Source organism: Crocodylus siamensis, chromosome 10 (genome assembly GCF_052110815.1).
Source record: "Crocodylus siamensis isolate JL-2025a chromosome 10, ASM5211081v1, whole genome shotgun sequence".
Classification (NCBI taxonomy): domain Eukaryota; kingdom Metazoa; phylum Chordata; order Crocodylia; family Crocodylidae; genus Crocodylus; species Crocodylus siamensis.
Genome location: NC_143404.1, coordinates 5148220 through 5431192, shown reverse-complemented (window position 1 = coordinate 5431192; position 282973 = coordinate 5148220). Strand labels below are relative to the sequence as shown.

General features: G+C 46.4%; 11 protein-coding genes across 23 annotated transcripts; 6 read left to right on the top strand and 5 right to left on the bottom strand.

The window, feature by feature from the left end:
- Positions 1 to 2893: 2893 nt before the first annotated feature.
- Positions 2894 to 19340, bottom strand: HNRNPH1 (heterogeneous nuclear ribonucleoprotein H1). Of its 8 annotated transcripts, none has more exons than XM_090020923.1 (13): positions 19204 to 19340; positions 11972 to 12106; positions 10562 to 10717; positions 10211 to 10354; positions 8408 to 8546; positions 7188 to 7366; positions 6720 to 6815; positions 6508 to 6641; positions 6194 to 6329; positions 5986 to 6069; positions 5799 to 5849; positions 4355 to 4447; positions 2894 to 3663 (listed from the first exon to the last, which is right to left on the bottom strand). In XM_090020923.1, the coding sequence occupies exons 1-13, from the start codon at positions 19250 to 19252 to the stop codon at positions 3545 to 3547; spliced, it is 1515 nt and encodes a 504-aa protein (XP_089877049.1). In that variant the 5' UTR covers positions 19253 to 19340; the 3' UTR covers positions 2894 to 3544. The 8 variants fall into 8 exon arrangements, with proteins under 8 accessions (XP_089877049.1, XP_089877051.1, XP_089877052.1 ...); XM_090020925.1 differs by having other exon boundaries at positions 6720 to 6791; positions 19204 to 19338; XM_090020926.1 differs by having other exon boundaries at positions 6508 to 6620; positions 6720 to 6791; positions 19204 to 19338.
- LOC149856158 (deoxycytidine kinase 2-like) lies at positions 12929 to 18995 on the top strand. Its single transcript, XM_090020928.1, has 7 exons — positions 12929 to 13094; positions 13574 to 13689; positions 13822 to 14015; positions 14363 to 14510; positions 15770 to 15885; positions 17761 to 17860; positions 18860 to 18995. The coding sequence occupies exons 1-7, from the start codon at positions 12989 to 12991 to the stop codon at positions 18881 to 18883; spliced, it is 804 nt and encodes a 267-aa protein (XP_089877054.1). The 5' UTR covers positions 12929 to 12988; the 3' UTR covers positions 18884 to 18995.
- A 7093-nt stretch (positions 19341 to 26433) lies between the features above and the next one.
- On the bottom strand, positions 26434 to 52009 carry LOC149856156 (leukotriene C4 synthase-like). The gene is made up of 6 exons (XM_090020929.1): positions 51743 to 52009; positions 48883 to 49118; positions 45707 to 45806; positions 44746 to 44816; positions 44326 to 44407; positions 26434 to 26809 (listed from the first exon to the last, which is right to left on the bottom strand). The coding sequence occupies exons 2-6, from the start codon at positions 48938 to 48940 to the stop codon at positions 26569 to 26571; spliced, it is 552 nt and encodes a 183-aa protein (XP_089877055.1). The 5' UTR covers positions 48941 to 49118; positions 51743 to 52009; the 3' UTR covers positions 26434 to 26568.
- A 20153-nt stretch (positions 52010 to 72162) lies between these two features.
- On the top strand, positions 72163 to 103146 carry CANX (calnexin). Its single transcript, XM_090064940.1, has 15 exons — positions 72163 to 72302; positions 87437 to 87619; positions 88080 to 88153; positions 88705 to 88763; positions 89078 to 89219; positions 89957 to 90038; positions 93500 to 93692; positions 95451 to 95640; positions 96176 to 96289; positions 96757 to 96913; positions 97388 to 97603; positions 98411 to 98530; positions 98633 to 98777; positions 98944 to 99044; positions 99945 to 103146. The coding sequence occupies exons 2-15, from the start codon at positions 87440 to 87442 to the stop codon at positions 99996 to 99998; spliced, it is 1827 nt and encodes a 608-aa protein (XP_089921066.1). The 5' UTR covers positions 72163 to 72302; positions 87437 to 87439; the 3' UTR covers positions 99999 to 103146.
- A 2756-nt stretch (positions 103147 to 105902) lies between these two features.
- On the top strand, positions 105903 to 135432 carry MAML1 (mastermind like transcriptional coactivator 1). 3 transcript variants are annotated; one of them, XM_090064694.1, is made up of 5 exons: positions 105903 to 106413; positions 115335 to 116750; positions 120252 to 120518; positions 124494 to 124608; positions 130863 to 135432. In XM_090064694.1, exons 1-5 carry the CDS (start codon positions 106069 to 106071, stop codon positions 131849 to 131851), a joined length of 3132 nt encoding a protein of 1043 aa, XP_089920820.1. In that variant the 5' UTR covers positions 105903 to 106068; the 3' UTR covers positions 131852 to 135432. The 3 variants fall into 3 exon arrangements, with proteins under 3 accessions (XP_089920820.1, XP_089920819.1, XP_089920821.1); XM_090064693.1 differs by having other exon boundaries at positions 115332 to 116750; XM_090064695.1 differs by lacking the exon at positions 105903 to 106413 and adding an exon at positions 112271 to 112494 and having other exon boundaries at positions 115332 to 116750.
- A 3480-nt stretch (positions 135433 to 138912) lies between these two features.
- On the top strand, positions 138913 to 150494 carry LOC149856153 (leukotriene C4 synthase-like). Its single transcript, XM_090064140.1, has 5 exons — positions 138913 to 139707; positions 145833 to 145932; positions 146524 to 146594; positions 147539 to 147620; positions 148348 to 150494. Exons 1-5 carry the CDS (start codon positions 139539 to 139541, stop codon positions 148493 to 148495), a joined length of 570 nt encoding a protein of 189 aa, XP_089920266.1. The 5' UTR covers positions 138913 to 139538; the 3' UTR covers positions 148496 to 150494.
- A 135-nt stretch (positions 150495 to 150629) lies between these two features.
- On the bottom strand, positions 150630 to 226144 carry MGAT4B (alpha-1,3-mannosyl-glycoprotein 4-beta-N-acetylglucosaminyltransferase B). Its single transcript, XM_090064138.1, has 15 exons — positions 225909 to 226144; positions 174938 to 175117; positions 174169 to 174309; positions 173237 to 173370; positions 169526 to 169572; positions 166857 to 166970; positions 166348 to 166423; positions 165369 to 165483; positions 164277 to 164407; positions 161401 to 161508; positions 160297 to 160490; positions 159791 to 159869; positions 158637 to 158724; positions 152603 to 152715; positions 150630 to 151856 (listed from the first exon to the last, which is right to left on the bottom strand). The coding sequence occupies exons 1-15, from the start codon at positions 226003 to 226005 to the stop codon at positions 151833 to 151835; spliced, it is 1641 nt and encodes a 546-aa protein (XP_089920264.1). The 5' UTR covers positions 226006 to 226144; the 3' UTR covers positions 150630 to 151832.
- On the top strand, positions 152722 to 158628 carry LOC149856152 (uncharacterized). Its single transcript, XM_090064139.1, has 2 exons — positions 152722 to 154961; positions 157163 to 158628. The coding sequence occupies exon 1, from the start codon at positions 153880 to 153882 to the stop codon at positions 154849 to 154851; it is 972 nt and encodes a 323-aa protein (XP_089920265.1). The 5' UTR covers positions 152722 to 153879; the 3' UTR covers positions 154852 to 154961; positions 157163 to 158628.
- A 10652-nt stretch (positions 226145 to 236796) lies between the features above and the next one.
- Positions 236797 to 241440, top strand: SQSTM1 (sequestosome 1). Of its 2 annotated transcripts, XM_090020460.1 has the most exons (9): positions 236797 to 237071; positions 237166 to 237261; positions 238299 to 238516; positions 238676 to 238832; positions 239102 to 239191; positions 239719 to 239963; positions 240280 to 240367; positions 240446 to 240493; positions 241116 to 241440. In XM_090020460.1, the coding sequence occupies exons 1-9, from the start codon at positions 236891 to 236893 to the stop codon at positions 241271 to 241273; spliced, it is 1281 nt and encodes a 426-aa protein (XP_089876586.1). In that variant the 5' UTR covers positions 236797 to 236890; the 3' UTR covers positions 241274 to 241440. The 2 variants fall into 2 exon arrangements, with proteins under 2 accessions (XP_089876586.1, XP_089876585.1); XM_090020459.1 differs by having other exon boundaries at positions 236798 to 237071; positions 240280 to 240493.
- Positions 241441 to 242966: 1526 nt separating this feature from the next.
- On the bottom strand, positions 242967 to 248147 carry MRNIP (MRN complex interacting protein). Of its 2 annotated transcripts, XM_090064051.1 has the most exons (7): positions 246724 to 248147; positions 246588 to 246647; positions 246399 to 246496; positions 245079 to 245148; positions 244649 to 244791; positions 244289 to 244391; positions 242967 to 243746 (listed from the first exon to the last, which is right to left on the bottom strand). In XM_090064051.1, exons 1-7 carry the CDS (start codon positions 246781 to 246783, stop codon positions 243078 to 243080), a joined length of 1203 nt encoding a protein of 400 aa, XP_089920177.1. In that variant the 5' UTR covers positions 246784 to 248147; the 3' UTR covers positions 242967 to 243077. The 2 variants fall into 2 exon arrangements, with proteins under 2 accessions (XP_089920177.1, XP_089920178.1); XM_090064052.1 differs by lacking the exon at positions 246588 to 246647.
- Positions 248148 to 248292: 145 nt separating this feature from the next.
- Positions 248293 to 278781, bottom strand: TBC1D9B (TBC1 domain family member 9B). 2 transcript variants are annotated; one of them, XM_090064049.1, is made up of 22 exons: positions 278563 to 278781; positions 273552 to 273662; positions 270475 to 270593; positions 267317 to 267545; positions 266325 to 266583; positions 265314 to 265521; positions 264002 to 264214; positions 263494 to 263655; positions 262550 to 262700; positions 261816 to 262030; positions 260986 to 261103; positions 259844 to 260129; positions 258999 to 259128; positions 258043 to 258141; positions 257118 to 257186; positions 256363 to 256603; positions 255948 to 256013; positions 255097 to 255168; positions 254613 to 254663; positions 252451 to 252504; positions 251847 to 251953; positions 248293 to 250923 (listed from the first exon to the last, which is right to left on the bottom strand). In XM_090064049.1, the coding sequence occupies exons 1-22, from the start codon at positions 278678 to 278680 to the stop codon at positions 250231 to 250233; spliced, it is 3771 nt and encodes a 1256-aa protein (XP_089920175.1). In that variant the 5' UTR covers positions 278681 to 278781; the 3' UTR covers positions 248293 to 250230. The 2 variants fall into 2 exon arrangements, with proteins under 2 accessions (XP_089920175.1, XP_089920176.1); XM_090064050.1 differs by lacking the exon at positions 254613 to 254663 and having other exon boundaries at positions 278563 to 278780.
- Between the last annotated feature and the right edge of the window lie 4192 nt (positions 278782 to 282973).

Below are 282973 nucleotides of genomic sequence, written 5' to 3'. Positions count from 1 at the left end.
TGTTTATTAACCGTGCCAGCTTTGCTAAACAGCACGGGTTCAACTGCCCTCAGCAATTTACCCATTGCTAAGAACTACTCTGAAAGTCTGCCTACAAAAGTGTACTGAAATAAAGTGACCACGCTCCAGTGGTTTAAGGTGGAATAAATATGGACTATGTAGGGTAGTGTTGTTTCAGAACAAACATTTAGAAGCTAACTCTGAGCAAGACGAGCAGTTTGAGTTACTTAAAGTGTTTTTGGAGGCAGGGAGGAGTAGTTTTCTAAAATGAACTCCTGCAGGTTGCTTCTATGTTTTGGGGGCCCTACAGTAGCAACATCCAACTTCAAACCTTGTTACTGGTACACTCGTTAAAATGCAAGCAATACTATATCCAGGCATGGAGTCACTTAGTGATAACGTGGGTAACAGTTGGAAAAATCTAGGTTGCTCCTGGGTGTGCTGTTCTTTCATGAAGGCAGTTGTTCCCTGTGGGCAGCTTGTTTGCATTGCATCCTTTTGGCCCTTGCAAAAATCAGTTGGCTTAATACTAGAGTTCCAGGAGCTAGAAATGCACAATTTGCCTTCTCACCTCACTCAGCTACCGCTGTAGGCTAGAGACTTTGTCCACATAGGTAGAAGCAAGTTGCAAATTACTGCTGACCTGATCCATTCTGTCAAAGGCCTGCCCAGAGGCTTGCATTTTGTGTGCCTACTAGTTTAAAGTGTGTAATTAGAAAAATCTTCTTTAAGCTTCGTGCTTAATTCCCCTCCTCATGAGAGAGATCATTATGGGTGCCTGTGTCTGCAAATGCTCCAGATTCTGTGAATTCAGTCCTGAACATTTGCCCTGTTCTCCTTGCATTCTTAGCTGTAAAAGGGTTCAGTTTACCACACCACTGGCTTTCGTGAGTGCAAGTAGAAGGGAGGCTCATTTAAATAAGGACTCTGCTACTTCTGGTTTTAAGTGGGAGCTTTTTTCTGGCTACCATTGACATCTTGACTTTCCATTCCTGTGAATAAGTCTGCAATTACATCCACAGACAAAGCCCTCTCAGCACTTTTTCTTTATACCAGCCTTTGGATTAACTGTGCATGCTATCATGGTGTAGGAATTATGAAATGTGCTGTAATTACACAATAGGGGGTGGAATTGTATTATATCAGATACAAGCTTCACAATTCCAGAAATGCATGATTTGAGACCAGGCTGTCCTGACAGTGTGAAGAACTGTACCTAATACAGGCACAGGTAGGTAAATGGAAGAAGTTGGTATATAGCAGACGGTAGCCTCAGGAAGTCTGGGGTGAAATTCAGGATAAATGTGTAAGCAGCATTGGTTCTGGGGAAAATGAGCAAGCTGATCAACTTCTGGAATTCAGGTGCTACAATGAAGTCTTTGGCAGTTCTTTGCTTGTGCCAGTGCAGCTGTGTTGGAAGCAGCCGGCCAACATGAGCTATCAACCATTGATCAGAAACAATAAAGATAAGGCTAGGGATCAATACTTATACTAACTCTACTGTGTAGCTGTGGTCACAGTCAGTACAACACTGCTCGCTAATACAGAGTTGGTAGTTTAGAGCATTTGTTTAGAGTGATTTTTATGACTGCTATTGGCCTTTGGGTTTAATGAAATCTAGATGACTGATGTAGTCAATTTAATGCCAGGTCCAAGAGGAGCTATGGCTTAGCTTCCTTCTAAGTATGAAAATCTAATAGCACTAATCCCTCAGTTCATTTGAGTGGGCAATGTTAACTTTAGCAATTGCTACCCTGAGGGATTTATTAGTTTTAATACTTAAGTGCCCTAAAGGATCAAAGCCATGGAATGGCTGATAGCAACAGGGGGCTGAGGTGCTGAGCACAGATCAAACAGCAATCCTTTCAGTGAGGTGGGGCTGCAGGTCAAGCAAAGGGAAGAAGCATGTGGCCAAGGTGAACACAGCATCAACTTCAAGTTATGGGGGAATAGGGAATAAACCAGTGTTTATATAACATCATATACCAGCCTTGTCCAATGGGGGTGAAAGGGGAGTCAGCTGTAATACTACTGCTTGAACGGAAAAGGTGGTGGGTTCTGGAGAATGGACACACACTCCCATCTGATCTTGAACAGATAATGGCAGTTGCAGATGCAGTCAGCTCTAGGTCTCATTACAGGAAGCTACAAGGGAGTTCATGGGAGTTAACACTTTAGAAAGGCTGAGAAGAGCAAGAACTGAAAAGGTGTGAAAGTTGAGGAGAGAACAGGTCAGCCAGGAGTGCAGTGAATAACCAGAGTGGGGTATAGCATATAGTTGTGTTTGAGCACTGCATCACACACCCTGGTTCTCTGCAGGGCTGCTGTTAATCTGGGTGAGGGGCCAAACTACTCTAGCTGTACACCTCCAGTACACAGTCGCTCACATTTAATCACTTTTAGTGCTGGCAAAAGAGCATTAGAAGAGGTCTGCTAATAGTATGACTCAGTTGATTTCACCAGCCTTGGGTAGCAAACAGGTTATTCCATACTTCAACCATTACTGTAGTGCCATTTCAGCTTGGAGGCTGCTTGTAGGAAGTGGGCAGTCCTTATCTGCACAAAGGCAGCATAGATCATCTAACAGGGCAATTTATGCTGCATGGTTTGTCCATAAAGGGCTTCATTCTGCCCTATAGCTTAAGAGGCAAGTCAGAAAAACCTGCTTCTAGCAAAATCAAGAGCTAGCAAAAGCAAATTTCAAGTATCACCATCTTTACTTGCTGGCTTAAAACTGGTGCTTGGCACAAAAACATAAGAAATCCAGGCATACATGCTACTTCTCATGCTAGTAGCTGGTGATAATGAACAGCACATACAGCCTGCAACTCCCCACCCCTTCCTCCAAGTCAGGAAGGCTCATACCAAATCCTTCCAATAAAAGGAGAGAGAGTTCCAGTTTTTAAAAGGAAGATTTATTTAACAAGTTTCACTTAGCGCAATACACCTAAAAAGGAAATCACGATACAATGAATGATTAAATCAAGGCCTCCGAATTTTATACGAACACCAAGACCAAAATCCTAAAGTAGCCGTATTGCATTTCAAACATGTTTCCCCATTAACTTAAAAAAAAAAAATTAAACGTGCCTTACAGGGTATTAAAAGAAATGAACTAGAACTAACATGCCAAATGTTCACTTTGAATTGCAGACACAGCTCCTATATTGTTTTTACAAAAAAGCATGTTTCTCAACATGTATGCAAAACAGTGTTGGATGTAATATGGTCGAAGAGCAACACTTAACATAATTCAAAACAGCTTTAAACCTAAATACGCTTACTGCTTAAATACACTCCTACAACAAAACTAACTTGAGAAAAAGCTGAAAATTGTTTAACAGTTATAGTCTTTACTCAACTTTGTTATTACATCCTAGATGAATGTTCTTCTGTACGTTCAAAAATACTGAACCTGAAGTTTTAAAATAACAATCCCGATTTCACTTACAGTAAAGCATAAATCACAAGCTCGTATTGCAAAACTGTTAAACTTAGTTTTTTGTTTGTTTTTTTTTAAAAAAGATTGACCAAAAGTCAGCAGTTACATTCCCCAGCCTCCACTCATGTTGGACATGTTGGACATCCCCCCCATTCCGTTCACTCCCATGGATGCACGGTTCCCACTGCTGTAATAGCTGCTGTTCATTGCACCCTGGCTACCTGTGGGGAGAGGGAAGACAGGCAAGTATTATACAGCTAGACCATGTCTCAGTGTACCTGCAGCATCTCACCAGCCAACCCCTTCCCTTCTAGGCCACCTTGCACACTCCCATATTAGTAATAAAAAATAAAAAACCCCAACTTCCTACTATTCAAATAATGTTTTTGCTACTACTTCTTTAAAAAGCCAACTGCAAAACCATTTCCCAGATTCTAATAGATGTGATGAACAGCAGTAAATCCTGCCATGTTGGCTGGCCCCCAGACTTCTAGTGCAGTCTGCTGTTATCCTCCAAAAACAGGAAGCTCTCCTTGGCCAGAAAAAGTAGAATCCGCCATTTCATCAAGGTATCACTCTCCATTTCTACATGGAAGAGCAGGAGATGGGCTATGTTTCCTTAAACTGGAGTGTAAATAAGTTTATTTCTTCTTGTAAAAAAATGACGTCCCATTTCCTTTACATTTCAGGCTTGGATGTCCAAGTACAACTTTCAGAAAGCTTCTCCTCCCCCTACCCCCAGGGAACTAGCTGCTATAGTTCAGGCCAACAGTGAACAGTGTCAATGCATTAAAGATGGTGCTGCTCAGCCTCTACCTTTACCCTTGCACACCTACACAGAGATTTTGGCGAAGTGTGCTTGCCAGCCAGCTGTATCAGACACCCACCTAAGGCTACTGAAAACCATCTTACCATATCCACTCATGCTGCTTTGACCACCATATCCTCCTCCATAACCCCCACTCAACTGCTGGTTAGCTGGACCACCATAACTGGATTGGTTTCCTTTCAAATTAAGGATACAAACGTTAAAACCTTGACTATCAAAGACCTGTCCATTACAAAGGTCTACAGACTACATACTACCCAACTCAGTAAAGCCCTGCCCAATTTGGGGACTCGCTGACAGCGACAGTATTCTCTCCCTAGAAATGTTCTAGTTTTGCTTATTGCAGGAATTCTATTCTTATGCTTCCAACCGCCCACTTCAAAAAACTACCAGCACTTAAGCCTGGCTGAATAATCAACACCATTGGGGGGGGGGGAATTCTACTGGCCCTGCCCTCTTATCTAAAGTCAGTGCAGTCTGCAATTTGTAAAAAAAAAAAAGAAGTCGGAAGTCAAAGCATCTGAGGTTTTAAGCCCAAAAGCATTCCTCAGCTACTTGTGACAAGGACTTCAAAGTGTTCTGCTAGACAGAAGGTTCTCTACCCATGCTTGGAACTCAGGAAGGGAAAGATTTATTTTACTTCTACAACTTGAACTATGTAACAAGCTGCATCACTGAGACTTTTAAATGCAACTGTTTCATTCTTTAAAGCAGTGCAAGATACAAACACGAAGCTTTATATTTGCTGTTAGATAAATTGGGGCTTAGATCCTTGCCACAGCCTCTATTGCCCCTTTTCAGAGGTATGGTGATGGTCAATACTAGGACTTTGAAGGTCACCTGCCTCAGCTTGTACGCCTGGAAGGGGGAGCATTTACACTCATTTAGGAGTTGCTATATTACAGGGTCAGACCACCACTACAAGAACTAACTTCTAGGATGCCTAACTTTCATATTTTAAAGTCTGTCAGATACCTTTGCATAAACTATTGCAGTTGAACTAAACTTAACTTTAAGCTTAGTCTTAAAAGCATTACATTTTGCAATCAGCGTGCTATAGGAACAGCATCCACACGCATACACCCCCCACACCCCTCCCAAAAGCAGAAACCAACCACCACTTTAGGGACTTATCCCAGGAGACCAGTAAAGTAAATATCAAGAGGGGTATCCAATTTGTGGATTAAGAGTAGAGAAGGCTCTCTCTTCAAAGGCCAAATCAATTATATAGTTCAACCTAGTCATTTTGCACCCAATTTTAGAAGTTTGGGGGGGGGGGGAAGCTTAAAGCTTTCCAAAGCAACTTTAAGCTCAACTTTTTAGACAAGAGTCAGTTAAGTCAGATACACCCTCCATCACCACCCTGGTCTGGAAAGAAAGGGAAAGGGTGACTAGCATCTCCCACATCATTGGTACAATCCCATGCACTCCCAAAAAGCATTCATCTCATCACACTCTTCACATTCAGCACAATTTACTTAACAGCCTAAGTAACTGGTTGAATGTATTCCCAAAAGGTTTATATACCTGGCAATGTGCTAGTGTTCCAATCTTGGACTACCCCTTCCGATTCCTTGACTGTGTGATTAAGACAGAATGTTGAATTTCAGTTTTTATGCCAGGCATAACAGTAAGCAGGAGCTGTATAATATATTAGCCAGCTTCGTTAAAATAGGAAGTGTTGCTTTTAAAATGCAGTTAGATTTACACATACCCATTGCTCCCATCATCTGACTGCCATATGCACCACCACTCCCTCCTGCTGTGGAATTCAGGAAGAGTTCTACATATCTGTGTTCTGAAAAGAAAAGAGGTTAGAGACTAGTCTCGCCAGAATCCACATCCAGGCTGGCCTCCATATAGTGACCTGGGGAGGCTTGTATGTGGAAGGAAGTCTAATTTTGACAGGTGGACAGACTTACGCATATTTGCTTTATCTTTGGACATGGCAGCCACAGCATCCTCATGAGTAGCAAATTCAACATCTGCCTCTCCAGTCACTCTACCATCTGGTCCAATTTCAATGTGTACTCTTACAGGGTTTAGAGGCGAGAAGAACTAGGCATAAAATTCACATGGTGTTAAAACATACCTGCCACTGACCCCACGCAACAATTCTGCAACAAGCATTTTCCTCTTCAAGGCAAAATTTCAAGTTTAAATGCTATCAAGGCTTACAATAATTACCATTTCAGCCAATTACTCAAATGTAGCACAGAAGAGTATTCAAACTTACGTTATAAATATCATTCTCTGTTGCTCTGTAAGGTAATCCTCTCATGTGTACGCAGTGACCAGTCGTGCTTTGGAACGTGGAGCTTCCGTCACCATATCTGTGGTCGGACATCCCTGTAGAGAAGAGAGTCCATTCTAGGTCTTTCAGATGTATTAAAGTTACTTCGGACATGTATTGAAATTTTGTTTAAATTCCTATTAAAGAAATCTTACCTCTTCCAAATCTATCAGAGCCAAAGCCATATCCATCATTGTATCCATTGTAGTCATCATAGCCTCCATAGCCTGCAAGATGGACAAGAGTGTCATCTACAGAACAGAAAATGTCATATGCTGCATAATTCGTGGGGGGAGATTCAATAGCTGCTTGGAATGAATCAGTCAAACATACAAGTGAAAACAGCCCTTGTTAAACTCAAAACACCCTTGAAAGAGCACCACCTCTAAATTTTGCCCTTTTTTGGAGTTACATAAAAAGAGACTACAACATGTCAGTCAACATTTCCAACACTACAGATTCATTTTTGAAGTCTCTGGGTTTATCTTGCAAACTAAGTGTTTGCACATCTAATATACTGTGTTTGCATTAGCACCCATGGTGCAGCACCACCCTGGTTGAGAATCAAAGTTAGACTATTCAAACTTTTTAGAAGTCATAAGGTTCCAGGTGCATAGACGTACCTCCACCATAAGCTCCACGTCTCATCCTTTCAAAACCACTTCCTCTGCCAAGACTGCTATATCCCCTTCCAACGCCTGGCCTGTCATATGGGCCTGGCCTCTGCATAGCCAACAGTTTGCGGGGAGGATCATAATGAGTACGCACTTCCGCTCGACTACTCTTGAAGATTTCAATATACCTGGAAATGTTTTCCATACAAGATAGTCAGTCTCTCATTCCAAGCACAAGAATATCAAAATCAGCACAGTTTAAAGTTAAAAGCAAAACATTCTAGTCATAGCCTTGAAACTGGCAGGATATTTTAAGCCAGATTTCTTTATATTATATAGGCAATGACATTCTACTATTTCACTTTCCAATTAGTGAATTTCAAGAAATTACAGTTACTGAAGGGTTTATGCGCTCCTTATACTTCAGAGTATCCCAGCCTTAAGGGTGGGGGAGCAAGTTAGTTCCACCCAAAATTTAAAATTTGTAGGTGTTGGGGGGCAGGGGAAGGGCGGGGGGAAAGCAGGAGGGAGATCGCTCCACTCAACTCAGTATTTTTTGCTCATGTGGCAAAACATATTGAGGGTTAAAAACCTGGTCTCCACCAAGATTTAAACCCATAGGTTTTTAAAAAAAAAGAAAAAAAAGCTTTGCATGAGCTAGTCACCCCACCCTATGCTTCAGTAATCCAGCATAGGCAAAAATGCATGCTTCAATGAAAAATAGTCACAAGTAAGAGAGAATAAAAAACCCTTTGTGACAATTTCTTGAAAGCTATGCTCATTATACATGGAAGATTAATATAGAAAGAACATTTGTTACATTTCAACAAGTTTAGAAGAAATTATCACATTTTCTTATGGTAATACAGTGCTATGTGTGTCTTTACAGCTAATGGCATAATTAGTGCTATTTGAGAAATTTAAAGCCATAGTCTCTCAACTTTGTCAAATCTCAGTTTCACACTTTAAACTACTCAGTTACCCGGTGTCTACCTAAGTGTTAAATCTGCTTTTAGTCTGCACGCATTTTAGGAAGTTTGGGTTATGTGCACACATTGCACATATGCAAACAGTTGTCAGCTTGTGACCAAAGTTACAGATCAGAACTACTAGATTAAGATGTAGTGGTTTGGGAATCAGCTGATTGTCTTTTTAAGAAGAGAGAATATGGATTTAATTAACATTTACCATAAGAAAAGTGACTTATCCAACCAACCATCCATCCCCACCTGTGCCCTATTCTTTCCTTGTGTTTCTTTAGAGCCTTTTCAGCTATTTCCTGTGAAGCAAACTGCACGAAGGCCTCCCCCGTACTCCTCCCCTGGAAGTCCACCGGCAATGTTATCCCATTTGGCACGATTTCCAACCCTTCAACCCAAGGACAAATAACCCCAGTAGGGGGCAATATTAAAATCACAAGCCCAGTCATGAATTTTTCTTATAGCTTTAAAATATACCAGAATTCTAATAAAAAAATTTACGTGAATGGTATGCTGGTTCTAGATAAACAGTCTAGCAGAAAACATGTCAACATGAAACTCCACGATCACATACCATTCAATTTACATTCTTAACCCATCCTGCTGTGCAAAGAACCAAACGTAGTGATGCATTAGTGCAGGATGCATTAAGAAACTCACATATTAAATAAAGCTTCTTAAGTACTTTACAGAATACTCAAATATTGTTGAAATTCATTTAAAAGTCAATATAGTACAATTAGCTTTACATAGTACAAGTATTTACTTGAAGTTCACAAAAGAAACTGATACTCTTATGCACACATTTCAAAGTCTAAATTCAGTATTAGATAAATATTTTTTTCAAAACCACTGCTTTAGTAAGAGAAATTCATGAATTACATTTAAAAATGTTAAATTTTTAAATTGAAAAGATGCACTGTGTATGTTAGGCACATTTATACAACTTCTAATGGTTTACAGCAATTACTCATTAACCATGCAAATAGCAAGAGTCAAATCAGGCAATTTACACACTTAAACTGTTAATGTTCAATATCACTACTTCACTAAAAATACATAATATAATGCAACTGTTTTCTAACTGAAGCAATGGTCCATTTCTAACCTACTTTCAAAAGCAAAAAATAAATAAATAAATAAATAAATAAATAAAAAGTAAAAGCAAATCTCAGTCCTGTTTTTCAAATCTATGCAAAAAGTTAGAAATCAGGCATTCTAATATTCAATAGTAAAGGACGATTCACATTGATGTTGACACTTTCTGCTTTCAAAACATTAGCAAGTTTAATCCTAAGCAACATTCGATTCTTATGCATTCATACTACTATTCCAATTTCCAGAACAATTGTCAACATTATGTAAGTTGGCAAAGATTAACGTTTTAAAATAAAAAACAAAGACAATTTCTTTAAACCTGAATCTTAAACCCTAAAAAAAGTTTAAACAAATGCTTTAAAGAACAAAATAAACAAAAGAGAGAACACATCTATATTCAGATCACTTTCAAAGTCACATCATACACTAGTTTTATACACGTCTATACTATTTTCTCTCTCTCAAATTCGAGATAGAAACAGGAGGCAAAGTCTAAGCGATTCCACTCACGTTACTGACTCCAACAATGAAAATTTTTCAGCCATTTACAGGTGCTTCAGTAAACAGCGCGTGTGGAATCATTTAAATTGAGAATAAGAATTTTAAACTCCTTTTTAGGGCAAGAAATGCATACTCTGTAATTAACTGGAATGCAACTGTTCAAGATAAATATTTAGAACTAAAAGAAGGTTCCCAAAAGTCACCAAGTTAACCTACACATTGTCTCATTTGACCCACATTAAGACTTAAAAAAACAACAAAAAAAAAAAACACTATTGGCCTAGTCAATAGAGCAAATGGAGCTTTTATTTGCACATATAATCCTATGCAATCCACGTAATCTAAAACTGGAACAGTCTGCACTACTGAAAGTACTACTGGGCAACAGAGCAGTGCCACTGTAATTCTAGCATTAACCAATACTGCTACAGCTAATGCTTATACCCCACATACCTGAAAAAAACTGTACAATTTCTTCTTTGCTACAGCCAAATGGAAGTCCTCTAAGACGTACAAAACCATCATTAGCAGTATCAGGGCTGTTGGGACCCGTATGCTTCAGAACCCAATCCATTTCAACGTTGTTTGACTTGAAAACTGTAAGAGGCACTTAGAATTAATGCATTTTTGAATGCAGCAAAAGCAGAGTTAAAGTCATTTACCTTTTGAGAAGCTAGTCAACTGACAAAATACAGTACATAAGTTTATCATATCTCCATGCATTTAAAACACACACATTTAAAAAAAAAAAACTAAAAAGGAAACAAATACACTTAGTCAGGTACTAGACCAATCAAGTCAAACCTTCAACGTATCTGTGTCCCATTGTTTCTCTGTCCTTTTTCAGAGCCAGTTTCACATCTTCCTCAGTTTCCAGTTCAACAAATGCTTCCCCGCTGGGTCTGCCTTCTCTTGTGTAGATGAAACGAATACCTGAAGCTCCATTCAGAATTTTGCATTCTGAGACAAAGGCAGAACAATCTGGTTAGTGATGCCACTTCCATGCACCCCAGCGCCTGCGCTCTACAGCTAGTACAACACAAAATGCAGGTTTTCCTTCTCCAGCTCAGGTGGCTAAACACAGCGAAGTGACAAATGAGCAGTCAGCACCGCACACCAGATGGAGAGAGATGAAAACATTCCACGAACGTACTTGAATCAGGGGGTCACCGATCTACAGCCGGTCCCTGACCTAGATGAAAGGGGCCCACTGAATTGTGCCTGGATCCAGATTTTCAGCTGTGCCTGGATGGACCTTTTAAATCACTATCCAAGTGAAATGGTGAGCACTCAAACAACGGACTGCTTGTCCTCCTGGAGGGGTGTTGATTATAGCCATGTTGGTCTAAGGACACAGGCAGGCAAGGCTCTTTGGGTCCATGTGCTGTTCCCCCCCTTCCTCACTCCCCCTACTTGTTTCCTTAGAAGCAGGCAAAGCTGTTTGGTAGATGTGCTGTTCCCTGCTCCCCGCCCCCCAGTTATTTAGTTGGTCTAATATCAGCCAAGGCTCTTTGGGTAGACATGGTATTCCCCCCCCCAACTATTTAGTTGGTCTAACATGGTCTAAGAACACAGGCAGGCAATGATATTTGGGGCTACACACTACCTTTTATTAAACCAACTGAATAGCTGGAGAAAAGGCCTTTGCAAGCTTTCGGACACAAGCGCCCTTCTTTCAACAACCAGGGCTGTTGTTTGGACTTGGAACTGGAAATAGTTGGGAAATCAAGGCGAGGCTCAGCATTCAGCATTTCCTTGTTTGCCGGCCTTTGCTGGCTCGGTGACTGCAAAGACCCCGCCCAGAGCAGAAAAACAAAAAGCAAAACGAGCTAGAACAAAAGAAACCAAAACCCCGGAAAGAAACAAACAACCAAAACAAGCAACACAAAAAGCACAAAGATAGCAAGAAAAACTCAAAAAATACAGAGGGAAGACCAGGGAAGAAAAGAAAGGCTGATGGTAACGATAACAGCAAGCACCGCCAGGCCGGAGGCCGCGCACCCACGAGGCCGCAGGCGCAAGGCGGTGGCGGGGCCGCAGTGCCGGGCTCGGGGCGCCCCCGTGCGGCCGAGGCAGGCAAGACCACGCAGGCGCGCTGCCCCCACCCCCGGGCGGGCCGCCCCTCCCCCCGCGTGCGCGGCGCGGTGCCGGGCGCCCCCTGGCGCAGGCGGCGTGCACTGCAGCGGCCCTCGGGCCCCGCCCGCCCGCACTCACCGGAGAAGAAGCGCTCGACCTCTTCGGCGGAACAGGACCAAGGCAGGCCGCGCACCTTCACCACGTAGCCCTCGCCGCCCTCAGCGCTCAGCAGCATGCCCGAGCCCAAGCTGGGCTCTGTGTCGCCCTCCGCGGCTGTGGGCAGAGACAGCACGTGAGCCACGCCCGGGTCCTCGCCCGGCGGATAGAGCGCGGCCTCCGCAGCAGCCGAGTTGGGGTCCTCCATGGCGGGCGGGCGGTGAGAGGCGGGCGCAACGGAGCGAAGGTTGAGGACGCGGCAGAGACGCGGCCGCTATGGCGGGAAGCGCAAGGCCACGGAAGCGCGAGGCGCAGGCGCAGAAAAGGGTCGCGGGATGCGCAAGCGCGGTGCGAGCCCCGCCCTTCCCCGCCCCCCCCCTTGGGCCCGCCTGCGCATGCTCCGCCGGCCGTGTTGTTAGCCTCGCACTCGTCCTCCCCCTCCCGCACCTCGCGGGCGCATGCGCTCCTCCCAGCCGCTGAACAAAGCCGCGGCGCCCGGGCCCGCGCAGGCGCAGTGCGGCCGCCCGACGGTGGGGTACCCCCCGCACGTGGATCAGTACCGACCCCGGGGAGGGAGTGACGATAGAATGGAGGGGGGGGGTGTCCCTGCGCCCGGCACAGCTACGGCGTGGCCCGTTTGCAGACGCGGGGCAGGGAGGCGTGTGTCTGCGCCGACGGGCTCGACCGCTTCCCCGACCTTGACGCGCCCCGTCCAACGGAGCCCGCGGGGGCCAGGAGAGTGGTAGGAGCAGGGGCCGGGGCAGCCTCTGTACTACGCGGGTCCCGGGAGTCGCTACAAAGTAGCGAGCGGGGCCGGGAGGCGCCCGGCGCGCGAGGCCCGGGAGCCCAGACGGGCTGCGCCGCGGCCGGGGGCAGCGGGTAGGGAGGCGGAGAAGCTGCACTAGTCAGACGGGGGCGGGGCGGGGCGCGATTGGCTGGCGGAGGCGGGCCCGGGACGCGCGAACTGCTGGTGCCGGCACCCAGCGCCCCGCTGTAGCCATGCGCCCCTCGGCCAAGCGCCCGTGCCTCGGGCCCGCCGCGCCCGACTCGCTCAATAACAGCTTCCAGAAGCGGCTCACGAAGGTGTCCATTGAGGGGAACATCGGTGAGTGGGGACGGAGTCGCGGGCAGGACCCCCCACTCCCGCCCCGCGCTCGGGGCTTGGCGCCAAATCCGTGGCGGCGGGGCGGGGCGGGGGCTCGGACCCGGCCGCGCTGCGGCCTCCGCAGCGCGGCCAGGACCGAGCTGCGAGCGAGGCTGGCGGATCCCGCCGCCCCATCCTGGCCGCTGGAGGCTCCCGCGCAAACTCGCTGCGAGCCGCACCCGCGCATGCGTCACCTCCTTTCCCCGCGCGCCGGCTCCCGAAATGGCCGAGCCGGACACGCGCCGTGCCCTCTTCCCCACACCCCCACACCCTGGTGACAGTGCGGGCTGCGGGCCCTGTCCACGCCCGCCAGGTTACATGGGAGAGGGAAGCGAAAGCCAGCGGCTGAGCCGCTGCTCCGGCCAGGCAGACGCGAGCCCCAGCTCTGGGGCCGGCAGGCCCACACCGGGGCCCGTTCTTCCTCTGGTAATGTTCCGCAGCCGCGGGGAAATCCACCTTCGTCCGCTTGCTGGAGAAGTACAGCGAGGAGTGGGAAGTGATCCCGGAGCCCATCGCCAAGTGGTGCAATGTCCAGAGCGCTGACAGTGAATACAAGGTAGGCTCGCTGTGTTTGTGGGGGGGCAGAAGCCCCGGCTCCCCTTTCACTGCTGGGGGTTAGGTGCTGGGCTCCTCTCCAAATCCGGAGGGGGAAATCGGTCCCACCACAGCTGCTCTGCTCTCTCCCCAGGAGCTTACCTCATCTCAGAAGAACGGAGGGAACCTACTTGGAATGCTGTATGACAAGCCAACAAGATGGGCTTACACCTTTCAGACTTTTGCCTGTTTGAGCAGGGTCAAGGCACAGCTGAAGGCCGCCTCGGCCAAACTGCAGGAAGCCGAGCACCCAGTGCAGTTTTACGAGAGATCAGTGTTCAGTGACCGGTAAGTCGGCTGCATCCTTCCTAGGGACCTCAGAGGTCTTGCTAGCTCACTGGACCTGTTCTTACGCCGCTGTCCAGGGAACTCAATTGTGCAGTTCTAGCTAGGATTGTGGAATTAGCTGTGACTAAAGTGAAACTACTCAATGCCTAGTTGTTCAGGAAGACAACTAAAAACCCCTATCTGAAGCTAAAGTAACTAGACAAAGCTAGCGTTCATGCAGTGACTGTCCTGAGGAATCTGAGGATTGGGTTCTCAGTCCAGTAATTCTCATTAATGAGTCCTTTGTAAGCTGTACAAAGGATTCTTTACTTGGACAGTAGCTAATTAGGAGGCGTGTTATGTTACAGGTACGTGTTTGCTTCCAATCTGTTTGAGTCTGGATGCATCAATGAAACAGAATGGGCCATTTATCAGGACCTGCATACATGGTTTCTGACTACCTTTGAATCAGACATGCAGCTGGATGGCATCATCTACCTCAGAACCACACCAGAGGTATGGCTAGACTTATTCATTAAGTAAGCTTGCATTCTCTCCTTTTGCGAATGCTTGACATCAGAAGTCAAAAGAAAATGGCGTACCTATTGTAACAATGACTGTTTCTGTGGTGCAGAAGTTACCTTTCACAGAAGTGAACTGAAGTGGCTGCGTTGTGCTGACATTGGGGAGTAGGGTCAAGCAAGGGTAAGAGGCCTCCAGAAAATTGACTGGAAACCTATGTAGAATCCAACAGAGTTCCACAGAGTTTTGCACTGCTCCTGCTAGTAGCTACTTGTCTCAGCACCCAACATCAAATATTAGGACTTGGCCCGGGATAGGTGTACAGTATTTTCAGTGTTAATCATTACTGTAAATTCTTGTGCTTTACTATCTAGGCTTTCAGTACAGAAAAAAAGCAGAGTATTCATACTATATTTACAGTGTAAGTAATAGATAAATCCAAGTGTATTTCTCAAACCTGGGTTAGATAGTGCAGCTAGACAGCCATCAGAACACAGCACCAACCACTTGCAGACAAGCAACTCCGGCTTCCAGGTCAAACAGGCTACAGCTGAACAAAGCCCTTTTTTCCAGACTGTTATTTTGATGTTGGCAACTGTAGAATGTGCTGACATCCAGTGCAGTCACTAAGGATCCTAGACTGTCACAGACAGCATATAGTTGTGGTCTGCAACTCAATTGGTTTTATTTTTTAGCAGAAATAAGTAGTCTCCATCCCTTCAAATCTTTTTAGTGGAGAAACTGGAGAACCACTGTCTATCAATGCAAGTCCTTCAGATAGTCCAGAGGCACACACAAATGGATGCTAGAGCCAAGGGGCAGTTATAAGCGATCCTGTCAGCCCAAGCATGGATTACTCAGAGTTGAGACTTATTGAGAGCCTGCTCATGCTTGATTCATTCCATTCAATTTCATTTTTATTAAAGCAGTTAAAAGAATTTTTTTTTTAATTTTTAAAATCACTTTAAGCCTTTTTTTTTTTCCACCTTAAAGAGGAACATGCATCTACAGTTGAAGGCACAAGAACCAAAAAGGAAGTTTAAACTTCTAAAAGAGATGAATACATTAAGCTGCCTAATGTGCTGGAAGCAAATAAAAGCACCCAAGCTACGTCTTGATAGACTGTTGAAGTCATGCAGTTGTCAGTGTAAAGAACACCTCATGACTGCTGCACTGCCTATATGAAGCAAGAGGCATGTTTGAGTGCACATACCAAAGAACAATTTTAAGCATACCTTTGTTTACTCTTGCAGAAGTGCATGGAAAGACTACAAATTCGAGGCAGGGAAGAGGAACAAGGAGTTGAGCTGGAGTATTTGGAAAGCCTCCACCACAAACATGAAACCTGGCTTCATGAGAGGACTATGAAGTATGAGCCCTTCTATATACATAACACTGTGGGCAGCTTGGGTGGTTAAGGCCTGACAGACTTATCTTACCCGGGGGGGCGCAACTACAGAAGGATTTATCTGGAAGAGCTGAATTTAGGCTGCAGTAGTTATCTACCTATACCAAGGCAAACTTGTGAAAGATCCCCACAGATCTGCCTCACTTGGTGTCAACCCTGGTAGGTACCCTAAGGATAATGATAAAGTGGTTTGGCTACGAGACCTCTTGCCCCACTAAATTAGCTCCATTTCCTGTAGTTCAAATGTACAACAGGTCCAGTCTAAGCACTTTGTAAACAATTCAGCCCATCCCAGAAGAATCAACTTTCTGCTGTTTTTCTTTAGAACACTACCCAGCTAGATGCTTTCTAAATAATTATTGCCTCTTACTACCTTTAAAGCTACCTATTGTAATTTAACTAGGGTTTCAGTGGGCCTGTCTACATGAGATGCTACAGTGCAGTCATCACTGCACATTTATCTGCTGCTTGCACCAGCAAGTACTAAATACTGCACAGTAACTCTGGTTACTGTGAATTTAGAGAGTCAGCTAAAGGATGTTCACCAGTGCTAGTGCACAGTACCTTAAAATACTGCGCAGTAAATGTCATGGCACACACAGTGCTAACACACTACTGCACAGTATTATATCTGCCACTGCAGTCAGTGTCTCATGTAGACACACCCAGTATTTATTATTATATTAATATTAATCCTGGTTTCAAAGTAACAAGTCATGTAGCCATTAAGCTTCTCTAGTGAAAGAAGCTGTCCATAAGAAATCCAGGAGCTCAAGTGAAGCAAGGTATACTGCACATTTTTCTCAGTTCCCCTCCTGACACTACTGTCTTTGTACTTATTTGGGAACTATATTTTAATGTTCATCTGGACAGCTTTTTCTTTTGAAGCCTGAAGTGTTGCCAGAAAGAGGAAACAGTGTTAAAATCCTGGCATTTTGTACAAATTGCTGCCAGGATAGAGGCATGGCAACTACTTTTAAACCAAGTGTGCTTGACTTTTTGTAGATTAGTATGTCTCCTATTCAGCAGAAACCAGGGATCCATTCCACTGTAAAATTACTGGACTCCCACCATTTAACATGCAAATATTAGGCTACTGGCACAGTCTATCCCTAATATGCTTAAATACAGGGGTGGAACTCATAACCTGAAATATTTAAAGGGAGGGGCAGAGGGGGGAGTAATGACCATTGTATGCAGTCTGGAGAGAGTGTCCGCTTCCCACTTGCTCTCAGGGTTGGAATGGGAGGGAGAAAACAAGTTTCTTGTATTAAAGTAGTTGAAGGCAGCCAAGTCTGCAAAGGCATATCAGAATTTTGGATTAAGCTTCCTAGTATGCTTCAAATTTTAGTATTTTTCCTATCTTAGTAAGGTGGGGAAGGAGAAATTAACAGATTGCTAAGTAGCACTTGGGGGAGAAGGGGCAGACAGGCAGCTCAAGGTCAACTTCCACAAGTTTTATTAATTTTAAAATGTATGCAAGCTGTCTAGTATGATCCCCCAACTGCCAGTTATAGCCTACTGAAGATGCCACTCACAGCTAAAGTTTGTTTTTTAATATAAAAAAAATATATATATTATCTACCTCAAATGGATTAGAGGTTAGTTAGCAGCAGAGGGGGGCAAAGCAGTGAGCAGTATTTCAAGAAATTCTCCTCCTTAATCCTGTAATGAAGTCACTGTGCTGACAACCCATTCCCCAGCAAAGTTTTCATAAAGGATGAGAGAGTGTGGAATTAGAGGGGGCCACATCCGGTGAAAGACCTTCACCCAGGTCTAGGGATACTTATAAACAAAAGCCTCTTCTTTTGGCAAGAGAAAGATACTTTCTTACAGGGTGGATTTTGACAACCTCAGAGAGATGCCCATTCTGGTCTTAGATGTTAATGAAGACTTTAAAAATGATAAAATTAAACAAGAGGACTTGATCGATAAGGTAAGAAAACAAGGTTTTTTTCAGGGGGTATTTACTCAAATATAAGGCCACTATGACTTACCAGTGTGAGCTGTTGGTGCCAGCAGCTTCATGCTGGCAAGACCATAATTCAAAAACTTTATAGTCAAGCTGCAGTAGTTGGTGTCTCTTTGGGAATAACTGTAAATATGTTAGTCGGAGATAGATTTAGCAAGTTCAGCTCTCTGTATTTTGTTAAATATTGCTGGAGTTTTAGCTGTAAAGGGCTAGGAAGTCCCATAAGGGAAGTGAGGCCTGGAAGAGCGCTAGCTCTGCCCTCTTCCTAGCCCCCGAAAACCCTATGGCAGGGGCTCCCAGCCTTTTTAGATCGCAGGCTGGCAAACCGCAGACCAGAAGTGACCATGGGACTGGCAAGCTGCAAACTGAAGTGACCAACAAACTACAGACCAGCAGCCAACATTTTATCAAGTATAAAAAAGAAAGGGTTGGCTGCCAGGTCCACAATATGCCAGTCACTTCCTGACTTTGGGTCTGGCAAATGACCCGTCGCACACCACAGTTGGGTGTCAGGAACCTGTGCCATAACCCACTGAACGAGAGGGAATGGAGGGGGAAAGACTGCAGGAACCTGCTAAGTCTTTCACACCAGTCAACGTAGGAAGATTAAGCAGCCAGGCAAGATACAAACTTGTTCCCTCCTCCCACCCTGTGGTTTATATTTTCAAGTCCCTTTAGGTACATGAGTCTGAAAGGCCCAATATTCATCTTATTCACACACGCCGAGGCTGCATTTCCCCCTCCCTTCAGCACACCCTTCCCCACCGGTACAGTCATCTCCGCGCCGTAGTGCAGGTTGAAACCCCCCGGGGCTGAAGCAGCTCTTGGAGGCAGTTCAGGGCAGGACAGGCGCAGCGCGGTGCAAGGTGGCTGGTGCCTCTTCTTAGGCTTCTCTCGAGGGCTTCAGGCCGCGGCGGCAGCTGTTTAAAAGCTCAGCATTGCCTGGATGTCTTGTTTCAACAGGTCAAGGCTTTCCTGAAGTCCTAACCGCTGGGAGACGCCCCCACCTGCGTGTGTCGTACATGCACGCGATATTCCCCGCACCGCGCCAGCTTGGCCCCCGGTTGTTTTTAATAAAGATTTGCAAGCCAACTCGGGCTGGGGGGGAACTTCCTGCCCGCGACGCCCCCCCCCGGCTGCCCCCGGAACACAGCGGCGGGCGGAGCCGCGAAATGGCGGCGCTGGGCCGGGCCCACGCGGATCATGGCGGAAGGCGGGCAGCCGCCGGGCTCGAACACTGGGCGACCGTTGGCGGGGGCGGCACCCGGGCCCCAGGCCCTCCCCTCCCCGCGGCCGCGAGCACTCACTCAGCCCGGGGATCTCGCTCTCGAGCTCTTCGCTGTGGTAGAGGTCCATGGCGTCGGTGGGCACTGGGGGTGTCTTCCGCACGCGCTGTTCGTCAACAGACCTGCGGCCTTCTCGCCTGAGCCGCTCCTCAGCGACCCGCGCCGCCGGCCTATAAATAGCGCGTGACAGGGCGCCGCGCGCTGACGTCAGAGGCGCCCTACCCTCCTGTGGGCGGAGCCAACTGCCGCACGCCGCGAGGGGTGAGCTGCCAATCAGCGGCACGGGGCCATGTTAGGGGCGGGGTTATGCTGAAGCGAGGTGGGTGTGCGCTGCTGGTTGCTATGGTTCCAGCCAAACCAATGTCTGAGGGGCTGAGTCCGTCTCGCGGCGTGGGTAAGTGACATGCCCAAGGCCGCCTTTGGGAAGTCTGTGGCAGAGAAGGGAGGGCTTCATGCCTTGATAAAGCCTGGGGGCCTCCTCTCTCCACCTGTAAGCAGGCCACACCTGCTGTGTAAGGTGGGCCACAAGCACAAAATAATTATCAGGCAATTCACTGGTTAGTGGTGCAGTGTGTTTAAACGGGCCACATGTGCCAAATAAGATGGGCCGTAAGTGCAAGATCATTATCAGGTATCTAGATTGCAGCCATATTGGTCTAAACAAAAAGGCAACTGGGACTCAGAGATTATATCTTTTATTACACCAACAAGGTTTTTGCAAAAAAAAATCTTTAATTGCAAGGTCTCAGGCACAAACACCCTTCATCAAGCACTGGAGAAAAGATGGTAAAAGTTCTCCTGGGTAGAAATGAAAGTTCATATTTCATAGGATTTCACAGAGGGGTCAATAGATGGAAAGGTCTTCTGGGCAGTCAGTTCATAGCTGGCATGGAGCCTCTCAGCTCCCGTGAGGATCTGTGATGATGCAGATTGACTTGAAACAAAGGCAGGAGCAGGATCTCAGGTTTCAGGTTGTCACAGTTGCTTCCTGCTTGGGAAAATATGAAGATTTCATTTAAAACAAGCGACTACCATTCAATATCTTCCATGTGTCAGGTATCCAGGTTGTAGCTGTATTGAACTAGAGGAAAAGGCAACTGGGACTCATAGTAGTGATGATATCTTTTAGTAGATCAACAGATTTTTGCAAAAAAAGTCTTTAATTGCAAGCTTTTGGGCACAAACTCCCTTCATCAGCATTGAAGAGAAGATTGTAAAAGTTCTGGGTAGGAATTAAAGTTCATATTTCATAGGAATTCACAGAGGGGTCAGTAGATGGGGAAACTCCTCTGGACAGCAGTTCTTAGCTGGTATGAAATATGGCTGCAAGTGAAAAACAATTATTACTGGACACTGGTGTCAGAAGTGGACTGGCCAAGTTCACTGACAACACCAAATTTTGGGGAAGAGTGGCCACACATGAGGTTACGCTGGTGATCCAGGCCAACCTCAATAGGTTTGTAAGGTGGGTGGATGAAAATCTGATGTCATTCAATACAGAGAAATGCAAGGTGCTTCACCTCAGGAATAAAAACCCGCATCACGCTTAGAGGCTTGGCAGTGCTACACTCGGTAGTACCACGACCGAAAGAGACTTGGGGGTCATAGAATCAGAATCAGAAAATTAGGGTTAGAAGGGACCTCAGGAGATTATCTAGTCCAACCCCTCTGCTCAAAGCAGGGCCAGCCCCAACTATATCATCCCAGCCAAGCCGTCATGGTTGACCACAAGATACAATACTGCAGCTTGCAAAGCAAACAAAACTGGCTTGCATCTACCTATGCATCTCAAGCAAGACCCAGGATGTCATTCTCTCACTGTACTCAGCCTTAGTGAGGCCGCAGCTGGAGCGCTGCATCCAATTCTGGGCTCTGCAATTTAGGGAGGACATGGAGGCGCTTGAAAGAGTCCAGAGGAGAGTCATGTGCATGATTAGAGGGCAGGAGAACAGGCCTTATGATGAGAGGCTGCGAGCTATGGGACTCCTCAGCCTGGAGAAGCACAGGCTCAGGGGTGACTTGGTGGCAGCCTATAAGTACACCGGGGTGTGCATCAGGATCTGGGGGAATGCCTGTTCACCAGAGTACCCCAGGGGATGACAAGGTCCAGCGGTCACAAACTCCTGCAAGACCATTTTAGGCTGGACATAAGGAAAAACTTCTTTAGTGTCTGAGCCCCCAAGGCCTGGAACAAACCCGCCAAAGGTGGTGCAAGCACCTACTCTGGACACTTTCAAGAAACATTTGAACATTTATCTTGCTGGGATCCTTTGACCCCAGCTGACTTCCTGGCCCTTGGGCAGGGGGCTGGACCCGATGATTTTCCGAGGCCCCTTTCAGCCCTAATGTCTATGAAATCACACAATTCATTGGTCAGTTGTGCAATGTGTTTAGACTGGCCACGTGCAAAGGAATGATCGCAGGATAAAAATGACTCCCCAGCTCTAAACAGCCCATCTGCTAGGAAGTTAGTGCTTGAACATGTGTAACAACTGTAGAGCTAGTTTCTAACCAGCTTTCATTTGAATGTGTAGCTGGACCCTCCTTATATGCACCAGCCCCTTCCTCTTTCCCCCCTTGGCTAGACCCAACACAATCAACATGTCCATGTATTTGCTTACACTTAAGCACGTGCACATTTCTGTCCTGGCATCCAGGCACGCTTTGGACCTGCTGGCATTATTGGCTAGATTCCACCTTGATTCGCATCCTTTGGAAGCCAAAGATGTAACTCCCTCCCTCCCTTCAAAACTGACACTAGATTTTAAACAGCTTTTAAATCAAATGACCGCCAGGGAAGCAGCAGCATGATTCAGTGGGTAAGATGGCTAGGAGTCAAGAGAAACACATTTTTCCCCAGCTCTGCTATATAGACCTAAAACTCTCTGCCTGTCTCTGCTGTAGTTCTTCCATCTGTAAATATTATAAATACTTACTGCCATCTTTTACTGAGCTTTGAGAACTGCAGCTCAGCATTGCATAAGTGCTAAGGGGTGGCATTTTATTACACTGGTTAGCTTTCTTCACTGAAGTCCCAATTTTAGCCTTTGAATAATGGATAACATCAGTCCTCTCCTGTGTGTATGACAGAATCCCTGATAGTCAGGTTCAATTTGAAGTGTAATAAAGTGAACTGTGTTGGCTGGTTTCTTGATCTATAATTCACCGTAAAATAAATCCTAGTTTACTTGATATAATAGTTTCATAGTTTCTAGGGTCAGAAGGGACTTGAGTAGATCATCTAGTCCAACCCCCTGCCATGGCAGGAAAGAGTACTGGGGTCAAACGACCCCAGCAAGGTGTTCATCCAACCTTCTCTTAAACACCCCCAGGATAGGGGCTTGCACCACTTCTCTTGGAAGTTGGTTCCAGGCCCTACCCGCCCTGACTGTGAAGTCGCGCCTCCTGATATCTAGCCTAAATCTACCCTCTACCAGCTTGTGACCGTTATTCCTAGTCACTCCTGGCAGTGCTCGGGGGAACAGAGACTCCCCCAGTGCCTGCTGGTCCCCCTGACTAGTTTGTAATAGGCCACTAGATCCCCCCTCAGCCTTCTCTTGTGGAGGCTGAACAGGTTCAGGTCCCGTAGCCTCTCCTCATAAGGCCTGCCCTGCTGCCCCCTGACCATACAAGTGGCCTCCTCTGGACCCTCTCCATGTTGTCCACGTCCCTCCTGAAGTGCGGCGCCTACAACTGGACGCAGTACTCCCGCTGCGGCCTGACCAGTGCCGCATAGAGGGGGAGGATCACCTCCTTGGACCTGCTCAAGATGCGTCTGTGGATGCATGACAACGTGCAGTTGGCCTTTCTGACTGCTTCCCCACACTGCTGACCCATGTTCATCTTGGAGTCAATGATGACTCCAAGATCCTTTTCTGCCTCTGTACTGACAAGAATGGAGTTCCCCAACCTGTAGATATGGTGCCGGTTGTTCCTTCCCAGGTACATCACTTTGCACTTGTTAAGGGTGCACCCTTAACCTTTTCTGTCTTGCAGCAGTCATTCAGGACACTCTGGGTGCATCTACATGTGCAATTAGTATGTAGCAATACACTCCACTGCAGTATGTACCAGAGTTTATTGCTTCCAAGTACAGTGTTACACGTGTGCCTGGAACCACAGCACATAGAGCTGGGTTGAGTCAGAGCAGCCCTGGATGGCAGGTGTCCAGGGGAGGTCAGCCTGGCAGCCCAGGGCTACGCCAGCCTGGCTCAATGTGCTGCAGAGGGGCTGGCTGGGGCACAAGGGTACTACAGTGCCAGGCTACCCAGCAGGCAGCACCCACACTATAGCACCCTTGTGCCCCAGCCCACCCCGGTCACCATCTACACTTCAGTTTCAATGCATGGAATTACTCCACTATAGGATAATACTTGTCCTGGACAGTACTATCTTACAGCAGAGTTCATTTACTGCACCGTAATATGGGTGCATGTGTAGATGGTGATGCTTTACTGCAGAGCTAATTAGTCAGCTGTACAGTAAAGCACGTGTTTCATAGATTTCATAGATTTCATAGACATTAGGGTTGGAAGGGACCTCGGAGGATCATCAAGTCCAGCCCCCCACCCAAAGGGCAGGAAGTCAGCTGGGGTCATAGGATCCCAGCAAGATAAGCATCCAATTTACTCTTGAAGGTGTTCAATGTAGGTGCTTGAACCACCTCCGCTGGCAGACTGTTCCAGACCTTGGGGGCTTGGACAGTAAAGAAATTCTTCCTTATGTCCAGCTTGAAACGGTCTCACAGTAGTTTATAACCCTTCAATCTCGTCATCCCTTGGGGCACTCCCCAGATCCTGGTGGTCACCCCAATAAACTTATAGGTGGCCATCAGATCACCCCTGAGCCTGCGCTTTTCCAAGGTAAAGAGCCCCGTGGCTCTCAGCCTGTCGTCGTAAAGTCTGTTTTCCTGACCTCTGATCATGCATGTGGCTCTTCTCTGGACTCTCTCAAGCTTCTCCACATCCTTTTTGAATTGTGGAGACCAAAACTGGACGCAGTACTCCAGCTGCGGCCTCACCAAGGCCGAGTACAAGGGGAGAACGACATCCTAGGATTTGCCTGAGAAGCATCTATGGATGCAAGCCAGCATTTTGGTCGCTTTACTAGCCGCAGCATCGCATTGGAGGCTCATGTTCATCTTGTGGTCAATGATGACCCCCAAGTCTCTTTCTTCTGTAGTGCTAGCCAGCGTAGGCACTGCCGAGCCTATAAGAATGCTGCAGGTTTTCCTTCCCAAGGTGGAGAGCCTTGCATTTTTCGGTGTTAAACACCATCGGGTTCTCGTCCGCCCATGTGCTGAGCCTGTCCAGGTCAGCCTGGATCACCCACCTGTCTTCTGGCGTGGATGATTTGCCCCAAAGTTTGGTGTCATCGGCGAACTTGGCCAGTCCACTCCTGACTCCAATCTCCACATCATTAATGAAGATGTTGAACAATACGGGTCCAAGGACAGACCCTTGGGGGACCCCACTAGTCACAGGACACCATGATGAGTGACTGCCATCAATTACTACCCTCTGGGTCCGACCACGGAGCCAATTTCCCAGCCAGCGGATCGTGGTGAACCCAAGGCCACAACTGGCCAGTTTTGCCAAGAGGTGATCATGGGATACCAGATCGAAGGCTTTTTTGAAGTCGATTATATATATATAATCTCTTCTCCCTTGTCCAGGTGATAGGTCACCTGGTCATAGAAGGAAATGAGATTGGTCAAGCAAGACCTACCCGCAACAAACCCGTGCTGGCTATCCCTTAGGACGTTGGCGTCGGCTAGTCCATTAAGGATGGCCTCTTTAATAAACTTTTCTAAGATCTTCCCCAGGATAGAAGTCAGGCTAATGGGCCTGTAGTTAGCCGGATCCACTCTCCTCCCTTTCTTGAAGATCGGCACCACATTGGCCTTCTTCCAGTCTTCGGGCACTACACCAGAGCGCCAGGAGTTTTCAAAGATCCGTGCCAGGGGCTGGGCTATGACGCTTGCCAGCTCCTTGAGTCCCCTGGGGTGCAGGTTGTCAGGGCCGGCTGACTTGAAGGTGTTCCTTCACGAGGTCAGCATTTATGGAGGGCAGGAGATCTCCCTCACCTGGACCTCCCTGTCCCATGGCGGGCATGGGCGTCCCATGGGACTGATGAAAGACTGATGCAAAGTACCCATTTAATAGGTTGGCTTTTCCTGGGCATCAGTTGTCAGTTGCCCCATCTGGTTCAGCAGGGGTCTGATGTTGCCCTTGCTTTTCCTCTGGCTCCCCACATATCTGAAAAAGGACTTTTTGTTGTCCTTGATGCTCGAAGCTAGTTGGAGTTCAGTTGCAGCCTTGGCTTTCCTCGTTTGCTCCCTGCAGGACCGGACCAGTGCAGAATAATCCTCCTTGGAGGTGAATCCCGTCCTCCATCCTTTGTAGGCTTTTCTTTTTAGCCTTAGGAGGTCTGCTAGGTCCCTGGAGAGCCAGGGGGGCTGCTGCGCCCTCTTGCTGCCTTTCCTTTGAGATGGAATAGACTTAGCTTGTGCATTGAGGATCGCTCCCTTGAGGAGCAACCACTCTTCTTGAACTCCCCTCTCCCTGGGGTCGTGGTCCCTTAGGGCCTGACTGACAAGATGCAACCTCTGTTAAACACGTGCCATGTGAAAAAATACATGCCTTTGCTGGGGTGTTGATGATTGTAGCCTGCATGAGAAAACTGTACCCAGACTTTAACTGGAGATTGGATAGCACCATTTCTTGAAGTGGGGGGTGGTAAGGCAAGTAGCCAGGTGTAGCTGCCAGGTAGCCTCACACAGTCTAACCAAGCACACAGTTGTTTATCATAAGTTACAATGAGCCAACATGCGCATGGTGTTTACGAGAGGAAAAATGTGGTATATGTAGATGGGGGTGTCATTAACAATAATAGTCCTACTTTGGAGTTGGTCTCAGTTCAATGCTTTTACAAGCGAAAGCAAAGCTGGGACAGCTTCATGGCATGTGGCAACCTGCAGGTAGTGGGAAAAGATAGATGCCCCATTCAAGCAAAAATCACACTACAGATTGATCTGATTTAGGGCTTTATTAAGCTTCTGGAAGCAAGAAGACAGATATGCATCTATTTCAGCAAGTGCAGACTCCCAGGTCTTGCACCAAAGATTCCCACTAGTACTTAAGCATCAGCACCTTGTCCGGTTTCTTCATCTTTGCCTGCCAGGCAGGGGCATCCAGCTTTTTTTCCACTGTGTGTAGTTGAGCTGTGGTCTCTGTCAGCATGTCCATTAACAACTCAAGCTGCAACTTCAGGTAATTGTTCTCTTCCAGAAGGGCCTTGTTCTCCTTCTTGAGGACCTTGTTGGACTGCTCTTGGCCAGAGGAGGGGAATAATTGCCGAAATGGAAGCTGATGGGTAGGGCTGCCTTCACTCTGCCATTTGCCATCCTGGAAGACAAACTTTGCATTGCTCAGCTGAGCCTCTGGCAGGCCATAATCCAAACCTAGTTCCATCTGCCGGGTCTTGTGGTCCAGCAGGTAGAAACTGGACAAGGAAGTAATTTGGCGAAGTGGGGGCCTCCTGGGCAGAAATCTCCGAGAGAAATGGGTTGCCCAGTACTCGTGCAGGTCCTGTACTATGTTGGCAATAGTGTCCATGGCAAGGAGAGCTGAAAGCAGAGCAATTAGTCAAGAAACCTGAAGCAGGAAGCTGTGGAATCCCAAAACAAACTACAGCAGGAGGTACAACGCTGAGAAACTAGATGAGATAGCGCTGAATTAGATGAGAAAACTAACAAGTACAACCTAACACACAGGCTCGGCTACCTCAACCCAGCACTTTGGTCTAGGCCGGCACTCGTAAAATACCATTCCTCAGCTCTCTGCATAAATCACCCTACCAAGCAGGGAAATCCTGGAGAGAACATGCAGCTCTGGTATACAGGTTAAAGAGGCATCCAGACACATAAATATAATGTAAAAGTTGCACCTTTGAAAAGTAATATGCAGAAACTCTGACCCAGTTAGTCTCTAAAAAGTGTTAGCCTACCCTCTTTCACCCTGAAGATGGAAGTCATGAGCCCAGACAATTCTCTTCCCTGGCCCCTAACAACCACACACAAAAAGATTCTTCTTTTCATTGATGTCCCACCCCCATTGAGGAAACAAAAGTCCATCCCCTGCCTTTCTTATGGAGCCAGCAGTAGATATTCTGCAGGTCTGCAGAGAGGGAGAGAGCCAGACAGGCAGGGTTGAAGGATGTGCATCCTTCTTCTACCCTAAGAAAGACAGGAGTGTGAAGTTGTCCCAGCTTTTCCATGGGCCCCTCTGTTCTCCAGAATCCTGGGCCACATCCAGATGAGCGTGAATGTGTGTTTCACCAAGGACAAGTAGCAGTGGCACACACGCTTTGTGCCTCTGCTACTTGTACCTGGGGAATGCCAGTGCTTCATGCACTCTGGCATGCGCAGGTTACCCCAGGTGGGGTAGGGGAAGCTGAGGCCAGCAACTGTATTGGCCCCAGCAGCCTTACTTGGGCGCCTTGGAGAGCTGCAGTCATGGCGCGCCTGAAGCAGAGAGCCTGGCCACCAGCTGGAGCATGACCCTGACCGGCCAGCCTCCAGTTTTGTGCAGCGCATGCTGCTGCCATGTGCACTGCCCCACTTTTTTTAGGCGTGAGTTTTTTTGACCCGGGGATCTCCCAGGGTCAGCCCCCCATGCTGTAAAGTAGCACTGTGGGGAACACATGCACATGTGGTGTGTGATGCCACAGACAGCTCTCCAGTGCCACATACTGCATGTTGACGCTCATCTGGATGTGACCCCAGAGGCAGCTGTCAGGGAATAGAGGTGTCCTTAGCAGAGGGGCTGCTGTGAAACTGCACTGCCACGAAGCCTGAATCAGAGCCAGTGCAGAGTAAGCATCAATGCCCTGGCATCCCCAGATCTCTGCAGATCCACCCAGGTTGGGAACAAGACCATGGGGGTATACCTTTTCCCTGAAGGAACAATCAGGTCTGAACTTAAGGTGATTTCCTCCCACCCCCAGGTTTTCCCTTTGGGCTGTAGTCATTAATTGTGTGCTCAGCTTTTTCATTCTTATTAGAAAGTCAGATACCATCAACATAAACCAAGAAAGAAAATAATACCTCCCTGGGAGCCTGTCAGCTTAGTGCTATGCTGAATACACCAGCTTAGTGAGCAAGCCAGAGCCTTTCTACTAGAAGCAGTATTGTCATGTGCGGCGCTGCCACCACCTCTTCCTTTAAACCCCTCCTAAAAGCCTCCCTCTACTACACTGCCTGCTCAGAGCTCCCCTATGGCACTGATTGGGAAAGAGGCAAGTCCAGACTTCTCTTTTTCTGCTAAAGCCTGCTTGTTTCATTTCCTCCTTTTCCTATCCTACCTCCACTCTAGCTGTATGTGTGTACCAGCTGCATCATGTCTGACACCTGGGCTGTAAGGCCCTCTGAGACAGGTTGTTTTCTCATCTGTATGGTGGCTGGTACAACTGGGCTCTGATCTTTTACTAGGATTCTAGGTGCTACTGCAATACAAATCATAAATAATAGTGTGTTGGCCCACGCTGTTCTGGGGAGAAGCAAATAGCTGATCAGTATTTAAAAATCATCTCTTTAAAGGAAGAGGCAGCTTGTTATGTGCTGTCTTAGTGCCTTTGGTTTACTCTCCTTCCCTTTCTTTTTCCTATGTAAATTTTATCCACCGGTATTTATACTTCAAACATGAGAATCCTGCCTCAGTTCTTCTCTAGGTCCTTCTCTCCATTGATGGTCATTGCTTTTAGCTCATAGTTGCTTTTCTCCCTGCATTTGGGTGTAAACACTTGCTTATAAATAAACATCTAACTTTCAGTTAATCTGCAGACCTGATTAATTCTCCTGAAAGGCACTGGCAGTCTCAACCCAGTTCTCAGCTGAAGATTACAAAAAAGGAAGTGCAGTGCGGTCTCGTGCTACTATTGCTTTGTGATTTTTTTTTCCTTTGTGCGCAACGGGCTTTTAACTAAAGCTTTTGACTGCAGAAATCAAAGGGGATCTTTCTGCTGAAGGGGAGGAGCTTGGGCAGGCACCAAGATGCATCTTTATGCTTAAATTACATTCTACACACAAAAAAATGCATGTTGTATGAGAGGTGCTTATGCTCCCTCCCTCTCTGCTAATTCTCAAAGCTGGGTAATGCACAATGGGTCTCCTGTTCATTCTGTGCATACAAGGAAGGCTTTGAACCCACGTTACACCTTTGTCATCTTGTTTTCCACCTTATCTTGCAAAAGCCTGTCTTCTTGCTCATTAATTACACTGAAATGGGTTGTCGGTTATTAAAGATGGCTGAAAGCTCCCTTGCCCTGACCTTCCTTATATCTAAAGTTTGGTAACCAGCAAGACCAGTTTTGAAGCCATTTTGAAGCACTGATATTCATTCTGCTTACATGGAGACCAGCCAATCCAGCCACCTCTCCGCTCAGAAGCTATTGCATGTTCTTTGATCCACAGCCCTCCTCTGTTCACTGGCAGCCTATCCAGTGCTTGGGCCCCTGCCTCGCTCTTCACATAGGCCCTAAAGCATCTGAAAAGATTTTCTCCCCCCCTGCCCGTGCCAATCCCTCGGCTACCTTTTCCCTTCTGTCCTTTCTTGGGTGCTCATCTATTGCTTGTCTGTTCATTAGCTGAATGCAGACTTGGAACTCATGTAGTTTCTGTGCCAATCTATCTGCGATGGTTACAGGCGTGCTGGCTTTTGCTTTTGGTTTCCTTTTAATCACTCCAGTTATACTAAAACAATCCATCAGGCAAATGCAGCCATGTTATAAAAGGTGGCTTGTGTTATTGCAGTTAATTTCCCTTGCCAAGTCAGAATAAGCTATACTGATATAAGGATGCTTGTACCAATGTAAATCATTCAGACTAGCTAAGTTGCGCTGTTTATACCAGTATAGTCAAAGCTGTAAAACTTTTTTGTGTAGGACTAGGCCAGTGCTTTTATTTTACAGCTTGGTAAGCTGTACCAATAACTCACCAGGCCCGGTATAGGGAGCTTTCAAAACCCACCGGCCCCAGTCGTAGGCCTGTTGAAGTTCACGATTCCAAGGGTGCAGGATCAGTCCTGCTGCTTCCTTTCAGTTCCAACAATACTGGTCACTAACTAGCCCCTTCCTTCAGCTACTCACCAACATAGAGGATTTAGTTTCAATTCAGTAAACCCTCAGGAGCAGTCCCTTCAGGAGCCTTCCTCTCTGGTATTGATTTTTCACCTCCCCCCTTGAAGTTATGCCTGGCTCATGTCATCACCCTGCTTGCAGTGACTCACAATACCCTGTCTCAACCAGCCATATTTATACACACCAAGGGGTATCCCAGTGTCACCTGTAGGCTTTCTACGTACCAGCAGGTCAATAGAGTGAGAGAGGCTTAGAGACTGGGTATTTCTCCAGGGAGAGAAGTCCATAGCGTTACTGCTGCTGCAGAGAACATCTGTGCTTTGAATACCTGCACTTTTATCCAAATAACAGAGGTTATTTCCCCACCCCTTTCCCTTTCTTTTATCTATTCCTTCCTGGATCTTTCTGTAGTTCATTTCATTCTCTCTCAGTGGGAGTATCTGGTTTTCAGTTCCTCACTAATCACTCCTTCTGAGCCACATAAACTAGAAACACAAAAGGAGCCACATTGGGCGCATCTACACAAGACGCTAGAAGCACGGTGGACTAATTCTGCTGTGCATTAGCACATCACAGTGAAAGCTGTGCTAATGTGTAGACTAATTCTTTTATTTTTCGTTCAGTAGAATTAGTCTACTGTGCTTTAGTGTCATGTAGAAGATGTGCACCAGTGCTACTGCGCAGTAGTGCTGGTTATGGCGCTTTAAGCTAGTACCTGTTATTACAAGTACTAAACTTAATGTACCATAATTCCAGCACATTAATGCAGATGGAAATGTGTCCATTGTTTGGGACAGGATATAGTCTGGTCCCCTCCACCCTGCAAAATGTGAATGCAATGAATTGCTAGCTTGTTCCAGAGTATTTCAACCAACTGCAGCAGGTCCCCACACATCCTATGCACCTTTGCAGCTCTGTTTTTGCCTCCAGGAGGGAAAGAGATGTTAACTTCCTTCCTCTTCCCTAACCCGTGGTGACACATATGAGATAAAACCCTAATGAGGACAAGGCAGTAGTAGCATTAATATGGGTTAACTGATCAAGGCAAATGCTGGCCTCTCTCTCTGTACTGCTGCTGTGCAAAAACTACAAACCACCATGAGCTCATTAGGATTGTAGCCTGCTTGGGGTAAGAACACACTTTTAACCTGGCAGGGCTGCATCTTGTGTGCAGAAAGGCACTCACTTCAGCTACATGCTAGCCTGGCTGAAATATGCAGCATTTACATCATTTAAGCTGTTGACAGTAGAGACCATGGGCTGAATCTTATCTCATTTTATGAAACAGGATTTCATGTGGTTGCATAGGTAAAATAGTACTTATGCAGCCATGGAACTGCAGTTTTGGGCACTCACAGCCAGCTTGAGATTCTGCTTTACCCTGCAACAAAACAGAATTGCCCGATGTATCCCCGCAGTGTAGACATACAGCTGCCCACCTGCCATTTAGGTTCATGAAGGAGAATAGGATTTAGCCCTGTTTTTCTGCTGTAACAGACCAGACCCTTCATACCAAACCCAGGAATGTCTAGGCCTGACACAGGAAAACTAGGGTGCCGTATGTTTGCGACTCTGATCAGCTGAGCTCATTCAACCCCCCAGGAGACTCCTTACATCTATCCAACCCAGCCCCCAAATCCTTCGGGTCTCCCACCTTTTCTCCTACAGGGACTCCGTGCAAATCCTCCAGTCTCTCCCCTGTGCTTTAATATGTCCCCATTCCTTCTCCTCCAATAGTGTGGGCCCCTTTAGTCCCCTCTATGTGCAACCTTTGTCCCACATATGAGGCTCCAACCCCCTCTCCAACCTGTGGGTGTATGCGCTTCCATGTTCCCTTTCTCCCTTCCAGGTTTTCCCCACCCCAGCAGGGTCTCTTTGTGTGCCCACCATTCGTACTAAGCAGATGTCCTGCTGGTACCTAAAGTCAGTAGGTACCAGTGCCTGGAGGTGTAGGACAGGACCGAGCACAGAGATGCCCTCAAACTGAGTGTAAGCTTCTGCAAACACAGCCAACAACATGGGTCACACAACTGAATATTTACATTGCATAGCTTCGGTGTGACTTCCTTTCCTCCTCTTGCCTTTGATACCATTTGAATTTCAGTCAATAAAAACATCATAACAAAATGGGGCAGCCAGTTTGTAATCATTTAAGGTCCTAGCCCGAACTTTCACACTGCCTGAACTTTCTCACTGCTGCAGCAATCTGGATCCTGAGAGAGGTGGCTACAAATCCCGTGGTCAGCTTTGGGAGGGTGCAGCACTGGGCCTTTCTAATTTCAGCACAAAGGTAACTTAAAAACATGCTCTTTCTCTTCCACCACGAAACTGCTCAAAGCCACAGACATTCATCTTGTCTTCAGATTGGACTCATTCTTTCCTTTCCCCTCCTTTTCATTTTCTCCGCCCTGATCAGGCTAAGTTTGAGGCTGACATGTCTGGGTGTTATTTAGACCAGACTGACCTACTTCTTTCCCTCCTGTTGGCCCCTGTGTTACGGATGCTGCTGCTATGGCAACCTGTGTAACACGCCTGCATCACAAAGAGAAATCTCCATTCAATGTGCCCTGTGCATCATTTGCTGCTTTCAGTTCACAGCAGGTTTCTCTCACAAACATCCCGTTAGAGCATTCAGAGCTCAGCTTCCACAGATCTGCTCAGCTGGTCCCATCCAGCAGGGCCTTGTGGGTACCATGTTGCTATCCTTTGTCATCTGGATATATCCCACTGCCAAATTCTGCAGCATGGCATTAGGGGCACGGTGCGGCTCGGTTCTGCATCTCAACGTGCAGCTGTCAGCAACCTGACAAGCGTGAGCACACACGTGTGGAGGCCTGCCTGCCGACACATGCACGCTGCATGTGATTTCACAACTGGAGTGTAGGAAAACACGTGTGCGCATTTTTGCAGCTTGAGGGTAACCTGAGGCCTGTTCATCTCCAAAACCCTGTGCTAAGAGTTTAGGGGAGCGTGGTCATTGTGTAACACGCAGATAACTTCGTGCCGGGGCCTTGTACGAGCCTGCCGCGCTTGGGGGAATTCAGGCCTTACCACCAAAATAGTCAGCTGCAATAGCAGCATTTCCCCCTTGGCTCAACATGACTAATTCTGAAATGCCTTCGCAGGAACATGTTTGTCAGTCTTTCTTCCTACACGGCACAGCAGCCTTTGTGAGCAGTGCCACCTGGCGAGAAGCTCTCCTTAATGCAGTTCAGCAGAGTCCAGGCCTGAGCTTTTGTCATTCAAAACCCCAGACACAAAATGCCCTTTGAGCCCCCCCAGCTCTCTCTCCCTCCCTCTCTCTCTCTCTCTCCCAAACACACAAAAAGCAGCAGAAACACCACCGGGAAACCAAAAGGCAAGTCTGCTCTGAAAGGTGGCTGTGAAGCCGCTGCAGGTAGGTACGCAAAGGAGCTGGAGGGAGGAGCGATCTCCAGCTGTGAGAGTGCTGTAACTATGCACGTATAAGTCCTGTTCCCTGTCTTAAAAACAAACTTGATACCTTGAGCAAAAGGTCTCCTGCTCTGCTCTTCAACAAAGGTCACACGCCAGACAGAATCCAAGTCTCACCCCTGATCGGACTTTGGCTTTATCAGTTAGGTCATAATCATTCATAAATAGTAACCTTGTGCCCAGGTGGCAGAGACTCAACATGCCTCCGTGTGGCCCCGAGGTTGATTGAAAAGTTAGGAAACAATAAAGAAAAATGAGCAGTATCTTTTTATTTTTTTGAGCCACTAGGATCCACTTGAGTCACATAATCAAGCCATTTTCTGCAACCACCAGGGCTAGAAATGTCCCGTTTTTAATTGAAACCGAGTCTCTCCCAGAATGACAAGACTCCTTGGAGCCAAGCTTTTAATTAAAACTTCAGCTACTGTGAGACTCAAGGGAACTGGCAACATTACTGTCTGGCTGTCTGCCTTTCCTACATGCTGTTCTAATTGTCTAAAGCAACCATGTTACAATAAGATAGGGCCAAAACGGGGTGATAGGCCAGAGACCCCCAATTAAACTTTTGTGAATCTTATAGAGCCTCTGTGTTCCTACAGGAGAGAGGACATGGGGGAGTGGGGTGCTCCACAGCTGATCAACGATACATGCCACTGGGAAGGAAGGGGAAGGACAGAGAGGGAAGAAGTTCCCATAGATTTAGGGCAAAACCTTGATCCTGGTGAAGTCAATAACAACACTTACATTAACATCTGTGACAATAGGACTTAACCCTTAAAGATTTCCATGGTAGTCCATGTCCCATTTCCATAGTAGTCCTGGGACAAACAGGAAAGACTTGAGGCAAACTCCACTGTAGTCAATGGGAATCTTTCCATCTACTTCAGTGGCCTTTGGTTAGGCCCTCAGAACAGACATGATGCAAGATCCAACCCAGACCCACAGTGGGACATAAAGTATTGCTCATCTTTACCATAGTTATAGTCCCAACATTCATTTTTGCCGTGACTATCAGCGACTGGCCGCTTCTCTTTGCCCATGTCCTCCTAACCTCATTCTCTAGCCACAACAACCTTGCAACTCCAAAATAATTTTGTGTCCCTGTATGCGTATTGGTTCTACGTGTACTCATGTATCATGTGTTAGAAACCATCTGTAGTCTATATTGTGATTTTAATTCTAAAGTGTGCCAAATCCTTTGCTGTTAAATGTACAAGGCAGCAGAGAGTGTAGCCAAACTGCTTACGGTGTCTTTATTTCTACTCTGGCTTATATCAACCTCAGCCTTCTCCCAGCTCTCAGGATCCAAACAGCTGAAGCAGTGAGAAAATTCAAATCAGGACCCAGATATTACAAACTGGCCATCCTGTTTGTATTACCTTGCCTTATTTTTATTTGCTGAAATTAAAGTGGTGTCAAAGGCAAAAAGGGGAAGAGGAAGTGACCCTGAAGTTATGCAGTGTAAATATTTGGCTGTGATCTATGTTGTCGGCTGTGCTTGCAGGGGCCTTACCCAGCATCTCTGTGTCTGTATCTATCTGTGTAAGGTGCTTTCTCCTGCCCTATATCTGTGCTCCACTCCAGGCAGCTAGGCCAGAACCCGAGTAACTGAAATAGCATTATAGAGAAAATGCAGGCCCTTTTAAGAACAATAGCTGAGAAGAACAGCCATTAAACATTATAGGAGAGAGGAAGAGTCCAGTAGTAATCAGAATGACTCATCCCAATGGTACAAAAATCCCAGGGTCAAAAACTGTTGAGATTGGCTTAAAAATCATGAAACTTTCAAAACAATTTATCAGAGTTCTTTGCCTTTAACTTACTAATTTGGAGGTTTTAGGGTCATATTTTTAATGCAACCCTTCTGCCAAGCACCAGTTGGTAGCAACAAGGGCCGGGTACAAATTTCAGGGTACACAGTAAGTTTTCACTGTACTCAAGCCCCCACCCAGAAATCTGAGATCACTGAATTTGGCTGGGGTGTCCCGCATAAACAAACCCCCCAAAAATACCAAGCCGTGTAAACACAGAGGACAGATTTACTACAGAAAAAAAAGGCAATGAAACAAAGGAAAACACCACGTGCGATTTAAACACTCTTAACTCCCAGGTATAGTTTCTACTTTGCACCCCTTTTGGGGAGACTCCACCCATGCCCAGGCAGTCTGGGACTTGGGGGCTCACCCAAAGGGTTAGTTCCAGGTCCTGTACCCCCATCCCTGTCCGCTCAGCAACAGGCTGGGTGAAGGGACCCACACCGGAGAGTTCTGTGAGCTGCTCCTTGAGTTTGCGTCACCTCGGAGGGCAGCTAAGTCCTTCTGCGATGCAAGGGCCTCCTTGTTGCTTCCTAGAAGGGTGTACAGCAGCAATCTCCACTTCCACGTGGAGGCTTTGGGGGGTGACCACACTCCAAAATTCCTGGATCCAAATCCTAGAGCTCCAGCTGGAGCAGAAAACTGCAAAAGCATACAAAAGAAAAGGAACCAGACCTATCCTGGTGTGGGCCTGGGCTGCAGATGGGGTCAGCTACCCAGCTAGGCTGGCACAAGCAACTGATATAGCAATGGAAAGGACCAGGCTCCAATCCTGACCCACACATTACCAGGCTCTAATCCTGGTGGTTTGCTCCAGGGATTAATACCCCCATGATATTATCTTACCCCAAACCCAAGAAAGCAGAGCAGGGGACAGAGAGAGGAGGGGAGTCCCAGACTCAGAGACTCTCCTGCTCCCCTGAGAGTTCCCCTTCATGTTGGCTTCTCTGGATTGGGCCCTCCCTGGGGTCCTCCTAGCCCCCAGCTCCCTCTTCCTACATACCTGGTGTGACATCACCCTAGCTTCTCCAATCAGGGCTTGCCATGCTTCCAGTTTTTCCTTTTAACCAATTAATTAAAATAAGAACATTTCCCAGGTTAGCCAATCCGACTAAGGGTGTACTCCCCTTACTTACACGACTGAGCCCCATACTCTCTTGTTTCCAGTATCTCTAGACAAAGGAGCTTTCCTGCATTTCTCCTTCCCAGACTAACAAGCGGGCAAGATACAGAGGACATGATCAAATCCAGCATATATAAAGCATGATCATCTCTTGAAACCAAAACACCTTTGTAGTGCAAAGTGGCTTGTACATTGTGTGTGGGTTACATTAATCCTCCTGTGCCATCCTCAGAACTAGAAACTAACAGTAAAGCAAACAGAAGCCAAGATTCTCCCAAAATTATGCAGTTCTAGAAGCAAAGACTTGGACAAAGATGCCCAGTATCCCAAGGCTCACAAGTTGTCAGGCTGAACGTTGTCAACGCCCAGCATTTACATCTCCAAAGCATTTGCAGTTTACTTCTCACCACACCCAGCCTTAAAGAGCAAACAAGTCATTATCTCTCTTTTACAGACCAGGAAATAGGTACACAGAGCCATAAGTAACTCACCCAAGGTCCATTAAATTCCCCTGCCTGTTTTGACAGGAGGGAGGAAATGGATTAATCAAGCAGGGGCAGGCAATTATTTTGGGCGGAGGGCTGCTTACTGAGTTTTGGCAAGCCATGGAGGGCTGCATGATAGACAGCAGGGGCAGATAAATATTCATTTTCTAAATTTTTAGGGGCCCCGCAGGCTGGATAGAATGGCCTGGTGGGCCACATCTGGCCCCCAGGCCACATTTTGCCCACACCTGGATGGGTGGGAGAGCCACAACAAAGCAGTTTCCTTCCAGCCAGCTGCTGGCAAGGGAGAAAACTCTTGCAACACATGGGAAGCAAGTGTGTGAGGCAAGAGGGACCTGCCAAAGGGCATGTCCCAGACCGGGTAAACAGTTCTGTCCAGAGGAGGGATGGGGTGAGGGTAGGGTCCACTGGAGAGAGAGGGGTTGAGTTCTTTCCTATGCTGGTGTGATGATCACAGGCAAGTCATTCAGCCTTGGTCTAGGCCTAGGTTTTACCAGTCTTAGCTATTGAAAAAGTTATGCTGGTACAACGCATAATGTTGGTTATACTGGTCTGAGCCCCCTTCTAACAAGATGACCACATTCCCCTAGGCCCTACAACCAGCTAGGGGGGTTGCAGTGCTTAAACTAGCATCGAGTTCAAGAACTGTTACCTGTGGGTACGGGGGGACATAACTGAACTGTACCAAGAATGTCACTGATTAGGAGTGTGTTCATGCCTGTCACAATTCAGAGGTGTCCGCACATATATCTGTCACGGGGTCACGTAGGTGCCCCGTGACTGGGATTGAAATTGCCAGAGCTGCCAATCACCAGGGCAGCTCAGGTGCCAGTTGCCAGGGAGACCAGGCGGGTCAGGTGGCCAGAAGGGGGCAGGGCCGGGCCTTTATAAACAGCTCAGGCTGGAGCCTGGCCAGCAGTTCCCCTCTGGTAGCTGCAGGGGTGGTGGCTCTGTGGGAGAGCTGAGCAGCAGAGTCAATGGTGGCAGTTTGACTGGCTGCAATGATGTGAGGGGAGAGAGAGAGCGCCCAGACAGACATATGGGTGAGAGTCAGCATGATGTGGGGTTTGTATTATAAGCCTGGCGCTTATGTTATGTTGTAGCCGGCTGGCTGACTCTTTGGTTTAGTTATGGCTACACCGGAGGACCGGGTGAGGCTGTAGGGGTGTGAGGAGGCCTCACGGGGGCTCCCCAGTAGCTTGGGGGTTCCTGGTGCCCAGCAGGGGCGTAGTGCCACTATGGGCACAGTGAGATGAGTGCTGGAGAGGTGCTTGGTGTGTGGGGGTTGTAGCCCCAGCCGCGGGGAGCGTGGCAAAAGGCCCTAGAGGGGGGCGAGAGGCTTCAGAAGGCAAGGAGCGGGGAAAAACCTGAGAGACAGGCCCTGTGGGGCGAGGCCTGGGCACGGCAAGCCCAGGGGCGCCGGTATCAGGGTGCAGGTTGCTTAACCGGCCCAGGGGCACTGGTTGAGGGGCACCAGTGGCATGGTAGGCCCAGGTAGATTGGAGAGGGGCACTGGGGAGTAACCAGCCCCAGGGGCGCCAGGTGGGTGACAAGCCCGGGGGTGCCAGAGCAGGGCACCAGGGCAGGATGAGCCCGAGGGGCGCCGGAGAGGGTGCCGAAGGGCAAGGGACCCAAACAACGTCCAGAGAACAGCTGCGAGGCTTGGGGCGTGCTGAAGGGAAGGTAGGAGGCATGCATTGTCCTTAAGGCAGGGATGCGCTGAGGTACCCCATACGGAGTAGGGGTAGTAACACTCACACCGTTCACCAGGGGGTAAAGGCAGCCTCCCATCTGAACTAATTGTCATCAAAGACATGGTGGGTGAGAACCAGAGGGTGCTGAATCACCTTGAGTGATGGTAGGGAGTACACGGCTGCTCCTAGGCCCCACGCCCTCACAATATCACCAAAGGTTTTAAGTCGAAAGGTCACCTTTCAGGTATAGTAGTGCTTTGAGCTGCCACCAGTGGAGGGAGCAAATGTCTTTCTTTTTATTTTTTTAAGTAGTACTTTTCATGTTCCAGGTCAAATCAGCCAAATCTGTTCCAAGTTATATCAGCTGAGCAGAATATAATCATTCCAAAAACCATATCAATGGAACTGGCAGAACTCAATCATTCCAAACACCGTGTATGGTGCTACAATGGGGAAGCATCCTCTGTCCTAGGCTCTCACACTGAGATTTCGGATATTCCCAAATCCATTGGCAGGCATCCATGCAGGCCCAAGCCCAGAGGCCTTGGGATTCAAATGTCCCCAGTTGATCTTGGCCCAGTTTCCCCAGGATTTCCCTAGTAGTGGAGAAAGACCCTAACAAGTTGGATCGCATGGGGAGCTGCCTGGACCATTGCCTCTACTTTCTCGGGCTGGGGTTTTTGCTTGTAGCCATGTTGGTCTAAAGACGTTGGCAGGCAGGGTTCTTTGGGTAAATGTGACATCTTTTATTAGACCAACTGAGTAGTTGGAACAAAGTTCTTTGCAAGCTTTTGGGCACAAGCACTTGCAAAGTACTTTGTTCCAACTACTCCGTTGGTCTAATAAGATATCACATCTACCCAAAGAACCTTGCCTGCCTTCTGGGGCTAGGTATTTTGGGGGCTGCCAAAGGTCTGTGCCTCAGGCTGCAGCCTTTAAAAAGACTTTCCCTAGAACGACCAGAAAAACAGAGCCAGTGCACAATTGGCACTTAATACCGCCAAGTGGCTGCCAGTCCCACGCTCTGCTAATATGAACTGGTGTATTAATTGTTCCTCTCCCAAAATTAGAGGCACCTTCCCCATCCACTTAAGTAGTGAGCCAGACCAGAGCAGCCAGTTGCCGTGTGGGGAATGGGGCAGAGAAGGGTGCAGTCAGTGTGGGATGGCTGGAGGACTGACCAGACGCTGGACATGGGAAGTTTGGTGCCTGCACATAACACTGAATGGGTTCAGGGAAAAACCAGTTCAAAATAATACCTGATTATCCAGGTATACTATTGAAACATTCTGGGAGGTTTACATTGATTGCTCTGAACTGCACACTTGCAGTTGCACCCACAGTTAAAATGGTCCAAGCGTTATATGTGTAGAAAAGGCCAGAGTCTCTCCATGCTTCATTTTCCACTACTGCCCTAGAGGGATGTTGTGGGGACACCATGAGACATTGTCCAAAAAAGTGATTGAAGTGAGTGTGGTAGGGTGGGTGCATTTGCAGGTAGCCGGTCTGTCAGTGGGATTTTCTTTCAGGTTACAGCCTGTCACACTATTAAATTCTGTCTGGACCTAATGTGAACTCTGCTCTGATTAAAGACCATTAGGCAGCAGTGAACTGGCAAGGTCTCTGAAGGAAAGGAGGGAGCTTTCCTTCCTCAAAGGGTGGCCTTGTATGAAAATAAACTCCAGTTCCTCTTATGGAGCAGTGTGCTAGAGTGGAAAAAAGATGTAAAGACGTGGGGCCAGAGCCTGTCAGCAGCACTTTTGTAATCCTGATGCTCTGGCTGAGCCATCCTGCAGCCCCACCACACCACCCAGCACACAGGCAAGCAGCCAGGCCTCACATGGGGCAGGTGCGGGGGTGGGCAGGGTCTGGAGACTGGCAGGGTTGTAAATCTGGCTGCCGCTTGAGGGGGACATTGGAGCAGTGATAAGCATCCCAATGAGCTTGAGTGAGACAGCAAGCAAGGCTTTTACCAAAGAACCAGACTCTGCAGGGGCACCCCAGGACTGGACAATTTTGTTTTAACTCTTTCTACACCAGTAGGTTATTCTGCTTTAAAAATGTGGGGCTTGTGATCAACTTGTAAGAGATGATGGACTGTATTAGTATGAGGAGCTAAATAATAGCTCATGATGGGACAGAAGTAAGATGCCTCTACCCCAGGCATGTTACAAAGTCTGCATAAAAAAAACAAAACCTCTTTTCTAACAGCTTTTCACCAAAGCTGTTAGAAGAACATTTTGGCATTGTTGTTTGTATTGTTATAGCAGCCAGGGTCAGGGACCCCATAGTGCTATGGACCTTTGGTGTCACTTAGATTTAAACCTTTCCCTGCAATGGTTGCTACCCCACAGATGCTGCTACACTGGCTGAGGGGGTGAGAGCCAAGAAGCAGAATTCACTCAGGGGGGTTCTTGCTGCTCAAGCTGGATGAAATGCAGGAACAGCATTCATCTCAAGCATTTTTTTTTTTTTGGCTTTCCTGATTCTAGGTGTTATTAATGGCAGGCTCGGGGACCAATCTGGATAACGTTTTTTTTTATAAGATTTCTTTAACTGACAGTGTGTTAATGTAACTGCTTTTCACAATATGGAAATGAGATGGAGTCCCCCTCCAGACTTAGCACAGACAGCTTTGCATTTTTAAAGCCACAGTACCAACATTAAGGGCTGGTTCCCAGAGCACTCAGTGTTTTGGATCCTGAGTTCTTTAGAAAACCCAGCATGGGAATCATCTGGTAAGAGATGAGACCCAGTTGTGGGTGCTGAGCTGTTGAAAAAATGCTCCTGACTGAAAGTTGCTGAGCAGTCAACTCTCGGCAAAATCAGCAAGAGCTGCAGGTGCTCATCACCTCTAAAATTCAGAGGCTACATTACTGAAGTCATGTAAGACATCTCTTCTGTCCCATTTTATAGCAGGGAAACTGAGGCAGGGATCAGATGTGATTTGGCCAACACCCACTGGCTAGTCAGGTGTGAATGTTCTGTGCTGCACGCCAGCCTGGGAAGGAGGACACGGCCCAATGATCTCACGGTCATTTTATTGCCACTACTTTACATATATATTGTTGTGCAATAATTGTTTGACACTTGTACATCAAAACTGCTACAGTCATCCTTATTAACAGAGAAGCCCAGCCAAGGTCAGTAGTTATTAGTTTAGTTATTAAGTGATGGTGTTATTTTCTGCCAGGGGTATTGACTAACTCTCTTTAGGTCCCTTGATCCATGTACTAAGGAGAATAATTTCTATGAGAGCCCTAAGCTACCCATCTCACAGCTTAAACATGCCTATGGCCATCTGTTCTGGTCCATATAAATTCTTGTCAGGAGCATACAAGGTTCTTGTGTCTGTGAGCCCACCCAAAAGCATTCTCACATGCCTGCCTCAGATGTGACCCTGAGAGCCAGGGCGGCTCTTGAGGAATGAAATGCTCCCATGAGCTCTCACCTGGGGAGTCCTGCAGTTCCTGTGTCTTGCAAGAGTCTGCAGTTGGCTTAGTCAGGCAAAGTTGCAGTTCTTTGAACCAGGATTTCTTGAAATAAAGGCTTCAGTCCCAGACCCCAAAGTAAAAGCCACGTGACACCAACGCATTGCATACAGCTTTGATGGTTTTCTGCATAGACTTAAGGCCCAAACTGCCCCTGAGATTGATCACTTGACATCCAGCACCCATGTCCCCTCTATAGTGTCACCTTGATGTTGTGAATCAAGGCAGGGGACTATTAGCCCATGAACTGTGTTCCCAGTGAGCAAGCTCAGATCACCAGCTGTCTTGGGTCTATTGGTTGCCTAATCAAAGAGGAATCAGCCCAACACAGGGAAGTAAGTCACAGCATGCCTGCCCAGTCTGGAGGACAGTCTCACCTTCGGTCTGTCTATTCCAAACCAGGAGCTCAAAGCTGCCTCTTTATATGGCCCTCATTTACAACACAGCTCGTTCCACTGCCTGCCTTTGGATTCTCCTCATTCTTCTCTCATCTTGCCTGACTCCCAGGGTTAGCAGAACAAAGAAACAAAAGCAAGGGAAATCATAGTTAAAAGGTCATGCAGGGCACAAGTTAGATGCACTGTGTGGCAGGAGACATGCCAAAAAGCCCGATTAAGTCATCTTGTGCTTGCAGCAGGTCAGAAGCTCTGCTGCAAGCCAGAATAAATGGGTAACTTGAGGTGACATCCTGTGGCTGCTCCACAGATGGTCAAAACAACACAGCAAACACCTTTCAGATGCATGCAATAAATTACCTGGCTTACAAGCACTGGCATCTAGCAGGGTCACCCTTCCCAGTGCTGCAGCTTCTGCAAAAAGAGGTGAGGTCTGGAGAGACAGCAGAGCTGGCAGCTGAGAGGCGGGGAGGTGTTCCCCGAAAGCCTCCTTGGGCATCCCCTCCAGTGCCCCATGTCACACTTCCTCTGGGTTCTGCCACCCCACCCAGGGACGTTCCTCACAGCCACTTATCGCAGGGCAGCCTTGGCTGGCTTCACTCCAGTGTTTCCCTAGCAGCTCTTGCCAGTTCCAGGGAGCCAACACACGATGTGCTCAAAATGTGGGAGCTGACATTCCCTACATGGGAAGGCAAGGCTGAGGACAGCAAATCTGTTAGTAGAGGTATGACACCTGTACAGGACACAGCATGAGGACAGGATGAAGCGGGCACTTGTGAGTGTGGCAGAGAAGGCAAGGCTTTGCCCAGGTAGATGCTTTTCTCATAAGTCCATGAGCCACAGGACATTCAGCCCCACGTAGTGAGAGAGCAGAGAGTGCAGGATCCCAGCTCCTGACAGTCCACTGAGAATCCAGATTAACCCAGCGTTGAAGTACATCGGGGTTAACCTGGAGGGATTGAAAGTGAATTAAAAGCACTGGCCTCTCACATGACACTCCTTTGCAGTAGGGGAGAGAGGTGTAGAGAGGGTAGGTCACACAGGCTCCCTCACCCCTCCCTGGCCCAGACCTTCCCTTTCCACCCGTACTAATCCCCTCCCCTGGCGCTGGCTCCCCTGATACTTATGATCAGGGGAAGCTCAGGACCTCAGAAGACTCTGCACATGTGCTCTATACCTCCTGCCCCAATCTGTACCCGTGCCCCTGGCACCGTCATGACAAGGGCAGTGGTGTTGGGACAGGTTTCCCATGAGATGTAATGCAGCCTTTATGAAACATTATGCCAGGATTCTGCAACGTCCCATACAGTCACTGTTTCCCTTACTCTAGCCCCGACTGCACCTCCCTATCTGGGGGGAAGAGAATGCTTGGCAGCTCTGATTCTTCGTGATCTTTCAAAGGGAGGCCTGAACAAGGCGAGGAAAAGCTGTAGCCTCAGGAAGTGATCCCGGCCACACACCTCAGGCTTTATATCCCTGTACCCAAAACCCCAGGGGAGCTCAATGCCTGTGCCCAGCAAGTCACCATTACCTTCCTGAGGCGGACTCCTTATACCCTGTGAAGTAGAGGTAGCGTGCGTAAAGGTAAAGCAGGCCACAGACAGCAGCCAGACCTGCAATGGAAAGGAGACAAATCCTAGCAGCCCACACCAAAAGCTTTGGGGAGCTGCCCGGGCACCCAAGAGATGTGACTACTTCTCAGCTCGAAGCCCTGACCACCCCTCCGGATGGGCAGAGCTGCTGCCTGACCTCTCTGCTCCCAGGCCACCCCTTTCAGACTTAACCTCTGGGGGAGATCCTGGTGGCTCCATATCTACTATGAGCGCGATCCGGACAGAGGACTGGGGAAGCCAGGCCCGTCATCTCTGACTGCCAGCGCAAGGCTAGCACGCCAAGCTATGGAGAGCAGATGCAACATTTCCTGTCTGACCTGGTAGCCAGGTAGTCTCACCTTGATGGAAGAAGAGGCCAGCCTGCCAGAGAACAGCCAGGAAGATGGGGAAATACTCCGAGCAATTCACCCTGAAGGAAAAGAGGAAGAATAGGGTTGTTCCTTCTGCATCTCCCAGGGGATGCAGGTTCCTGTGTTTCCACAGACAAGTTTTCCACAAGCCAGCACCCAAGCATGGGCAATGGTGCCCGCAGTCCTGTGACCAGCATTTTGTCTCACCTTCCCTTATTTTGTCCTTGCCTTTGCCCTTGGCACCTTTGGGCCATAGTATCTGTCACTTATGGCTGAGATGTGTATGGGCAAATCTCAAGCTCCCCTGTGCCCCAGCCACTCATGACTGAGCCACAGCAGCTAACCTCAGAGCAAATCCAGCATGGCCACTACTACCTGTGGTGTCAATGCATGATATCACAGTGACGCTGCCATCAGGGCCCTGCCAGACTGAGCCAGTGCCCACAGGAAGAATGTATAGCTCTGATGGGTCTGTGAGAGCGTTACCAAAAACCCAATGAGCGCTGCACCAAGACACCAGATTGACTGACAGAGCAGGTGAGGTGGGGGGTACCTCCTCATGACTCTGGCCCTGGCAAAACAGTTCCTCCAGCTCCCCCTCTCTAGCACAACACTGTAAGCACCTCCAGTCCCGTGAAGCCTTATGAAGAAGCTGTCTGATCAGCTCTGCCACCAGTGAGAGCCTGGGAGCAGAGGCAAAATGAGATATTTTTGTGCCCTGGGCAGAGATACCAGGAAGTGGGGTAAAGGGGAATTGGTGCCCAGTGCTTCAGAGTCTCACCTGATCACAGATGCTCCCCTCCCCCTGGATGCTGATACCACGACATGGGCTCCCTGGGGATGGCCCCCTCTAAACTGGCACCCTGGGGTAGGTGCTTCACTTGCCCGACCCTAGGTATACTACTGTATGGAGCTTCTTTAAACAAATAAATTGAAAACAGCCTCTTACTGTGCTCGGAAGATCCTCTCGAATTCTGGGGGCCCTGCAACTTTGGGAGGAGAAATGCCATACGTCCTCCTGGCATAGATCACCTGGAGGCTGAAGTAAGCTGCAAGGAAAGGAGTAAGAGAAGGATGATGTTACCAGCCTTCCTGGAGATGAACTGTGGTGATGGAGCTCCTTTGATGAGCTGCATCCTCTTACTACAATCCAACAGCACACAGAAGAGCGGAAAGGGAAGTTAGAGAAACATCCCAGAATGTAATGGGGCCATGTCTCCTGTCCCCCACTCCACCTCCCCCCAGCTTTCAGACTACTCCTGCCATAAAGAAATTAACCCCACCATAAAGAAATTATGTGGAGGCCTCCTATAAATACTCCCAAATGAATAAAGGAGCTTTTGGACAGAATCAGATTTCTCCACAAGTCAGGGGTTTCAGAGATGCTGGGTTTTTGGTGCTGGTCTAATAAAAGACATCACATCAAAGAACCTTGCCTGCGTATTTCGGAGAGGAGATTAGGGAATGTACCAGCGCTCTGACGGGGCTCACACAGTCCAGCTCACACGGCCTGGGCTCTGCGTTACACTATCTGCATCCCACATGGCTCCGTGTCAGTTTACTTTATCCAAAAGAACATGGAGAGGTGATTTGACACCCGGGCTCCAAGGTCTTTTCAAAGGAGACCGCACAAAATCCCGAACGGTGCACGAACTGACAGCTGGAAGCCAAAATTCGAATGAAAACTCAGCACAACTTGTGAACAAGTGGGGATGATCAACCATTTAGATAAACTCCCAGAGAACAGTGATCTTCTGGCAGAAAAAGCTCTGATTGCACAATCAGCATTTGCTATGGAAAAACTTAGGTTTCTTAGGAAATTTAAATTCTTTCTTGTGGAAAATTGGCCACCTGCCTGGGAAGTTCTTGTCCGCTTCAAGCTAGCCGAGTTCAATATATTGACCCTGTGCTTCGCTGGTTCTCAGCAGTCCTGCACACCCCTCAGCCCCGCTGCCTTCTTCTGCGAGGGAGCTCTCTGCCTGTGTTGGTCCAGGGCTGGGGGAAAGAGGGCAGCTAAATGCCCTTGCACGCTCTTTAACACGTGGGCAGGCCAGCAGCCTTATAGATTTCATAGATATTAGGGACTTCACAGATCACCGGGTCCAGCCCCCCTGCACTTGGGCAGCCTCTATGAATTTAATTTTCTGCCAATTGACAAGAATCCAAAATGTGCTCTTTTGTCAGGAAGTTCTTCCTACAGTCCCATCATCTGCAGCTCTTTGTGTTTTAATATGGATTTTTTTGTGGGAAGGGGTCAGGATCTGAACTGTTGTTCTCTAGCTCACCCTTACTTATGACAAAGATCTTTAGCGATGAATAAATGCTGCCGGTAGTGACAGTGAGAAATCCCCAATGAATGAAGATGGGTTTGCTTACTTATTTCACGACTGCAAAGTTAAAGTGAACAACTGCATTGAATTACATAGAATTCATCTGATCGAGTGCGACCATGTAGTACACTTATATCTTAGACTGGGGGTTTTCAACCTTTTTTTGGTTGGTGTACCCCCTGCGGCTGGTTGAGAGGCGGGGAGTCCCCCGACAGTCAGCTGACAGGTGGTTGGGGTGGGAGGGTGTCCCTTGGGCCACATTGTCAAAACCAGAAGTGCTGGCAGCGCCAGCGAAAACAAAAGCGCTGGCGACACATGGCACACAGTGGTGCAAAGTGCTGGCGGCCCCACCCTTGGCTTCTCCGTGTCACAGCCACGTACCCCCTGTGGCCTTCTTAAGTACCCCCAGGGATACGCATACCCCTGGTTGGCAACCCCTGTCTTAGACTCATCACAGAAAAATTAACAAATAAAAAACCATATATCTATCTAGAGATGTAGGATGCTCCAAATTAGTTTACTAGGAAAGTGCATATGGTTACATGGTAGTAGACGTGAATCACTGCTGTAGCCTTGAGAGATAAAGGAGTTTTTGTGATATCTTTTATTGGACCAACTGTATGTCTGAGAGAGAAGTTTAACAAACTTTCAGTGACCCAAAGAAGGGCAGAGTGTGTCTAAAAGCTTGCCCGATAAAAGATATCACAAAAAACCCTGGTCTTTCATACATAGCTGCTGCGTTTTCAGAGACACTCTGAAGACATTTGCTGGTTCAGCTAATAGCAGCATATGGGAATAAAGTAGTACCAGTAGTTTGTTAACTCCTAGTAACCATGTTCTATGTCCTGAAAGCCATCGGTCAGAACAGCACCGTGGTTTAAACTGGGCTTTGCGTGTTTGTAACCAATCCATAAACATGGTTACTTGTGATCTGATTGTGTCTGCATTGTTTCTGAAGAGGAGTATGTCATATAATAAGCAAAAAACCAGAACACTGACCATAAGAAAGATATGTTTTATTTGTAAAACAATGTTAAAGAGATAATCACTTGCATTCTTAATTTGTCTAAGAACAAACCAGGATTTATAAAGTCTTTTTAATTTGTAACTGTTCAGATACTGTCTGAGGACTGATAGTCTTCCAACATCCAGTCACATTTTGACGTTGAAATTTTTAAACATTTCATTTTGATCTTTTTCTACATGTAATCACTAGTGGAGGAGCTGATCCTGCCCATAAGCAAAAAACAGGCAAGGAAGGAACAGGTCTAGGAAGATCCTTCCCTCCCAGAACCCCTTACACCTGCTGGCCAGGACCGCGTTTCTCCGGGCCTCCATTCTCCAGAGCTGCAAGCTCCAGGGTTTTAATTTCAACTGAATGGCATGTGCAGTCAAGGAGCCGTAAGGAGCCTTCCTGTCAAACAGGCTCTTCTCGTTCTTTGGGAGCATCTTCTCATTTATGGAGGAAAAAAAATCCCTAACAGGTAGAGACTGAATCTCGGGGGGGGAAACCTCTATTATCCTGACATCCCTGGCCCCAGTGTGAGTTGGTCTAATAAAAGATCTCAGATTTACCAAAAAAACCTTGTCTGACTATGTCCTTAGACCAACACGGCTACAACCTATACCCCTGGCCCCAATGTGTGGTTCATACTGTTAGAAAACACTGAAGAACAGCAGAATGATAGGTACCAGGGCAGGCATTTAATAGGCAAAGTGATGCATTCATTAGGCAAACAGAAGAGTGGGGGGTGTTGATGGTACCTGGCCTGATCCAGTTAAATGCTTGGCTTACCTTGCTCTAAGACACCCAGAACTGTCACAGCCGCCAGAAGATGAATCTGCTCCAGCATGTTGACTCTTCCAGGCTATGGGCCCTGGGGATCAGTTGCCTGCTTGATGTGTCCTCTCCTCGGTTCCTCTCTGCTCTGATCAAGAGTCAGGGTCCTCTGGCAGACAGGAAGGCTGGGTGCTGGCAGAACTTGCTGGGTCCAGAGCCAAATGCCCAGAAATGGATGGTTTCTGGCTTCCCTTTTGTTTACAGATGCAGATAACAGAAAACAACAGAATATAAAAGGAGCCCTTGTCCATATTAGTATTTCCATTTTTGCCCTCTTCCAAGAAAAGGGAAAATCCCAAGAGGCAGGCATGAGCTAAAGAGAAAGGCAGGACTAGTAGCTGGGAGCAGAGGATAAACATTAACAGCTAGATTTCAAATCACCCCTCCCCTCCTCTTCCTCTGTCACGGACACATATGCATCCAGCACTTTTTCTTCACCTTGGTGCACAGCGCTCTGTGGGCTGCTCTGCGTGTTTGCTGAAGATTTCTTATTGTAGCGAGTCCAGTGCCCACTTGACCTTCTGAAATTCTTACAAAATACCCACAGGAACAACTAAGCGAAGCTGGGATTTAGCTTTATTACACAGAAATGATAAATAATTCCTATAGAGACTGGCTACCTATGCAGCCGTTCCACTGCAATGGGGAGACTGGACAGTAGAGAGTGTTCAAAAGACACGCAGATCTATTTTGCAGGAAAATATTTTTCCTGGAGGGAAATGCTGCAGGGCACGAATTTCAAAGCCACCAAGGAGGTTTAGACACACATTTCCCACTGAAAAGAACAAAATCCTCTAGTTAGAGTCAGAGTTCTCCGCCATGGCTCACAGCAGTATCAGCAGGAGCGCTGCCTGAGGACAAGCTGCAGGTTTAGCGAGGGTATCGCAATAAATCCACCGCATCACTTACACTTCATAAACCAGGAGCAATCCCATGAATGTAATGCCCATTGCTAACACAACTGGCATATGTGAGAAATGAATCAGGCTTTCTGTCCTTCCTTTGCGCTGTTGCTATGCAGTTTCCTTTGACTCCATCTCGGAGCAAAATCAGAAACGGAAGGCAAAGCAATCGATTGTTAAACCTCACTACAACAGAAATTAGATTAGCCCAACACAATTTACAGGAATTACACAGAGGAAATGGTACTGACAAACTTCCTATCGTCTAACGTCTTTTAAATAGCAAAAGAAAAAAAAATAATGCTTTTTGCTGCCTCTTTATGAGAGAGAGATGACCTGAAAGGTTATAAAAACATCCATGATTGTTTTTCTTCACTTAGAAGTATTAGCAATGCTGGGGTTTGTTTTCTCTGGCTTCATTTGAAGGTTAAAAAAGAGCCAGGGTCAGATTCTGTTTCATCTATTAAGTGCATAAGCAGACTTAGGCATCTAAATGTGACCCTATTCTGCTCTGTTCAAGCTAATGTATCTGCTTTGGTAACATGCTGTCATCTTACTCGGAAGACTGAGTCACAAAAACAAGGAGAAAGCAGAAGGACTCATCCATGGTCTGCATTACTTGTTTTTCAGAGGCTCAGGATTGCACTTAAGTGCTTGAGTCCACTTATATGCCTAAGAGGTGGACTAGAACTGGCCCTGGGTGTGTTTTCCGGTCTCAGTCATGGGGCAGTAGTTTCTAATAATTGACAAAGACAGTTTTTCTCCCAGCTGTTTGTCAGAGTCAAGTCTATTGACAAAAGGAAATGCAAAACAAGGCAAGCAAAGATGCTCCCTTCTCTTACACTGGCATAGATCAGGGAAAGATCCCTGACAACAGCGGAGTCACAGGCATAACGTTCAGGCACATGAGATGAGGACCAGGCCTGAGGAATTTGTAAGAATCAAATAAAATCCCTTTTCAACTCAGGACATCACAGTGCTGCCCACTCGCCTGTCATTCTGAAAAATAACTTTACGCATAAGCAGAAGAACGAACTAAAGAAGCACAGACTGTGGACAAAATTCCTCAGGCCACCTCTGTTCTTGCAAGAAGGCAAAACCCCTCTTTCTTTCCTTTAGCAGGTTATTCTTTTTTAAGCCATTTGAGGGAAGTGAGCTAGAAACACCTGCCTGTCGCTGCTGGGTTCTGATGGCCGTCCCCAAGGCCACGCACCGCCTGATGAGAAGGCCAGGTCTCAGTTACACCCTTATCTCCCTAGGAACCCAGTAAGCAAACCATATATCTGAAGCTCCTTTTTAAATCAGAGATAATGCTTCAGCCAAGGAGTAAGTGGCCTGAAGTCCAAAGCTACACATGCTGCCGATACAACAATTCGAAGAAACCTTTAGGAAAAGCAGTTAATGTGCCAGGGTGCTTTCCCTTCACTTAAAGAAAAGGCTTTCTTAGGTCAAATGTACACAAGCTATTTCAATCCCAGTCATAAGTAAAGATTTGCAGCACTATACAGAGAGGAGGCTGGATGAGAAGGAAGCCGTAATTAATAGATCACACACGGGGGAAAAGAATTCAATTCAGGCAGGTGTGTGTTTAATGGAGGCATCTCAGTTATCAAAGTTACTGTTTCTCTTTGGGGAAAAGCTGTCACTGTGACAGAAAAAAAAAACAGCACAATGTCCAGAAAGGATTGTGGCAAATATGAAAGCTATCTAGAGAGCTGAGACCTACTGGACCCCTCACTCAGCCGACTGGCACAACCGCCGGAGAGACTTGGTTCCAGCAAAAGGCTCTGAAAACAAAGCGCTCGAGACACGGAGGAGCAGCACCCCCATTGCCAACATGGTGCAGGGTAGCAGCGACCTGTCAGCCCCCGAGTACTGAACTTAGGCGTGAGATATAATAGAAATCATTGTACCTGTTGCGAGTGCTGAAGAAACTGCTCCCGAGCGCAGCTGCTATTCTTACTAAAAGATAAAAGAGGAGGGATTTTATTTTGAACACAGAGGAAATAAAAAAGCAGCTTGACCTCCAGACCGCTTCCTTCCTAGTATCTAACACACATAGCCCTGTCTTGCGAGGATATGCAAAGCCTGCAGCAAGTTTCCTCTGCCAATTGGAAAAGTATCTTCTTCCTTGGAGGAGGGTGTGTGCTGCACTGCTCCTGAGCTCCACCGTGGCTGCAATTGTGTGTCCTGTGCAGGGTTGGGAACAGGCAGATTTCCCCCTAGTGAACTCCCACCTCCCCCCCACAACAGGGGGGGTACGCAGTGAGAGATTGCCACTCCGTCACCGCGCCACATTCCCCTGCCACACTTCACACTTCTTGGTGTTCCCCATGGGGTCGCTGCTGGCACTTTGCCTGGCCTGCAGGCAAAGAGCTTGAGCTCATCCTCTATTTGTAGTAGTTTAAAAAACAGGTCTGTCATTCAGGGAAAAATGCTAGCTTGAGTTGACACCCTGCCACGCTGCTCTTTCAGGGACAGGGCAAGGAGTTATTCCCTCTCAAAAAGGACACCAAGCTCTGCATAAGTGGCCCTTTGCTAGCAGCAGTTCAAATGACAGCAGCATGTAACTTGATTCAGAATGATTTCAGTAGATATCTCTGGGCTTCCTGATTCATGACACCTCTTCGAGGTGAAAGAAACAATCCATGACTCCAGGGATTTGCTGGAGTAAATTATAGGGGGACCACCCCCACCCAAAAAAAAAAAAGTCCATAGCTTTTTCACAAAGCCATCACAAGCTTCTGCTCTGTGTAAGAAACTTCATCCTGAAAAAGCAAGGCAGGAAAAGACGAGGCCTGATACAGAGCCTCTGTTTTGTTTTAACCATATGGAAATGTTTCGGTGGGGGGGGTAGGGGAGAGACAGAGGAAATTGCCATTTTTAGAAAGTAAAGAAAATCAAATCAACTAATCTCGTTTCAAAACAATGTAAGAAGCCAGGGCTCCAGGGGATAGGAGAGGCAGAGCCATTTTGTAAGAAAATACTTGGAAATTGTTTGAAACCATTGAACTTAAGCAGTTCTGAGTCCTTTTCAAATACAGGGGTGTAGGTTGCAGCCATGTTGGTCTAAGGACACGGGCAGACAAGGTTCTTTGGGTGAATCTGATCTCTTTTATTAGACCAACGAGATCAGATTCACCCAAAGAACCTTGTCTGCCTTTTCAATACATGCACGCTTGTCAAACATATGCTCGAAGCTCTGATGAAACAACCATAGAAGCTGCCAAATGGAAGTTAATTAAACTCTTGCTACTGATTCAGGGGATATGAAATTATACCGCTAACTCTGGCTTAAAAGTATTCAACCACTAAGAATCTTTCCTTTGTTCTGCTCAGTCTCACAATGCTGTCACCGCACCATCTCCTTTCAGATTGTTTTGACAGTTGTCCAAACCCTTTTTCAAGCAGAGCATGAGAAATGGCAAAATCATACAGGACAAGTCAGTGTGGACAGAAGTGGAGGGGGGATGTGACAAGTTGTGGGCAAGGTAGAAGAGGGGATGGCTTATAATGAACCCCAAAGGAAAGGGGAGCACTGTGACTGCTCAGTGCTTCTAACAAGATCTGGAGAATATAAATGTTCCCCTTAGCATGGGGGTCACCATGCTAGTGGCTGCCCTGTCCCCCATGGGAGCCCAGGAACTGCAAGACTGATTCTTCAGAGGTGCTGAGCACCCACCCCTGGGAAGTGGAAGGGGGGGTGATTATATTTAACACCTCTGAGAACTAAGCCTCAGACACCACAGCTTGAGGGTGTGAATACACCTACATCAGAAGCAGCTTCAACAGGGGAGTAGCTGTGTTCTAACAGCTACATGTGAACCAGTGGAAAACAATCCTGAGACCTTTGTATAGTTCTCTGCTCCATCACACAGAACAATTAGACACACCAGCCCCTGCCCTTTCGAACTGAAACTGCTCCAAATGGAAAGTGTGCACACCCAGAAGCATCCAGAAGTGGAGACCACTTTAGAAAATGTCATTCCCCACTCTCTCTGCCTCACCTTTTTGCTTGTAAAATGAGAAGAATGGTGTGTGCTTTTCTGAGGTTCTTTTAGATCTGCAATGGAGGAGAGGAGTTTCAAAAATACTGTGGCCTAGTCTATATTAGACACTTGTAATGACAAAAAATATCCTTCTGTCAGCAGTCTTGCATGTGTACGTGCTCAGTTTGGGGTCCCTCCTGATGAAACCCTGACTTTGGACTCTGAAAGTCAATCTACCGTCTTTTGACAAGCTGGGGGATCTGTCTGTACAACTTACGAATTCTGATGAAAAATATGAAGTTGTTAAATTGGAACATCTCTATCAATGTGTTTGCTAAGGAAGCCTCCAGCATATACCTATTGGTCAAGGGGTAATGAAGTATGTGCCTTGGCTAAGAAAACTATTGCTGATTCATTTTTTTACACCCCAGGGAATTATGCTCAGAAAAATTCAAAATGATGAAAAATTGATTACATTTTTTTTAACATATTAAACTAAATGTAACACAATTTCAACCTTCTTTAGAAATATATGCAGGTAGCTGTATGGCGGGGTTTGGGGTGTGGTTGGGGGTGGGTGTCAGGTGTTTGTATGAGGGAGTTTATAGATTCAGAGATTCAGAGATGTTAGGGTCAGAAGGGACCTTAACAGAGCATCGAGTCTGACCCCCTGCCTAGGCAGGAAAGAGTGCTGGGGTCAGATGACCCCAGCCAAATGCCTATCTAGCCTTCTCTTAAAGACCCCCAAGGTAGGGGAGAGCACCACCTCCCTTGGGAGCCCATTGCAAATATTGTCCACCCTTACCGTGAAGAAAAAAAACCAAGCCAGGTGGCCCAAACCCACAACATTAGCATTATTAGCACCACACTCTAACCAGCTAAGCTAACTGGCCACCAGCTGTGAAGGTGTGACGGGGTGTGCGTGTGTGTAGGATTTATGGGGGTGGTGGTGAAGGGGTGCAAGGGGCGTGGGTGGGGTTTGTGGGTGGGTGTAGGTATGGGAGTGTGCAGGGTTTGTGGCATATGCTCACCCATGCACTACCCCAGTACAGCCCCTCCCACCACGTGCCCCCCACAACGCACAGCCCCTGCCACCACACGCCTCCCCTGCACAGCTCCTGCCACCAGCAGGCCCATGGGGCATTCCTGGGCATGGCAGGCAGAGTCCCCTGTGGTACATGGCTCTGGCAAATCCTGGGGGCTGCACGTGACGGCACTGCTGGTGGGCACCTTTGGGCCAGACTGGACTGCCTCTGTGCCAGCAAGTGGGGCTCGTGGCGCTGCAGGTGGGAACCACGTGCAGCCCCAGGCACTCAGCTGCAGCTGCCCACCACTGGGGACTCTGCCTGCCATCCAGGAGTGCCCGAAGGGCCTGCCACTGGCTGCTGCTGGCAAGGGTGTGCACCGTGGCATGGAGGGCATATGGCAGGAAAGCCCATGCCCACCCACAAACCCCACACATACCCCCATGTCCACCCCCTTCTCCTACAGGTCGGATCTTCCCTTCCCACTCACCAGCTCTCCGTAGGGAATTATGCAATGTTATGTGATTACACACAGTCATACATTTTACGTGCAAATTTATGTGGGCACATCATTGCATCATTCTTTGGGGTGTAATTTTTTTCCCTACTTAGAAGGCACTGATGACACTGGAAAATGACTAGTCACAAGGAAAAGACAGAAGTGAAAAGAAGGTGTTTAAAAGGGAACTTGCTAGTGGAGCTGAGATTCATAGAAAGTGCTGGACAGGAAGGTGAAGAGGTGGAAGGGCATTATGGAGGAGGCTAGGAGGGCCAGCCCATCCTATTCTGCCGAACCTGTGGCCGCAGAGGGCCCCGTAGTCAAAGGGCTGTACCCCACTTCCCCTCCGCACCATGTTTAAAGGGCTCAGTGCAGGCAGGAAGCACCTTCCTGGCCAACTGAGGGAGGAGTTCCCAGCTCCGCTCCCACCCTGGCCTCGGTCTTGGCGTCGTCCCCGGAGAGGGAACCCAGGCGTCCCCAGCACATGCTGCCACCACCCTGAGCCCCCATCAGCGCAGCCCATGTGCATGCAGCCTGGGCCCGACTACTTTATTTCAGTGAATTCATACTGCAATTATCTGCAATGCAGCAAGGGGCCCAAAACTTTATCTTGCAGGGGGCCCCAGTAAATTGTGGGCCGGCCCTGGAGATCAGATAAAACAAACTATGACTACAAAAAGAGCCCACAGGAAGGGTGAGCTAGATAGAGGATCGCTGCATGCAAGAAATTTGTTATTTTCTAATGTACTTAACCCTTTTGTAATGAACCTTTTTGTGCTTAACCACTTAAGTATAGAGCAACGGTGTTCAGTATCTCTGTGCAAAGCCATTGCGTGTGTGTATCAGCTATGCCTACCATGTGATTCCTGAGAAATTCACCTGTAAACCAGAACAATCACTCAAGAAGTCCACCAGAATGCACAAAGAAATTATGTGAGGTATTTGTAGTCAGGCCTTTGTAAGGTATTTGTATTATGTAAGGTATTTGTAGTCAGCACATCAGAGCAGCCACCTGGCACATCTACAAGCCCTCACTCTTTCCCAGACTCCTGCCAAAAGACAGGAAGGTGGGAGTCTTGGAAAGTACCTGTAGATGTGCCAGGAAGCTGCTCTGGTGCAACCACCATTTGTATGCAGGGTTCGCTTCATGGCCCCATGTTGTTCAACAACTTTATCAATGATTTAGATGAGGATGTGGAAATCACGCTGGCCAAGTTTGCAGATGATACTAAGTTTTGGGGAAGAGTGGTCACACTAGGGGATAGGTTGTGGGTCCAAGTGAACCTGGACAAACTGGAAAGGTGGGTGGAGCAGAACCAGATCCAGTTCAATAAGGAGAAATGCAGAGTGCTTCATCTGGGGAGAAGTAACCAGTGACATGAATATATGTTAGAAGGATGAACATGAGCTGCCAGTGTGATGCTGTAGTCAACAGAGCATATAGCATACTGGGATGTATTAGCCAATGCATCATGAGCAAGGCTAAGGAAGTGATACTTCCCCTCTACTCGGCACTGGTGAGAGCCCAGCTGCAGTACTGTGTCCAGTTCTGGGCACTGCACTTCAAAAAACCCATGGAGCATCTTGAAAGGGTCCAGAAAAGGGCCACAAGAATTACTGAGGGCCCGGAGGACAAACATGAGGGCAGACTAAGGGATCTGGGATTGTTCAGCCTGGGGAAGAAAAGACTGTGGAGGGACTTTGTGGTCATCTATCAGTATGTACGGGGTGCATATTGGGAGCCTGAAGAAAAGCTGTTCACTAGGGCACCCCGGGGGAGGACAAGGAACAATGGCCATAAACTGTTAGAGGACGGATTCGGGTTGGATGTGAGGAAGAACTTCCTTACGGTGAGGGTGACCAGAATCTGGAACAGGCTTCCCAAGGCGGGGTGCAGGCCCCAGCCTTGGAAGTCTTCAAGAAGAGACTGGACAGATACCTTCCCGGGATCATTTGATCTCAACAGTATTCCTGCCCAGAACAGGGGGGTTGGACTCGATGATCTTTTGAGGTCCCTTCCAGCCCTTCATTTCTGTGATTCTATACGCTGTCATTACAGTGTGCTGGAGCAGACTCCATTAATCGAATCTGCTGGAGTGTGCTAACGAGCGTGCTCCAGCCAGCCTCCACATCTTGAGTATTAGTGTCCCTGCGCTTCAAACTGGTGGCAGGGGTGCTTTAACTAAAGCTCATCAAATGAGGTTTAGGTAAAGGATCCCTACTGCATGTTGAAGTGCGGGGATACTGATACAGAGACGCTGTGGGCGCTTTAATTAAATCAACCCCTCCCCCATCCCCAGAGTATGTGTAAAAACGCCTGTGGTGTGATTAAGTCTTAAACTACTGGAGGATCTGAGAAATCAGTACTGGACCCTGGGGCTGGATATTAGGCCAGTGGGTTCCAGCTCTTAAAATAATCTGACCTCATTGAAAACAAAGCCATTAAAGCCCTCCTTAACTTATTCAGTGTTTTCAAATATTTCTCACTCTATAGCTTATCCTTAATGGAAGGCGTCAGGGAGACATGTTAGTTCTGTTCACGTCTAACGTCTTCCGTACCTAATTATAAATACCTTTAATTTTAAACTTAATTCTGTATTTATGTTAGCTTTACCATTGCCCAAAACTGTGTGTGTGTGTGTGTGTGTGTGTGTGTGCGTGTGTGTGTGTGTTAGCAGCAGGGAGTTTAAATTCCTTCTGAGGCATTATGTGACAATCAAATCTTTAACTATTTAAGTTTTAAAATATAAGCCCAACCAAAAATAATTTCTTCATGCATTCTGGTAGACTCCTATTTCTAATATTTTATACCATAAACTGAAGCTATTTCATATAACCAAAACAATCTGTACAATATCAACTTTTCCCCAATTAAAGTATCTCTTCTGACTAGCCAAATTATCCTACCCATATCAGTTAATACAAGATGGATCTGTAATTCAGATTTAAGATCCTGTAGCTGTTTTCTCTAAATGAATGGGTCATTACAAGCAAGGTTTTCTTGAATTTTAACAAAAGGCTTCTGTTTTTGTTAGCTTCAGATTCTCAACTTCAGATTCATGGCTAGAAAACATTCTTCCTAACTATATCCTCTCTCCTTGGACAGGTGTTAAGGAAACAAAAATTAACTTAAAAGAGAATTAAAGTTCCCTTTCTATTTAAAAGCCATGATAAAGTTAGAGAAACAGGGCAGAAGTCAGGACTGTAATATCATCTAATAGCCTACCCCTTCATCATCATCGGCAGTCCCTCACAGTCAAGGATGATTGTCTTCCATGATTGCTTTATCTGTTGGTCTGAAGATGAGTAACGAGCCCCGTCTGGGATTGCCAAATTTTATTGCAACCTTACACCTTATAACTGAGATGAATATAAACCAGCTTTCAACATCACATCCTGCGCCATTCAACACTTCCAGACAAAAACTCGGATTTAGGATTTCAGAGTGTTTGAAGCCGAAGAAATTTCTTACCATGGCCACAGACTGGTTTGAGGAAATTAAAAGCAAAGGTCTTTTTTCAGCACATTGTTGGAGAGATTACAAATTTCTCCAGCTGCAGGATGAAACTGAACTTTTAAATGTTTCAGAAGAACAAAAGTAGCTAAAAGGCAAGTCTCTCCAGTGGGGGAGTCAAACTCTGCCCAAGGGGGTTTGGAGAAAGGGCAGTCCAAGAAGGGAAGGCCAACATTCAGGGGTAATGAAACAGATTCACCTATAAAGAGATAATTACAGGCCTGGAGAAGGGTTACTGTCCTATACCTTCATTGTCTTAACAAACAGGGTCTACCGGTTTTAGGAGGCCTAGTGCACCCTTCCAAAAGGATCTCAGAGCCCAGGGAGAGCCTTGTCCTAAACTAGCCAAGCTCCCTGGGGAAAAAAAATCTAGCTCAGATTGGGATAAATAGTTCCTCCCTTCTGAACCCTGAAGTTTGTGTTCAAGGCCAGCAATATTGTATGCGACAGGCAGATGGAAGTTTTCATGCAGTCTTGATCAGGCCTCTCCAGTTGTTCTCTTTTTCTACAGCTCTGGTTTTGATATTTTCTAGGACAGCTTCATTGATTTTGTAATTCAGCCTAATTCTCCTAAAGTTATAGTCTTTAATCGACAAGTAATTAATTTGTAGCTCATGAGCTAAGGCCATTTGATTTCTCTTGAATAAAAAGGACACAGGTGACACAATGTACCTTAAATACCTGAATAAAACACACTTCTTTCTGACAGAATGTTTTAAAACTATTTTCCAACCTTTTCTATTAGCCTTTCTATCAGTTCTTTCCAGATTTCTGGGGAACGGGTCACTGAATCTTAAATTCCACCTCTGCTTACTTTTGCAGTTCTTGGAAATAATCAGGGATCCTGGCTTTCTCTGATTTAACATCCACCCCCCCGGTCCAGGATTTTGATTTAAAAAAGTGACCCCAAATCCACATTTGTCCACGATTAAAATGAAACACCACTATATATATGTGCGTGTGTGGTGTTTCATTTAAATTTCGGAAAAAATGTGGATTTGGGGTTACTTTTTTTTTAACCGAAAACTGAGGATTTTTTTTTAAAACAGAGAAAACCAGGATTCCTGGAAATAATGTACCACTCACTCTAGTACCATGTTCAGAGAGTGCTGCCATTGGGCTAGGCCTCATCTTTCCACCTGGAAACATAATTAAACCCCAGAGGTACAGCCCAGTTAGGTTCATGATTTCTAATCTCAAATCTGAAAAACTGCAAATAGAACGGCATTCAAAAGCTGGAACAACTCGCAGGAAAACCTGGAGCTGCCCCTGTAGCCTCAGATCATCAGAAGGGAACAGCAGGAGTAGCTTGACCATTGGCATGGCCTCCTGGATTATAACAAGGTCTCTAATATTAGGTGCAGAACCATGTCTAAGATGACCCAGCTGTTTTAGAGACAAAGGAAAGCTAGAACCCCTTATCTGGTTTAATAGATACCAGCAGAGTTAATCTCTCTTAAGACTTTTAGACTCTTGCCAGACTTACCACATTTTCACATATAATATCAAACCACAAGCCTCCTTGGCCTCTCCCTTCCATTCCCTACAAACAGATGCAGCAGCGATATACAAACTGCTGATGAGCACAGAGGAGGGGCAGGACTGATTGCTTGTGCAGAGTCAGGATGAGCAAACAGTTTCAGGATGAATATAAAAGAGAAGGGACATTGCTTGTTACTCATGGCATTGTAAAAGGACTTCCCAGTCCTTAACTTGCAGGGAGCAGTAGCCAATTTTGGTTCATAATTGGGAGTATGGGATTATGAACACTGTGATCTCGGCTTGGTCAGCAACTGCAACAAAAGGTCACATTGCTCATTTCTATGCATGGTCAAGCCGGCAGCATGGCCAACCCTTTCAGTTTGCTAGGGGGCTGATCTCACTGGATACTGGCCCCTGCCCAGGAACAACCCCCCACCATGGGGTTGGTCTAAGTTTCTCTGAAAATGGATGCCTGCAGCAGCTGGACCTGCCTAGTCCTTCCTCTTCATTCTCCTGCCAAATCTACAGACTTACCTACTGCTGCTCTTCCAGGCCCAGGTGCAACTTGTCAGATCAGATCCTGGCCCCACAGCCCCTAGAGAAGATTTCACCCCTTCCACACTTCAAAGGGCAGGCAGCCTGGCTCCCCCTCCGTGCCTCTCCTGGGAGAACGAAACCACAAGCAAACAAGTTACTAGCCCCGTCATTTGGGCCGAGGTATGGCTTTGCTCCAGCAACCTGCCTGCCGTCCTAAATCGGGTCAGTTGTAGCACCCTTGTTGCTGCTCTGGTCTACCCACCTCCCTTAGTATCTCTGTGTTTTGGCATCAGTCAAAAACCAGTTCTGGGGCTAACTGTGCCGTGGGGGCTAGTCGGAGAAGGAAGTGTGGAGCACCCATCCAGGCGAGGTCAGGGAGGCATTTTTCTGCACCCGCAGAATAGGCTTGGCGGTTCTCCTCCAGAGGGAAGGATTAGGCCCCTAGAACACGCAAGTGCAAGGTCCGATTGTGCCCCCGGCTCCCTTGCCCAGCTCAGACAGCGCCTTACTCTGGAAATCGCCCCCAGGGTTTCAGTGAGCCTCTCCGAGCCCAGAAGGGCAGAAGTGTGCCCTGAGCCTGGGCACTAGGAAAGAAAGCTGCAAGGAAAGGGAGACATGGGCACATTTCTGCCACCAGAAGGCAGCCCCGAGCTGCAGATCTGACACCGCTGAGGCAGGAGGCTTGATGCTGCTTCCTCCTGGCAGAAACGCTCCGAGCGGCAGCAGGCTGTGGCTGCTCTTTTGATCCGTTTCTAATTACTTCCCCCCCACACACACACATTCAGCCCCTCATTTCCTTCACTTAATAAAAGACCTGACAGCAGGCAGAGGTTGCAGGTTATGGAGAGAAGCTTCCTGTTGTTGTTTCGGATGCATCTTTGTAGAGGAGCTTGCTGGGCAACCGGACGTGCCTGGCCAGAAATACCAACTTGCCATGACACAGCAGGAACTGCGTCTAAAGCTGCAGCAGCCTGCTTTGGTCAGATGCCCAGTGGGCAGCGGGGGGCTTTCTCTGCCCGGCAGTGCTGCTCTGCAACTGCTTGTCTCTTGTGGGCGATGCTGAACTTCTGGAGCTGCGGTTCTCAACCTTTTTAGACTCAAAGCACCCCTCGTCTGGCTTGAGGCCCCCTCTAGACCTTCTGTGAACTGAGCAGCACCCATCTCAAAAAATAACTTATTACAGCACTTCCTTCCTTCCAGAGGGGACAGGCGGTGGGTTTGGGGAGCAGCTAGGCAGGGAGAGCCTGAGCCTGCCCTTGTCTGCTTCCTGTGTCACCCTTCAAGGGATCCCTGGGACCCTGGTTGAGAATCACTGCTTGAGAAGGAGGAATTAGTTATGAATTGCTTAAACTGGGGGTGGGGGAGGAGAGAGGAGTAATGCTCTGGCCATTCTTTAGGGGGCAAACCACAATGCACATGTGTACGAACACCTTCTATCACAGGGGTGGGCAAAATGCAGTCTGTGGGGCTCCTAAAACATTTAGAAAATTAATATTTATCTGCCCCTGGCTGCCTGTCATGCAGCCCTCGATGGCTTGCCAAAATTCAGTAAGCGGCCCTTTGCCCAAAATCATTGCCCGCTCCTGTTCTATCAGGTTGAATGAACCTGATCATGTAACAGACCCCAAAGTAGTGGAACAGAATGAAAACACTACCCACACACAGGAGGATTTAAGAACAGCCCAAAAAAGGCACTAGAAAAGAAACCAGGACTCATGGTAGAGGTGATATCTTTTATTAGACCAACTAGATTTTTGCAAAAAAAGTCTTTAATTGCAAACTTTCAGGAACAAACACCCTACATCGGGCATTGGAGAAAAGATTGTAAAAGTTCTCCTGGACAGTATTTCCAGGCATGGGGAAAGGGTTGCCTAGAACCAGGTAAGGCTTACTGGTCCTCTCTGATCACAGCTACGTAGACATTAAAAGCTGCAAGCAGCTCTTTGACGTTTTTAGTTTAGGGAGGGTTTGCCTCGTCAGGAAGGATTCAAGCAGAACAATGCTAGCTGCAGAAAGCAAACGGTCTAATTTCCTTCTCTCATGTCCAGAACTTGAATCCACTTCAAAGAAGCCTCACAGATCCATGCGTCGTCTTCATTCACTGGAAACTCCTCTGCCTGGACTTTCTGGGCAACAGCAGTGCCCTTCCTTTGGCCGCAAGGTCGGTGCGTGGGATGAGAGTTCACCTTTAGATTCTGCTTCTGGATGGTTCACTCCCTTAGGACCCAGTCACTTCTCTGCAATAAAAGCTCACTGTTGGCCCAACATAGAACTGGTGTACAAAAGAAGAAGCTCCAAATCCTATTGTCACGCTCCAACACCAGCCTGTCTGATCTTTGGTCTTCTTTAGAAGGAAGCAGCAGTTGATGAGGTTTTGCTCAGTCACTTGGAAAACTAAAACTAAGCAGAAAGCCTCCGTACCTTACAGTATCATTCTCTTCAGTTCAAAGAAACTATTCTTTCTCTTCTCCAAATCTCAGCCCTCCAGGAGCAGATTCAGGGCCAATGCAACAGAACCACCCTCAGTTTGCAAAGGGCAGTAGGTCAGTGCTGTCAGCTCTCTAACGATCTATTGACTTCTGTGGGTTGGGGTTAGGATGCACTGGTGACAGGGCAACTGCTGTGTGGAGGACACTGAACCTAGCCGAGGCAGCAGCTGTGATACGGACTCTCCCTTTCTTTTAAATAATGGATGGAGTGAGGGAAATGGAACTGCTGAGGTATAACACTGCATTCAAGACACAGGCTATACCAGGGATGAATTTGGTCCTGGGTCCTGTGTTGCAGCTGCCCTGTGTGTGGATTTCCTTTCTCCAAGCAATGAAATGAGGCAACGGAGGTTGTTGCTTTGTGCCACGCTGCCAACGTGCCCTGGCACTGGCATGCCCTGGCACTCGATCAACCTTTTCCAGGAAGAGAAGTTTCTGCCTTTTGTGCCCGGTCACCCCTGGGCAGAGCTGAGTGGAGAGGGTTCAATGTGCTCTAGAGTCATATAAAAGACTTTGGATGATTTTTTTAAATTGGCTGCTGTGCGTTTCCATTGATTGTTGTTTTTTGACAACCAAATCCAAATGTTTTAGTTAACAATCAAGTCGTTTTCAGCACAGAGCAGAAACTTCCACCTTTGTCAAAGGCAATTTTCCTTGAAAATATCAGACCCAAATGGTGAAACATGCTCAGCCCCTGGGTCAGCCACTGGGGCATCAGTTTGCAAGTTGTCATCGTGTCCTGAGGGTGGAATTTGGTTCCTTTAGGAACCAGAGATGGAGGCCTCCATTCCTTTTCTCTAATCTACTGACCAGCTGCTTCTGTCACAGGGCAGCTTCGGTCAGTCATTTCCACTGCTGCTGAGTTAGAAGCAGTGAGCTAGAGCTAAAAGGCTTCTTCCCTCATTGTATCATTCTCTTCAGTCCAGAGACTCCATCTGTACAATAAAGGATAATGATACTGCCCTCTTTTGTAATGCACCTTACAATCTGCTGATGAAAAGCACTATGTAAGAGCTGGATCTTTCATAGTTTCATAGTTTCTAGGGTCGGAAGGGACCTGAGCAGATCATCGAGTCCAACCCCCTGCCATGGCAGGAAAGAGTACCGGGGTCAAATGACCCCAGCAAGGTGTTCATCGAACCTCCGCTTAAAGCCCCCCAGGGTAGGGGCCTGCACCACTTCTCTTGGAATTTGGTTCCATATCCTAGCTGCCCTGACCGTGAAGTCGCGCCTCCTGATGTCTAATCTGAATTTACCCTCTGCCAGCTTGTGACCGTTATTCCTGGTCACTCCTGGCAGTGCTCGGGGGAACAGGGACTCCCCCAATGCCTGCTGATCCCCCCGACTAGTTTGTAACAGGCCACAAGATCCCCCTCAGCCTTCTCTTGTGGAGGCTGAACAGGTTCAGGTCCCGTCGCCTCTCCTCGTAGGGCCTGCCCTGCTGTCCCCTGATCATACGAGTAGCCTCCTCTGGACCCTCTCCATGTTGTCCACGTCCCTCCTGAAGTGTGGCACCCAGAATATTATCATTGTACATCCAGCCAGTCTCCAGCTTACCCAGTCGAGGGCTATTGCTGTGCTCACATCCACTGCAAATCCTTGGTGCTGGCTTTCCAATAGGTTAAAACAATGGTTTTCAACCTGTGGTCCACAGAGGGTCCGCAGGTCACATCTAAGGGGTTAGTGAAACATGATTATGATCAATCAGAAGTACGTGAATACCCACACTTACCGTTCAAAGGGGTCCACACCTCCATTAAAAATGTTTAGGGGTCTGCAAGTGAAAAACGGTTGAAAACCACTGGATTAGAAGTTAGCATGAGAGTGACTCTTGTCACCTGTGGTCCCTTTGTGGCTACCCTGGCAGTACAAAGGTGCAAGAAGGCAGAGATAAGGCCCTCACAGTGAATGCTGTTGGCACAGGAGATATTCTGGAGCAGATCAAGGGCAGCCCTGAGGAAGAAGTGGGTGGAAAGGGGCAGAGATGGAGCAAATCTTATACTAGTGCAATGTTCATAGGAGCCATAAAGATAGAGCATGATCTATAGAAACACTACATCTGCCCTAGCCTCCACTGGGCCCAAACTTGCTCCTGTCAGCATAAATGCCAAAAGGCACGAACCCCCTTAACTCAACTCCTGTGAGGATCTGTACAAAAATGAATTCCCTTTGTTGCCCCTAAGCCTGGAAGTCCTGTAGGAGTCTTTCCAGAAGGGTTAGTGGAACCCAGCCTCTACCAAGAGACAACAGTGAAGAGCAAAGAACTTGACCATATTGCTTTACTTCAAGCTTTCATGTTGCCTGCATCTTAGGGAGCTGCCAGCCTCTGGAGCGGTTGCTGGAGTGCTGGCCAGGAGCTGTCTTACTCTAGGACATGTGTGTTGTGACTGTGTACTCCTTGCCCAGCTGCTTCATCTGCCCATGTGTTCAGAGAGCAGCAGTTGTAGAGCAGGCGCTTTGGAGGCAGAGCAGGGAGGGCCACGGGCTAGGGATTAATCCCATCTCCCTCCAGATGGTTGGGTGAGTCTGATGTGCTGGGTGGCAGAGGTGTCCTGTGCTGTAGAGCTCCAATCAGGGGCATTTCCCAACCTCTTTCCTGCTGGTGATTTCTACAGTGAAGCTCTTTTCTTCCAGTTCATTGCTGCTTGACCCTATCTCCTTTCCATTGTCTTATGGTTTGGCTCTAGGTCTGTTGCCTCTTCCTTTCTATACTTATCCTTTCCCTTTGTCCATAGCTCAGTGATCCTCAGCTAGGGTACCACTGCACCCTGAGATGACTTGAGAGTCTTTCAAGGGTGCCACGCACTGCCAGCATCGTGAGGTGTGCAAACAGGATTTGCAAGATAAACCCAGAGATTTCAAACAGGAATCCAGAGTGATAACACTCTTTTGACCTGCTGTGCTCTTCCTGAGTTGTTTGCAACAGAAAAAATTGCTCTATTTTTTTTCTAAATGATCAAAAACTAAAAGCTGGCATTTTTCAAAAGTGGCCGTGAGTCTAATAAGAGGTGCCTTGAATCTAGAAAGGTTGAGAACTACTGGTGTGGTTAATCTGTAACTTTCCTTGCATATCCTTTCTCTGCTTTTCAAACAGCAGCTCTCCTCTTTTTTAGACCATGTCCGTAAATCTTTCTGCTTTCCTGGGCCCTTGTCTGTGTTCCTCGCTACTTGACTTTTTAGCAGCAGTAGTAGGTGATGTGTATTCATCAGAGAAAACTTGCCTGTGCATGTGTGTGTTGCCCAACACAGAAACAGAGCTTTGTCTCCTTTCCCCCAGCTCAAGTATCATAAAATCATAGAGAAGTCCAGAGCTCATCTAGTCCAGCTCCCTGGCAGAGGCAGGATCAGCCCTATCCAACCCCCCCGATACAATCCATAATCTAACCTCTACATAAGACTACCATCAACGAAGTCATTTTTCTTCTCCCCTCTGCTGAAGGTACTTCTTGCTGCCTGTCATGCCCCAGTGGTTCCTGGGACTTGGAGCCGGTTTATTTGCCATTTCCTACCCGCCCTTTAACAGTGGAATGGGTGAGCTCCAGGCAGCTTTGTTTCCAACAGCTGCAGTGGAAGCACAGCTCAAAGCCTGCTGGGCCAAAGCAGTGCCAATGCAGATGGACAGGAGGCAGGAATTCTTTGAAGACTGAGGAAAGAGAGATAGGGTGGAGGGAACCGAGAATAGGAGGTACCTAGAGGGAAAAAAAGGGCGCTTGTATGTAATCTCCAGCCCATGCTAGAGAAGCAGGGATCCAGTTACCGCAGGGACTGGCTCACTGTCCTGAGCAGGGTGATCTGTTCTTACTTTTGAATTTCATGTATTTAAAGTGCTACTGGAGGAGGATGCTAACTGCTCTAGTTCGTGATCCCCTCACTGTATCTGTTATGCAGCCTTCTGTACATCTGTTAGAACTTATTCCAACACTGGGACCTATTCCAGTGGTTCTCAACCTTTTTTAGACTTGAAGCACCTCTCATGAAATTTGAGGCACCCCTTGGAAAATGTCAGCTCTAAGTTTTCACTCACTTTTTGGCTCAGGAAGAATAATAGAGCGATTCTTCTGTTGCAAATAACTCAGAAAGACCACAGTGGGGCAGACTGTTTTTAACACTATGAATTCCTAGTTGGAATCTCTGGGGTTATCTTGTGAATGATGCTTATACACTGAGGAGTGGTAACATTGTGAGGCATCCCACAGCACTCTTGAAAGGATCTGGGGGCACCCCAGAGAAAAATGGCACCCGGATTGAGTCACTGACCTATTCCATCTCAGTACAGCCCTCTTGCCAGACCTTTATCAGCGAATATAGGCAGCCTCCTGACGTAGCCTGTCTTCCCACATTAGCTGCTTTCTCTCACCCCCCTTCACTCTGGCATTCAAGCTGATTCAAAAGCTGTGCTTCCTTAGCTATGAAATCAGCTATAATTCTAGTTTATGGCTTTAATTTTCTGCCACAAGCTTCTCGTGTCCTATGTGAATCCATTTCACCTAAGATCCAGCCTCCCCAAAATCAAGGCTTGGCTGGCTGCGTAAAAATTGGAATTTTTCTCCTGTGGTTTCACTGGCTGCTCCGTCTCCCCTTCAACAGGGGGAAACAGCCAAGGAAAGGGTAAGAGCTGTCTTCCTGCCACATCATTCTGTAGGGGACAAGAAGAATAACAGTCCATCATGGGCAAGCAAGAAGGAGTAGAGAGAGGCAGAGGGAAAGCAGTTGTGTGTTGGGGCAGTCGCTTGCTTTGCCCAGGGGACTGGTTTTCTGCCTTGTTACTTAGCAAGGTTGTTTTTTTTTGGCTGAGTTACAAACTCAGGGAAAGGCCTGAAATTCATGGGTTGAATACAATCATAAAATTATAGAAACATAGGGTTTACAGGGACCTCCAGCGGTTATCTAGTCCAACCCCCTGCTCAAGACAGGATTATCCCTATCCAAGCTACCCCAGACAAGTGTCCTTCCAGACTAGTCCAAACAAAATTGTATGCACAATCCTCTTGCCCACATACCAGGTACAGTGCCCAAAAACATCAAGGACACTTTAGCTGGCCTCAGGTAAAGCAGGAGGACAAGGGCACTGTACGGTCCTTTGTTAAATATACTTGAGAGAACCACAGAAGAGAAACATGCTCCCTGCTACAGAGAAAGGTTATACCTCGCCTCCCCCCATAGTCCTTGCTGATCAGACCATGGGGCAAAATTCCTTCCTAATCCCAGATACGGTGATTGGTCTGGTTCTGAGCAGAGAAGCAAGACCCTTTAGTCAGGAACATCTGGGTTTAAGTCCCATCAGGACCCCAGGCATTTGCAGCTGCTGGAGGGAAAAATCTTCCTTCCCATCCCCCATATGGCAACTAGCAAAGTTCAGAAGTGAGGGAAAACCAAGCACCCTCCATTGAATCACAAGCACAACTACACCCATCCATCACATACTCTAACTACAGAGCCAGAACCCCTCTTCCTGTCATCCTATCCCTTCTATAAACTTGTCCCAGCTTTTCCATCCTGATTTATACATGAGCTGGTTGTGGAGCTCCGCTTCATTCTTCTCATTCCACTCTGGATTCCAGAGCTCTTCACATGATCCTCAAATGAGACGTATGTGTGGCTCTCCTGGGCTTCCTGCCATTGTTCTTCAATGCACACTGCAGGCATTGCTGCCCCTAGAACATCCCTGACCAATGCTTATCCAATCTCTTCTTGAAAGCCTCCGATCAAGGAGGCTCCACAGCTTCCCCAGACAGTCTATTCCATGGCCTCACTGTTCTAACAGATTTTGCCTGGGCTGAAGAAGGACCTCATCAATTTGCATCTTGTCATATTGAATGTTAAAGTATTGGGCTGTATGCTTTTAACCTTGGTAAAAGCCCCTCTACATCATATTTCTGAGACTGGTTTGCTGCTCTTGCTCTCCTCACTTGTCTGCAACTTGTGTTTAACCTCTGTTTGGGGCCTGTCTCCAGTGAGGCTTGAATCAGATAGGTGCCTTCCTAGAAATACAAAAGAAGGGAAAACATGAATTCAGACTTCAGTGTTGATAGATTTGCTGATCTCATTTATGCTGAGCCTGAACTCTAAATACCAGGCCCAGGCTCATATTGTCCTAGGGTGGTGGAATTTTCTCCCTGGTGAGATGCATTTTGCTGACTCATAGTGCTAACTCAAAGCAGATTTACATTTAAAAAAGAATCCTGTTACCCCACAGGCTACAAGGTCAGATTTAGTTGATAGGACACTCACTCTCTGTTGGAATGAGCCACTAACTACGTTACTATACTTGGACATCCTCTGCAAGGCAGTTCAAATATCAAGTTGTCCACGCCACAAAAACCTCATGAGATTAGAAATTATAAATATGCAAATAAGGATTGTTTGGGGATTCAAATGACAGGGAGATTGCACTGGGTAAATGATGAGCAGGGAGCAGGGGTCCTAGTAAATAAAGTTAATTTTAGGGCAAGAATGTATAAATACGCAAGGACCGAAACAGTCCGGCAGGTATATGACGTAGACCAAACATAACCAAGAGAGGTGACCGATGAACCAGGTACCTCCATGGTCACTTATCTAGAGCTGGGTCTGCTAGCTAGCAGTATAGCCATAGCAGCACAGACCAAAGGTAGTCAAAGGTGGTGTTTGCTCAGAGGAATAAATGATAGGAACTTGGTTCTCCCATCTGAGATTCCTATTAATCTCTGGCTCATGCTGTCCTTGTTTTACATTGTAGAAATGCTACTAATAACTTGTATAATCTTTTACAAAATGTTTACTCCCTCTGTGCCTCAGTTTCCCAATCTGTACAATGGGGACATTGCTTCCCTACTTTACAGGGCTGTTATGAGAATAAGTTTGCAATATACCTGGCATACATAAAGCAGTTTACATCTGCAAGGCATCAAAGAATGGTATGAATGACAGAAAACAACACATTGCTTACAGCTTTTTATATTACTGCGTATATAACAAAACTGATCTAATTGATAAGTTAAAAGGGGTTGCTTTACACCAGAGATTGTCATAATTATTTGGCTGATGTGAATGTTCATCACTATCCTCTACTGGAGAGAATCAGAACTGTTCAGATGCGTGTCAGACTCCACAGACGGCAAATGAACATTTTCATCAGAATTTATGTTTGTAGGGCAGGAGGGTGGGAATTCCCTCTCGCTGCCAGGGCAGTGAAATCCTAAATGGCTAAATGGTGTGCAGCTGCAACCTACACAGGCCGGTATTGCTAACACTTGTGGGTGTCCTAAAATCTCAGGTGATTTGTTTGGAATTTAATTTTTCCTTTAAAAATCTAGCCTATATAGTGCAGAGAAAAGCTTGAAACATCCTAACCATGATCAAGAAGCTCAAAAATCAGAAGGTAAATAAACAGAGCATAATATTTATTATTTGTTTTTAACTTTTTTTTAATGCAGGCAAATATAGAGGCAAAACTCCAACAGCTGAGTAACAGACTTGAATTGCACAAGATTAGAAGTATTATATATTTACAAAATAAATAATATAAAACAATTCTTATACCTTATCTGTATTATAAATAAAATGTTTACATATGTAAATATAACACTCATTAATGTTCAAACAATCTGGAGATGGACACCAGCTTAATGGCTGGTAAATTTATAGGCATGTATGGATGTACATGTGTATACGCACACATATATGTGTGTATATATATGGATATGTACACATATGTGTGTATACACATATAGACATGTATACACACATGCATAAATATTACATATGCATATATACATAGATACGTGTGTACACACACACACATATTTGTGTGCATGTAGCTAGACTGATAGCTAGATAGACGAATAATCTATACATATTAACCTTCATCGCTTTATTATCTAGTAAGAAATTAAAGCATACCTAGATTATGTTTGGTCTACGTCATATACCTGCCGTACTGTATTTACACATTCTTGCCCTAAAATTAACTTTATTTACTAGGGCCCCTGCTCCCTGCTCATAATTTGCCCAGTCCAGTCTCCTTGTCATTTGAATCCCCAAACAATCCTTATTTGCATATTTATGATTTTTAATCTCATGAGGTTTTTGTGGCGTGGACAACTTGATATTTGAACTGCCTTGCTGAGGATGCCCAAGATTTCCTATGTGGCATTAAGACCCGCTTTCCTCAGACAGGAGGCAGCGCTCTCTTGGCAAACGCTCGGGGCAGCATGGGGAGCAGCCAGCATGTGTACAGCAGCGCCCTGAGTGAAATCAGCCGCCTTTCCAAACCGCTCCCTGGGATAAACGCAGTTGAAGGAGGATAAAAATGCCAGCTCCTAAACCCCACGTGTCCACAGTGGTGAAGGGCCCTGGGAGGCCAGGGCTCAGCTAGTGGGGTGCAGATATGCCCTGGCTGCAGGCTAGCGGCCCCTACAGGAAGCATGGAGTCATGGGACTGCAAGGACCCTGCAGTCACAGTGGTACAGGCCTGGGCACGTGGAGGAAATTGGCGCTTTTTCTCCAGGCTCCCCCGCTGAGCCAGCCGTACCGCCACGAGGAAGCTCGCGAGACGCCTTTCCGAGGCGCTGCCTCTTTACGAGCCCGCCACGCCCCTGCAGCAGGACTTAATTCTCCTCCTCCCCTCCAGCCCCACCCCCCTGCCCGACGCCGAGCCAATCGCGGCCCACTTCCTCCCGGCGGAGCGCCAATCCAGGCGCTCCACGAAGAGCACTGCCGGGCGGGAGGCGGGGGAGGCGGGAGAAGCGACGAGCGAAGGCGCCGCAAGCCAATAGCACCCCGAGAAGAGCCCCGGGGCGGGAAGCCGGCGGCTGGCTCGGCCAATAGGAGAGCGGAAGCGCAGAGCGGGGGGCGGAGCCAGCTCGCGCTAGATAGGCGGGCAAGGGCCCAGAGCGCGGCACGTGACGGGGGCGGCGGCGGCGGCGGTCGCTGCTGCTTGGGGGGCGCGAGCCGTGAGGTGAGTGCGTGTTCTTCCCCCCCTGCCCTGGGGGCCCTGAGCGGCTGGGCGGAGCCTGGGGGGCTGGGACCCCCATGGGGTGCGCGGGGAGCCAGCCTCAGGGGGTCCAGCCCCGGTCCCCTCAGGGGCTCGGCCTACTTGGGCCGCTCTGGGCGGCCGGTGCGCTCCCGCGTACTGCCTGGCATGTGCGTGCGCTCGGTCCCCGCCTGGAGGAGAAAGAAAAAGACTTCGCCCAATTGTGCCAGTTTATTCCCGGCCTTCCTTGAGCAGGGGTGTGATGAGCTCGTGCCAAAGGGGCTTTTTTCGCTTGGATTATGGTGCTCGTGTCGAGAGAGGGATGGAGGCTGCTTCTTAAATCTGTACAGCTGAGAAGATTTAAAATATTTCTTTTATTATTATTCAGCCTGATGTAATAAACCTGACTTGCAAAATCATGTGTCTGCCCAAGGCTGCGCTGAGCTGCTGGAGTCCAGCCACAAAGCCACTTGGCTTTAGCCAGAGCAGTTATTATAATTACAGTTTGGGGCCCAGTTGTCTCGCCTGCTCGGTGCAGGGGGCTGGCTCAGACGATCTTCCCGGCCTGACGGTTTATGAATTCAAGACATGTGTCTTGTGTGTAAATCCCTCTTTTATTTTATTTTGGTTGGGTTTTTTTTTTTAAGGTTCTTTTAAAACAAAACTGTCAGTCGTTTTCTACAGAGCTTCTCATGGAAACATTGGTATCCAAATCCCATTCACTGCTGGAGGGTCTGAAATATAACGAGTGAAACTGATGAGTATATTCATCCTGGATGGGGGAAAACCAATGCAAACTGGTAAAAGGAAGTGGTCAAATTTTAATAGCAGAAGTAGAAAATAATCTTTTTTGGAAGCCCTTTCAATAGACAAGTCTCAGTCTCACTTTTATTTAAAAAAAATGATTTGGGTCCTTAAGGGTTGAGTGAAACACAGCCGTCTTGGCAGAATGGGCAACTTAATTTTTTTTTTTGGTCTCATTTCTTTTTCTTGTTAAATGCCTGTTTTTACCTATTTAAGCTTGATGCTTAAATCAACCCTGGTCTTTCTAAAGGTTTTTATTGCTTTGGGGTACCAGACAAATTAGACTTTGTTTTTAGATGAGATGACAAGCTTTCTAAATATTCTCTTCACCTTGTAAAAAAGATCTTTTTTGGGGGGGGGGAAGGGTTGGAAGGAGCTTTTTTTTTTTTTTATTGCCTTAGCAGTTCATGTGTATTAACCATCAAAAAGCCTGCAGTGTTGTCTGTTCTCCAAGGACTTCCAGTTCTGCATGAATGACCTCTTTGCTGACAAACAGTGCAGAATTTTCCTTTGCTGTGCCTATATTGATGCAGCTTATTTTTAGAAGCTGACATGTTTGAAGACTGTTACTAAAAGCAGGTTTTGCTTGGGTGTTGTATATTATTATAACTAATCTCTTGATTGTTTGGGCCTGTTATAGCAAACTTCATAAAGAGTTGGACCTGTGGGGGTGTTGGTTGAATTTCCTGGGCAGAGCTGTGGATAACTAAAGAAGTTCCTGTGAAGTTAATTGAAATGTAGCATCTCCAAATGACATGGTATTGATTAGTGCTCCTCCCCCCGGCTATAGCCTCTTATAGGAAAGGTGCCTTGGCTCATGGTTGAAATCAAAACTTAAAGATTTTACTATATTAAAAGTTGCCATTCTAGGACTGAAAAATCTTGTTCAAAACTGGTGGAAGCAGGGGCTGTATTAGTGGATATATTTACTATCTGCCCATAATACAATAATTCAAGTACAGAAGAGGTATAAGTAAATAGTGATTATGCTTTAACACTTCCTGGATTATTGCTGTTCCTCACAGCTGCCTTTACTGTTGATTTCTTTTTCCTGGAGTGGAGTGTATGACTTTCAACTTTGTGTCCTTTGCAAAAAATCAGTTAGCCTGAGGGTGTGTTGAGTAGTCTTTAGAAACCCTGGTTGAAGTGTAGGACCATTTATCTAGTTGTCCACAAACATACTGTGATAATCTGTTTAGACCAGAGATGTCAAACTCCTCTTGTGTCCTGGGCCAGACATGGGCCATTTCTATCCCATGGCATGCAGCAACAGTGGTAGCTCTGTGCCCAACCCAGGGTATGCAATGCAGCTCTGACTGCTGTCGCATGCTGGAGCTGCTGCTAGTGCTGCTGCATTGTGGCATGGGGGCAACTCTGGTTCTGGTATGAGACATGCAGTGGCTTGAGCATGGGGCAGTGGCAGGGCTGGCTGATCCAGTAGGGCTGAACCAGTGGCAATGAGCAAAGCCCTCCTGCCACTGATTGCCATGTCCATAAGGGCCCTTTGGCCCTGGCTGCAGCAGGACACTCGATCCCCAGCCATGTCCCCCAAACCTTCCAGTAGCTCGCTTGTAGCCTGGCTGGCTTCTTGTATGGCCCACAGAACTGCTCAGTTTGACACCCCTGGTTTAGACAAAGTGTTAGTGAAAGGTAAAGTTATCTTAATTTCCAAATGGAAGAACTTGGAAGACTGTCTTGGTGTGTGTCATGCAAATAGTCCACTTAACTGTATGAACACAGGTTTCCACAGTCATGGCCTGATATTGGAACTGTGACATAATCTTTCCTTCTCAAACACTGGTCAGTATCCTCTGCCCACACATTTTGTAATAAAGTGGCTGTAGTCCAAGCCTTCATTTGGATTAGGCTCTCCTGCTCGTCCAAATTTGTTATTAGAATAAATGCTTTACTAAATAGGTAGTGCTTTGTTAAAGCACCCTTGCCAACAAATGGCAACCAAACATTTAGTGGATTATGGTAAATTCTGTGATTTTAATTGCTTTAGGTTATAAATGATTGTACAGCAGTGCATAATTACAGTATGTTCCTTGCCCGGAAGAATCTATGGCTTGATATGTAAGATAAGAGAGACTTGAACAATGCATTGATTCAAGGCAGGAGGCTGAGAATAAGGTGGGAAGAAAATGGCTTTACAGAGAACTGTTTTTGTTTTCTCTTCTGGTTAATTGTGTTCGGAGTGATTGGATTTGAAGCCACGAATTGCCTGATCTCGGTAAGCCCAGTACAAATAGCTACTTGCTTGGTGGGTTTTTCCAGTTCTGTTTCCTTGAATCTTTTTTTTTTTTGCTTAACTCGAACAGTTGACTTTTTGCCTGCAACAGTGTTTTTTAACATTTTGAAGACCTAAATGCAGGCGGCTGTTCCAGGTTATGGAACTCCAGAAATGAGTGAAACCTTGAAGTGGAAAGAAAGCGTTAAGTTAAAGTAACTTGCTGAACTTCTCAATTTATCATGTGTTTTATTTGCCTAAGAGAAAGTGCTACTACTCCCAGGGTCCTGGAGCAGTACTACTTTCCTCTGTTAATGGTGTTTCAGAACTGCCCTGCTCAATGCAGCTGCACTCAAGATGGTATTGCAGCATCCCCAAGGTATCTTTTCAAAGAAACCTGGCTCCGTGCTCTTAAGAGACAAACTGTTTGGTCACTAGGTGCTACTGTAACATCTATATTTAAAATGCTTTTTTAAAATTGAACCTATCATTATTGAATAGATTGGAGCCTTAACCCTAGAGACATGAACTGTTTTGGATTCTTAATTGTGCATAATTCTGACTCAACCCATGACTTTTTATGGCTTTTTGTTCTTTCATCTAGCATGATATGCAGCTGAGAGAGAGAGAGGTCATCAGGATGTTAAAGTCTGAAGAGGGAAACTCATGTTTTTGTGTCTAGCATTTGTACAATTGTTTTATATTTGCTTTACTTCTCAAACAATTTAAAACTATTAGGAGGATTGCATCAAATGTCTTGTAATAGCCTAGTTCACTTGAGTTGGTATAAAGACTGGAGCAAAGGTGCCACTCAACAGATAGCAAGTAGCTCTTAACTATTTTAAATGGTTCCAGTTGCTTAATAACTGAGCCTGAGGTCACCAGCAGCTACTACAGATACTGAGCCCTACTAAAAAGGCTTAGAATTCAAACTTGTCCTAAGGCCACAAAGTTCAAAGTTGTGGCTTTTTTTTCTGTTTTTTGTTTTCCCTTTTGTTTTGTCTTGGTGTCTGTCCTGTCCCATCCCCCCTCCCCCCCCCCGGGCTGGGGGGGGGGTAGGAGGGGCATGCCACTTAGTTGTTGTGTGTGTCCTTCTAAAAAGGGGTGAGGGATTCCTTATTGGTCCTGATGGTAACAGGTGACAGCTTCCATTGTGGTTATGACTGATTGGGTGGAGGCTCTTGCAGACTGGGCATAGCATGAGGCTGCTGTGACTTTAGGGATGATCTCTGGTCAGCACATTCTGTTCAAATTGATAAGAGTGGTCTGTGACTAGTAGGAGTTGGCCTGGCTCTGTAGACTGAAGCATCATGCAGTTAGGCCTAAGGCAACTTCTACAGCTTGCCTTTACATTCTAAGTTCTTCAGAAACTCTTAACTGTTGCTGTGCTCTTGAAGCTAAAGAGCAAATGAGACTTCAGAAACTTCTAAATTTTCTTCTAAGCATCATTGATAATATTGCATTTCAAGACAGCAAAATGTGGGACTAAAGTTCTTGATATGGTCAATAAGCAGGAATCTAGGTTTTCCATTTCCCATGGAAAAACAGAGAAAAGAGTGGATTTTACCTTTTACCAGAGGCAAATGTGGATATCTCACTTTACTGGAGAAACCTGTGGGTGTTGCAGTGAGTTCTCTGCAGGCTGGCAGACTTCCAGCCTGCAGGGGGCTGGGAGGGAATGGGAGGAGGGCAGTCCAGCAGGGGTGCCATGTGCATGTATGTGCGCTTGGCAGCCAGGCGAGCAGCTCCTGCAGGTAAGTGTGGGGGGGAGTTGAGGCCCCCATAGGGAGGGAGTGAGGGCTGGAGCTGCGGTTGTTGCCTAGTTGGGCAGTGCTTCGTGCCCAGGGTCGCAATGTGTGGCTCCAGGGCCCTGGTGGGGAGTGGGATGGGGCTGTAGGCAGCTCATCTGGGGGAAGTGGGGCATGGGCCCAGCTCCCCTCTGATGCACTTACTCCTGGGTGGAGGGGAGGGCAGGGGAGATCCATGCTCCCCAGATCTGTGTGCAGTGAATGCGCTGCAGGCTTGGGCTCCTGCACTGCTGTCCTCCCCTGGGGCTTCCGCACCCAGCGTGTGACCCTGTGCCGCAAAGAACAGTGGGGTCACACAGTGCTGCAAGCTCTCTGCTGCCCCGGCAAGTGTCCCCTGCACACAGGACTGCAGCAGGGGTGCTGATGCAGGGTTGCATGCAAGGGGTACGTTGCCAGCGCTGTGTGGAGCTCACAGTGGCAAGCAGCTTTCTTTCATGGCACCACTGTTCTTTGCAGTGCTGGGTTGCATATGCTGGGCTGTGGAGTCCCTGGGGGAGGGCAGCAGGGCAAGAGCCCAAGTGAGCAGCGAACAGCTTCCCTCCCCGTGTACAAATCTGGGGGTCATGTGTGCCCTTGACCCCCAGGAGTGCACAGTGGTAAGGAGCCCCCCTCAGCCTGAGCCTGCAGCAGAAGGGGAGAGCTGGGCTCTGCTCTGCTGCAGCAGCTGCCACCTCTTACCACAGGCAGGGGGCTGTGGACCTGGGTCCCTGGCCCCAAAGCCCTGGTGGCTGGGGGAAGCAGGAGCTACAAGTGGGATGAGGGGCACCAGCAGAGTTGTGGGAGGTTTTTTTTGGGGGGGGGGGTGAAGGGCAGGAGCTGGCTTGGTGGGGGGCTGTGAGGGATACAATCAGTGCCAAGGGGACTGTGGAGGGGCATTTCATTTTAATCACAGATTTGGGGGGGTTTATCAGAATTTGTGGTTTTCTGTGGGGGGCGGGGACCAGGATCCCTGGTAATAAGGTAGCATGCTCTCAGAGTATATCTGGTAAGAAATCCTACTGGTACTGTGTATACAGTGCAAGGCAGTTTAACTAGTGAGTTGGTGCCTGCTGTATAAACCTTCATATACTTAGTGGAATGTGAGGATGCCAGCCGTGTGAGGATTAGCAAAAGTCAAGTGACTTCATCCCTTGGCTGAGCTACCTTGCATTGGACATAAATAAGTCGTGGGTCTTGCTGCAAAAATATTTGTTTTAGTGAGCAGCAGTGCTATATTGAGAGACTTGGTGATGAGGGATACATGTCACTGAGTGACAGGAAGATATGCAGGTAAGCATGCTACTGGCTTTATTCTTCCCTGTCCCTATTTCATAGACATTAGGGTTGGAAGGGACCTTGGAAGATCACTGAGTCCAGCCCCCGCCCAAAGGGCAGGAAGTCAGCTGGGGTCATAGGATCCCAGCAAGATAAGCATCCAATTTGCTCTTGAAGGTGTTCAGTGTAGGTGCTTGAACCACCTCCAGTGGCAGGCTGTTCCAGACCTTGGGGGCTTGGACAGTAAAGAAATTCTTCCTTATGTCCAGCCTGAAACAGTCTCACAGGAGTTTATGACTGTTCGACTTCATCATCCCTTGGGGTGCTCTGGTGAACAAACGTTCCCCCAGACACTGGTGGTCACCCCTGAGAAACTTATAGGTGGCCACCAGATCACCCCTGAGCCTGCACTTTTCCAAGCTAAAGAGCCCTGTGGGTCTCAGCCTGTTGTCGTAAAGTCTGTTTTCCTGACCTCTGATCATGTGCGTGGCTTCTCTGGACTCTCTCAAGCTTCTCCACGTCCTTTTTGAATTGTGGGGCCCAAAACTGGACGCAGCACTCCAGCTGCGGCCTCACCAAGGCCGAGTACAAGGGGAGAATTACGTCCCGGGATTTGCTTGAAGCATCCATGGATGCAAGCCAGTGTTTTGGTCGCTTTACTAGCCACAGCATTGCATTGCAGGCTCATGTTCATCTTGTGGTCAATGATGACCCCCAAGTCTCTTTCTTCTGTAGTGCTAGCCAGCGTAGGCACTGCTGAGCCTATAAGGATGCTGCAGGTTTTCCTTGCCAAGGCATTTTTCAGTGTTAAACGCCATCAGTTTCTTGTCCACCCATTTGCTGAGCCTGTCCAGGTCAGCCTGGATTACCCGCCTGTCTTCTGGTATGGATGATTTGCCCCAAAGTTTGGTGTCATCGGCGAACTTGGCCAGTCTGCTCCTGACTCCAATCTCCACATCATTAATGAAGATATTGAACAATACGGGTCCAAGGACAGACCCTTGAGGGACCCCACTGGTCACAGGGCACCACGATGAGTGACTGCCATCAATTACAACCCTCTGGGTCTGACCACGGAGCCAATTTCCCAGCCAGCGGATCGTGGTGGACCCAAGGCCATAATTGGCCAGTTTCGCCAAGAGGTGATCATGGGATACCAGATCAAAGGCTTTTTTGAAGTCAAGATATATGACCTCAATCTCTTCTCCCTTGTCTATGTGATAGGTCATTAAAAAGGGATATTACTGTTTTAGTTCTGGAGAAGGCTGTCTCACTAGCAATGCAAGGCTGGTTTAATGCAGTCCTTTGGCATAAAGACTTATCCATGAAATTAATAAAGGATCCAAGTTAAATGGAGAAATATCTTCAAAGTAGAGAAAAGGGCATTTGACAAATAAAGCAAAGTAAATGGTGGTGAGACATAAGGAAGAAACCCATCATATGGCTGGCTTAATCCGCTTCCCAGACATAGAGATGCTATTGGTGAAGACTATTCTTGTTATCTCCTTTTTTCAGTCCTAGCCCAACAGAAAAATGTCAAGGTGAGTGGACAAGACTTGCCGTTACTATTCATTAGTCCCAGATTTCTGGATTCATCTTCCTTTCTATGACCAGTTTCTTTGGTCTTGCATGTAGTTGCAATATTAATAGCATGTGTTCTAGTAAAAGCAAATGGATTGTAATATTGATAGCAATACTAATAATAATGAAACAAGTGTTTGAGGTGCTTGGCTTTCCAGCAGACTTTATTTTGCAGATATACAGGTAATCAAAATGATCCATGGAAGGTTTTGAATCACTACTGAAAGAAAAAAACATTGCTGCTGTTCCAGATAAGCTGTTGGTGTGGGTTCTAAAATCTGGGACCTTATTATAAAAGCCTCCGCTTCATGAAGCAGTTGAATTTTCTCTTCAAGTCGGAGTAAGCGGGACATTTATATACAACATTAATTGCAGTGCAAATACACTATTGGGAAGGATGGCACACTGATAGCTTGAGTACTGTTACACAGAAACAAATTAATGTCTGAAGAGATTATTTAAACAGGTTTTGCAGCCTATGTTTATTCACAAGTAAGCCATTTCTTTTTCTGGCTAAGCCCTATCCATGTGATAACCTTCTTACAGGCTCCTTCATTTATCGTACTAGATGTTTCTCTCTCTTGTTCTAAGGAACTCTTGGCAGACTTGGTTGGAAAGACTTTGGATTTACTATAATTGGGGACCTACAGAAATTACGATTTTTTTTTTTTGTGGATTTCATGAATTTGGGCAGTGCCCATGAAACTGGGGGTGGGGGGTGTAGAATTTACTGAAAATAAAATGCTATTTGCCTTCCTGGCAGCAGTCCTCAGGGTGGTGTGGCAGCCTGCCGGAGGGGGAAGGGGAGGCTGCCTGCTTGAGGGGCTGCTGATTTTTGGCTACAAGGGCTTCCTGTTATGTGACCCTGCCCTTCTAATCTGTTGCAAGGGGTGAGGCTGCATGAGAACCCTCACAGCCAATCAGCATTGGGGGGTGGGGCCACTGGAGACCCTTAGCCAATCAGAGGTATGGGGTCCTGCTGTGCTCTGCCCGCAAAAATGCTGCTAGTCCCTGTGTTGTCTGCGAAATTGGGCGGCCTCCTCAAATTTGGTAGGTCCCCAACTTCTATTAGCAAAGCAGAACTCTAGAAGTCATTCTTGACAACAGCTATTCTGTTTTAGCTCCAGTGAAGCTTCATGACTTAAGCAGCCATTATTTTAGTTTTCAAGGCCTTGGATTTAAAAAATCATTGAATTATAGAAATGTCACTTGAGGAGTAGAAGGACCATCATGGCTACATCACTTCACCACTCTTGAAGTGACAAGACACATAAAGTATCAACAAAGCCCAACCTGAACAAGTGCTTGTGGTAGTTCCCTGGCAATGGGCAGCTTCTCTCATAAATAGGATGAGAAAGTGTGCTCTAATCTCCTGACATGCAGCAGGCCAGTAAAATGTTTTCAGATATACTGGGCATATCTAAATGGATACATGTGCATTAAGGTGCTTTTCCTAATGTGCATTAAGTTTAGTATGTCCAGTGTGAGGTACTAAAAGCCAAGCACATTTGTTACTGCACATTAAGGCAGCCTAATGCGCATTTGTTTAAGTGACGCTTAATGCTCAGTAGCCTATTTTACTGTTGCATTAGCATAATTGCGTGATTTTGTTTTTTTTTACGTGATGGTTTAATGCTCAGTAAAATGGGCTACTGTGCATTAAAGTGCTCATGTAGGCATGCCCACTGTCATTTTCAAGGTAAATATAACTAGATCAGGATTAAAAGTACATAGCAAAAATGTGATCTGTCATCCTGGTAAACTTCTCTGTTTGATAGCAAAATAGTTTGTTTTTTTCAATCCAAATTTATCTCAAAGTTGAGAAGTAAGTGAAGGATGTATAGGAGGAGGTAGATATGCCTAAATCAAAGACTAGGAATATTGGGGCAGAGGAGGATGGGTTGTATGTTTATGGGGGGTAGGGGCAAGGGAGCCTAGTACTGAAATATTGAAGAACTCGGTCTTTTTAATGGATGCACCTTTTACACCATTAAGCTTTAGGCAGTCCAACTGCATGTCCAGGAAGGTAATGCCAGCATTTCAAGGTTGTTACATGCCAGCAGAAGCCCTATATGCTCACCTCCATGGTTACAGGCAGTGGAGCTGGCAGGGTACTCGGTGCACCCTAAGAGACACCAGCTGTTAAAGGGTTTCTGGCAGCTGGCAGAAAGTACAGGTACATCCACATGTGCTTTTGGTAGCTTTTCTGTTGCAGTAGAAGGCTTCTGCAGCTCATAAAACTGGTATTGCTTCCCCAGGATGAGGGGGCTTTGCTTTCACAGGGGAGCTGTGAGTATGGATGCATTTGTACTTCTGTTTGCAGAACTGTCCATAGTGCAGACCAGGCTGTTGGCAGGCAAATGTGAAGGTCTAGAAACCTAGGCCAGCTTTTCAAACAGCAAGTGCTTTGCGGTATCCATCACTTGCTCCCCTGTGTTCAGTGACCTCTTCAAAGTCCAACCTTTTGTGGAAGTGGGAAGTACTAGCTAGTCCCTGAAAATGAATGCCAAACAGGAGCAGCCTTACTTTCAGCTCCAAAAAACCAGATTGCCTCTAAGGTTAAATAAAAATAGTAATGTTAGCATTACTGTTACTGCTGCTCTTCGTGTAATTATCTGTATTTAGGATGACTGTCATACCGAAAGCTGACACTTAAGAAGCAATGCAAGTTGCCTCTGGATAGGTCACTAGATTATTTTTTTTTCTGGCTTCTACTTGACTGTGTTGATTTAAGGAATTTTTGCTACATGGAAACTTGCTTCAGTCTCCGGGATATGCAACAGATTCTTAAATTAACGTCTGTGTACAATTATTGCTGTCACCACTTGTTTCAGTTATTAAAATCCACTTAACTCCTAGAAAATATTTTCTTAGACTCCTTAGCATTGGATTTTAGGATTGGACTATAATTGGACAGGGCAGATGATAGAGTAAGTAATAGCTGGTATTTGCTCAAGCCTGAGCCTGTGTGCTTGGCAGGGGAAAGAATGGGTTGAAGTTGACTGGGGGGTGGGGATAAAGGTTTCGTTGGTCGGCCAGCTTGTCCAATATAAGTACTGGCATACTTAACCATTGATGTTCCTGTTGCAGGAGGTAAGAGGGGAAGCAAGTAGAGGAAAAAGGGTGTAGGTGGAAGATTTTGAGATGAGACTTTTTTTCCCTTCCTGACCTTTGCAGAAAGGTGAAGGGGAAGGAAAGAACTGGTATGTAGCTGTGCATGAAGGCTGTATACCCTTTAAAATGTGTATTCTTGAAAACTGGGCTTTTTCCCAATATTGAATCTGGAGGTGGAACTAAACATGTACAGTGATTTGGGACCAAATCTAACTTTAGAGACTACAACTACATCTAGTAAAAATGAATGCATGTTTTATAAATGGCCTTGTATAGGATGACGGCAAGATAATGCCTTCATGTTTGCTTGCATATGGCCAGGGATCTGGATTTTTCTGTTTCTCACAGAAAAATGTGTATGTGTGTGTGGATTTGCCCTTCTACCTGAGAAAAATGCAGGTTTTTCATTTTAACAGAGAAACATGCAGGTTTTTTCACTTCTGCGAAGAGCTTTCTATAGACTGGCAGAGTACCAGAGTAGTCCTGGCAGCTGGGGGCCCCTTCTGGCAGGGGTGTGGGGATGGGACAGACTGCGGGTGGGGCCTGGACCCATGTCCTGGTGAGTCAAGATGGCAGGGGGAACTCTGACTCCCCCCCCCCCCCCCCCCCCCCCCCCCGACAAACCCCAAAATCAAATACCAAAATGTATAGGTACTTATAATTGATTTTATTGTAGTGATTTGAGGCAGTGGTAGGCTTCCAAATTTCTTTAAAACAATAAATATATCAAGGAGAGAAGGAAAGATTGGAATATTCCTTAAATACTAGTCAGTGCAGTATTTTTACAAAGAAGACACGTGCAGCTATAGTAAGAGGGAAGGGGCACAAAACCTGTGGTGCTTCAAACTCCCTGCATGGGGAATATGATGCTCACCCAGTTCAAGAAGCAGGGCTCAGCTCTAGCAGGACCGTACCCTCAACTAACTGCCACACTGCTCAGCCCTGCTTGTCAAGCTGGGTGGGCTTTCAGCTGATGCTGCTGGCTACCCACCCAGCTCAGAGGCACTGGGGCAGTTCAGCTGCCACAGAGCAGGCCCTCTGCTCACTGATCTCCAGCAGTTAGTTTTTGGAGACAGATTGTGTCATATGCAGTGATCTTGGGTTTTGCTGTTTAAAAATTGCAAATTCTCTAACTTAACCCTTCCCCCCCAAATCCGTAATTAAAATGAAATGTCACCTGGCCTGAGTGCAGTGCGACCAAACAAGCCTGCTGGAAACAGTGTAGCTCCAGCCCTCCTTGTGTGCAGAGCCAGAGACATGTGTCCTCTGTGCCCTCCTGGGCTGTGTGTTCCCCATGCCCCTGGACGAGCTGCTCATGGCTCCATTTTCCCACCCTGCCCCAGCTGTGCAGGGCTTGCCCCTACCCTACTCCCTACCTCACAGCTGCTGCAGCTGCCCCGCATTTGGGGGTGGCATGTGCCCCCCCTCCGCATCTGTGCATGGCAGGTGTACGTGGCATTGGGCGGCGACTCCTGGGCCAGCTGCAGTGGGGTTTAGGCATGTGAAGCCCAGCCCCCAGCAGCAGCTGCCTCTGCCACACACAGATGGGAGGGCACTGGGCCTCTGCCTGGGGTACACGCAGTGTGGGGAGCTCTCCTGTTGCCCAGGCTTGATCCTCCCACCACCTGCCTGGCTGGGGCCCCCACTCACCTTCCAGGTCTTTGCTGCGTTCTGTCCATCACCATGGGGGCCTTAATCTGGCCTCCTTCCCCCACCAACTGACCTGCTGGGTTAGGGGGGCATGCATGCATGTATATGTATGTTAAGCACCCCCAGCCCAGGGTCTACTGCAAGAGGCTTCAGGATTGACTGGTTGGTGACCATTACTCTCGGCAGCATTCACTCTAAAAGTCTGTTATGGGCATCTTCTGCTAGTCAGTGGGCATGAACCGGTGCAAAGATGAATCTGCCTGTCTTAAAGAATTTGAACTTTCAAGGGTAGAGATGCTTTAAAAGTTGTGTTGTTCCTTTTTGACTAGATCTAATGCTCTATGCACAGTTGATTGGGCCTGGAAGCAGCTGAGGGCCCATGACTTGGCAATCCTGGGTGTGGCTAGTGTATGGTTTTTAAATATCTGCATGTGGCTGTTTATATAGTAAAGCCTTTAGTGCTGTGAGTGGAGTCCTGGCACAGAGCAGCTTGTGCAGCAGTTGTCTGGATTGCGAGGGGGAGGGGTCATTGTGTTTTAGACCATGATCCTTCAGGTTATTGCTGTTGTTAGCAAACGGTCTGCAGTAGTGTGTTGCTGCAGAGACTTTTTTTTAAAGCCTTAAAGATGGCTTCTGTGCAGGATTGTAAAAAGACAGTTTGGCTGTAGTCTTAACTTCCATCTTTTCCTGTTACTGGGAAAATATGCAGGCTGGCATAGTCTCCAATGATTAATTTTGTGCATGACTAATCTTAACTCTGCATTTTTCTCTCTTCTTTAGACTTCCTATAGAAAGTAAAGGCTGTAAGTTGTCTAGACTTCAAAGATGAAGCTGTGTTCCCACAACTGTGTTTAGCACCACCAAGTAGCAGCAGCTCTGCTTGCCATAAGTAACAGCACAGTATCAAGGATTCCGGGGGTTCAAAAATGCTGTTTAGTGTGAATTTTCAGACTAGTCATTGTTGCGACTGCAGCTTTTTTAGAAGCAAGCTGGGATGTATAACACTAAGTAAACAGAGGTACACAGCATGGAGGTGTTGTATGAGCAATCAGTTGACAGCATGTTGGAAACCTGGCCTCCTTTTATGTTATCTCTTGAGGTGCAGCAGTGGTAACTTAAAATATCTGGCAGTGTTGCAGAACTGGCTTACTGACCTGCAGAGATTCTTGACGTTTTTGTAACCCAACAGGCTTTCTGATATAGGCTTTGAAGACTTGTTCGAACATGTCACCAGTATAGCTTTTTGCAAGAGGCTATTTTGGTCTTGCTTTTGATGGGAGGGATGAGATGCTGTAATAAACTTAGGATTTGCTTTTTATACCAGGAGCCTTATTCCGTTTCCCCGTCTCTGTCACTTCCTCCATAAGATGCATCAAATCATGCTTGGTAATGGAAAACTTGCAGGTGGGGCTTCATCTTGCCTTCATTCTTTTCAGAATGATCCAGAAAACTTTCACGAATACTTGTAGAAACAGCTGTATCCTCCCATGCAAAGGTGATGCATGGCATTGGTTTAAAGGCACACTAAAGTCTCAAGGGGCATCTTGAGACTTGTGAAGAGGGTGGGGGAAGTTCTGTCCTTGAATCTTGGAATTTTGGGGGGAGGGGGTGGGAGGGTGTTTGCTTTCCCTATGTAGCAAGACCATCTGGAGGACATTTCCACTGTTCTGCAGTTGCATACTGGTACAATGAGTAAATGTGCTGTCCTGTTTAATATATTTCCTTTCAGGAACACTGCCTTTTAATTCTCTTTGTCCGCATGATGATGTGTTTGCTATCTCTAATTAGTAACCTTCCTGCCAATACACTTCAGTTGACTTAAAGTAGATTGTGTATATTGTTTTTCCCAAGGTCATCTGAACTATAGTGCTGAGGAAAGCTAACAAGTATGAACTATTGCCTTTCCTGTGAAACATCTAGAGTAACTTTAACTGTTGTAACTGAGGGCCCTGGATACCATGCATCTCGAATAATGGGGCTTCTTTTTCAGCTGAGGAGGGCCAGCAAGGATTTTTTGTTAAGTCTGCCCCTGCACACGGCTTCATAACAAACTTCAGTATCAAATAGGACAAAGCACAGGAGGTGAAAACAAGTCTTTTCTGGATGGGAGGCTAAGCAGTGGGGGTGATGACTTTTCAAGCTCCACTGTGTTACAAGGAGTACTTGTACACAAAACTAAACGGCTGCAAAGCCATCCAGGGTGCAGCCACCCAGAGAATTTGGCTAGTTATTTTTCCTTTCTCTTTACTTCGCTGTATTTTAATGCTAGCTCTGACTCATCAACAGACTTCCATTGATTTTTTTTTTTTTTGGGTGAGTCTGTTAACTCCTTTTCTCTTCTGTAGGAAGTCTGACATGCTAGTCCTGCATCTGTACATAGTCTGCTTTGTACATTGATTGCAGCAGTGTTTCAGATGGGCTACAAAAGTCTCAGCCATGGCACTAACATTTCAGTTCGTACTATGGATGCTTGCCTTCTACATGGCTTTCTTATCTCTTCTGAGAGGCTTCTAGTCCTGGTTAGGCTGGCTAGATGCAGTTGATACAAATTAGCAATCAAAGGGATTCCTTCTGGTTTAGAATTGTGCACCTGTCCTGTTAGCGTTCCTTGTTTGTAGTGCAGTCTTTTCTTGCCGGTGTTTCAACTACAGTGTCTGTCTTTTCTCCTGAACATATAGATCATGGAGCTGAAATGGTTGTTGTGTGCGACACTGCTGGTTCTTGGAACAGCTGTTGTCCAGGCACATGATGGTGAAGATGACAATGACGATGTAGTTGATATTGAAGATGACTTGGAAGATGGCATTGAGGAGGTAGAAGAGTTGAAACCTGAAGCCAGCACCCCTCCTCCAGCCCCAAAGGTTTGACTTTAAACTATTTGATCTTGAGAACTGCACTTGTTTTGGTGTGAACTGCTCCATCATTACAAGGATCTGGGCCAGGAATCATTTTGATGCAGAAATTCAGTGTAACAGCAAAGTAAGGGTGATAATATTAAAGATACTGTCTTGACAAACAGTAGCATTGGAATGCTAATTAAAATGCTGCTCTTCCCACCACCAGGGAAAATCTCACAATGTATGTGAATCCTTCAGTAGGCAATATTAGTATTTATAGGTGTAACAAGTTAAGTTTTTAAGGCAAGAATACTGACTTTCTTTCTGTATTGGCAACATAAACAAGAAGTTAAGAATGCTTCGGACCATTTCAAGTCTTGGTTGGGTGGAATGCAAACTCCACAGCCATGACTTTCTTTGGACAGCAAATTGTTGAATGTGTAAACAAGAGATGTTTTGTGAATTTTCCTTCTTTCTTCAACAGGTCACATATAAGCCCCCTGTTCCAACAGGTGATGTCTATTTTGTGGAAGCCTTTGATGATGGAACTCTGGCAGGGTGAGTGATCCTCAAGCTGCTTTCAAAAAGCAAATTGGGCCTTGAATTGGGTATATTTCTTTACGCTTCGTTGGAAACCTTAGCGCTCAACTAGTTAGTGTTACATGGCCAGAGTTTAAATGAAACATCCTAATGCAGCCACTAACTCCCTTTCTGCCTAACCTCCAAAGTTCCTAAAACTTGTAGAATATTCAGTTATGCAGCTTCCTTTAGGTATTGATTTACCTAACTGAATGGGGGCATATGGTGCACTTTTACTCTTTTTTTTTCTCTTGGTTGCTTTTAATTACCTCTCCTGGGTTTGTGATGGGATGGAGAAAATGGTGGTATTACCCCTGCGAAGCTAATGAAATGCTGATGTTACAATTGGTGGCACAAATGTTTGCCATCTTAGAAAAGAAGCAAATACACAAAATCCTCCAGCAGCAAAACAGTTGAAAGGGCACAAGGAATTTGAGGATATTGCTGTCCTTTTGACCAGGTCTTCTTTAGTGTTTATTTATAAATGTTTGTCTGTATGTTGCTCACCTCTGCTGGGTATTTTGTTTCAGATGGGTTCTTTCCAAGGCCAAGAAGGATGACACAGATGATGAGATTGCCAAATATGATGGTGAGTGGCCAGTTCTTTAATTGCCCATATAGCAAAACCTAGGCTTAAGATTTGAGACTTAAACATTTTCACAAAAATATGATCATGTTTGGGTGTGACCTTAGCTAATAATGTGCAGAAAGTAGTGCCTATTTCATCAGGTCCTGAAGAAATGCATTATTTTTGGATGGCTAGCTTGTACATTGAAACTGCATAAGGCTGATCATGATGGCAGAGTGACTGCTTAAGTAGAGTAAAACAGGTATTTTGGGATTCTTGGAAGTTCTGGTGCAAAACCAGTTGAAGTTTTTGTGGCTTTCTCTCCTCTCCTCCAGGTAAATGGGAAGTGCAGGAACTGAAGGAAACGAGGCTTCCAGGGGACAAAGGGCTTGTGTTGATAAGCCGGGCCAAACATCATGCAGTCTCTGCCAAATTGTCAAAACCTTTTGTATTTGATACCAAACCACTCATTATACAGTAAGTAGGGGAAATTTAATGATTTACTTATGGTACCAAACAGAAGGTGGTGGAAGCCTGAGGGGTTTGCTCCAGAACTAACTTTTTTGTTTGACTCAGGATGTAAGCAGTTGCCAAGCATGGTAGACTCTTGCACTGCAAGGTATCTACTTGCACTGCAAGCAGATACTGTTTCCCACCCACCCTTGAAAACTATAAACATGGAATAGTAATAGTTTCAAGTTTCTCTTGGTGAGGTCACTATTCCTACAGAAGAAAATAGATGCGTTTTGAATTTCTACCAGGTAGCCTCTTGGAGTGTGAAGCTGAACAGGTTTGCAGTTATGATTGGGGTTTTACTCTACTTAGTATAGTTCCTGTGGCAAGGCAAACTAACGAGATGTAGTTAAGAAGGCATTTGAGTCAAGTTTGTAGTGTTTCTTTTTGTCCCGCAAACTGTCCCACTTCTCTCTGCTCTCAAAAAAAAATAAAAAATAAAACCTCCAGACTAAACAAACCCAGTTTCTTCACTTTGAACTCATGGGTCAGTGTTGGTTTTTTTTTTTTTTTTGGAAAGCTCTTAATTCACGTTGCAGTCTGGATTCTACAGTTTGTCCACATCCTAAAGACCAGGCTATATTATCTGTGAAGGATTCATTTAGAAATAAGAGACTATTTAAAAGAAGCATGAAGGGAACAGGTTTGGGGTTTTTTCATATCTAACATGCCCTGTTCTCTGTTGTCAACTTCTACATTAGGTATGAGGTAAATTTCCAAAATGGAATTGAGTGTGGTGGTGCCTATGTGAAACTGCTTTCAAAGACCCCCGACTTGAACCTGGTGAGTGGTGTGAATGCTGTTTCTCAAATAGAAGCGTCTTACTCCTCTCCAATAAACTTATGGTTCTTTTAAAGTGTATAATCAGTGGTATGTATTTTGGGTTTGATTTCAGAACTAGTCTGTACCAGAAGCTCCTGTCATCCCCACTGAGGACAGCAGGTGTTGAGCTCTTTCTGAAAACTCAGGCCTCTGTGGTTAAGACACTTGTAGCAGCTGGGCACTCGAGCCCCTCCACATAAGTCTATAACATCGTAAATTCTTTAGACATTTCTAAATGTCTATTTTCCTGTTCCTTTTTGCAGCAAGAGTAGCTGTTTCATTTATACAAGGGGCACTGGAATTTCTGTCTTAGCCCTTCCAGATATAAACAAACTTCATGGGGGGAAAACTGACTGAGCGTTAGGTAGCTAGTTGTCCTTTTAAGCTTGAAATTAGTATGGCTGAAATCCTAGGCGACTCCCCCAGCTTTTTCTCTTCACAGCCACTTTGAAATGTTTAAAAAAAAAAAAGTGTGTAAAGTTAGGGCCATCCCTAAGGGGTGGTGTGAATCAAGGTGACCACCCCACCGCATGCTTTGTGGGGCCCTGCAGAGCCAGACGGAGCAGCAGTGACACGGAGCAGGGTGAAGCGATGGCTCTGTCCAGCTGCTGCTACCATCAGTGGCGGCAGCGACAGCTTCTTTGGGTCCAGGACCTGTGGGATCAGAGTAGGGGCGGGGTCCCATGCAGGCTGATTTGTCCTGGGCCCTGCACCCTGCTCGGGTTGCCTCTGTGTAAAGTACTAGTCTGGATACTTTGAGATTTTTTTTTTTTCTGTAAGAAACGCTTTGGACTATTGCATATCTGATTGTGCCTAACCTATGAACCCACTAGTATAGCAGCCTTGTCTGAAGGTACAAGTAATGGAGCAGATGATGAACTGTTAAGAAGCCTTCCTCTCTCACCTTCTGCGCGCTCTTCTCTCACCCAAAAGGTTGTGTTCTCATTCAAGGGAATGGGTGAACTTTTGGGGCCTCTGTCATAGAGAAGTTAGACTGCAAGGAACCTCCTAGAGGTCATATAGTTCCAACCCCTATGCCTGAGGCATAATCATCCCTATCCAGACCATCTCATGCAACTGTAATGTAAACCAGGGGTGGGCAGTTATTTGGTCTGAGGGCCAATTAAGGAGTTTCCATGAGCTGTTGGTGGGTTGTAGAGCGTGCTGTCAGGAAGCGAAGTCCAGCTGCTGGGCTGCCCCTGCCTCCCTGCATGCATGATGGCTCGGGCTGTTTCATGTACTGGGCTGGTTGGGGTTGAACAACTTGCCACAGGCCAGGTAAAATCTCATGGTGGGCCAGATCCAGCCTGTGGGCCTTATTTTGCCCACTCTGATCTAAACTGTAAGACTATCCTTGACCCTGATGCAACATAGACCTAACACCCTAACCTGCCACGGGTAAAGCAGAGGAACCACAGTAGCCAAAGTCCTGCTTCTATAAAACGTTGTCAGCATATGCTCAAGAAGTCCTGGGTAGAGGGCTATCTATGCTTCCTGCTACAGAGGAAGGCACAAATGCCCACAGTCCGTACCAGTCTGACCATGGGTGCTGGTAGAAGTGGATTTCACTCTAGGATGTAAATATGGCTTTAAAAATGTTTAGTGTAACTTCCTCTAATTATACCTGTTAAAGGATTAAGTGATGTAACACAGCAGCTCAGACACAGCTGCTGCTAGGAGCCACAGGCTCTAAGAGCATTTTGACTGCGAGGAGGGAGGGGATGAGGCAAGTCCAGCCAGACAACACAGCCCAGGTGAAGACCTGCTCTAGGAGGGAGCACTTGTGGAGGCACAGCTAATTGCTTAATTGATAAGTCAGTAGGCTGCTCCCTGGTTTCCTCTTGGGCTATGGGTGCTAGTCTACCACCACCACCTTCCTCCCTCCCTTGGCTTCATGCCCTCTGCTTTCCCATTCCTGCTGGGGTACAGAAAGGCCCAGAGCTAAAGGATAACTGGTAAACTAAACTAATGGGTTATCACCAGGGGTCTAGGTTTTCTGTTTACCACAGAAAATTGGAGAAAACCACTGATTCCCTGTTTTTATTGGAGAAAACATGGATTTTCCTCTTTAGCAGAGAAATCCATGGATTCTCTGCTTTTGCAAAGAGCTCTTGCAGGCTGGCACAGCTCCAGCCCTTCACCTTTGGTCGGCACATACAAGCCTCCTCCTCCCCCTCCCCCGGGCAGGAGGCCGGGCAGCATGTGTGCAGTGTGCATATGGCAGGCACCACCACACTGCGCCTAGTATTGCTTGCCCACAAAGCCCCCTGCAGTGGGGCCCTCTGCTCTCACCCCCTGGCCCTGCTTCTGGCTGCAGTGTGCTATCTGGGGCTGACAGCACCCCCCACTCCTTTTGGCCCACAGCCCCCAAGCCCCACTTACCTCTAGGATCCAGGGACAAAGGGCATGGCTCTATGGTGGCAGCACTTGCCCGCAAAGGTGCGCGCTGCCCCCCCCCCCCCCCCCCCCCCGCAACACACAACTGCCACTGCCATGGAGCCATGCAGCTGGTCACAGGGCATAAGCAGCAGTGCAGTGGTGGCTGCTACATGTAAGCCCCCCTTTCCACACCCCCCCCCCCGGTGGGGCAGTACATATGTGGCCCACACACTGTGGTTGCCACTGCGCTGCTGTGCCCTACGCCACTTGCCCACAAAGCTGTGCAGGTGGCCGTGGGATGGTAGTGCAGGGTGCAGTGGTAGAGTGCGGTGGTGGCCTTCATGTGCGGACCTCCTCTCAGGCCAGCTGGCATGTGTGGCCTGCGGAGTGGCACCCCTGCCCTCACCCCCTGGGCCTGCTCCTGGGAGTGGGCACAAGGGTGCACACGTACTTGCTGGGGTGGGGGTCAGTGTCTGTGTGGGTCTAAGGGGTTGTTGTGAGGGACATCAGGAGGGCTGCTGAGGCTCTGGGGGGAGTGCAGGGCACCAGCAGCGCTGGGGAGGGCTGTGGGGAGCCTTTTAATTTTTTTTTACCATAGATTTTTGTTTTTTAATTGGGGAATTTTTGCATTTTTTAATCAAAGAAAACCAGGATCCTTGGTTATTGCTGCTCTTATCAGATAAAGGATTAAGTGTTTACCTGCCACTCTTCCTGACTTCAAGTGAACTAATAGGAAAAAGTTCTGTTCTCTAAAGTAGACCCTGTGTTTGTCTCATTTTTTAATTTTGTCTGCTTCTAGTGGTTGGACAGAACAAATGTCTGCATAAAAATGTGAAGACATGGGGACCAGTTGCATCTCAAAAGGGGGGTGGACTAGGTTGACTCTTCTACTTAATGCCTGTGATTCTAATAAACAAACTGTCTGATTTTAATTGAGAGCATCAACTTCTTTAATTTAGTTATAAGCACCCCGTGCTAAACTTTTAACCCATTACTTTGAAGTTACTCCAACTAAAATTTCTTTTTTTCTCCTTATTTAAAAGGATCAATTTCATGACAAAACACCCTATACAATTATGTTTGGTCCTGATAAATGTGGAGAAGACTATAAACTGCACTTCATTTTCCGGCACAAGAACCCCAGAACTGGAAAGTATGAAGAGAAGCATGCAAAGCGTCCGGATGCAGATCTGAAGACCTACTTTACCGATAAGAAGACCCACCTTTACACTCTTGGTAAGGAACTTGTAAAGCGTGTTGGTATCAAGGCAAGTGGAGTGGGGAGGGGGAGCTGTTTTGGAGAGAGGGGTGGTGCAAGGAGCAGATCATTGGAGGCTCTCTCCATGCAAGAAACCATGGAGTAAAGAGCACATGCTGATGAAACTCTGACCATCTGAACTTTGGTAAAGGAAACCATGAATTGGCAAACTTTATATTTAAATACAGCATTCACTCAGTTACTTTATTATTATAGCCCAACTAATCTATAATAAATATAGTAACACTATATCTGTATTACTCTTTTAACAGTAAGCTCTAAAAATTGATAAGGGGTAGGGAGGGGGTTTGTAAAAATGTTGGATCACTCTCTTAAACTTTCATTCCCTGTCCCAGGCCAGATCCAGAATATGTGGTTCCTTGCAGACTAGATCCAGCTCAGGGCATGGGGTGGATGCAGTGGCAGCTCCAGCTCCTATTGCATGCTGCATGTCCAGTGCTGGAGCAGGAGCTGCTGCTACTGCTCCTTGCATTTTCATGCTGGGGTTGCAGCTCTGGCTTCAGCATGGAGGATGTAGCAGTGACAGTTTTGGTTCTAGGTCTGGCACATGGTCACAGGCACGTAGTAGAGCCAGTGGCTGGGGGCTGTTGCAGTGGCAATATGTGAAGAGGCTGGAGGGTGACCTAGGGTCGTCAGCCATTGCTCACCCTCCTGCCACCAACCACTATGTCCACTGGACCTGGACTCTGCAACAGGGCCCCTACCAGCTGCGCTTCCCAACTTCCTGTGGCCCATCAGTAGCCCAGCTGGTCAGACACAGCAGCTCCACAGGCTGTATGCTTGATACCTTGCTCTAGAAAAAAAGTGTTTCTAGCTGACTTCCTGCCCCTTGGGCAGGGGGGTTGGACCCAATGATCTTACGAGGTCCCTTCCAGTCTTAATGTCTATGAAATATTGTGTGTGCGCGCTCCTGTTTTGCAAGCAGCTCAATTTTGATTTGGTCTTTGTACATTTTAGCCTACTGTTATAAACTCAAGATTCTAAGAGATTGTAAAATCAGGTGGAGAAAAATCCACTAGAAAAGGTGGATCAGAACATTGATTTATAGTAGGTACCTAAAGGCTATTAGACAAATTTTCCTTTCCACGGATAGGATACTGCAGTATAGCATAGCCTAGAACAGTGGAGGCCCACCTTTTGTGGCAGGTGTGCCACAAATTAGCTCTGCACCCTTCCCCTTTGCCTGATCCACTTCACAGCTTTCTGGTCCCAACTGTGCTCCCTGTTGGAACTCCTGCTTTACCTTCTGCTTCCTACCCTATCTGCTGCTATGCTGCCTGTCCCTACTCTAATCTGTGGGGTGCCACACAGTGTCTGTGCTACTTGTAGAATTCATGCTGCAGGCTGGCCAATGCAGGTCTAAAGCATCAAATTTTGGCTTTTGGTATCTGGAAAAAAGTTCCTCTTTTAAAAGCAGTGTAATGGGGAAGAACACAACTCTTTCTGATGTAACAGATCACTTTTTAGATGAGGTAGGCATGTGGAGTAGGACTCTCCATAACTAAACATTTTAAGATGAGTTTAGTTCCTAGGTTTATTTCCCCTTGGCATTACTACTTGTAGAGGTAGGTTCAGTCACAATAATTGTCTTAAGGTTTGAAGTTTGGGGAAGGATGGTGTAGAAAGGGGGAAATGGCATCTTCTGGACTTGTTTTCCCCCCTTCTCCTTTTTTATTGTAAAAACCTCCAACAGATTTTGTTCCCCTCTCTTCCAGTGCTGAATCCTGATAATACCTTCGAAATTTTGGTTGACCAAACTGTTGTGAACAGTGGGAATTTGCTGAATGACATGACTCCTCCTGTGAACCCAGCCAGAGAAATTGAGGACCCAAATGATGAGAAACCAGAGGACTGGGATGAAAGGGCAAAGATCCCAGACCCAGATGCTGTTAAACCAGATGATTGGTGAGTAGCTGAGAAGATGAATGTAGCCAGATAATGTGCAAGTAACTAGAGACTACTTTAGATCTGCAGTAAGTGTGGTATAGTTCTGTAGTGGGTTTGTGTTGGGGTTTTTGTTTGTGGGGTGTGGGTGGTGAGGGGGCTGTTTTTTACCTGTATCACTGTAGGCAGTTGAGATTTTGAGTACAAGTCTAACATTCCAGACTTGTTCAGCTGTACTGACTGGCAGGTGATTTGCAGATTGAATGCAGGCAGTTTTGGGGAGGGAGTGTCACAGTTCAACTGGCTTGCTTGAGCAAATGTGGTAACTGATCTTTTTCGGTCAAGTCCCTTGCTTAGCTGTGCGCTTGCTTCCTTTGGTCAAGTGTGGTATGGCATGTTACAACATGACAATTCTAGTCCATGGGAATCAAACTGCTTAGCTCTGAAATCTGTTTAGTTATCTGTAGTGTAGTGTGTTAAGAGCTCTGATCAGTTCCTTTTAAGTGAAATGTTTTTGGCATAGAGTAGACGATAGAAAATTTCCCTCTTCTTCAAGGGATGAAGATGCTCCTGCAAAAATTCCAGATGAAAATGCTGTGAAGCCAGAAGGGTGGCTGGATGATGAACCAGAATATGTAGCAGACCCTGATGCAGAGAAACCAGATGACTGGTATGTTGACTGTAGCTAGACTCTGATTTGTCTGTCTTTGTATGATGGGTAATTGCTGTAGCTCAGGTTACCAAGTAGGTTTAAAAACCCAAAGATATTGGGGGTCAGGAGCATAACTGTGCTTGCAAGTAATTGTGCCCTAAACAAACTGATAGGGAAGCTGGCTATTGCAGGCTAGCATAATTTAGGATGTGCAAAGTAGTACTAGTAGTGGAACACGGAGCTGTTCTCCTGCTTTCTTCTGCACTATCCTTCAACTTCTGATCTTACACCCAAAACTAGAAGCTCCTTAACAAGGGCTGTCTTTCTGTTTACTGTTATACTTCTCATCCATGGATCTGAGCAACACTTTTTTTAAAATACACACTCCCCACTTATTCAGCAAGGATGATATGGCCTTTGCAAGGAAACATACCTTTTTCTTTCTGTTGAGAGACTTTTTTTGAAACTGAGGCTTTCTTTCCCAGGGATGAGGATATGGATGGAGAGTGGGAGGCACCTCAGATTGCAAACCCCAAATGTGAGTCAGCCCCTGGTTGTGGTACTTGGCAGCGTCCTATGATTGATAATCCCAACTACAAAGGCAAATGGAAGCCTCCTATGATTGATAACGTGAACTACCAGGTAGGTCTCAAGCTTTTGCAGAACTTCCTGGCCGGTGTTGGAACATTTTTACTTTTTAGATGTACTAGCTTAAGAAATGCAGAAAGTTGGAACTTGTCTCTCAAAACCAGTGGCTAGAACTGCTAGTGTCACTTTTTTTTTTTTTTTTTTTGTCCTTGTGCCTTTTTTAAATTGGGTTCACTTGGGGAAGGCTCTTTCACTGTAGTGGATTATCCTGGACTGCAGTTTTTACCCCTTCTAAAATAAAAATCTTACTTTAAAAAGGGGAGGGGCAGGATATGAAGCAGAAGTACATGAGGGTGTCTTTTGTGAAAATAAGATAAAACTGAACAAAAAGTAATTATGGTCCTCCCACCACCTCCCCTTGCCCTCCCAGTCTTCCAACCCAACTTGGGCTGTTTTTGATGGAAACTTTTGTGTCTTGGTGTGTGATACTGAATCTTTTGTGCTTTTGTTTTGTTTTGTTTTTTCCAGGGGATCTGGAAACCTAGGAAGATCCCAAACCCAGACTTCTTTGAAGACTTGGAACCATTCAAGATGACTCCTTTCAGTGCTGTGGGACTTGAGCTGTGGTCAATGACATCTGACATTTTCTTTGACAACTTTATTATCTGTACTGACCGAGCAGTAGCTGATGATTGGGCCAGTGATGGGTGGGGTCTGAAGAAGGCAGCTGATGGTGCTGCTGAGGTGAGGAGCAAAAGCTTAGCTTTTTTTTATAAATGAATACCAACTATATGCTTGGAGTAGCTTCTGGCAGCTTTGCAGGCTGGATTTCCGTAGATCCTGGTTTTTTTGGATACAAGAACATATCCAATGAATACATGTGAAATGAACCTAATTAGAGCTGTGATAGCTAATTAAGCCCATCACTTTTATCATGGACACAATAACTCCTAGAAGCCTTTTTCAGTAGTTACAGCTTCTTAAGCTCCTTTCCTACAAAACCATGTTGATGGTCTTTTTCATAAGATAATCTTGAAACAAATACAAATTTCTGTAAATAAATAGTGCTCTTGAAATAAAGATAACTATAGGTCACCTGTTGTTTCAGAATTGGCAATCTTAAATTGTGTAGTTTGATCCAAACAAAACTTCTTAAGTATCATGGACTTCTGTTGTGAATGTAATGGCTTAAGGTGTTTCCACCTAATACAACTTTTCATGCTATTGGAACTGAGTGTAGGTTTTAGCCATCCTCCCATTCATGAACATTCATATATTAGACTCTTTAGATATAGTTTAAGGTATGCACGTACTCTTCCACAGACTTGAATTATGAACAATAAAATCATTCTTAAGATGGCTGTTTACACAGAGAGAGCTTACAAAGACTTCCAGTGTAAATGATGGCAATCTTCTGAAGCTGTCCCTAACTGGAATGTCTGAATCTATGGTCGCTAGTCCTCCATGGATAGCCATGTAACTCTTTTTGTTCTCCTGAAGTAAAAGCTAAATACAAGCGTTTGGGATTTCTTTTCTTTTTTTATTTTGTAGCCTGGTGTTGTGGGCCAAATGATGGCAGCTGCCGAAGAGCGTCCTTGGCTCTGGGTAGTCTACATCCTAACTGTGGCTCTGCCTGTGTTTCTTGTTGTCCTTTTCTGCTGTTCTGGAAAGGTATGTACTTTTTCTTTCTAGGCTTCAGAGAGAAGTTTTAGGTCAAGATGTTTTCCCCTTGTGGAAAGTGGTTCACCTTGAGACTTTTCTGTCTGCTTTTAGAAACAGCCCAATGCTGCAGAATACAAAAAGACTGATGCTCCTCAGCCTGATGTGAATGAGGAGGAAGAGAGAGAAGAAGAAAAAGACAAGGGGGACAAGGAGGAGGAGGAGGAAGAGGAAGAAGAAGCAAATGAAGAAAAGCTGGGTAAATTAAATTCCTGTTTGGAAACATTGGGAAATCCAGTACTGGTTTTCTCTCTCATTTTGAAAGTAAAATGTGTTGGCAGATGTTAATGTAGGATTAATGGCAAGTCATCTGAAATGAGTGAATATTTTCTAGAAAGACTTCTCTTTTTTTTTTCTCCCTTTAGAAGAAAAGCAAAAGAGTGATACTGAGGTGGGAAATGCTAGTCAGGAGGAAGAAGAGGAGGAGGAGGAAGAGGAGGAAGAAGATAGAAAACCTGCATCAGAGGTAAAACATCTTGGAGACATCTCTTCAAATTCAAATGAATCCTGTAAGTTAGTGGAGTTCAACCCCTACCCCATAGGCCAAATCTGGCTGGTGGGGTTCCCCACCAATCCCTGGGGAGTCTTATAGGCCATGGCCCTGTATGTTAGCTTAGGTGTGTAGGGTGGTACAGAGCCCAATCCTGGGATGAGGAGGTTTGTAGGGTGGGTGGCATTGGATCCCTGGAGCCTGATTTTCCACATGGAGGGCAGGGCAGGGTCTGATCTGGCCATGCATTATTCATTTAGCCCACAAGGCCAAAACACAGTGAGCACCACTGTTCTTTAAGTTGTAGCTCTCATCTCGGGTGATGGTACTTTAACTAGCCGGTTTTTAAAAAAACTAAACCCATCATGGTACTTTCCTACTGATAATATAAACAAGCTAAAGTTCAGGACAACTGCTTGGAATCGAATTCTGTAATCAATGTGCAGCAGCAGAATACTAGCAGAATAGGGTGGTTTAGAGGATCTTTTCTAGAGACGAAAGAACAGTCGAGCCTTTCTGTGTGATTTTGGAGTACAGATTTTTCAATGCACTTGGCATTGGCCTGATAATCTGTACGACCACCATTCTCTGCAGTGATGTCTACTATACTGATAGACAGGAGGGAGGAAAATACTTACTGTTAAGTGCTCTTGTCTATAACACTAACTTTATATATAGACCTTGAAAAGTGGATTCATATATCAAATCTTATTATCTTTTTTTCATCCAATACAAGCAACTCTAATTGTTCAGTTCATTTCTTTTCCAATTAAGATCTCAATAGTTACAGTTAGCAATTTCTAATTTAACAGAAGATACAGAAGAGAAGACCAGAAACTTCTGACATTTTAAGAAATGTTGTCTTCAATCTTGCAGGAGGAAGAAACTGTGAATAGATCGCCCAGAAACAGAAAGCCAAGGAAAGATTGAAAAAATCATAAGAACTTGATCTCACTTTTTTTTTTCCTCCCCCCTCCCCTGCCCCCCCCAATGTGGTTCTGGGAGAGGACCTTGGACACCTTACATTGAAACTTGGACAAACCTCAAGACTTCACCATCCACAGGTTCCAGTCAAACACTATCCAGTGTAACAGTGTCTAGCAGTAAAATATTTGCAATCATCTGTTTTAAAGAGCATCATTCCTATAGAAAGAATGCAGTTAACATCATGGGCTGTGGATTTTGGATTGTAATATAAAACTAACCTTTTTATTTTGGTTTTAAGTATTTTTTTTGTTTGTTTTTGTTTTGTTTTTGTTTCATTTTAAATAGATTGGTAGGATTTCACTGGTCTCAACCTTGGCTTAATTTAATGTATCAATCAGTGAGAAGTAACAGCAAAAATGTAGAAAAATGCTAGGCAATTCAAAATTCAGTTTTATAACTAGTGGATTTTTGATTGGTTGTTGGTGTTTTTTTTTTTACGAATATGGAGATTCTTAAACATACCAATGTCTGTATTTCCCTAAATTTGATAATCATATTTGAGCAAAGGTGGTCAGTGTGGCTGTATAGCTTTCTTAACCTCCATAAAGATATTGTGGTGGGAGGGAGGTTAAATCCAGGTACATATGTAACCAACCAAACTGTGTTTATACTCCAGCTTTTTGGGGGGTTGAGGGGGGAAAAAGCGTAATTGTCCCACAAAATAAAGATGCTCCCTATGGCTGCTGCCTGTTCTAGCTGTTCATAGTTGGCTTAAAAGGTGAGGGTGGGTCCTTTAATGTGGTACTTAATCTTGCAGGCCTCACAGAGGCTGGATGTCTGGTTTCTTTAGTCCTTGAGGGGTTTGTTTCTCAATAGGGCTGTTCTCTTTACTGTTTCCTTCCTTCTGTCCAGCCTCCCACCCCCGCTTTCTTTGCTACTATGCAGCTTTGTCAGAGTGCAGCTTGGTTTCCATTGCTGAACAGTAATTCATGCTCAGCTCCTCAAACTTCAGTTTTTTTTAAGCTAGGCTCACTCCTTTCCAGGATCCAAACGCTGGATATGACAGTGTCCCTAATTGTTATTGTTGTCACTGTGTAAACTCCTGCAAACAGGAAGGTGGCTGCAGAATAGGCAGGTTGGACTAAAGTCTTTTATTAAAAGCAAGAATTACAGTATTTTGTAGATGGAAGAAGGAGCATGTGGAATGACTGGTGTGTGTAACTGTTTAAGTCTGTTATCTGCTCTTCATGTAACAGTTGCATCCTAAATTATATTGTGAATGTAGGGCGTTCCAATTCCAGCTGAATAAATTTTTTAAACGCGTTGTGTCTATTATACTATATATTTCTATTTGTTTCCTGTGGAATACATGGGAGCAGAGCATACCTCTAAGACCAATACCTTTTTATTACTCTTTACCAAAATATACTGGGAAGATGGAAGGTTAGATGTCTTACTGAGATTTGCTTCTGCCTTTTGGTTAGAATAGTTAAGTGTCCTAACTCCTTTTCTCCTTGCTTTGAATATAAACACTCCAATGTTTCCATTGGGTAGGAGGGTAATTGGGTGTGTTGTAGAGAAGAATTAATGATGAGGTAAACATCTTTGTAGTAAAGATTAATGCAAAATAACTTGCATTTAAAAAGAAAAGCTCTTGCTGCCTGTATTCTGTGGTTGTCAAGCTGAACTATCAGTGACATGAATGCATGTCAGGGTTTCTTGAAGTGTCTGCAATGTACAAATAAAACATTGTAACCAAGATGCTGAAATCTAAATTTTATTTCCAGTCTGGGACCATTGGCTTGTAGAATCCATGTTTCTCCCCAATACCTGGTTATATGTTGCATTTACCTGCAAAGTGGCTTATATCTCAGCACTGGAGTATGTTGTGATTTAAGTGTTGCTATTGTTTTGTTCTCACGATAGTAGCTTATTTTTTATAAAGGTGGTTAATGACTTTCTATTCCTACCCAAATGGCCTGGCCAGCTTTTTATAGATGGCCATAGGCTAGCTACTTTCTTGAGTACAATACGGGTCCTTTTTTTTCTAAATGATTTGATCTATATGCATATTGCCTTAACTTCACTACCCTTTTCACTTTCTGTACACACACTCAATTCCAAAATACTTTTAACAAAATTCTCACGTGCTGCTTAAAACAGCAGCTATGAGATAATACTGCATTTAAAGCTGATTCTAAAATGTTCTGCTTCAACTAGATCTCCTGAAATAGTCTTGTCTGCATGTCTTGGTTTTCTTTTGATACTGTAATATGACACTTGAATAGTCACTACAATAAATGGTGACTTCACAATGCATTTAGAAAAACTTAAGTTTGAAAGATGACTTTGTTCTGGGTTTTAATTCTGGGGTACAGTTTAACAGGTTGTCACATTAACTGTCAATTTTGAGTAAGGAAGAAGACATATATAGTAAGGGTAGCCATGTTCCCTAAATACTGAAAGTCCAGTTATGATGTAAAGCAAAAGTTGGTCTGCATATAAAACTGAATTCAGTCTTAATTTTGTTGGACAATGTTCTTTTAGCAAAATATTGACAGTGGATGTTGGTGTCTGTTTTTACTTGGCATTTTTTTTGCCTTCTGGAATAAGTATGGGAGTGCTGTAAACTAGCTTTCTTACAGAATTATGAACAGTAAAAGAGGTGATAGAAATATAGCAAACTTACTAACCTTCTGGTAAGAAATATGTAAATTGGTCTTTCAGACTAGTTATGTTAATTCACTGGATAACCAAATAGAAAGTGCATTGTACAATGCATTGTTAATGTCTAAATTTGGATTTCTGGGTTGGAGGGGGATGTTCTTACAGAAGTATTCACTACTGGTAAAGGTATTCTGTCTCCCCTACATATTGCTCCACTTAGTCTGTGGCAGCAAACTTGGTGCTAGTGACCAGTTTCTCTGCACCCCTCTGCCTTCCTCTAATATGTTTTTCTAAATGCCAGTATTGCCTCGATGGTTTTCAGAAGCAAAATCCTCAAGTGTTACTAAAAAAAGAACTGTGACTTCTCACAGAAAAGACCTGTCTGTTCATTTAAAAAAGTTAATTGTAGATGCAGTATGCATATATAAATATTGGATAAATTATAATGTAAGTTTACTCTGATTAATAAAGAAACTTAAATCTATTCAGATTTGCTTTGTCTACCTGGCTTCTAAAACATCTAAAAGCTTTTTTGTGTTTTACCTTCCAGCATGAAGGTGGTGGAAGTGGTAGCTCTCAAGTGGAATGCAGTGTAGGTTTGATCTGTGGCTTCTTTCTTTTTTTTAAGAGGGGTTTCTAGAAGAAGGCAGCAATTAAGGCAAAAAAACTTTTGTTAAACTTTAAGTAGATTTTTGTGCCCTCACCTACCACAAAATTAACACTTTTTTTAAGGTAAAAGTTTACGAACCTTCATGCTTCATTTAATTTTAAAGTATGAGCACTCCATTGCATCTGTCCTCTGTTTTCACAGCTAAAAAGCTGTGAATGCTAAATAATGTATCTGTTATATTGACACTTTGAGCTGCAAAGACTAATACTTTTTCCTTTAAGAGCAGAGAAACCTGAAGTCCTTTCAGTATGTATTTTTAAAATTAGCTGATGCCAACACCAAAGAGCAGAGGAAGTGAAGGGAAAGTTTATTTTAAAAATAGGGTTTTTAGAGAGATCAGGTACTGGTGGTAGGCCACTTCCAGGTGTTGACTTGTGGCTCAGCTCCCCGAGTAGATGAACGCTGGCTTTCATAGCCACTCTGCAGTCTCATGTACTGTAATTTGTAGTGGAGTATGAACTGGATATTAAGCTTTTGATTTGGAGAGTAAGGTTGTACTACTATCTCCACCTACATGGTTTTAACCTATGTGGTGGATCTTGCTCATGATTTGGTGGTAAACTTAGGTCCCTGTTGTACATTACATGTATGCTTGAAAAATGTGCAACAACTCTTAACTAGTTTCTGTCCTGCTTTTATTTTGAAGGTATAGCAGGGCCCTTAATATGAATGCAGCAATGTTGTGTTTGACAAACTGCTTTTAATCTAGGAACATTCTGAGGAAGAGCTGGGTAAAGAGAGAAGGTGGTGAGAGACTTGGACTTAGTCCTGATTTTTCCCTTTGGGCGGGTTTGCAATATTACCCTATTCTTGCTCAGACTTCCATACCATTCTCTTAGTTCTGCTGTCAGGTTGAAAATGGTTTGAACCAATGTAAAGTTACAGAAACTTGGCCACTTGCCTATACAATTTCATATTTTATAACTGGATTTTCTTTCCCCTCACTTGCTCAACATCAGCACAATCTTTGGGCTGTCTCTCCCAAAGGGGTCCGAGAGGTCTAAGAATAGTCATTGCTGCTGTACTTGGAACCCAGCATTTTACTTCCCTGTGAGCTGAGTCAGCAAGAGTTGCTGGCTGGTCACACCCTTCTTAACAGATGGGTGAGCAACAGCTGTGGTGGGGGGAGTTTATCAAGCGACTGGAATTTTTGTTGTCCTTTTCGGTGGCTCCTAGAACAAAATTTAAAATTGTAGCATGGACTCTAAATCAGTATAAAAGTTCTAGCTGATGCATACCTGATATGCAGCTCAGTTTATTTAAGCATTCCTGACTTAACTTTTTTTTTTTTTTTTTTTTTTTTTTTTTTTTTTTTTTTTTTTTTTTTTTTTTTTTTGAGCTCTGTTGGCTGCTGCTCCTACCACTTTCCCTCTTTAGAGTTTGTTTTCTGCAATTTGTGGAGTTTGCTTGTACTTCAGTCTGTACCACTACTCCTTCTCAAAGTCAGGTAACTTTCCCATTTGTACCATTCCTTGGGAAAGTAAATTATAAAGTCACTTTTTTCTTAGCAGACATGATGATGACTATTCCAAAACTGCTGGACTGAAGTACTTGTGACATGCTGTGCCAAGAACCCTTTATGGTAAATACCCATATAAAAAGCTACCACTAGGGTACAGCAAAGGATGCACAAACTGCCAACTGCTCATGCCTCCTGTGTGTTGCATTAAAATGGGAGTGTGAGCAATGACCTGATGCAGGAAGCACTGGGGAGAACGCAGGCCCTGAATGAGATCTACACTCATGTCAGTCATTCCTGGCTCATCCAGGTGAGTGGGCCCAGCCCTTGAAGGAAGGTACACTTCCTTCTTGCTTCTGTAAAACAAGCAGCTTCCCAGTTAAAGCTAAAAACAAGCACTAGTTTAGGACTCCCCTTTCCTAGGCCTGGGGCAGAGCGGTGGGTTGCTTCACTTTTTTCCCTACCTGGAAAAGGAGGATGAATGCTTTCAGGACCTCTACTAGAGAGATCATCTTTTATTAGACCAACACTTTGCAAATAAATCCCAAAAAACTTTAATTGCAAGGATCATGGCTTTGCTTTTATTAGAGCAAAATTTTGCAACCCCTTCCCCCTCCTCCCCCTTTTAATTGCAAAAATTAAGGTTGGGTTGTGTTGGGGTTTTTTTTTTTGGGTGGGGGGCCAAAAGCCTTAATCCTTGCAACTAAACTAAGGGTGGTTTTTTTGTTTTTTTGCAAAATTTTGTCTTAATAAAAGCAAACCCCAAACTTTAAGTGCAAGGATCTGCAATGCTTTACTGTCCTCTGTTTATAAGGTTTTTCACTTTTTTCCTCCCTCGTTACAGAGTTCATTTACAACCAGAGTCCAGTTCTGCTCCCCTCTCCCCGTCCACCCCAGGTGTCAATCAACCCTCGCCTCGCCACGCGGGCCGCCTCATTGGCCGCTCTCGGTCCGCCCCGCCCCTTCCTCACCAATGCCTTTTAAACGGTCTTCGGCGACCGTCCTAGCGGAAGTGACGCCCCTTTTTCCGCTCCGCCGCCCTCTCATTGGCCCCGCCCGCTGCCCATCCGCCGCCGTGACGCGACACCTCCCCCCACCCAGGAAGCCCCGCCCCCATCGCCTGAACTCGGCTCTTGAGGGGAAAAACAATTTCAAGATGGCGGCGGCGCGGACAACAATGGGGCGCCAGGGGGCCCGCGCCTGAGGCCGGCAGGGGAGGCGGCGCGGCGGCCCAGCCATGGCGGGCTCGGGGTGAGAAGCCGGCGGGCGTGCGGCCCATGGTGCTGCCCCCTTGCCCCATGGCGGAGTTCGTGGTGCCGCGGCACAGCGCCGTGATGGAGCGGCTGCGCCGGCGCATCGAGCTGTGCCGGCGGCACCACAGCGCCTGCGAGTCGCGCTACCAGGCCGTGTCCCCCGAGCGCCTGGAGCTGGAGCGCCAGCAGACCTTCGCCCTGCACCAGCGCTGCCTGCAAGCCAAGGCCAAGCGCGCCGGCAAGCACCGCCAGCCGCCCCCGCCGCCGCCGCCGCCTCCCCCAGCCGCCGAGCGGCCCGGCGCCAACGGCCTGGACAGCGACGCGGCCAGCAGCGAGCAGCAGCACGGCCGCAGCACCACCTTGATCGCGGTACGGCGGGGGGCGGGGCGGGGCCGGGCCGCAGGGGAGGGGGAGGCCAGGGCGAGGGCAGGCCAGGCCGTGCCCAGCTGGCAGCTGCTCCGCTTCCCCTGGCACCTATGGACGGAGTGCGGAGAGGGCTGCTGCCTCCTCGCCAGGTACCGCCGCTCACCTCCGCGTTGTCCTTTGTCCCGGGAGCCTTGTGACACCTGGCCGGGAAGGGCTGCCTGCCACCCTGCTCCAGAGCCAGGCGCACAGGCAGCTCCACAGACGGGCTGAACTTCCTTTCTTCGGGCAGGTCGGGGTCGGGCCATTGGTTCTGGGCCCTCCGAGGAGGATCAGCGCTGTGAGGGCATGAAGCAGCAGAAGGTGTCTAGGTTTTGCCTCTTGGTTGTAAGGAATCGGTTTATTAGATATTTGTCCAGAAAAGAAAAAAAATTAATCACAAGCTTTCAGGAAGCAGGGGAGCATATTTCTGTGAAATGCCACTTTCAGGTCTCAGTTTGAGCGGCGATGGGGTCTTCAGTAAAACTGCACTTGCTCGCTTCCTGGCAGCAATTAGGTTTGAGTAAGGAATGCGACATAAGTTTGTACCTGTTTAAGTTGCAGGCATCTTGAAACCATATCCTCTTGGTCCTGCCTCGATTCGCATCATACCTCAGCACAGTAGTCATGGTCCTTCTTTTTTTTAAGTGGCCTTTTGGATTGCAGGTGAATTCTTTGGAAGTAGAGTCTAATATGATTGAAATATCAATATGATGCTCAGTACTTAAAATAACTCTTAGTCCTTTATACAGCCTCTAATGAAGTTGCAAAGGGGATTGCAGCGCATGCTCTGGATGTGTGGATCTGGAGCAAAATACAAAAAACAAAAACGTGATTCTCATTTTTATAGTTTGTTTAGTAATTTATACCAATGTAAAAGGGATGTGAAATGCCACCAAATCTGAAGTCTCTACTTGCAACCAGTAAGTGTTTTATACATGTTTTGAGGTTGCAATGTGAACCGCAGTATATTGTTTTTTTTTACAGGTATTTGAACTTACCTCCAATAAAGAGCTTTGGGTGGTTGTATACATGTACCTTTTGAAGGATAAAATGCTTGTGGTTATATGAAATTTAGTTCAGTGCCAAAATGGAAAGTCCTTGAAGAGAGGGGAAGGTACAGCTTGTATTGTTCCTCTCTAAAGTTTTTCAGGTTAGCTTCAGTTACCAGGCTGGGTATACAGGCCTGAAATATAGACTTGTGGCTGAACACACAAGACCTGCACTTTTGTTGTACTGTTTGAGAAGTGATAAGGCTTATGCTTGCTTGAGACTAGGCTATAAAGCATTCTTGTGTGGCTCATTGAGTTCATTAGGTAACAGATGGAGTACCTGTTTTTAAACACATTTGAATCTACTGGCTTAGACTTTTCAGCACACACTTCCCTGTAAAGTCTCTGAAAGAAGTTGCTTCTAATTCATTGCTGGCACTTCTTTTCAATTGTTGTGGATGTGGATTTGATCTCATTAGCTTGCATTATAATGAGGACTCTCTAAATTTCCCCCACAATCATTGTGTGGTTTTGAAGTTCGCTGCACATCTGGGGAAACCCTTCTTGTACAGGAAGCTGCTGCTAGCAGCCAATTTACACAACAGAGGAGGGTTTTAGTGTATGAATGACTCTTCCGCGTGCAGGCCTGTTGTTTCCTTCCTAGGATACATGACTGTAAGTTGAATTGCTGCTGATTCATCATCTTGTTACTTGGTTGTAAAAGTTGAGTTGCATGGCAAACAACTTAAAATAAGGAATATGTAAGGTACCTGAGGGACCGTGTCTGCTGTAATATGTTAAGAGGGTTTGTTTGTTTGTTTAATTCTTTAGCATATAATTTAATAGCAAGCTTTGTATTTCAGCACAAACAGTTAAATTACAATTATCAAGACAGCGCATCCCATGGCAATTTATTTTATTGAACACTCACTAAATCTTCTGGTTCATAACATTTTGTTTTAAAATACTCAGAGCATTTGTACTTTAAAATAGTGCTGTTGGAACAATTAATAGAGCAATGAAACAGCCAGAGCTGCTGTTAAGAGTCTGAGTTTACACAGAGCTTCATTGGTACAAGCTCCATGGAAACACCTTACAGAAAGTACCTCCTTTTTTGTGGCTTATTATGTGGGTTTTTGTAATTATTATTATTGATTCCCACATAGGACAAAAGTCAGACTCAAGTGCTTTATCCATTAGTCATTTATCTGCTCTAGATCCTGAAATTGCAGCAGACATGGGAGCACAAATATGAGCATGGGTCACCTTCATCCATTGTCTGCTTGCCAGCTAAGGAGAGCTAGTGCACAGATCAGGAGGACTATATAGTTACAAAAGAAAGATACTTCTGGATGGTATGTGCCACTTTTTCTCTATTTGGAAGAAAACAGTTGCAAGTTAAGGAAAAGGGGAAATAGTGATTCAACTGTTTTTAAAAATGTAAAGTTTCCTTTAAATTGATTGTTCATGTTTTAATTCTAGACTTAACTCTTTTCCACTTTATGAAGAAACTTAAAGAGAGGAGATTGTCACCAGGGTCAGAAAAATGTTTAGAGAAATAGCAAGTAGAAAAAGGAAGACTTGAAACAGGAAGAAGAGATGTGTTTTAACTTCTGATCCAGGGCTCCTGTTCTTACTTTTTCCAGTGCGTTGTTTAAATACCCAGGTGGTGGGGTTTTCTTCTGTTTTCTAGGGCAGACTATCCCATAACATTTTTCTTTCACTATTAGTATTTTTCTGGCACAGCTGAGTGTGAAATTTACAGGGTTTTTTTATTTATGTGTGTTTATAATATATATAACTTCAAAACAATGCAAAAAATGTGTGTGTCCTGACTTTAAGATCTAGAACCACAACAGAAAGCAAATGACACCTTTCAGGATTGGATTAGCAAGTTTTATTATTGAAGAAACAAAAAAAACTTTAACTGATTGCATGTCAGTTTGACTTACCTAAAACCTTTTTTCTGTTAGCTGTGGTAGATAACCAATCCACATTTCTGATCTCCAGGTATCTCCTGACATAAAAGACAATAAATATATGAAGATAATTTGTAGCAAGCCTACTGTAACAGTGCAATGTAGTCTTGCCATCCTTGTTCATTTTTGTTGAACATTAGCTTGTTGCCCAACAACTAAGACAGGTTTCCTTTTTGTCTCCTTTTTTGGTCCAAGGTATTTATTTCTTCATTCTTGAAGCCTTTCCCTTTATTAGATTGGTAAGACCTGTAGTGGTGTTTCTTAAATTTTAAGGAACTGGGAGTGATCAGTGCTGCTATGTAGTTCAGCTGAGGTAGAGGAGCCAGCATTACTGCTTACGGAGCACACTTTTTTTGATTCGGCAGAAGCACTCTCCTGACCAGTGCCAGCAGTGATATTTATAGATACACAGATCTGGAGCCCTTCTTTACTCTATAACTTGTCGCCTCCCAACTACTGAACAGAAGTTTTCTGGAATTAAAGTAAACATTCAGTTGAAAATAGATCAGTCCATTTGATTCAGACAGCTGTGCACAGAGACTCAAATGTGAGAATGTATTTAGTAACAAGATGCTGTCCTTGCAGGGCGAATATTATGAAAACGGTTTGTATTTCAGCACTTAGAGTAGGAAATGGGTAGGGTGTTATCCGTTTTAAAAAGTGATTTTTTTCTGGAGTGTTTGTACCCTCTGACATTTGCATCTCTCTTCCAGCTCAGAAAGATCTTCTTGGGCAGTTTAGCCCTGAGCGAGTCAGTGGTTCTTAGCACAATGGAGCTGTGGCCTCAGCAGGCGCTTCTAGGTACTACTAGAATAGTACTGCTACTTATAAGAAGATTCATCGTAAAAGGTGGTTGTAACATTTGTTTCCTGCCAAGAGGTGAACACTGATTTCTTTGACTGTGGAGCAAGTGTGGTTAACTTCCCTACTGTTGGGGAAGTTATATTGACTGTCATTATATCTTCATATTTACAGCAAGCTATTTTCCTTATGAAATATCGAATGTAAAAAAGTAGTAACAACAGGTGCTTGGAACGTAACTTAATTCTATAGCTGAAACATTACACATACAGTTTGTACAGAAAAAGTTAAAGGGATACAGTTAACAATTAATTAAAAACAAGGTTAAGCATATTTGAAATATTGCATCTTGGACTCTAAAAAGGGGGCGTTTTCTCCCTTTTTTAAAAGTTGTTTTTTTGGGGGGAGGGGGGTGGGGTTAGCAAGGATGAAACTTACTACAAGTGTGTAAAAAAAAAAACAAAAAAACAAAAACAAAAACAAAAAACAAAACAAAAAAACCCCCAAACAAACCAACCCACAGACAGCAGAAAAAGAAATCCTTACCCACCTCAGAAAGGTGGTGAGTCATGTCAGTCTGAAGTCAGGCAAGCAGAAGTTAGGATAATGTAACACCTTAGAAACCAACTAATTCAGAGAGGCATGAGCTTTTATAGGCAACAGCCTATTTTGCTAGATGCTATGAAAGAACTGGCAGAAAGAGAGGGTTTTATACAGAAGGGAAAGGGATGGGGAGGGGACCCTGCCAGAATAGATTGATAGGATCAATTGAGATGAACAAGGCAGTTAACCTTTTGTGAGACACTGAGTTAACAACTAGTCCAGGTACTCGCCAGGACACTTAACTGTTGATCCTTCTCTTACTGCCCCTCCTTTCATAATATCTGAGGAAGTAGGTTGTTGCCTGTGAAAGCTCATGCCTTTGAACTAGTTAGTCTGTAAGGTGCCACGCTGCCCTTGCTTTCTGCCTTAACCTCAGAACAGCGAACATTAGCATGACTGGCCATAGATTTTTTAAAAATCTGGTTCAGGTTGACTCTTCCTTTTAGCATCTAATGGTTAGATGAGGCAGCTGTGACTAATATTTTAAAATTGCTGTTGAATGTGAGAGCTCTTTCTTGCTTTCAAGCTAGTTATCCAGAGGTAAAATTGATCTACTTGTTAAGGTACAATTTGAAATCTAATTGGTTTAAGATAATGAGTTAAAAGTAGTTTCAGGTGCTTCATGTCTGAACCACCAGATAACATGTGACTTTTGCAGGCATTTTCCCCCATTTTTAATTTTTAAAAGCAATAGTCAAAGTGAACAAATAGAAGAAATTGAAGTATTTTTTTCTTTAGTCCTTTTGTTCAACAAGTTTATGGGATATTCATAACAATAGTTGCCAAAACATTTTCAATTGGAAGATGGATTTTTGTATTATCACATAATCTGATATGCAGCCTTAAAGGTTTGATCCTTGCATACAAATCCACTAATGGGAGAGCTGGGAGCCTGGAGAACCTACTTCTAGAGGTTTAGGATTTTTGCTGCTGCTTTATTTCATTTCCCCACCAGTTTCTGCACCCCGTCACTTCCTCCCACTCCATGTTGGCACCCTGTCTTGGCAGTTTGCCCTATTAGTAAGGATGGCTGGATGGGCTCTGCTTCACTTCAGTAGAGCTTAGGGTTGAAGCTTTATCTATGCTTCTCTTTACATTACTGTAGTGTAGCTGTACATATATATACTCCTAGAATAGATGCAGTGTACCAGTAGGTAAATACATTGCACTGGTACAAGAATCCAAGTCTGAGTTGACTAGAAGGTGTGCAACAGAGAACTCTGAGGTTCTCCTTTTCTCAAAGAATGGAATAAGCTGTTTCCACTGTCTGTCTAACTGGAATACAGATCAGGTGTGGAAATCTAACTCTGGTCTTCTGTCAGTGAGGATCTCTGGCTTAGTGTTGTTTTATTGGTGAAATAGTTTGATCTTGCTACAAAAAATCATGAGCAGCATGCCAAAAAGCCATTACACCTATCATGGTAATGGCTAACAGACTTAAAGTGTAAAGGGAATTCCTTAACACACTAATAGTTGTACTGACTTATTTTTGAATGTTGCTGTTCCTTCTGGAGTTTCGTAATAGAACTGGTTTTTCTAGCCTGGAGAACTTTTTGGTGGGGCTGCATGTTCATGGAGTTTATTGTCTGACTCATCTCTTACTTGCTAGGGTTTTTTTAAACTGGCTCTACTTGGAACCAAACACACGAAGCAGAAGCGCAGATCTTGGCACTGTAAGTGATTTGGCAAATGGATCTTTTTCTAGTAGAAGGCAGGAATGGAGATATAGTTTGGAAAATAGAGTTTAGTCTTCCCTTAAAGAAGTTGTTGATCATACTAGATGCATTTGAATAGCTTGTAAAGACACTATCCAGTTTACTGATTATGAGGTCTTTGGGTTTCACATACATAGGGAATAGGGGGGAGCAGTGCAGTTTTCATAGTTCTGCCTTGCTGTGGGAAACTCTATACATCTATATGTACCTTTGGCTTTTTAAAGTAACGACTAAACCAACAAGCAGCTCAGTTCAATGAATACCTTGTAGATAAGACAAAACCCAGGGTCTTATTTAGCCAGATGCCTTTGAGGCTCAACCTTTGTGTGTTGATGCCAGTAATAACTAACAAGTGGTAGGCAGTTTTTCTTCAGCATTTGTACAGGATGCTGTACATAGGCCAGATGTTTTCTGAATGTCCTTTGGTTTAGCAGAGACTAAGCAAGGTGTTAAGTGTCTTAATGAGTTCTCGAGAACAAACGCATCCCAATCCCACTCTTGGTAGGTAATTTTTGTGAGTGTTATATTTATTTTTCTAAAACTTAATTTTGGGGCAACGATTTAAGTAGTTTGAGGTGAAAGAGTGGCTTCTCTTAGACATCCTCCATAATTAAATCTGAAGTTAACGACAACACAAGCTGCAATGTTGGCATACTCTGTATTTACAGGAGAAGTTGCTTTCATTTTGGGAGGAAGATGTTGAATAGTTAAAAGATCACTGGTTTTAGGGCTTCAGGTCTTGCTGGAGGTACCTGCATGTGAATATTGGGAGTGGTGTCTTCTAATGGTTTGCAGCAAAGGAGGATCCTGTTTCTAATCTGAGCTGTATGTTTGACTCATTACGTGACCTTGGGCAAGTTATTCATCTACCTTGAGTTTCAATTATCCCAGCTGGAAAATTGAATAAACAATAGAAATCTGCTGAAAAATGAAGTGCATCTGAACTGAGTTTTTCCTGGTAAATTATTTAGGAAGAATATATGGAAACAGCCATCAGAGTTTTTAATACTTCTTTTAATTGCCTTTTTTTTTTTTTTTAACATAAGGTTTCAACTTTTCCTTCAAGCCCAGGCTTGAACAGTTTACCCTATACCTACTGCTGTATGCTGTTGCTGACCTATAGTACTAGTCAGGCCAAGACAACTTAGTATTTTAGTTTTCCCCTCAAACTATGCTCCTTCCTCCCCACTAGTGAACATCAGTAGTGGCTCCACACTCTGAGTCTGACAAAACCCAAATTCTGTTCACAGATGAAAATATGGCTCACCTCCTGCCCATGCACAACCTCAAAGCAAGCAATACTACTTCAGCTGTCAACTAATTCTGGTCTACCATTTTGAGAGGTTAATTCCAGGCTAATCCTGCAGTTCCTAGATCAACATGTGTTGCTGTCTAGATAAAAATGCTACATAGTTCCTCTGATAATTTATGCTAGCCCTACATGTAGGATTCTGCTTGGGTGGTGTGGTGGGAGATTGGAGTTTACTTCTTGGTCGAGACTCTATCCCACTCAAGAACAAGGAGCAGTGGGCTGAATAAGGAGACCCCGATTAATGTAGAAACCAAGAAAGGCAGCCCTGTTTCTTACGTAGTGAGCCTCCCAAACAGATGGCTCTTAGTGGGGCTCTTCAGCCACCTCCATTGATTGCTCTCTGTAGGAATCTTGGCAGTCAGCTTAGGGGATGATCAGAAGCCTTCCTGTTCAACACCTCCAGCCCTCAGTCTATACTGTGGTTATGCTACAGGTTTGCATATAGTGAGCGTACCACACCAATCGCCAAAAGTCCCATTCTCATTGAAACACAGCTTATTCACAAGTTGATGGTCTTTACTGGAAAAGAGTGTTCTTTATCTTTGTTGCATGAAATAATAGCCTTTTGAAGCTTTGTATAGAGTACTTGGTTTGGTAAACTTTATGACTCAAAAGAATGTTGCCCAGAAGGATGAGCTGAGTAGAGGGTAGCAAGGTTGAATAGACTTTGATGCTGTTCCCTCTACTTGCTTCCAGGTGGCACTGTGAAGTAAGACAGTTTGTATTTACTGTCTGATGAGTCAGATTAATATTGAATATGAACATACAAAATAATATGGTCTTTTGTTGGTTATGGGGGTATGCTAGCCATTGGGAATTAAATATTCTTGCAGAGGAAAAAGGTAACTGAATTTCATTTTAGTGTAATATAGAATTGATCTTAGAATTGTTTTAGTTAACCATGAGATATATATGAAGACTTACCAAAGGGCTAATTTTGTTTAGTGCTGAAATTATGGCTCCCAGGTCTGAAGAGTTTCCAGTGACAAGCCTTTCCCTTTAGTGTATACATCTGAGGCCAGTTTTTAAAGGGCTTTATATTACAGTCAGACCCTCTCCTGCTTCTAATAAGATGCTGCCCATGTAATTTTGACAGAGGATGCTTTTTCTGCATATCCAAAGGTATGCAGTTTAACACACATCAGCATGTTAATTTTGAGGAAGAAAAGGTGTAATAGCTATTTCTATAAATGAGATTTTTCTCTCTGTTTTCAGTGGTGCTTACTTCCTTTTTTCCCTATTTGAGGAGGAGTTTATGACTTGGATTAGGCCTTTACAGCTGTATTTAAATCAGCAGTCTTCCTTAAGAAGATTTCCTTGGCAATGGTTTGCAAAAGAACTAGCTCAACAGCAGATGAAAGACCTGCTCCCCAATTTTAGAAGCTGCTCTTGTGTTCAAAGCTTAGCTAGCTGTTGATAAGATGGGAAAAAATGGTCCTGCTCCGTGAAATGTATTAAATCATTAAAATGTTCTCTCTTTCAGCAGCTCCATGAGACTGTGAAAAGAAAACTTGATAGTGCTGCCTCCCCTCAGAATGGAGACCAGCAGAATGGATATGGGGACATGTTTTCTGTGTCCAAGAAGTTACGTCGTGATGATGGTCTTGGTGGGGTAAGTGGTTCCTCCAATGGCATGCCTCCTGTATCTCCGCTGCATCAACTCGACAAGAAATCTTCCAGTGGAGATACTTTACATCTCAATGGAAAGCATTCAATGGGACTTGATGGCATCAGCAAAAAGTGTCTTCCGGATTCTAACGTCCAGCTGAATGGAAGTAGTGATAATGATGACTCATTTCCTTTGGGTTTGAACAAAGAGCTCAAGCAAGAGCCAGTGGATGATCTTCCTTGTATGATTGCTGGGGCTGGGAGTTCTATATCTCAAAACAACTTGATGCCCGATCTCAATCTCAATGAGCAAGAATGGAAGGAACTTATTGATGAACTTAACAGATCAGTGCCCGATGAAGACATGAAGGATCTATTTAATGAAGATTTTGAAGAGAAGAAAGATGCAGATTCTTCAAATTCAGCTGCACAGACTCCACTGCCACAAGACATTAACATAAAGACTGAATTTTCCCCAGCAGCCTTTGAGCAGGAACAGATGGGATCTCCACAAGTAAGATCCACCTCTTCAGGTTCAGCATTTATTGGAGCTTCTTCTGTCCCTGTTAGTGCAGCTTCTCCAGCAGTAGGTGGCTCTCAGACTATGTTCCAGCCTTCTAGTCAGCCAATGACTGAAAATCCTAACCAATCCATGATACAGGGATCAAACCAGTCTCAAAATGTGCAAAGGTCTCTGCCCAATGTATTACTATCTGGACAGGGCACAGGAAGTGCCAAAGACATGTCGTCTTCTCACCAACTCCAGCAGATAGCTGCCAAACAGAAGAGAGACCAGATGTTGCAGAACCAACAGCAGGCATCGCAGGTCCACCAGACCAGTCAGATTTCCAACTGGCAGCAGTCTGGGCCTTCTCATAGCCCATTGGGTGTCCCCTACACCATGGAGAATCCTTCCAGCCCTTCAGTTTACCAGCAGGACTTCAATAACCAGAAACTTGTGATGCCCAATATGGCAAATAAGAATTCCCCCAGAGCTGGTAGCAATTACCATGTGAATATGATGGGTCATCAGCCAAACAGCCTGAACCAGAACCCCGTGAACAGCCAAGGCTCCATGCTAGACTATGGCAACACAAAACCGCTTACACATTATAAAGCAGAGTGTGAACAAGGAGTTACGGTATCTGGTCAGAACAAGGCACCTATGCTGACCTATATGCAGCAACGCCCACAGCCTTCACTGCCTCATATGGGTGAAGAACAAAATGGCATGTTCCTGATGAAACAGAAGTCTGGAAATATTGCCTACAGACCTCTAGTACCGCACAGTCAGGTAAAGGTTAGGATTATTTTATCGTGGTGCAGTACCAGGTCTATGATATATGAAAGAATGTGGGTTGGTGGAGCTAGTATGCAAATTACTTGCTATTTCAGAACAGTTTACTTCAGATCCCAGGTTTTTACTTAACAAGGAGGAACAAGGATACAAGAGTAAAAAAAAAAAAATATGGAGCCACAAGCACATTTTGTTTCTGAGACAGTTTTTAATATCTGCTATTAACAGTCATGCTGGCAAGATTGTTTTTCGGTGTAGTATACCATAAGCAACAAAATCTTTAACTTTAGACCACAATCTGCATAAGGATCTGACAGCTTTTAAAACCTTTCTTAAATAAACTAGCAAATTGCCCATCAAGAATGACCAAGGCAGCAGAGCCGGAGCCTTGCGTGTCGTGTGTCCATGTCTGTGTCCGTTTCCTTCCCCCCCCCGCCCCCCAACTCCTCATCCACCCATGCTCCACCCCACCCCTGCTGCTGGTGCTTTGGGTCCAACCCTGCTCCCCTCCTACCACTCCCCCGCTGCTTTGGGTCTGACCGTGCTCCTTCCTCCCACCGCTTTGGGGCTGACCCCACTTCCCCCCCTTTCCCCCTGCCACTTTGGATGTGACCCCATTCCACTTCTTCCACCCCCCCCTCAATGCTTCAGTCTGGCCCTGCTCACCCCCCTCTGCCCCCCAGCTGCTTCAGGTCCGATCCCACTTCCCTCTCCCCCTGCTGTTTCAGGGCCGACCCTGCTTCCCCCCACCCCTCTGGGTCCACCTGGCACGCGTCTGCTGCCTCCCCCTCCCTGCCAGCTGTTCTGGGGGGCGTCCAGGCTAGCTAGCAGGGTGGCACTGCCACTGTGATCCCCCCCTTTGCCTGAAGGCAGGGAGGTGTGGGGAAGCCCCGCTGCTCGGGCAGGCAGGGCATGTTCCCCACTGCCAAACTTCCCTGGCAACAGTGCAAACTTGGGCCCCAGCCAGTTGCCGCCCACCGTCTTGGTGGCTCATGCACAGTTGGCCAGAAGTGTTACAGACAGACGGACTAAGCCTTTTATAATATTAGAATTCTGTATATAAAAAATAACAGAACTTCTCAAACCTTACCTTAATTTATTTTCAATCTCTGTCTCTTCTCCATTTTAAGTGACTTGTTTGAAGATCCCAAGTCTATACCTTTTGAATATTCTGGGTTCCATAGCATGCTGCTGCTCGGCAGTGGAAGATTAAATAGATTAGATTTTAGTTGAGAGGTAATTTGTATTTCTGCTTATGTCAAGGTTTGTTACCTAGTAATCCACAGGGAATAATAAGAGAGGCTCACATTCGCCCCAGATATCCAATTAATGGGGATAACCTCTGCCTACTTTAGGCAACACAAAGAATGAAAGGAGACCTACAAAGGAGAAATAGGGTTATGCCCTTTTTTTGCTTTATTACATATGAAGGGACCTTTATAGGGGTTGTTGTGCTTGCTTTATATTACAAATTTATATCTGGTCTACCTTGTTATTCCTAGAAGACTGCAGAGTTAATATATAGTTGGGTGTCACAAGCATAATGAGCATGATGTTTGTGTAGTTGAAGGGATGGAGAGTAAAACTGTGGTATTTAATAGCTAAAACACATTCTTGATGAACAGTTGAGAGTAAAGACCTTAAATCCTTCCTTCCTTCCTTCTAATTAAAGGCTGGTGGAGTAAAGGTCAAGTATGCTTTAAAGAAAAATATTTATTGCTGAAATAGGAAGAGATATCAGTTAAAACGAATCTAGTTTATTTGCTGTCAGTTTGCATATAGACCAGCCCCTTAGTGTAACATCGGGTATATTTGATTCAGGTTTCTGATGAAATTAAGAAGAAAGCTCACCGTTCCTTCTGAACTGGTATTTTAATTTGATGAATGAGTGGTATGTTCAGAATTGAGCAGGGCATAGAACATGTTTGATGGTAACCATAAGAATTGCAAACAAGTCTTCTGATAGACTTACCAAGCCTTTGAAAAGAATAATTTTCTTGAATTATTATTGCTTCTCATGTTGTTGCTATTTCTTACTGGTAACTTTAATGTTTGTTCAGGTTTCCTACTCCTAGAAGAGCAGTCTCAATGCAGTTTTTAGAGTGGTTGATTTTGAACATTGATCAGTAAATAGTGCCAAACTAAATAGTCAAACCCATCTTTTCAATGCACTCTCTCGTGGGGAGAGTGCGGTGGCTCAGAACATTAAAAAATGTACTTTTTTAGCTCTCTGTTTTGGCAAAAGATACTCTCCCTCCACACAGTGTCAGCAAGTCATGAGTTAAAATTCTGCCTAGAAAGAACAATTTTCCGGTACAGTGAAAAGTTGAGAGGAAAGGCAGAGTTAGTGGGATGTTGCCTATGATGTCATTTATCATTCAAATAAAGTGTCTGTCTTAAATTATTTTTATGCTATGATCCTCCCTTGCACCACTGGTAGCCAAGCAAGCTTAGAAAGTTTGTGCTTATAACTGTTGCAGTTATAGTGGTATACTTCATGTGACGTTGGACAAATAGGCCAAATGAGCCTAGTCAAGGAAATGAAAACTAGTGGAGAGAAGGCTCAACTAGAAAGCCTTTTTTGCAGAATCGGGGCCTTAGTGGAGAATGCAAATATTTACACACATGAGCAGTCCTGAGAACTCAATGGCACCATTCACAGACTCACATTCTTGCAGAATTGGCATCTTCTGTTGCTTGCTTGCTTCCTGTAGTTCCCTACAAGCTATCAAAATGCATTTCCAGTGTGCCTGTGCTAAAACCCCCATTAAAATTATTTGAGTACAGAGTTAGAAAAGGTGCCTACCTTGAAAAAAATGGTTCTGGGAGGACAGATTCGTGTTGTATTTTATAGCTTACATTCCTTTGGAACAGTGATGAAGTTTGAATACAGATGAATAGTTAGCCTACTATGTAGACATTAGCGGACTATCACTGCGGTAATATTTGCATTCCCCTCCTGTCCCCCCTCCATTCATAGCTAGCAATGTATCTATAGCTTTATAAAAGTATTGTTACTTGTGTTTGCCCATTTGCATAAGACTTGGGAAGTTTTGTATTTACAACCAAAAATGATGCCTTCATTCATGAATGTAGTATAGCTCTTAACCTTTCCCTGCTCCCATCTATTTGCGGCCCTTAACACACATTTCTATTTGGCTACCTTGAATCTATCTAATTGCGCTGAAAATGAACATTTGGCAACATGGTTGAACCCCTAAATCCTTATAGCTAGAGAATTAAAAATAGTTTGCTTGGTTTGTTTGCTTCACTTGATTTTTATTAACTGACTGTGCAAATACATAGATGAGTTATGGTTTGCAAGCTTTTGTTTTGATTATGTACGATGTGTCCTACAACAGCTGAAGTACTGTAAATGCTCTGCCATTCTCTGTCTCTCATGATAGTTATCTAGCTGACCTGCATATGTTCAGTAGAGCATTTGATGCTGTGGTGCCCAAGTCACCCACAGGACTGATTGTTGTTTATATTCTGCAGGATCAAAACCCTTCTCCCAACGTTCCTCGTGTCCCGGTTTCTGTCCCGGGTCCTGGTGTTGGTGCCCAGCCTCCCAATGTTTCCATAGCAGGTAACCATAACAGTGCAGCTTATCTCAATAACCAGCAGCAAGCAGCGGTAATGAAGCAACACCAGATGTTACTGGACCAGCAGAAACAAAGGGAGCAGCAAAAGCACTTGCTGATGGAGCAGCAGAAGCAGCAGTTCTTCCTGGGGCAAAGGCAGCAACAACTCCTAGCTGAGCAGGTATGCGGGACCTGGGAGAGCAAACGAATCCTTTCTTTTCACATTAGTTTTAATTTGCTTTGGTAGATTGAAGCACGACTTGAAACCTTGTTAGACTAAGTGAAGAAACACAGTTGAACTTCTCTTTGCAAACAGAGAGAGATTAATGAGTTGATGTCTGGGTGCGATACCTTTTGTTTTACTTAGATGAGCTATATTGAAGTGGTACTCTCTTCTCTTCTGTCATGGCTTATAGTCAAGGAAAAAGAGGTAGCCTCAAATCTAACAGTAAACAGGTGGATTTGGTAGTGGAGAAATACAAGGAGATAAGAGTAGAGAGGAAGGAGAGTATACCAATGACTGTGATTGTATGAAGGAAGAGCGGGGGCCAGGAGAGCAGGAGCAGAACAAAAGTTGAGGTTCAGACATGGGTGTTGTGTTTTAGGGCATTTGAAAAGTAAGGGCAGAATTAAATTTTGCACTGAATGTGGAGTCAGCAGAGTATTTGAAAATGAAGATGTATATGGCCATGCAGCTTTCATGTGTGTGAGAAAGGGGCCAGCAGCATTTGGCATGTTGGATAGAGTTTGGACTTTGAGAAGCCCTTGAGCCTCTGATAGTCAAGGTGAGAGGTAATAAGAGGCTGAGTATTTGAGAAGAGGATTCCAGACAATTGTGTAAACAAGCAATGTTGGATAATGTCTGCATGTGCCCAAATACTTTAAAAAAAAGAAAAGATACGGAACTGAGCAGGGTTACAGACAGGTTGCTGACAGACATATGAGATACACACACATTTCTAGCTCTTGTTCAAAGGAATCTCTTCCATCCATGAGACCTTTATTTGGGAAAGGGAGGTAGAGAAAGCCCACATCAAAAAGGTGTGTACACTCAGTACGCGGAATGCACTGTTGAGGTTCTCATAGTTGTTCATCTAGTCATTTGGTTATAATACAAGTAGAGCTGTAAGGACTGAATGTTGGTGGACGCTGTGCAGAAAGGAACTGACACCGCTAGATATAGGGGTGATACATGGGTGGTAGGAAAGGTGAGCAGGCCCTGGGATACTTGTTTATCCATGGAGATGGCCCAGGAAAACTAACAGAGTGTGAAAGGGTAGGCCAGTAGTTAAAAGAAAGCTGTGAGCTACACAGAAAATAATAATATTGCTGCTGTGACCCATCTAGCCAAGACATGGATTGAAATGGTTTAGGAGGCTTGAGTTAAAGGTGACTGGAAATATCCAGAGCCTGACTTTGAATGTTGCAAGATTAGAGTGTAATGTAGGAGAACATGAGGAGAATGAGAAATGCAGCCAGCTTTAGAAGGTTGGAGAAAACCCAATAATCAGTGAAAAATGATGTTTGTCAGGTTGATCAAGCTCCCCCTGCTGGATGTTTCCCAGACTGCTGTGTTTCGCTCCACATACCGGGACGACTTGCTTTTACACTGCCAGACTCCTAACCGGGCAGACTGCAGACAGGATTGTTGGCACATTTTAGGCACAAACTCTGATGTGGCTTAGTTGCCCTACAACCAGTACTGACACCACAATATATAAGTACACCCTTTCCCAGCTTTTTACCTTGTGGACATTCTGGTTTGCAGTTTTATTCTTTAGGGACATGTAGTGATAGTTAAATGCACACATTTTACAAAAGGTTTTTTAACCAATCTGTCTTTATTTTAGGTGGTGCAGAGGTGCCAGAACACCTACCTGCTAGTTCCTGCTTCAGTTATTTTTACTGCTTCTGAGCACTTTGGGGGATTTGCGTCAGCGTGTTTTGGGGACTCCAGTTCTCCTATGCTGTCTTACATTTCTCTTGCTCACGGCTTTTCCTGAGAGAGAGAATCTCTTTCTGGCTTTAGCAGTTAGCTTCCTTTAGGCTTTGCCTGGTCCAGAGTCAGGTCATGTTGCTCGGGAAACGTCTCTCTCGTTTCTTCCCAGTTGCTCTTCAGCCTTAGAGCCTTCTCAGTCTTGGAGATATTTAAAGGTCTGCATTCTCTCTGATGAAATTTTCATTCCTTCAAAACCTTCTCCCTGTAGACCACTGGTATAATGGGTTTTCTTCCAGCTTGGATACCTTCGTTAAGCTATCCCTTGTCCTAATAGACTACAGCCATTAAAGGCTAAAAACTTTTCTTTGCTCTAAAACCTTCTCTAGGCAGGATATGAGGCATGTGATAGGGGCCTTGTCAGCCTGTGACTGATTTAGTACATATTCAGGGTTGGAGTTGTACATAAAGTTAATAAATAATTCATAAATTGTACATAAATAGATTACCCCTATCATCCCACAGCTCAATTGCATTTTGCCTTCCTTTGGCTTCATGGTTTATTTACCCTGTCAAGGTACAGGCATGAGCACCACAGTAATCTTTCTGTGCTGCCTGACATTGGGAAATCTGGAAAAAAAAAAACTACTGAGGTCCCTCAGCCCTGTTCCCATGGTCCCTTCTAGCCCCTAACATCTGTGAATTGCACCCTAGGAAAACGCCACATCCTGAATGGAGGGTAGCAGGCCGGGTATGTGCACATGTGCATTCTGTCGGCCGCGTGGCATCAGAAGTTGTCTTCCAGCTGGAGAGTCTGCATTGCTCAGTTGGCAGAAAGAAGGGGCTGTGGCACCACAAGGCACTCCCAGTTTTTCTTCAGTAGAACCTGAGCAGTGCAGACTGCTCTGTAGTCTGTACATTAGGTCTGCTACAGAAGGAGCAGAGCTTCTGTCTTCCCAAGGTTTGTCACTTTCTGAGCCACAAGCAGCTTTTTATATAGCCTGGCAGTTGCATGATCTGGAACCATGCATCACTTCATTCTTTCCTGAAGGCTCTCTCTCAGAATTTACTGCCTGGTTGAATCCAGTCTCTGGAAAAAGACTGGTAGTGCCTTCTAGCTAAGGTGCCTCGGACAACGTTATTGTCTGAGTTCCCATTGTGGTGGCTTTATGATATGTAAAGTCAGAAAGTTTTTAAAAAATAACCCTAGTTTTCTTACCTTCTGTTAGGAGTACAAAGTCTTTTGTCACCATGTTGGAAGAGACAGAGTTGTTGAATATTTTAGAGTTTTTCTCTAGTTGAGCTAGTGTGCTTAATACAGTCTTAAGCAGTGAATAAATGATCGATATAGATTCTGTCACACTAGTTTCTCTAGTTATCTACACTCTTCCAGGAAAACTAGGGTAACCAAGAACTGATTATTGTGGGGTTTTTTAACTAACATCTTTCAGTCTCTTTATACAAAATAAAAAACACTCGCTTGTTTTTTCTGGCTGCTTTTGAAGTTGAAGGTAAGAAGTGCATCTCTGCAGTCTTCAAAGTATTACTGAAAATATGTTATTTATTAAACTTGCACATGAATGAACAGCTGACATTCCTACCTTATAGTGTCTCTTAGAGCTTTAATACACATTGCATCAACTCTTTATGTTGCATGTTTCTATCACCTTGGCTTCCAGTTATTGCATTTTTTTGTAATGGAAATCTCAGTTATTTCATAATCTGTCATCTTGGTCCTGGCCTTCCCTTTTTAAAAAAAAAAAAATTAAACCTGTTGCATTTGATTCCTCTAAGGCTGTAGTTCGCAGTCTTTTTTAGACTCAAGGCATCTGTCTTAGACTTGAGGCACCTCTCAGAAAATGCCAGTTTTCATTTGTTTTCTGACTGCAGAAAAACACTAGAGAAACTTTTCTGTTGCAAAGAACTAAGAAAGATCACAACAGGTCAGAAAGTTTATTTTACAAATCCCGTTTACTGTTACATCTAACAGTGCTAACATGTCACACTCTTGAAAGGATGTCAAGGCACCCCAAGGTGCTGTATCACCCTGGTTGAGAATTGCTACTCTAAGGAAGAGATGCATGCTTCTGGATTGACAAAGTTAGCAAGTTTGTAATCAAACTACAGGTAGCTTTGTTTTTATCCTGTGCAAAGTCTCACTTGAAATCCAGGACAGACTTTTTTTTATTTTCTAATTTCCTTCTATTGGACCTCTCCTAGGAGAAACAGCGGCAGCAGCAAGAGCAGCAGCTCCAGCGACACCTGACCCGACCACCCCCTCAGTACCAGGACCAGCCACAGAATCCTTATCAGCCGCAGGTCGGACAGTTTACAGGTAAACAACCTTGACAGCTGAACTAAAGCAGGTGGAGAGATTCCTTTGGACCATAAGTCTTTAAGGTCCCTATTCTAGATAACTTAATTATCTGTTCTCTTCCTTTGTCATGGCACTTTAAAGTGTTTTGATGTGTCTTCTCATTTTCGCTGAGCATGAATAGTCTCCCCTTTCCCTTGTATGTTGATTGCAACTAATTGATTTTGTATTATATTAAATCTGCAACTTTTCAGTACTCTTCTGGGAATAGTCAAAAGTGCTTAGATAGAGGATTGTAAGAAAAGTGTCATTGTTTTTTGGGGGGCTCAAGCAGTCCAGGAATCTACCCTCCTTTCCTGTCCCATGGAGACCCTGTATTATAGTCAGCCTTCTTCCAGCATGGGAAGGTTGAATTGTGTTAAGTCTGAGGGAAAAACTCAACTTCCTGTAATTACCACAAGATCTCACTAGAGCAGCAGTTGGTTGGCAATGTACTCCAGTGGCAGGCCAGAGTGACCCAGCCGCTGCCACTTCTCTCTGCTACCTGTTACACAGGTGAAACCCCCCCACCTCCTCCCCCTGCTGCTGGAACACTGCACAAGCTCCCCCTTAGGTTCAGTAACATTAAATTGGGCCTTGTAACAGGTCTTAATTTTAAGACTAGGACATGGTTACTTTTTAACCAATAACAAATGTATTAAGCCGTCAGCAGTTACAATTTTAATACTGTAGTTAGTTAAAAGTAATATAACTTGCTCACCACCCTGACATGTAACAAATGCGTAGTTTCTTGAATGGCCGGTCCGTGAGGTCTTGTCTGGGCACAAAGGTCAAAATCCAGGCCTGAAGGCCTCTGGGCTCCAACACCCCAGCTCCATAGGCTGGATCTGTTGGCTTTGTGGGCTGTAAGTTGTCAGTCCCCTGAACTAGAGACAAACACAAAGTGCTTTTTATCCTACCCCTGACAGGCTGACTTTTTTTTTTTTTTTTGACTCCATAGCCCTCATACTTGTTGACTTGAGTGAGGAATATAAGTTCTGATCTCCTGCATTCTGGAGTGATATTTTATATTGGGGAAGGGGGAGGAGGGAACCTAATATACATCTGTAGTTTACTAACACTGATAACTACAAGTTGTCGTCATAGCCTAATTAATGTGGAAGTACTGGAGGTCAGTAAACCCACTTTTTTAATACCAGAAGGAACCTTTGCTATTAGTGGGCAAGTAACTGCTTTGCTTGTTCATTGATATACAAATGTTGCCTCATTCACCCTTCCATCAGCAGACACTTAAGGAAGAAAATAATGTTTGTTTCCTTCCTTCAGCCCTCCTCTCCGCAGGACCCCAGACATTACCACTGAAATGCAACTTTTAAGGTGAAGCTTATGGGCAGGATACCATTACCTAAGTCAGAGATTTTGTCACAGATCTATTATCACAGATTCTTGGGTTCAGAGGGGAGTAATCAATGGCTCGGTGTCTAGTTGGCAGCCAGTATCAAGTGCAGTGCTTTAGGGTCAGTCCTAAGGCTGGTTTTGTTTGATATCTTTGTGAACGACCTGGAAGATGACAGCGTGCACCCTCAGCAAGTTGCAGACGACACCAACTTGGGGGAGCAGTGGATACGTTGGAGGGTAGGGCTAGGATTCAGAGGGACCTAGACAAATTGGAGGATTGGGCTGAATTGGAGAAATCTGAAGCTTAGCAAGGACAAATGCAAAGTCCTGCACTTAGGACTGAACAATCCCACACATGGGACAGGCTGGGGGTGATGGGCTGGACAGCAGCTCTGCAGAAAAGGACCTGGGGGGTGACAGGACAAGAAGCTGAATATGAGCCAGCAGTGTGCCCTCATTGCCAAGAAGGTTACCGGCATCCTGGGCTGCATTGGTAGGACCACTGCCAAACAGATCAAGGGCAGTGATTCTTCCCCTCAATTCAGCACTGGTGAGGCCACATCTGGAGTTCTGTGTCCAGTTTTGGGCCTCCCATGACAGAAGGGATGTGGACAAATTGGGGAGAGTCCACTGGAGGGCAATGAAAATGGCTCAGAGGCTGGAGCACAGGACTTGTGAGAAGAGGCTGAGGGAACTGGACTTATTTAGTCTAGAGGAGAGAAGACTGAGAGGGATTTAATAGCAGCCTTCAGCTACCTGAAAGGGGTCAAAAGAGGATGGAGCTGGGCTGTTCTCAGTGGTGGTGACGACAGAACAAGGAGCAATGGGCTCAAGCTGCAGCAAGGCAAGTTTAGGTTAGATAATAGGAAGAATTTTCTCACTAGGAGGGTACTAAAGCACTGGAACAGGCTACCCAGAGAGATTATAGAATCTCCATCCTTGAAGGTTTTTAAAAACTGACTAGACAAAGCTTTGGCTGGGATGGTCTATTTAGGGTTTGTCCTACTTTGAGCAGGGGGTTGAATTAGAAGTGACCTCCTGACATCCTTCCAACCTCAATTTTCTATGATTCTGAGTTATCGAGGGCCAACCTTTTTGGTAGACCTGCCATGAATTACCTCTGTCCCCTTCCCCTGCTCAGTCAGATGCTCTGCTTTCTACTCCCTTGTCCTGTGCCTCCTTTCTGATTTGCTGCTCTGTTTTCTGCTCTCTGCCATGCTGTGATATCTGTCCCCTCCCTGGTCTTCCTTAGTACTGTACACAAAGGCTTGTCACGCCACTTGTGGCACGTGCCACAGCTTGACTACCCCAATCTAAATGACATTGATGATTGCTGTTATCAGTTTGCTAGGCAGAGATATGAATTGTGGCTTCTGTAGCCAGACACCCTTTTCTCTGCTAAGTAACAGAAATTACTTTGTTAAAAGAAATCTTTGTAATCCTGGAAGCAGTTGGTATGCAAGAGGGGCGGTGAATAATTTATCTCAGACAAAGAGTTACAGTACTTCATCTGTACTCCCTGTCTGCCAACTAAGAAATGCAGTAGTAAATGTGTTAAATGCAGTGTGTGTGTCGGTCATAGTAAGCATGACATGTAGCAGCATGAAAAGCACTTGATTCTGTCCTACAAATATGCTGACTATCGGTACTTTTTCACTTGCTGTTCTAATATTTGTACCACCCCTTTGCTTTTTTGCATGGCAGAACAACAGACTTTCTCTACTTCTCTCGAACTCTGTCTTTTTTCCCCTTTGTTATGTTGCTAGTTTAGGACTTTGAAACCCTAGCATTCAAATGATGCCACATTTGCATACATTGTCTTATGCATGGATTAAAAAACATGCACTCACATTTGTAGTAAGAGAGTGGCTTCTTCCAACTTTATGAAGATTTCAGAAGGAAAGGCAGCCCCTACAGCTTAGATATGTTTCATCCCAGACCCTACAGTGGAAGTGTCTCAGACAGGCTTTCCTGTATAGTTTTTTATTTCTTTTTGTTTCACTGTGTATATTTTACCTTCCAGGTAGGAATCTGCCATCTAGAAACAGCTTTTAGCTAGAGTTGACAAAAAGGCTCCTTTTTGGTTTCCTGACCAGATTGATGAATTGCAGCCTGTCTAATTATTGGTTTTACCTGCAGACACATTGAATGCATTATTATAAAAAACAGAAAGGTACTTAACGTGAAAATTACTAAAGTAGATGATGGAATTAAAGAAGTGCAGGGCTGGAAGATGAAGTCCACCACCCCCTGCACAGAAGCAGGAACTTGTCAAAAGTGCTCTATATACAAGACATACAAATACTGATCTAACCAGTTCTTTAAAATGTCCGGTGAAGGATACTGCACAGCTGTCCTAGGCAGTTTCTTCCAGTGCTGTATGTTAGGTCTCACCAGCACCAAGTGAAGCAGAATAATGACCTCCAGGGTCTTGCGTGCAGCACTCCTCTGAATGCATCCTGAAATGAGATTGGGTTTTTTTGGGGGGAACCATCACATTGTTAGCTCACTTTTAATTTGCAGCTCTCTATAACCCCACATTCTTTGCCTTCAGTACCACCTCCTACCCAGTCTCTCCCCACCTTTAATTTGTGCATTTGATTTATCTTTAAGTGTGTCACTTTGCCTTTGTCTGTACTGAATATCAGATTGAAGTTTTCAGTCCATTTCTATTTGTCAAGTTTGGAATGATTTCTGATCCAGTGCTTGTAGGGACTCCTAGCTTGATGTCATTTGTAAATTATATAAATCTACTTTGTATTCAGTCATCCAAGTCATTAATAAAAATATCAATTAGAATAAGTCCCAGGACAAACTCCTGCTGGACCTCACTTAATACCCTCCCAGTTTGAAAAGAACCATTTCTGATTACTGATGGATTGTTTTATCAAACAGCTTGGTCACCAGAAGTTGGAGGTCTTGCTTCCCTACCTTGTGTATGAGACTGTTGTGTGAGAGAGTGTCCTTCCTGACCTCAAGATACCATAGCTATTTTTTTCTCCTTTATCCAGATGACCAGTTACCTTGTCAAAAGATGTAGTTTAACACTTTGTTTCTCACAAACCCACATTGGCTGTCCTATCTTTATTACTTTTTTGTTTAGGTGCCTATACATTGCTTCTTGAATAATATGCTCTGGCATCTTTCTGGGGTCGAAAGCCAGCTTGACTTTTACTGACTTACCAGTAAAAGAAACTATTTGAGTTATGTTGTAAAATTAGGTTAGATTCTGTACCTACCTCTGGTAAGTCAGACAGGAAGCTTGCACTCTGCATCCTGATGATGTGTCACCATGACCCTCTTTCCCAGTACTACCAGTTCATGGACATAAACCCATAGGGAGATTTTGCTTTGTCTTTGTAGGCCTACATTAGTCATGAGAGACGGACCGCATTAATGCCCTAAGCACATAAGGGTGTGGATGCACAGCGTGACTAATACGCAGCATTTTATCCTAGTTTTACTCTAGTGAATTCACTCTGCAGTAAGTGAGCTAGCTGCCTGCAGGAGATGGTATTCTAGCACCTGGCCATTAGATGATGCAGGAGCTGGTTTGCATACATCATATACCCGAGGATAAAATTTATTTGTTATTTAATTTTATACCTTGCCCTTTCCAGAGGGCTCAGAGCAGCTTACAATAAACAGACAACCAACCTGCAGATTGGAAACAATAATAAATTGATGGGGAGCAGGGAGAGCATATTGTACATCTTCGTTTTCCCATGTTGTAAAGTTATTACCTATTTTTCAAGGATCAGCTTTACCCTGTGCTCAAAAGATTTACTACATAAAGGGGTGTGCCCTGTGGGTCTGCTCCACCTTTGCTATGTAGTAAAGTCAATTCATATGTCTTCGCCCTGAGTGGTGCTGTAATTCTACTCCATCCTGGTTGAGTCCCTGAAAAATTATTACTTTGGTAATACACCTGCATTTTAGGATTAAGACTAAGTCACGAAAAATGGCAAGGAGGAGACCACCTCGCTTTTGCATCAGCTTTTTTTCAAGGGCTTAAGCAAGGTGGATGAGGATCACAAGTAAACAAAGATCTGGTCAGTGGGGGTGTTTATACACATGCTCTGGGAGTCATGTAGAGGGGTATGCTTAAATTAGTGGCTCTGAGCGCCACTCTGATTAAAGCACCAAGAGCATCTCATGTGTCATGGCGGCGGGGGAGCTTTATCTAAAGCTCGCTGAATGAGCTTTAGTTAAGCACCCCACCACCATTTTTAAGTGTGGAGACACTGATATATGAGATGCTGGAGTGTGCTGCAGCATGGTAATTGCCACATTCCAGCAGATTCCATTAATCAAGCCTGCTCTGACGCACTGTGATTATGTGCTGTAATCGTGTATAGACCCTCTGGGATAGGACACCTAGTTTTAACAGTGTGAATAGATGTTTAGAGAGACCTTCAAAAACGTCGAGGTACCTAACTCATACTGCGGTCAGTGTGGGTACAGTTGCAGGGGTTTTTGAAGTTCCCACTAGGTGCTTGGATGCATTTTAGGAGCCTAAATCTCTTTAAAAAACTGGCCATTGCTGATCAAAGTTTCTCCCCATTTCTAGGAAGAGTGGCATTTGAATCAGTGTCCTTACATAACTGTATTTGCCTGTATCAGTAGAGAGTACTAGCTGGGATGACAGTGGAGAAACTTCTTTACCACTGCACCCCAAGGCTGATGCTAGAGAGGAGCTCGTAGAGTTAGAACTTTCCCATTGATGCTATGTATTACATAGATTAATTGATAAGTACATCTGCATAACTGCATCTACTCCTGAATGCATGTATTATAGTGTCTAAAAGGTGTGTGGACAGACTTTGGATAACTTGGAAAGAACTATTAAATATAGAAAATATTGCTCTGTATTACAGGATCCTCTTCAGCCATGGCCGGGGTAAGTAATTTAGGACAGTCCAGTTCCAGCAGTCCACGGATGTTTTCTCAGACCCAGAACATGATTCAGATGGGACCTGGGCATGGTTCTGTTCCTCCTCTCCAGTCAGGCTCCAGTCAGCAGGATCGGGGTGTGACTCAATACACAAACATACAAAACATTCAGCGAGGGGGACTGTACAACATGGCATCTGGGATGACGCAAATGGTTCCTCAGCATGCAAATCAGAGTGCCAACGGACAGCCACAAATGCAAAGACAGCCCAGCCTGGGCCAGGGCACTGCTGTGCCAGCTGGGTATGGGCAGAACACCTTGGGGAATTCGAGCATTTCTCAGCAGCACAATAAGGGGCCACTGAATCCCACTTTATCCAAGCCACAGATGGCAAGAGTGCCAGCAGCAATGGGGGCCCAGAACCCATCTTGGCAACACCAAGGAATACCCAACATGAACAGCCAGACACAAGGAAATGGGGGCTTAGGGGCATTTACTGCCAGCTCCACTTTCCACTTGCAGCAAACTCACCTAAAGATGGCCAGCCAGCAGTTTGCTCAAGGAATGCCTCAGGTAAGCCTAAGCACCAGCCGACCCATAGCCTCCATGAATTCTGCTGTTGCTGGGCAGATACTCTCATCATCCTTAGGCGCACAGCAGAGGACAAACCCACCTGCCCAGCAGCAGGTCCCCTCGCAACAAGTCTTGCCTGGCATGAACCAGGCAGTTCCAGATCTGACTGCTTTCAACCAGAATCCAAATCAGCAGCTGCCCAATAGAGCCAATCTGCACTGTACTCAAGGTTACCCTGTGAGAACCACCAGTCAGGAGCTGCCTTTCGCCTACAGCAGCCAGTCAGGCAATAACGGACTGCCAAGCTTAACTGGCGACACAGACCTGATAGACTTGTTGAAAAACAGGACTTCAGAAGAATGGATGAATGACTTGGACGAGTTGTTAAGAACTCATTGAAACAGGGTTTGGGGGTTTGTTTTCTACATCTTATTTTTTTACTTCGTGAAATATAAACTACGGTTGGACCAAAAACCTGTGGCTTTGAGGAGACTTGTAGGCATTAGAAGTAAATAGTTGGGAAAGGGACTGAAGCTACTTCCCATTTGGGCTTTGAGGCATGGTAATGGCACACCGAGCAAGTCCGCTGCGGCGCTGTGCTTCCTCTTTGTGTCTGTGGGAGGCTGCACGTTTGAACAGATCAAACAAATTGGTCCACGTCCCAGCCTGCCCTTCAGAAATTTCACTTGCAGTGTTTGGAAACTGAAGTTTTTGATTATTTACAAACCCTACAAAAACCCCACAATAGTGGGGAAAAGCAAGCAAGTAAAAATCATGCCAATGTTTCTTAGAAGGGCTTTTTCCTGGAGCTCATACTTCACATCACAGTTGCCCCCGGCTTGTCATGCTGTTAGTTGCAATACTGTCCCACCACGTTTCCCACTTTGTTTTTGCGGGAGGAGAGGACACGTGCCCCTGAGTGTGTTTGCAAGACGTTTTTATTTGGAGTCAGGCCTCCTTCCCACTGCTGACGTGTGCGCCGCCATTCTCAACAAGCAAGTGATCTTTCTCAGTAACATTTGAAGCAAATGCTTCTGGATGCTGGTGATAAATGACAAAAAGTGTTAAAACCTGGCCAGCTGGCCTAGGCTGGTGACTTTCTTTAACAGATCGTGGGACTCCCAAGCTGCAGCTTGCACTCTTGTGGAGGGACATGGTTCTTGGCTTTTACCTTATTGTGGTTAAAGAGGGACTTTCTTACGGGAGAACCTTTATGAATATATTAGATGTAAACCCATTTACTTTGCACATGTTTTTTCATAACTTATTTCCAAAATTAGTTGTGTTTAAATGAGGACTTTGCTTTGTGATAGCTCATCTTGTTTTCCTTTTAGATTTTATAACACAGGATTTGTGAGGTTAGTCTTCTCCAAGAGTAAACAGAGATTCCATAAGCACAAGATTTCGTCACTTTAGGATCAAGCGCGTGAAAGTAGCACTGGGCCGAGAAGTGGAAAGTCCTTACCTAAAATGTAAATATCAGCAATAATAGAGCAGGGAGCATGAAAAAATACTGGCCTAGTCACTTGTCTCAAGGTTGTTCCAATGTGAAGATCTCCCCTTTAAGTATTTTCCCCCCAATTTGTGAGTTTGATAATCTTTTTGCAGACAGGTATAGATACTTCTCTGATCTCTCTTGAAGCAGGTGCTGGTTCTGCAGGATAAGCCAGGACGACTCTCGCACTCGTGTTGGGGTCAGTTGCATACAGGATAAGAAAAGCAATGAGAACAATCAGTGTTCTAAATCCTTACTTGCTACCAAAAATTCCCCTATCGATCAACAAACCACCTTGCCTTAACCTTTATTTTGAGATGGAAATAAAGTGAAAAGCTTTGTTTTAGATGCACAAATACCTCTTCCCTTCCCAAACCCCTTGGGGGGAAAATGTGGGCCAACTTTTTCCATTTTTGTCGAGCTCCTTCAAATTTTTTAGCCAACCCCAGCATGACTAAAAGAATTTCCTTCAACATGGACTAGTGTCTTGAGGAGCCTTTCTGCTCTGCAGAGGTGTTATGGTTTGGAGGTGGGAGACGAAGGCTAAAATTTGAGATTTTGGAAGGAGAGTATTTTACTGTATTTGCAGCTCATTTATCAGATAATTTGCACTTTTTATCAAATCTGCTTTTGACACTAATACTTTTAACCCCTACCCAATACACGTGAAACACGGTTTTGCCCTTCACGCTCTTCTAGATTTTGCATTGTATCATGTTAAACTGTTGGGGCTGGTCAAAGCTGTTCACATTTGGTGATACAGCACATTGACCAGTGGATCCCATAGATGAATTTCTCTGAAGTGAAGTTAAACCCTTGTCGAAATATTTAAAAAATGAAAAATAGAATTGATTCTTAAATGACAAATGAAAATATCAGTGACACTGGGGTTACCGGCACTGTTCTAAGATTTTCTAGGGAAAAATCACTGACTTTTAAAATGACTAATCCTAACTTTTTTGGTAAAGAAATAAAGCCAGTGAGTTTGGCTTAATGATACAGTAAGCAAACAATTGGTCCAGGGCTCTTGAAACTTCATCAGAAGAGTCTAGACTTTAGCAGTTTTCTTTTCTCTTTCTCTCTCACTGTCTCTCTCGGTCAGGAGAAGGGTGTTTGTGATACTTGTTTGTATGTGTCGTTGGGTTTTGTGGGGGGTGGGGGGGTGTTTCTTTTTCTTAAGTGTTAATTTAGCACCAGTGTGCCTTCATTTCTTATTGGGGGTACTCGGGACCTCATACTCTTTAACAGTGACATCCTGTAATGTTGCTGATTCTTTTCTCTACCCCTTAAAACACCAAGGAATAAACAGCCTGTTAGAACTTAATTGCTCCTTTTCTCCTGTTTAGCTTATGTGACAAAATCCACTGTATTCTTCAGGGGATTTCACATACAGAGTTTAGGTCTAAATACATCAAAACAACAGTCCATCCATTTTGGAGCTCTGTAATCTGATGTAAAGGAGATCAGCACAGCATGCTTGCTCTCTAAAGGATTGTTCCTGTAGGTTGTTCTGGATATTGCAGATGTCCTTTTCCCTTCATTGTTTCTGGAAGCTGAAATGGATATTGCCCTGCTAAACAGGAGTATGTTTCTCTGCAGAAGTCCTGATTTGATTTAGGACTTGGTTTGTAGTGGCTGTGGTACTGTTCAGTGCTCTTCAAGCATGGATTGAGGCTAACTGGTTTATAATATCCTTCAGCCACTGTGCGTGAACAAGATCCCAACAATGTTAAAATGATTGTGATCCAGCCTTGACTTCCATTTTTCAGCACGGGTTTCATTTGGTCCCTGTCTACACAGTCTGATTGAACTGTTGACAACATGGTGGCAGTGTTACCATGTTTACATACTGCTTATTGGCCATCGACAGTGGGGCCTAGATGTGCATAGGTGCACGAGTGAAGACAGGCTGGGCATTGCCCTTGCGTGCTCTCACACACAGCTGTTAACACATGCACTTGGGCTTTCCATTTGCTGCAGCTTACGAGCAATAAGATGTAGCTCCCCTGAGCCTTGCCTAGCCAGCTGCCCATGGCTTTATTTATAAACAGAGGTTTTGGCTAGGTGAGAAGGGCGAAAAAGTCACTGTGTAACATCCACTGCCTTCCGAAAACCACAAGTCAGTTGAAAAGGGTGCTCAAATTTTTGTTATACACATTTCCTTTGTGTAAATAAATGTTTACAGTTTTATATTAAAGATTGAATAAGAGTTAGATCTTCTGACTGTATATTTTTTACTTTTTATAGATTTTAAAACTATAATTCTTTATATGTGTGTTTTTGGGGGTTATGGTAACTTTTATGCTTGTAAATGGAGAACAGTTGAAATTGATGCTAACCTTTATGAGTTTTTTGTCATTGAAATGTGTAAAGAGCCCATTGATCCCCTTATTCTTTTACTACAATTACTGGTGCACACCAAAAAGAAATCCTTTACTTCTGTTTTATCATTATAAAAATAAATATTTTGCTAGTGTATTAAACACATATGGCTACGACCTTATACCTTTGTGTGAGCTGAGCAGCTTTGCCTCCGTCATTCATGTGCGATTTATTCTCTCCTGGGAGACGGTTTCTATTCATCCAGTGATTTAATTAATAATGTTCAAATTCTAACTTTGTTCATAACCAAACTTGGTTTCCTCTTAATCCTCTCCCAATTAAGTCCAAAAGGGGAGGAATTTGGAGGTACGAGGGGGAAGGAAATGATAAAGACACCTACCTGCCACAGGAAGCTTTACTGAACTCGGAAAATGAAGCTTAATATTAAACTCGATCCCGTGCGCCTTTGTTGGCCTTTTTTTTTTTTTTGAACAGGTATGCCGTGGCTTGAATCTTCTGGATGTTAGTGGAGAGGCTGTAGAGTTTTTAGTGTTTCTATATTCCTTTCTTTCCAAAGTTTAATGGAGTTTTAATAGTTTTTCAAATTTTAGTTGTTAGAGAGATCCTAGAGTTGGTTATGACCGGTGGTATTGAGAGCGGACCTCTGCTGTTCTGCCAACTCCCCCTAAACTGAGAGGTGTTATACAGGTAAAACTGTTTAATCTGTTCAAAAATGGTAACAATGCAGAAGTTACTTTGCTCTTCCTGAATCCTCCTTATTTCAGACTATCGAGAGACCAGACAAGTGCTGCAAAAAGAAGTCAGAACTTCCCAATGGTTCCAAAATGTAGGTAGCTGCATTCTCTGATACATTCTTGGCCTAACTTTTAATGTTGCAAGTCCACAAGTGCTTTAGAAGCCGACCATTTACAACAGGAACTTATATTGTCTCCTCAATTTTGTGCAGTGGGTCACTGATTTGAAAAATTGCATTTTTCCAAGGTAAGAATTAACTTTCTAGTAATTCTTTTTTTCTCTGTCAAATGTTTTGGGTTCGTCTTGGTGATAGAATTTATACTGCTTCAAGTGTTTGGGGTCTGTCTTAATTGCTTGACCATATTACTAACTAAGTCTCTGTTCTATTTAGAATAAGTGTGTGGGCATAGGCCTTGAAGAGCTGCGAGCAAAAGTCTTTGGGCTAATTCATACCTGCTCTCAGATGACACCAGCTTCCACTGCTCTCTTCGCGGAAGCTGGGTTCTTAACCTGATTTCATGATAGGCGGCTACGCAGTAATAGGCACTGAAAGAATTTCCTGAGCTGCGTGCATAGGACAGCTCTAAAATTTTTTTTTATTATTTCCTGTTTAGTAAATGTTAGAATTACTGTTAAAACAAGCAGATTTTTATCTGTGAAGCTCTAGCTCAACCTCCTAACCACAGCATTGGTAATACGAGGAAAAAAAAGCTGGCAAAGCTGTGCTACATGCTTCCTTCATAGGGTTGTGTTGTAGTGCAAAGCTTTTCCCCCCTCCTGCTCCTGTTCCATCCTTAGCCGGCCAGTTTGAAAGCAGTCCTGGGGGCTAGTTGTGCCTTGGCAGGCTGCTGGCAAGTGGCTGTCCTGGCCTGCCCAGCAGTGTGACTTTCACCTCCATGCCATTGTGTTTTGGACGAAAGGGGCTGATTTGAAATGGTCTGCTGCAAAACTCAGTTGAATCTGAAGGAGAAACACTTTTGGGACGATCAGTTGAGCTAAACTCTTAGAAGGTGGTGCGCAGCCTCCCTCGTGGGACTCGAGGCCCCCTCCATAACTTGTGAATTGAGTGGCCCCTGTTTCAACAGGGATTTCATGTTACAGTGCTTCCCTCCTTGTAGGGGGCTGGGCAGTAGGGAGGGATTGTCCAGGCAGACGAGCCTGAGCCAGTTGATCAGCTTAACTGATCTCCTTATCTCCTTACATTTTGGGGCACCCTTCGAAGGATCTGGTTGCAACCCAAGGTGCACTGGCACCCTGGTGAGAATCACTGACTTAAGACCTCCAAGGTTCCCTCAGCTGTGTCTCCTTTAAGCCTGTTGTATATTTCTTACCTTTCCCAGAGGTTGTGTGTCAGGGGATTTGTAAATCTAAACCTAGGGAGAAACCGTATAATCACGTGTCATAAAACAAGCAGGTCCAGAGTGGGCCAACTAATCTGAAAGGAACTGTTCCAGAGCTTCATGCTATTACTGTGTTGTGTGTGTACATGCATATTTCCAGGGACTCCAGAGTTAATCCCAGTTAGTATCAACTTTTGTGTCCCCCTCTCCTTGCATACTGCTGGTTCCTGTCTGACATTAAAATTCGCTCTACAAGCAGACTTTAAGGCTTGAATGTATTTCTGCTGCAATCACTGGGAGCAGGAGCGGGCGGTAAGTGACATTTCCCTGGGGTTTATACCAGGTATCAAATGGGAAAACTGACATTTTATGAAAATCTCAGGCCACCTCCAGATTTCATAAAATAGGAGGAACATAATTTGCTTCCCACCTGGAAGACGCAGCATTTTGGATGAGTATTTTATCTGCACTGTCCACTTGGAATTGATGTATCATTTTTTAACTTGGGCAGGCAAGGTTCTTTGAGTGGATGTGATATATTTTATTAGACCAACAGAGTAATGGGGAAAAATGTTCTTAGCAAGCTGTCAAGCACAGGCACCCTTCCTCAGGCATCTCTGACCACTCTCTGCTGGTCTGAGACGCCAAGGAATGAGAGAAGCTAAAAGTGCGGCAGGATGTCAGGGAAGATGTAAATAGGTAGAGATGAGAGAGACAAAAGGTAAAGCAGGGAAGAAAGGGGACAAAAAAGGCCAAGGGGAACATTACAGTGGTAATAATACATGGTAAAAAAGAGGCTATCAATAAAAAAGGAAATGGTAGGGAATCAGGACGACAAAGGGCTGAAAAGTAGGGGAGGGGAGAAAAGATGAGGGGGAAACAATGTAAGAGGTCAGGTCAGGCAGGTACCTGGCAAGTCAGTTGTCAGGCAGGTTGTAATGTGTCATAAATCCAATGTCTACATTCGTCCACGATTTTTTTTGTACCCAGCAGGTTGATGAAGTGAAGTTTGTAGGTTCATCTGCGAAGGGTGTTTTGTAAATTCCCTTTGAGGATTAGAACTGAGAGATTGGAAAGGGAGCGGTTGTCCTGTGAGAAGTGGACGCCCATGGGTAGTTGGGTATTCTTGTCTTTGACAGATTTGTGTGATTTGAGGAGCTTTTTTGCGCAATTTATGGGGAAAATCCCCACAAATCACACACCATTAGTGGAACCCGTGTGGAAAATCCTCAAACAATTGCAGCCCAGATGAGCCTACAAACTTCACTTCATAAATCTACCGGATACAAAAAATCATGGACTCAACATAAACATTGGGTGTATGACGCACTACAACCTGCCTGACATGTGACACACAGGTACCTGCCTGACCTGACCTCTTGCATTCTTTTCCCCGTCCTCTCCCCTTTTGTCCTTTGTCTTCCTGAATCCCTACCATTTCCTTTTTTATTGATAGCCTCTTTTTTACCTTGTATTATTACCACTGTAATGTTCCCGTTGGCCTTTTTTGTCCCCGGTCTTCCCCACTTTACCTTTTGTCTTTTTCACCTCTATTTACATCCTCCCTGATATCCTGCCACACTTTTAGCTTCTCTTATTCCTTGGAGTCTCAGCTACAACCAAAAACTCAGCATTTTTTAATTTGGTAATTTACCTGGTGATGGTGGAGTTGACCAGAGGATGCTCTAAACCACAACCGAGGAAACCATAACCCTGAAATGTCAGGGTGTTGAAACAAAAGGAGTGCCTAGTGAGGAAGAAATCACCTTAGTCTGCAGCTATTTGTGTGTTTAGCTCTTAATAAGACACGGGTATTTTGAAATGTTTGCAGTCTGTAAAGAAAGGAAAGAATATTCCAACTAGCTTTAAATTCAGAGGAAGAAATTTGCAGCACATGAAGGATTTGGAGAATGTGAACCATAAATAAAAGGAGAATTTCATTTTGCGACTATTAACTTACATAGTTACCAAGGGCTTTCAGCTCATTTCTGCATGGCAATGTGGAAAAGGGCATTTGGCAATAACCCAGGTGTGCAGGTTTTGAGCAGTGTTGATCTAAGGACATAGGCAGGCAAGGTTCTTTGGGCGAATCTGATATCTTTTCTTATGCTGGCCGTCCTGTAGAGCAGAGCTGCAGCATACAGAGGGTTAAGAAGCCCTTTGGAGGAAATGCATGCTAGCGCAGAGCAATAAAATTTCAGTCACAGTTGGGGAGAGGAAGCAGTCCCTGGTCACTCTTCTACCTGCACCGGCTGCTTTTTGCAGCACAACCAAAGACAACAACATGCTGGAAGAGATCGCGCTGCTGGCTGCTGTCACCATTTTGGGAGTCCTGGAGCAAGGTAAAGGCAAGGTGCCCTCACGTGTACGTGCGTAACAGTGTGCAGTGAGACCTTGCAGCTTTGGGTGTTCACAGTGTTGGTGACGGAAAGGATGAAGGTTGCTTTTGTCCCAGGTGTTTGTGAATGCAAATTGTTTGACTATTGAACACCTTACACTGACTTAAAACAAACATGAACACAAGGGACTAAAAAGACGCTGATGTCAAAGGTGGTGTTTGAGAGAGATGAAATTAAGTTGACGTTTTAATTTAAGCTAATGGTAAAATACTCCTGGTTTGATTTAGACTATAATAATGTTTCCAGGTGTCTGACGTGTAATGTGACCATAGGAAACTCAAATAAAGACAGTGGGATGAGAGTCAGAACTTCCTATGACATCTGACTGTATCGTTGAGAAGCATGTGTGCAATATATACAGCTTGCAGATACGTGTTCCTGACAGCTTCACATACAAACCTATTCTCATTACTTCATGCTAAATGTAAAAATATTGTGTGGTGCCCTCCATGCATTGTGGATTTAGTTTCTTTGCAGTTTACACCAATGCATTAAACCTTTATTAACATGGAGTGAACACAGTGCAGTAGTACAATAGTGGACAGAGACTGCAAAATAACTAAAAGCCGGTGCAGTTTTTCTGGAGTGCATCAAAACAGACACTGCCGTACACCTCAGCAGCAGACATCGGTTCCCTTTTCCCTTTGCTGCTGGAAGTCTCTCTGAGCCTTTTTGCAGAAGTCACTATAGAAACCAAATAAATAAATACATTTATAGGAGGTTGAGCTATCTAGGTTACCATGTCTGGTGCTAGAGACCTCTTTTGATCATTCTCTTGACACACGGGAGAAATTCAGAGAAAAGCAACAAAACGGATTAATTTCTATTTAAAAAAACCCCTAACTTTCTTCAGGTTTTAAAAGTGTAGCTTACTGAAGCAGTTGGTGGGGAGAAGAGCTCTGGCAGGCTACAGCTCTGGGCTGGGATTTGAATGTCAAGGCAGCAGAATGATTATATAGTGCAGCCCGAGGAGAAACTGAATTTAGTGAGAAAAACAGACATTTTCAGTTTGAATATCAGGCAGGAGTCTTGGATCCCCCTAGATAAGGCTGAATGTTTTCACTACACAGCATCTTTTAGACATAAGTGTGGTTAAATCCTTAGTGTTAATCTCAACAAAACTCAGCACTCGCTCTTAAAAGTATAACATTTTCTGAGAACGTACAAGACGATGTTAGTTAACTTTAAACTGGCCCTTTCAGAAGTTTTCCAATGATTTTTGGTTCCTCAACGTTTCAATAATGAGACTTATCAAGTTATAGTTAATTTTACAGGAATTAATGGTCATTTGCACATTCTTCATAAGTCAAAGATGGTTTTTCCCATCAGCGGAGACCGGATCCTTCCAGTGAGATGTTCATGAACTGGACTCGACTGAAATGGCTGCTCACATTGCTGGTTTTCAGTGGGGCTGGGATTGCAGGTGAACATTTGGATGAAAGGATCTAGGTTCCACCTTCCCCAAGGACAATTCGTGGCCTCAGTGCAGTCAAAAGAATAGTGGATGGATCCCATTCTGGAAGAAAGATGCGGCTCATGGGCATTTTTATGCATCAACTTCTACTGACAGCTTCAGTTATGAAAAATTATGGCAAAATGACCATAAATCCTACATTTCCCATGGGGGGTGGGGAGAGGGGTGGTAAAACTCTCTAGCTTCCCTAAAACATCTGGTCAGTCTCATCTGGGAATGAGTGGTTGTCACCTTGCAGTTTGCGAGAGTTTTTTGCAAGAGGTGGGATCTGGGTCAGGGCTGGAGCTAATCTCGCAGCGGCATGAGAAGTTCTAGCACTCATGTGAGTTTTAGCCCGGCCTCAGTTCTCTCTGGCTGCTGGGGGTGTGCTGGGGCATTTGAAATGCCCAGAGTTGTATTTTATCCTGAATTCAACTCTCATATTAATGTAGCCTTCATTAGGATAAAAAACAGGGATAGCTGGTGTGAGCACCATTACTTTCAGCACACTAGACCAGGCTGAGCAAAGACCTGGGAAGCTTTCCATTGCCTGTGGTGGCAAGGATGAGAGTAGGTAGTAACCTGTCTGCCTCCAAGTGCAACCTTATGTTCAGGAAGTTGGGCTCCCGCCAGGCAGGAACACCAGACTCTCCTTGGGGTCTTTGGTGTTGCAGGCTGTATTTGCTCTGAGAACACAAGGACAGGTGCAGAGGATAGGTGGGGGTTAGTACATTGAAACCATCTAAGGAAGCAAGTGATGTTTACAGGCCAAAAGGGAGCAAAACTGGGTTACAAGCTCTTGCTTCTGTCACTTTTCCAAGGTTAAACCCATCCACTGAAACATCTTGTGGTGGAGACCTTTTTGTATCGTTCACCTGAGTTAATTTCAGCATGTTTATAGCAGCTCAGAGTTTGATCTTAAAATACCTGCATCTCTTTTTGGTTACTGCCATCACTTACTTGTGAGGTCCTGAATCTTTGAAATCGGATACAGGTTTTGTTCCACTGGCTGTTTGGCAAAATCGATCTGTTTGGACACAGGACTTTACGATGTCTGCACACATACCACTCTAGGAGGAGAGGGGGGCAGTTTTACATATCAGAAAATCGGTATACGCTAATGAGTGCAACTTCCAATTTAAACCAGTGTATGTGCTATTTGTAGAATAGATGCCAAATGTACAAAATTACCAGTATTTTCCCCAACCAAGTTAATAATCAAAACAGAAAATTCCCAGCCAAAATAATGGCATTGATCAGCGGTGGTTGTTACTAGTTTGAAACACGGGTGGAAAACGTAAATGTGGTGAGAGGCTTGTATGTTTCAAAAAAATCCAGTCATTGGATATTTTAAGTTGAACTGAATTTGAACATATACAGTAGTAAGATCCTGAAACTTGACTTGGTCTCTAGCTTGCTTCAACATCCGACCTTGAACCATTTCATCTCCAGTAAGTGCTTCAATGTGTTGCTGCACTGTGGACTTTTTCAGTAAGGCGTTCTTAGATTTGTGCAGCCTTCCTGTTCTGTCACTGATTTCATCTGTGTCTAGGAAATGTCTAAAGTGCTTTTTTTTTTTAATCCTTACTAATTATTGTGGCATATGCCCCCTTTCTAAATAGCGGGGAATGTTTGCCTTCATCGCGTTGTTTTTGATTAACGATCATGCTGTTTCTTTCTGCCATCTGTCAAAGGCCCATGCAAAGGCATATTCCTAACACGAGTCACACAAGAGCAAGATTAATTTAGAGATGGGGGTAGACAGGGAAAGACTGATGTGAAAAGCGTTACACAAATATGATTCTTCTAGATTCTGATGCTTCGGAGGATGAGGAGACGTGACACAGCAGAGTTGAGATGAACTAAGGGATGTTCACTGTTATCTGAGTGTAGGGTGAGGCTAGCTTTGCTTAAAACTTAAGCATTTTTAGGAGTGCAAATTTTATGCGCTAACATTCTCTTAATATTTTCCCTTAAAACAATCGCAGCATAGCACAGCTGGGATCTTAGAGCTCATTGAATGCCCACAAACGGCCTGTGCCGAGCAGCTGAAAGAACAGCAGGACCAGAATGAAGCTTCCTTTTTCCCTTTTAAAAAGTCCCCGTCCTGTTGCAACAGTGCTGCAGTGTGTGGGCTTAGAAATGCTTGAAAACTGTTAGCAAAACCAAATCTGAGCAGACTCAACAGGCTTTCCCTAGTTGCCCTTTCAGTGGCAGACAAAAAAAAAATTGAGACTGCATGCTGCAGTGGTTAGGGTGGGCTCTTATAACACAGCATCAAGCTGAGCCACCAATGTGGAGCCTAGGCCTGCGCTCATATGCTGGTAGTTCCTGCAGGTACAGGGCAGCTCTGTGGGTCTCGAGCATGCCCTTGTCTTCCGTTGGTAGTTTTGCTTCATGCTGATGCATAACTGATATACAAAGGATTGGATGAGTATTAGTGTTGGACCAGATCAGATCTCACTTTGAAATCTCTCCCCACAGATCTGCTAATTACTGCTGAATTGAACATTTTGCATCGTATCAGATGTAGTTCACATCTGCCTATTTTCTTCTGGGTTCACGGGAGAGCAAAATACTGCTGCAGTCTGTCACAGCAGCGTGATGATGTTGTTCTTATGGTTTTTCCCTTTTTCTATTCTTATAGTTACTCTGGCCCCAAATACATTTATTTTTAATGTTGATTAAAGTGAAAAAAATGTGATCTGATCAGAGACTGGGTGAGGGGATGGACCCCTGCATACTTTGGAAATAGTAAGTGCCATTCATTCAGGGTACACTGTAGTGTCAAATGACTTAAACTGCTAATGCGAATTCTCATTCTTACGTGAAGGATTCTTTGGCAATTCTGCTTCTTCCCATCTCAGCTCTCAATCTCTGCCTGCCTTTACCGCACCTGTTTTTTTTAAATGTGATGGGAAGTTTCCTGGGATAGCTGCTGCCTTATTCTAGCTATGCTCATGTGCTATCTGTCTTTTCAATGCCATCAAAACCCTTAATTGAACAGGTCTCCCTCTGGCTGCTGCAGCTAAGACATGCCTTCAGTCCAAAAGGATGCTGTCGGCACAGACATTTTGCGGGTTACCTCCAAGCTAACGGCCACCAGACTATAGTAGTGGACCAAAAAACCCCCTTCTGCTTATTTGAATCTTCCCATTAAAAACAAGGACATTACCCAACTTGCAAACCAGGTGTTGGTGTGCTAACCAAGTAAGCCAACTGTGCGAGAGGGAATTATCCCTTCTCCATGTGTGTGCACCAGAGGAAATCGCAGCAGCTCACGCCTTTGGAAGCCCATTGAGTTATGTTTCCAAATGGGCTGCTCTTCTTTCATCTCCGGGTGACTGCCTCACTCCACAGCAGCTTGCGGGCAGCTGTTCCTCTCTCAATGCCAAATTTCTTTTGAAAGGATGTGAACCTAGGGAAAGTGGCCCAGCCCTGAACGAAGCATTGCTGAGTGCAGCAGCCAGATGCGGGTTTCAAAGCAGCTGTCATCACCTATTTCTTGAGGGCAGAGCTGAAGTTGGCAAGGTTCGGTGCAGAGAGTCTCACACAATGCTGCCGAAGCTGCAGAAACCCTTCCAGTGAGGGCTGTGTTTCTTTAGACAGAGCTGCAGGCCGTGCCTGGATCCAGCCTGATGGTATCGGTGTCCAACGCCTTTCTGGCATCCTGCCATTTCCACAGAAGTTCTCATGCAAGCGCAGTCGGTTGAGCCAGACTCGGTTATCTCACTGCTGGTTACTGGGGTTGAAGCAGCAGGAAGGTTTTCAACAGGTGCCCAGGCTGGATTTGTATGTGGCTGCTGCTCTCCCCCTTTGACAGTGGGAGGGAAGTCTACGAGCCAGTGCCAATGTCATCAGCCCTCCCGACTCCGCAGTGGGGATCCTGCCACTGCTGCCTGCGGGCACCGGGCATCCTTTCTGATCCATGCAGTCTTGGATCAGAGGCTCCCAATGGCTGAATGCTGTAGTCTCCATCTTGGCACCTAACCAAGAGGTGGAGGCATGGGGGGGAAGAGCAAAGGCCTGCAGTCTTGAGAGGTGGCTAAAGGGAAAGGGGGAAGCAACACCCCGGGCATGTCGGGTCAGGTTTGGATGCGTCTTGCATGCACAAGCAGCAGAGGGTGATTTTTAGGTTGTTTTCAAGCCATCTTCCTGCTTCTCACAGGTTGGGCATGGTCAGGGGGTCAGGCCCAGAGGCTGACCAGAAATGTGACCTCCTCTGGGATTTGGGGAAGCCACTGAACTGGGGCTGGCAGTCCCCCAGGCAAGGTGAAGCTCGGTTTTGTGCCATGTGGAGGTGGCCTTGGGAACACTGTGAAGTGCCAGGGCAACTGCTGCTGTTGCGGCTTGCATAACAATCTTGGACACGATCAGCAAGGCAAAAAGTCTTTGCTCTGCACTGCATGCAAGATGCGCGAATATGAGCACAATGTGCATGTGACACAAAGGGGGTGTTTATTCACGGTGCCGTGTGATCTTCATGGACCCAGGATGAAAAACCTGCAAGCGTAGTGGCGATTTCCTTTTCACACCACTACTTTGAAGCCCAGGAGGACAGCCAGGGCTGGTGAGATGCTGCTAGGGTGTCACCTCACTTGTGCTTCTCTTTCAGCCTATTTCGCTCTGCAGGTGATCTCTGCCCGGCGGAAGTACAAGGTCTCCCCCCCGTGCGTGACAGGCCCCCCTGAATTTGAGAGAGTCTTCAGAGCTCAGTAAGATTTTTAACTTGTTCCTGTTCAGCTCTTCACCCCCCACTCTCAGTGCTCCTTAGATCCAGACACTCTGCAGTTGCCCGTCACTGCACCGCAGAGCCATCAAGTGTTATTTTCAGTCTTGCAAGTAAAAGAAGAGTTTATCTTGCAGTGCTAAAGTAACCAGTATTAATGGAACAAGCTGTTTGTTGTGTTGTTCCCCTCACCGAGTTGAAGCCGCAGGCCCCTCTCTGTCCATGTTAGTCTTCATTGCCCTACACTGAGGAATTGGTGTTGGTGCTGTTTGTTGAACCAGGGCTGACCCTGAGCAGCAAATGATTTAGAAAAGCATTGGGGCAGATTTTCTCAGGTCCATCACACAGGGCTGGGCGACTTCCCAGTTCAACAGAGAAGGGAAGAACCTACTCATCTTTCCCACCTTCTGCCACTGTCTCTGGGGAGGAGCAAGAGACGGGCTGGGATGGTGGAGGACTTCTGAGCTCATCTTGAAAAGGAACAGCTCACCCTGTCTCCCAGGGAGGACTGTACAGCCCCTCCTTTCTCTGGTGTCCGTGACACAGCTTTAACCCTCTCCTCTCTGACTCTCACTAGGATAAACTGCTCCGAATACTTCCCCATCTTTGTCTCCATCCTGTGGGTGGCTGGAGTCTTCTTCCATCAAGGTAAAAAAGAAAGAAATCAGATCCAAATCCAGAGGCTCCTTGCTTCTGATTGATCGTGTTGGTGATCTTATGTCACAGTTCCTAGCTAACTGCTGGAAGAACAGCATCCCACCCCGGCACTTCAAGGAAGAGTTGCCTCGTTATTACCAATGGGAGAACAGGACAGGCTAAATTTGACTTGCTTGGTTCTAGGGATGTAGGGCAAGAAGGAACCAGGCTCCTATCACAGGCATTGTCTGGCAGCTGCATTTTAATACTGCTGAGCTGACAGATGCAAAGCCCTTGGCTGTTAATGGAGGGGCTTTCCTTTCTAGGAGACATTTGACCAGGGTGAGTCAAGACTAGACCAGGGTCTAGTCCCGAGAGGTGAACTGTTCCTTGGTGCATGTTCAGCAGTGCTAGCACAGCAGGACTCGGCCTTGGTTGGAACGCAGGTACTAAGGAGAAGGAAGCGTGGGAGCAAGGCCTTGCCTGCCTGCCCGTGGCTCTCTCCTCCTGTCGCTCTCCGGAAGAGCAGCTAGACTGAGCACTGGGGCAGCTACACCCAGCCAGGCACCCTCTTGGCTTTCTGCTACAACATCAGTTTTGGGAATCCAGCTGCCGTATGAATGCCATTCAGAAAAGCTATTTAACAGGTAAATATATGAAATGGGTTACTGGCAAAGACCAGTCAGAGCGCAGCTTCTATTGCAGAGTCACTGGTTGTTAGAGGCCCCGTTATGACTTTCTGTAGAAACGTGACTATCTTCAGACACTCATTTAAATTCACCATTGTAGAGCCATCTCATTCAGTTTGTTCATGATGGCAATAGATAATGCTTCAGTTGTACCTTCTGTGCCTGATTGCTCTTAGTCAGGCGTTCCAGCCATGGCATCCACTTCAGAGATGGTAAGTGATGCTCTGTCTCTGGTAGTTACTTTTGTATTCCTATCTTCCCTTCTAGGGGCAGCTGCAGTCTGTGGGCTCCTCTACCTGTGCTCCCGGTACCAGTATTTCAGGGGCTATGCCCTGGCTGCTCATGCAAGGTAAGCAATCTGGCATGCAAACACATCTGTGAATGTGCCGGACAGGTAACCAGAGTGCTTTAAATAGCTGAGTTGTAACTGGGTCCCTCCTTCCTTGCTCTTCAGTACTGGCCCAGAGCTCATTCTTGGCAGCACTAGGACGCTCCACTACTTCACACAGTGGCACGCTGCAAGGGGCCTGGCCTCCCGCTGTCAGACGTATTTAGGTCCTTCAAATAGCACAAGCTCCACCTTTCTCTGCAGTACCCCAGCCTGCCGAAGCTTCATTTGTGGAGGAAATTGAAGATTATGAGTCACAGAAGCAAGATTATAACTGAGCAAACTGATCTGTGCATCAGAAGTGTATTCAGGTGTCCCCAGGATAACCGGAACGGGTTTCCTGTCGGACATTGTCTTAGCTCCTCAGTCACTTGGAGCTTGTGCTTCCTGAACCCACAAGCATGCGTCAGCCTGGCTCCTGTAAGCTGCTCTAACCAAACCTCTGAGCCCCCCACAAGGGCTGCCCTGGCAGCAGCCCAGAACTGGAAAGGATAGAAGTGGATTTGGGGGGGTGGCAGAGGGGAAGAGAAGGGCTGCTTGCCTAGCCCTGCATATACTCTGCATGTCCTGTCTGAAGACCACTGCTCTCCTGGCAGGTCAGCATGTCCCTGAAGGAATGTTCTCCCTCTGTGCCAGCAGCATCCAAGGCTTTGCCTACATAACAGCTGCTTGTTTTTTCCTTGCACAGGTTGGGTCCCATGCACTTCAGTGCAAGAGTCCTCTGGATTCTGACTGGTATGGCCATAGCAGGGCTCCTCATCCACTTCCTGTCTCTCCGCCCACTAATACTGAGAGAGGATCTTCTGAGCAAACTGCACCGCTTTGTCCAGGGGTAAATTGTACCCAAAGCCTAAGACCAAGTGAGGGCAGCGCTCGCTTCACAAAATGTGCGAAGAACAGGAGGGTGCTGTGGCTGACGGGCTTGTAAGATACCTTAGCTTGTGATGAGTTGTGCGTTTTGTGCAGTCAAATGCCTTAATAAAAGGGGGACAGTAGTCCCATGAGTTCATAGATATCCCACCTCAGAATGGTTCTGGTTCCTGGCAAGGTGTTCTGCTCCACCCTGGCTTAGCTTTCAGAGTCCCCCCTCCCCTCTACACCATGAATGGATGCAGAAAAGCACGAGGGAGAGAAGAGGCCTGACATGTAAGCGAGCAGATACTTTCCTCTCCCAAAGCACGTGCACCTGCTGCAGTTAGGGTCGAACGCTTGGCCACCCAGAATCAGCTTGGGCAAACGAGAGGGTGTACAGGGTGCATGAAATCCGAGTGCAAGGGATTCTTTCCAGCAGGCACCTGCAGTTCAAGGAGAGTGTTACCACATGCTGCTTCTCTAGACAAACATGGGCTCCAGGCTGATGCTTGCAACAGCTCATACCCTCCAACCAGACTGTCCAAGGTGGATTTATGCTAAAAATCACCATTTTTCTGAGGTCCCCTGGATAATGCAGACAAGACAATAGACCCACAAAGAGGCTGGAGGTCCAAGTCATGCAGTTACTTGGGATGGGAATAGGAAGAGCAACAGCTGTTCCTGCAGGATCAGAACTAGCATGTTGACTGCAGCCAAGTCCCCAGGAAAGGCAGTACTTACCCCCTGCTAGAGCTGCCATAGGCTCTTTCTCTCTTCAGAGGATCTGAAAAGGTGTCAGGGAAGACTTGTCATGTTAGCGATGTGGATTAAGCCATTGCATTTGGCCATAGCTGAAGGTGCAGCTTAACCAAGCGTGTCATGTACCTGCTGGTGCTTGGCAGGACTGCAAGCTGTATGTAACAGAGTAAATGGCCGAGTTAGCAGCTGCTCTAGTTCAGTGCTTCTCCACCTTCTTACACCCAAGGTCCACCTCAGAAAATACCAGCTCTTAACTCTCACTCATTTTTAAATTATGGAAAAATAACAGAGCAGTTTTTCTGTTGCAAAGAACTTGGCCAGACCTTGGCAGGTCAGAAGGGTTTGAACACTCTGGATTTCTATTTGAAGTCTGAGTTTATCTTGTGACTCATGTTTGTATACCTCAGTGCTACCACTGTGGGGCACCTAGTAGCACCCTTGAAAGGATCTCAAGGCTTAGAGGCCCCCCCACCCCAGCTAAGCATCACTGCCCTTCTTATCTGAGCACCGAGAAACAAGTGACTTGGCAGCAAAAGCGGACTGTCAGATCCAAAGGACCAGGGTGCACTACATGCAACTGCTGCAAACCTCTCTGGTGAAGAGCTGTCAAAGTGTTTCAGCCCCAGAAACACTCGTAGGAGGGCAAGGCAGGACAAACACAGCTCAATCCATTACAAAAAGTTCCTTTCATGTTAAAACTGATCTGAACTCCCCCCACCCTGACCCCGCAGTGCCTGTTGTTGTTTCCAACATCAGGACGTGTTCCTGCCATTCCTAGCTCCAACTGACTTGCATGTCTGCAATGCTATTGAGACACAGTTTCATGCCCCGAGGGCCAAGCTGCCCTAGGCCTGGCAAGCCAGAGCTTAGCAGGACCAGCAGGGCTGCTCCTGGAAGCATTTTAAAGACATTTTTAAAGGACACAAAGCTGGGAGTCTGGCTGCTGGCAGGCCCCACTGGGGGGGGCTGAGGTAAAGCTAGGCAGGGTGCACACAGCAGTGACAGAGCCAATGCCCGAGGAGCAGCAGCAGCCTGGTTTAGCACCTGCACGATGAGGTCTGCGGAAGAGGCTGGCTGTCACCAGCAGCCCCTGGCACTGGTCTCACACCTCCGCTACTCCAAGCACCTCCCTCCTGGCACTGGGAGCTGTAGGAAGATGGGATTGTCTGTACCCAGTCATATTTCTGCAGGCCACGAGGAAGCACGGACAGGGCCATGAGGAGGCAAAGAACATTAGCTAGCTCCTACCGTAACCATCTACAAAGCAGGGCAGAGCTGCAGTGCTGAGGAGTGGAAGGAAACCTGTCTGCTCACTGCAGCTTCAGTCTGAATAGTCTCTGAGTATAGCTGCAAGGCCAAGGGTTTTAAATTAAACTTTATTACAGTGCACATTTTATATATTTATATATAGATGTACTTGAAAAATCAAATGTATCCAATAATAAAAAATACAGCACATTGAAGTAGTATAATGCATTCCAGTGTATAGCTGAAGAAACATTGGTATTCCAGAAAGTTGCTCTGAAAATATTACACTAATCCTTACCATTTTAGAACTGGGCTACTTTTTTCCAAAAATTCACATCAATCAGGATACTGAAATATTTCTTAAAAAGATGGATTTTGCACTTCATCTCATGGCATGAAGGCACTGGAGACTTCAACATGAGCTACGGGGCCATGTACAACACTGGCAGGCACAGTGTGGTTTTCTGTTTCCCTGCCATTTCCATACAGCTAATCCCCTCTCTTGGACCAAGAGAGGGCTCAGTCATCATACTCACGCAATCCTCAGCTTTGGCCCACAGCAACTGCCCCTGGTTTGAGGGAGGGAAAGACTAGGGAGGCAGACTCTTGGCTGTTCCTCCCACGTGTCAAGTCAACCCTGTCTGGCAGCCAGTAATGGGAATTCAGTCTCCACGGGCTCATGTCAAGATTGAGGTTCCCTCATACTCCTCCTGCCACAGACCACCCTACCCTACCTCCTCCAGCCCAGCCACAGACCACCCTCCCCTGGGTGGAAGGTGCCTTTGGCCTTCATGCATGTTAGGTCCTTAGTTTCAGGACAATGCTAAACCGCACTGCGTGTTAGCGTGACCCAAGTGATACACTCAGTCAAACACCCACGAGAGGATTAGTGACAGCATGGTCCTTACCCAAGGGAACAAAACCAAACCTTTGCACTGGAAAGCAGTTCTTCTTTGCTCTTCAGACGGCCACAGAGAAGGGGCTGCCCTGTCCTGCCCCAGCCTCCGCGCCCTAGCAGAGGTGGCTGCAGACGTGTGCCAGTGCTGGCACAATGCGGCCTTGTTTAATTCTGCCCAGCACCCACGTGTGGGAACATGTCTTTGTCCTGCAGTCTAGTGTGGTGCTTGCTGGGGTCCTTGTCTCTTGACTGCAGATTTTTCTTCTTCCAGCCTTGGAGCAGAGGGTGGTGCTATGCACACACATGCTCACAACTGGGTTGCCCAGACACTGCAGACTCGGGGACGGAGAGCAAGAGGAAGGGGGAGGGGGAGGATCTGAAACTGCTTGGTGCCGCCACCCGTCAGCCTGGGAATCTCATTCTGCCTTCTTAATAAAGATCTGGGGAGAGGGAAAAGAGGGAGACTAAGTAAAAGGCAGCTGGGCCATGTCATTCTGCAGCAACACCCCTCCATGCAGTCCCCCCACACTCCCAGGAAGAACATTCCCAGGGCTGAACCAGGTCTTGCCAGGAGAGACCTAGAACAGCCCAGCCCTCCCCCCCAGTACAGCTGTGGTGCAGATGTGCTAAAGGATACAAGGAATAATATAAATTTCTCCTTGCAGAGCTGCCCTGAACATGCAGACATCCCTTTAAGGAGTCTGCGCACTCCTGCCTTGGCTGTTTGTCAGGGGACTTGTTCCCAGGCCTGGGATGCAGACATGGGAGCAGCTCCTTTTCTCCAGACCTATTCCAAGTGCTGCTTTTACCAACAGCTGCACTGCCAGGAAGGCACCTGCACAGACCTGCATCTGGGAGCTATGAGCTAGGGAGCCTTTTTTTGCAACTGAAGCCGCACAGAATCATCTTTGCCTTACAGACATATGCAAAATGCATTGGGGAGGGAAGCTTCAATCCACTCCCAGCACAGTTCCTGAATTATTCTTTTTGGATCAGGATTGAGGCCACGGTTCCAGGTACTGTAGGAGGCCCACCCTTCCCTGCCCTCCCTCCCCTCATGCGCTTTCCTTTACAAGAAGAGCTCAAAACTCAGCACGTTAATGTGAGATCTCCTCTGTGGACATGGCTGTCTTTCAGGGTGTGACTGGGGAGGAGAGGGGCTGTCCACCCCCGTAAAGCAGGTTACCTCACTCAAGATGATCCACACTGGAGAGTCGGTCTGGATGGAGAGCCGGATGGCTTCAAGAGGCCCAAAGGAAGGGTCCACTTCTCCTTCTGCAACACCCTTCAAAAAGGCGCCTGGCAGAGGAAAGCAGACAGTTCTGAGGAGGGGGAAATCACTTGAGCACTGAGCTGAACTCAGCAGACAGATTAGGAAGCAGCCAGCCTTGACAAAGCCCCCCACGCAAAGCAGGGGCTCTTAGCTGTTACTCCAAAGCAAGCCCACAGCCAGTCATGCAAGCTGCAGCCTTTCGGCAGTACCTGCTGTTGGAGACGAGACCCGAGAGTGAAGAGTTGCCTAGGCACCTACCACCAAACTAGCTGACTACTGGAGTGTGCTTGCTCCAATGCAAGATCTAGGGCACTGTGATGTCAAATACAAGTCACTTCTGAAGCAAGCATGTCCTTATGAGCTGTGCACATCACAACCATGGCGCCTGGGGAATGAAGCCTTGACTTGTGGGGCCCAGATGGTCGGTAGATGGCAGCACTGCACAGGAGAAACATTTAGTGCAGGTCTTTCTCAAGCCTTCTGAGACACTGAGGGTCTTGAGCAGAAAAGGAGGAGGGGGCGGGCTATATTTAGCCAGTGAATCCTCCCAAGCTGGTTTATATGATTGGAAAGGACAAGAGTCCCAAGGCAGCGCAAGACTTCATCTGCAGCACTGGCTTCCCTGAGCCGCCAGCAGGACGTACCACACAAACCAAAACAGCTTCTTGACCTCCTTAAGGCATGGTGAAGCCAGAGTCCTGCTGGAGAACTTCTTCAGTGCTGCGACTGCCCTGCTTGGTGCGTCTGAGCTCCAGTCAGCCCAACATACACAGGTTCCCCCATCTTGAGCTTTTGAGGGCAGAACCGGAAGTGAATTCCCCGCTCAAGTCTCGTGTCATTTTTCTGCCTTGCGCAGCTCCCTCCAGAAATGCCCAACAAGGAAGCCCTCGAGCCTTGTGGCATCAGCAATCCTAGCCTGAAGATCTGCTAATAGCTCCTGCTGCAGCTCCTGAGAGGAAGCTGGCTGGCAGTTCTGTAGACCAGACTGTGACAGTGTTTTCCTTCACAGAAAACCAACTTCGTTCCTCTCCTCTAGGCCCGTTCACTTCCCTCTCCCTCCCCAAGAATTGCACGTAATCGTTGTGCATTAGCACATGTAAACACTCTGAATAATTTATAGAAAAAGGTCAGAAATCCAAAAACTGAAATCCTCTGAGGACCAGCGGGAAGTACCAGTTAGGAAGGGAAGAATGGAATACACAGATACAAATCCGGGGTTAGGCAGCAATAAGACAGTGGAGGTTACAGCAGCTCGCAGTACAAGCTCATATTGCAAAGAGGCAAATGTCAGCCTTAGGGCCCTGGAGGCGCGGGTGAGGGAGCTCCAGGAGGAGGTTAGCAGGCTGAGGGGAATCAGGGAGGTGGAGGAAGAGATTGATGGCTATTTCCCTTCCCTGCAGGACCACACACCCAAGGAAGAAGCACCCCAGGAGATGCCCTCCACTGCAGAGTGGCAGACGGTCACCTCCAGTACCAGGGCTGCTCATAACACAGCAGCAGTACCAGTTCCTCCAGTCCGGCTGGAGAACAGGTATGAGGCCCTGGCAACTCTGGAGGAGAAGGAAGGAGAGGAGGCAACCACAGAGGAGGCAACTCCACGCTCTCCATGTCCTGAGCAGGCCGAAGGAGCTAAGCAGTCCCAGAGGAAAAAGCATCGAGTGATCGTCATAGGCAACTCCATCCTGAGAGGTACAGAGGGCCCCATCTGGCGCCAGGACCCCTCGACACGCGAGGTCTACTGCCTACCCAGAGCACAGATTCAGGACATGACGGGGATGATCCAGGCCGTGATCCAGCCCACCGATTACTACCCCATGGTCCTAATCCATGTGGGTACTAACGATGTGGCCAGGAGAAGCCCTGATCGCCTGATGGCAGACTACCACGCTCTGGGGGGTGTGCTGAAGGAGACAGGTGTACAGGTGGTTCTCTCTTCTGTCCTACCAGCGAGCGGATGTGGAAGATGGCATGCGACGTGCATCACAGAGACCAACTGGTGGCTTTGGGAACGGTGTCTCAAGGCGGGCTTGGGCTTCCTCAACAACGACCTGCACATCACGATGAGAGACATGCTCGGGTGGGATGGGCTCCACCTTTCCCCTAAAGGTAAGCGTGTGTTTTCTTCTAGGTTGGCAGATCTCCTCTGGCGGGCTTTAAACTAGGCTCGTCGGAGGAAGGGGAAGACAAGGGCAGAGGAAGCCTTGGACTGCCATACCAAGCAGCACCCACAAGTACAGCCCAGCCTAGACCGACAAGCGGCACATATACACAGGTAAGCAACAGGGGCCAGGGCAATGCTGAAAGTAGGGGGTCAGGGCACACATCCACAGGAGGCCTCAAATGCCTCTACACAAACACTCGTAGCATGGGGAACAAGCAAGAGGAACTTACCCTCCTGCTAGCTGACACCAACTTGGACATAGCGGGACTCACTGAAAGGTGGTGGGACCGAACGCATGACTGGGCAGTGAATATCAAGGGCTATAGGCTGTACAGGAGGGACAGGACAGGACAGGGAGGAAAGGCGAGGGGGGGTGGCACTCTACATTAAGGAGGAATACACATCCTCACCAGGTAGCAGAGAGTCAGAGAAGGGGCACACGGAAGTGCTTTGGGTTAGGATACAAGGCAGTCGAGGGAAAAGAGACTTAACAGTGGGGGTCTACTACAGACCCCCAACCAAGGGGAAGAGCTAGACTAGGAAGTCTTAAGTCAGCTCACGGAGGTAGTGAAGTCAAAGGACGTGGTCATCATGGGAGACCTGAACTTTCCAGACATCTGCTGGGAGGAGCAGACAGCCAGGTCTGACCACTCACGTCGGTTCTTGGCCAGAGTGCAGGACCTCCATCTAACCCAGGAGGTGCACAGCCCCACCGGGGGGATGCCTTGTTGGACCTAGTGCTGGCCACGGGTGACGACCTGGTGAGGGGGCTGCGAGTGCTCGACCACCTGGGTGACAGCGATCATCGCCTGCTGGGAGTCGCCATCCAGCGCAAGGTGGCAAAGGCCGGCAGCAAGGCAGCAGCCCCGGACTTCAATGAGCTAAGGAGAACAGTCGGGGAAGCGCTGAGGTCCCGGAGGGCAGGGGAGCCAGGTGTCCGAGAAGAGTGGTCGCTCCTTAAGGAGACGATCCTCCAAGCCCAAAGGGAGGTAATCCCAACAAGGATCAAAAGGGAGCAGGAGGGCACACCACCCCCACGGCTCACCAAAAGCATCCGGGAATGTCTCCTAGCTAAAAGGGAGGCGCACACCCAATGGAAAGGAGGGACCATCCCCAGGGAGGACTGTACTGCAGTTGCTCGGGGGTGCGGGGGGGGGGTCAGGGAGGCCAATGCAGAGATGGGACTGGGACCAGCTTCCCAGGTCAAGGACAACAAGAAGTCCTTTAAATCCACAGGGGGCAAAAAGAAGGTACTGAGTAACGTGGGGCCCCTGCAGGACACACTAGGAAATTTGGTCATCACACCAGACGACAAAGCTCACCTATTTAACCACTTCTTTGCCTCCATTTTCCTGAGCAGGGACCAGATCAACCCCCACACCAAGCCCCACTAGACCCCAGGGGAGGCGCACGCAGGCCAAGGGTCAGGGAGGATCTAGTCAGGGAACTTCTGGAGGGACGGGATGTATTCAAATCAGTGGGTCCAGACAATCTCCACCTTGAGTACTGAGGGAATTAGCTGCGGTCATTGTGGGACCCCTAGCACAGCTGTACGAGCACTCGTGGTGCTCTGGTGTGGGGCCAGAGGACTGGAAGAGGGCCAGTGTGGTTCCCATCTTCAAAAAGGGGAGGAAGGAGGACCCGGGAACTACAGGCCAGTCAGTCTCACCTCGATCCTGGGCAAGCTGTTTGAGAGAGTTATCCTGGTGTGTGTCCACGAGGGGCCGAGGGGAGATTATGCTTAGGGGCAACCAACACGGGTTCATCAGTGGCAGGTCCTGTCAGACCAACCTGGGGCCTTCTACAACCAGGTCACCAAATCCTTAGAGGCAGGGGTAGCAGTGGACATCGTCTTCCTGGACTTTCGGAAGGCCTCGACACAGTCTCTCACCCCGTTCTCATTAAGAAACTGGGGGCTGTGGTGTCGACACCCACACAGTCAGTCACCAACTGGCTGGAGGGCCGCACCCAGAGAGCGGTGGTGAACGGGTCATTGTCGACCTGGAGGGACGTGGGCAGTGGGGTCCCCCAGGACTCGGTCCTCGGGCCCGCACTGTTCAACATCTTCATCAGTGACTTGGACGAGGGGGTAAAAAGCACCTGTTCAAATTTGCTGATGACACTAAGATGTGGGGGATGTGGGCACGCTAGAAGGGGCGAATAGGCTGCAATCGGACCTTGACAGGTTACAGGGGTAGGTGGACGAGAATAGGATGGGATTCAACGCCAACAAGTGCAAGGTGCTGCACCTGGGGAGGAAGAGCTGGCATCATACCGGTTCAGGCTGGGGAACTCCCTTCTCGTCAGTACAGAGGCGGAAAAGGATCTTGGAGTCATCATTGATGCCAAGATGAACATGGGCCGGCAGTGTGGGGACGCAGTCAGGAAAACCAACCGCACCTTGTCGTGCATCCGCAGATGCATCTCGAGCAGGTCCAAGGAGGTGATGCTCCCCCTCTATGCGGCACTGGTCAGGCCACAGCAGGAGTACTGCGTCCAGTTCTGGGCGCCACACTTCAGGAGGGACGTGGACAGCATGGAGAGGGTCCAGAGGAGGCCACTCGCATGGTGAGGAGGCAGCAGGGCAGGCCCTACGGGGAGAGACTACGGTACCTGAACCTGTTCAGCTTCCACAAGAGAAGGCTGAGGGGGGACCTGGTGGCAGTGTATAAACTGGCCAAGGGAGACCAGCGGGGTTTAGGAGAGTCCCTGTTCCCCTGAGCCCTACTGGGAGTAACAAGGGAACAATGGCCATAAGTTGGCCATAAGTTGACTGAAAGTAGGTTCAGGCTAGATATCCGAAGGCACTACTTCACGGTCAGGGCGGCTAGGGTCTGGAACCAACTTCCAAGAGAAGTGGTGCAGGCTCCTACCCTGGGGGGCTTTAAGAGGAGGCTGGGTGAACATCTTGCTGCGGTCGTTTGACCCCAGTACTGTTTCCTGCCATGGCAGGGGGCCGGACTCGATGATCTGATCAGGTCCCTTCCAACCCTACTAATTATGAAACTATGGAGGGTTGTATGCAAGATGTCGGAGATGATTAATCTGTTCTACTTGGCGCTAGTGAGGCCACAGCCAGAGCACAGGGTACACTTGTGGACATCGCACTAGGAGAGTTGTAGGCAAACTGGAGAGAGATTGCAGAGAGCAGGAGAGAGAGGAGGAGGTTTGGGAAACCACGACCTAGGAGGAAAAGCTGATAGAACTGGTTCCTTGGCCTAGAAACAAGAAGACTTCACTGTGCAAGTGGTCGTTACCGCAAGGACGGCGATGGTTCTCGGGGCAGGATGAGATGCAGCTGGTTGGCACTGCAGTAAGGGAGGTTGAAAGTATGCTATTAAGAACAACTTACAGACTAGGGATGTTGCTAAGCACATGGGGCAGCTGGCCCGTGGAGCTTGGGGAATCCTCTTCACCAGGGGTTTTTAAGGATAGGTTGAAAGAACACTGGTCAGAACGGCCCAAGGGCACAAGCCCAGCCTCAGAGCAGGGACGTGGACTTGCTGACCTCGAGCTCCTGCCTGGCTCTCTGCTTCTATGGAAAACAGCCAGGCACAAGGGAAGCTAGTGATTAAAACCCATTCAAGTGCCGACTCATGGAGAGAAAAACAAGCCTAACTACTCTGAATGACCAACTTCCAATCTCATTTCCAGACAAATCGATTCCAAGCAAGTTTTTTTTTCTTTTAAAACAGAAATAATGCACCACATATGTTGATCTTCAAACGAATAAAGACCATTATCGGGAAACAGCAGGCCATCTTTTGCCTTGAACCAGTAATTTACCTATCTGTATGTAGCCATCTGATGTCCTGTGGTACTTGAACGCTGTACCTCTTCCCTCCTGCAGGGCTTCCTTATCTGACTGGAGACTCTGTATGGGGAAGAGACAATCTCTGCAGAAAGCCAGTGGCAAGAATTTTGGGTGCTTGCTGCGAGTGCAGCTTTAATAACCAAGACCTTAAAGCGAACAGCATTTAAACGTTCAAAGGGAAATACTACCAGGATATGTGAACTTGTCAGAAGGTCTCCACTTTCAAGCACAAAATCTATTAAAATATATGCAGTGGGTATTAGACCTGATGTTTCTCTCCTGCCATGGACTTGTGTGTTAAGTAGAGAAGGACCAAAGCAGCAGTGCTTGGATCAGGCTGAGGCCTCAGTCCGAGCTAGCATTCGGATTAGACCACACAGAACTCCTGGGTGCTTCTCGTGAGATTCTGTCCCAGAACAGGAGAAGACTGGCAAGACCATCAGCTCTGGACCCAGTGAGATCCCGTAACAAGAACTGCTGCACTGAGGGCCAGTGGGAAATGGGTCCATCCCTCCCTCCGACATCTCCAGACCCGGAACTGTGGGAGCACCAGAACATGGGTATTGCCCCGCTCTCTCCAACCTCGTTGCTGGGGGGGGGGAAGCCACAGAGCAGCCAGCCAGAGAAGCAGAAATTCTCCAACCACTCAGCCAAGGCTCAGCAGCTTTGCCCTGTAAACTCCAACCCCAGTCCTTGCTATCTCCTCACTGCAGCTTCACTCCAGAGCCCTTCCTCTTCCCCCCCACTTTTCTTCTATTAAACTGATATCCTCCTATCTAGCCCCCACCCCAAATCACAGCACTCACAGGACATTTGTTACCATCCACGTTTGCTCTACTTGTTCTACACCTTCCTGCAATGGGTCTGCCTTGTGCCTAGCTTGACTCCAAGTGCTTTGGGCAATGACTTATCCCTGCCTCTGTGCTTGCACACTGTGGGACCCCACGCTCAGGTGGCCTCCAGCACTCATCATATACATGGCAAGTGCGACAGACACTAGCACAGCCACAAAATGTCACATCCTGTAGGCCACCTGCTTCGCTACACATCGTCCTTGTCTTTCAATGGTCCTCCCTCCTGAAACCTGCTCTTCTCCCCAACCTGACAACCCCCCTCTGCAACTTACATCGAACGGCAAAACCTCCACAGTTGTATTGAAGAGTTTGTCTTCTGGGTGCTCAATGTTGCCACTGCGGAAGAAGAACCTGTAACAGAGACCAGGGCCATTAGAAGGCGAGTGTGGACTTAGAGGGGGGCCATGTGTCTCCTGCTAGGAATGAACTACCAACTATAAGACCCTGTAGGTAGCTTTACCACCTAGGAAAGCCATGTGGTGCTGAGACTGGGAAACTGAGCTAGCTCTGCATGGCAACAGTCAATTATGAGTGTACAGTGGTGTGAATTAAGGGATGTACTATCTTCCCCTAGGTAAAAGGAGTTGTTATCCTCTCTTAGAGAGTCAAAGGATAGCAAGTTCCACGTGAAGGAATATAAACTGGACTCAGAAAGAAACAGCCCACACCCCCAAGATAAAATCAGGGTGCTACAGGCAGGGGGAACAGATAAAGGAACAGAAAAAGAAAAGGTGCCAGGCCTTGCACCCCCCCGCCCAGTACCCCTGAGCACACTGGCCTTTCAATGCGGAGAGGTTTGAAGAATCTGAATCGGATGAAGTCTCCTGCAGCAGGGGTGAAAGCCCAGAAGAAGTCCTCTTGCAGGTAGGCCTTCTCCAGGGTGAAATGCTGGTAGGTTTTCAGACTGGTGCTCACCTCTGCTGGAGGGTTGACATGCTCTTTCCGCAGGGCTTGCTTTCCAAAATCTTTGTCCTTTACGCACATGCAGCAGAACAGGGAAAAAAAAGTTGCAGGTTGGTTTTCAATGAATGAGACACAGGGCTCCAGGCTTTGGGGGAAACAGATGCAAGGCCCCAGTGTCTCAGTGCTAAAGCAGAAGTATTTTGTGTTTTCCACCATGATAGTAGATGTGGTGGAACCTAGTTGGCACAGGGGGCTGGGGACAGCACTCTGCTTCCTTGAGGGAGTGGATCCGCAGGAGCACAGGGCTTCAGGGGACCACAATCTGAGGTAAATAACCCCTCTGCACATGCAGGAGCACCTCAAAACTACAGGCACTGACCAAGGACCCAGTCTGCAAGGTACTCCATAAACACCATAAAGCTGGTCCCTGCCCCAAGGACCATGCAGCCTAAGGACAGCTTCGTCCCTGGTTACAGAACCCCACAGTGTCACCCAGCTATATGGCATGGGTTAGAGCCATGACCAAACACCCTGTGCACGCCCTGCATCCTCATTACATAACGCATGTGAGGAACGGGGCTTTTTTTTGGCATCTGTGGTTGGATTCTGTCAATATTTAAATGATATAAAAACCCACCACCTGATTCACACTCTAAAGCAGCAAGTCATAACCCGCCCAGCACAAACACCAGAAATCAGATGCAATGGCAGCTGGGACCAGCAAGGAGCGGCCAGGCAGTTGCCAGGGCACCCCAGGCTCCGTGTTGGATGCTAAGTGCCTCCAGCCTCTGGAGAAAGTGGCTACAGCTGTCACCCTTACTACTGGAAATGCCCTGAAAGAATGAAACCCCGAGGAGTGAAGGAATGCAAACACAATGGAGCCTGCTCATGAACTGGCACCACACCAGCAACCAAACAAGCAGAGGGATTTTTTTACATATTGAGAAAGTAGTGTGATGCTCTGGTGTCAAGTACCCACTTTTAGTTTCTGTATCTTCCCAGCCAAGGAGGAGTGGGTTCCCACATGCTGGAAGAGCGAGGGCTTGAAGCGAATCCTCAAGTTGGCTTTCTGCCTGTCGCAATGTTTCTGGAAGGAGAAAGCACCGTGAGGCAATTGGGCAGTACCCTCACGGTCCAAAGGGGCAAGGCAGAGGGAAGGACCGGGACAGATGAGAAAGGAGGGTTGAGGGAGACACGTGATATCCAGCCCTCAGGACAGCAATCTTTCCCCTCTATTTCGGCTTTGATTTGGAACCAAGGTGAGCTTTTACTGCCAGTTTTCCAAGGGCAACAGTGGGCACATGTACTTCTTCATGCCAAGTCCTTCCGTGCCCCCAACCCAATGTGCCAGTGCCTATTTTGACACCTCCCCAATCAGTAAACTTCCCCGTTTGCTCAGTTTTTAATGCCCAGGGAGGCCACTTGATTTTCTATTTGGTTTGCCAAGGTAAGCTCATCTCTGGATCTCTCCCAACAGCAGTACAGAACACTCAGCTGGTTTGGGCTCCCAAACCCAATAAAGATACTGTTCTCACCCTGCCATCCCCCGCCTCCTGGGTGAGTTGGGGTATCTGCTGCAGGAGCCTGTCTAGCCTGCTCGTTATGAAGGCCATCTGCATATGGCTCTGGCTCTGGCACTGTGGTCTGGCCCAATTTCAAGCTCATCACGACACAGGATGGGGGGAAGTTCAGCTCTAATGTGAACAACCATTATTAGGGTTGGGAGAGAGTCAGGGAGGGACAAAGGGAAAAAACAGGCAAAAAATAAACAGTGCAAAGGTGGAGCAGAGAGGAAACCTTATCCAGGGACTGGAAGGAGGAGATGCCGAAGGAAGACACAGCCTCTTACACACAGGATGCAACTACCAGCTGGGCAGGATCTAACCCCAGGCACTGCATTGGTATCTCTTTAGCCAGACAAGCATTTACCTTCCTTTAAATCAGATTTCCTCTGGGAGACTGGGAACAGGACACAGACACAGGGTTAAATCCCAGGGAAGATAAAGGGATAAAGATGCAGGATTTTGGTGCAACTGTTCCAGGAGGTTGGTGCACCCTGCTGCAGCAAGGGCCCCTCTCCGCACGCAGCCCCTACACCACACAGATTCACAACAGAAATGAGCTCCATGGAGCCCCACCGCAGCAGCCAGACTCTCCTGGCATAGTCCCCCAGGCTACCTGTGCCCCTAGCCCACAGACATGTCGGGCACAGTCCCCACAGCAGGCTGCGCTGGAACTAATCCCTTAATCCCAGCTCTCATCACATTAGAAAATTAAAACTGGCTGTGCTAATGGGAAGCTCCCTGAACACTGCCGGCAAAGCTGCCAAGCCCATGGCAGGGCCCACTGCTGTAGATGAGAGCAAGGGGGAACACAGCATCAAACCAGGGTCCCCTGCCCCTTTGCTTGCTGCGTTAGGGATGGGTCTAAAGAGAGCAACACAGGGAAGGCAGCTCCACTGGCAACACAGGGCTTCACTCTGAGCACATGGCTTGAACCCAGGTGAAGCTAGAATTAGGTCTCAGATGCAGAAGCACAGTGGATCCCCAGAGCTGGGACAGCACGAATCAGACAGGCCTCCAATCAAGCAGGCAAATCCCAGCAGCTGCCAGGACTGAAGGATTTAGAAGTGGAGCCCAGTTTAAACAGGCACTGTGCAAAGTCAGTCATGCAAACAGTGGGGAGAAAGAGCCAGAAACCCTCCTAGAACTAGGGGATATGCTTCTAATAATAAGGCAGCAATGTAGAGATTGGCAGCATCCCCTGGGAAAGCAGCTGGCAGGCAGAAGGGCAGGCGTTTGCTGGCTGCATGTGGCAAACAGCTTTAGGACACTGGTCACCTTCGCAGGGGAAAAACTCCAGCCACATTCCCTCCCCCCTGCAGCAATGGATGCACAAAACCACCCCCTGCCTGGCCCATTTCGGGAGGAAAGGGCAGGAGGGGGTCTGCCATGTGTGCCTGGGTGTGCCAGGGCCAAAGCACTTGAAGAGTGCACAGCACCGCTCCGAGGCAGAGATGTGTCCACTTCCCCAGGAGGGCTCTGATCACCAAGCTCTGGTCTTAAACATATCCCATACTTGCTCCTGCCACCCTTCTCCAATACCCTCCCCTGCCTCATAGCAAGTCTCACTTTGCACAGATGTAGACACCACTTCCACCAGCACCTGCAAAGTGCCAGGCACGTGCATAGGGCACAGCCAACCACAAACATTTCAGCAGCCACAAGGCAGCAGTAAGGAACTCCCCACCGCACCTGGGGGCTGCCATGAGACCCCTGCTGCTCTGGTCTGGTTGCAACACACTGTCTGCATCAGCAGGTCATGGCAGATTTATATTCAGGTCATTGGCAAGGAGCTGTCAGGTTAGCCTGCACGGGTGGTCAGGGCAGCCCTCAGATAAACCGTGTTAGAAAAGGGAACCCACATCCCACAGCAGTGAAAGCTAAAAGTGTGGGCTTGGGAGACATGGTGGGGCTTCCCTCTGGGGCGCCAGTCAAGCAAGGAGCTGCTGTCAGTTCCTCTTAGCAGCAGATACATATGTCCCCTATGAACAAGAATTCTCCCACAAGCCACAGAGAGATGTGGACACTTCCTAACCACCAAGAAGGATTCCCAAGAAGCAACATGCTCCTCTGGATGGCAACAAGCTGAATTCCTTGACGTTTCTTTCTATATAAGATCCCTAGGGATTTCCCTCACCTGGCCTGCAACTTTGCTGTATTAACAGAGGCTCAGCACAAATGGCATCACAGTCACTGGCTCTCCTGGAAGACCTCTCCATAGCGAGTGCCAGAAGCTGAGTGCCTGCCAGAGGAGCAGAGACTGCCAGCTGCTCTCTGGGGACTGTGTACTTACTGCATCTTTCTCTGGGTTGCAGACTTTGACCCAGAGAATGTGGTCCAGGAGCCAGTCAATGGGCTTGTCCTTGTAGAACATGAGAATGAACTCCACAATCAAGCTGAGGTCCAGTGACTTGAACATCTTCCCTGGAAACACATGAGGGTGGAGAATAAGCAGACATGAGATAAAACCAACATGACTGAGACAGAAGAAGGCATAAGGTCCAAGGAGAAGGGAACTGCTCTCTTCCCCTCACAGCTCTGGTGGATGTGAGTAGCCATGGGCCTGGCCCACACAATGTCTGTTTATGGACCAGCACCACTGACACTGCCAATATAGCTCTGGAGTGGGGGAGTACCATGCCTTGTGACCAGTCCAAAGCATGAATCACCTCCCGCAGCAGCAGAAAGGTGAAAACATGCACAGCTCCAGGAGAGGTAGTTTCCTGGCTCAAGGGCTCTTAGGGACTCGAGGCCCCTTTAAGTGAGTCTAACCAGCAGAACAGGCAGAGCCACTTTCATAGCTAAGCAGGGCTGCTCCTTAAACAGCTCCAAGTAGATGCAAACTTACCCCTGGCCGTGAACCACCCACCACATCCTGCAGAGAACCTGTCTGCTGGGTCAGTGGGTGGATATATTTTTATTACAAGCAAGGCTGAAACCAGCAATTTGGTGCCAGGGGAAGCAGTGATGCTGGCAAGCAGGCATGTCCATCCCCCTGCCCCCTCCTCCATGTGGAAGCAGAATCTCATAAGAAGCCTGGCCTCGTTAGCCTAACACATCACCACATCAAAGTCAGTGGGAAATGAGAGATGGCTACTGTCACTATGTTCTGTTTTATCTGATCTGTGTCAACCAGAAAGGTGACTGACACGCAGGCTTTCGTCCCGTCTCTGTAACCAGGTTGGTGCCAGAAGACACAGGACTGAAAGCACGTATGGTACTTTCTTCCCTGGGCAACTGAAAGGGTCAACGCAAGAACTGGAACAGGCCAAGCAACAGTATCTCAGCTGAGCATTGGGCAGCTCGCTCAGGCAAAGGAGTCACGGAGCTACTGGGGCTGCACTAGGCTCCAGCAGGATGTGGGGGAAGGGGCAGAGTCAGTTACCAATAAACCCGAGCTGGGAGAACTCCAGGATCATCCACTCCTCAGACGGCTGCTGCAGGGCAAAGTTCTTCATCGTGCTGAGATAGTTTGGTTTGGCCACAATGTCGTCCTCCAGCTGCAAGAGAAGCAGACTCAGTGCCTGCCCCATGCACAGAGTCTCTCTGCTGCAAAATCCTCAGCAGCGCAGGACACATGACGGCCTTGGCCATGGCAGAGGTTTTTTGGGACCATGCACTATGTAGGCTCTTCACCTCCAGCCCCAGAGGCGCGGGGAACGCAGGCTCCCACACACTGAATCCCTACCTCTCCCATGCTGGGACTGAACACTTTCGCTGGGTTGGCTGAAGCGCAATGGAAAAAACTGCGCTCATGAAGCTGCAGGTTCTGCCCCAGAATGCACAGCATTGTGCCCGCATCGGCAGGAGGGGCTGCTGCTTCGCCACCCATTGGAGCAGACTCCGCTGTGAGGCTGGGCTGCACTGTGGCACTAGAAGCAGACAGATGCTGAAGCAAGTCAGCCCTGGGGGGAGGCCCTAACATACTGCCCATACTGTAGAGCTTGTGTGCCTCGTTTCCATAGGAACGTGGGCTGGAACGGACCTCCAGGGTCATCCGTCCAGTCGCCAAGTATCCAAGGGAAACTGTATCATGTGACCATGGGAGCCAGCCCATTAACCTGCAATAGGTTAATCTAGGGGCACGGTATTTACACAGAGCAGCTGACTGCAGGAGACGTGCAGCAGAGTTCCCACATCAGACCTGAGAGGGCTGGGTGCGAGGAGGACAGTGTTTCCAAAAGCCAGACCCGCTGGAAGACTATCCAGGTCGGAAACAAATCCAACAGTATCTCAAACAGCCTCTCCCTCTTCCCCCTTCACAGAGCCCGCTCGGGTTGTGTTGCACAAACACACGTTCGCTTTCCCCCACTCAGGGCTACGTGTCCCGGGGAATTCACACATTCACTCCCAGCCAAACCCACCTGCACATAGTAGATGCCTTTGGACTGTGCATACATCATTAGAAAGCAGTAGTCGAGGTTCTGTTTAGTCCTCCACCTGCAACAAAGGCAAAGGGGATGAACACACTACTATGTATGGGGATGCCTTTGTCTCACTCCCAGCCAGAAGAAGCTCAGTGCGGGAAGGCAACACTATGCATTGTTACTAGAGGAGCCGAGGGGATGAAGGAAGCCTGTTGCTTATGAAGGATATAACTGGGAAGTAAGAGGCCTCTCAAATAAACATCATGTGGGTTAAAAGCTTTGTCCCAGTTTGACATGTGGAGCACAGACATGGGAAACGCAGCAGGGCAAGTCCAGCCGCACAAAGCCGACGATGAGTGTTCACCCTGCCGCATGTCTTTAGTTCTCATGTAACGTGAGTTGAAGGGCCTGGCATAAATCCACAAGAGGGATTTTTTATCTTGTGCGTCTGGAGACTGTGACTGCCAGTGTTTTTTATTCAGGTCTGTCTGGTCACCCTGCATTACCTGACTCTTTCCTTAGGATCCCCAAACGATTCCCGCAAGCGGGAGAAATCAGGGTAGAAGTGTGGTGAAGGGGAAATGACTTCCAGGAGACCAGAGTGTATTTCCTTGGGAAACCTGCAGAAGACAGACAGAAGTAACCAAGGACTTGATGATGCTGATTCACAGACTGGAGTCACTGGGCACATACTGAGCTACAAATCCTGACAATTTAAAACCTCCTAAACCAAACCTTCATTGTAGCTGATGCTCCCACAGGCCTGGCTCTAACCCAAAAATACCAGCAGGGCATTTGTCACCAAGTATGAAGTCCATTCTCCCCCTCATGTTTTCTAATAGCCCCACAAAAGTTGAAGTCTATGTCTTTCACTGCCTTTCTCTTTCTGCATCATCTCCACCCATGCTGATTGGCAATGGCAGACTGCTCAAGGATGTAGGGTTCCTCACACAGATTCTCTGCTTAAAGAGCAACCACCAGCACTGTGCGCTGAACATCCTGAATATCTGCAGGAAGAATGGTGCTGGCCATCCCAAGGAAATCCAAGCTTTGTTCTCTTGTGGACATGTGCTGGTGCTGGAGGGGTGACCTGTTGTGGCAGAGGGAAGGGGGGGTATTTTTGTGCAAGAACATCTTAACTTGCATTGAGTGCACCAGGAGGCTTTGCAAAAGTTTACCACCTAAAAGGAGACATAGCAAAGCCCCAGCACATGGTTTAAAGAAGGCCACTTACAGAGCCCTCCACTCTGCCCAACAGGGTTCCCCACGCAGCAGTAATGCAGTTGAGTGGGGGCCGGCCAGCTGCCACATCAGAGATGCATTACAAGCTGCTCACTCTACACTAAGCTGACCCCAGTCAGGTGAGCAAGTCACGCTGAGGGTCTGCCAACACCAGAGGCGTTGACAGAGCACCATTCTGCAAATGTCACCTCGCAGACGCCACTTTATTCAGATCTGATATCAGAACCGTCATAGCTGTTCTGAGAGGAATTCTTCCTGGTTTCAAACACTGGCCAATTTCTCATCTGTCCAAACAAACCTCCCGAAGAAGCGTGGGTTCCCAGCCACATGGTTTGGAGCTGGTCAGAGTCCATTTGAAAAGACACCCCCCACCATGTACTCTGAAAAAACTGTACCCTTTACCACTGCAGACAGCACCCAGATATTACTGCAAACCAAGACAGATTAGGGAGACAAGTCTCTTCCATGCATGGCACATGTAAACAACTTGCTGGCTACCCTCAGCCTCATGGTTTAACCTGCACAGTCAGTTCCTGTTCTGTGCACGACAGTGTTCACCCAACACAGAGGATGGAAAAAGCAGCAGACGGTATCCCTGGCAGAAGGACTCCCAGAAATAACTTTTAGCTCATTTTTTAAAATCAAATAAGATTCCCAGGCGCCGGCTGGGGCCCTTTCCAGTCACCTTTCCTCAGCAGGAGCTGAAATGCTGCTTCGCACCACAGATGCCACCATGTTGATGAAGCAGCAATTGCTTTTCACTAAGCAATACAAGCCGAAACTGTCATGTCTCCAGTGCCCAGCTGAATTTGAGAGGGAGATAATTTAAGCAAGTTTGCAGGGAGGGGGAAGGAGTAATCAAATCACTAAGTTGATTAAAGTTTCAAGGCCTTTATGGAAGGGCACTTTCTTCAGCTGTGCCTGGAAATTTCATCAGGGTACATCAGACAATCAGCCCATTATCTCCTGATCACTGTAGTCTCCTGCCAAGAGCAGAAGGGTGGATCTGCTGGGTTTTTTGTACAACAGGATGGAGGGCTCCATTTGAGCTCCTTTGCAAGTGCCCTAGGAACACAATGCTTTTCCATTTTTCTATTATTGGAAGCAGGCCCCACCCGCATCACTGGCACAGGAACTGAATTGAGCCTGAGGACACACTGCCCTTTGCAAAGTCTCGTCCTTAAGGTTACTCTGATCCTTTGGAAACATACAGACACAAGAGCTGGACTGGATTCAGAGAGCCTCTGCTGTAATGATCTTTTTCTTTCCCTCTTTGAGCTCTGATACTGCTATTGCCTGAAACACCTCACTATTAATAACCCATCAGCTTTATCCTCAACATTAAAAAAACCCCACTGAAATAGCCACGAAGCTGCAATAGCCACTAGGCTTGTACGGCAGAAATTAACAGTTACACCAATGTGGCATAGCATAGAGGCTGGAAACGCAGTGCCAGGGGGCGAAAACAACCAAACCGGCAAAGAAGAGACAGATTAGCTTCAGCAGAGCCAGAGAAACGACCTCTGCTACTGTCCTGGCTTGCTCTGGTTTGACATCATACATGCTTATCATGCTGACCAACGAGTCCAACTCAGTGAGCAGGAGGGTGCTGAACAGTGCAAAAATACAGGATTACAGTAAATCTAAATAGTCCATTTCCTCACAGCCCCCCAGGACAGGAAAAGCAAATCAGACAGCATGAGCACACATGTTAAGCACAAAGCAACCTACTGGACAGGATCAAGGCGAGGTGGAACTTATAATATATGTGCTGAATGTTGTGACCATTGTGATAAAGAGACAGCAAAGGAGCACCTGGGATTTAAGAAACAAAAACAAGGGACTCCAAGGCATTTGTCCTCTCTAATACAGCTTTTCCCCCACGTTGCTAGATGCAGAGCCCACATGAGCATAGTGATTAGGAATTGCTTACAAGGTTTTGATGTTCTCTGCCACTCCGGCCGTATACTGTGTGTCCGTCTGAAAAATAGAAAATAAACACAATAAGGATATCAGGTTCTGAGAAACCATCACTTGTTTAAATGCCTGATTTAGATTCTCTGCCCAAGCCTGCACCTGACAAACTCTTTCTAGACCCCCCGGTATGTGCTGTCAGCATTTCCACACAGCTTTTGTTGGTCTCTGCGCTTCACTCCACGTCACCTTGGGCCTGAGACAGTCTTCTTATGCTGGCAGCTTCTTCACATTCCTTCTGTTTGGCCACTGTTAATTCATCCCATTAGGGAAGCTGGAACGCTGTGCACCTTCTCAATGCGGTCTCCCTGCACTTTTGAATTTAACTGTCATCGAGGTTGCCTGCTGAGCCAGCCAACCTCTCAGACCAAGGACCAGAGCCTTCTCAATTCTCGTCCTACAATGAGCATACAGCAGGGGTTCAATTAAACAGACAGCCCCTGATGGAAGCAGAGTTCTACCCTCCTCACAGGCTTCCAGATCTCGCACATTTACAGGTTTGGGGCTCATTTCAGTTCCCATCTCCCAGTGTAACTGCTCACGGGTGGCCTCAGATTTGAGCTGGGCATTCCTAGCAGTTCACAGGAAAAGGGTAACGACACAGCATGACACCAGCTATTAAAAGAAATGGAAGTGAGGAATACAGAGATTCACGTAAGGGCTAGGAGAAAGGGAGACGGCAGGAAGGAGCAGGGTCTCCTACCCTCTTTTACAGAATGGTGGAAACTGTAGTCATGCATCCCTGACAGCTTCACTGCTTATAGGACAGGGCTCTCAACTCCCTAACAGGGACTTGCAGAGATGGCCTCGAAGAAGAAAGGCTGATGACTTCTATCATCAGCACTACGTGCTGAACAATTGTTTGCAATGTCCTCCTCTGTTCTGGGCAGTGTCAGATTTGGCACCACAGGGAAGTGAAGAGCGAGGCATCAGGGTGCATTCCAGGAGCCGAGGCCAGCACTTTATCTGCAATAATGACAAGCAAGGCTTTTTCTGGAGAGAAAACTCCCCCCTTCCCAAGCAGTCCTCAGGGCCCTGGCCATGGATTGATTTCTCACTGTGGCACTGTCAGGGGCAGAGCTATGGAAAGGAAGGATGGGGGTCTTGGATGCCGGGGGCAACCGTAACAACCTGGGAGAGCTCCCCTCTGCCACAATAACCGCTTCAGCACCCAGCACCTGCCACCACACATCACATCTGCCCACACACGCTGGCCAGCTGTGCAAGGTAGGGCAGGAATGCAGTGCTCTCTCACTATCATAACACAGGTCTAGGAGGACTCCCTATCCTACACACCTCTCGCTGGTCTCCAGCATGGATGGGAGCCCCAGCCCTTCGCAGGGCGAGAGAACTCAGATCAGAGTTTGACAACATAAAGCAGGCGGCTTCCCTCAGCGACCCAGAGGAATTCACAGCTCTGAAAAGGAAGCTTGGTGCCAGAGCTGCAAGCTGTTAGATCTCACAGCCTCCGACACCTATTGAACCGGGAACTGCCTCTCGGTTTCCAAGATACTCTGGAGCTTTTACTACAGGCAGCCATTAAAAAACAGAACAGACAGACCTGCAGGACAGAGCCGCTGTCCGACAAACACCCCTTCCCCGTAGCTTCTGCCTTAGACTACAGGGCACCTCATTACCCTCTATATGCCTACGGCCACTGCATGTCTGTTGTAAGCACGTGCCCCCTTTCTGGACCTTTCCTCCTCAATCCTGACGGTTCATGGGCCTAAGACAGCGGGTGCACAAAGAACTGTGTTCTCCAGGTGGGCGCAGAACACCACAGGAGGAGCTGGCAGTCATGCAGCTCCCTTTTCCCATGGTTCTCTTAGCACCTTATAGTTCAACATATCCTACAGTTAGTCGTCCTGTCTTCCACTACTGCAACACCTAATATTACTGCAACTGAGACAGGGAAGGAATTTTCTCTACCGCTGGCTCCTCCCCATTTGGAAGGAGTCTCTCACAGCTGTGGGGTGAGGAGGGACTGTAGGAACACAGGCAAAGTTTGGCAGAAGAACTTGGGGCAAAGGTAGTACTCAAAACTTCTTCTAGACCAGGGATTGGCAATGTTTTGGAAAGTGTGCCAAAAACATTTGCAACCTTGACTTGGAAGATGTTGGCATGCCAGGGTTGGATGGCAGGGGAGCTACGAGTGGCCTGATCCTTGTTGTCACAGTACAGCCAGGCCCCTTCCCTACTGTCCGTCCCAAGGTGCGTGAGCCTGGCTGTTGCTTTGAGGACCCCAGGGCTCCCGGCTGCCTGCTACAGCCAGCCCAGGCTCTAGGTAGGTCCCTACTGCCTGCCACAAAGCCCAGGCTGCTCGCAGCAGAGGCCAGGGAGACTGCAGGTAGCTGCACCGGGGTCCGTGGAGCTCCAGCCTGGCTCACTGCCAACGGTGCATGCACATGCACCTCAAGCTGGATGGCAGGGAAGGGGCCACGGCTGCACTGCCACAACAAGGATCGGGCCCCTCATGGCTCCCTGAAGGCAAGCGTGCCAAACAAAACGCCTTTGGGTGCCACACTCTAGCACACATGCCATGAGTTGCCAACAGGAAAAATTAATTCAAGTGGATTCTGCCCCTTTAAATCCTCACCAGATCCCTGCAAGGTCTATTTTATAGATAGACCAGTTACAGCGCAAGAGACGTTAAGTGATTTGCTAAAAATCATAGCATGCCAACGGCCCAGCTGAGAATCAAACTCACTCCCAAGCCACATCCACCGATCCAGACTCCCTCCCCCTCCGCACTTTGGTGGAAGCCATTATCTCTTGAAGAGTGCATTTTCCCTTGGTACACAATGCAAGCTACCGACCTGAAAGCAAAATGCTACTCAAAACATCAAATTGCTGGTAAACAGGAAACTAAAACAGACATTTATCTTTGCTCTGCTCCCTGCAACACACCACTGAGATTTCCCATGCTCACTGGATTTCTGGAAATTAAGACAAATGCATTTCAGGCTTGAAAAAAATAATCCCATGGGGAAAGTGGAGGAGAAAAAACCCCACCCATATAAAGCCATAGATAAAAGCAGCTCTCATGGATTACTGCACCACGGCTTTTCAGCTTCTGGATTCGGGAACTAATTTTGGACTCCACATACCAGTACCACAAAAAGTGCTAGTCTCTTCCCTGGACAAATGAGTTGGAGGCTGGAAGAAGGGTGTTAGGGTGTTTGCCACCTGATGGGCATGGCAGAGAAAATAAAGGAGTCTTGGAAGATCAAGAGGAGAAATTCCTGGAGCATATGAGGGAGTGACATTTGGCCTGCTCTGATCAACAGCTGCTTAGCATTCTGGAAGAGCAAAGGTCAATCATCACAATTTAAATTAAAAAGATGGATGAGCATGCCAGACTGGCAGCTGTAACGCAATCGCCTACAAACATATTGACCCTCCACGGCCGAGTGCATCCAAGCATTGTTTCACATGAGAGATGGCTGCTGGCCCCTCCAGGATGTGCCCAACGATCCCTGTCGGACAGCCGCCCAAGGTTGGACTTATCTGCCTCGGCAAACGGTAGACCTGGCTCTCAGCCATAGGAAGGCATCCTGCTGCTTTATGGATGCAGGCAGCATCCTGGCCTGGCCCCAAACCCCTGGTAGGAGGGGGAAGGGGAGGAGCAGGAGCTGCTGAAATAGGAGAATTCAGTGCATGGTCCCATTACCTCAGCAATCAGGACAACGATCACCGAGTCCTCCTTCTCTTGCTGGGTGAGCTCCGAGATCAGGGAGTTGAGCGTGTCCGTCAGGTAGGAGTGAACCTCTCGCTTCACGGTGGGGATTCCCATCACAATGGACACTGCCAGAGCCAAGAAGGGGCATTCTTAGAAGTGGTCACACCCAAAAAACAAACAGGATGCTGCACTCTGCCTTTTTCTTGGGTTGGGTGCTGTGCTGCTCTCTCACAGGGAAAAGGGCTAGTGCGGGACAGGCCTGCTGGAACCCAGGCTAAGTCACTGAATGAACCCAGTGAGCAATATCCCTTATTTCTGAGGGCAGGCTGGCCAGAAAACAGGAGGGATTAGGGGCAGCCTGGCAGGGCCTCCTACAGAGACATTCAGCAGAGCTGTCACAACACCAAGCCCAACCTGAGGAAATGGTGCAATGCCTTCATCTTTAGAAAGGCCTCTGTGCCCCAAAGACAGCACTCTGCACTGGCCCTCCCTTCTACTCAGATCACTAACCCTCCACCGAGCAACCCCTACAACTGCAGCAGCCTAAACAGGTGCAACTCAGCCCCACATCAACACTACACCTGACTCTAGGCACAGCTTCCCATCAGGCGACTGCCATGGATTTCACCTAGAAAGCAATCAGATACACTGGTAGACAGTCGCAGGTGGAAGCGGCAGGTAGCACTTCAGTGCCGGTTAATGCACAGACAATATCCTTGCGCACCTTCTTGGTCTGCAACAATTAAAGGTGCTTATATCCATCTCAATGCCCCATCACAGTAAGGAAGCTGGTCTAGAGCATGCAACCCCTCCTGCCTGTCCTGCCCATCTCCACACACCAGCCAGGATTACCAAAGAGCAGAGAGAGGGGCAGGCATGGAGTAAAGGGAAGAGACCTGGGAGCAGTACTAACTCCTATTTACCTCCAGTGCGCCCCTGTCCCACATGCACAGCTGGCTGCAGACTGTTTTCCTTTGACAGCAAATGTGGCAAATGATGGAAGATGGTGGGAAGATGCAGCACGTTCTTGTTGGTGATATTCCACAGCTTTAACTTGGTTTCATCTTAAAAAGGAAGAGGAAGTCAATATGCAAGGCACTATGCAGGAGGAGACCACAATGCTTCTGGTGACAAAAAAACCTTCCTTGAGCAATATGACCCCACTGAGTTATTGGTAGGGCATCACCACTGTACACCCTCAAGCCCCATGAGCATTTATGGGAGCTGTGTGCATCAGGAACCGAAAGGGACCCCAAATCTCAGCAAGGTGGTAAACAAAGATCAACATGAATCTCATCAATGGGATCTTTTCCTCCTCTGATAAGCACTTCACCTGTTTTCAGTGCATAAAAGGAGCACTGAACAAACTAAAACTCTCCCCAGCAGTCCCCCTTCCGCCAGGGTGCAGTCCAGAGGCCATAGCATTCAGAAGCTGCACATGCAACCCATAACAGGAGGGACAGCAGAGATTATCTGCAGAGCGGAGTTCAGTGCTTAATGCTGCAGTGCCATCACTTGTCAGAGAGCAGCTCTGAAATCCAAGCCCCTTGCACCAGGTCAGGCTAGCTGAACCCTGCACACAATGCCTGCACTGGGAAGCAATAGGACAGCCCTACACCACCACACACGCCCTGCTACCCCTTCTGCAACGAGAGCAACAGAACCGCTGCAGCTCTCAGCTCCGTCATTCACCGGACAAGCTGCTCCATGTCCGGTTGATGTCCCTCAAGGCCTGCTTCTCTGAGATCGCACGCTTGATCTCGTCCAGAACCAGGTTCAGCTCTTTGGAGCGCTTTAGACTTTCCTGTTCGGCTGCATGCAGACGGTCCCGGAGAGCCAGAAACTCACGCTGATAAATGTCCACAACGTCGCCTGTGGAGAGCAGAGGGAGAGAGGAGAGGCAACATTTATTTCTCCTGCTTGGAAAGGTCTCAAAAGGCAAAATGGTACCAGTCCTGCATTTTCCCTGCTCATGATCCAGCATCCCAGGCCTAGCAAAGAGAGCCCAGTAACTGGCTGCTTTGGAGGAAACCACTAGCCCAAAGGACAGGTGACTTCCAGCAAGCCTCATTCTCCAGGCACTGGCTGCCTTTCCCCCAGGAAACCTATGCACCACGCAGAGCGTTAAACATTGACCCTTCCATTTCAGGTTCAGACTTGGGAACCACCAGCTACACAGAAAGGACCATTTTCATTCCTCTTTCCAGCTCTGGTTTCCAGGGGTTTATGGATAACTTGGCTGCCTTCAGACGTCACTGTGGGTTGGAACTCTGCTAGATAAGGACTGCCCGTGTGGTCAAAGATGACCTACAAATGGTAAACGCATTGGGGGTTTGCACGTCTTTGCTTCTGTATGAAGTATGGATAAAGGGGGCCTGCAAAATGGAGATTTCTCTCTTTCTGTAAGAGATTTCAGCTCTCTCTCTCTCCCTCCTGGCGTGGGAGTATGTGAGTAAAGCAGAAAGCATGGCCTGGTGTGTGTATTTGAGGCTGAGTGAAAAGAACCACGTGCTGCAGATTGTGTAAGCTCCATAGCACGTGTCCAGGAGTGGATGAGTAACCGCACGGGGTGTGCGCCTGCAAATGAGCAGTCAGATGTGTGCTGTGTGTGGCTGCATGGGAAGGAGGTGGACAGGTCCTCTCTCTGCGACAGGAAGGGAGGGTGGGGGGATAGCAGGCTCCCCCTGCCACAATTGGACCTGGCAATGGTACAAAGCTGGTTAAAAGCTGTGACAGCTCGTAGTGTGCCAGTGCTCAGCGCCACCAGCCAGACTCGGAGAACAGCTTGCCACTCCTGACACTGCCAAAACGAAAACCCGAGGGAAGCTTTGGGAAAAAATTCACATGCTTCTTCTGTGCACCAAGGGAAGCCAGAGGGACCACATCCAACGTTCAGAGTGCTGTGTAGGTCCCTAGCATTAGGCAGTCCCTCCCCAGCCCCACCTTCTGCTCCTGTTTGTTCCCCAAAAGCGTTCAAGGCAGTGTGAAGGAGCACCCGGAGTCTGAGAAGAGGCCTGGGAGCTGTGTCCTGAAGTTAGCACCACTTCTGTAAACATGTTCTTCGCTTTCTTGGCAAACGGGGATGCTGCCACACAACGCGATGTTATTGTTACTACTATGGCAACCCGGGTAAAGAGCGCGGCTGCCAGAAAAGATACAGAAATAGCCCATCTCCCACACAAAACTCGCCCATTTATTTTGCGCTCCCCAGATAACATTCTGGCCAAACTACAGCGCAGCCTCCATGAAGCAGCTAAGCAGGAGAAAGCAAATCCTGCTTTAAAACTCTACGATAAAAACAATGACTCGCCAATGCTGCTCATGGTACAAAGTACTAGAAATGAAGGAGCCCTCGGGGCCAGTCTGCTCCAGAGAGAGCAGCCAGGACCGAAAGCTATGTCTCCAGCTATGTCATGTCCAGCTCTGGGGACATGAATAATTAAGGACAAGGGTGCAGGACTCAGTCTGCGCAGGTGCTGTCCTTCACCAGATGGCAAGAGGCAGCTCTGGAGAGGATAAAAGCAAGACCTGCCATGGGAGGAGTGGGTCAGCCACTCGATAAGGAACAGCCTCTTGGTAGAAGTGTTCTGCAGGTTACCTCTCCGATTACCAGTACAGCCGGCAGTGCCAGCCTCGCTGGAGTTCAGACCGGCATTACCCAGAAGGCAGCAATGACCACAGGTGCACCAGGCCTTGCTAGCAGTCACCCCAGCATCCCTCAGCGCGCCATTCCTGCCTTTATTCAGCATCTAGATAAACCTGCTGGCAGAAACTGGGAGAGGATACAGCCTTTTCTGCCAGCGCTCAAGTGAAGGAGAGCTCTATCCCTCATTGACACCAAACAGAGGACCCATCACTCAGCTGCCCAGGTGCTTGAGGAAGATAAGCGCCTGCACAGTGATCACAGGATGAAAGGAAATCCTGGGGAGACAGGTTATGAACATCCCAGGGCAATGGCTCCTGGTGTTTCCAGATGCCTGGAATAAAGCGGAAATAATGCCTGTTACCATATTTGTGTGGACTCACCCACAACTGCTCATCACTGGCACACTCAATGCACAGGTCTGCCCTCAGCACAGAGAAGACCCTCTCCTAAGCAATACAGGTCAACAAGGGGACATCACTGAGGGACTCCTGAACTGGGCCCATCTTCCCCAAACAAGTTTAACACAAGACCCTGATCTTCAAGGCTGGGAATGAGCCTTCAGTTATGGAGCTCACTTCCATTAAGTGTTTGGATGGCCAGGGATGGCCATGCTTAGTTCAGACAGACCTTAGGAAGGAAGGACCAGAAGTAGGGCAAGGAAGGAACCCCTTCCCCCACAAAAAAACACACAAAAACAAGTACAGCCTACAGCAGTGATTAAGAAGGGATTCGTTCATAGATTGGGGACTATGATGGTAATTTAATCTGACCTCCATGACAAGATGAGCCAAAGAGTATTGTGCAGAGATTCAGATCACAAATTGCCTGTTTGCTTACACGGGCTGTAGTGGAGGGTGCATTGCAAATCCAAAGGTAGTTTTTGAGAGCACAGCAAGGCTTTCTCTGTCAAAGCGACTCTGCATGTCGGCCTGCTTTTACTCCCCCCCCACAAGCAGACAGAGAGACAATGGTTTTCAGTGGTTTCTGACGATATCTCTACAAGAGGCTGGAATGTGAAGCGGTTAACCATTTATGTTTCCCTGCATTTCTTCTTACTCCATTATTAATGAACCTGGTTACTTAGAAATTACACATGCTTGGATGACCACAGTTACAAGCTCCTGGACGGATACCAGCATCTGGATCACTGATCTAACTCAGAGCAAATTTGTACTACTGTATTATTATTACCATGAAGCTAAACTAATTTTAATACAGACTTATTTTATGTGCAGCTGTTCAGCCAATCCCACTTAGGACATGGGCTCTGTCTGCAGTGACAGGAAGATTGCAAGAAACCATTACTTGACATGCTTTGAATCTACACCACTTGTTCAATGCACACTTAAAAGCAGTTCAATTGCAATCAGCTCTATCCCTTCATGCAGGCTTTAAAAAAAAATCAGGGTACCACATAAGCACAGATTTATATAATCTATTTCTGACCCAAGTTGTCCCAATTTTTGCAGGCAGATTTCTCAATGAGGGATGCAATGTGAATTTTTAAATTGGAACCATCTGAGTTTAACATAAAACAAAGTCACCCTGGGCTAAAAACAACTTACAGCTAATTAGGTTAATGATGATTTATTCTTTTAAGTTGTAAAAGCTCCAAAAACATAAGTTTAGAATGCTTTAACATGTTTTACATTCAGATATAAACCTGTAATTGGCACCTTTTTTGTGTGCAAGACAGAATTAAAAACACAGGCAAAAGCAAGCACTGTTGAAATCATCCTGTTTTTAAAGTTTGCCTTTGCTGGTAGTTAACTGCTATGGCTCTGCAGCTAGTTTGGGGCTCCACCGTCCTGTAAACTGGACTGAAATGCTACACTGAAACTTCCTCATGCAGTTACAGGCATTTTAGACCAATTAACCAGAGAGGAGTTTGCATTGGCTTTGCCAGTTTTGGGGCCCAGAGAAAAGGGAGTTTAGAAAATAAGAATATCTACATCGTAAAACACAGTTGGATACAACGCTGTGTCCAAGACGCTGCAACACATTTCCAATCTACTTCTCTGTTTAATCCCTTCCCTAGTATAGAATACACAGGGGAAAACGTATTTTTAATTTTTAAGCATCTTTCCCAACAGCCCCCTCCCCCCCACAAACACTTTTAAAAAAAATACACTACTTAAAACAGGTACAGCTGATCTTCCTGCACTTGTCACAAGGTGTGGGGTTCTTGTTCACAGAAGGCTGCCTGCTGCCTTAAAAGGTGAAGACTTTACTAAAAGATTAAGAGATTTAAAATCAAAGTCTAACTAAAAATCAAAATGGTGCTCACAAAGGCTTTATCTAATCTGGCACACGAGAACCAGGATCACAGAAACATTATGAGAGCCAAAAAAGGGATTTTGTCCCTTCCACGGCCTTTCTATTTTACTTTGTGCATTAAACAGCAACTTTATTCAAAGAAAAGAGTCTAACTGGCTGGCTCCCCTTTCATCTGCAAAAGCTTTTCCACATCCCAGTGTGGGAGAGAAAACATTTAAAAATGTGTAGGTAGGGACGACTATTTATTGTTTGCAGACTGCTTAGCATAGCCCGTGGTCGAGGACCCTGCGACATAAACACTAGCAAATCAAATAATGACTAAAATCTGAGGATGTTGGACGTGTTCTTCATACCCTGGAAGTAGACGTAAGGCTTAATGGCTTTTGCTAGAGCGCTACATTCTGCTCATGGCAGAGTTAGCAGGAAATGTCACTGATTATTCAGTCATTAACGACCTGCCTGCTCAAGCAGAAAGCTGCACTTTTCATTAACGTGAAATGCTGATGCACAATCTGCCATTTTCTGCATTTCCCTGTAATGGTAGAAAAAGTGAAATTGTATCTGTTTTTCATACAGCTGTCCTGTAATGGCTCTCGCAGGTTTTTCACTTCCTTGTGAAATTAAACAGTGGCCTGTGATGAATTACAGCGAGTCCTGCTTGAACAGGTTGAGGCACAAATAGTAAAGCAAACGTAAGGATGGTTTTATTTCTTATGATTTCCCAGTAATGCAATTTCGTGAGTGTCAGCACATGATAACATGTAGATGGAAGACACTTCTCTCCTCACAAAAGAAGAGCACAGTTCCTAAGTGAGGGACAGTACTCTCTGAAAAAGCCAGTAAGAAAAATAGACTTGCTTTTAGCTGTGGGAGACAAGTTTGGACACAGAAGTGATTTGCAGCTAATTGGGCTGAACAAATTACTGTGCTGATATCTGTTCAAAATGGATCCCTTGCTATACTTGTAGATTCTGATCGTCTGCATTTTTATTGTATTCCCCTCAAAGTACAAGACAATAATTACAAAGAGATAGTGCTCCTAAAACACCCAGGGACTTGAGCACTGTGGGCAACGGATACAAGTTCTCACTCCAAGAAGAAAAAAAAGTAGGTGACTTGAGGATTTCAAGTACTGTAACCTATTGCTGTAGGCAGAAAACACACTGGTTTGAGACAAAGCCGATCTGTGCTGGATGGGAGTTCACAGGGTACCAGTGAGATAGGAGGGCACGTCGGCTGTACAGTGAACATACTGTGCTGAACGAGAAACCACAGGGCTGACTGGACGCCAAGCTTTGCACCTTGCCAGGTCTGGTATTTGGCTGTTCCCAGCGCTTTCTCCAGCCACCTATTTAGAAACCCGCTCTCTTTGGGAATCAAAGCCAGGACCGAGCAAGCTTGCTTAAAATTCTGCTGTGTGCAAACCCCACGCAGCAGAGCCAGCGCTGTCTGCATGCGAGCTGCGAAGATCGCTACTTGTCAACTGAAGGTGCCACTCACATTCTCAAGAGCAGGATGTATGAGAGGGACCAGGATGCGCCTTGCATAGGGCAACTGGGCTAAAAGAGCCACCACAACACTCTAGAAAGTCATAAAAGGTGCTGGGATCCCTGGTTGATACTTGGGCACCTACACACGCAGCCTGATTTTCAGAGGTGCTGAGCAGCCACCCGCAGACACACACGCATATAAACCCACCCACCCACCCATGTCTTTTTCGAGGGAGAAGACCTGAGTATTTGTTTGGGGAAATAAAGCAAGAGGATCCTGCCCATTACATTCTGGACAAGGCAGTACCCATCTCATGTACAAATGAGGCTCTGCAGCACTGAATTTGTGGCTTCGCTCTTACTGAAGTTAATATAAATAGTAAAGGCAGTGTCTGTTAGCTGGGGAGGGATGCAACTTACTCAGAGGCTTGTTTCAGTGACAAGGCAGACACAGAACGTAATTCTCCAGCAGGAGAAAGTCACGCGGCATCGCAAGTGCAATTACAGTTCTAGCTCTGCAAACCTCCGAGACTTGTCTACATCCGCATTTGTCAGTCTTTTCATAACTCCCGTTCTCTGGTAGTCTTTCAAACCACATCACAGCCTCCTGGAAAGCCCTCTGTGCATGCTAAATATATCAGCGCTTCAGGACCGATTAGCTTTGTTTTTATTCTTTGAAGATAACCTTTCCCAACAGAGCACGTTGAAGGCCAAAGCCCAAGACTTCCTTCTACTTCAAACCTTTCAGCACACGAGCAGAAAACTACGTCACTACTGTGCACAAAGCTTAACCTTATAAAACACATCAGATCTCAGCTTTCAGCAAGCTTTGACGATTTTGTTGTCAATTCTGCAATCTTGAGGGGCAACGTGGATTTCTGAGCGCAGAAAATTGATGAGACAAATATAAATGGATGTTAAGAAAATGCAAGTCCTGGGTCTCCGAGGCAAGCCTAGGTAGTACGCAGTCTTTAATCCCAACCTGAACGGACCGCTCCCTCTGTTTTGTTTCAAATATGGATAACGGTGCTTATTAATCAAGCTAGAAGAGGTGCTATTTACCTTGGATAAAGTGCAGCTCTAAAATGCAAGAGTGTGAGCAGGCAGTGTTGCAAGGAATAAATAATGCAGTTCTGGGCACTAAATTAGCTAACAGTAGCACTCAAATTAAACATGGCACTTTTGCAATAACAAATGACTAATTCCGGACAGTTTTTGTGTTAGTGACACCAGGTGGTCTTGTCTGGAGTGCAAACACCCATTCTTTATCATTCTCTTTCAAAACTCCTACATAAAGGTTGTCCACTAATGCGAACTGTGGAAAGCAGGGAAACAAACTGCTAAATAAATCCCACACCCCAGTTCACTCGACTTACCAGGTCCTCATCTCCGCTTCAACTACTTCTCTGCTACTGCTCATGTCTCACACACCTTCGCCTTGACCCTGCAGAACTAACAGGCACCCTTGAGTTCAGCTGATGTTACAGATGATATGTTCTGAAAGGTGAATGTTTTACACTGAGTCGGTGCCACTTTCACAGATCATACCTGTGAGCCTTCCTGGTTCCAGTTCAAAAGGCTGTAAGTATTGTACTAAGAAAGTTTCAAGCCATTTGCACTTTTCCTGTAAGTTATGTGAAATCTGGGAAGTAAATTCAGCTCCTGAAGTGTAAAAAAAGATTAGCCCTGTTTTAAGGTTGCAGTGAGATTTGCACTTCACTATGCAAGTGTAAACCCTCTTGCAGGGCTATGCAGGTGTCAGTAATGACTCCAGAATAAACTGCCTGTATTGTCAAGAACAAGCTTCACTGTTAAATTAGCCCTCCTAGCTGCTGGTGTGGCCCTGGGAGGAGGAAACCAGCTGCACAAAGTACGGTTTCAGAGAGCTCCCATCAGCAATCTGAGAAGGCAGCAATTCTGCTGGGCCATGTGGTACAACAGATCATGCTTGTTTCATAGTTTCATAGTTTCATAGTAGCTAGAGTCGGAAGGGACCTAGGTAGATCATCTAGTCCGACCCCCTGCCTTAGCAGGAAAGAGCACCGGGGTCAGATGACCCCGGCAAGGTGCTCATCTAACTTCCTTTTAAAAATCCCCAGGCTAGGAGCCTGCACCACTTCCCCTGGAAGCCGGTTCCAGGCCCTAGCCGCCCTGACTGTGAAGTAGCGCCTCCTAATATCTAATCTAAACTTACCCTCCGCCAGTTTGTGACCATTATTCCTGGTCACTCCTGGCAGCGCACGGGGGAACAGGGACTCCCCCAATACCTGCTGATCCCCCCTGACCAGTTTGTAGCAGGCCACAAGGTCCCCCCTTAACCTTCTCTTGTGGAGGCTAAACAGGTTCAGGTCCCGTAGCCTCTCCTCATAAGGCCTGCCCTGCTGACCCCTGATCATACGAGTGGCCCTCCTCTGAACTCTTTCCATATTGTCCACGTCCCTCTTGAAGTGTGGCGCCCAGAACTGGACGCAGTACTCCAGCTGCGGCCTGACCAGTGCCGCATAGAGGGGGAGGATCACCTCCCTGGACCTGCTCGAGATGCATCTGTGGATGCATGACAGGGTACGGTTGGCCTTCTTGACTGCCTCCCCACACTGCTGGCCCATGTTCATCGTGGAGTCAATGACGACTCCAAGATCCTTTTCCGTCTCCGTGCTGGCAAGAGGGGAGTTCCCCAACCTGTAAGTGTGGTGCCGGTTCTTCCTCCCCATGTGCAACACCTTGCACTTATCAGTGTTAAACCCCATCCTATTCTCATCCGCCCACCGTTGCAACCTGTCAAGGTCAGCTTGTAGCCTAGACAAAGAGCGCAGGAACATACTGGCTTACTTAATGGGAGGTCAAAATGGTTAGCTGTCCCCAGATGGGGCAACAACAAAAACGGCCTAGTCCTTGGTGCATCAAGTTTTAGAGGCAGATTAAGGAATAACTCAGGTATTCGTGTTGTGACAGCAGTGAGATGGGTGGATTCTGACTCCTCTAGGTCCTAGGTCTCTATTTTATTATTGAAACATTTTAAATTGAAAAGTTGTAGGATTAACATACACAATCCACCAAGAACACCCTAAAATACTTCAGACTTACCACACTGGGCGACAGGTCAACCAACACTCTGGGCCAGATGTGCAGTGGGTCTCAGCACCCAAAACAGATGTTAGGTTTTTGCAAGAGGTTCTTGGTGAAGGGGTGGCCTCCTAGGATCCACTCGTCTCTCCACAAAACCTCTTTGGTCAGGTGGCTAAGCCCAAATTGAGCCTTTTTTCTGGATTCTTTTTTAATACAGATTTTTTTTTAAATCCTAACATGAAAAACTTAAGCTTTAAGTTTGTACTTTGTTGGTAAAATTCAAAAGGAGACAATAAGACAGGATGGGGGGGAGCACCCAATATTAATAGCCATGAAGACAATCCTTTTACCATGTCCACATCCAAGATCCACGTTTAGTTTGAGGTACTGGAGCAGCTACAGAAAACAAGCCTTTTTCCGTAGTGTCTAGTACTATGAACTTTAGGGAGTGGAAATATCCTATTAAAGCCCTTTTGTTATGTGCCTCATCAGGAAAAGAGCAGATAAATCACCATGGAAGTGTTCTGAATCTCCTTTTTAAAAATCTAGTCCAAAATAGAAATGGTGCACAGATAACCTTCAGCCTCTCTGTACCTACCATACACTTTGTCTGCACATTGCTATTTTAACATTAATTCTAGGAATTTGTTCTGGAGTGATGCATGTTCTAGGAATAATTAATACAATTTAAAAACCACATTTTAGGCTTCATATTAAAGAATTATTCTGTTTTGCATCAGCCCATTCATCAAAATGTTCATAACCTAGACTGTTTTCCAACCATCTTTTTTATATCCTCACCGGACATAATTGTGCTTTCTCAAGTGAAGAAAAAACTTTGTTTTAATTATTTATACCCCATTACTATGCTCAAGAGAATTAAGAGCTCTTGAGTACTAGATCTCCCATTTAGCTGCCTCCCTTAGATGGGTGATGCTTTCACCATTAATTGTATGAGAGCTAAGTGACACATGCTCATTATTTGTTAAACGATATCAGCGTTCCCTCTTCAGAAAATATCCTGACCAGTCATCATTCATCACACACTGGACACAAATCACCCAGGAGACTCAGGGAATTCCAGCTTGTTAATCAAAAACCAAAGAAAGGACATACTATATCCTATTTCACAAGGTTAGAGGCACTTATGCCAAATGGTAATGCAGTACAAGTAACTAAATAATTAGTAGTATTTGAAAGCTCATTGGAAAATTCTGCTAGGCTTATACATGGAGGCACGAGATCCAAAGCTAACAGGGGGAAGGAGATCCACACATATTTTCCAGGTCACCATGACATGAAAGCCAGTACTGTAACTTCTCTTTTGTGTTCAAACCTTGTCTCTGAGGTTTGCTCTTAAACAAGCAACTCCTTTACTTGTTAACTAACTTTTCAAAAAGAGGTGATCAGAGGCAGGATCTGCGCCTAAAATAAACTGTTTCATTTGGTGGAAATGGCATTTTGCACAATGTCAGGATCTGTAAAACCTAGAAAGCATGTTTCTCCAGCGGGCAGTCTTCAAAACAACTCATGGCTAATGCAGGATCTCTCTCCCCTCCATCCCTTCTGACTGAGACCCCCAAAACAGGTGCCGTTTTCCAGAGCTGGTGCAGGAGCCCCTTGCCCATAATCTGGTCTTGCATGAGAGGGCACCGAGCCAAGCCTCCAGAAGCCTTATCACTTCCTTGATCCAGCTGCACACCATTAGACTGATTCACCACCTCAACTCAGCCTCGTCCACCTGACTCTCGACCAAAGCCCTGGCCGCCTGGCTGGGCCTCCATGTTGTCTGCTTGGTGTCGTGCCTCTTGGTCGAAGTGAAAGCTGCCCTCCCTCTGGATGCCTTTACTGCCCCAGGGGACCACCTCCACTCACCTCACTAGACAGACCCCCTCTCATCTGTCCACCACTTAGACCCTTCACCTTGTAACAAACTGTGGACCAGCTGGGCCACCAAGGGAGCACTCTGAAAGGGGAAGAGAGACAGCTGGTCCTATGCGTGTAACCCCTTGAAGAGTATTGCAGGGAAGACGGGTTCAATCTGGTGATACAGTGTTTTTGATGCCAACTTGTGTTTGATGCTCAGCCCCTGGGAAGGCTGCCCATTTTTGCATGTTAACTCGTGTATTAAATATTTTTATAATAAAAATTTAAGTAGTCAAAAGTCTCCCTCTCAAACAAGTGCACCTGGTAACTACCACTATCTAGAGACCTGAAGAAGAATGCACGGCAGCCAGAAGTCTATCCCAACCATACAGATGGGCCAACAAAAGATGATCACGCATAGAAATCCTTGTGATAGTCCAAGAAATGCACAAGAGACAGCTACAACATCACTCCAACACTATCACAGCCTAGATGTTTTCCTATGTTGACCTACCACCTGCTATTTACAGTGCACTGGATAAATACCTGTTGCAAAAATTTGCAGTTCGTTTCCCTGGAGGCACGCGAAGAAATCTCAGACACACACTTATTAGCAGCACAAAAGGTGTATTTGCAAATAGGGTCGGAGCAGATTACTTTGAACCCCTGAGGAAATTCTCAGCTGGTATTTTATTCTTCCCCTCCTGGGCACGTGTGCAGAAACAGGAACTCTTTACAGCTCATTTTTGTTTCATACAAACATGTATGTGGTTACGTCACTTCATCCATCGCATGTATATTATAATTAACTACTTAAGCATGCAGGGCGGATAGGTAAATATGCATCAGCTAATTGCGCATGCTCAGAAAGTTCTTTAGGTCACCAAGAGTTTAAATCCCCCCCCCCCTTTCAAGGACACAGTCAGTTGAATTCCAGCTTCTGTAATCTGCATGAGAAGGACCAGGGGGAGTGTGGGGGAGGGAGTGATTTAGTATAAGAAAAACTGTAACAAGGCTGGCCAAGGAAAAAAAAGTCCTTGGCAGTGTTTTTTTTTTTAATCAGGTGCAATATGCAAACTGTGCATTTCTAACAACATTCCATTTCTAACAATATTCTAACAATACTCCATTTCTAACATACCTATGGCCCAATTCAGAAAAGCCTCTCGCAGGAAAAAGGTGCATGTTTAGGTCACAAAGAAGTCAGTGAAACTTAAGCACGTACTTGAAGTCCTTTCCTGAACAGCGGACGAAGGCTTAGAGAGGGCACTGAGTGTTGACACAGGCAGAGTTTAAAGCCTGTAAATTAGCAGATTTACCAAATCAGTAACTAGTAGCAAACTCCTTGTTCCACAAAATGCCAAAGCGTTGTAACCAATGTCTGTGGGACAACCAAGCCTTTGAAGTACAACCCAGCTTTGAGTAAGCCTTCCTCAGGGCTGCTGTGCTGATCCAGCACCTTGCCAATGCTGCTAGGATGTTCGTTCCCAACTCACAGCCGTTCTTCCAGCCCTGTGCAGACCCGAGCTCTTGGATTTGAAAAAGACAGCCAGCGCAGGAACTAAAACACCACTCTGCTCAGCCAAATGTGTCAGCCTTCATAAGAGACTCATTAAAAAATCAGCCTGTCTGAAAAAATGATCATCAAGCAAAGGAAATGCTCCTACAGACTGCAAGCTGTAGGCTTTATTTTTTTCTTTTTAATTCAGTCATTTATTAAGAGACTGTGGTATATTTAACAACATTTCAACCTGACACAGCTCTAATAATGAGCTGAAATCAGGATGTGTGACTGGTTGGTGAAAAACCACTAATTAAAGAAACACTCACTAACACCAGTTAGCATTTTTGCTGTAGAATGTGCTGCCCTGCTCATTAGATTTCAGTTTCTTCCCAGATATTCGTCCCCAAAGGAAATAATAAGGAAATTGGGAATAAAACAATGTTTAATGCAGTCCACCTTGTTTTCCCAAAACTCCAAAGCGAGAGCAGCTGCGGCAGCCTGTCTGTTCAGGAACCGTGCAAACTGCACCTTCCTGAATTTAGCAAACCACCTCTCAGGGATTTGCAACTGTGTGCATACACATGCACGCACATGGCATGACAAACACACTCCAATGCCATAAGAGAAGGAGGGACAATAATCAGTCTTCTGAGATACAGACTGAAGCCAAAATGGTGCTGCGAGGCTGAGGCTGGCAGGACAGATGCCACAGTTGGATGGACAATCTGTAATCTCTTTGGAGAGAGAGGTGATGCATCCGACACTCACACCTAGTGTCTCTAGTTTTAGAGACGGGTGAGAATCTAAAATTGCAAACTTGCCATCACCCTCTCCCACAACCAGTCTCCCCAGTGCCAATCCTTCTGTCAGATCCAGGAGAGCGAATTGAACTGAACAGTCCAGGCCTCACGCTCATCTTCAACATTTAAATGGCACAGAGCTGAGGGACAAGAAAAATGTTATGATGGGGGCTAACTCGCTCCATTTCTGCAGAGGAGAATAATGTCTTGCTAGCCTCTTAAGAGTGCTCTGAACATCAATCAGGTAGCTATGAAGGAGAACCAGCTGACAGTTTAAGATCTGCAGAAAGCTTCCAATAAGGTCCCTTACAAGAAGCTATTACAGATGTTAAGTATACACAGGGTCAGAGGTAAAGCATTGTCACAAAGCCAATACTGGGTAGCAGACAGAAAAAATGCTGCATTTAAAATGGGCTTTTCCATTACTGCACAGGTTAGTGTTAGGGAGTCAGGAGGGTTTGCATTAAGTCTCATGTTGGTCACCAATAACTTGGAAAAGGAGATGAACAGCAAAACATCAAAATACACAGACACAAAAAATGAGCTGGGTTAGTCAAGGCCAAAAATGTCCAAGAAGAACTTCAGAGACCCAAACAAGCTGAATGAATAAGCTGCAGGATGCCAAATGAACTTCATTCAGTATCATATGAAGGCAAAATGAATGAATGTTGCGGGGCAAAATTTAAGCTACTGCTTGCATGGTCCTAAATCAAGACTATTTGCTAGAAAGGGAAGCCAGGACTTGAGTCTGCAGTTACAGGGAGAAAAATGTTAGGCTGCAGAGAGAAGGGGCTGGAGAAAAGCAACAAAGAGAACATTATAACATCATTATGCAAGTCAGCGACAGCCTAATCTGGAATAATGCATGCCGTACTGGCCATCTCATCTCACAAAGGATATTACAGAATTGAAGTGGGTTTAGGAAAGGGAGATGAGAGTAATCAAGGGCCTGAAAAACTCAAGACTGAAAAGATCAAGACAGCGCAACCTAGAAGGGACACGAAGAAGAGGGGGCATGATAAAAAGGCATATAAAACAACCAGTGCAACACTCCCAGCTTCTGCTCTTGCTGCATCATGACAGAAGATCAAAGGCTATTCTATTGAAAGGTTGCAAATGTAGAAATAAGTGCTTTTTTCACACATCATACCCTGGAACTCACTGCCACAGGAAAGCATCAAGACCAAGAATTTAACAATTTTCTGATACAAAATGGACATCTGTATGCACCTCAAGCCTATCTGATTACGCAAATTAGTTATAGTGAAACTACTGGAATATATATTAAAGCCTCGTGCTTTAGGCCTGAAGCCAAGCCTATTAAAGAGTGCCGAAAATATCAGCACGGGGGCACGTCTGCTGTCTCTGGGTGCTCTCAAGTCTTCAACTAACGCTCTCAGTGTTGGTCGTTGTCAGTAACAGCACACTGGGGTAAGCGTACTAGGCAATTCCTATCCTCCCATAATTCCAGACACTTGGAAAGAAGATCCAGAATTTCCCTAAATCTCTCCTTGTTGTACATACTACAGGTTTTTATGGATACTGAAACTGCAAAGTTTCTTTCTTCCCCAAAGCAGCACTAGTCCATTAGCAATCTAATTATTCTACCTGCACAGCACAAATAAAAGCTTTCTAAGCATTTTCTCTCATACATACAAAGCAAAAGCTTTGCTGGTTTTTTTTAATGCCTTTATTTGATTGGGGAATAAAAACAAGCTGGAAGTGAACAAAAGAACGTGTTAACAGAAGCCGTGGGCCATTAAACCTAAAAATAGCCAGCATGTTATAGGATTTCTGAGAGATGCACACAAACTATACACTGAAATTTTGGTCTAAGTTGATCCCTGTCCTTTGAAGACCCAAGGAAAAAGATCCCTGGTCTATTTTAACTTGTTACTTTTCTAAGATCTACACACACACACACACACACACTGCTCAGCGGACACAGCCTGGCTGATCTCAAGGAACGCCACAATGGGACAACAGGCGCAAGCTCATCACCGTCTCCTTCTGTGACGTGTGGCAAGGCCGTTAACCTCAACCCACCAACTCTGCTAGAGGTTCTCTCAAGGGTGGGACTATGCAGCTTTACCTATGATGGGAAACAAGACATATTTTCAGGTATTTAAGGCACAGTATGAATACTGATATTTCAAATCTTTCAAATTCCAGCACGTCAGCCCAGAAGTGCGTATTACACCATCAGTGAAACTCTCCACAGCATAGCTCTGGATACCAGCTTTAAGGTTTACTGCATGTGCCCCTTGGTAATGGTAGTTTACTTAAAAGTCAAGCAGCGTTAACTCTGCCCTCAACGACGGGCTGATGGCCCTTCACATGACTTTTTCCTCCATTCCTTTGCGATACGGAGTTCACAATGGTTATCAAAATAGATCGGTCCAAGTTTTATGTTCTACAGTAACCCAAGTCGGCTAGTTCAGATGGCAAGTCTACAGCACTGCTGTGCTCCAGAAACGGCTAGAAAGGCGGGTTGCTCAGAAGTGAGCCAACTGTGCTTCCCTTACAGAAAATAAAGAGTTACAAGAACGGCAGACACCTGACAGTTCCACAGGAACCTCCTGTTTCATTTTAAAATTAACTTAATTACAGGAACAGAGACCTTGTTCAGCAAAAAACCCACACATCTCTAAAGTCATACCACTAAATAGCCACTCTGTCTCCCTCATCAGCTTGAGTAAAAAGGAATTCCTCCAGGAAGACAAGCTGATCTTTGGAAAGGTTGCCTTGTTAATCATCTCTCCCCCTCTTACTGCAGCAGCTGTCGTTAATTGCCTGTGAAGGAGTTAAAATAAAATTTCTTGTTAATCCTCCTCTTAACATTACTGCGATCCAACAAAAACTTTTTCTAATTACCACGCATCACTGAGACTTTGCTCTTCTGTAGCAATGGATGATCAGCTAGACCCGGCCTTAAGAATACATGGAGTTTGGTACATCCATTTGCAGGTTTACTGGTAGTACATTTCAGACAGTAATTTTATCATCACCTCTGTCCAACAAACAGAGAAATTAAAAACAAAAACAGCACATTGTACCCACCGCTCCAAGCAATGCATTTTTGTACTTAGTCATGTGTCGGAGGTTTTTTCCACCTTAAAACGTTATTGTCAAGACACTCCAATTTCCACAAAAATAAAATAGAGGCAGATATTGGTCCTCTTCCTTTATATAATCTCTTTTCAGTGACTGTTCTGCATTGAAGTTACTAACAAACACAGTGAGCAGAAATTTTCGAACGCTTGGGATTTAACTCGGGGCAGGCAAAATGTGGCCCACGGGCCACATGCGGCCCGCCAGCCCATTCTATCCAGCCCACAGGGCCCCTATATTTTAGAAAATTAGTATTTATCTGCCCCTGGCTGCCTGTCATGCAGCCCTCGATGGCTCACCATAACTCAGCAAGCAGCCCTCCACCCAAAATAATTGCCTGCCTCTGGTTTAACCAATAGTGTATAAAGCTGATGGCATGTTTGAGAACCTTGAAGAACTTTAGGAAAGTCAGAAAAACATTCTGTTGAGGAGAAATTGAGCACAGGTTAGTTAGGGCACTTGTCCCATGTCAACTGAAAGGCTTTGCCAGAGACTTAACAGAAAAGCAGGATGAAATTCTGGCTCCACTGAGGTTATTAGGAGCTAATTTCAATAGAGTCAAGATTGTACCCAGCCCGTAAGTCATTTGCAATGCATCCAAGAATGCACCCCCAGGGAGGGATGCTCAGAGTGGCCCCACTAGACACCAACTCTGCTGCTGGCAGTTCCCGTAAGTTGAATTTCTTGTCTATGCAGAGACAATACAGAGGCAAACAGATTACAGTTTCTCTATTGTATTTGAGTCTGGTCACATGCAGAATTGTGCTGGCGGGTAGAGAAAAAAATTCTGCTTTTAAACCACTAGCCACTGATCCTGGGGTGAGCAGAAAGAATTGCATTTTGTTTTTGTCATTTAAAGTAACTGGCAGGGTGCCCAGAGCCATTGCGTGGGCATCTTTTATACCATGTAAAAAAATAAATAAATAGTCAATGGACACAGCATGAAGATTTGGAACATCCATTTACCCAGGTGTGAGCCTGCTGCCCCAGTGTCCCATGGCTTAAACTTGGTTCTTCCCAGAAGAAAACCACAAGGCATTACCACGGAAAGCATAAAACTTAAGACTGCTGGATCCAGGTGCACATGCTATATTAAGTCTGTCACTATTTTCAAGCTGAGATAATTCTTCCTGGGGAGAAAAGCACAGAGAAAGACACAGGCTGCTGGAACAGCAGATTAGCTTTCTCCTCACCCCTACTCAGCAGCTAAGAGACTATGGGAAAGCGATATAGAAGTAATGGAGACCCTCCCATCTCACAGCAGGCAGATGGCTTTAGAAATAAGAGAAGAAACAAGGTTTCTTTAGGTTTATTAGATACCACTAGGCTAGAGGGAGAAGACGATGGAGCCCTCCGGGACCAGCATGTTAGCAGAAACCTCACTCTTTCCCCATTCCAGTAATCAGGGCTGGCGCAGAAAGATGGTGGGAGAAGTAGGCTATGCAGCAGCATGTTGCCCTTGGACTTCATCGGTGCCCTTCAGCCTCTTCTTTCACTTCTGAACTCCAGCTAGGCGATGCTTGGTGCATTTTTCAAGCCTGCATACAAACCAGTTCTTGCTTTGCTGATATTTCTAGCCTGCAACAAAGCCACTCCAAATTCAAGGTGACATTACAATATGCTTTATTTCACCAAAATCCCTAAAATGCTTTTTTCCCCCCCAATGACTTCCGTCAAGGCGAGCAGTGAGATCAGCGCAGGGAGAAAGGTCAAGGCAGAACAAAACACTTCTCACAAGGAAAAAAGAAAATGAAAACCCAGACAAAAAAATACCTATTCCAAATATCCCATCTACCTAGGACTAGTCTATTTAAATTCAGTTGAGTTTTCAACAGTTCACACGTGGTTACCTTTTACTGGTGGTATAAATAAGGTAATGCTGATTGTTCTGTGTGCTGCTATAGCTCAATTTTCCAGACTTTACACCCAGAGGGAAGCCATGGAAAAGACAGATTTGATCTGACATGTTTAGCTGCTACCAGGAAAACGCAAGGGGGGCTTTCTTCATTCAAGGAGAAAAAGCCAGCTCCTTCCAGGAGCTCACAAAATGCACCCCCACCAATCAATGTCAGAGACCATGAAGGATTTTTCCATGGCAAACAACAATTACATCCTGTGACGGACTCCGGCACAGAAAGCACCAACACAGCTGGGAACACTTAAAAGAGCATGCATGCCTTCCAAGATGCAAAGTTAAAAAGGGAACAGCAAGCCAGGGAAAGGAGGATGCAGTCTTCTGCGCAGAGCTGCATCTTGCTTACATGAACCCTGTGTCAGCCATCCCTTAGAAATGATCAGCGATAGGAACCATGATTTATTTTCTATTGGAGGCAGGAAGATTTGCTCCAAAGTTCAGACAAGAGAACGTGCCCTTTTCTCGACTGGGAAATTAATGAGACAGGAGGGGACTGAGTGCGGGGAGGAGCACAGACTGAGGAACAGACACAAAGAAAAGGGTTCGGGATTTAGAAGGGTTTCTTTGGGTTTTGGGGAAGGTGAAAGGGGGAAACTCAGATGTTGGGTGCACAGATTTATCCCAAGAGCTGAAGGGACATGTAGCTGTGCTTTATGCCCCGAGTATATGCAAGCAAAACATCATTTGTGCTGGTGGAGCTATGCTCTGCTTGATACCATCATCAGATGCACTGGTGCAAATCACAGCTTAGGATGCTTGATTCTGTTTACACTGAGCAACAGCCCTGGGCCAGCTGGCTCCATGGGCACCAGTGGGTTAAACCAGAGCAAACACCCTGGCAGGGATGTAAGACAGCTTCAAAGTATAAAGAGGAAACAAAGACAGTAGGAGAGGCAAGCAAGGGCTTGTCCCTGCCTCTTTTGCTGTGTTCTCAGGAAGAGACACTCTTGAGCCCCAGCTACCCACTCCCATTGCACTCACAAGCACCAGAGCAGCTGCACGGAGGGTATGCCCTGTGACAGCTCTCAGCCATGCTGGTGACAGGGCTGACTCAGATTAGATGTGGGCCACAGGCTAGTTTTAAAGATAGAGCAAATAAAGCTCCCAGATGGGCCCCTGGATTTATGAGTAGAAACACCCCTCTGAGATTAATAGGAGCTTGCACAGGGCTTGTTATGCAAAAATATCTCTCGTGTATATGAGTAATGTTGTCCTCCAAGTGTCCCTGGCTCGCACGGCCAGAGTGTGCTCAGTACACTATTTCCAGATGTGTTTGCAAGCCTATTCATTGAGGTTCCTTTTTTAGCTAAGTCATGCAAATGCTATGGCCTAATTGGATTATTCACCGTAAACAGTCAGAAGATACTTCACAATTACATCAGATCAAGGCAATGGGGAACTCTGTTAATCCAATCCATGTTCTCACTGCTAGAGGTGGTCTCTCCAAATCAGTGTGATGCACCAGTCGGCAGAGCTCGAGGAAGCTTGCCTTGCCATCGGCTCTGCTTTACAGGTTCTGCAGCACAAAAAAAATGCTCCAAGCCTTTGCAGCTCTTTGACCCCTGTGATTGGGGAACGCACCGGGTACTCAACCAGAGCCAAGAAAAAAAAGATTTAAAAAGCATTTCAAGCAAGACAGATATATATGACTCCCAAGAACAGACTGCATCTTGAATCCAAGGTTACATCCATACAACCATAGCAGTTGCATCCTTGTAAATGTGCATAAGAAAAATCAGAAAATCTGAGTGCATCTTCAATTCAAGGATGTCTTATATTCAAAGGAATAAGGTAACCCCATTGCTTTGCCACATTTCTTATTTGAGCACAAAACACAAAGGCTGGGATCCTCAGGGAGTTAAATGCCCAAATCTTATTGAATTTCCCTCTAGAATGCTCTGAAAATCTCAGTCAAATTATTCCAGAGCGGCCAGCATCTTTTACAGAGAATCACTGAGGCTTTAGTTCTTCCACGGTGTATTTTCTTTATTTGCTCTTTCTCCCTTCCAGAAATGATGCCTTAAAATGTGATTTTAATAAAGTGTGCTTTCCTCTTTGAATCGGTAAGAATGCAATAAAATCTGCAAGATATAGGAATTTGCTCCCTCCTAAGAAGCTTTTCCTTACTGCTCACTTCTACTACATGTTAAAAGTTAAATGATTTAGGTTTTTTGCCATAAGACAGTGTTTTTTAAAGCTTTGTCTGCTCTGCTGCTTATTTTCCCCATCTAATGTCATAATCCTATTTGTGGCATCAGAGTGGGTTGCTGTGCAAGTGATTATGAGGGCAAAAGAGTAAAGACAGATTCTGCAAGTATCCTTAGCAATAAAGAATTAAGGAAGAAATCAGAAGGAAAAAGGAGTCCTAATATGAAGAGTTTCCAAACAGAACAGTTATCAAAGTGTGCCGCAAGGCACCGATTCCTTTTATTATTCAAAGAAGCTGGTCAAGATTGAGTAAAATATTGAAGCTCACACTTAACTTAAAACACATGCTATCTCACTGACTTCAGTGTGACTATCTAGGTGTTTAAACTTAGACATATGTCCAAGTCCCTCAAAGAATCCAAGCCTGAATGGACTCCATAATGCTTGGCTAGCAAAGGAAAGCACAGACTGGCATTCTTACGTGCTGACACCAACAACAGTATTAAACAAATTTGCTCCAGTGTTATGGGGAAACACAACTCTGTTAACACACAAATGGATTGACAATGGAGATGAGCATTCCTAACTTCTCCTATACCACAAATCACATAGATGTCACATGGAAACATTTTGCACTTGGCACAATTCTCACTAATTTCTAGGCATCAGCCTACTCCCATCACCAGCACCTGCTAACAGTGCTGCCCCCTGCTCAGCATGGACCTGAAGGTCAGACAGCAATGCAAAGGTATAAAGCCACCCTGTTACACTGCATAATGAAATTATTCATTTGGAATAAACATGAGCAGTCAGACTGCTGGCTCCCATCACCATTTTTAAACATGTCAATTAGCCAACTCCTAACAGGTTCATAAGGCATGTTGTCTGAACTGCGGTGGCAGCCAGTGGTATACTCACACATCCACTCAACATTGCTACAGCAGTGTTAGTATTGATGGGGATTTAAAAAAAAAATCTATTTAGTGTACACTGGACCATAGGGTTTGTGCAGTGCTTTAACTTTGCAGAGCAATACACAAGTGATGCTGTTATACTCCAGTTTCTCCTTAAATTTTATTTTCCTTTACTGTAGGCCTGGCATTCCCTCAGTGAGAAATAAAACCATTTGGGGAATTCTAATGAAAACCAGAAAGCTGGAATGTACTGAGTGGACAAGCCAGATTCACACCCACATTATCTACAGTAAGAGCTTCAGCAAATTTGTGTAATGCCCAGCATTATAGAAATGGATTTGAAAGGAGAAGAACAGTTGGCAGGGATTAAGCAAGTAGAAGAGGCAAGCACGCACAAAAAAAGGAGGATTCTGGGCAAATTAATGGAGCAGAAGGAATAACTGGGCATGCCCTCTGGTCTCCGATATCACTTCCTTTATGAAAGGAAGTTATGTCTCATTATGGGGGAAGCAAATGTCATAAAAGATGACTTTCACCTTCTACTGGCTTCACTTGAAGTGCTGGGCCAATACAAACTCTCAGGTTATATTTCACTAAAATAGCTATTCAGAAAGTTGCTGGCAAAGCAAAGGAAATTTCATTCTGGAAGATGAATACTCCACTCTTTATAGGTAAAAGGTAAAATACCAGGCTCCATCATAACAACCCCTCCTAGGAGAAAAGGAAGCCCAGAACAGGTCTATAATAATAAAATAGTTTTCTTCCACCCAGTTATAGTATCCAGAGAAGGTTACCTATGATTCAGCAGCCAATATGTTCTAAGAATGCGTGGCCCATGCCCCTCCATTTCAAACTGTTTTCTGCAGAGAAAATATGGGGTAATCCAGTATTTGAAGTGATCAGTATAACTACGCTATAGCAAATATAGACTGACAGCAGAATTACTGTCATAAAAAGACAAATTTAAGATCCTCTAGTTCTATTTTTCCTTCAAGGCATGAGTATACTATGAAACAACTAAACAGAAAAAAAAATGCTCTCCACTATTTAACATCACTTGATGTATTATGAAATTATCACCTATCAAAAGGCACCCAAAGAAGACTATGATAAATTAATGAGGATATACAAAGTTACTAAACTGAAAGAGGATATTTTTGACTATCTAAACAAACAGAGGCAAGCTTTATACTCAGACATGGTTTATACCAAATCTCAGCTATAACCTAGTTCACTGACTTATTCATGAAACCACTACATGGGAGCAATCGCTTCTAATATACTTCAGAACCGAATCCCAATATACATTGTAACGTAGCTGGCTCTATCTTGCGAAAACAGTGGCTCAAGTTCTGCTCACCCATGCCTTGCTATAGATTATGGAAATGTAGCAGGTATTTGAGTCACCAGTCAAAATCCAACTTTCTGTACACTGTTGGGCAAATGGAAAGATGCAAGGCAACACCGATAACTGCCATTCGGAAAATAACGGAGGTGTGGAGAAGGATGGCACAGATCGTGAGTTCTGCACTGGGGAACGTACTGACAGCTGAGCCAGAAAGATGGGGAAGAGGAGGGCAGCTTGGGGAAGTTTTCCTAGCTTCCATCCCTTTAGGCTTACCACTAATTTCATTATAAAATAATGGAGCTTGCAAGCTTTTTATAGAGATACATTACTCAGGTGACCTAGGCACACAACAGGCTCAACAAGAAGTTTATCTTGCCTCCTGAACACACTATAAAATAACAGAAGCAGAGAAACAAAAGGCCAAAGAAATGCAACAGGCCTTGCAGACTAGTACACAGGATAGCTCCTTTGGCAAAAGCAAGCCCCAACAAGTCACAAGGCTTTGTGGATATTGTTATATGTCTCCTATTTACCGATGTACCTGCCCACCTCTTCCATCCACTCGCTCACCACACACGCACAGTTTCTGCCAAGCAGTGGGATGTATTAGTTCTGAAAGACTCAGTCCACCCCGTAACTCCTCCCTCCTGACTATGACTCAATGCCTTTCCTCACTCCAGGCACTGAATCCACTCTTCTGGGACTTCACCTGTCAATACCTAAGTAGCAGCAAATAAAAATATGCCCCATATGCAGACAGGAGGTTGGAACCATCTGCTACTATAATTTAAGTATCTTCACCTGCAGCTAGTAATAAGGACTCCAGGGTTCTCTTGTTGCTTGGGAGCTTTCTGCTTTAATAAGTTAGAAGTCCTCATCTGCAGAAGAGAAATGACCTACCTTGCAATAACTGGGGCTCTGTGACGCACTGTCCTTCTGCACATTCCTTTGTGGGGGCTAGTTTCACCTGGTGGCCCTGAGCTCCAGCCACATCTCTACAGGATGCATGTGACCCACACCTGTGGGCAAAGGGCAGCGAGCACCTTCCATCAGGCTGAGGCCGAGCCCCAGCAGCTGAACTTTGGGTACACAAGACTCCAAGGAGGGAGGGAAGACAAGCCGTGGAGCACACATATGGAAAACACCCCTTGAAAAAATATGGATTTCACATATCGTTTGCTTCTCGGCATTCAAAAAAAAAGAAAAGAAAAAAAAAAGGTTGATCCCCCTGCCTCTCTGGCTGTTGATTAAGGACAGAGCCACGTTGTTGTCCGTCATCGTCTGCTACTGACTGCTCCATGACGTGCTGCCAGGACATGCAGGCCTTGCAGCCTGCCCTGAACTCCAGTAGGCTGTTGTGCACGTGCACTTTTTTCAATGGCAACAAGCTTTGCTGAACCTATCCACAGGGAGCATCTGGATGGCACACTATTTGCAGTGCCCTTCCACCACTCTGGGGATGACGGCATGGGTAGGGAAATAATTCAGTGCACCTCCCAGGGCTGTCTGCCAGGAGTCACCACTGATTTTAGCTTGCCCTGCACACGCAAGTGCTGTCAGCCATACAGCATCACCTTCCAAAACAAACCGTGCTGGGATGCTACTGCGCAGTAATGCTGAATACTGTGCAGTCATCTAGTACTTGGTTATACGCAAGCACTGAATGACTATATGCAGTAGGAATTGCACTGTGGGTGGCTTGTGTAGTACCCACAGAGTATCAAATATAGCCTTGAAAACCCACAGCTTTTCATCAGCCAAAAAAAGGTGAGCCGTGACTTTTGCTCTCCTGAGGTTTGCTGCTATTACTGTGAGCATGTAGGTGAATACCTTCTTGAGTATTCACCAATGTAGGGGCAGCCTACACAGGTCTTTCCTCAAGACAAGGCAGTCAAGGCCTCGCACTGGGGGTGGGGAGGGCTCGCACTGGGTTGAGAAGCTGAGCTATTATGGGCCTCAGGTACATTTTTGGGGTGGTGTGATGGTCACGTGAAAAAACCCATCCTGAATGTAAACCCCTTACCTTATACCAGGGAAAGGATTATGGTGCAACCCCGTGGATTTCTCCTTACCTATGAATGAGTTGCCTATAAATGAATAACTGAAGGCCAAAGAAGTTCCTTTCCTCTTGGGACCAGGAACTAACATCTGGAGAAACCGCTTCACCAGTACTAATAGGGAAGCATCTTAACACCCATCTTGCTGGGGTCATCTGATCCCAGAAGTCTTTCCTGCCCAAGTGCAAGACCCTATAATCTGTAAGGTCCCTTCCAGCCCCTAACAACTATGAAACCTGCTGGAGTGAGGGTCCACCAAGAGGGACAAGGTAAAGAGCTGGGGTAGGCAATGAGAGGAACTGGATGGCATATCCAGCAGCACCTGTGACCTACTGGTTCATAGAAATATGAGGCCATTTGGGTCTCATGGGCAAGTAGTTCTTGCAGATAGCTGCAATCAACCTTGAAACCTCACGAGTTGGGACTGCTGATCTAGAGTAAAAGCTGCTGTTTATGCCCAAAGGTAAGGGTTGAGATGGTTACAAGACATTTTCTCTGCCTGTGGAAGCATGGTCTACTCCTAGGCAGCTCAGAAACTTTCTGGTGCAAGGAAAGAGAACTGCAAGGCCAGTCCTTAAAGGGTACAACCCTGCAGCCAGCTGAGTTTTCCTTTAGGTGCTAGGGTGGGAGCAGCATCACCAAAGTCTTTCAGCACATAAAATGCCATCCATCTCCACAGTGAACCAACACCAGAATGACCATGGCAAGATTGTGACTGTTGCCATCAACCAAGAAGCTATTTCGCCTGCAACCAGGGCTGCATGCAAATTGCTCTTGGTGACTGCTTGGCCTCCTGCTTCTAGTGAGGACACAGAAAACAGAGAGTAAGAAGCTTTCCTACCGGCTTGAGAGATTTCATAGACATCAGGGCTGGAAGGGACCTCGGGAGATCATCAAGTCCAGCCCCCTGCCCAAAGGGCAGGAAGTCAGCTGGGGTCATAGGATCCCAGCAAGATAAGCATCCAATTTACTCTTGAAGGTGTTCAATGTAGGTGCTTGAGAGGAGGTGCAACTGGGAGACACGGAGGTGTGGAAGGTCTGCTCCACCTTCTGCCAACAGCAAAGCACATACATGCCCCATGGCTGCTACTGGCTAAAAAGACTGCTGGGCTTGATGCGAGGCACAGGCGCTTCCACAGGAAAATATGCATTTGGGCAGTCCCTCAAAGGAGAATTATTTTTCTTCATGTATATTCTACTTATGAACAAGAAATCTCCCTTTGCTTGGCATCTTCATTTTGAATTATTTATCGGGTATCATGTTCATTTGCATAATTTATGAGGTGCAAAATAAGTGATCAATCATTGCATATTAGGATTTTCCAAACTGTATGCAAGGCTCAGCAGCACAGGCATTTTTTTCTTTTTTTGGTGCTCTGAAACATATGAGGAAACATCCAAGGAACAGAGAACTAGATTTCTTTAAAAAGCACTGCAAACACACACATGCCTGCTCACAACAAAGGGTCGTTACTTTGTTATACAGCTGTGCCCTACAGAGAATGCAAGGATCATTATCTCCTGTGTAATTTATCCTATATTACAAATTGTGAGTAGTAATATTTCAAAAGGCTTTATTTACTGATCAGAAACAAAGCCCTTATCCTCTAATGCTCCCTCCTTCAGTCTTGCTGATTATGTATGGTTGAGAGCTATCATTTAACAAAGAGCCAATTAAGTCAACTTTTCAAAAGTAACTGAATAGCTGAAATTCTTCGTTCGGCATTTTATTGCATTATCTTGATTGTAATGGAGAAGAAACAAAGCTAGCAGAGCAACGAGAGTCAGAAAACCAGGCATCAGCCAGTGCCTAGGAAAAAAAGAAAAATCAAAGGCATGCAGTCATCTTGGCCTGAAAATACCTTCTTCCTACAGTTACTTCTAACCCCTAATATTACTGTAACTGAGAGCAGAGAAAATTATTGTGTGCCTAGTCTGTTTACTCTCTGTATTTCACAACACCAGGTGAGTGATCATTTTGCTGTTTACTCTGTATACCGCGTCCTGGATCACAGGATGTGCTCTGTCTCATACCCTCCTGCAGTCTCTCCACCCTTTTCTTCCTAGTGAAGGGAGCATCCTGCTACCCTGGCATGCTTAGGTTTGGTTACTGGGCTTCAGCACCCCGGTTTCACACTGCTTCTCACTGCAATGAGCCAATTTGCCTTGGCTCTTAGCAGCTTTGTAACCTGAAGACAGCTACAGTGACACCACCTGGCATTTTCAACACAAAATGCAATTCATGAGCTGGGAACAAGGCAAAGAAGTGGGTTAAGTAACAAAGACAACCCGCACATCTGCATCTTACCTAATGCAGCCCACCTGCAGCCTTGGTTTGGGAGAAAGGCCCCACATTTGCAGCTTCTACCCCTGACCCCACACCACTAGCTTCTCCAAAAGTTAGTTCACACTTCAACACTTTGTTGATGTAATTATATGAGAGTGGGGGGGAAAAAATCATAACCTAAAATGGCATTGCTATGGCAGCTAAATCCCTTCTCTAGATGCAATTATACAGGCAAAGAGCCCTCTCAACAGTAAAGTTCATTTTCTTTGGGGGATCTGGCCAAAGATATACTGCGAGCGATACCAGCCAACCCCTTCTGGGCCCCCGTCATCTTCTATACATCTTTAAGGTTTGTCCCTAAGCAAAGCCTCCTCAACCCCTCCCCGTCAAGCTCCTTAGACTGGGAAGAACCAGTTTACATCAGTCCCTAGAGGTCTTCCCAGCCAGGCTGCAGAGGTGATGCTTCAAAGGAATTCACACACGCACAGGTTTTTAACTACAGTAATGGGATTGATATGAAGTCACTGCCTGCAACTTCCACCCACGGCTGTGCTACTGCAAAGGTCTGACTTAACTGCTGAGGCCAGCTGGTCAATGGTACCAAAGTAGGGTACACTGAACTCAAAGTATTACAGAATTCTTCCATGCTATGAGCTATGCAGGCAGCCTACATAGGTCTTTCCTCAAGACAAGGGTGGATAATGCAAGACGACAAACTAGCAGAGGAGCGCACAGGCAGATGTGGCCCAAGATATCTTGTTTAGTCAGTTTTTTAAAACACTGCCTAGATTTCAAGTTACTAAGTTCCCTTCGGACATCACTGGAGGAGCATCTGAGAATTATAAAATACTTTCAGAAATGGGGGTGATGATTCACTACTGAAGTCACAGTGCCCAGCCTACCCAGTGCTTACAAGAAAATAAAGGAGCTTTTTACAAGTAGGAAGGGAGGTGTCGCAAAGGCACAAAAATGTATCTCAATCTTCTGCCGTGGCAGCAGATTCTACTGTGACCTATAACTCCTATCTTTCTGTTTGTTAATCCAGCTAGGTTTACACAACGGGGGAATCAATTTGCTCAGACTAACCTTGGAGTGAATTAATGGTCAACTACAGCTTCCCTGCAACATCTGTGCACCAAGACAGTTGTTGCCAAAGTAATTTTGTCTCAAACCAACAGCCTTGCTGTAGAAAATGTAGCTGAATGGAATGAGGTTCTGACATGCACCATGAAACACTGCTGCCTTCCCCAGGGAGTCCTCTCAGCATCTGCCATTACTCCTAGCATGTGCCCCCTCCTGCTCTCCCCGTGCCCTCAGAAGCCCTGTACTGTGTCAGCTTTCCAGCCCAAGGAGAATGCCTGCGGCCTCCCCTTAACCCAGTAAATGCCGTTCCCTAGGACAGAGGACGCCTTATCACAATACAGCAGCTCCTCCCTGAACACAGCCACTCTCAGGTTTCACAAGTGTTGCTTCATTTCTGCCCTCCTCCTCGCCCCACCAAAGGCATCACTACAGAGCAAATCAAACCAAGGCACTCCTCCATCTCACTGAATGCTTTGCTTCTGGATCTCCCCCTGTTTGCCAGAACCAGGGGCCAGATTACACAAGGGCACTTGGGTCTCCAAAGGTGCCACTGGCACCTGCAGGATATTCATAGGCAGCTTGGCAGGCAAGGTGCCTTAGCCCACATTGATTTTAATGAGACTGTGACACCTGAGCTGCTTGAGCATGGCTGGCCTGAACAGTGCCAAATGCCCACCTGCTGAGCCCCATGCCTATTTTAGACTCTGAGTGTTCATGCCTTGGTTTCCCCGTCTGTAAAATGGGGATGATAATGCTGACAAAAAGCCCCATATAGGAGCTAGGTAATACTACCACCACTGTGACCTGCACCTTTTGGTGCTTAAGTACCTTTGAAGTATGTCCGTACCTTTGAAGTATGTCCCATTTACTAATCCTGTACAAAGCTGTACAGGGCAACACCATCCTGGCCCCTCCAGCAATCTGTGGGATGGAAGATGCCTTGCCACAATGCGTGAGTGATACAGCAGCTCCTCCCTAACCCAGTCGCACTCAACTTTCACACATGTTGCTTCATTTCCGCCCTCCCCCGACAAAAATCTGGTTTTAAGGTAACAAAATTTCCAGCTGAACCACAGGAAGTTGTGGCCCAAGCATTCAAAGTGCAAATGACTCCACCTTACGAAACTGCCTTGCTGCAAAACAACCGGCACAGCCAGTCTCTGACAACCCAGCTGTTACAGAAACACAAGCAGGAGGGTATCAGACAACACAAGCAACAGCACATTAGACACCCCAAATTAAAAATTACCAATACTGTCCACTGACCATAGCATTAAAACTTCCAGATTTGTTTCATTCAGTAGACTGAAATCAAACCACTGTGATTTTTGGCCAAGGAACAACATTTAATGGGTCAACATGACTCTTATGGTGCATGTCTTCAGAACGCATGGTAGAGGTGATATCTTTTATTAAACCAACTAGATATTTGCAAAAAAAAGTCTTTATTTTGGGCACATTCACCCTTCTTTAGGCATAGGAGAATGCAAAGGTTGTAAAATTTCTCCAAGGTAAAAATTAAAATTTGTATTTCACAGGAGAGCTGAAAGGTGTTGTAAGATCTCCTGGCTTGAGAAGATCATTCTGTGCCAATTAGGCTCAGATAAAAGTTAGGGCAGTCTGTTTACCTCGAAGTTGCCTGATGGCAAGCAGGATGTTGAATTTTGTTTCCTTCTGGTTATGATGTTTCATATTTCACAGGAGAATGGTTATGGTCTGTGAACATGCAAATTTTTAGCTCAAAAACAAAGACAGGAGAGCAAGGGTGTCAGCTTTCAGGTTTTGGGGGCATCACAAAATGAGCTGGAGTCTTAGTGGAGTTTAACTGAAATGCTTCTCAAAACCTACATGCTTTGCATAGATTACTTCAGCCTGTTTTCACACCTAAATGAGTCAGAACAGACAACTACTTCCTGTAACAATACCACATAAATATTGCCCTCTGCAAAAGATTCTCCAGAAATGCAATTATGTACCCGCATAAAGGACTGCCGCTCTACACTGCAGCAGGAACACAACCATCGGCCTGAAATAACACAGCAGGACTCGGGTTGATTGAGTCATGCCTTTGCCATGTACAGACCAGTACTCTCAAATACAAGTTGTACCTTTAGAGATCTAGCTGTGGATTAGAACATGAGAAGTGTACAGATCTCAGTCTTTGCCAACAACTATTTTGCAAGACAAGATTTGTATAATCCTGTTCACCATCAACCTGTTACCCATGCTTTAACTACAACCTTATCACATACTCTGGACCATTGCAGATGTATTTTCTATTTCTCTATAGGAATTCATTCACTTCTAACAAGTTAACAATAGAAAATAAGAAAAACAAAAACAAAACAAACAAGAAAAAAAAAACCTTTTTGGTTTTGTCTCTAGCATTAAGTGAGAGTCTTTACTAAAAAACTGAACCAAAGTAGCCTATTGCCAGCACAGCTCTACATTCAAACTGAAGCTTGATAAGACTGCATTGCCCCAGCAGAAGAACTCTTCTGGTCTCAGTTACACCACTATAAGCCTAACATAATTTCACAGAGTTTAATGGAGTTACTCAGGATTTACATTGAGGGAATGAGAATAAGATACAAGCTCTTTCAAAAGCTAACATTTCATGGAAAGCTTTAACATTCTACTGAGAGACAATTCTGCCTTTCTTTTCATATTATCAGTAGTTTTCTCCTTGTATTAATACCGAATAAGGGGATCATTATTTCCCCACCTGAAATGGAAATCCTCTCACATAAGAGCTGATTGTAATCATACATTTACATAGCCCCTTTTATGAAGAGCTCTAAAAAGTTTGATACAAGGGGATCACCAAAGCCATCAGCAAAAAGGGTTTGGAAAGTCCTTTAACAGTAAAAACAACAAAACCCAAGAAAAACAGTGCATAGAAGGTCAGGGCAGGTCTGGGGAAAAGAACACCACCATGTTCATTTAAAACTAAGCAGACAGGTAATTACCCAGAAGTTAAAGGACTGTAAAGGATTGCTTTATTTTTTTTAATTAAAAACCTCCTAATGATCCTAATTAAGGATGTAAGGACCAGGAACAAATGCTCAGAGCCTTATTTTTCAGGGCACAAAATACCACTGACCTTAGCTGCACCAGTGAACGTCCCACACTTGTGCAAACCAGACCCCAGAAAGCAAAGAGAATATAGATAGCAAGAGTCTGCAAGAAGTATGTGTTTTAAGCACCTTGTAGTTTCCAGCACTACACAGGAGCTCTGTGGCAGAGGCAAGGATCAGGAATGCTTATTCAAGTCCTCTCAAAGAACTTAGGTCCACATATCTACAACACCAGCAGCATGCTCTATTCATACCTGTCAATCCATGCCTCTGCTCCTGAGAAACCGCCAGATGAGACACTTCCGCAGGGTAGGAAATTGCTAACCACTGCAGAGCCAAAAGGAAATTAAGCCTAACTAGAACAATCCTCTTGTGTAGCAACCTAAGATCGGACACCTTACAGTGGATGAAATTCAAACCTCGACTGCTACGTTGACTGCTTCAGAGAAAGAATGAACAATGAAATACCCAAGAAGAAACACCACTAAAACAACCTCTCCCTCTCGGAGAGAAGGGCTGTAGACTCTCTAAGATCCAACTACTGAATAGTAATAAAAGCAGCAGATAAAGGAGGAGCTATAGTTATCCTTAACCACGAAGGCTACATAAAAGAAGCTAAAAGACAACTCTCTGATACTACCTACCATGAAAAACTAGAGGAAGATCCAACTGCCCTTTTCACCTCAAAACTCAAAAGCACCATCACATCGTTTCCATCTGAAATACAAGAAAAACTTCAGCACTAATCCCTCCACTACCCAGTCCAGGGACCTTTTACATGCTCCCTGAAATGCACAAACAAGGGAGCCCCACAGGCCTATAAATAATTTCCAAACATGGAATCCTACACAGAAAAAATATCAGTTTTCATCAAACCCATCCTAAAACCTCTTGTCTCCCAAAAAGCGAGTTTCATCCAAGACACAACAGACTTAAGAACACAGACCACCTTCCCAGCAACACCCTCCTAGCCACCATGGACATTACCAGCATATATACCAACATCCCACACCAGGATGGCATCCAAGCCTGCCTTACATATCTACCAGAGCAAGATGACCTCAAGATATTACTGAACTTGTACACGTCATCCCCACACATACCAACTTCAGTTTCAACAACCAACACTTCCTCCAGACTATGGGCACCAAAATGACCCCACAATATACCAACCTTTTTATGGCCCACTTGGAAGAAGAATTCCTCAAGAACTGCACCATCAAACCCATGCTATACCTGAGATGTATAGATGACATCTGCATCATTTGAACCAAAAACCTGCAGTCTCTGATTGATTTCCATCACAAATTCAATAATCATCACCCCTCCATCAGACTCTCTCTTGAATACTCCAGCACCAGCATTTCCTTTTTTGACACTATGATCACTATCCAGAATACAAACCACCATATACAGGGAACCCATGGACCAAGAGACATAGCTGCACAGAACCAGCAATCACCCTAAACACACCAAAAAAGCTGTAATTTACAGCCAAGCCCTCTGGTACCACTGAATTTGCACTGCGGAGAACATCTGCAATCACTACCTCCCATGTCTATTAAATACAAGGTTTGGTGGCTCAGCTTCAAAAAAGAGCCCCTGAAAGGGCTCCAAGTACTGCCTGGCCAGTGGCCTGGTGGTGAGAGCATTAGGCTGGGAAGCTGCACATATGCAGATTCAAAACCTCCCTGAGTAAAAGGTCTAACTAAACCTTGGGTCCCATTTCCTGGGTGAGTAACCAAACAAACCTGGGGTACCAAGGAGCCAGGAACCTGCATGCTGCACAGGGAGAGAAACTGTGCCCTGTGGAAAAACAGCTCACGCTGGCAGTTACATGGCTGTAAAACTGCTGTTTGGGTGCGTGCAGTGAAATCAGATTCTATCTTTCCACAGCTTCCTAGTGACTACAGTAAGAAATTAATCCCCTCTGCCACCTCATTCCCACAGTCAAGAGATTGGGCTTCAAAAAGAATACAACTTTTCCTGTCTCACCATCCCCCCTTCCCTCTAATTTATTAAAATGCATTCTGTTTCAGGGAGGGGCCAGTCTGCTTGCCTGAAGATGAATAGGAAGATAAAAACAGCAGATTCCCAGAAGGAGCCACACCGCTCCCAACTGGTTTGGTCTGCCTCCAAGGCTGCATAGAGCGGAGACCAACCTCTTGGAGCTACAGAGTTTATGCATAAGGAAGAAGCCAGGTCTTCATGATGGCAATCAGATGGCACAAGACCATGCTTTCCTTCCCTATGATCCCCTACACTCTCCAGCTTCCATGATGCATGGGAGATGGGTCTTACAAATAAAAGCACTGCTCATCTGTGTAGTGAACTAGGACCCAGCAGGGGCTTCTGGGCTGGGACTGCATGGCTGCCCCAGCACCAATACCTCAGGTAAGGGAGTTTGGGGGAAGGACAGGGAAGGATCCCAGGCACGGGATGAGCTAGTGCTGAACGCAGGGAAAAGCAGCACCTGCCCTGCCCCGTAGCCAGCACCCCGCACTGCAGCTGCTCGCAGCCTGCCTGGGGCTGCCTGTGCCTGCTCCGGACAGCCCAGCGCGGGCTGCAAGCGGCTGCAGCAGGGAGTGCCGGCCACGAGGCGGGGGAGGGGCCTCTTCCCCCCCCCCCCCCCCGCGCTCAGCACCAGCTCCTTCCCTGCCGGCAGGGTTGGGGCTGTACGCTGCCCCCCAGCCTGTACCATGGGGCTGGGAGGGCACTGGGAGCAAGTGGGTGCCGGAGTCAGTGGGAACACTGGGCCCACAACGGTGTCCCGGGGCCAGCACCGGCAGGGCTCAAAGTAGGGTGGCAGGAGTACAGGGTCCTGGCCGGCAGGGGCTCTATGGAGCCAGGCCAGCTCCCCCACCTCCCCCTGCTGGTGCAGCCCAGCCCAGCTCCACAGACCCCTACCAGCCTGCACCCCGCTCTGGGCCCCATCGGTGCTGGCCCTGGAACAATGGTCCCAAGACATTGGGACACTGGTCCCAAGATGGTGACCAGGGGGCAGGGCACCTGTCAAGGGCCAGGGCTACCCACACAGCCCTTGACAGCTCACCAAAACTGGGTAAGCGGCCTGTGCCCGAAATAATTGCCCACCCCTGGGATAAAGGCACATGGCAAACTGATCCCAAAGGGAAGATAACAGTGTATTAGTAGCAGGTAACCAGCTAGTTTGTGAAAATATCTAGTCAGCATTAACATTTCAGACACATGAACGTAATGTCAAAGCAAAAGTAACCTGCTGAAAGGGCAGGAGTTAATGCAGCTGAGATAATTATCTGGATCCCTCTTTATCCCATTAGTGGGTTTCATCCGTGTCCTGGAATACGATAAGCGGATTGTTCAAGCATTATTTGCCCTGTGCTGTTTCAATCCCAATTGGAATTATCTTTCTGCTGCGGTATCAAGAAAAGATTACATACTTTCCAAGGCTAAGTGCAGTGCCCTTCTCCTCCCCACCTGGCAAAGTGAAGCGCTGAATGGGATCTGAGGATCAGTATCTCCAGCGTAAATTTGAGTTCTCCATTTCCCGCACAAATGTAGATGGATGACATGTCCTTTACGTGGGGGGGGGCTCTCTACCATCCCCAACTGAGATGGGAAAGGAGATGCAATGGATTCTTTCAGCTTAAATGGGAAGGTACTGGAAAGAATAGACTGCATAATCAAATTTATAAGGGGCCTTGAAAAAAAACCTACTCACTGTTGCGGTTTTTTTTTGTTGTTTTCTGCAAGAACAAGATGACAATGAAAATGAAGGGCATAAACATTTTAGAATCAATTAAACAAATTGCTCCATGCAGTGGACAGCTGGACTGTGGAATTCGCTGCTACTGAAGATTACCCACTCAACACATGCCTCAGTTATTTTATAAACTCCGGTAATGTATGTAAAGATGCAAGCTAAGATTTTGAGAAGGCCAAGATCATTCAGCAGCCATCAAAAAACCTTGTTTTGGGGCCTAAGCTAATATCAGAAAGAGATCTCCTTATAACTACTCTAATATGCAAGCAGGGAATATGTTAAATTGCCTTTAAGGTAGTTGCCACTGACTGTGTCACTGCACCTATGATCTTGTGTAGGAAAAATTGTGATCCACTGTAAGAAAAATAAAATCAGTACAGTAATGGGAAGGTACTCCTGAACAATAAGGAAAGCACTCTGTCCTTTCTGTTAGAAATGCATTCAAAATTTGAGATGTGTTGTATATGGAACCTCGTATTAGCACGTGGATGATTAGCAGGCCTGCTTCACAGCCCTGTAATGGTATCCAGGGGAGAGTTGTCTTACATAGCTCTATTTACACCAAGTAATACAGAAAAGAGAGATATAATGATAGCAGGTGCCAATTACTCTCAACTCCCAGAGGAAGCTTTTCAATTTCTCGCCCTCCCCCAAAGCAAGATGTGACACCGTATGCCAACAAACTTCTCTACCAGCATATAAATACCACAGAATATTCCCCCTCTCCTTCCCCCTCTCCAAATAACTATGCTATACAACACCAGAACCATCATGTATTTACAGTCCACTTCATAGGTTTCCCCAATAACCCCACCGGCAAAGTTGGACCAAGATGGCAACAATTCTGCTAAGGACAGAAGGTGGAACAGTAAAGAGAAACATCAAGCAGTCAGAAGTTTAATCCCACTCTTATTTGGACCGTGCAGAATCTCGCCATTTCTACTGAATGGAGGCAGGACGTCTTTCTCTATGGATTGGTAATCAGTTGTAGGAAGCAAATATTGGCAATGGTTTTGTTGTTCTTTTCAAGACATAAGGACTCCTAAGGTCTCTGAATATTCACACAGTAACTAGCTCCAACGGATGCACTACAACCTCCATCCTTTTTGGTAAACACATTGAGATAAGTTATTCATTTTAATTTTGTTTTTGCAACCTGACCCCTTAAATCATTACCTTCAAAGGCAGCAAATAGTTACTGAGGCCTTCACTGACCTTATCAACACTCAAGATAAAGAGATAAAAGTACAAAATAAATATTAACATTCTCCATTTAAATGAAATAGTTCAGTAGTAATCAAATACTTCCAGTGACATGAGATATTTTAGCTCACTGGCGAGGTGCTCTCAGAAGCAATAAACTAATCTAATAAGAGACAGACTGGATGGAACCAGCCATTGATGAAACAGCTGACCTATAAGCAGCCACCCCACTACCCAGCTCTAATTAGATTCCTCCTCTCCTCCACATACTCACCCTTCATCAGATTTTGTCCATGATCATGCTCAGAATGGCTACCTAATGCAAGTTACTAGAACAAGGAAGCAGGCAGACAGGATTCAAAAGATCCAAATCAAGAAGCCTGCATTCAATAATATCCAAATGTTTGCATTTTCAATAGATTTCTTACTCTAATTCCTGCTCCCAGCAGTCAGCAAATGGCTTTATTAGCTAAGTGTTATTCCTTCACCCTCTTCATTTACCTCAGCTGCAATCAGCACAGTATTGCAAATGGTTTTCCAAAAAGCAACTGTCACCCTGCAAGCTGGATGTACTTCATGCTCAGCACCAGTTTCATCCTGTATAGCATATCCCCCTTGTCCATCACAGATATAGCACTTTCTTGCAAAGGTAAATTCATCCAAGTGAGCTGCTTGCAAAGTAATGTGCTGTGTTAACATGCTCAGGATAACTAGCTATCTGTGTACTATATCAACACAGAGGGCAAGTCCTTGGTTAAACAGAAGAGATGCAATAGTCCCACTCAGCTATGGATGGGGGAGGGATTCCTTTTTCATGGAGATATTTGCATTGCTTAGGGACCTGGCACCATTGTGCAAGTCACTGTGCAAACAAAGATAATCCCTAACCCCAAGAGTCCCTTTTATATTACTTAAGAGTGTAGACAACAGGAGTATCAAGCAACTGGACTAGTTTTGATCTATCAGACATGCAGAGCCACCCTGACACTGGAGGTTCCCACATTCCAGATGCTCAGCGACTGATCATTGAGGCTGAGGAGGAATCTTCTGAAGCGAGTCAGGATTTCACAGCTACTATGGCAGCTATCCCAAGCAGCTGACAGTTCAAAGGCCACAGAGGGCTGCGCTGCTGATCTAGCATTTGAGTTCGAACTGCGGAGAGGTAGTTTCAGGTCCATCTTTGTTGATGGATGGCCTGTAATAAATGAAGCATGAGAGGCAACAGCTAAGGTGCTGGCAGTGAAAGTATCCAGGCTATGGCACTTGATTAAAGCATAAAGGAGTTTTTAAAGTTTCATGATGCAGTTGTATGCAAGGTGCAAAAATGCTTAACGGACTCCCCCAGACGCATTTGCAAAGAGGCTCGACTGAATTTTCCTCTGCCGATGGCAGGCAGCGAGGACTGACCCACTACCTGTGCTTGGATGCCAAGTGGAGTCCTTCCCTTTGGAAAGGGCTTCCCTCCACCCCATCCTATACTTTGTAGGTAAATGTCATCCAAGGTCCAGAACAGCTTTTTGCTTCTGTGGGGATGGGAGGCAACACTTTTAAGAGAGGACAAGTGTCACGTTTTCTTAGCCAGAGTTTTGGCCAATGTCACCCCCTAAAATACTGAAAAACAATAGGAGCAGTTTAACCTGGAGCAAGCACCCTTTGGGGCAGGTGAAGGATCAGAAGGAAGAACTGGGCCTGCTGCTGAAGGAAAGAAAAGGAATCTGGGTTTCAATTATGTCACCAGCCTGTTAGCTGGAGATGGAAACAGAAGATGGAGCCTTTGAGAACAGCCTTTTTGAACAACCCCAACATATTCCCCTTTCCCAGCAGCATCTGATCCTCCTGCTGTATTTGGTACCAGAAGCCAGCAGGGATAAGCTCTGTTGTAAAGTTTGCAAAGGAGGCGTAGGAAGCATTATGAGAAGACAGAGAGAGAGAGACCATTGTGGGGAAAAAAACAGAAGAAAAGGAGATTGATTTTGTGAAGTATGGGAAGCAAGGAAAGATTCCAGAGGAAGAGACAGAGGTCAAGAGAAGCACTGAGGGTAAGAAACAGGAAATCAGACACCCAAGGCAAGTCCGGAAAAGAAATGTCAAGATCTGTGGCAGGAAAACGGAGTGATTAAACAGGAAAGGGAAGCACACAAAACAAAACAAAGGGAATAGCTACTAAGTAGTTTTCTCTTGCCAGCCTTAATATTCCTATTTGGATTTTACCAATGTTAGCTAAAATATTTTGTTGAGGACGTTTTTGTAATGTTTAAATCAGCATTATAATCATCAAGCGTAGTTCAGTAAATATATGGTATTTCACACCAAATACAGTCCTAGTTTTCTGCTATTCATTCAGCCTTAGAAATCTGCAATGCTTAAAAAAACAAAAACAACTGATGACCATGTGCACAATGACTACTCTTTTATAATGCCAAGAGTGTGGACTTCAGAGAGCGGATGACTGTAGTACCGGTATATTTTCCTCTGCCTACCCTGGGAGGCACTGGGAAAGGTTTCCAACCCACAATTACTGAGTGGTCATTATTGTCTGGACACCACTTTGAATGAACAGAGCTATGCGAGTATTATTATTAACCTGCCTATTTCAAGCAAGTCATCCCACAATATTATTACTGTTTCCTTGAATATGTCAAACAGCTTTTATGCCCTGTGCAAATGCCTTTGTGCCACACTTTTTCCTTGGAGCAAATGTATGATGCTGCATGGGTGTTCAAAGTTGTTACAGGTAACTTGTACAAAAGCAGTTCATGTTCCTCTGCAAATCCAAGTAACAGGCTGTCTTGAGATCCAACCTGAGCTCCAGAAAGCTCCAGGGACCCTACAGAGATGAAGCTAACTGTACTATTTAAAGATAGCTTTGATAATTTGGGCAGAGGATTAGAATCCTTTGAGATCAAATTTTCTAAGAAATGCAGCTAACTAACTGTTCTGATGCCCTGCCTATTCCACAGATGCATTCCTGATGTCTTCCTTGTCCTTTCTGGGCCAAGTAACTACCGTCAGACCCAGTCAGCAACAACAATGATTAAGTACAGTGGTTTCCTAATATGATTCTAATGATGTAAGTAGACAAAGTCTTAGAGCAATAACTGGGCTTGAAGATGCAATTCAGCAGAACCTGAAATATGGATAAAAGGAAGATAAGAATAATGGAGAAACTTAAGTTACTCTTGAGTTCTAATATAGTTAATTTATGTAAATGTTATGCTACACTAATTTATTTTGCTTCTATTTAGTTAAACAGGTATGCAGATTATGTACTGCACCTTGCATGACTGGATGGACACAGATGCTGCCAGACTAATTCCAACTTCTCAAGTATTTGATTTTGTCACAAAGGCACAACGCTGTCTTTTTTTCCTACAATTGTTGTTTGGGTTGGGGTTTTTTGCTTCATGTGTTCAGCTTGAGATGATCAGATTTTAAATGGTGGCTTAAAATGATATACATATACATATTATATAAAGTCTCTTTTTTCCTCTATAAAATACAAACACACAGTGAGGGGCAGAAATACTGCACTTGCTACCCTCCAATAAAGGCAACAAGAAGTTGTATTATATTTTATAGACTTTAAGGGACAACACTTTAAGAGTGCTCGATATGCGATTTCTGGGAACTCTGTGTTTTTACCATGATTAACCTTCAAACCCCAGCCATAAAGCTCTTTGCTTGTTTTACTAGCACTGGAGTGTTGCTGTAGCCAAACTACTCCAAGGAATATCCAAGAAATTAGGTTTCATAGATTTCATAGACATCAGGGCTGGAAGGGACCTTGGGAGATCATCGAGTCCAGCCCCCTGCCCAAAGGGCAGGAAGTCAGCTGGGGTCATAGGATCCCAGCAAGATAAGCATCCAATTTACTCTTGAAGGTGTTCAATGTAGGTGCTTGAACCACCTCTGCTGGCAGACTGTTCCAGACCTTGGGGGCTCGGACAGGAAAGAAATTCTTCCTTATGTCCAGCCTGAAACGGTCTTGCAGGAGTTTGTGACCGTTCGACCTCGTCATCCCTCGGGGCGCTCTGGTGAACAAACGTTCCCCCAGATCCTGGTGGTCACCCCTGAGAAACTTATAGGTGGCCATCAGATCACCCCTGAGCCTACGCTTTTCCAGGCTAAAGAGTCCCATGGCTCTCAGCCTGTCATCATAAGATCTGTTTTCCTGACCTCTGATCATGCGTGTGGCTCTCCTCTGGACTCTCTCAAGCTTCTCCACATCCTTTTTGAATTGTGGAGCCCAAAACTGGACGCAGTACTCCAGCTGCAGCCTCACCAAGGCCGAGTACAAGGGGAGAATGACGTCCCGGGATTTGCTCGAGAAGCATCTATGGATGCAAGCCAGCGTTTTGGTCGCTTTACTAGCCGCAGCATCGCATTGCAGGCTCATGTTCATCTTGTGGTCAATGATGAACCCCAAGTCTCTTTCTTCTGTAGTGCTAGCCAGCGTAGGCACTGCTGAGCCTATAAAGGTGCTGCAGGTTATTCCTCCCAAGGTGGAGAACCGTGCATTTTTCGGTGTTAAACACCAGGAGGTTCTCGTCTGCCCATTTGCTGAGCTTGTCCAGGTCAGCCTGGATCACCCGCCTGTCCTCTGGCGTGGATGCTTTGCCCCGAAGTTTGGTGTCATCGGCGAACTTGGCCAGTCCGCTCCTGACTCCAATGTCCACATCGTTAATGAAGATGTTGAACAGGATGGGTCCCAGGACAGAGCCTTGAGGGACCCCACTGGTCACAGAGCACCACAATGAGTGACTGCCATCAATCACAACCCTCTGGGTCCGACCACGAAGCCAATTTCCCAGCCAGCGGATTGTGGTGGAGCCAAGGCCACAACTGGCCAGTTTGGCCAAGAGGTGATCGTGGGATACCAGATCAAAAGCTTTTCTGAAGTCAAGATATATGACATCAACCTCTTCTCCCTTGTCCAGGTGATAGGTCACCTGGTCATAGAAGGAAATGAGATTGGTCAAACAAGACCTACGCGCAACAAACCCGTGCTGGCTATCCCTTAGGATGTTAGCCTGGGCCAGTCCCTCAAGGATGGCCTCCTTAATAAACTTTTCTAGGATCTTCCCCAGGATAGAAGTCAGGCTAATGGGCCTGTAGTTAGCCGGATCCACTCTCCTCCCTTTTTTGAAGATCGGCACCACATTGGCCTTCTTCCAGTCTTCGGGCACTACACCAGAGCGCCAGGAGTTTTCAAAGATCCGTGCCAGGGGCTGGTCTATGACGCTCGCCAGCTCCTTGAGTACCCTGGGGTGCAGGTTGTCAGGGCCGGCTGACTTGAAGGTATCCAGCTTCTCAAGGTGTTCCTTCACGAGGTCAGCATTGATGGAGGGTAGGGCATCCCCCTCACCCAGATTTCTCTGTCCCATAGCAGGCATGGGCATCCCATGTGACTGATGAAAGACTGACGCAAAGTACCTATTTAATAGGTTGGCTTTTTCCTGGGCGTCAGTTGTCAGTTGCCCCATCTGGTTTAGCAGGGGTCCAACATTGCCCTTGCTTTTCCTCCGGCTCCCCACATATCTGAAAAAGGACTTTTTGTTGTCCTTGATGCCTGAAGCTAGTGGGAGTTCAGTTGCAGCCTTGGCTTTCCTGGTTTGCTCCCTGCAGGACCGGACCAGCGCGGAGTAATCCTCCTTGGAGGTGAATCCCGTCCTCCATCCTTTGTAGGCTTTCCTTTTTAGCCACAGGAGGTCCGCTAGGTCCCTGGAGAGCCAGGGGGGCTGCTGTGCCTTCTTGCTGCCTTTCCTCCATGTTGGGATAGATTTAGCTTGTGCACTGAGGATCGCTTCCTTGAGAAGCAACCACCCTTCTTGAACTCCCATCTCCCTGGGGTCATGGTCCCTGAGGGCCTGACCAACTAGCCAAAGTCGGCTTTTCTGAAGTCAAGGACTTCTGTGTTGCTGACTGACTTGCCAGCTTTACAGCGGATGGTGAAGGTGATCAGCTCGTGGTCGCTGTCACCCAACTTCCCATCGATCACTAGGTCGCCAATTAGGTCGTCCCCCGTAACCAGTACCAGGTCAAGCAGCGCTTTGCCTCTCGTTGGCCCATAGACTTCTTGAGTCAGGTAGAGGTCATCCACGCACAAGAGAAAGCTTTGCGACCGCTCGGATTTTGCTGAGTGATCTTCCCACGAGATGTCCGGGTAACTGAAGTCACCCATGACCACCAAGGTCCTGGAGCAAGCGGCCTCAGTCAGTTCCCAGGCAAACTCCTGGTCAAGCTCAGGACTTTGAGTGGGAGGTCTGTAGTAGACTCCCACCGTTGTGTCCCGTGCCGTATTCCCCACGAATTTTTACCCAGAGGGTCTCTAGCTATCCATCCCAGTCGCCAACATCAGCTTGCAGGGACATGTAGCTTTCCTTGACATAGAGAGCTATACCCCCGCCCCTTTTGTCAACACAATCCCTCCTGTGCAAGGTATAGCCCTCTATACCCGTGGTGCAGTCATGGGTGGAGTCCCACTAGGTCTCCGTTATCCCAATGACATCATATTTCTTTGCACTGAAAGGAGGGAGCAGGAGGACGAGCTCGTCCTGCTTGTTGCCCAGGCTCCTGGCATTAGTGTACAGGCAGGCAAGTGTCCCCTTGGGGGCTCTTGCCTTGCCCACAGATTGTGCCAGGGCTGGGGCAGGGGTGGGCTCCCTTAAGTGCCTTGGTCCGCTGGCTTTGCAAGGGCCGTTCAGTGGGCCAGCAGGGGCAGTAGTCCCCCCATCCCCCAGCGGGCTTAGTTTAAAGCCCGGTGGAGCAGGTCAGCCAGCCTGGCTGAGAAGAGGCTCCTCCCCAGGGGAGAGAGGTGGAGGCCATCTCTTCCCAGCAGCTCGCTGCCTCTCTCTCCAAAGAGCGGGCTGTGGTCATGGAAGCCAAAGCCTTCCCGATGACACCAGCGCCGCAGTCTTTGGTTTGGCAAAATCTTTTACTGGACTAAAGCCTTACTTTGTGTATTTGAATAGTTCCCATAATCCTTTAATGTGATCAGTAACTTCTGTCTGCATGACAACCTTACTACCCCCCATCCTGCTTCGCTGATCAAGGGGCAATTTGCTAAAAATGAAATCCAAAATTAACTATCAATTAACCAATAAAAGTATATTAAAAAAATAAAGCTAAAGAAGTAAAGTTCTCTGGTTTCCCAGGATCTCAGCATAGGTAGCTAGCCCCCAAAGAACTGCCAAAGAAATCTGCAACCAGCTACAAATGGGACTCAGAAGGGAGAGGCATCTGCTTTTAGTATGCTGCACATCAGTGCATCACAAGGCAGCTTTCATTAGCTCCTACCCACCTCTTGCTCATTTTTTCCCCAGCATCCCAATAATTTATCTTCCACATGCCTGCCAGACACCCAGATTCTGGGACGGACTTTCTAGAACACCCTCACGCTCGTTTACTCGTGAATTTAAAACCGGATAACCTCGCTTCACATTCATCTTACCTGGACCAACCTTAGGGATGAATATTTGGCCACTTAATACACCAGCAGCAGGTGTAGCATTTGACAGCACAAAAATGCTCTTAAAATATTTGCAAAGCAACGTTTTAGGCTTCAGCCCAAGATCTCACTCTGTCTTTTCCTGTAACTGAAAGACATGTGGAAACAGGTCCTGTCTTTGCAGAGTCGTTCTGTGTTTGGTCTGCATAGAGCTTTTCTTCTCTATTTTCATCCCCAAAAAACCTTGCAGCTCCAGTTCTTCAGTTGGCAATGCTGCTGCTTTAAAATGTTAAGCCAGAATCTCTCATCTCAATGACTGCAAAGTGGTTTATTTCATACCATATTCTCTTGCAATGGTAGACCCCTTTCCTTTCCTTTCCCTTATAAACCAACACCCCAGAAGGAGGAGGGAAGCAGGAGATTGCATGGTTTCCCAAGCTCTACATTAAAGCTGTTATTTGGCTGAGGAGGTGGTTTGTGACCATTTATATAGCCTGCAGCACATTCTATTCTACTAGACCTCTGCACTTAGTAAATGTACAACCCAGCAGTTCCCCAAATCCACATCCCTGAATCTCTGTGTACCTGTTATACAGGAAGGCAGAGGCCACTACAAATAGATCCTTACTCTCCCACTCCACCTAAAATTACCCTCCATCCTTGCCATCAGCCAGCACCAGTTCATAAAGCCCCACCACCACCTCACTCTGGTCCCTTTCACAGTGTTACATTGCACAGACCTCCACTACCAGAATTGCTAGCCATTCACTCACAACAGAAATCCACAATCTGTAATGCTATATGCACCTTCCACATCTGCACAGTGCTGTTCCTTCTCTCCCCAGAAGCAAGATCTTCTGTGATGGAAACTTATGTTCCAGGTTGGTGAGGAGAAGGAAAAAAAAAAGACTGCGATCCTGTAATGGGAAGTTTCTTCCCCTGTGATAGCAGGTGTACACTATATACAATATGCAAGCAAGGCAGTAGGTGCAGACACCGTCACTGGGAAGAGAAAGTACATGTGGGGGGCCAGTGGGGAGGGGAGAGATGGACTGTATCTACAGAAGATGTTTCCTTCCTCACATCTTTCAAGACTGACCCATATATCTGCACCCCCTCCCCAATGCTGACCCACCTTTCTAACCCATCTAACACTTCAAAATTGATCAACCACACCTGACCTACAGGGAATTTTAATGGTTGAATTTTAACTAAAAATGTCTCTAGGGATTTTTTGTCACTGCATGATTCCAGGCATACATTACCTGGAGCTCATTTTATATCAAAACAGAGCAAAGACATCCCCCCCTCATGGAGGATCCCTTCTTCAACTTCAAAATCTTTAGGCTTCTTCTGGTCTCATCTTGAAATTCATTCCTCTATGCTGCATCAAATTCAGTATCTTTCTATAGTGGTGTAAAAGAACTGCTCTTCTAGGATACTACTAGGAAAAAGAACTGAGTGAAGCTTGTTATAAGAACAGTGTCACTTATCAGAGTTTTCTTCTTCTACCTCCCATGCTCCTCTCCATTTCTGGTTATAATGGACGGAAGTCCATTTTATAGTAGGTCTGAGATAAGGACTGTGTGTTTAGATATCTCATATTACAATCAGCTGCTATCTTGACTAGGACCTATAAACAACACCAAGTCCATGCAAATAATACACTACAGAACTGGCATTTGTCATGCTGTTTCCATCGCCTATACAAAATACCTCTCACTAATGATTTAATGAAAATAACTGTAAGTCACTTTATAGCACATTACAGTAAATTTAATAAAGGATAGTCAAAAGTTCTGCAGTCACCCACTGCTCCTCACACTCTGGGACAGAACAGTGATTTATAGGTCTATGACTGACTGATGCAATTAGTTTGCAGTTCTGCAGACTTCAAAGCATTTCTAGAGCTGCCTGGCAAGCTTACTTTAGCTACCAAACTATGGATTTGTTTAACCTTAAACACTAAGTGAATAATCAATATATGTTCAAGATATTAGCACAAATCAATGTTTCTCTTTTAAAAGAATCAAGTGGAATCCAATGAATTAGTACAAAACAGGATAAAGGAAATGCTGGCTATGGCAGGGTTAACTTGTTACCTCTTTTCTCTAATGTATTTGCATGCTTCCCTAAACTTTTAGCCCCAGAATCTGAGCATCTCTCAATCTAGCTATACAATGCCCAGGCGGAAGAGGAAAGTGCAATTATCCCTGTTTTGCAAGTGAGGGACCAAGGCACAAAGAGGCCATGTGACCTGCAGGAAGTCTGTAGCAGAACGGGGGGTTGAATTCAAGCCTCTTTAACTCACATGCAGCATGACACCTACCTGGCCACCCTTCTCCACCTCCGCTACCCCTCAGGACACCAGTATGTTACTCACAGATCTAACTCCAAGTAGGCAGACACAAAGGTTAAACTAAAGTAAAAGGAGAACATCCAACATAAACCAAAGATAGAAAGCAGGTGAACAAAAGTACAGTGGACCTCAAGCAGAGGGATATCTAATCTGAAAAATGCGTATAGGTAGACAGCAACATGGCAGTCCCAAGCTAAGTTTGGTCAAATCATATGCAGGATCATCTTGCAAATCCTGTTTCAACCGAGACATCAATCAAGGATGAGTTATGATAGGCATCTCACAGTGTAAGAAGTGGCTGTCAGAGCTGCTCACGCACACCTTGCCTGCCATGCATTTTAAAAACAGCCTTCTCAGCATTGCAGTCTCAAGGAAGTTGTCCCCTTAGCAGAGGATAGCCTGGCTCTGGTTTTGTGACATAAGACCCTTGCCTTTGATCCACTGTGTTTACTCATGAAAACCACTGATGATAACAAACTCTTCAGTCTCGTCTACACCAGTTCCAAAGCTACCCTGGTACAAGTCACAATTTACCACAAATTACCCTGCCTGTCCTGGATAACCCACTGATGTGGCTATACCTGGGACAACACCAGGGTCGCAATTATGGCCCACCCCTAGTGCAGACAAGGCCTCAGACCAATATGAGCATATGCAGTTTCATATGTGCACATGCATTGGGGAGCATAGATGGAAATGGAGAGGAAGGTCCCGTGAACTGAATGAAAGACACATCCACCCATTTATTTAGTGGTGCAGCAAGCGTCAATCCTAGAAAGGGGACTGGTGTCCATGTTTACACAGAGAGACTCTGTTACAAGCTCGGAGGAGTTTTCTACAGAACTTGGTGCTCTACCTGATTTCTATTCTTTGCAAGACACGCACAGCAACAACTGCCTACCAAGCACATGCTTTGAACCACAGTCTGAATTATAAACCTAGCTCTGGTCTATTTGCTTCCTTTGCTCCCCCGCAACACTGTCCCCGAGCCTACCCCACTGCAAGCTCTTTAGACACTTACAGCGTCCACGATACAGTGGACAAACTGTGCCAATGTGTAATAAATATCAACAGTATCCAATTAACAGCTAGCCTTGTGAGAGAGCCTCTCTGCTTTAAACTCTCTAGGCTGCATTTATAGTAACTCCACAGAACAAGGCGAGGACCTTTGCCTGACTTCTGACGTCAGAACTGGACATGAAGTACCCTGGATGGCTTTATCCTGCTTCTTCCTAATTGCATAATCATTACCAGCAGTATCCTGCAGTCTCCTAGAGAAAAAGTCTAGACAACAGGCAGGAAAGTTCTTTCAAAGAGAGTAGACAAGTGTAGGCTACTTATTAAGCTTATTAAACCATCCAGCATGTCTTTGCTTACTGCCACGCTCCTTCCAAAGTTAAGTTTTGTTTCCCCGCTCAACCTCATCTGAAAGCTCCCTGCCATCATCTGTGCTTTCCCAATGAATAGAAGCAGTGATAGTTATTGGAATTAACTAGTTACTGCAGAAACACACCATCCACAAACAGCCGGACACTTCTCAAGCAACCGGGGCAGGGAGAGGGATGGAAATGAAGGCCACTCATTGAGAACAGCCTTGGGGCATCAACAAAACACGTGAATGGCAAGTCTCTAAGGGGGTTTCTTAACCTTTTAAAAAAAAATGCTTTCAGACATGAAAAATGCATGAAAAATTGTTCTGCCCATCTGAATTTCCAGGAGGCTGTCCTGTTCAAAGGGGGGTGGGGTACTTACTGCTGTTGAAGTGCTAGAGGCAGCTCTTCAATTTCTGCAATACTAAAAGAAAGCCTTGGAAAAACTGGACAGATGTAGGCACTCAATCACAACCTTTTCTTCTATCATAAAAATAAAAGCTAGAACAGAAACACAGTGGTTATAGTGATCAAGCTGCTCTTCCCATTTAAGAATGAGAGCTAGCAAGAAAACTTCCACAGAAGATGTTGGTAAGCAGGGCTCATTTGAGGTACTAAGCCCTGGCTCAGAATCCCAGCTCAAAACTACAGACCTTCTGTCTCCTCCAGGACAGCAGGACAGGATGTTCCTACAGGATAATAAGTAATACTTTTTTCACCATACACTAGCACCCTGTTTTTATCCCCGTTTCAGCAGCTCGTGGCCTGCAAGCCTTGTGGGGGTGCAAACAGCAAGTATAGACAAGTGCAGCCAAAGCCTGCATCGGTTGACTTTACCATGGTTATAAATAAGGATAAACTGAACTAGTACAAAATCATGACTTTCTTAGACTACACTTGAGGTTTGCATTAAAGGAGCTACTCCTGTTGCCCACCAACAAATCCTGATTTAAAACAAAAACGAGGGACTGTATGCTTCTCATATTCTAGGGCTCAAAGCTCTTTGATCAGTTGAAAGCAAAAGGCAAAGATGACCAGACCAGAAGCAAAGAGGCAAAATAGGGAAGAAAGCAAGACACCAGAAGAGACAAGTATCTGATCAGGCATACAAGATGGGTTTTTCAGGGGGGTGGAGAGAAATGGAGAACTAAGATGTAGAAGGAACTGAAAAAAAGCTGAAAGAGCTGACATGGAAAATAAAAAGAAGGGGGGCAGAAAAGGGGGCAAGAGATCTGCTCTGTACCCTGTTGCTTATTTGTTGTAAAAAAAACAAACCACCCAAAAACCTTCTTCAACTGGATTCTCAAGCAAACCTCCAGTGACACTTCCCTTAGAGCTAGTATTTATTATGACTGCTTGCTACCAACTCTATTTGATGATCCTCCCTGCCCCCATCCAAACAGTTCTCCCTCAGGGTGCAGATTGCTCTTCCAGACAAAACCTTGCAATTCCAACAGGTATTCTCCATGATGATGCTGAGCTGCAGGAAAGCTCGATAAAGTATAAATAAGTTAACTGCAGTTTAATGTGAACCTGAGGTGCAGAGTAAATCAAGCTTGTATGGCAGAAGAGAAGACAGCATCTGTTACCCTATGGATCAGATGCATGGCCAGCAAAGCACTGTGTCAGAAGAGCATAACAGGCATGTCTTTCAAAAAAATAAAACAAAAACCAAAAAACTGGCCACTATTCTCCCCTATATCTTGAGCGGGGGCAACAGTGTAGGGCAGCGGTTTCCAAACTCTGACAGATTGTGCACCACCAGTTTAAAACAATACAACCTTAAGTACCACCAGCAAATTTTTGTCATATAAAGTAATTATAATAAATCTGTTAACGTGTACCACTGACAGGTTGTCTGCATACCACTGGTGCTACCTGTACCACAGATTGGGAACTGCTGGTGTAGGGAAAGGGAGAAAGGAGAAAAAGGATTCCAATAATGAAATCTTTAGAGAGCCCCAACAACCCAAATGAGAACTTCAACAGCCGGCCACGTGCTCTGTTATGCTCAGTGCCATCTAGCACATGTATCACGGGATGCAAAAGGAGTAAGAGGGTAGCTGAGATTAGTTTTCAACCCCCCCTTATTCTTACATACTATTCCCATCACGTGTCTAACCAGAGCTAAAGAGGGTTTATGTCTGCACATCTCACAGTTAAAGCCTGGCTAGTAAGCACGGCAGCTAATGCCCCTTCTGGCTGGGGCCTGTGATCCTGTAACCAGTTCAGCAAGATGCACAGACGCCCTCCCAGGAGTGTCTTTAACTGGTTTGGCCAGTTCTTCTTCCCACCTCCGAGTGCAAAAGCATCCAAGAGCTCACTGTCTCACGTCACTTCAGCCCCACTCGAGGCATTATGTAGCAGTTGTCCGGGTTCCCCAGAATGCCACAATACAAGCACTGGAGGTGCGAACCTGCAAACACAATGGTACAAGCAAGAAACCTGCTGCGCGACCACGAATTGAAGCACGCTGCAACTAGCCGAGGTGGCCATGTTGCCGACAAGGAACAAACTCGCTGCTGGAACTGGAGCGGTGTGGATGAAGATGGCCCTAAGCTGCCAGGGGGGATTCTCGCGCTCACATTTCTCCCATGGCCGACTCTGACAAGTGGTACGAGAAGCACTTATCTTCTTCACGTGCCTTGATATAAGCTATGATGCAGTCTAGGTTAAAATGAGTACAGTTAAATGAGAAGTTACAAGTTGTTTCCTGCAATACCTCTGTAAAAGTACAGCTGCTCTTTAAGCCTGGCAGCCCCGCATCAGCAAACAGCAGATCTTCATTTGTTATTCTCCCAATACAGAGGGATGCTGGAGCTTCGCTTTCTTGGGTTTTTTGTTGTTTTTTTTTTTTTTGGGGGGGGGGGGAAGAGAGGGAGAGTAACAGCTCAGAGCCCATCACAAGACAGCAGCTTTCTAAACCGCTCTTTTACACAGACGCACAGGCAAATTACCCCGAGGTTTAGCATTTTGGCTTGAAAACACATACGACAAAAGGGGCCGCACAGACATTTTTACTAGAGAAACGATGCCGGTAATATCCAGCCCTTGCGATGGCTGTAGGCACTCCTGCACCAAGATACTTCTCAAACATCGTATCTGGAGCTCTGTAGGGAGGTGCGCTTATAATGCGATTTAAACGGGGTCGGAAACATTTAGCATAACCTTTGAGTTGATGGCAAGCACAAAAAAAAAAAAAGCAGCCAAAAAGCAATTTTACAACAGTAACAAGGAAACACTTGAAAGGGGGGTGCAAGGGGAGCCGCGGGGGCACCGGGGGGAGGCTTTCACGACTCTGAACAGTGAAACGAGTTGGAAGTGACCGCGGAGTCGCTGCCTGGATGAAAGGTCGGTGCCGGCCTGGCCAGAAACATTCACAGTCATTTTTCTACTAGGCCGGTAAAAATCAGGTCAGCGCAGCGGCGAGGAACAAGATTAAGGAAAGGTGGCTGTTACGCCCTTAGAAACGCCGAGCATCCAAGGGGGGGAAACAAACAGGAGTTCCCCGGCAGGCTCGGTGTTATCCAAATCGTGCCCTGTGAAGAAACCCCCCGAGCGCGACCGACTGACCAACGTCTCTTGGCAAACCTCGGCGCGAGGATGCCCGCGCTTCGCTGTGGGCCGTTTCGGAGGTCGCCCGGGTCGAGCGTGCTGGTTCCTCCCAAATCTCCCCCCTCGTCCTCCGTACCCGAACCGCGCCGGCCCCCCGGACCCGCAGGTGACACGACCGACACTGCACGGCGCCGGGAGGGCAGCCCACGCGTGTCCCTGTTCCCGTGGGACAACCCCCCCTCCTGGTTTGAACGAAAGTGGGGTGCAGCCATGACGGGTGTCGGGGGGGCGGTTGAAGTATTCAAGATAAAAAGGGAGGAGGGGGAGCTGCCGCCCGCAGTCCCTCGTGAGGGCGAGGGCGAGGGTGAGAGGCCGGGCAAGGGACGGGGCTCGCTCACCCTTGTGCCCGCCGAAGGCGCCGTACCACGACAGCGAGAGCAGCGCGCAGAGGCAGCCGAGCAGCAGCGTGAGGACGGTGCCATGGCGGAGCCTCATCTCCTCCTCCGCGGCGGGAGCGGCCGCATGTCCCGGGCGCGGCCTCCGCCTCCCGGGCCCGGGCCGCGGCCGCCGGGCAGGCCACGCGCTCGCCGCCGCCCCGCGCCGCCCTCATGCGCCCGGGCCGGGCCGCGCCGCGCCACAGGGGCGGCGGCGGCGGCGGCGGGGGGCGAGGGGCGGCCCCGCGCCCGGCCCGGCCCGGCCTCCCCTCGCCTGCGGGCGGAGGAGCCGTTTGCACCTGACGGGAGCCGGGCCGAGCCGAGCCGAGCCAGGCCGGGCCGCCAGCGCCACCTGCTGCCTCCGCGCCGACACCCCCGGCCCGGCCTCGCTCCTCCGCGCCGCGGAGCCCGGGGCCGAGCGGCCGCGTCGTGGCCTTCAGGCGGGAGGAGCCCGGCGCGGGCCGGGCCGGGCCGCTGCCCTCCGCTGGGGAGGAGGCCGCCCTAGGCGGGAGCTCGCCGGACGCCGTTATGTCCTATGTTTTTCTCTTGAAGAGAAAAAAAATGTGTTCTTTTTCTGGAAGAGAAAAACCGAGGACATAAAGGTGTCGCCGAGGGCAGTCGTCGCAGGGGCCGGGCCGGTTGTCCCGTGCCGATACGGGACCCAATGCCTTCGTGTCCTCGGTTTTTCTCTTCCAGAAAGAGAGTGCGTTGTTGTCTCCGGGAGAAAAACGTGGGACGTCAAGGCGTCCGGTTTCCTACCGCCAGGACAAGCGGACTGTCCTCTGCCTTGAGCGAGAGGCTCCCCGGACGTGCGTATGCCCTCTGTTTTTCCCTCCAAGAGAAAAATGTCTTCTCTTTCTCAAGGAGGCAGACGGAGGACGTCAAGGCGTAGGGTTTCGTATCCACGGGGGACAGAGTAGCAGATAACGGGCACGTCCTCTACGACGGCCGCCCTCCCCGAGTCCGTGGCGGGGGTCGGCAGTGTTTTTGGGACAGCGGGCCACCCCCGTGACCCTGACTCGTAAGACGTCGGACTCCGCGGGGCCCTGGCCCCTTCCCTGCCGCCTGCCCGGAGGCGCGTGTGCCAAGCAAAGTCCCGTCGCGTGCCACGCTTGGCACCCACGCCAGGGGCTGCGTACCCCCGCTCTGTAGACAAACCAAACGGTGAGCATAGAAGAAATCCCCCTTTGCCTGCAATTTAGTTGCTGGGGAAATACTTGGGGTTGGTCTACACAGGATTTTGTGGCACTTTAACTATATCCATTTGGAAACCAGGACTGCCGAAGTGGTACAAGCCTTTGAAATGAAAGCAGTTACTTTGGATTGATAGATGCTTGTACCATACGCTATACCAACACTGTAGCCAGCTCCTAGATGAGAAAACATGCGGCTGATTTAGTGAGTTCAATAAAGTTGTCATTCGCTCATCCTACAGCAAGCCACAGCCTAAGTAAATGCAGTCGCTGAGGTCCCTGCAGGTGTGTTTGGCACCAGCAGAGCATTATAGGCATGTTAGGAGGTAGGTATGTCCTAAGCACCATGGCCTGTCTGCTGCCATTTCATCTTCATTAAGGAAATGGCATCTAATGTCCACTGACGGGAAATCGATGATGGATGAACGTGGCAAATGGAAGCTACTGTCTGGAAGAGCAACATCGTTTTTTAAAGGACTTGACACCGGGAGGTTGCAACCTTAAGGTGTTTGAGCCCAGCAGAAGTCTGATTTGGAAATTATTTTGTCTGAGTTTTTTTCTGTTTTTGGGGCCAACCGTATTGATGTAAGGCCAACTGGATTGTTACGTCACGGATGGATTTTGATGCCTTGGGTTTACAGCCCCACTACTTTCTCAACAGACCGAAACAAGTTTTGTCTGTAAACAAAGCAAAACAGAAGGAGCTTGATCAGAGCCCGTGTACAAGGGATTCAAGTACAGCTAAGTATGTAGGCAGTACTGTAAGGTAACATCTCGTTAAGGACCGGACAGAAAAATGGAGATATTTGCATCTAACTTCTGTCACCTGCGTTGCAAGTTTAAATCCAGCTGTGTGGCCCCTTGAAACATATGCTGGTTGTGAGCAGATGTCTTCACAAGGAGTGCCATAACTGATGGATCGAGACTTCTGATCAGAGAGCAAGTACTGACTGTGCCCCAGAGACACTGCTGCTTCCACCTCTACAGGGAGAAGACGGAAGGGGTCCCCGCAAACTTAGCTTTTTTTTTTCTGGGCAATAAATTAAGGACTTTAGAATGGCACCTTTCATAAGTGTTAAAGGTGACGCCTAGTAAGAAAAGCAGCGATGAGAGCGCTGAACTACAGTTAAATCATTCATTCCTACACAAGAGGCTTCTGTCCAGAGCTGCCTCCTTAAGACCTTTACAGCATGCAGGGCACACTGAATCCAAAAACTCTTTGCAGACTCTCTTGGAATCTGACTGAAGCAAATCGGTAGAGGGAGCTCTTCTGGCAGCAAGAAAAGTTTATTGACTTTTCCTACACAAAGTGAAGCCTGGAGCAGGAAACACAACGCCACACGAGGGAATCCACGCAGCATGGATCACATATACCGCATTCTCAAAGTGGCCGATTTCAGACATGCTGAGCCTCCTTTTATGAAATGCCGAATGTCTCAGCCCTTCTGAGGAACTACGAAGAAGCTGGCAAGAGCTATGGACCTCTTGAGTGTCAGTTCAGGTTTATCAATGCACATTTTGTTTGCTATGTGAGGGTTTAAAACAAATATACATGCACACACACACGATTTGTTGCCACATGAGGGTTTACAGCAAGTACACGCAGATTAGTGCAACAAATGCCATTTACTTATTTTAACTTCAGCGAAATGCAACTGTTACTAGGCAGGGCTAGAAATAAGCATGGGTAAACTGGGTGGCTGCCAGAAAGGGGGCCCTAAAATGGTAATTTTAATTATTACTACTATTATTATTATTTGTATTATCATTATCTCTGGTGAAGGGGGGCCGAATGCTAAAAGTTCACCCAGGACCGCCAGGAGTCTAGATACCAGCGGACCCAGTGACAGCACCGTGTGTGTGTGTGTGTGTGTGTGTGTGTGTGTGTGTGTGTGTGTGCGCGCGCGCGCACGTGCACACAATAACCAAACAAAAAGTTAGACTTTGTCCTGGGATGCAGATCTTTGCAATTTCCACAATCATTCCCTGGTCACACGAAAGCCTGAACAAATAGATGGGCTTTACACCAGGCTTTTTCAAAGGTTAAAACAAAAAGGTATTGGGATGGGTCAGAAATATAGACAGAGTTTACTCAGTCCCTCCCTGAAGATAAACAAAAATCACTTCTTTTTTTTTTAACAGAATGATTTTAACCCAAATTCATGATCGGGCGCTGCCGAGTGGATATCAGGACAAAGGGCCTGCCACTGAATACCTTGTCACCAAGCAGAGGTTCAACTATGGAATTTAAAATATTTTAAATTCCTCCAAAGGGAGGAAATAAAAGCAGTAAAATATACCAAAGTAATTTGCACAGGTGTTCTGTAGAATCTGTTTTTATGTCATTTTTGAAAGGCAGTTCAGGGGGTTTGGCCTGATTTCAGTTACATATTATACCACAGAGTCATGGCACAGATCTCTGAAAGCTCTGAACACACAAACTACAATTAGAAATCTTGTTGCATTTTTTTATATAATATATTCATATCTGTAGCCTACTTTCTTAGTCTTCTAATTTTGCTTTTCATCTTTTGTGTTAAAAATATTCAGGAATAGTTTCATAGTTTTAAACTATTCCTGAATATTTTTAACACAAAGATGAAAAGCAAAATTAGAAGACTAAGAAAGTAGGCTACAAATATGAATATATAAAAAAAATTAAACTATGAAAAAACTATGAAACTATGAAACTCTGGGATGCCACAAAAGTATTGTACAAAACAGACAGAAAATGGCTGATGAGTCTAGAGACAAACTGAACCAGAAAATTAAATCCCGAGTTGAACTTCTTCAGACTTCGTAGGTGTCTAAATCTCTCTTAGTTTGGCCCTGCCCAACTGCAATTAGGTTATTTTAATCTGCCTCCAGCTCTGATGCAGACCTGTTGTAACGAGTATGTTTGTTGTTGTATAATTCTAACACGTGACCTCACTTCCTATTCTTTTTTGCATGACGCTGTACTTGGAAGGCTAGCTCCTGAACCTGCCGTACCGCAGCACAGAGCTAAAAGATATCATCCTTAGAAAAACAAAAAGATTATTGCAAACAAGGCACTTCATCAGATGCAATAATATATTTTAATTCTTAAATTGAAGGAAACAGCTACAAGTAACTTTTCCATGTCACATATTCTGTGTCAGGTAAAGTACGTATACCAGAGGGGAAAAAACATTTCTGTCTCTCAGCTTTGGAAGTATTGTTATTGCATAATGCCAAAGTACACAGTGCACTACATACTTTATATCTCCCACCCATATGCATGTTTTTGATGTCTTATGTCTACTGCAACAAAAATATTTCCCAGACTCCTCTGTGCTTAACAAAACATTGTATGTTGCACCAATGAAAACTGATGAGGTTTCCTCAGTAAAAATCCTGACATTTCAGAGCTAACCTTTGATAATTTAACCACAGAATATGAATACGAAGAACAGCTGCTACTTTCTTCCCTGCCTGTGAGTTTAAGAAAGAGATTCCGTCAGCATTCACCCTCACACAGAGATTTTTCTGGTTATGGCCATTCATATCTGGGGCCCCAACAGATGGACAATGTTAGGAGACTATTTCATGAATGGTGATATAAAATAAGAAGGAGGCAGGGTAGATTTGCACCTTATAAGTTAACTAAACTAGAGATACACATAGCACAAGCTTGCATGAGTATATAAGGGGTGTGCACCACGAACTGGGAGAGCGTCTGTTCACCAGGGCATCCAAGGGTAGATGGGGTCTAATGGTTCCAAATTCTGGGAAGACCGTTTTAGGCTGGACATAAGAAAAAACTCCTTACCGTCTGAGCCCCCAGAGTCTGGAATAGACTGCCCCCCAGAGTGGTGCAAGCACCTAGTCTGGACACCTTTAAGACACCTGGATGCTTATTTTGCTGGGGTGATCTGACCCCAGCAGACTTCCTGCCCCTTGGGCAGGGGGGTTGGACCCAATGATCCTGCAAGGTCCCTTCCAGCCCTAATGTCCAAAGTTTGCTTCATCAGATGCTGTGAAAGCATGTATACAGGCCAGTGTCCTTTCATGGCATCTGATGAAGTGAGCTCCAGCTCATGAAAGCCTGTACTAGATACATTTCTGAAGTCATTAAATCCACAAGTTTAGCAAATCAACCCTGCCTTCTGCTTGACTTCAGACTAACACAGCTAACTATGTCTCTTTGCTCGCATATAGGACAGCTTATGAGAAAATGGTTCATGTTTCAAATCAAAGTTCCCTGCCATTGGTCTGAAACATTCCCAGCGATGGAGTTCAGGGTGGATTTGAGTGAATACTTCAACTGGCTGCAAGTCAGGACACAGGCTGGCTCCTGAGTCCACAACAAAGCAAGAGGGAGGTGAGGTAGATTGCAGCTCTCAAACACTACCTAGTCTCTATAACTACTGGCTTCCTCCCCAGGCAAGGGAGAAAGAAAAGAGATCATGAGACTCGGCTGAGTCACAACCATCTGACCTTGGTTCCTTCCAGTAGTTCACAGGGCCAAGCAAGGGAGTTCCACAGGGCCAACAGCAGATTGTGGGCAGGATTTTGTGTTAAATCAGGAAACCTCCAGAAGGAGGAGGATGACATCATGGAGAAATCCAGTGTGATTCAGCCCAGAAAGACAGGGACGCTCCTGTTGTTTTTGACCTTAGGCACAATTCCTGCTGCTGCAGTTCTCAGACCTACCTAAAAGTCAGACCAAGTGCCTATATGGAAAGTCCCCTCCCCCCCAGTAAACTAAAAGAGATTGACTGGCACCCCTTCAATGCTGTCCCCAAAATATGTCACCTCTTCACCCTGTTGGGAGATAATCCCGGCTTCCTTTCTCAGCTAGAAAAGTGTTCTTTCAGAACCAGCAGCATCTTGCTTGGTGTTTTACACATGAAGAAGAGAGACAGTCCCTGAAATGTATAGTTTGGTGTAGACATAAAATAGTTTGGGCACAAAAAGTACATGGCAAGTGAGCCTATGGTATAGGAATCGCAGAAAAGGTTTAGAAAAGGCTTCCCAGGACATGGTGGTTCTGAAGAGGAATCAGAAAGAGGAAGAGGAAAAGATTGGAGGGAAGTCAGTGGATGCAAAATAAATTCTGAATGCTCTGAATAACTGCAGATTCTGAAATGTGCTGGGTTTCAGGCAGCAGTCAATCCTCGAGTGGCCTGGGAAAGTAGTCGTCAGAGCAGTCTTCTACAAAGCATTCCTGAACAACAACAAAAAACACATTACAAAATTCAGCCCTTCTAAACATAATCTTGTCTGCCACTTTTCTGACAGACTGACTAAACTCTTTTCATTTTAACAGCTCTCTTTTGCTCCTTGTATGGCGTTCTGCAGGTGCAGACACTCGGTTCAAAAATAGGGCTGGGAATCTACCACTATTTTTTAAGCCAGATATAAGTCTTACTGCATTGCCCGGTTCCTGGACTTCCTCACTGAAAACTCCCTAGAAACTGAACCTTCGTGATGGGAAATGCAAATACAGCATCCACAAATAAAAGTATCAAAATGGACGCGATTCACCTGAACCCCCAAATCTCAAAGCGAACATCTACTGAATGTCAACTCTAAAGGCTCAAGGGCACTATCACTATTACGATGATTGTTATTGTTATTTCGATGTACATCCTACACTATCCAGAAAGGCTCAAATAAGACGGGTGCAATGTTGTGGCCAACACTAGAATCACAGAAGTACCATTTTTATCACCATTCTGTCCAGTCCAAAGGCAGATTGTTCCCCGAAAGATTCCTGGTAAATCTGAGCCAACGCTTACATGTGAGATATACAATCTGACCATGTATGAAAGCTTTGGCAGTCATATAGGTAAACCTCCACATGAAGTGGTTGGGTAGAACAAGACAGATTGTAGAAAAAAAGCACAGTTTAATACCAGTAAATGAATCTCCCTGACATCCGTCTATTTTTCTGAAATGTTCCCTTGTTCATGTACAAACATAAAAACAGTTCAGCAGGTTCGAGTGATTCTCAGTGATGTGAATGTGGAGAAGTCTCGTGTGGATTCAATACCATCTTCAGGATAGGTCTTCACCAACACACTGCAGCTCCTGTGACGCAATGATAGAAGGGGAGCAATGGGAAAAGCTCCCGAGACTCTGGAGGAGAAAGGAAAGTGCTCATGGGATACAGGTGAGTCAGAAGGATGGGGTAGGCAAAAAGCAAGGGGCCCTTTGAGGGGGTTGTTGGATGACAAACACCGCCAGTTTGCTTTTGTTGCAATATTTTAATTAGGAAGGAGCAGGACGCCATCAACAACAAACCTAGCATGACTCAGCACACACCAGGCAGGAGTGGGAAACCCCCGCATGGTTTCTGGTCCCTGTCCCTGCTCGGTCATTGTGTTCAAGTTCTCACTGCTCGCATTTTGAAGCTTTTCACTAAGTGCCCTTCCCGATCTTGGTGGGTGCGTCAATGAATCAGGGGCAAAAGTGTTCAGGGCATCTGTGGAATGTGAGAGAGAAAGCCTCCAACCCCTAAACCAGGGGCGGGCAATTATTTTGGGCGGCGGGCCGCTTACTGAGTTTTGGTAAGCCATCGAGGGACTCATGACAAGCAGCCAGGGGCAGATAAATATTAATTTTCTACATTTTTTAGGGGCCCCGTGGGCCAGATAGAATGGCCTGGTGGGCCGCATCTAGCCCCTGGGCCATATTTTGCCCACCCCTGCCCTAAACAAAGCTGCAGGGAACAAGCACCCTCTCTGCACCACCTGGCTAAAGGTTAGTAATGGCCCAAAACAGTTGATGCTGGAGGGCAGTTTGGTGCCTGTAAAAAAAATTGGATGTTTTAAGACTATTTCCTAGCAGGCAAGAGCCCAGTTTACAACTGGTCCCTTACACAGCCTCAGGATAGGGGCAAAAGAAGGAAGATACATGCAGAAGGAACTAGAGACCTTGTCAGGGATACCCGGGCAGAGAGGCCTGTGCTATCCATGCTGCCTCTATGCTATGGATAAACAGAAGACAAGTCTGTTAGCCATGACAAGCCAGCAATTTTCATCAGTCCCAAATTTGACAGAAGGGAAAAATGGGAAGACTGATGAACTTGTCCCTATTTCCCCCCCCGGTGTTTTCAACGTCTAGCACTGTTAGCACAGTACATGTGTTTACAAACCTGGTCAAAGGTTCAATGATGAACATCACACCATTTTCCTGCTCATGTGTTTAAACATTAACCCATCGCTTCAAGTGTGGTCATGGCCATAAACCAGTAACATCAGCCAACATAGGCTACTTTAAAGCAAAAATCAAGTCATTCAGACTACTCTAAAAATAGTCTAAAAATAATACTCTAAAAATAAATATTCTTTAGCTAAAAATATGGCATTAGGATTTGAAAATGACAGCTTTTATTTTCAAACGCTACATCGATTTACCTGGAAAGCACAGGTCTTAAAAGACATATTTTTAAATATTTCCCCATCTTAAAGACAGAGAGAGAGATCAGATCTTTTAATTAAAAAAAACATGTAATTAATGACAAGGCCTCTCAAGCTTCTCCATTATCACAGGTTAAGAATGATATCACTAAAATTCAGGGCAGTGGGCCTCCAAAATTAAAGGAAATTAACACTGACCCAGAGCCTAGTACTAATTGATTTGTCTTTATGTAATTTTACTTGGAAGGTACAGAGAGCATCTTCTGCCAGCTGGACTCTTGTCTGACCAGATTAAGAATCCTGTCAACTGTGTCTGATCTGTGAATACTGCTGCCAGCAATCCTGGAAAGACCCCAAAACATCATCCTTAATGTCACTAATGTTTATGCTAGCATTTATTTTTAAACCCCAGAATTCGGGCTCAGGAGAGACTGTTAGCTAAGGAATTATTCTAAGCTCATGTAGCTTACAAGCTGGCGGGGAATGCTGGATACAGCTAACCCACCCTAAAGTTTGCAGTGCCATGTCTTTGCAAGCATTGCCCTACGTAGTGAGATGCAAGCTAATGCCAATGTACCAGCACTATAATAACATCTCAGTTTGCCACATAGACATACCCTTGGAGAGCGTGTGTATTAAACACACGGAGAGGTCTTGTTAATTAACATACTGATCTTTTGGATTTCCTAAAGCAGACTGGATTTTGGAGGCCCTCCCAACAAGCCATCCTGACTAATATTGCCTTGTGATCTGATGGGAGCAGTGTAGCTGTGTCAATGCTAACGGATGCTGGATGCTGTGTTTAGGGCAGAACGGAGGTACAGATGTGACTGTCTGTGCCGAGGGCCCTGGGGTACCGTGCTGTGGCACAGCACTCATGTCTCCATGCTGGGGGCTTGCAGCTGCCATGTTGCTAAAAAACAGACTTATCAATAATGGACTCAGTCCTCGGTGTAGGAGGCTCCTGGACGAGGGACAGATGTTGCTGCATTCCACTAATGGGCCTTAATATTGCTGACAAGCCCCGGATAGCAGAACCGACTGCCAGCTGCTGGAGAGTGCTGCAGACTTGATAAGTCACTCCCAGGTGAAGTGAATCATATTTCCATAACACAAACTGCTGGAAACAAGTATGTCAGCAGTCATGCCTACGCGGCTCTGTCTTGTGGTAGAGCTCTGTGGACAGCAAACACCCTTACTTTTTTCTTCTTCTTTTTTCTAAACACTCAAACCTATGAATTCTTCCATGCTAATGGGCTGGGGTTTTCTCAGCATGCAGGGAAGTGTGACATGGAGTAAAGAAGTCCTTTAAGAGCAGGATTAAGCAAACAGGAAGCTGCTGGCCTTCGCGAGAGACAGGAAAAATAATCTGGGAGCTGGAAGGAATGAGAGAGGAAGGAAGAGGGGAGGAAAACAGAGTGGTGAACACACAAGGGGTGCCAGGATAAAAAGGCAGCGGGAGGCAGAGCACATGAACAAGGTGCTGAGTCCCGGTTCCTGAGTCTTGCAAGCTGCTGCAGGATGCAGAGGGGCTGGGGGAGCGGCAGGATGCAGGGGTGCACGCTGCACTCGCACCCCTTTCACTCCTGCTCCACCCAAAGTTTCAAACCAAGTCCCTGGTTGTGGCAGCAGCATTTCTAGTCCAGCAGTCGCCTTCATGGCTCCTTGTCACCTCCCTGATCCCTTCTGAACGCTCCAGTCCTCAGGCCTTAACACCCTCTCCCCTTCCTCTCGGGGCACCCAGCTCTGACCCGGCAGCCCCTCAGGCTGGCTTTTAACGCCCGCCAAGGCCCTTCCCCTTGCTCCAGCACAGCCCTCGGGCCCAGGAGCTGAACTCCGCACTGATCCTGAACGGGAGACAAGGGGGGCCTGCTGGGGGCGGCGAGGCGAGAGGCCAGCCGGGAGCCACGTGGGGGCTGTGCACCCCTGGGCAACATCCTCCAGCTGCCCCCGGCACCGGCGGGAGGCCATCAGGGAGGCCAGCCCGGGTGCCCTCTGCCGATCCGAAACCGGATGCCTCTACGCACTGGCGACGCGCAGCGGCCCGCGGGTGCGCCCCCGGCAGCAGCGCTGCTGATGCTGCGGTGGCGCCTGCGGGCAGTCGCCGCTTGCCACCACTCGCCCCGCTGCCGACCGCCGGGCCCGGCCCACGCCTCTCCTCCCGAAGGGCCTCGGCCGGGCCTGCCCGGGCCGCTCCCCGCAGCGCCCCCGCCGGGCGGGCTCCGGGGGGCGTGGCCGCGCAGGCCCCGCCCCGGCGCTATAAGGCGGCGCGGCGGCTGCCCGCCCGCGAGTGCGCTGCTGGCGGCCGGCGGGTCGGGGCGGTGTCGTTGCTGCTGCGGGCCTTGTTGCTGCGCCACAGGCGGAGGCGATGGCGGCGGCGGTGACGGTGAAGGCCTACCTGCTGGGCAAGGAGGAGGTGGTGCGCGAGATCCGGCGCCTGGCCCTGCGCCCCCCGCTGCGCTACCAGCCGCTGTGCGACCGCCTGGCCGAGCTCTTCCCCGTGCTGCTGCGGCCCGGCGCCGGCGCGGCCTGCCGCCTGCACTACCGCGGTGAGCCCCGCGCGCCGGGCCGGGCCGGGCCGGGGGGAGGGCGGGCCTGGGGCCTGCCCGCGCCGGGGTCGCTCACCGGCTTGCTCTCTTGCAGATGAGGACGGGGACATGATCGCCTTCTCCAGCGACGAGGAGCTGGAGCTGGCCTGGCCCTACGTGAAGGACGGCGTCTTCCGTGTCTACATCAAGGGTAACTTTTTCTGTCTCGAGAGAAGCCTGGCAACCTGCGACGTGTCGTGCGTGCAGCCGGCCCTCGCCCGTCGTGGCCCGGCTCCGGCCCCGTCCACGTCCACGCGGCATTGCTGACATCCTTCCTCTTCCAGCAGAGGAGTGCCGGGCGATGGCGTATCCAGACGCTTGGCAGGTGTCTTCGCTGTAGCGGCTGCAGCCCACGGGGAAGCTTGGGGAACAAGGACAGCTCGGTGCGGGCTGGTCAATAGATGTAGCGCGGCGATTTTTGAGATGCGTGGGAGCCTCAAAAGGGAGCGAGACTTGCCCCTTTCAGGAGGGAACGAATACCTTGCCAGGGCAAAGCAATTTACTCTGAAAACGTAGGGGGCCCAAAAAGTTTTCGGGGCTTCAAGTCCAGAAAACTAAAAAAAGAAACAACCAAACCAAGTTCAGCTTTCTGAAGTAAATGGAGAACCTCCTGTCACTTGAGCACTACCTTCAAATTATTGTTAATAATACTAATAATTATTTCATGCATCTCGGGATAAGAATATAACTCCAATGTTCACCTATTTCAGAGAGGGAAACCTTGGGGGCACGTAACCTGCTAAAATTGGACTGTTTCAGCAGTGCTAGAAACTAGCAATACAGATCGCATCAATACTAGCTAGCGTGCCAAGGGCAGATTCTTCCTTGGTGCGATGTGGAGCGTGTCCAGGGACACAAGTCCAAAAAAGTATCTCCACAAGGAGGATGTACACTTTCCTGACTTGGTCTCTTTGGCTTCGTTTCACTTGGCCCTCCTCAGTGTTGCGTTTCTTCCCCTGCTCTGTGCTTGCTGCTGGCTTGTCCCCAGATATCCTGGCACTGTTGAGGGTGTGCGTAATGCAAATAGCCCATAAGCTGGCATTGTGGACACACTCAGCTGATGATAAGCTCACGTGGTCCATGTACTAATGAACTCCAAATTGTAGAAAGATTTGCTGAGTCTCACTTCCTAAAGGCTTAAAGTTAATCTGGCAGCTTCCTTGTAATGTAGAAACTCTTTCTCTTTAGAGAAAAAGGAGTGCAGGCGTGAACATCGCCCGCAGTGCAGCCAGGAGCAGCCCCCAAGTGTGGTGCATCCCAACGTCATCTGCGATGGCTGCGAGGGACCAGTGGTGGGTGCTAGGTTCAAATGTACTGTTTGTCCAGACTACGACCTGTGCAGCACCTGTGAGGGAAAAGGCCTCCATAAGGAGCACAACATGGTCATGTTCCAGAGTCCACTTGAGGTGAGCAAAGTGTTTCTGCCATGGGGAGGGACTGGTGCAGGGGGTACCCATAGAGAAGCTTAAAATTCCAGATACTGCACGTAGTTGCATGCTGTCGTGTGACTTGTGTCCCAGATCCAATCCATGTATGGGGTCAAATTACACTGCAACTTCTTTCAGTGGTTCCCACGAGGTCGCTGGCTACGCAAGATGAGGCATGGTGCCCCTCCCTTTGCCTGGTTGCATAGCTGGGGGTATCCAGCTCCTTCAGCTCCATGCCAGAACTCTGGGCAGGAACAAGCCAGTACCGCACCAGAAAATCCAGCCCCTGAGCGAGGTAAGAAGGGAATGCTCCGGTGAATGAAGTGCTCAGACCAGTAAAGGTTCGATAAGTTGTTGTTGCTGTGGAGTAGGCTGGATGGGAGGGAGGAGAAAACACCAGGTCTCCTCCATTTCAAATGCAAACCTGCTTGAGTTGCACTTTCCTTGGAGGGGTGGGTGGAATGAGTTGTCTAAGACTGCCAAGACCCCTCTTCAATTCCCCTGAGGAAAGAGTGTGTTTGGGACCTACCTGCTGTTTTGCATTAACAGAAATTATTTTTTTAGAACCCTCTACTAACAGCCAACCTCAGGATCCCAATGTCACCTTCCTAAAGAATGTCGGGGAGAGTGTTGCAGCCTTTCTGAGTCCCCTGGGTAAGTGCCTCTTCTAACTCGCAGTTCTCAAATCCAGTGTTGGGGCTTGCTCCTATCTTGTACCACCAGGAGCAGTGGCTTACCTCTGCTCCAGTGCCACCATAAGGACCCAAGGATGTCCTGTCTCTCACTTCCTTGCAGAAATATACTACACAGCAGTAAAATGGTAGCACTTAACTGAAAAGAACCTTGAGTTAACTAGGTGACTTAAGGCTGCATCTGACTCCCATGTGTGAGTGCATATAACAGCTGCCTGCTTCATCCTTTTTAAATGAGAATGGAGAACAGCTTTTTCCTGGCACAGGAAAAGCTGGCATGTGCTTCACTTAACTTTTTTCAGAGTGCTTTTATGTTTTCTTTTTGACACTTCCCATCTGCAGGATATTTAAAAATCAAACAAGATGATAACTTACTGTTGAGTTCAGAATAACTAGATTCCAACAAATGTGCTCTCTTTCAGGGGACTTCCAGGTCTGTATCTTGTATGCAAACTTACTAATTCCTTTTCCCTCTGCCTTCTTTCTTAGGCATTGAGGTAGATATTGATGTGGAACATGGAGGACAAAGAAGCAAAGTGACCCCTACCTGCCCTAGCTCCAAGAAGAGTGGTGCTGACTCTGCAGGCAGTCCTGCTACTCAGAACAGCCAGACCAAACAGGAAGGGAGCAGCACAGAACCTGCTCCAGAGAATGATGCTATTGCAGAGCAGATGCAGGAGATGGTGATTGACTCTCCTCCGGCACAGATGGAAGACAGCAGCTTCCAGTCCCAGGTATAAAAAATGAAAGTGGGTTCAATCCTGTAGGTGCTAGAGATGTGCCTGGCCAAAAGCCAACTCTTGCCCCTGCAAACTAAGTGGCATTAATGGATATTTTTACTAGCAGGCCTTTCTTCATACTGTCCTGCTTGGAATGCTTCAAGGCACAAAACTCAGTTGTCTGAGTAGGTGCTGATTTTTAACATTCAATCTTACAGACCACTTCAAGTAAAGGAAAGTGAGAAACCTTTCTGCAAAAGCCTTAGATAACAGCAGTCTCTTCTGCCATGAAGAACTCTGCAACACCAGCTAATTACCTCTTTCTTTACAGTCATTGGAACAGAGCGATTCCAGTAGCAACTCAGCAGTTGATGAGGACTGGACCCACTTATCTTCAAAGGAAGTAGATCCCTCAACAGGTGAGCTGCAATCTCTACAAATGCCAGAGACAGATGGTCCCAGCTCTCTGGACTCATCTCAGGCTCCCCCTATACCAGGGCCTACTGGATTGAGAGAGGCTGCACTGTACCCACATCTCCCACCAGGTAAGCAGGTCAGGAGCGAGTGTTTTAGTTGCCTATTGTCATACCGCCTTGAAATTCATTTGGGTTGCTTGTATGAAAACCTCTGGTCTCGAACTTCCCTGGCTAATGGTCAACTGCAATACAAAAAAAACTGCAGGAGCGAGCATTGGTTGCAGATAGGCTGCTGTCTCTGGGGTGCTTGAAGGGGTGGTGGAAATCTAGGTCACCTGAGAACAGCTGCCACCTGTTCAGCCATTTTGGTAATCTCCTTCCTGCTGTTAGCTGGCAGCTTGGGTAATGGGAGCTACTCCAACTAAAAAGGAACTATTCTACCTCCATTTTGAAAATGTAGTAACTTATCTGTAATGGAACAGAGTGCTTTAGTATCAACTCAAAGCAGGTATTGAAACAGCCTCACTAGTCTAATGGGATGGCTTCACTTTCAAAGCTCCAATAGTAGGAAACAAAGGCAGGAGAAGGGTGGAGAGAACATGTCTTCGATATCTCTTCCACTTGACTTGCTACATGGCTTTTTTTTTTTTTTTTTTTAAATGACTTTTACTGCACAAGTTGAAGGATCCCTCCCTCTACTGATTTTTAAACAGCAGTCATAACCCCCTTTTGAACTCTGTTTGACTAACAGAAGCAGATCCTCGCCTGATAGAATCTCTATCCCAAATGCTGTCCATGGGCTTCTCAGATGAGGGGGGATGGCTCAGTCGTCTCCTGCAGGCAAAGAACTGCGACATCGGGGCGGCATTGGATGCCATCCAGTATTCCAAGCAACCACCGCACTCTTAACACTGTTGCTGTGTAATCTAAAGTACTTGCCTACAGTCTACCAGAAGCTGAACTTGTATGACAGCTCAACACTTGTTCTCCCTCTGTCAAGGGTCTTGTGTCTGTACTTTGGTCTTTCTGTAAGTGCGCAGTAGAACAAATAAATATCACTTCCTGCCTTTAATTTACCACACTATCCTAATACTTGTCTTTTCAAGATTTTGCAGTGTTGCTACTCAAACATGTGGAGAATTAGTAATGCATTAATGCAGCAAGCACACAGGAAACACATCAAACTTAAGTCATGTAGAATTTCTATCATGATGGGAAGGGGCTTTAGCTATGATATACAGGTTTCTTCCTGGAATGCGGCACGTAACTTTAAACTTGCACAAAGGGAACCCACTCTACAATATAACAAATACGGATACGTTCCAAGACCTTGCCTGTACTGAACCCCCAGGCTGATTCCTACCACTTCTGGCAAGTATCAGAATTGGTCTTGCAACAGCACACAAGTATAGGGCACCACCGTAAGGGGGATGGCAACTACAGAAACACTTGTTGAGACAACATGCAGGGAGCACAGATCCACACAGGAGACAATATTTTGGTGCATCATTCCCACAATGCACAGCGCAGAGCAGCTGATCAAACTTCCACCACACCAGCTGCATAAGGGTGAATTTACCTCACATGATTTTTTGGTATAGAAAGGGTCATTACATACTTTATGCACCTTTTGTAAGGGAAAGCTGTGTCGGTGGTGGAAGGGGTCATGTCTAGCCGTAACCCCATATTACCTAGGACTTCAGTAATGAAAGAACTGTTATACATGGGCATCTTACCTTTAAGATGCATCTTTTCCAGCACCTCTGGAATAATGAACTAGTTTTCCCCAGCCTCTGCAACACTTGTTTTAGTGCAGGGGTGGGCAAAATGGTGGATCTGGCCTATTGTCAGACTCCATTTCCTGGCAGCCCCTGCCCCCACAGCTCCTAGCACATCTTCATGGAGACCCCAGGATCAGTGTTGGGACAGCTGGAATCCACTCCTTGCAGGGGCATGGAGGCAGTGGGTTGTGGTTTTGCCCCAGCCTTACCCTATGTCACCATCCCAAGATCTTGGGGATCTCCTAGCCCCACCCTGGCAGTGGGCACAGGCCAGAAGGGCTGGGGTGCTGAAGCAGCAGGGTTGCATCACTGGCTGAATTTTGCTCACCACTGGTTTAGTTAACCTATAGGCTCTCATTGAGAAGCCACAGGCCTTACCCTTTGCATGGCATCATCAGGCTCTTGTTGCTATAAAAATAGTGGCAACATAAGCCAGTGAGAAGTATACTCTTTAATTCCTGCCTCAGAGACATCTTTTCAGAGAGTACGAGGAATTACTAGAGAATATCTTGCTTGTGAAAAGAGGAGTCCAACAATAATTCCTTTAATAAGTTGTGCATCAGGCAAGTAACACGAGCTGGGGGGGATGGGACTCTAGTCTCCATAACTGCATCTTAATTCAGAAAGAAAACACTTAAAAATACTGCTATTTGTAGAGATAGCAACACATACAAACACAACAACTCCCAGATCAAGGGAACAGATTTTTAGTCCTCCAACTTCCAGTAGAAAATAAACTGCACGAAGACAGCCCTTCCTCATACTGTTAGAATGAAGCATAAGTGACCATTTCTCAAGACAGTAATACAACACTCTAGGGCTCTGCTCTTTCAAACTATTTTAATATACTGTAAACAAATATAGTGGCTAGCAAACCGCCCTGTCAATCAGGGTGGTGAGGCAAGATGGTCAAGGCTGGAGCCCAGAACTTCTCAAAGATCATCATCAAAGTCATCACCTGTGCAAAAGAGGCCATTATATGGCGTGGTAAGAGGGTCAGACACCACATTACAGCTCACAAAAGAACCTGCAGAAGGTGTCACAGAGGCCTCGGACAGTTTGCTGGCTGGCATCACAGTACGGTCTACCACGCAAAGCCTTTCTTTGTTTTTCTCTGCAATAGCAGCTCCTGCCCCCATCAGGTGATCCTCATAGTTTCCACAGGTCATATCTCCAGCTGCTTCACTGCTGATGTTAAAGGCAGTTTTCACATGCTTGGTTGCTGCGGTGCTGTGTGGCTTTGAAGCATGTTGCTGAGCAGTGCATTTATTATTGTTGAAACTGTTTTTGATTTGGGCAACCGCATCTGGAGACAGAGACTCTTCTTCCCATTGTGCAGATCCATCGGAGGTGGGGAAGTCTGCTGCAGTGGCTTTGAGTGGCTCTAACTTATGGGCTGTAAGGGTTGTTTTACCTTCATCTTCAACGTAGTCAGTGGTGGATGAGAGAAATGTTTTCCACTTAGAAGCAGTAACATGACATGACCTGACCCTGGAACTTGCCTCAGATACTAAAGGCTGACTGGGAGCAGAAGCCACGATACTATCACGCAGGACATCTTCATGATCTTGTTCAGTCACTGCTACTGAAGTTTTCCTGCTCTGTAAGCAGAAATTCAGGTGAGCTACGGCATCAGCTTGCACAGCCAAACGAAGTGATGCTGCTGCACACAAAGCTGATAACAAACAGGCATGCAAAGTTGTAATCCTGTTGTTGAAACCTGTCTCTCTGCTAATCTATATTGCTCCACTCAAGGCAGAAGCGAGGCTGGCCCAGTCGTTATTCCTACACATGAATGAAGGCAGCAGCCAGGACAACACACAACTGCGCTGGCTAGGTCTGCTATCCCAGGAAGCAGGGATAATAATAGATTTTCTTTTTTTCTCTGCCCCTGCCCTTATGATCTCCAGAGACAAAATCTTTTGCTAAAAAGGCTGATCATACTTAAATGCTGTTTCACATAGTTGCACTATTAAATACAGAAAAGAGACCATGTTAAGCTACATACAATCTTAATTATGCATATAAGAAGGCATAACACTTGATATTTTAGTTGTCTGATCAACCTTTGTACAAACACAGGTACAAGCAAACAAAAATAAAATCATTTACAGGTAAGGAAACATTTGCCACAACTGGATACCTCAAAGGCTTTGACTTTCTTGGCCTGGTAGGTGAGCCCACAAGCTCTGTTTTCCTCGCAGTGCTCCTGGGCATCACTGCTGTGGAAGCTGCTACCGTGTTTCCTGGTGGGGAGGGAGCAGTTCACAGAGGGGTTGGATTAACACAGGTAGGAAGCTCAACCTAAATAAACTAGCAGATATTTTTAGAAGAGCAGATCTACTAGTAGGTGGGTTCTCACCCAGGCTGGTATGGATCGGTTACTGCAGCCTCCACTGAGTTCAGTGACCCCACCAGAAACTCTTCCTAGTGCCAAGGCTGCCCAAACAGAACCCCATCGATCAGAACAAAGTAAGGATTAAGGAAGAAATTATTTCTGCACCTTTGTTCTTGCACACAGTTCTGGTGCGAACAGAGCTGCCGTCTGTTTGCATGCAACTCCTCCTCTTCCTCCACACCTTCACCGCCCTCATCCAGATATTTATTCCAGCGGCTGACAAAGGGTCTGACCTCCACCTCCTGCTCCTGAGGCATTGTAGAATGAGTCAGAACAGCAACAGTAAGACTTTCCTGTGTTGAGTCCCCAAGAAATGCTCAGGACCTAAACTTGCACTGCCTTCAGCACAAATTGAGAGTGCTCAGTACCTCAGGGCCCTAAAGTGAGCTGTATTAGGTTATCATCATCAACATGGAGCAGAAGGTACCCATGTACTGTCCCCCTTTCCTCCAACATGCTGGAGCCTCCTTACTCATGGTTGGTGGTAGCTTTCTCTATTAGTTTCAAATACCATTGTTGTTGCATTGTCTCTTACCTGCCAGCCCAAACTGCCTTTAGGTTCAACTGTTGTGTATTTTTTGTCATCTACTGATTCTTCTATGCACCTAAAAGGAAAGGTTTAATCTGGGTTTTCCAGAGCGCTCATGTGCGTCTCAAACGTTTCTCCACTCACCTAACTGTAGGCACAAGGGACAGATGCAGGGTGAGAAGCACACATGAACACAAGCCCACAAGAAAGCAGATGCCAACAGTAAGCTCTGCTAGTAGAAATGGACAAGGTGCATCTTCAAATGGTTCGGAAGGGGCCTGAATAGTTAGGGGAAGGCCTTCCCTTCCTCTCACACAACCAGAGTAGGAAGCTTGATTGAGAGGTCAATACAGATTTGTTAACTTTTAATTGATCATGGGAGAGCACCTTTCAGGGCAGCCTGGTTAAACCCTCTACATCAGCTAGGAAGAAACAAACAATCCTTGTAGCGCACTGAGAACAGCAACAGCAATGCAATTTCAGAAAGTTTCCTCGCCACGCAACAGAAATTCAGCGTTGAAGCCCTTCATCTATTTTGCATGGTCTAGGTAGATGATGGACTTCGACAAACAAGCTCCAACAGAACAGCAGCACTGCAGACAGACAGTTCGTGGTCAGGTGCCCTGCAAAGTGGATTTTGCAGGGAAGCAAACAGGCAGTGTTCATCAGTCTTTTTAGCAGAGAAGCCATCCCCCCAAATGCTGTTCTAAACAAGCCTCGAGACAGGAGGGAGGTGGGGTAGGGCTGTCCACCTGAGCCCCAAATGGGGGGAAACAATTTCCAGCACTTGAGCCCGAGAGTACGAGGATGGGTCTCTCACTACCAAACACTGGTGCAGGCTGCAAGGTCGCTTTCCTAAAAAGACCTTCCATATTTTTGCACATCCAGTGTTTGCCTGATGGGCTGGATTTATAGCATCACTGCCACAGATTGGCAGTGCCCAGTTCATCCACCGGTCAGATCCAGCCGGCCTGGGAGAGCACAGGAGGCACAATCTGCCGGGACGAAGGACCAGCAGGTCCAAACAGCCTCACAAGGGGAAGGAGCTCGAGCCAGCGCTGCAAAGGTTTAGCCCAGCTCAAGTGCAGAAGTAGGGGGGGGGCACGGTCCCTGCAGGGGAAGGGAGTGTAGCTCGGCTCCGACCGGCCACGCAGAGATTGGGGTTTGGAGAGCCATTTGGGGGGGGGCCCTCCCTCCCCACACCCTGGAGGGACTCCCAAATGCCCCTGGAGGACCAAGGACCCCCCACACCCTGGAGCCCCAAATGCCCCTGGAGGGCACAAGAAGGTCCTCACAACACCCCGCCACGCCCGGCTCCCTACTCACCGCGCGGCGGCTCTTGCCGCCTGCTCCGCCTCCCCCCGCAGCCAGTTCAGCTTCTGGACGTGGCGCCGGCAGTCGGCGGCGCAGCCCCGGCCGTAGTCCTGCGGGGGAGAGCGGGGAGCGGAGGATGCGGGGCCGCCGGGGGGAGGCAGACCCCGGCCGCGGCCTCGGCACCGGCCCGGCCGCACTCACCCGCAGCAGCGCCTGCCGCTCGCCGCACGCGGCGCAGCTCCAGCGCCGGCTCCGCTTCACCTGAGGGGAGCACACGGATGAGCTCCCAGGCCCAGGCCCGGCCCCGGCACCGGCCCTCGCGCCGTCCCGCACCCACCTGCTGGACCTGGAAGGCGCGGCACGAGTAGCACCGCAGCACCTGAAAGCGTTGCGCCATGCCGCCCGCCTGTCGCTAGGGCCCTCCGCGCCTCCCGGCCCTGGCAACTGCCCCTTCCGGTCACGTGCTAAGCTCCCGCTTCCGGGGACGGGAGGTGGCGCGCAGGGCACCACGGGTGTCATGGGGGCTCCTCGCCCCCTGGCGCCTGGCGGGGGGCGCGCAGCCCGCGGGGCAGGGATGGAGGTGCCTGCACTCCCCGGCGTGGCCGTCGTTCAGAGCCAAGGAGGGCAGGACCTGCGCGGGGGCGGGGGGAGACAGGCCTCCTACACCACTGGGGAAACGCAGGAAAGCTCGAAGCCAGCGGTCCTCAGCCTTTCCTACTGGGACCCGTTTGCAAAGACACATATGCCCCTGGCCTGGGCCATGCTGGTGTCCCTCACTCCTGCCCTGCAGCCCCCTTGCCTTGACCCCACAAGCATGGGTGCCAGCCTAGCCCCTCTTTCCCCACTGGAAGGGGCAGGCCAGCTTCCTGCCGCCCCTCTGCCCTGTCGCAGCTTGCACCCCTTTGAAATATTCTTGCCACCACTTTCGGGTCACTACCCACGGGTTGAGAAACGTAGCTCTGCACCTCCTGTAAGAAGGGAGGCCGCCAAGGCCAGAACAGATTTCTAGGGATAAATGGCAAGAAAGCTGGGAAGGGGGTGAGGTCACAGGTTCATACCCAGGCAGCTGGAAGGGGACACAGCAGAGCGTGCCAGCCAGCACTCAGCCCAAGTGAACGGAGGGAGCCCATGGATGTTGACTAGTGAAACCCTGCCCAGAGGCATAAGTGGACTTGTTTGGGTTGCTCCCCCCCGGCCAGAACCTCCTTCCTGGAGGAGCGGGTAGTCAGCTTGGCCAGAGCCAGGATGAGGTTTACCAGGAGGTCACGGGGCTTGGCAGGGCCAGATGGGGAGCATGGAACAGAAAAGGTGCAAGGAGAAGTGCAGCAAGAACCTCAGTGCCCAGTTCTGGAGGAATGAGGGAGACAGGAATTGCATCAAGGGGGCTGGGAGGGAGAGAAGCAATCCTCCCCCCAGCTTGCAGGCGATTTCCTGCCCTAGAGATGCATCTGGGACACAGTCTAGTTGGAAGGAAATTGCATGCCAGTGCTGCCAGGTGTTAAATACAAAATTATCATAGTGGAAGCTCAAAATTACCGTATTTGCTGAAAAACCCATCATACACTGAATAGTTATGTAAATAAATAACCTTATTTAGGTTATATTGCTCTCTAACTCACCAGTGAATGAGTGAGAATTGGGTCAGAGTTGAAGCATTTATTTTGAGACAAGCTGTCATAAGAAAGTACTGACAGCAAACCCAAATGTTGGTTGAGACTCTGAGAACTTGGGTTTTGCATATGCTACATCAATTAACTGCCTCAAAAATTACTGCACGTTTTGAACACCTTTACTACTATTATTGATCATACATTGTACAAGGGTTGAAACTATCGTACACCTCGCAGCACTATTGCATGCCCCATGGATAAACGTAGCAAAGCAAGAGCCTATCTAGGCCTGTGCATGCGGTTCCAGTTCGTTTATTGAATACACGACAGATCGGTCACAGACAGTGTAAAATCACACATAGTACTGGGACTTTAAAAAAGTTACAATAAATTACTGAATAATTAGTAAAAGCAATTTTACTAATGGCTGCTCTCCAAAAAGTATGTGAGCCAGGAGGCAGAGAATTAAGAAGCATGTTCTGGCTGTGAACACATACAGAGAACTCCACAAAAAAATAACACTATCACACTGCGTAGCGTGTTCAATGGAAACATCCATCAGATGGCTCCAGCCCGTACTGAACAATGCTAGCCAGAAGTACCAATGTAGCTCGCCTTCAGCGCTGCCTGCCAACTTTCTTGTCCTCTGCTAGTGAGGCGCGTATACCTGAAACGCAGGTGCTTGTGTAATGAGATGAACGTATCTGGACGACTGGAAATAACAGTGCTTCCTGGGAGGGTATGCCATCCCATAGGGAGGCCATCATTCCCAAATGGAGCCCCTACTTTCCTCCGGGCCACCACTGATTTGCAGAAGGGAAATCAGTCTCTTCAGTGACAATCTTCTGAATTAGTAGCTGAGCTAGTCTGCTCTGGTTTCTAGTACTGAAGCCAAAAGAGCAATGTGTTGCTCTGCCCCTCCTGGCTCCTGCTTTGCTGAGGATGTAATGACCCTTTGAACTCCTTTGTACAGCAAACCAGCTCAGACTCCTGGAAAGTAGTGTACTTCACAGGACACAAGGAGCAGCTACAGCCAACACCTTGTTCCTTAAATCTTCTGCCCCTTAGAAGTTAGATCAGCCATGCTCCTGCTCACTGTGAGATACCATCAGTTGGTTTCTCCTGAGTGAGATACTTGTTCTGTGATAATGGACTTGATAAGGGTCTGGGAGCTTGGTACACACACCGATACGTCAGAAATTTACTAGGGGTAGCTCTAATCATTGTACCTGTCATTAGCAAGCTAAATGAAATACCAGCAGTAAATCAGAATATAGATACTTTTCCTCTAATGGCTGGGCTGACAGGAAGTGGGGACAGCTCAAGCACAATCATTAATGCTGAAAGCAACAGAGCAAAACAGATCTGTGTACCGCCACCTTGCAAATACTGCTCTCCACTCACTTGTTTTCATGGTCAGGAGGTGCCTCATTTCATCCATCATCTAACCCCCTAGGCTGACCCAGTCTGTTACAGTCTTAGTATTACTGGCACAATGTCAAGGAGCTTGTGGCTTCAAGGACAAAATTCACACACACCAACAATTCCTTGCATCAGAGTTAAAAAGAGATTAGAACACAGCATCTGCATCAAACGGTCTTGTAAAATGGTGAGATCTCCCCTACACACTCCTGGAATGGCAAGTCACATTCAGCAGGAACCTCCACATCTGAGAAATGTACATCTGAGTACCAGGGACAACAGGACACACCTTAAGTTTGCTGCAGTTACAACACAGCATCTAAGAACTTAGCAAAACTATGTTATAGGCCAAGGACATACAGCACTTAGACACACTGCATTAGCTCACAGGGTAGCACCCAAAGATGTACAGTTTCAAGCCAGGCTGCATCTGCTGTGCAATGTTACCCAGGAACCTACAGCAATGAGGGCAGGGCATTGAGTGGCTGTATCTGAAATAAAACTTCATTAAAAAAAGATAGCAAAAGATAGACATGCATCATTTATGGTGGTAAGTCTAGGCCTTGTGGGCTATTAGGTTCTAAAGGCTTTCATGCTCTTGAGAATGTAATGTAATCCCACATACTAGGGTATCCAGGAAAACTGTCTACATTAAATTGCCACCATGAAAGAGCCCCATATTCAGCTGACTCTACTGCAGTTGTGAAGTTATTGGTCTCAGTAATAATAAAGAAAAAAAAAATCTCCTGCCATCTGCTAGGTGTCATCATCTTCCTGCCTTATCTCCCAAGAGGTTACTGTTTTTCTTGAGTTCAGCCTGACACGGAGGAGAGTTCGTAGTCACTGGATGAACTGATTTGCCTCTCTACCTTCTTCTGGTCCTTTATCTTCTGTAGAACATCAACCTTTTTCTCAAAATAGTTTACCAGGGCTGTCTCCGTCAGCATGGAAGCCAAGACCTGCTCAAAGGAGATAGACCAGTCAGTGTCAACAGTGCTACCATACCTTGCAGCTGAACTCATGGCTTCACAGCCAACCAGGACAGTGTCATCTGCAATATCTTCACACTGTAGGGAGCCTGTGCTGACCATGGAGTAGGAAGACATGGACATGTCATCTTTGGCTTCATCATCTGAAAGTAGCTGTAAAGGAGATCCTATTCCCTCCCCTCCCCCATCCCCCAGAGTTTGGTTTTCCTGCTGGGTTTTTCCTGCTTGTGCATCTCCAGCAGCTCTATCTTCAGGGTCTACTTGGAGTTGCCGTTCTACTGCTGAATTCTGACTGTGTTCTGATGTCGGTGACTCCTCTTCACTAACAGGATCCTGGGTATTATTTGCTTTGCAGTCATCAGCTTTCTTCATGGGGCGGTTGGAGAATTTTTTCCCGACTTCCCCAATTCGGAGGAGAAGGCTGGCTACAGTAGCAATGGCATGGTACAGCTCTTGTTCCACTGGATCCTCACTGAACATGTTATAAAGGGTCTTGCATAACTCGATAAACTGTTCCTTTAAGTGACAGAAAATGAAACCAGATTAGGATGTGAAACCTCTGTCAAATTTCCAGTGGTTTGTGGAACTACTCTCTGCTTTTCTGTAGTTAGTCCTACTCTTAGAGCATCAGCACCACTCCCAAGCATTTTAAGTAGCATCTTATGCCTATGAGATGCAGAAGACTCCAATCTGAGATATGAATTTTATTCGCTCAGGGAGCAGAAGCTAAGTTTGTGGAGAACAGATAGAGCTGAAAGCAGGGCTACCAGTATCACTAGCTCATAAAATGGCAACAGACGCATATTTGAAAGGAAAGGAGAGAATCTGATTCTGTGCCCAAAACCCAGCACATAAAGATGGCTGGACTGGGAAAAAAAAATTAAAATGGAGAAATATATGCTTGTCAAGCTTTTATGGGTGGTACGGAAGTAAGGAAAAACAGGAGCTTATAAAATAAGGAGCTACAAGTTAACAAGAGGCCTTTATCTTTCTATAAATAACAACTGAAATCTCAGATAGAGAGACCAGGGGCTTGACACCAAGATGACATTTGAAATGTGCAGCTATAGAGGGGTGTAGGTTGTAGCCATGTAGGTCTAAGGACAAAGGCAGACAAAGTATCAGATTAGCCAAAGAACCTTGTCTGACAGAAGGGAAACTTAGGTCAGAGTTCTTCTGAGGAAAAAGGATCCTGGAGGCAGAAACAGGTAAAAGCCTCAAGTCCTAAAACAAATGAAATTGGTTTGTACATGAAATCTCAAACTAGTTCTCCAACAGAAGCTTGCTCATCACTGAGCCACTGCAGAGTCTGATGCTGTTTAGAATTCTTCCTACTGAAACAGGCAGGTGAAGACAGAAGCATACTGGAAGAGCTGTGCACTTCCTCTCTTCATCCGGGCTGAAAACTTGTCAGCTAGAAACATGAGGTCACTTCCTACCTGACTCATTTTGGGAAGATCTTTGATGGTTTCTTTCTTGGTGTCTTTTTCCTTGGCCCACATGCGCAGGTAATATTTGTAATCCTGAGGACTGGTACTTTTCTCCTCTGCAAGACAAGGCCGGGCTATTAAACACCTGGCTAACAGATTGCGACTAAAGACGAAACATGCTGGCAACAATACTATTCTTGGAGGGTTTACCAGGCATGGTCCAGGAAGGGCACACCACTCTGAGACAATTTATCAGATGAAGTTCAGAGGAGAAAACTTTTACATTACTACAACAGCTTAGTAGTCATAGAAAACTTTGTTATTCTGTAAATTCTGCAGTAACGCAAACTATGCTTGTCTAGTTAGGGCTTCCCTAGTCCATCAAGACCCTTCCAGCTGGAACACTTAACAGATATGAGCAAGGCATAACAATGTTTATTGGCTTGCCTGCATCATCCTGTGCTTTTTTCCCCCCACAAAGGAAGTCCTGAAAACCTCCTTGTTTTGAACTGAAGAGTAGGAGGATAAACACTTGGCACTGGAAGAGCCAAAAGTTTGAGAAATGCTGTGGAACAAGAGGCCATATATTATATATTGAGGAATGCTGCATTACCTTTTTCCTTGGAGTTCCCATTTCCACCTCTTTTATCTTCCTGAGCAGCTGCTTCTAAACATTGATATTATAGATATAAAAAAACAACCGCACAACAAACTCAGCAAATATCCCATTTATAATAATATAGAGTCATGAACAAAACAAGTAACAAACCCACAAAGTGTCACATGTGGGTAGATTTAATATAATTAGGGAAAACACTCCTATTTCTACTGTAGTCAATAGGACCACCAAAGCCACTGCTCAAAAAAAAAAACCAACATGCGCATAGTAGGGAGCCTTTCCCAGGTAAGTGTCAGCCAGTTTGCAGAATCCAAGTTTATGAGCTCTTATAGAAGAAAAGAAGCTTTCCATGCTTGCTAACTGGTACAGTCCTCAAATTGCAAGTTCCTTCAAAACTCTGACAACTTATGGAAAAATAACCTCTCTCAAAGTCATCCCCTGATATAGTTCAACTGGCTCCAGTAATTTGAAGAAAAGTATCAGCATACACAAACCTTTAGTGAACAGTGTGAGTGGGGAGAGAGAGCGAGAGACAGAGAAAGAATAGGATAAGTGGGGGAAAAAGAAAAAGTATCAGTGAGGTGGGTGGGAAGGAGACAGACAGAATACACAACGTGAGGAAAGGACAGATTGGAAAGACAGAAAACTGAGCCACATGATCTATTACAGGAAGGAAAAAGGAGTTATCCCAAGAAAGGAAAAAGGAGACAAAAACAAGAGAGGTTAAGTACAGAGGAACAGTATTCAACTAATACAGTACTCAAATGTGCCACTATTCCTTGAGTAATTTGACACTAATTATTCACCCAACTCTAAAGACTGTGGGGCACCATATTTGGCAAATGTATTATTCAATATGTACCAGTAGGGTTGCACCAATACATCAGTTGCCTATCAGATCAGCACCGATAAAAGAGAAATTTACATCATTAGCTATTAGCTTTTTTTGGCTGTTGTAGCCGATAATGCTTACCAATAATTATGTATTCTGGCCAGAGCCCTGGACACCTAGGTTCCCTCTCCCCAACAGGGCCAGGGCCCCCGGATGCCTGGGTTACCTTGGGAAACAGTGGGTTTCCCCTTGCAGGCAGGCAGCATTCTAGCCTGCAAGGGGTCCTGCATGCACGTGTGTGGCTGCACACATGCACATGGCCAGAAGTACAGTCGGGCAGCATGGAGAGCAGCTCCCTGCAGGTAAGTCTATGAAGAGGAAGGTGAGTGGGGAAGAGAATAGGCATGGGCAGACTGAAGGCCCCACAATGCAGCAGAGAGTGGGGCAGGAAGCAGGACGGAGCCATGGGCAGCTCATCCAGGGGACATGGGGGAGGGCAGCTCTCTGCCACTTCACATACCCCCTCGGGGAGAGAGAGGGGGCATGTGCCCCCCCAGATTTGTGTGGGGCAGATGCAGGCTGCCTGCTGTGGGTTTGGGGCTCTCTGCCCTGCTGCCTTTGCCCTGGGAGCCCTGCACCAGTGACAAGCCCCTGCCCACCTGGCAGCAGTGGGGGCAGCAAGGTGTCCCTCCCACTGCCAGGTGGGCATGCAGTGCGCAGCCAGCATGCAGCTCCTGAGGCAAAGGCAGCAGAGCAGAAAGCCCTGAGCCCATAGAGGACAGCCTGCATCTGCACCATGCACAAATCTGTGGGGCACATGCCCCTCCCATGCCTCCCCGGGGGGTGTGCACAGCAGTAGGGAGCGCCCCCCCACCCCCGGACGAGCCGCCCATGGCTCCATCCTGCTCCCTGCCCCGCCGATTTAACCAGAGTAAAATCAGGTTATTGGATTGGCATCGGCTGATATGGTTACTTAATAATCAGCTATTGGTATTAGGCCAGAAAATCTTTAATCGGTGCATCCCTAGATAGCAGTGATCTGTGTCACATACATTTAACACTTTTGCTTACTATTTGACAAGTTCTAGCAGCTTACATTGCACAAAGTAAACCCGAGTAGCAAAAGGTATTAAAAATACGCTCAAGACAAAATAAACATTTTACTTGCAGAGGCAGTGTTTTGTGGATAATGGGCAGGCCAGGAGCCAGTACCACATCAAGATAGTTTTAAGGTATTTTTGAGATGGGACTTGGATGCTGGCTGATAAAATTGACATATGTTGGTGCCCAATGTGTGCATACCCCTCCCGTCCCCAAGACTAACCTTGAGACTCACAGTGCAGGAATAGATCCAGCTCGGAGACAAAAGGAGATACTGGAGCAGCAGAGAGAGGGTTTGAGGGAAGGGTAATATCCAAAAGACAACCGGAAGAGGATCAGACAGAGAGACAGACACAAAGGAGAAAACAAAAACAGGGAGAGGCAATGAGACTTGCATGAAAACCCTGAACCAAGAGACAGGAAAGACAGGCTGATAAAAGCAGACAGTAATATTTCTGTTCCTCCTCAGCAGTCTCTGTGACAGTGATTCAGAACATGCTGTGCCCTTCATAAATGCAGAGCTTAAACCAGCCCAGCACCTGACCCATCCCCCACCATACAACACCAAACAATCATCACACGCCATATCAATGTAATATGCTCCTACTGGGAAGCCCTGCATGGAAGGGTGACCCTTCAAACTGCAAGCCCCAGCAGAGGTGCTCAGCCTCCACCTCTCAGTCAGCTTACAGCAGGCCTTGTGTTACCTTCTGTCATAGCATCCTCTGTGAAATAACTTGTGGCCTCCAAAGCAGATTCAGCCTCTTCTGAGCTCAGAGCTGTACTTGCAAAGAAGAACAATATGATCAAGGCACATCAACAGCAGCACCCCTTCCTCCCATCTGCCACCACGTTACATATCTGTTGCCCTGGTGGCAGCTGCTTACATGGATTTTGAATGTGGAGTACTTCCCATATGTCTAGCCATCTTTCTCAAGCACCAGGACACAATACCAGCTCTCTGCTGACCATGACCTAGCCATCTTTCCATAACCATGAGCCTTTCATAGAGAACCTCTGCAGCATGATGCTCAAATAGTCCCCAACCCACTGGTGCTTCAGCAAGGAGATTCATAATCATTACTGAAGTATCAAACAACACATTATGGCTATGTACAGACAGTCAAGAAGCCTGAGGCCGAATCCCTCATAAGCTGACACAGACAGGAAGCAGACTAAGGAGCAGAGGAGGCAATCCCTGCCTCACTGGAGCAGGCAGCATAATCCAGGGCTGCAAAGCATCCTGGGATGCTGGGTGACTGCAAGTTAACTTGAACCAGGAAGGGATCTGGGACACAAGTTCCATAAACCGGTTTGACCTAAATCAGTTAAGTCTGATACTACATCCAACTGGGTTTACCTTAAACTGGTTTTGGTCATTTTAAAAGCAGTTTATGTGCACTGAACTTCTGTTCTGGTACAGGTTTAAACCAGTTTGATCACTTAAACCAGTTTGTATGTAACTTCTGTCTCTAGCGCACATGTTTGGCTAAGGGAGGACATTCCTGGTAGGCAGCTAGCAAGGAGTGCTGGAGAGAAGGAAGAAGAGGGCACTCACCTGGAGGCAGGTGCAATTTATAAAGTAATTTGAGCTTCTCAGTCAGGTCACCATGGTACATCCCACCTACAGGGAAGATATGAGAGAAAGCACCTTAGTGCCAAGAGTCACCAGCTGTTTGCATACTCCAAACAGACCCACAGCCTTCTTGTGCGAGTGATGTGAGGCCGTGCATGTTTTCAGCCACTACTGCTGCATGGAAAAAAAGCCATGCTACTGCCCCATGAACAACTTCCTTTTCTACCCCACAGCAAGGGATGGAGTCTAACCCATCTGGTCAGAGGACATTCTTACTTTGTCACACAGGTCCTTAAAAGACATTCCCCTCCCTCCCAGGTAAATGCCACCATTTCCCTATGGTTCCATGCTTGGGAGAGTTCAAACACTCTACAGCATCTCTCAGAAGACCACTTACTCATTCCTGTCACAAACTCCTTGAAGTTAATGAGAGAGTCCCTGTTCTCATCCAGAAGCCGGAACATCCGTCCCGCCAGCACAGGCGTGTGGAGCCCACAGGACCATGGTGTCAGACTGGCAAAGAGCTCTCTGAACTGCTCCAGGTCAATGCGATACTGCTCCAAATAAGGCAGGTTCTGGTCTCGGCATGCAACAGCAGTACGATTGCTCCCCCAGTAGCAGCTCATCAGGTGTTTGGCCTTTGAGGGGAAAGGGTTAACAGGAATCAGTCCACTTCTTCTCCCTTGAAAATTCTACAGCACCTTGCAACTGAGCACTGCAAAAGCACAGCAAGCAGGGTTCTGATACTCTTTTGAGACTGGAAAACTGCCAGCCCTCTCTTGCACACCAGCAGATGGAGGGAGAACAGTTAATGCTCATGGTCACGGAGCATTTCAGTGGCAGACGTACGAATAAAATTTAAGGTGCTTTGAATCCTGTTCCCCTACATTAGACATTAAATGTTCCCTTCCATCTACATTTCCCTCTGACATGGTATCACTTGAATGCTGTGAGCAGTTTTCAGTCAGCTTTGCCAATAAGATCAGACATATTAGAGCCAGCCTTACTGGCACCATCTATTCCCAAGTTCCACATCTGTTTGTGATGAATCAGACTGTGGGCTGAAACAGAGCCATCTTCTCAGACTTGGCTATCCCTCTGTGTATCTGACAGAATGAATGGGACACTTTTCTCCCCATGCCAGCTTCCTACCTTGAACACCACATAAAGCTCTTCTAATTCTTCCATAGAAAAATTTATATCACCAGATACAGCTCGGACCTAGGATAGGGAGAGACAAAATGAGCATTTATTTCTCTTAAAGCTGAAGGCACAGTGATTATTGTAAACAATGTATTACCCAGTGTGAGAAAGGATCTTGAAGTGCTGAGATACTAAGTCTGAGAATGGGAGGGGAAGGAATGCAAGATGATTTGAGACAGCTATGAGCTGCTATTGATCTCTGGAACAGGAAGATGCCAAAACTGCTGACACATGCAGAACAGCTCTACCCCCTTGAACCTCCTGAATAAGTACAACACTTCTTGAGCAGTTTTTTGCTAAGTGTATTTCCTGCCCTTGCTGGGCTGTAATCAGAACTGGGAACAAGTCACTGCTCCCTTTCATTTTATTTTGTTATTTATTTAGAACATGTATGACAGTGAAACAAGCACAGAGAGCTAGTCTGTGAACCAGCACAAAAAGAGCAAAGCTGCAGTGATGTACAAATATTTTTTCTGCAGCCCCAGAATCCTCTGCAGGATTTCTCACACCACAGCACAATCTCTGGCTACGAAGGAACATCTGCTATCTCCCCTTTCTCAAAGACTTAGTGTGATGAGTAAAATAGACACCAGTGGGAAATACTATGGCCTGCTGGTATTCCGTATTTTCCTTCCAGTATAATTCCACAAGGGCCATGTTTTAGCACTTTATCAGCCAGAACTGTTAAATTATATTAACATGAAGTAGAGTTACCCAAATCAGTAAATAAAGAAGCTATGGGTAATGTAAATAATGTAAGTCACCCTAATCCAATTTTGCTGAAGAGCAGTTTCCAGAGGGCTCAAAATGAAATATTTTAACAGTGCTATATTAACAAGCCAGTTGGTAGTCAATGTACTCTGGTGTCACCTACCACACTCCTCTTGGCTGTATCCTCCAGGGACTGAATCACCTTTAGTCTTTGCTTAAAGCGCATCTGCTCAATGTCATCCACCCTCAAGCTGCTGAATTTCTACAGTAAGGAAAAAAAAACCAGACTAGGTCATTGCCATATGCCAAAGAAAAAACATGTCCCATTTAGTGACATGTAGTCAGCAAATCAGGAACCACCTTATGGGTGACCTGCAGAGGTGGGCTAGCACTACAGAGAAGAGCAAGTATGTGTGATGTGCTGTATTGTTAGCCATTGGGAATCCACATGCAAATTCATGAGGCAGACATCCATATATTGTAAAGAGGCCTGGGGGAAAATAGGCTTTTCCTTTGTTGGACTAGTCAGACTGATTGCAGTGAAGTTCTCTTAATAAGATAGGAACCAGAAAGAACTGATAGGCAGTGTGATAATAGAGGGCATAATGACAGCAGGAGATGGCAAACAGGGAGCAGTAATAAGAAACTGTGCAAGACAGACAGCAGGAGGAGGACTGAAAGGGACAGAAAGATGACAGACAAAAATAAAAGAGGGATGGTAGCTAAGAAGAAAAAAAAAGTTGGCCAGAAAAAAAGCCAAGTCTTCCCACCATTCTTCCTCACTGCATTGGAGGAGAGGAGGTACCAAGTGCAAATTTCTGACTGCCCTGCTTATGGGAATAAACTTTTGTGTTTCTCCCACTCAAATAGCTTCTCTCAACAAAGTGGAAGGAATCTCTGACTCATTAGCTTTAACAGACACAGAGTCAGTTTGGTTGGCAAGATTTTGTCAAGTTGCCATTATAGCCCCCATCCATGTTTAACATGGAGACTGGTGGCCCAGCCCTGTGCTCTTTGTACACCCTAAACAACTAGTGGAGATGGCTGAAGTCTTGACTGAACAAGTACTGGGCTTCAGACAGCAAAGATGACTCAGGTAAAAGTTACCCAATGCCTGACCTCGTAGGATGTTTTGATGAGTTCAAAGATGTCTATTTCAAGTGGTTGATCTTCGCCACTGGTGAGCAAGGCATGCAGGTGTGGAATACATGGGGAAACGCTCTGCTGATTAACTACGTTGTCCAGGTACCTGTAGTGTGGCGGGGGGAAGAGGGAAGAGGAACAAAGCCAGGACTCTGTCAACCATCTGAAGAGAAGACAAGTAATATTCTAAATAAATTACCTCACTTCTTTTACACAGTCAAGCTAGTTGCCCAGGAGATGCTCCTTCCTCTGTCACTTTCACTGTAGTACAAATAATTTTCATTTCATTACCCTCGGAGCCTTGTTTAAAAAAACAAACAAACACTGCGGGCGATGCTGCATTCGGTGCCAATCAACGTTTCAGTGGAGGAGACGTATATTTGCTACACTGAGTGATATTTGTCTTCTAAGGTGCTAAGAGGCTTCTCCTGTTAGAAGCCGTCACTGACACAGTGGGTTTGAATTCTCCATGGTTTTCAATCCAATAAAGCTTCAGGTTTCAAAACACAAGGTGGGCCATAAGAATGCACTATGCCAGGAAAAAAAGTCTGGAGGATTCTGGGGAGATGACGGACCCCTTCACACCTGAGCTTTCAACCCCAAAACCTTGTCTTCTAGAGACAGTAGAAGACAGTAAACTGAACACCTTTGAATTCCAGATGAAAGAAAGCATTTCCTCCTAAAACTGCTCTCTGAACCACTAAGCAGTGACAGCTGTGAGGGAATTAAAAAGGATTTCACACCAAACTGAAAGGGGAGGGTTTTACAAAGGGTACTGTTGTCATTCATTTAATTATAAAGGGAGAGTGAGTTAGGGGTACCTGCCCAAGACAGTCATGGCTTCACCTTCATCACAGCAATTTAGCAGCTTTTCCACGTTGGCATCAAGGATGGCCAGCGACACCTGCAAGATAAACTTGATGCCCTCATAGAAGAAGCAGTCGACAATGACCACAGCGCTCTCAAAGGGCATGACACTGAGAAAGAGGGTGAGAAACCAGGACAGGGAGATGGTGGAAATCACTCCCAACTCCTGCATCTTCTCTGACAGTTGTGGCAGGTAGTCTCGTGTGAGTTCCTCAAAGATACCCTGGTCCACTAACGCACCTAATAAAGGATGGAGACAGGAAGAAGTCAGACAATTTGACATCAAAGTACTAGGTCCAAAAAGTCCATGGTAGCTTTGGTCCATGGTAATAAAACACTGATGAGAACAGCATTATTATTATTAATATTATTACATGAAAATGTATAATTATATTATTATAAATATCTCATATAATCTCATATTGCAGAGGCTATGGCAATGAATCCTTGATTGATCTGTGCACCCCATCAAAAAGATGGGCAACATTTAAAAGCTCCTCTTAGCAACATGTTGGAAGATAATTTTTCTACAAGTGATTTGGCAGTATCTGGAGACTGCAGCACATTCTTTAGTACTTTGTCCAGTTTAAACAAAGAAATGTCAAATAAAGGGCATCTTAAATTTCCCTGGGAGACTTAAAAAAACCCCAAGAAACCCCACACTCAGCAAATGTGCCATTATTTTTTCTAATTTCAACCCATTACTCATAATTGTACTTCAACTGTCCTTTATGACTAATCTGGTCACATGGAAGAATTACATCTTGGTCAAACATATTTATCTTTAAACCTCTCCCTCAGAGAAAGTCCTCCACTCCTTAATATTCAGATACTCTGTCTTCTTGCTTAATGCATTTATGGTACAAAAGAGGGAGAATTTAATTATTCTAAAAGGACTGAATACAAAAAGTTTGCAGGAATTCTTTTCCACATTATGAGGTCAAAGCATTAATCTGTTAGTGTCCCCCCAATACCCACCTTTAAAACGCATAGCTTATTTATCAGTTGATGATTACAAGACATCCTTTCCTGAGTGCTGCTAGCTGTATCCTGGTAGACAATCCAAGCTTCAAGGGTGAATGCTATGAAGACTCACCTACTACCCTGGTGTTGTAGTAATCTGGCAGCATGCGCTCACACAAAGCCACGAGGAGCCAGAAAGCCTCTTCCTCATTACAATATAGCAACAGCACTGATGTCACAATGTTCATGGCCTAAACAAAAGGTAAAGCGAAATCCATATGCATGTAAAAAAGGAGAACAGGTGAGGAAATTTCGAGGGAGCAGTGGGTATTAAACCAGCTAAACTTAACAGGGATACACATCATTGCATTAACATGGATTTTGGGGGCTCGCACTGTTTCCAGCTATTGACTGAGTCAGCCTCTGGTGCAAAACTGCTGCTCCCTGTAGCAGTGGAGATAAGGCAACTCGCCCTTGAGCAGCAGTCTGATCTAAAACCTTGAAAGATTGTATTTATGATGAAAACGCCAAGACAACTTTTAATAAACCAGCATGAAGAGAACCCTTTGTATCAGACAGACCTGTAAAAATTCAAATTGAGTTTCTAGAGCACCTGTTTATGAAGTAATGAGTTAGAGGCAGTGCGGTAACAATGCAGCCGTTATGAACACCGGCCTCTCCTGCACTACTCAGGAAAATGAGTATTTCTCCTGAGCAAGCAAATGCAGTATCCAGGAAACAGGAGCTCTCCCTAATCAAATGAAATATGCAGTATCATTACAGACACTTGAGAAGGGCAGAGCAGATTCTGATTTACAGACTCCAATTGTATCCAGATGACCACTAAAGCCTTATGACATCATGGGCCCTGCCCTAGCACTAGACTCTAAAGGCTGCATCAAGGAAGCTGTTTGAAAAATCTGGCATGCCCACTGAGCAGGGGTGGTCAGCCTATGTTCTTACCTGACAGTATCCGATCGTGGGGTTTCGGAAAGCATACGCTGTCAAGACTCTTCGGAGGGCAGCAATCCCCAACTCGTTCTGGAAAGCTGGGTGCTCCGGCATGGAGCGGTGCAGGTCTCTCTCAATCTCCTCTGTGGCAAGGTTATACTTTCCCATTGACTTTTCCACCAGATCTGCATAGTATCCAGGATGAGTCACCATCTCATTCCAGGCCCCTGCAGCAACAAACAGTTATCAATTAAATTCCCTTATTTGCTTTCCCCAGTCAGCCCTTTCATTCTGATAGCCTCAGCAAAGGAACACAGATTGGGGTACTATGTGACCTTAGTAACTAGAAGCAGATTCTAGGGGTCAGAAACAAATCTGCAGTAAAAATCAGGTAAGTGTCCTGACTCCTGCACATCAACATTCAGGCAAAGCAGATCATGAAGTTCCTAAGGGATGAGGAAGGACATTTACAACACGCTGTCATTGGAACCATGACACGATCAAACATGCAACTATCACAAGCATAATTTCAGAAGCCCTCTCTATAAGGGAGGGAGGTTACCATATGATCTGGTTCTTAAGCCTTCAAATCAGATGGAGTGCATTTGTGACCAAATTATTTATTTCACTTAAAAATAAATGTTTGTGTCCAAACGGATCACATTTATCTCTTGCAACCTTTTTCTCAGAGGTCTCCAGAAATGTTATCTCCGACACTTGTCTGAGCATCCAGTAGAACCTCTCACCCGAAAATAAGAGCCAGAGCTCTCCACGAAGATTCTCTGGGATTCCTTTTTGTATCAACTCCCGGGTCTTGGCTGTGCGATACATACACATTCCTCTCCCGTATTCAAAGAAATGAATATTCCAAGACTCTTCCTTCATCTTTTCTTTTGCCTACAAAGGAATCAAGAGAACAATTTCGCTGGACTAAAGCATTTCCATCCATCTACATAGGTGAACTCGATACTCAACTCTGAACTGGACTGAGAAATTTCAGTGCCACTTGCAAACCATTCCTTCTTTCCGACCACGGATGTGCTACATAATTTATGAACCACTCCTCAGTATCAAGTTTCTGTGTTTTCACATCTGAAACATGAAAGTACATATGACATGTGACTAGAGACGACTTCTGTCATTCAAACAAGAGTTACTGGAGGATGTGATGGGTGGCACTCTAGGTCAACAAACACCACCTTTCATCTCAAAGGGCCAGTTTTAAACAGTTACCAAGTGAAGTGCGTTTTGTGACCCAACACTAATTCTTAAATCTCCTCTACAACACAAACATAACCAGTATAAGGAGTACTCTTAGAATACGGTTAAAATTCCCACATCTCTGTACCCAAGCTAAGACTCTTAGGAAGGACTCTAGAGGGAGGTGACACTTAAGGGGCATTTCTCTACATTACATAAGCACAAGAATTCAGCATAATTAGCAATCCCTGCTCAAGGAGCTCAGAACGGGAAAAGTTGGTGCTTAGGTCACAGCTATGAATGGCAAAGCTGAATGGATGCATAGCAGTGTCAGAAACAGGCCATGGAGATATACTTGGGCAGAGGTTAGGAGTCGGGAAGGAAGAGGAAGGTTTCACTGCACTAGCCTGTTCTAGACAGTGCTTTACTACATGACTTTCAAATGCACCACAGTTAATTGTCTTAGATCAAAAGAGAGTGAGCTGCTTACCACTTTGGGCCCCAAGAGCTCTTCGGAATTTCTCCTGAAGAGTTTGAGGAGCCCCTGTGAAGCCGTGGGAACCTCCCCTGTGCAGAAGCTGATGGGGTGGCTGTTTAAAGCAGAGGCTGGGCTGATTGGAAGTGGACTGCTGGAAGGCACCTCTGCAACTTCCTACAGAATAAGAATACAGTCTGAGAAAAATCACAAGCAAGTCTCTACTGATGTTCATTTTGCATTAGCGAGTGCAAGACTGAAGATCCTTCCATGGAGAAAGTACAGTAAAGACAATGACAGTGCGAGTTCTCCCTGCTGTTTGATTCATGCACTGCAGTTCAGCCCAGGAAGGGACTACCACCAGGGGGCAAGGGAGTTTAGCCTCTATGCTTGGAGCTCTACCAGGTTATGGCTCCCAGTGTTAGACTCCAGAAGACAGACCTATTTTCTGGAGGAAATGTTACAAAGAGCATTGCTTTGGAAGCACAAGAATTGGCCCCAAGGCCCCAGCACCCTCCTGTACCTCATTTCCAGGTTCCTTTATGCTCTCCTTCCATTCCCTGCCATTGCCACATGGGGTCTTGGAGGGTGTTTTCTGCAAGAAGTCGGAGATTCTCTGTACCAGGAAATCTCGGTCTTTCAGGTTGGCAAAAAGGAAGGTCATTTTACTTTTGGTGCTGATGGAGAGCGGGCTGGGTAATACACTAGAGCTGTCTGCTTTCTCAACAATTGTCACCTGAAAAGAGAGACACCAGCAATTTGGATCTAGCAGAGCCTACACTACCAGTTTATTAAAAGGAATGCTAACAAGAGATGTAGGTCAACACCTAACCTCCCATACGGCAACTGTAATCTGGACTTCCCTCCTGGTATTGTTTTTTTTTTTTTTTTACCAGCTCATCAAGAGAATATATGACAAGGTTGTATGTGTCATACTAGTGCAGGCTAGTTTTGCCACCCACCATCACCCCTGTTAAAAGGGCCTAAGAATAGATAGAAACTTATCAGCCAAGGTGGTTTGATTTCCTTTTGAAACCCCCTCATGTCCTGTAGCTCATACAGTACAAGAACTTCCCAGTTAACTTCCTGCAGAGGAGGACAGACATCTTACTGCCCTCACCACATCACTGAACTACCTTGAAAATTGAAGTAAGAACATGCAATGCGACTAGGACTGACAGTTCCCCATTTACTAAGCTGAATACAGGCAAAAGAATATGAAAGGTATTTTGTAAATGAACTTCTTTTGAACAAGGTGTGTTCACCCTGCCCTGCATGTAGACAGCTGTGTTAAGTGTGCAACAACCAGCCTGTCTCCACTTCCACAGAGCAGAACAAAAACCCTGCAACACCATTTTTCTAGTGCCCCTGCCCCTCCATTGTGCACATATAAAAGAGTTTTGTGCTACTGTTCCCCTTTCCTTCAGGCTCAAAAGCAGCCATTATCAAGAGCTACTGAAAGAGCTGTGCCAGTCTCATCAGTTCTGCTGGTGCACAAACAAGATGCATTTCAGCTTCATTAAAAATAGAGGAATACATCTACCTGTTCTCTACCTTCACTTCCTTCTTTGTTACTGGGGTTTAGAGACAGAATTGTCTTTCAACAAGGATTGTGCTTAGTCTTCTACTACAATTATTGCCAAAGCTGAAGGAATGCTCCAGCATCTAACTAAATAGCTAGTTCTTGGGGAAACAGTTAATTCAACACATGGATTAACCCAGGAGTTGAAAGTCAGGACTTGTAAATTTGCAAGCCCCAGAAACACTCAAAACCTAAAAAACCAAAGGGCTGTGGCCATGACGCACACATGGATCTTTACTTAAGAGATTCCCACCTCCCGGAGCGGAATGATGAGATGGCAGGCTTCCTCTGCCTTGCTAGCAAAACAGATGTAATTGTTGGAAACAAACATCTGGCCAGGGATGTGCATCTTGTTAAAGGGAGTCCACAAGGTGCAGTCTGTATGTCCATCTAGACGTTCATCCTTTGGCAGCCGGAAGGTGGCACGGTAGCATTCATTTTTGGCCCGAGCATCCAGATCTCTGGTGGGGAGAGAAAATAATAATGCTCGTACACAGAAAGGCACAAGGCACCCTACCTTCTGTCCTTCACACCCTAAAGCCTTCTACGGGCTCCTTCAAGTCCCAGCTTACAGACCGTGTTGTATTTTCACTACTCCCTTTTAATTGAGCTGCTATTCTGAATTGCCCTCTTTGCCTTCCTATTTCAAGTAGGTCCCTACAGACACTTCCTGCAGCACAAAGTAGATAAAAAGTTATACTTCTCCATCTCCTAGCATGTGCTTTAAGGGAAACATCACCACAAAACTGAAGCTGTTGAGAAGGGAGCAACTGTACAGTGCTGTTGCCAAGTGGCAGTACCATAGCAGTTCGCACAGTACTCTGAGGATGTAAAATGCTAAGTGTGTTTTGTGATTAATAAAACCCTGGACTGCAGACAAAGGAGACCAGAAGAGCATTTGGGAATACGGAGGGATACTGACAACATGTCAAAACAGTTGCAGACCTCCCCCTTCCCAAACTATGTTTCTGCACCAGAGCACCATCCATAACAAGTCCAGACATCATCTGAAGAAGCAAATCCTACTCATGCAATTCCTTTCAACCCTTCCCAAGACATGTGGGAAAATACACTGGACTTGCTTATAAAATTAATGATCTATACCAAGCTGGAAGAGAACTAAGCACAGCTACAGGGATGATGGGTTAAATGACACAAGGGCCCCAATCCTGATTACTGAATAAGTGATACATAACACTGCAGGCTCATTCCTTCAATCCCCTGCTTCCTTTCTCCCTTCCCATTCTCCTTGCTGGAAATGCACCTTTTGAGTGCAGAGATGTTCTTGAGAGGCTTCCTGGGCTTGGGCAGGGTCTTGTCTTCCAGGAAGCCCTCATTGTCCAATAGCTGCCGCATGGCAATGTTAGCCAGTTGCTCCATCAGCTTGAAGGTCTCGTTGATGTTGAGGAACATGGAGAAGTAAAGCTCACTATCCCTGGTGCTCACTTTAATACACTCAGGGAACAGCAGTGTTGCATTTTTTTCCAGCTGCGTCACATCCACCCACTGGACCACCAGCGTCACTGAGGAAACACCCAAAACAAAGCCAGCAGTTCTAGTGTGATGCAAGACAAACTTAGTCAGAGGGACAGCCAAAGTTGCCAGCAAAGTCCTCACACTACTATTACTTTTTACTGCTTCTTTTCTCAGTCATGGGCAACTTTTTGCTTTAGATTTCACCCTGGATCTCCAGAAATACTTTATAATAAAGGAGGCACTTGGGGAAACAATGGGCTAAGAAATAATGCAGGTTCCTTTAATAATATTTGCCAGGTAGGAAATGCAAATTTCTCAGGTTTTTATTTTTTCTCCTTGGCAGGAGACCAAAAACCGCTGATATTTGTAGAATGCCATTCCCAAAAGAGAACCACCAAATCATGGATTACCTGGTTCCACAACAGGTTATGGGTAAAACTTTCTAAAGTGCTTAAGAGACATGGGAGCCTGAAGCACATTTTCAAAAGCAACTTAGGCTCTTTGATTTCTAGTGAGACTCAGACTCTAAACTATGTAGCACACACAAACAGGGATCAGGGTCCTAAGTCACTGAGTGGCTTTTGAAAATGTTACCCAGAAGTCTGGAGAAAGCTGGATGAGACACGTAAGACGAGGCCATACATTTGTCTACTATAAGCCTCAAAGAGGATTCCTCTGCAGAAAAATGTTAGCAGCAAAAAGGACCCACACAAAGGGCCAACCACCCCAAGGAAAAGTGGGAGTTGTCAGGTAAGTACAACCAGCAGGCTACTAACTCACCCTCCTTGCCCAATAGGAAGGAGTAGAAGCAGAGGTGATTGACAGTCAGGTAGAGCCAACCCTGTCTTGGAACACGTCCTTTCCAGTAGCTGCAGGAATAGTAATTGACCAGCTTTTCCACCTCAGGCATCCCAAACTGCTTCCGCATCTTCAGCTCTGCCTCCTTGAATTTACCTGGGTCCTCTTCACTCTGGGGTTGCTGATTCTTGTTCTCTTCAGCAATAATGCCCTGAAGGGAAGAGACAATGGTGACAAATTAAAAGGTCACTTCTGTTTTCATTTACAGAGTTAAAGTACTGCAAGTGGTAGCTGGCGACTACTGCTTGGAGAGACAGAAAGAGAGAAGGAAAGAATGTGGCAAGGAAACCACCACTAGATTTAAGTTAAAGATAAAATGAAGAGACATTTCATAAGAACAAATCAGGCAGCTTGGAATCTCGGTGAAGGTGAAGTGATGCCCGAACACATACTTACAGCTACTGCTCACAACAAACGTTTAGTGACCTTTGTATGACTGGCCTTGGAGCACTGAATACATCATCCAAGAGACCTGGGGACAATTTCCGTTATTAACGAGGAGTGAATATGCCTCCTACGAGGGAGGAAAAAAACTGGACAAGGATGCGAAGGAGTCTCAGGAAGAAAACCTCTCAAAGTTACAATCAGGAATGAGGACTTTAGAGGTTTAATTTTCCTAGATTATAGTACAGCCCTCCTCCTTTGTGGAGATTTTTCTTTCCCTTCTCAATCCCAACTACAAAACTGCTACTCACTTGGAGTGTCACTCTGCTCCTACTTCTGCAGAGGTGCCAGGCAACTGCCATGTGAGTTTTGTGAATTGGAGTCTTCATTTTCAGAGGTCCTAAGCATATGGAAGTCCACCAATTCTAACAGATGGAAGCTACAGCAATCCTTGATAAAAGTCCTCAACTTCCACCTTTACTCTAAATGTTAAATATTTCTCTTCTAATGAAATTCAAACAGCAAAGAACCAGAATGAGAAGCTGCCTGAGAATTGCAAGCCAGTGCCTGTGTTCCCTCTCTCCATCAAGTTACACATGTTGGTTTGTGACTCAGATCTGGGCTGCTTCCATATTTCTATTGTTAAGAGGGAGCTATTTTTAGAAGACTCATGAGTCTTTACAGAAATCCTTAAGGAAAAGATAACTTTGAAAACTGAGCAGTTTCTCAGTACATCATGGTGTACAGTGACCTTCCAAGCAAGCACAGCTGCCTTTTTCTAATGACAAGATGGCAAAGCCAGTGCCTGGTTGCACTGTCATTTTCAAACCATGTCTTTATCACTTCCGCCCTCGACTTGGAAGACGGTCATCATGTTAACTCCTTGCATGGCTGTCAGTTCTACTGTCCAGATCATTTCCAGGTTTTCAGAAAAGTGTACACAAATGTCTGTGGCTGCAAGTACATTATGCATCCATCTAACAGAGGATGCAAAACTTATCTGGCCCTGTGGACTGGACGAGTAGCATGGGACTGGTCCCTAGGCTGGATCAGACCCATGGAACCTATCCCCCAGACTGGATATGGTGTCTGCTCTAGCTGGTCTGGGACCCATGCTGTGGGGGGTGTGGATCCTGGAGTGGTTGGAATGGGCACTGTGTGACACAAAGCCCAGTCACAGGTGGGTAGTAAGGATCCTAGACTATGCCAGATACAGCACATGCTTTGGGAACTGCTCTACTCCAGGGATTCTGGGACCCGCTAGGGCAGGTGTCCCATGTGACAGACATAGAACTGCTGGGGTAGGTGTTGTGTACATCACACATCCTGAAGTGGGCACTGCGTGGCACAGTCCAGTCGGGGCAGGCACCACATGTGGCCTGTTGCCTGCTTCAGATAGTGTGGGATCCACGCTACATGCACTCAGCTGGACGGCACCACATGCACTACCTGTTTCAGTCACTCCAGGATCTGTGCCACACACCCACTCATGAGGTGCAGACCTGGAGTGGGTGGAGTTGGTGCTGTGTGCAGCATGTGTTCTGGGCCCTGCCCACAGGGCTGGTCCTGCACACACTGTGCCCCATTTGGATCTGCTCAGACCCTGGGGCAGCATCAGGGTCTGGACAACAGGGCTCTTTCCAAGTTTGATCCACAGGCCATGTCTGACACCCCTGATCTAGCAGTCAAGAATACAGGTAACATATCCTATCCTAGTCTTCAGCTTTTGCCCATTAAGAGATAAGAGTTTTTTGCTACTCCCAAAAGTCAATTTTGGGCTGAGAGAGGAAAGCAAAATCCAGAAGTAAGGCTCTTCACCAGAAATATTTGCAATCCTTGCCTACTCCGACCTAGAGTCTGACAGAAAAGGTATATCCACCAAGGTCAGCTGCTGCTACAGCACACAGGGCAAGAGACAATCCATTGCATACAGGAATGTAATCAACATCAATCAGCCAGGGCAAGCTGTGTCTGGCATTCTAAGGCTGTCCTTCCCAAGGTACTATTCCTACCAAGAAACTGCCAGAGGACTGGTTTATCTGCCTCCTTCTCCGTCTCCACTGATGCTGCAAGAGCTGACAGTCCCTACTCCACTACCAATGGCAACGCTGGCCACTCTCCAAAGAAATAAGTCAGACCTGTTCTCCAGCATCAGCAAGTCAATCTCAGTTTGTCTTTGTTACCTGCACAAGCTGCAAAGATTGTAGGGTTTGTCTGAATCACAATTCAGTGCAAGGTGCCCAAGTTACTCTATACCACAGAGATTCTTGACAGCCCTATTAATGGAAAGGCATTGTTTATAAGCTGGAATTATCTGGAAACAAATATGAAGGAGGTAAAAGGAGTATAACACACTCTTCCCATTTCTCTCTGCCAAAAGTTCAACCCACTGGAATGATGTTAGACAGGCAACACATTTTAATGAGTTACTGCAGAATGTGAAATGCTGGCTGCTTGGAGATCTCCCGCACTGTCCCCATGACTTCTACTGTGAGTATGTGTTAATCCTGTGCTTTGGTGGTAAACACAGGTTGCTGATCCACTGTAAGTTTTTATGTGAAGACTTGAAGTTTATGTCTCTCCAGAGAAGCGTGCAGATGGAACAGCCTCTATGGAAACCTCCTTTCCAAAAGGGAAAGGCTCCCCATTTTTCTGCCAAGGAGCTGAAAGCCCTGCAAGGAAACATGTGCCCTTACGTGTATTTTGCCCTTGACAAAGGTGGTGATGTCTTCCTCACTGTCAAAGATGGAAAGAGTCTGTAGCAAGTTATTCTCCAGCCATTCCCAATGCTTTGTGATCTCCTTACGGGATGAACCTAACAGTGGAAGAAATAAGAATAGTTAGAGCACATTCTTTTTTTTTTTTAAACTACAAAGTTCACAGTGAGAATTTAATACAAGTATTGCTCCACACAGCAGAGGCCAAGGCACCGCAAACCAGCTAGCGAGACTCATGCTAGGGAATCAGCAAGTCTGGCCTTTTACAAATAATGGGAATCATTGTCCTCACAGCTGAAGATGCCCTACTAGTGATGAAGCAGCATTCTCTTCTGGCAGGTTGCAGCCTACCTCCTGCTGGGGTTCAGCAGATGCATTCCCCCCACCCAAAAAAAAAGAATTTCACAACTTGGAAAAGTTTTCCAGGTTCTCATTGTTAAAATTCCAGAGGATAAAAATACAGAAAACTTTATGAAAACCCTGTAACTTCAGAATAAATGGACTTGGTGCACCCCTGCAGACCAGCTTCATTCTCTACTGCTGTGCATGATTGCCAAAGAGCATGTGGACTTAACAACTAAGCGAATCTGAAACATTCATGCTATAAAATACTGCTGTGCCGCTTATTTGGGATATTTAGTTGTTTGTTTTTTTTGAAAGCATATTGTTTGCAGTCTCCTATAACCATCCAGACCAGGAGACCCCACAGAGGGCAAGCTTCATCCCTCTAACTCTTTTACAAATTTCTGTTTTAATAAGAGATTTTTCCGTTCATCATGGGCTGTGTCTTTTAGCTTAATTGTGCACTGAAGGCAGAACCCTTGGCTTCATGTGTCAGCCTACAGTAATGGAAGTCAGCTGTTCGCTGTTATAACTTCAAGTGAGAATGAAGGCAAAGAAAACAGCCAAGAAATTTTAAAAAGTGCAAGGTAGCAAACAAGGTATCAACATTATGAAGTACAACTTGAAAAATGACCTGGATTAAGTGTAAGCTATCCACATATTTTTTCCCTCTGCAAATTCCAGTAAAGCCTAAATTCCACTTCAGCCACGTAAACAGAACTCCTTCCCCATTGGACACGGGAGAGAAGTGAAATTGCTAAGAATTTTTAATTAAGCATTTCAGTTCTTCATGACAGTGTCCATTCTCCAGTACACTCTCCACACAGGGCTATCAGCCCGTACCAAGGGTGATGGAGGAACAAGAGGTGCTGGGGGAAACAGAAGATACAAGCAAGTCCCTTTAGCTTCTGATCTACCTGAGGTTAATAAGTGGCTGCCTCAGCAAAACAAGTCACAGATGAGGTCTGCTGTTGGACACAAAACCCATCCAAGACTCTCTGTGGCTTTTCAAAACAAAATAACCCCAACATCTGAAACCAGAAGTCTTGTGAACAGTGCTGTCTCAGAAGACCAAGGAGCTATGAATGCATGTTTTCTACCCACCAAGTCAATGAAGCATAGACTACAGGTATACCCAAAGACAAGATGAAAGGATCCCTGCAGTCTGCTGTAACCACTGTTTAGAGTTCAATGTATTTATCACTGTTGACAGTTCTAAATGCCTCAAGTTAAAAGGCATCCACGTATTTGACCAGTCCTTTACATTTGGAAGAAGCATGTCCAGTGGTTCGGAAAATGGAATGAATCTGAAGTTCCCCCACCAGCTGTACCTCTCATTTCATGGTTGTAGGTGGAGAGGTCTCTCTGCAAAAGTCATGCAGAGTGCTGTTATACCATGTATGCAGCTGTGTTGTGCACTCACAAGTTAAAAAGTGCTGAAGTTGGGGTTACAAGCTCGAACATAAGTCTGCTTGCATTTATCTAGTACAACAGTCTCTAAATGCACCTATCACACCCTGCTTCTTAACTAGGGTACTAGACTCAATCATTACAACATGGAATACTAGCATAACAACTTCTTGTAATATTCTGCTTTTCCACTTAGATTAAATTTATGGTCAAAATGAATGATTCATTATATAAAACGTCCACCAATAAAACGAGAGCACCTTTTTTTCCTCCAAGGTATAGCATTTTATCACAGAGACTTGCTATCATTCCCATTTAATACAAAAATGCATTCATAGAGAACAATTCAGGGATTGAGATAGTTAAAATAGTTATGTAGTTGTGCATGTATGGTATACCATTCCTTAGGAGCAGGGCTTCATATATAGCGCCTTTGTGCTCAGTTTCATAACAGGTATTATATAAACCCACTTTGTAACACATACACCAAAAAAACACTGCTTCTTTCCACTCAGTTTCTTGCTCACAACCATTTGCTTATCAATTGCCAAAGTTTCTCACTACACTGAGTCAGCCCAATACAAGTCTGGCTATATTTTCTCCACCAACAGGTAGGATCTGAAGCCTTAATAACCAGCCTTCTCAGCCAGATAAGCGGGGATGGTATCCAATTCAAACCTGGAATTGGGCAACAAGAAATAATTTCAGCAGTAAAATAGTAGGGGCTCAGGTACTCAGCTGGTGCATAAGACTTGAGTTCTTTTGACCTATTCCTTTCAGAAAAAAAGATCTCAGGCTGGGTGTAATAAAAAGAAGGGCCCCAGCAACATGGTGAAGGTAGCTGTGGGTGTTGTTCAGCACCATGAATAACCTTATTTCTCCACTTCAATGCACTTCCTCATGTGTTGTACTCTCAGTATGCAGAGCAGAACACAGTAGTTGCTATGACAAAGGAGTCCTTGTGGGAAGTGGGTTTACATCGCTGTGTGCATACACACACACACACACACACACACACTTTTAGGATCTCTGCCAGTTTGGGCATCCTACGCAGCCCAAGGGTTGGCTCACTGGCTGTCAAGATTCTTGGCAATATTAGCTCACTTGTTATGATCCTAAAAATGAAGTGTTAAAAGTTGTAGACCTAAAAAAAAAAAAAAAGAAAAAAAAAAAAAGAAATGAAAGACAGAATCTGTCAACATTCAACAGGAGCAGAACTAATCATCTGAAGAAATGATCAAGTAGCTTGCTTTGGTGCAATGATATGTATGCCAGCACTTGGCAGGAGTTGCAGCAGTACCCACCACATGCTACTGTCCAATAGATTTGTGAGTCCTGGGTCTGGTGAAGGATCCGATAAGGGGCAACTCTAGCGCTGGAATCCAAAACCACGTCTAATGTTCCCACAAGCAGACCTGGGGGAAAAAAAGATGTGAAAATAAACTCTAACTGGAATTAGTCAGAGAGTTTGGTTAAGCAGAAAATGCAGCCTCAGCAGGATAGAGGCAGCATGTGCTCCTTGCCGTTCCAATAGAATGGCGGAACAATAGCACCTTAGTCTTGAAGGGATGCCCACCCCATCCCAAGGGAAAACAAACCACACCAAATAGCTATGGTTTACCCTACTGTTAAGGATTCCACAGTAAAGGTTACAAGCAGATGTCTTAAGCCTTAGGCTGACTCCATTCTCCCTTTAAACTTTCAGTGAAAGAAGATAATCCCTTTAAAGGTTTTGTAATTAGACCCAGGTAAAGACATCTGCTGGAAATACTCAAGTCTAGAATAAACAATTTTCCAGTGGGAAGCACTCAACAGACCTTATTCAAAAAACGTGAAAAACTTGGCTGTGAAGCTTTGCTTCCAGCATGAAGAATGCTCCTGGGTAGCCTCTGAGGGTTTCACTGACATACCAAAACCACTACAGAAGGATACAGATTCTACAGTTTTCCTGTCCATATCAGTCAGTGATGTATGTTAAGATCTCCAAAACCCCAAAATATACCAGAGACATTTCTACACTATAGCTTTCAGTGCAAATAGCAGACAAGAGAGAGCAGTGAGCAAGTGTTAGTAAATGCCGGCATTTGCAGACCTCAGTGATGTCACCAGAAGACAGCTTAAACTCAAAGATTTCTGGATTAACAATTTAGAGGAGAGGCAACTTCAGTGTGCAGAGGCAAGAAGGTGGTAAGAAGATACCCTAACTTTACAAAGGAAAGTACTCCCGGTATCCAGTACCAGGGAGAGCCGCCAGAGAAATGCACCAACCAGTTTGTTATTGGGGTTGTCTTATTTGCTAATGTGCTTATATTGAAGTATTAAAGATGTTACAGAATTCTCATTCAGGGGTCAGAGGGATCACGAACCTAAATCTCAGTCTCTCTTGTCAGATAAGGAGTGAATCATCAGGCTGTGAGGAACTTTTTCTTTCCTTTTTTGCCTTAACTAGTACTACCCAAAAGGTACAGAAGGATTTTAGACATGCTTTCAGATCCCTTCAGAACATTTAACCACATGCTTAGCATGTAGCTACTGCTCTGGTGGAGAAATAACATGCACTTAAGTGAATAGGATGGTTTCCCAGTTCCCATTTTCTTGATACTGTTTGCTGACCACAAGGGGCTTTTATGGAGTCAGAGGTGAAACAGCCTGTTTCATTTCCTCCTAAATTTAGAGTGAAGCCAAAACATCATCTTTTCAGATGTAAAACGGATCAAATCACATTCTGAACAACATTAAGGATGGTAAAGTAAAACCCTCTGAACTTTGCAACTGCCTCAAGAGATGGGAGGACAGTGAAACTGCACCTCCACTGATGCTCTGCAACAGCACTGTGTTAGCTGAAGCTTTGCTCTACTACACAAAACCAATATGAGAAGTTTAACAGGTTCTTATAAAATGTTGACAGTTGTTGCTCTCCCAAGCAGTGATGCTATCACAGTGCTGCACTTTCTTTTTAGAAAAAATTCTGGACACAAGTGCCATTTTAACTCAACTTAGAGCTAAAAGCCTGCTAATTCAACATCTGCAACAGTCAGTTTTATTTTTACATTTGCTTATCACTGGATACAAACCAGTCATCTCCTGCCCTTATAAAAAGACATAACTACCATGAGTACCGTATTTCTTAAAAACTGCATGTATGGAAAAAAAAAGTCTTAACACTCAATCTATTTATTCTGTAAACTTTAGCTTAAAATAATCGGTAGTATTGGCGCTACCATTTTAGGGTTTGTTGTAGTTTTCATCATTACTGAAGCACTCCCAGATACATCAAAGCTATAAGGCACGATCACTCATCTATTTCAAGGAAGCTTCTGCTCTTTCAGCTTCTCTAATTATTGGAAACTTTGCTTGGGACATGCTATTTCAATGATCACATTTAAATATAGTTATTCTTATCAAATTTCCAGATGACAAATTATGCACACCTATAAGCAAATGGCAATTGTTTTTGTGATAGCCGATGCAGGATCAGACATCTCCAAGCTTCTCCCTGCTGTCTCGCTGTTGGTCTCAAAGAACAGACCAAGGTTTGCCCTGGGACAATTCCTTATCGGCACAAGCCTCAGCTCTACTGCCCTTCCACAAGACCCAACAGGTGCAGCAGGGAAACTTTGCCAGGTGATTGTGAAAGAATCTTAGGTGCCCCCTCTCTATCCCAGTAAAAGGGGCCAGCCTGGAATATCACTCACTGGAGATCACACTTTACCAGAGGCAATCAGTAAAGTTACCAACACCAAAGGATTTATTGCAAAGAATACTTCTTTCCTTCCTGGGACATTGTAATTGCCCTAGTTAATGGCCCATGTCCCTGAGATGCCTTTGTTATGGTGGGGCTGAATTTTCCCATTAGAGGCAGATAATACATTGGGTGTTTGTCCCAACGACAGCCCTTTCTGCTATGGGTTTGGAGTGGCAATTGTTCTTGCCCTAGTACAGTGGTTCTCAAATGGGATGCTGTGGCTTCCTACCGTGCCACAAATTCCCCTTAGGGGTGTAAACAGCCAGGTACAACTACCCCACATGCACTCCTATGGCATTAGGGCTCTGATCAGAGCTGGCTGGTGCAGTGTAGTATTTCTGGTCCAGCCCTTCCCACGTTCCTCCTGGAAACAGAGGCGTGTGGGACAGTTCCACTTTATTGCCAGGAGAAGCATAGGAGAGACCAGACCAGAAATGGCTATGCAGCACGAGGCAGCTCCTACATGCTTTAGGCTAGTTAGAGCTCAAATGCAGGAGCACATGCACATACCACACCCCTTCTGGGGCTGGTTGTGCAGCCAGGCACTCTAGGCAATTTTTATCTGGAAGAGGCAGAATAGGGTTGAGAAGCACCGAGGTAAACTGAGGCAGCACCAACAGCTGTTCTCAACCAGAGGCGTCACCACAATCCAAAAAGCTGTGGAGAGGTGCCCTGACTTAAAGAAATTGGGCCAGAAGGGACCTCCAGAGCTCATCTAGGACAACCTCCTGCCTCAGGCAGGATCATCCCTAACCCAACCATCCCAGACAAATCCATCAACTAAACTCTACACAAGACCATCATCAACCCCGACTCAAAAAAGATTGAGAGCCACTGCCCTAGTAACACAGTCGCCCAGTGATACTAGATTCACCTTCTCTCTGCCCCCTTGGCATATACACAGCTCTTAACTAGAAACCTGGCTGTAATTTTTTATCCAAAATTGTGAAGATACACACAGAGAGCCTAACATAATCTACGCAGTGATAAGAATGGCATCAATGATTACAGTCTATTACTGACTTTTCGAAGAGACCAAACATGTGGTTAGTCAGATCAGCCTCAGAACAAGCATCTGTCTGAACCCAACAAACATTCCTGCTTTGGGGTTGGTTCATGGACAGCATCTTCTGGCTTTTAACCGTGTGTCATTTCAAGAGTTGGAGAGGAAGAATTCAATTTCCAGCCCAACTAAAAATTTCCCAGGTGAGCTTGGGAAAAAAAAAAAAATCTCTCTGTGCCTCAGTTTCCCATCAGTACAAGGTAGAATATTTGGCAGCTCTCAGCCCTGGTCTGTCCTTTCTACTGAAACTTTCGTCCTGCGCGCACCAGGGTGAGGGGGAACCACTGCCTTTAGACAGACATGCTGTCATGTGCAAGATTGTAGCCTTGAATGGTCATCTCTGAGGCACAGCCAGCCTCCTACATGCGGTGGCCATCATAGAGGACATTCCCATTTTCTGCTAGTCTGTCCTCTATGGATACAAAATCTGACACCATTATATCCTCTATTTTTCTCTTTGAAAGAAAAACAGAGAGCATAAAGGCATTGGGTTTCATATTGATAGAGAAGGGACAACTGGACTGTCCTCTATGATGGCCACCCTACTCCTACAACCTGCACATACAGCATCTAGCACAACACAGCCCTCATCTCGGCCGCGGATGTTTTATACAGACTCGCCTGCACCAGGGGCTGGCAGACTATTGGTTTCCAAAATAAATTACTCAGAATACTTGCCACAACCGAGTGCCAAGTGCAAGATAAACACGCCGGACACGCCTGCTTCAGCCTGGAGGCACGTCCTCCTCCAGCCGATCCATGCGTGGCCCCTGCTCTCCTCCCGCAAAGTGGGAAGTGGCGGTGCCTGCAAGGGCCTGCTGCTCCTCGGGGCCCTGGGTTTCTAACGGCGATTGCTAGGCTAGGCTTTTTCGGAAGAGAAACGGAAACAAACCAAGGGGAAGACTCAGTCGCTTCAGGCGAGAGCGGGATGGCCGTCGCAGAGGACACTCTGGTTTTCTGCTCCTCTGCTGATACAAAACCCAACACCTTTATGTCCTCAATTTTTCTCTTCAAGAAAGAGAACACGTTTCTCTCCGCGGGGAAAACCAAGGACATAAAGGCATCCTGCAAGCATCTTGCTTAGGGCAGCCATCGCAGGGGACAGTCCAGTTGCCTTCTACTGATACGCCTTTACGCCCTCTGTTTTTTCTCTCAAAAAGAAAAACGCATTCTCTTTCTCGAAGAGAAAAACCACGGGAATAAAAGGCGTCGGGTTTCGTATCAACACGCGACACCGGCTCGGTGCCACGGCCGGCTCCCCGGAGAGACTCCAGCTCTCCACGGGGCCGAGGGCCCGCTCAAGCCCTCACCTTCAAACCCAAAAGACAAAGCCCAGCATCACTGCAGTCTCTCGAGGCGCCCGGCGCAGCGGCCCTTCGCCGCGAGCGCGGCCGCGGCCTGCGAGGAGAGCAGCGGCCCCCGGCCGGGCGAGGACCTCAGGCCGTGCCGCGGGGGCCAGGCCGCAGCTGGGCCTGAGGCGCCGTGTCCCGCCCCAGCCTAGCCTCACCCGTGAAGCCGCCCCCCTTGCCGTGGCCGCGGCGCCGCTGCAGCAGGAAGAAGGGGTTGGCGCGCTCCGTGACCCACAGCGCGCCGGCCAGCAGCACCTCCTCGGGGCCCAGCCACATCGCGCCGCGCCGCACCGCTCGGCTCGGCCCGGCCCAGCCCGGCCCGGCCCGGCGCCGCTCCTTGAGGCCGGGCCCCGCCGCCTCCGCCTGCCCGCACGCGCCCCCTGGCGGCCCCACGCCTCGGCGCCGGCTCGGGCCCGCGGGGCCAAAGCGAGGCCCAGCCCCCGCCTCAGGGAGCCGTGGCCCCGCGCCGGAAAAAGGGGCGAGTGGCGCTCGGGGGGCCGACAGCACCGACCCTCACCCCGTGTGAGCAAGGGGGTGTCGGCGCGGCGAAAGAGCGGGTTTTCTGGGGGGCGATTTTGTCTCGTTTGGGACGCCGGCGTTCTCGCGTTTCTCTACGACCTTTTTTTTAAGTGATGTCTTCATATTTTCCCCCGCTCCAGTGACAGGGAGCGCCTCCCCCGAGATCCTGCCCCTGCCTGTGTTTCCAGGCGGTTCGCGTCCTCGCGGGTGGGGAGAGGCCCGGTACCACCCATGAACCGGGGGCCTGGGGGAGTTTCCCCATCTCCGTGAAATCCTATGAAATAGGGACTGCAGGAGAACTTTTAATGTCTTTTCTCCCATGCTCAATTAAGGGAGTTCGGCCTGAAAGCTTGCCCTTCAAGACTTTGGGGGGGACGGACAACATCTTGTTGGGTTAATCAAAGATGTCATCGCTACTAGGAGCACCAAAGGGCGTTTCTGTCGACGCGTTTCACGGGGCACGAGGACGGCACGCCTGGCTGGGCAGGGCTTCGAGAGGTGATGAGGACAGCGCGGGCACGAAGGGAGGACCGGTCTGTCGCTCACCTGGGATGATGAGGCCCATGGCCCATAGCCTGGTCAAGTCATTAACTGAGCACAGGGAGGAGGCTGGAGGCTTGAGCTTTTGAGCTGTAGCATTGCGGTGCTTTCAGTGCTGCATATCCCATACGCCCGTCCTCCTATTCGCATGTACTGCGGAGAGAGCAAGGATACCCCTTCCTACAAGCACCTGCCGCTGCGCCTGTGTGATGGACGGCACCGCACGCAACCCCTGCTCTTCCCTCAAGCCGTCTCCCTCAAGTTATCTACACGGCTTGGAGGAGCAAGCAGCAGCCTAACGAGCCCCTAATGCTAACGTGACACTCCACAGAAGGAAGCACAGCGATTTCATGGCTGTTGAGAGGGCATTCTCCATTCATATATATATATATATATATTTTTTTTTTCTTTGTACAGGTTAATCCGGAAAACCTGGTTGTCCCTCCTCTACGGCTGCAAAGTGGTTGCAGCAAGACCTGCTTTACAGAGGGCATTAGCTGGACCCTTGCTGATTTCCTATTTTGAACTGAAATGTCCCTGTGCCAGCACAGCTATAATTTGACAGACTAATGCACTTATATAGTAAAATATCAGGCAGATGAAATATCTTCCTGCACAGACCCCTTGGGATCCATTGAATCTGATATTAACTAACACTGATTATTTAAATGCTCTTTCCGGTCATATACACTGTAATTTATTGGCAGGAGATGCCAAATGTTGCTTTATAAGTGGCAGTGGCCTTTTTTCCTAAACTCCTGCTCTCAGCCTTTTTTCTGGGCCTTTATCTCTGGTTTCCTGCAGAAGCGCCAGTCTCTTGGGGAGACAGAAACATGCTTATTTTGTTGTCAGGAAGCTATTTGGGGCTCAACCCCGCTGCAAAACCCATGACCCTGGCCCTCTCAGTGTTTATGTGCGAGTGGGGTTTTCTGGCTACTTGGTGTACATTTCCTGGAGTACCTACTTGCCTTGCTGGGAATGTAGGAAGAAATATTCTTCTTCTGCTTGAAAACGGCAAAAGCCAGCCTACTAGTTTCCCTCTCCAGCTTTGGGATTCCAAAGCTTTTTGGAACCATTTTGCCTGTGGATTCAGGTTTATTTTTTGTTACTCATTTTTCATGCCCTTGGCATGTTAGTCCACGGCATTTTGAAGGACAAATTCAGCAACAAAGCAGGAAGAGGACAAGCAGCATATGTTTTCCACAGAGAATTTACTGGGCTTTCTGTATTATTTTTATAACCACTGCTAAGCTCCAAAATGCTGGGAGAAAGTGATTGCCATTCTCACACGCAGAGCTCCCAGGGAGGCAGCAGTGGTTTGTTTGCTTGAGCGTGTAAACCACACAAGGCTGGGAACATTTATTTTCAGAGCCCAAATCCTAGCTGGAGCCTTCACATGTTACCATCATATAAACATTTATTGCCTGACTGAGCTGTTGAGGGCCTGTGCTCAACCTGATAGCATTGCTGCATTTGAATGCAATGCAATAACTTTTGAACATTGCATCTGATACAAGGAGTGTTAAGCGGCAGGAGGCAGAACCCTACTGATCTGAAGAGTAATGGCTAAACCAGAGGAGGAAAGATGAGACCACACTAACCCCCTGCCATCTCATTAGCAGGGTCAGAGCTTCCAGAACTTCTATAATTACCTAGAGATCAAAGGGCAAATTAATAGGATCCATTAGTACCTAAAAATGTAAATGCACCACAACCTTCTCTCTGCCCTGTAGCAGTGAAGGGAAAGGGGACAGGACACTCCAGTATGGTGGGGGTGGGAAGACACAGAGGGGTCTGGCCTAAGGGAAGAAGCAGAGGGTTGCAGCAAGTCCCTGAAACAGGGAGATAGAGGCTGGTGCACACGGAGCGGTGGAGGAAGCTTCAGTAGCAAGGAGGTCCTGAGACAATAGCCACAACCAACCAGATGACACCAACTGACATTTAAAATATGCTAGTCCAAACCTAGACCTTCAACTCGCACAGATACTGCAGGAAGAAGATTCCTTTTCACGTGTAGGGCCACATGTTGTAGAGCAGGCCGCCTTCAGTCCTTGTGTTTCTTGGTGAATGATGCCAAATGCCTCCAGCCCTGCTCCGAGGAGGTACCAGCTCTTGGGGGAAGGGCTGCAGGTCCACCAGCTTTGTTAGTGTTCACCTGCAAGTAGCATTTTTAATCCCTGTGTTCACCGTACAAAGACTCAGAACCACTTTCTGCGACTAGCCATCCCAGGTGCCTCCCAGTGACAATGCCAGGAATCCGTGACAAGTGAGGTGCCTTTGGAAAGTGGGTGAAGATCAGCTGCCTCTTTCAATGTACTCCACAAAGATTTTTGTAACGAAACAGGCTTTACAGAAGGATTCAAATAAATCATAAGTCAGTTGGCAGATCTGGGGAGGCTTGCTAAAGGAAACAGTTCTGCTGGCATACAAACAGAGCACAGACATTTTATTTTTCACATGCTTAAGCAGAATGTGTGCAGATTTGGGGAACAGAAGCCACCAACTTCCTTACAGAAAGGATGGAGTATTTTGCCCCTTTGCCTGTAGCGCTAAGATTTTGCTAAGACATCTCCATTGTCAGTGCTAGTTAGTGTTGCCATGAAGACAGGCAGCCCGCTTGCCCCTGCTGCTCTGTATCCTGCAAAAAATGTATCGTTTGCCCAGTGCTATTCTCATGAGCACATTTGAGACTGAAACCCAGAGAGCAGTGGCTGGGCCCATGCCAAGGAGAGCACGTGGAGGTGTTGGGAGGTACTGTTATCTAGTATTATGCAGCATGAAGTAGTTATGTCCAAAAGCCCTGATCCAAAGCCCACTCAAATTAACAAGTCTTTGCTGTCCACAACAAGCTTTGATCAAGGCCTGCAATCATTTGGCCATACACATGGGAATATCAAACTTGATTCTCTTTTAAAGAGGCTCAGTGACCACCTCCTCCACATTTACAGCAAATGTTTGCTTTTCTTGGAACAGGGCACAGTAATGGATCCTTCATGCGGGGTGGCCAATGGCAATGAGTAGTGACCATTGAAGTCACTGGCAAAGTATTATGAATGGGATTTAGAGGTCCTGAACTGGTCCAGATCCAGTGGTGCCAATTGCAACCTCTGACGCTTAGCAGCCCAGTAAATCCAGGAAGGTGCTTTTTGTAAATGACTTGGTCCAAACTGCTGTTGTGTCCCAGTGGAAGTGGCCCTAGAGAGGGCAAGATACCCTGTCAAAGGGTTTTACAAAATTGCTTTGCTTCAGCTGTGCAGCAGTCCTGGGCTTTCCTGGATTTAAAGGAGCCAGGGGTAAGATTTAGTAGAAACAACATCTGCTTTTTGATCGTGACATTTTATTACCTTCACAGCACCTCTCACCTTGGCAGCCAAGTGCTGTGATACAGACTGTTAACACTGTACAAACACCACAGTGCTGCACACAGCGGGCACCTGAGAAACTTGTCGTATGCTCATCAGCTCATTTCAATCAAAGAGCAATATCATGCAGAGGCTCTACATGGCCCGA

Coding starts and splice junctions, on each gene's coding strand:
- LOC149856156 (XM_090020929.1), bottom strand. CDS start 48,940: ATGCTGGAGCAGATTCATCTTCTGGCGGCTGTGACAGTTCTGGGTGTC. Junction 44,817..45,706: donor GAGAGGATCTTCCGAGCACA/GTAAGAGGCTGT, acceptor CTTTTCCTTCAG/GGTGAATTGCTCGGAGTATT. Junction 44,408..44,745: donor TGGCCTCTTCTTCCATCAAG/GTGAGACTACCT, acceptor TTTCCATTGCAG/GTCTGGCTGCTGTCTGTGGC.
- LOC149856158 (XM_090020928.1), top strand. CDS start 12,989: ATGCGCCCCTCGGCCAAGCGCCCGTGCCTCGGGCCCGCCGCGCCCGAC. Junction 13,095..13,573: donor GTCCATTGAGGGGAACATCG/GTGAGTGGGGAC, acceptor AATGTTCCGCAG/CCGCGGGGAAATCCACCTTC. Junction 13,690..13,821: donor GCGCTGACAGTGAATACAAG/GTAGGCTCGCTG, acceptor CTCTCTCCCCAG/GAGCTTACCTCATCTCAGAA.
- CANX (XM_090064940.1), top strand. CDS start 87,440: ATGGAGCTGAAATGGTTGTTGTGTGCGACACTGCTGGTTCTTGGAACA. Junction 89,220..89,956: donor ACCAAACCACTCATTATACA/GTAAGTAGGGGA, acceptor CTTCTACATTAG/GTATGAGGTAAATTTCCAAA. Junction 95,641..96,175: donor GCTGTTAAACCAGATGATTG/GTGAGTAGCTGA, acceptor CTCTTCTTCAAG/GGATGAAGATGCTCCTGCAA.
- MGAT4B (XM_090064138.1), bottom strand. CDS start 226,005: ATGAGGCTCCGCCATGGCACCGTCCTCACGCTGCTGCTCGGCTGCCTC. Junction 174,310..174,937: donor GACATGGAGCAGCTTGTCCG/GTGAATGACGGA, acceptor TTCCTTTTTAAG/ATGAAACCAAGTTAAAGCTG. Junction 164,408..165,368: donor CTCCCAGCTCGGGTTTATTG/GTAACTGACTCT, acceptor ATGTGTTTCCAG/GGAAGATGTTCAAGTCACTG.
- SQSTM1 (XM_090020459.1), top strand. CDS start 236,891: ATGGCGGCGGCGGTGACGGTGAAGGCCTACCTGCTGGGCAAGGAGGAG. Junction 237,072..237,165: donor CTGCCGCCTGCACTACCGCG/GTGAGCCCCGCG, acceptor GCTCTCTTGCAG/ATGAGGACGGGGACATGATC. Junction 237,262..238,298: donor CTTCCGTGTCTACATCAAGG/GTAACTTTTTCT, acceptor CTTTCTCTTTAG/AGAAAAAGGAGTGCAGGCGT.
- TBC1D9B (XM_090064049.1), bottom strand. CDS start 278,680: ATGTGGCTGGGCCCCGAGGAGGTGCTGCTGGCCGGCGCGCTGTGGGTC. Junction 264,215..265,313: donor TCATCATTCCGCTCCGGGAG/GTGGGAATCTCT, acceptor CTCTCTTTTCAG/GTGACAATTGTTGAGAAAGC. Junction 261,104..261,815: donor CCACGATCGGATACTGTCAG/GTAAGAACATAG, acceptor CCTTTTGTTTAG/GCCATGAACATTGTGACATC.
- HNRNPH1 (XM_090020920.1), bottom strand. CDS start 12,197: ATGGAGGACCCCAACTCGGCTGCTGCGGAGGCCGCGCTCTATCCGCCG. Junction 4,448..5,798: donor GAACACTAGCACATTGCCAG/GTATATAAACCT, acceptor TTAATTTGAAAG/GAAACCAATCCAGTTATGGT. Junction 3,664..4,354: donor AAGCAGCATGAGTGGATATG/GTAAGATGGTTT, acceptor CTCTCCCCACAG/GTAGCCAGGGTGCAATGAAC.
- MRNIP (XM_090064051.1), bottom strand. CDS start 246,783: ATGGCGCAACGCTTTCAGGTGCTGCGGTGCTACTCGTGCCGCGCCTTC. Junction 246,648..246,723: donor GCGCCTTCCAGGTCCAGCAG/GTGGGTGCGGGA, acceptor TGCTCCCCTCAG/GTGAAGCGGAGCCGGCGCTG. Junction 244,792..245,078: donor AAGGCAGTTTGGGCTGGCAG/GTAAGAGACAAT, acceptor ACAATGCCTCAG/GAGCAGGAGGTGGAGGTCAG.
- LOC149856152 (XM_090064139.1), top strand. CDS start 153,880: ATGGAATACACAGATACAAATCCGGGGTTAGGCAGCAATAAGACAGTG.
- MAML1 (XM_090064693.1), top strand. CDS start 106,069: ATGGTGCTGCCCCCTTGCCCCATGGCGGAGTTCGTGGTGCCGCGGCAC. Junction 116,751..120,251: donor CTCTAGTACCGCACAGTCAG/GTAAAGGTTAGG, acceptor TATATTCTGCAG/GATCAAAACCCTTCTCCCAA. Junction 124,609..130,862: donor GCAGGTCGGACAGTTTACAG/GTAAACAACCTT, acceptor TCTGTATTACAG/GATCCTCTTCAGCCATGGCC.
- LOC149856153 (XM_090064140.1), top strand. CDS start 139,539: ATGCTAGCGCAGAGCAATAAAATTTCAGTCACAGTTGGGGAGAGGAAG. Junction 139,708..145,832: donor TTTGGGAGTCCTGGAGCAAG/GTAAAGGCAAGG, acceptor CTTCTCTTTCAG/CCTATTTCGCTCTGCAGGTG. Junction 145,933..146,523: donor GAGAGAGTCTTCAGAGCTCA/GTAAGATTTTTA, acceptor GACTCTCACTAG/GATAAACTGCTCCGAATACT.